General features: G+C 41.8%; 6 protein-coding genes across 7 annotated transcripts; 2 read left to right on the top strand and 4 right to left on the bottom strand.

Annotated features, from left to right (window-relative positions):
• Window positions 1-7,017: 7,017 nt before the first annotated feature.
• On the bottom strand, window positions 7,018-14,269 carry LOC141008309 (uncharacterized). The gene is made up of 7 exons (XM_073480617.1): window positions 13,965-14,269; window positions 12,704-12,906; window positions 12,168-12,269; window positions 11,979-12,074; window positions 11,753-11,863; window positions 10,361-10,484; window positions 7,018-9,887 (listed from the first exon to the last, which is right to left on the bottom strand). Exons 1-7 carry the CDS (start codon window positions 13,990-13,992, stop codon window positions 7,285-7,287), a joined length of 3,267 nt encoding a protein of 1,088 aa, XP_073336718.1. The 5' UTR covers window positions 13,993-14,269; the 3' UTR covers window positions 7,018-7,284.
• Window positions 14,270-20,802: 6,533 nt separating this feature from the next.
• LOC141008403 (ankyrin repeat and BTB/POZ domain-containing protein 3-A) lies at window positions 20,803-194,847 on the bottom strand. Its single transcript, XM_073480751.1, has 17 exons — window positions 193,754-194,847; window positions 71,517-71,666; window positions 49,550-49,760; window positions 44,377-44,529; window positions 42,360-42,525; window positions 39,156-39,245; window positions 35,082-35,183; window positions 34,157-34,250; window positions 31,864-31,999; window positions 29,319-29,548; window positions 26,400-26,578; window positions 26,022-26,127; window positions 22,575-22,677; window positions 22,408-22,489; window positions 21,615-21,683; window positions 21,400-21,513; window positions 20,803-21,296 (listed from the first exon to the last, which is right to left on the bottom strand). The coding sequence occupies exons 1-17, from the start codon at window positions 194,616-194,618 to the stop codon at window positions 21,066-21,068; spliced, it is 3,081 nt and encodes a 1,026-aa protein (XP_073336852.1). The 5' UTR covers window positions 194,619-194,847; the 3' UTR covers window positions 20,803-21,065.
• Window positions 194,848-200,468: 5,621 nt separating this feature from the next.
• LOC141008083 (cryptochrome-1-like) lies at window positions 200,469-215,631 on the top strand. Its single transcript, XM_073480286.1, has 14 exons — window positions 200,469-201,407; window positions 210,419-210,527; window positions 210,711-210,853; window positions 210,939-211,123; window positions 211,236-211,324; window positions 211,531-211,671; window positions 212,472-212,783; window positions 213,085-213,236; window positions 213,493-213,695; window positions 213,964-214,059; window positions 214,154-214,252; window positions 214,357-214,434; window positions 214,550-214,654; window positions 214,776-215,631. The coding sequence occupies exons 1-13, from the start codon at window positions 201,250-201,252 to the stop codon at window positions 214,648-214,650; spliced, it is 1,866 nt and encodes a 621-aa protein (XP_073336387.1). The 5' UTR covers window positions 200,469-201,249; the 3' UTR covers window positions 214,651-214,654; window positions 214,776-215,631.
• Window positions 215,632-216,162: 531 nt separating this feature from the next.
• Window positions 216,163-219,292, bottom strand: LOC141008084 (transcription termination factor 2, mitochondrial-like). The gene is made up of 2 exons (XM_073480287.1): window positions 219,204-219,292; window positions 216,163-217,762 (listed from the first exon to the last, which is right to left on the bottom strand). Exon 2 carries the CDS (start codon window positions 217,740-217,742, stop codon window positions 216,603-216,605), a length of 1,140 nt encoding a protein of 379 aa, XP_073336388.1. The 5' UTR covers window positions 217,743-217,762; window positions 219,204-219,292; the 3' UTR covers window positions 216,163-216,602.
• Window positions 219,293-222,694: 3,402 nt separating this feature from the next.
• tnnt2c (troponin T2c, cardiac) lies at window positions 222,695-224,051 on the top strand. The gene has a single exon (XM_073480285.1). It carries the CDS (start codon window positions 222,910-222,912, stop codon window positions 223,729-223,731), a length of 822 nt encoding a protein of 273 aa, XP_073336386.1. The 5' UTR covers window positions 222,695-222,909; the 3' UTR covers window positions 223,732-224,051.
• A 15,552-nt stretch (window positions 224,052-239,603) lies between these two features.
• Window positions 239,604-251,802, bottom strand: syt10 (synaptotagmin X). 2 transcript variants are annotated; one of them, XM_073480830.1, is made up of 7 exons: window positions 251,640-251,802; window positions 250,727-251,120; window positions 245,337-245,898; window positions 242,857-242,977; window positions 242,393-242,564; window positions 242,054-242,183; window positions 239,604-239,675 (listed from the first exon to the last, which is right to left on the bottom strand). In XM_073480830.1, the coding sequence occupies exons 1-7, from the start codon at window positions 251,785-251,787 to the stop codon at window positions 239,604-239,606; spliced, it is 1,599 nt and encodes a 532-aa protein (XP_073336931.1). In that variant the 5' UTR covers window positions 251,788-251,802. The 2 variants fall into 2 exon arrangements, with proteins under 2 accessions (XP_073336931.1, XP_073336932.1); XM_073480831.1 differs by having other exon boundaries at window positions 251,655-251,802.
• Between the last annotated feature and the right edge of the window lie 10,825 nt (window positions 251,803-262,627).

Here is a 262,627-nt window from a genome sequence, read left to right as displayed (position 1 = left end):
TTGGAAAAATGTGACATTTTTATTGCCTGTTCCCTCTAAACTTTGTGCTTCTGTGCAGGATTTGCTGCTTTTCTGCACTTTGTCACTTTTATTTCATGTCAGAAAACGAGTCATTTCTTCTGGTTTCTGCATTTGAGATTGAGTCATTTCAGTGCAGGTTTGTCTGCAAATGACATCTGATGACATCTGATGCTTTCATGATGTGAAAAAAGTGTAAAAAAAAAAAAAAAAAGACAGAAAAGTGAATTCACAATGAAAAACATCTTTTTTTTCTGCATATTTTTCACATTTCAGACCCCTCAGAGTAAACTCCAGAACCAGATGCTTTACTACTGGACTGACAACTGTTTGTGCAGAGTCCCTCACCCTCATCATGTTAAAGTAAGGGCCCCCAGTGTTCCCAGTATGCCACCTGAGCACCCCAGCACAGACAGGCCACAGCTCCACACAAGGCGACGGCTTAATGAGAGCTGTTTTTAGCAGGGACGGGACATCAACACTGATCTAATCACTAAAACATGAGATCAGTGCTGTGACCCAATCACAAAACAGGACACAGTCGCGTATCCCAGCATGCTCGGCCAGTGTGTGTCCGTGCATCACAAGCAAGGTCGGATCCAAAGGGGACCTGAGCTGAAGACACGCAACAGTTCGGGTTGTCGGAGGGTAAAGTGGGTCAAAACATAAGCACGATCAAATGTCCCCACATGACACGGACAGCACTGATCACACTTGTGGTGCAGAGGCTGCAGAGGGAACATGGATCCAACCTTAGCTGGAACTGAATGAGTGGTTTCCAACATGAGGTTTGGGGCTCTTGAATGGGCCGCAAGACCATTGTGAGGGGTCACAAGTAGGAGAGAACGAAGAATAGTTTCCTTTGTCAAACTTTTATTGTGAAATTCCAGATTGTTGTGATCTAAGAGGGAAGTGAAGCATTAAAGTTAACCATGGAGCGAGGAATTTGTCTGTCTGTGGTTCGCATATCTCGAGAACCCTTCATTCGATCTGCTTCACACTTGGCAGGTTTGTTGCTGAGGACGTAAGGAAGTGCAGTGTCAAATTTGGTGCAATTTGGACACGTGACATGCTCAATATTAAAACATCTTTAATAAACAGTGAACACCGCTCTGGCTTCATGGCTCTGCAGATTGATGCTGGGCTCACACATGATCCCTCTCACGTGATCTCATGATGAAGCAGGCATGAACGAAACGGAGATTAGCGTGGTACAACACCATGCTGTAGCAGAAGGTTTAATGAGTCCTGGATGAGTGGGGAGACGCGGTCAACACAGGTTTTCTGTTCATCAGTGAAAAATGGAGGTAAGATCTTCAAGTTTCTGTCAACAGTAGTATGCTAGCTAACGTAACGATGTAATCCAGACTTTAAATCATAAATATCAAACATCGTCAGAGCGGCTGAAAAGAGTCTGTGAGCAGTTCAGGACCACAGTAGAGTGAACAGGAAACACTTAGGGGGAATGGCGGACTCCGCCACTTCCAATAAAAATTACTATATAAAAGAGACTATTGCTGATAAATCACTGATCATAAATAGTATAAAAAAAGACATTTGATTTTATGAAATTTGTAAAGATTACTTCTTTATTCAGCAACAATTTTGATAACTGATTGTTAAAGATTTTCTTTAAACAAAAATTAATTGGTACCATCGTCTCAAAGGTGAATGCTTGTTTTCTTAGTCTTCTGTGATAGTAAATCGGATATCTTTGGATTTAGTTATCGGTTGAGTATTCCAATCATTTTTGAAATGGTAATCTTTTATTCATGATAGTAAACTATATGTTTGGATTGTGAACTGTTGGTCAGACCGAACATGTAGCAGTATTCTGTTTTACAATTTTTTGACATTTTATAGAAACAATGACCAAATAATTGTCAGATTATTTAATAATGAGAAAGATGTTCTGCTTATCACTGTTAAATTCATATAAAATGCACATTTGCAGACGGTTGGTGCATTAACCAAAGCAGGTCTGTGACCTCAATCTGTGACCTGACTTATCTTCCTCTCAGGACGGCTGCTCGGAGGAGAGAGGTCCACCGAGCAGCGTCTCCGCTTGCCTCCCCTGGCGGATTGCGTCACCGTCAGAAGCTGCTGATACAACGTGGAATATGATGATGATGCTCCTCTGATTAGAGAGACAAAGCTGCTTTCAGACCAAGAGGATGACCTTGTTAGCATCAGATCAGGGCCGTGGTCGGTCACTGATGCCCGTAAGCCTCTCTGTTAGCAGCTGATCTTAGATGTGAAATCATCTCATCCTGCACTGACTCTTGATGTAAGAAAAAAACAAAAACCCACAATCCTGCATGTAAATGCTTTATCACAGACTCACTGTAGCTGTGGTCTGGCAGTATTGATGATTGGCTTATGCTGTACATCTGCTGATGCAGTAGTAGGAAGAAGAAGAAGAAGAAGAAGGGGGAGATGGGGGGTGGGCTGACCTTCCCTTGTTCCCCTTCTCTAATGCCCAATGCTCTGAACTGTCCTGGTGCCAGGTTTCTCTCTCTCCCTCCCTCCCTCGCTCAGACTCTCTTTTCTCTTCGGTTGCTAGACTTTTGAACCCCCCCACCTCCCCGTCTAAACCCCCCTGCAGCCTTGTCTAAGGAGACGTCAGCCCCAGTGAACTCATTGACCAGGGAAAGGCTTGTTTTCACTCCCTTCTCGTGTAGGAAGGAGAAAGTGTTCGCTGCAAAAAATGTCCATCTTTGCATCAGGAGTTAGTTCAAAATCACACTTTTTTTTCCTCTGAGGAATGATGCCAGCAGGATAGTTTCACTTATTGATGATGCATTCTCACTTTTTTAAAGCATTTGGTCTTAAATTTGGTGCCATTTTATTGCTAATAGGTGAGCGACCTGCCTTGTTAAAAAACAGCTACAACTTTGGCACCAAGCGGAGTTATTTCACCCCATTTGGACCAAAAAAAAGAAGGAAAAAAAAAGAGGAGTAGCTAAAGACTTGCAAAGACAGACACTTTCTGCAGTGTTAACAGCATCCCGTCTGGCCTCTCCTGCCAAACAAATGTCCGAGTCAGAAGGATACACAGATACAGACAGCGGTGCAGAATGCAAATGAACACGAGTGGATGAAAGTGAGAGGACTGAGGAAGAATTAGAGGGGATGAAAAACGAGATAAAACCACGGCAGCGGTGGCGAGGGAGGATGGAGGGGCTGGTACCCGAGATGGGAGGGAATGTGCGAGGCTGGGTATATGTCTGGGCACACACACAGGTTCACATGAGGACACACACACACACATGCAAGTGCACGTACATACGCACGCTTGATTAGGAGAGCAATCCTTCTGCAGGCTCTTGATTAATCTGAGGGTTTTTCCAGCTCAGTGGTTTTCTGTGTTACATTTCCTCTTTTATCAATTGACTTAAACAAAAAAAAAAAGCTTTGCAAAAACAATGAGAGCAGAGTATCTTTTACAAGTGATTGTCGGGGTAATTTGTTATTTTTTGTGGTTAAACAGGGTGCGGTGTGGGTTTGTGTGTGGCAGTGTTGTCCATGCATCCGGATCAGATTCCCCCGCTGTGCCATACACTGTTCATATGGAAGAAATAAAGGTGCGTCATGGAGCAGAGAGCAAGAAATGGGGCGCTTGTTTTGATACGCTATGTTTCCGTAGTAACTCGCAGGGGTCACAGTATTTTGGCAAAAAGGCCGGGAAATTCTGTGGTGCCTGTTGATGATCAAAACCGACTTTTTCAGAAATATCTCTGGGACAGTTTAACTGTTTGTGATCGCTGAACATGCTGGAGGAGGCAGGATTTACATCAGATTGTGTGTTATCACATCAGTTTCTATGAAACTTGGAGGCTGAACTCGACATTTACCGGTAATGAAAACTAAAGAGCCACATTTCCAGCTTCAGAGGCACTGGTTGTTATTTACTGTATGTTTCTCTGTTGCCAGTCTGTTCTGATAATGTGATTGTGCTTCGTTCTGTGAGGCCGAACATACAACGGGAAGGTCGACAAGTCTAAAGTAGCTGTTTCTAAATTCAAATGTTTAGACAGTTTGGCGGAGGTTTTCCGTTTGTATATTGGTTGGTTTGTCTGCAGGATTAGACAAAAACTACTAAACGGATTTCCACAAAACTTGGATGGAGGATGGGTCTCGCCTCAAAGTAGACCCGCTGACCTTTGGGATAAAGGGGGACGGATCCAGGAATTATTTCCCATTTCCTTTATCATTGCAAGATAGGACGTTTTTGGGTAATTTTCATTAATTTCTCAGGGAATAGGCATAGATCTTGATGAAAATAATCAGGCGTATTTAGGTGGCTGGTATCTATGACTGAACACAATTTGATGCAGACTCTAGATATGTTGATCTTAAATTTGGGTTAAGCAGTTTTGAATGGTTTAAAATTTAAGGCTGATTTACTGCCAGCTGTACTTTTCCCTTTAAACACACCAACCCATTTGGCTCATAGATGTGTCTGCAGAGTTTTTCGGAAATCCAGCCAGTTCGCTCTCTATAGCCCAAAACGAAGGAGGTACCCCAAAACAGCAGGGACGACAGCGACACCGTGACAGCCGAAGAGGGTGGTGTGTTTACTGGGGGGGCTACAGGTCAAAATCCCCAGTATTGGCAACGCTGCCTGGCACCAGAGGAGAGGGCGGAAAACAGGATACTACCCGGTGACCAATCACAGTCATTAGTCGTCTACGAAGAGGCTGCCCAGTAGGAAGCATAAATCAAGCTTTGGAGTGATACAGGACTGAATTAGGCTTGAGGGACTGCTTAGCGGAGGTATGTGCTCTACTTCATGCCATTCTACTTGTGGTTTTTATGCAGAAAAATTCCTGCCTACAACAACTGGAAATGAAGGTCATGACAGTGAATAGACTGAGCTATACAGTAAATGTCATAAAACCAAAACAGCGAGCTAAAAGAAGCTATAAAATCTGTCTCTTTGATGCAGGATTGGACGACAGTTCTCTCTGAGTTCATTACTATACTTTCACATTACAAATCGTCCACTGAATTAGTACAATAAAATATTGATTGGTGGAGCTTTTAAGTTGTGGTCCCCAACCTTTTCTGGCTTGTGACCCCTTCAAACACATGAAAAAGTGATTTTGCTTCCTCAGATTGTTGCATTTGAAGGATTTTTAACAGCCTGAAGAGGTGAAAGTATCTGAAGTTTCAAAAGAGTTTTCTGTATTCTAACTTGCGGCCCCTCAGATTCAGATCGTGACCCGCAGCGGCAATCGCAATGTGTGGCTCTTAACGGCAACGACAAACGTTCGCGTGATGGTATTGTCCTTCTCCTTGGCCTGTTTACATAACTTTGTCTACCTATTGTTCTTGTGACACCAGGGTATTTTTGAGACCTGTCAAAGCGTGCAAGCATTCCGTCTGTTACAAAACCGGGGAATGCCCCACCGAGTCTGGAACAAAAACACAAAACAAATACTTGAACAATAGCTTGTAGAGCAATAACAGTCGTAAAACGTGGCACCAGTAAACACAACTGATGTCGGAGGGACAAACCACACAGACGAGAGCCAATTATGCAAAGTAATGCACAGATTCAGGAGTTTTTGGTGTCAGCAAACTCATAATTTTGCTGTCTCATGCTGCAGTTAAAGCTGGACGAAGGCCTGTGTTTGTGCTGTTTAGTTATTCCACGACGAGGTGCGGTTTTTTGGGGGGTAAGGGGCCACTGCTCCCTGGCTCTCTCTCTGGCTGGCGAGTGGGTGCGGTGCTCCTCTCTGCCCCACCGACACCGCCACCACCACCATCACCACCACCGCCACCAGCTGGCACCGAGGAGGCTATGTCTAGGAAAGAGACCTCTGCCAGGCCTCAATTACGGAGGGGAATAATCCAGGACACACTGAAGCAATTACAGCCTCATATAAATCAATATGCTTTGGGTTAAAAAGTGATCTGCTCCCAACACTCGAGAGAGCCTCTGACTGAGTCGGACTTTGATTCTTCTGAGAGATGGTAGCAGATTCACTGGTATTAGGCAGTGATGCTGCTGTAGCTGCTGGTTTTAACTGTCAGTCAGCTGACAGACTGAGGAAGAGCAGAGAATATTACATTAACGTTGCTTTTTCCCAATGATTTGCACCGTAAACAGATGCGTTCATGCATGCTACACTGTAAATATTTACTCAAAATACAGATTTGGAATCCAGTGAAGGATAAACAGTGTGTTATTTACGTTACAGGAGGCTTGCAGAGTTAAGAGCCTCCAACATAAGCTGTGGCAGCATGGGGCAACACTGACAGCTCTGCCCTCCCCTGTGAGGTGCAGCTGGTATCTATTATCACGACTATACTGCCATCTTCTGGTTGAAGAGGAATAATGACAAAATACAGGCGAGCGTCACGTTAAATATCTTCAGAAAGAAGTCAAGAGGACGTTTACATGCAATGTTTTTCAGAATTTCAGCATTAGATAATCATCTTAAGCTTAGGTTTGTTATCCTGTTTTCTACAAGAGTGTCTTGGATTTGTCTGAATTATCCAATTAGGGATGAGGAACAGACTTTCTTTGTGTTTCCAAGTGTCTGACACATAAAAATGTATATCTGACTATATTACAAGTAGATCAAGTTCACATCCACATCTAATTAGGCTTCATATATACTTGTTATGGTCCATTAATCATAATCGTTAGGCCACCGGTCTCATTAAACAGTGAAAAATGTCCACTGTCCATTATACTTTCCTGCAGCTCTGGATGACATCTTTAAATTAATTATACTGTTTGACCAACAGTCAAAAAAACAGCAATGTGAAACTGCTTTTTTGAGATTATAATGCAGAAAATGATGCCTGGAGTAATTTATAATCATTACATTCCCAGGGAAGTTTCCTGTTTCAGTACACTGATGTCAATAAAGTTTATTGTTAAACTATAAAATATCCTTGTTCTTCTGAATTTTTTTACCCCCCAATATCTGTAGTGGCATCTGTATTAAACGTTATATTTTTCATGAAGAAAGAAGAGAGCGAGAATTACCGACAAGATAGATTTATTTCAGAAAGCCATGTCAGCAGAAATAATTCCTTGACTTTAAATATATACATCATCCTCATAGATCATCAATAAGCTTTATGGAACAGATGATTTAAAACAGAAAAAGCAACAAAAAGGAAAAGTAGAGCACCAACTTACAAATCGGTCATCAGATACCAACTTAAGAAGTAAGAATATAGAAATTACATGTTTTTGGTGACCTTGATACCAGCTCACAACTCAACTCAACATCCTACAAGGATTTTCTACGGAAACTCTATAATTCTCACTTCATCGAACGACGGTTCGATCTTCACATTGTGAGTGAGCGAGTGTTCCCAGAGGGACTTTTTATGGAGGAACGCCAACCCGCACTCCTCGCAGATGTAGCTATGTAGCTTTGGCTTCCCGGTGTGAGTCCGCCTGTGTTTCTTCATGTGATACGACAGCCTGAAGCCTTTATCGCAGATGTCGCATTTAAACGGCTTCTCTCCCGTGTGGATGCGCATGTGCGACTTCAGATATCCCGACTGGATGAAGGCTTTCCCGCACTCCTCGCACTTGTACGGCCGCTCCCCGGTGTGATACCTGTTGTGCAGCCGGAGCTCGTTGGCGGTCAGGAAGGTCTTACCGCACACTGTGCACTGGTGCGGCCTCTCGCCTGTGTGGATGAGCTCGTGCCTCTTCAGCGACGTCTCCTTCATGAACTGCTTCCCGCAGCTGTTGCACGGGTACCTGACGCCGATGTGGATCTGTTCCACGTGGTTGGTCAGCTGCAGCTTGGTGCGGTATGCCATGTCGCACTGTGTGCAGGCCCACGGTCTCTCCTCGGAGTGAGTTCCCATGTGAACGGTGAGCTCCGACGCCGAGCGGTAGCACTTCCCGCACTGCCAGCACAGGAAGGGTTTCTCCCCTGTGTGTTTCCTCTGATGCACCGTCAGACAGTTGGAGGACCTGAACTTCTCTGGACACATGTTACAGATGTAGGGGAACTCTCCTTTGTGGATTCTCTGGTGGATGGCGAGGTAGGACAGCTGCATGAAGGTTTTGTCACACTGTCCACAAGGATACGGTCCGCTGAAGTCGTGCTCCTTCTCGTAGTGTTCCCTTAAGCGTCTCAGTAGAGTAAAAGTCTTATCGCACATCGTGCACTGCATCGGCCTGTGCATGAGTTTGTGCCTCTCGAAAGCGGCCTCGTTGGCGAGGATCTTCCCGCACTCTTTGCAGTAGAGCGGGTCGTGAATCCTCTGGTGCACCTTGAGCATCGTCATGCTCTTGAATTCCTTCCCGCAGTCGTCGCACTTCATGATTTCGTTCACTTCCACTTTGCAAACGTTTTCTTGGTGCTCCTTCAAAGCGGACGGGTATTCGAAGTGTTTGCCGCAGTTTGAGCACCATACGGGTATTTTTGGAGGCGGCCCCTGTTGGGGGTCGGCGCTGGTTACTTCGCTGTGACTCGGCCCCGCTCTCAGCTCCTTTTTCCACGAGAATCTGGCTATTTTCTTATGACAAATCGCATAAATCTGGTGTCTTTTCAGGCCGTGCATGTGTTTGAAACGCTTCTTACAGTGGATGCAGTGATACGGCCGGTCCTCTGTGTGACACTGTATGTGCCTGTTCAGTGTTTTGACACTATCGAATGCTCGAGCACAGACGGGACACGCTTTAAGACCTTTCTTGTTGATTCTTTTCACAGGCGCAGATGGCGACTCCTCAGCAGCTTCTGCGGGTGCATCCGGACTATTTTCTGTTTTACTCGTTTCACCACTATTCTGATTATCAGCCTCCGCCAAAATCTGTTCCACCGTCTTGCTCTCCTCCTCTCTGATCCCCTCGTGGCCGTGAATAATCTGATGCTTCTTCAACGTGTCTTTGTACTTGAAGCCCTTCTCGCAGGTGATGCAGATAAAAGGACGCTCTTCCGTGTGAGACCGTAAATGCTTCGCGATGTCGGCAGAGTACGGTAAGATCCTGCTGCAGATGGGACAGGCTTTGCCCTCCGTCGACCCCTCTGGTGTCGGCTGAGGAGCCGAGCGCTGTGGCTCTCTCCTCTTTGCTCTTTTCAGCTCTCGGCTCTTGCAAATCTCCTTCTGGTGTCTCTTTAAAACGTAAGGGTTCTTGAATTTCTTCTCACAGAAGGGACAGCTAAACGGCCGGTCCTCTGAGTGCGACTTCATGTGTCGATCCATGTCCACTCGACGGGCAAAATACTTCCCACACAGACCGCAATTTTTGTGCTCCGATGTCTCAGAAGTGCTCGGATCCCCTGAGTCCTCGTCTTTAGCGCCGTTGCCCAAATCATCCCTTTCGTGAACGCGCATGTTGTGTCGCTTCATGTCGTAGTGGTCCCTGAATCGTTTGTCACAGTTGTCGCACTTATATTTGAGATCGCGATTGGCCGAGTGAGTTTCCTGGTGTCTTCTCATGGCTGCAGCTCGAAGGAAAACCTTATTGCACACAGGACAGGTCTTATTACTGGGGTATTTTTTCCTCTGCCTCTTAACTGCCAAGTCTTTGTTCTCTTTTAAAACTTTCCTCTTTAACTGAAGCCTTTTGCTTTGTTTGAGCGGCTGGAAAGCTGCAGGCTTCAGGGCTTCGCTGACATCCTCCTCAGCGGTTTCCTCCATGTTTACTTCATCTGCGTCGTGATCGTCAGGCTCGACCAAACCTGACGGCGGTTCGATCTGTATGTAGTCCAACAGTGTCACAGTTTCACCCTCCACCTGGACAGTCATGCAGCCCTGCATCTGCTCTGATGGAGGCTGTAACTGTATTTGGTCGGCATCGATTACAACCTTCTCCAGCTGCGGGAGGGACAGTGAAGAGAGGATGCAATTCCCAAAGGAAGATGGAATGGTCTGAGTGTCATCTGTCAGGAAAATAAGAATCACATTAGCTTTATGGTTCACCGTAACATTAACCAATAACTTGGTTGTTTGCTTCATAACCTCAAAATTCAGTCTTACATCTTCCTGCTGTCCATATACACAATTGTACTGAAATTCAAGTGTTCATTCTTATAAATATAACGAGTTGTGATATAGAAGCCAGGAACAAGCGATAAAAACTGGTTTAATATATCACAGGAAAAACCATTATACAATCGACCATCATGTCTGTGCTCGACTATGGAGATATTTTGTACTCTGCTGCTTATTCCATCTTAAAACAACTTGATACAGTGTACCACTGCACCTTGGTTTCATTTACGGAGATAAATAAGGTGCTTATGACTGTACGACATGAATAAGAAGCCTCGCTAGCAACAGGAAAGTACTTTTGCAAATAAATGGAATGAATTACAGAGGACATGAAAATCTCATCTTATTGAATCCGACTCACCTGATAAATCAAAATGTCCGAGTGATGTGTGGTACATCAGCACAGTTTTCAGGTGCCGCGGGTCGGGAACGGAGTGCACACACTCCTCCAGGGCCGATGGGACGGCGCTGAGCATGGATGCAGTCTAGGAAAGAGAAACAAGATGACGGTTTAAAAGGAGAAAATTGAGCTGGAGACATGCACTCAACATTTGTCTCTCTAACTGCCACTTTTTTGCACGGTTTCTTAGATTAACTTCTCTGTGACTCGTGTCCCCCCTCCTGGATGTGTGTGCGAGAGTGTGGGATTAAGGTTAAGGCTTCAGATAGTGATTTATGTGTGGTTTATTTGTTGTTTTCAAAAAAAGACAATAAAAACTGATATTAAAAAAGGCGTTTTTTTTAAGCGAGAAAGATAAAGTTATATGTCATTTAAATTGATTTCTTTCTTTATATCCACAGATTGTTTTTAACACGACAAACATTCAGTATGTGTATGAATGGATGGAGGTGAGTATCAGTGCTGCAGGAATATAAGAACCATGTTGATGGGACATAAAAAATAATGTTGTGCAACATAAAAGAAATGATATTCATGGATTTGGGAAATGTAAACAAGTAAAAGTATAAAAGTAGGATTTGGTGAGTTTAACTTCTTTTTTTTAGCCTTTGTATGTTTACATTATGGAGAACTGACCCCATTTAAAGTGTGCCACATTTGCAATTTACCGACTGTTGTACAGACACTACAGCAGTCCAATTGTTTGACTTGCTATTTTTCTTTGTTTGGGCTGATTTTCCTCATGACTGATTGCTGGGGATTCAGAGCACCTGTGCACAGGTGGGGAGACTGACTCCTGATTGAGGAGTGGAAGCAGCTTGGGGCATTTCCCTCCCAGCCAATCAGGGTGTGACGACACCCTGTTTGTAAAGGCTTAAGAGAGGTGGGAAATGGCACACCTGGGGCTCTCACCCTCACACTGAATCTGCCCCTGGCCCATTCTGAATCGCTCCCTGAATTACCGAGAACCCTCATTCCCCCTTAGATTGTCAGCCAGAAACTCTGGTCTATTTAGGCCCTATTTTGTTTTCTTGGCTGCCCACATCTTTCTTGAGGGAACTTTGTTTTTTTGGGAACCCCTTAAAACCCAAGCCCCTTTACACCTTCAGTTTACCATTTTATGTCCCTGGGGGTGGTAGGAGCACATTTATTTATTATAGCGGGAAGAGGCATTTGTTTATTGGTTTATTGTCCTAGCAGTCGACATTGGGCATTCCGCTAGTTATGTTTTTGTAATTCCAATAATAACTGTTTGTCCTACCAGCCTCCAATCAGGTTCCCCTTCATGCCTTAAATCAAACTGCCTGCTTTAAGAAACAGAGAAGCTGACTGATGGCCAACTGGTTCCAGTACCTGCTGAATGTCTGGTACTGGAAGAAGCTTCTCCAGTCTTGAGAGGAAATCCAGCATCAGCACCTGCAGAGCGCTGTCGTAGTCAGGCCCGAAATCTGTCGGAAAAACATCCTGGAACAAACAGTTTGTAGTTTAATGCTCACGTACCCCACAACCACTGCATGTTATACATCCTGCTGCAGTAAACAATGCTTCAGTGATCTCAAGAAAGTCATCCAAAAAATACCTGGAAAAACTTCTCCTTCTCTTCAGCGTCTTTCAACAGCAGTTCAACTTGATCCACGAAGTTTGATTCTGGAAACTCGACCTCTGCGAAACAAGGCTGGAACAGAAATAAGCACAGATGGAGTTTAAGCAGAGAAAAAGTGAGAAGCTGTTCAAAAACATGAGTCATATTTTATTCTAAGAAGCTAACCTGTGCTGCCCACGTAGATATGAGGGCTTTGATCCGCTCCAGGTGCATCTCGACGGTTTCTGTATCGGTTATCTGCTCGGCTCGACACAACTCAAGGACCACCTGCAACAAATGGTTTCACCTCAGGGTAACCACAACTGACAGGACAGCACCTGGAAATGTTATTCACTAACAGCAGGCTCAGAGGATCCAGCAGTGGAAAAAGAAAATGTTTAATAACTGTGTTCAGTCGAGATGTACTGTGCCTTGCAGGTGAAGCTGACATTTTCTGTCTAGGAAATATTAAACTCCTTCATCAGCTGCACTTACCGTCAGTCAGGCAATAACTTAGACTTTTATTGTTTAGATGTTGTAAATTTCAAGGTGATGTCGGTATGATTATGCCCATTACCAACCGAATGCACAACGATGGGCTTTTATTCTTTGTTTTGACAGCTCAAAGAGAGAAATGAAACTGCTGCTGTTGCCATTTTACACCCCGTGTTTCCTTCAAACGTCTTTGCTAAACACCGCATAAAAATATCGTACAGTCTTACCCGAGCTCTGAGTCCCAGGAGGAGTTGAGCTTTCTGATCCGCGTTCAGAAGATCAGGTACAATTTCTGAAACGGTGCTGATGAACTCCTCCACCATCCCGTAGTCCTGCACGTTCCCCCTCTGGACCACCTGCCACATGGCCGCAGACACCAGGCGCAGAGGAGGTATGAAGAGGCGAAGAGACGGCAGCAGCAGAGGCGAGTCTGGAAAACAATATCCACAATATCAGCGTCTGAGCGTGAATCATCAGTGGTTCAGTTTGAAGTGCGTTCCAAGTTAAGATGTACTGATGACTTATTGATTCTGGCCTTTTATTAAAAATCTAATGCATAAAATGTAACACATACAAGTCGCCAGCAAACATACTTCATTTAAAATAAAACCACTTCAGAGACTTAATGTGAATACACTGAATAAAGACAAATCACTTATTTTACACGAGCTTTCATGGCCGGATCCAATCAATTAGCCAACTGACAGAATTTTAATCAACAACTATTTTATATTTCCAAACAAAACCATCTCTAACAGTTTTTCTAATTAATTATACTTCAGTACAGCTATCTGACAGACAGTGAGGCTCAGGTCTGTGGGGTCCCAGGTGGGTCAGTGGTCCCAGGTGGGTCAGGACCTCAGCTACACTCCACCTCCTCCAGCCTGGCCCTGGTTGCCTTCATGGACCCGCAACTGTGTCGTAATTACGACCTACCCCAACAAAGTGGTAAACATGGCTGCTGTAGTCGTGACTTTCTGAGCTGTATCGAAGTTGTTGAAAAACGGTTGTTTTCGGAAGGACGTTACTTTCATTTTTGGCATTTTATTTAGGAAACTGGTTTGCTGCGTGCTGCTATAATAACGCTTCGCTCGGACGTTAAGGTTAGTTGTCCCGTATTTTTGTTTTTAGCCACTGGCTAATGTTAGCATTCAGTTGAAGCCCGTGAACGCAGCATCTGTCAACCGCTAACAGATCTCACCATCGGCTGCTTATTAACGCTAATGTCGACAGTTAGCTAGCTGCCACTTTAAATCATTCCTGTCGTGATAAAATGTAAGTACGGATGAGCTAAGCTGCTAGCTAATAGCTAGCTGGGGCTGTCTCCTTCCGATAACCACCGTACACATCAGCCCGCTTGTAACGTAGCACAAAGCCACCGCCATCTCGGAGCGGGGTACGCCATGTTCAAAATCGTGCGCACACAATCCAAAAGAAAACCCGATAACTCGCGATGGGCGAGGCGGGTTTGAGATCTTCTTGGCTTACCGTTTTCGGTGCGATGCGGGCTCTCCATTTTACCTCGGAGGATTATCCAGACAGACGAGCAAGTGAACTCGGGGTTGTTGTGAGTCGACGTCCGCCCGACCCTGCGGTGCGAGTTGGCGGGGAGGAAGGGCGGCTCGATATTCTTGTCCGTTTCAGTGCGCAGGCGTAGTGAATAACGTGTTTATCTGGTTTCATTCAGGAGCAGCGATCTGTTGGAGGTTCACGTCTGGCTCGTACGACCCTTTAAGACATATTCTGTTATTTTAAATGAACAAAACTAGCAGAAAAGTCTAATAATTTGACCAACTTTAGGACTTCCTGTCAAGAGAACATGTTCTTCTTCTTCGCCTGTAGTTCTCAGGCCTCCGTGAAGCTCGTCTGGTTATTACTGCCCCCTAGAGGCTGTTTGAGGAACTGAGCCCAAGCATATTGTATTATTTTATGAACATGTTATATTTGGTTTCTTTAACTTTGATATAAAAACATTGAAGAAAAAGCCCAACATAAATCATATATAATAAATCTGTCGATTTTCCTGGCCAAATTCTATATACATAAATGCAAGTTTAGTGGCCAAAAGCCCCTTTTTTACTGTCTTTTACAACGATTTTAAAGATCATGTAAAGGAAATTAAGAGATTTGTTTCAAAGCACATAAGAAATGTTGGAAACTGATTGTTGAAAACGTGAAAAGACTTTTTACTATATAGTACTGAATTGTGGAGTTAGATAGTTAATTGTTTTATCACCATTTTTTATAATAATTAATTTTTATTATTTTTTATAAGTCTCTCCTCACATATGTTTTTTTGTTATTTACTTGATTGTGTGAATTTTGCTCTGTTTTTTTAATTGTCTAATTGTTTGACATGTGCCATTTGTTCAATAAAGAATAATAAAAATAAAGCATCTTCCTTTTTGTTAAACAAAACTTGTAAATAAGTCATGGAGTGAAAATGAACCCTGTATTTATGGATTCAGTGATTATTGTTGTTTTTGATTCCTCTCTTAGGAGATATTAAAGGCTATATTTCAGCTGCAACTTACAATTATTTGCCTTATTTACTAATCTTTTCTTGATTAATTGGTCTGTAAAATGTCAAACAAGAATGAAAAGTGGCCCTTACATGTTTCCATAGTCCAGCTGACATATTGACACTGTTGTAGCTACAGTTCAAAACCCGGAGATATTTAGTTTGATATCTAATATCAAAGAAAACAGAAGATATTCACACTTTTTTTGGTCATTTCTGCTTAAAGAATGACGCCAGCAATAAGTTATCAATGTTGACTCATTAATTAATAAACTAGTTGACTCAGCTTTGTCATATTTTAACCTGGATTTGATGTATTTGCTGCTTTGGGCATAACTAAGAAGCCCTTAATGACCGCAGGTGCACTTATTGTTTAAGTTCTGTCATCTCGAGATCCAATAATACATGATCTCAACATAAAGATCATTTTCTTATATAACTGCTAACTGTAAACCTGATTTATCTATTCATTTAGCAAAAATAAATATTACTGAACTTTCATGACTGTAGTGATGTAGGTCTTAGATTAAGGGATGCTGGTTGTTTTTGGTGCAGTGTGTTCCTGTGGAGAATCCCCCCCCAAAAAAGGAATTGCAGCCAAACTGTGCTCCAGACTTTTTACGACCTTGTATTTCTTTATCAGTCTGACTGCAGACAGTCGGTTGGCTTTGTGAGGGAGCTGTCACGACTTTAAGTACCTTGAATCATTTGCTCGGTCGCAGTAAAGGATCGATAAAACACCCCGCTGCTGGGCTGTGGCCAGATCTGTCACATTTTTATCCAGCGGACGATGCAGTGTCCTTGTGAAGAAGAATTATTTCCAGTACCATCACATAAAAAATAAACACAGTTGTTTACATAATGTTAGCTAACAAGTAATCACAGTTTAGACCTTCAAAATGATTCAGTGTTTTGTTACTATCGGCTGTCACACCTGTCATATTGCTATTGTGGATATAACCTTCTGCCTCTACGGATACGTCTGGTGATGTTCTTTCATTTTCTTGTCAACTTTTCCTTTGAAAAAGACCAAAACCAACAATTAATTAGCCCTACACGTAAGTATAACCACCTGATACAGCCAACAACCATACAGTCCACAGTGCAATCTGTTCCATTGTTGTCCAAAAATGATTATAAACACATTGATGAACCAGCTGTTGGAGGCACTGACGGGTTCCTTGATTACCAGAAACACATACACTGTAGTTAATTTTGAGTCGACGCAGCGTTCCCTGTCCTGCCACACTTGCTGACCTTGAAACTTTAAAAATAGGCTGGATTTTGAAAGCAGGACTTGATTCCTGTGTGACTTTTAAAGAACATCACATTATGTTAAATACTTTTAATTTTGTTTATAATTCTCAGGAAAGAATGCAGAATAATTCACCCTTTGTGTGAATCTCTGGCACAAACTTACATTCATGAGCTTTTATCCATCGATCCGTTGGATTTTCTTGCCTTGACAGGCTGTGTATACCACCGCCCGACACTGCAGATTTTTACAAAATGCATCCCCCTCTCCTTTGAAACTTTACATGAATTTTTCTTCAGGTCACAAAAGTTGTTTACATAAAGTTGTGAGGGCTAAAAATCTCCAGTGTCTTGGCATTACTTGGCCTTTATACTAGCACCTTTGCCTCCTCAGTGTTTTCAGTAAAATAAAACTTGAAACAGCTCAAATATCTGTCTCTAAAATACAGTCGCTGGTTTTAATAGTGAATCTTTTCTTACTTGCTAACATTTGCTTAAGTGCTAAACAGTCGCACTACAGCAGTAAACACAAGAGCTACGATGGGAATACCGTCAATGTTGAAGGTATTTTGTCATCAAACTAAAGGATTTGGTATCGGCACAAAAAAGTGTTCATCCTCTGGGGAACATTAACCAAAATCTGTGCTGTAGATATAATTTTTACCATTCCTAAAAACCAAATAAAACAAAAAATGTCCTTCATACGGTTTAAACTCTGGTCGTTTATTAGCTGTCCACAAAAGCATGTCATGGAACCACAGAAACTGCAGCACGAGTGTAACATTCCTTTATGTTGTTATACTCCACCACATCCCTGCTTCTCACACCATGTATAATTTATATTTCATATATATATATATTTTGTACAATATACATGTTCTCATCAAAGGAAAAATAATAGCAAAAGTCCGTCCCTCCCTCCCCTCCTGCCTCCCCTCCCTCCCTCCCCCGCCCCGTGGATTCAAAGTCTAGTGAACATCCCATGCATGTTTCCACTGCGTCGAGGAGAAAATGTTGTTTATTACCAGGAACAAATATGCAGGCAAATAAATGCTCGGACAAATTAAGGGGGGAGAGTCTTAGTTGGACGAAGCTGGTGTACAAAGCACATTCTCAACAACATTAAACAAGAAGAGCCATGCGAACTGACATTTACTCTACGGGTTTGACCCAGTTATTCGAATCAAAAGCGCCAGTACAAGGCAAGCTAAAGTTAGTCTTCTGCTAATGGCATCACATTAAGACTAATAAAAGATAAGACAGAGATAAGTTAAAGTCTTTTTTGACTTATTCTCTTACTCTAACGCCATATCCAGCTATAATAAGACTGAAACTTAAGCTCACTGTTAACATACTAATGCTTTTGATTGTGTGAGGCTACAGTAACACTGGCACGGAGAGTGCTTGACATCATTTATGAACCTTTTCACCTCTGCGGAGACAAAATGGTTTGCATCTTCAAGTTACATTTCACCTTTTTAAATAGCAAAGTTTTTAATTCAAACGTGGGCGTGTGTGATGATTCAAACATGTTGTAAAAGATGTCAGTGAAATAATAAAATCATCAGGGTAAAATCAACAGACTATGTTTGAAATATCCTTTTTTTAAAAGAAAAAAACACCAACAGAAATAATATATTCAGGCCTTTTTTTCAGTCACTCTTCGTATATATTCTATATTATGTGTCTTTCGATTCACATTTATACTGTAGCTCCATATTATTCATCGTCTGTATGGAAATATTGCTTAATTTTCAAAACGTTAAAGCATCTTTTTTATATAATCTTTTTCACTTTTGTAAAACAAAATAGCTGTGGAATGTAAAATAAAATATATATAGTGCTATGTATGTAGGTAAGAAAATAAAGTCGTAGGATAATATCTACTGTATATTTAACTTTCTGTAACTATTTACAGAACTTAAAACCCAACTCTTGTTTGCTGTTATGTTTCTCCTCAATTGTTTGCTTTTGGCCCAGAACAAATGTTTTCTAAGTAATTTCGAGTGTGCTACAATATTTTTTACGTCAGAAGACTCGTCTCTTGTCTGAAGGTACAGTCGGATTCATGTAGAGACAACATCACAGAGCACGAGACACATTTGCATTGTTAAGCTGTTGGAAACGGAGAGAAGCGTCCTCTTTTGGTTCATCGCTGGACAAAACTGCACATCCTGTAAATATTCAGCTTTACATTCAGAAAATAAACTGTAAGTCCTGTGTTTTCCTCTTAAATTGAGATATACTGTGTCTGAGTTAGAGGGTTCGTGGTCGGTTCAACTGAGTTTTGCATCGTTTAAACATCGGGGCTGCAGCTGAACAGTGAGTATCAGGTTTTAACGTTCGGTCCTTTCAGAGCTGATTATCTAACACACACCTGGTGAGTAGGTGTGTGGAATAATGCAATCACGTGGAACAAAAGGTTGAATTTCCACAAGCTGTGAGATGATTAGAGACACAACAGTTCGGTCGCTGACTTCATCAGGAACATGAAACAACACGTCTTTGTGCTGAAGCCACCGGCTGAAACAACCGGTGAAAGAGGGGAACCATCTCAAACACCTGAGACGATAAACCTTTTCTTTTATTGCCCATTAATACTTTAATTTCCCTTTTCAATTTCCCTTTTCATCCCACAGATTTGGCCATTATTTGACCAATTTTAAAGATGTTTTAATTAATTATTGATGCAGTAATTACTTCAGGAGTTTGATTTCATCTCTTCTTGTTTTGGCTTCAGTATAAAGATGTGTCGTTTCCACTTGTGGATTTGATGGCCGATGGTCAGGGAGTGTGCGGAGCGGCTGTTTGTCCTCATCTTGTATCCCCATTTCAGAGTTTCTTTGAACGGTATCCTCGATGTTTTTTTTTTTAAAAAAAACACACTGACTATCAGATGAAATAACAATCCTGTTATATATGAGGCAGCTGCCGTCAGTTTGAGTTGATTTGAGATCTGTAAATCACAGGTGCTTAAGTTGCAAATGGGATTCTTCAAACTATGCTCAACATGTTTTATAAATCACCACTGGAAATGATCTTCCTCCGTCGGGTAGATCATTAAACCACTGCAGAATAAAAGGGTGCAACAACAACTAACATGAAGGAAACAGATGTGGAAAATGAGAAGGAAATATAGAATTTGTGTTTTTATCTGCTGCCATGTTTTGTCTCTTCAGTGGGTGTTATTCTGTCGCACTATGTTGCATTTTGCTTTTATTTAATTGTTAAAGTCCAACTTTTCCACCTCAACCAACCCAAAAAAGTGCAATATTTTGGCCGTTCATCAAATGTCCTGTTTGTTGTGTCTCTTCTGAACTCAACATCATGACCGTGTAGGAATTCAACCTTTTCTCTGGAGGAAGTTCAGCGGAGGTGATGCCTAAAAAACAAAAGGTGACTTTAAGATGCATCTCGTGGATCTACCCTGATCATCTGGAATGTATCAGAAAATAATCGAAAGGGGAACAAACACCCTTTTTGATCGGACTTCAACTGGAACAATCAACAACCCTACTCAGCCCTACCGGTCTACACAGAAAGCACACCTAAAGCGAAACGGAAGGATTCAAACGAACAGATCGAACATGCATCAACAGACACATACATACATACAGCAGGAACAAACTGGGAGCACATTCAATGAGACTGGTGTCGTCAGCCAAGCGAGTGTAGGAGAATTACTGTACATCAGTTTACAAAAAACAAAAAAAAAAGAACGACCAGCACGATGACTTCAGGGAGGTATTTACACTTCGCTTTGACTATCTTTTTTCTCAAAAGTTCCCGCCAATCGAAATCCATCTCAGAATCCCGCTCGGTCAGTTTTAGCAGTTTGGATAGAAAGTTTAATAAGCAGCGTTTTTTCTCCCTCACGCCCCCTTTGAGAAAGTGGTCCGTGAAGTAAGCTCGGCATAAAAAGCAAATATCAGGGGGGCAGCAGCTCAGTTGAGTAGGTGTCATGCAAAAAAAAAAAAAAAAAGAAAGAAAGGAGAAAAAAAAAAGTCAGACAGTGCTCGTGGAGTTTTTTAATTTCCCAGTTGGACAAAAAAAAAAAAAACGTGTTCGGAGCACACGTCAGCATAGATTTCACTGAGTGGGCCGCCTTCAGTTGAATCAGCGCTGCAGTGTCGGCCGCGGCGGAAGTTGTCCGTGATCAGTTTGGCCTCTGCGCACAGTAGATATATAACACAGTGAAACGTGTCCAAACATACAAGTGACGGGATGAAAATGTCCACCTAAAAAGCCACGTCCCGGCGTTGCTACGAGTCACTTTTTATTGAGTTGTATAGTAGGATTATATTTTGGCATGTGTCAGACGTTTATACTGCGATTGGCGTCCACTTCCGGAGAGTGATCTGTAAACCAAAGTCTCATATCAGAGATGATGAGAGAAGCTGCTTTAATTGAATTCTACTCTACCTTTTTTTTTTAAGCGGAAAAAAGGTGTACAGAATGTATTTCATGCATGTTTCTTATATGAAATACTCTAAGTTTTCATCACGGTTAGTTCTAAGTGGTTCTAGTCTGTTTCTTTTTCTGTTTTTTTACAGTTTTTCTGTTATTGTAGGGGTGAGACGTGATCAGTGGGAGCTATCAGGACGACAGAGTTCGATCCCTCTCTGGTTTTTCGCCGACGTTAACTCTCAAAGGGGGGCTTCGACAGGCTGAATTAAAGGGAATCCCTGACATTAAAAACATCCGACAGCCCCTCTTTCAGGACTCATGGACAGGCCTGCGTGTTTTTTCAAAAAGTGGTGTTACATGGATGCTGTGCCTGGATCGGAGGGCTTTTTCCTGGAGGGGGCTCGACGTCACACCACGGAGCCCTTGGAGGTGGAGAGGTGGATGGAGCGGACGCGTATGGCCAGGGTTTTCTCCAGGTCGACGAGGATGTCCGAGTAGATGCCGGGGCTGGACACGGGGCTCTCGGGGGCAGGAGGCTCGTACAGCAGCTGCTTGAAGCCGTCGAGTTCGATCAGCAGCACCATGTTCTTCAGGAAATAGCCCTCGATGAAAGCGGTGAGCTCTGAGGCGCCAAGGAACTGCAGCGACGAGAGAAGATGATGGAGAGAGAACAGCAGAGATATTTAAACTACTCTGAAGGGTGAAGACATGTTGATCACTTGTCCGTCGTCGGCGTCTCACCTTGGCGTGTTTGTACAGGTCGACGCAGGTTTCCGTGGTGATGTTCTTGGAGCAGATGATCTCACAGTGTCTCTGAAGGGCCTCTAGTTGGAAGAATTTGGCTGCAGAGAGGAGCTGCAAGGAGAACAGAAGAGCCACACAGAATGAGGCACAGGACTCGGGGATTAGCGATTGCTAATGCTCGTGTTGTCAGGCAACGGTTGAGACTCTCTTACCTCCATGACTTCAGTGTTGCGTATGTGCAAAGACTCGGTGCCTCCACAGTACAGATACTGCATGACCAGCTGAAACACACAGCAGGGACAGACTTGTAGCATCATGAAATTGTAATGTTATTATTTTTATTCAGGTCTGTTTTTTTTCTTTAGACTCTCAAATCTAATAATTGATCGTGAAACCATTTAAAGCCAGTTGGGGTTTATGTGCTAAATAAATCAAATTGTTTTGATCTGATTATGATAATCTGGATTTAATGTGTGAAAACTCAAGTGTAGTTGTGCACCTTGTTTTCATTGTTGTATCCAGTGTTTTTAGAGATGTGAAAGGGGTTTCAGCACATTGTGATTGTCTAGTTGACCAATCAGATTGCGTGGTCGAAACTACTTGTTGTATAATAGGTAATAAGGAGCTCATAAGTCGTTATCAAATGCTTATTAACATTAACAAGTGTTATAACTGCTGAAAAGTGCAGAATAAATATGAACTGTATCAGGCAATAGTAGCTTTTCACTGATTTGTATGTGTCTATTTGATAATTCATTGATAAGTCTGGAAATATTTCATAATTTTGCTTCATAATGGCCTCAGAAATGTGGTGTTAGCTGCAGCTATAACTGACTTTGCATTTTTTAAAAAGCAACCACAAACTTTGATTTTGTTACACGACTCTGTGTCGAATAATGACAATATATGATAATAATGATAATAAATCACCTTGAACCTGGAACATAATGACATAATGTGGTTGCACTGGAAAGATGATAAATGAGAGTCAGATGAAGTTCTTACATGGAAAATATTGTACTTGACGTGGCTGATCTCAATACAGGTGTTCTCTGCTGCTGGTCGGTTCTGAAGCAGAGACTTGAACCTGGATGGAACAGAAGGAGTCCTGGGTATATTATAGCTGAAAATAAAGTAAAAATATATCAATAAATAGCTCAATTCTTCTTTACCTGGGTGAAGCTGTAAACAGCAAAACTTTATGTGCATAAAATGGTTTTCCCTCCACCAGGAAAGTGACGTCAGACATGTCCTTGTTGTTGAGGAAGTGCGGGTCTGAAACAGAAAAAAAGAAGAAGAAGATGACGACAATAAGATCCGATAAAAAACATCCGACCGACGCCTCATTACTCAAGTCTCCTAAGCTGTGGATGCAGAACAGCGAACAGAGGAAGATTAAGCTAATGTGATCATTAATTACACAGAAGGTGATTCATCACTGAGCTATCAGCACACCATTATCAAATACAACAAATCCCATTTCATTAGTATTCTGAATTTGGTATCCGGTCCGTTGAGCCGAACATCCTGATAAATGAATTAGTTGTCAAAGGTTTTTAAAAGCAATAATGATCCCTCACAGTCACAATAACAAACCATTTGTCATGTTATTCCCGTTAAACACTAGGTGGTGCTGCAGCACAGTCACCGAGTGTGAACATGCCTCCTCAAACAAACGAGAAAAAAATGTGGAAATCAGTGACTTTCTGACTTCAAATGAGCTTTTAATATCAGATTAGACAGATAAATCATTGAAGACAGATGCTCGAAGTCAAATGTGTTTGAGATATCAGAGTTAATGATGTTTGTTTGGATTCCCAGACACTTGTTAATGTGTAAAATGTATAATAATAACAGGAGGGTGGGGGTTTATGACTACATTAAGACCTGCACCACCCCAATATTTAAAATAATATAACAGTACTGGTACAAGTCAATACACCACTGATAAATAAAGGCTTTAAGATTGTATATCCTCAAGTTAGGGTTAAGATTAAATCCTAATATGTTACAGGAATAGCAATTTATTATTTTTTGTATTTGATCTTAATCTGCAACGAAAAGGCAAAACTAAGATATGAAGAGTTTATCTGCAAAAACCAGACAGACCTCGAGGTGCACCATGAAAATAAAAAACATGATTTTTGGAAAATTGAAAAGTTTTGGCATGGCTTATCAAAACAACTCGATACCGGTGTGGTTGATACTCCCTGAAGCGCACACGAAAAAAACATTTTGTAAAAACCCTCCAGAGCTCTCTCAAAAGAGTTAGACTAAACTCCCCTTCGGCAAAAAGTTTTTACAGATTCAAAAAGTTAAATTTGAGAGTTTTTAAGACATAATTTAATTTCTGTTTCAGGGTAACGCCGGCTAAAGCAAGAAAGTATGATGCAAACTATGGTGGAGAATTACTAATTGCAGTTTTTCAATGTTTCCCAGCAGAATTTAACAATAACTTCTACTATATAATCAATTAAATTAATGCAAATTGGTCCGAGATAAGTTGCAGTTGCACCAATTAAAAATGCTAAAACTTCATGTTAGTTTTGCTAAAGACATCCACTATGAGACGACAAGTTTCCTACTTCCTGTAGCTGCAGTCGTGACGGTGTTTGATGCAGTTCTGTTGGTTTTGGCTTCACTAAAAAGGATTAAACGGCCTCCCGCAGCTCAATCCACTGTCACAACGATCCCACTTTAAATGTGTTTATAAATGTGTAACATTTCCAGACAGCCTGCAATCACATGAAGAAGAACTTTATTTAAGGCTTTAAGACTCGAGACTTTTTATACCTTCGAAGGCCTTTTATTGCGAAAATTCAATTTAATACTGTTTAAAAACCCTCCCCCTGACCCTCGTTCCCTCCATAATAATTTTCACACACTCCCGTAGCAGCTTGATTTAATGATAATAGCTAATCCCAATAATAATATTTTGTCATTAAAGCCAGAGCCACTCCTCCGAAACACATGAACGTGCACCGCCTGACTGCACCAACTGCCCCGTAGCTCTCAGTGGCCAGCAGGGAGGTGTGTTAGCGGCTAGTTCGCTACGTTAAACAAGCTCTCTTTGCTTTTGTTGTCTCATAAATACATAAATCCTCTTTTCTGTGAACTCTTTTAAACGCCAAAATCATGCAAACACACAACAAAATAGCCATCACAAGGGCACCTAATTTCAAAAAGGCTACCCGGCACGGCAGTTACTCCTTACTGCTGTAGTTGTGTGCTTTGTGCTAACGATACCCGCTACTGGAGTTTGTTGCTACTGAGGCTGGTCTGTTTTTCAGCTCAGTATCTGTGTGCTTTGTGCTAACGATGACCGCTAAACGACTACGTTAGCTGCTACAGGAGTGTGTTGCTGTTGCAGTGGCTCTTTTCTTTGGCTCAGGGGCAGTGTGCTTTGTGCTACTGAGTTAGCAAGCTGATGAACGACCGGCTCAGAGGCTGTTTTTACTGTGAGAGCAGCCCACTGTTGTCATCGCTAATCATACCCAATGATGTTGTATCTCACATCCTGCATGTCAGAAAACACCTCATATTATCATAATGAACTTAAACAACAAAATGGCTGTTGTTAGTACTCACCGCTGCCAAGCTAACATGTTAGCATTGGGGAAGTTTGGCTGCACTTTCTCTACAATTCTTGTAGAGAGGCCGAATTAGATGATTACATGAGCTTGGATTGACTGGAGACTGGATTTTAATTCATTTTATTTGTCAGAACATTTAGTTTTATTCATTGATGCCGGGATGTTCAGGGATTTTCTACAAAAGATGCTTCTGAATAACTTACCATCCCGAGCTTTGAAAAGCACTTTGTAATATTTATTTTTTAAATGTCAAAAAGAAAGTGTTGTATCGGTTAGAAAATGTTACAAAATGAGTTTGAAGCAATAATCCGTGACATTTTGATCAGTGTATACTGACCTTTTTGCTATTCCCAGACACCAAATGATGTATCACAAAAGCAACTGAAACTAGAAGGAACCTGACAACATGTTGTACAAGAATCTGGTGGAGTTTGCTGATAATTTGATTTGAGTTTTTTAAAGGATTTTTTTATGTCTACGTAGAACTGAAAGGGATATTTTTATGATTTTGCATCTGACCATGAAAAAGGCTGCACTGTAAGAACAAGAAATCAATGAGATATGTAGCCTTTGTATGTCAACAAAGGAAAATACGTAAAAATAATGGAACATTCCCGTATTAAACAACCTTCATGGCCATTTGAGTATAGATTGTAGAGATTACAAGGTGCACCTGAATGCACCATGAAGTTCCAGTCAATGCCAACACGTACAAAGATGGATTTTTAAGCGAAGCCTGACAATTTAAGACGAGTGTAAGTCTTAAACTAGGTTTATGCAACTGGCCCCTGAAGTCTGAAATGAAAGAACAAGAACTTCATGAACTTAACATCTCATCAACTCATTTCGGAGTGTTATGCACAGTTTGGTGACCTCGCTCAAGTTGGAGACAAATTCCCCCCCAGAAAAAACAAGAACCTCTCGGCTTTAGCTCTAACCCTGCTGTCACCCCGTCGTCACTCAGCTTCATTTAATGCAGAAAGTAGCAGAAAACATTCGCTCACTACTTTTAAATCGCTCTCTTACCTAAGCGCGAGGTCTGTTTCTTCTTGATCTCTGTCAGCTTAGGGATTGGGAAGGGCCCGTAGCACTGGGTGAAGATGACTGACAGCTGCTGGCTTATCACCTCATTCTGCAAACGCACACCAACACAAGTGAGGACAGAAACTTTACACAGATTAGAGGTTTTTTTTGGCCTCTGTTTCCCAGGACGAAATTTTATGCAAATGTATGATAATATGGTTTGGAGTGCAGCTAAATATATGCAAATGTTAGTGTTAATGTCACCGTAGCACAACGAGCACAGGACAGTCTGTATTCCCAGAAAAGCAGCCGTACTTTGTCTGATGTTTCTCTAACAAGCATTTTGTTTACATGCACATGAAAAGAAAAGACCTCGGCGACCTTGCTGGCTCGGAGGATCTGGAACATGAGCGGCAGGCCGTGCGTGATGAGCTCCTCTGTGTACTCGTCCTCCTGGATGCAGCTGAAGTCTTTGAGCAGGCCCTGGATGAGCGGCCGGCGGTGCTGGATGAAGCAGGTACGCAGGGACTCGAGCCAGGTGTGCAGCGTCCAGGGAACGCCTAGGAATGACACCACACGAACAGTGAATACACACAGCGAAGCCGAGCGGCTTCAAGGGCGACAGAACCGACCATGTTTCCATCACTTTATGGTGTCAGCGCGAGTTGAAGGGCGATTGCATGGTGAGTGTTGGATTAGTGGAGAGTCGGAGGCTCCGGAGGGAATATAAAGGCAGCACTTGAGTATAATTAAAGAACGTTCTGCAACAATATGATGAGACTGAATGATGTGTTTATGAATTTTAACACAAATCATGACATGACAGTGGAGATATGTTTGTGATTAGTTGATTAATGTTTTAGAAAATGTTTGATAGGGATTTAAGTAGTAAGTAATGAAGTCATTTATCAAAAATGCCAAAAATAACTGCATATAATCATAAATTTTAGACCAAACAAGCAATTTGAAGATGCCACCTTGAGCTCTGGGACATTTTTCATTTATTTAGTGGACATGTTGTTGCTTGCACAGATTTCCTTCAGCCTTTCTCCTCACATGCAATTTGCTTCTTTGTGAACAACCTTGTCAAATAGTATATTGCTGAGCTGAATAGTATATTTTTATGATTTTGCATCTAATCATGAAAAAGGCTGCATTGTAAGGACTAGAACTTAATGACAGATGTAGCCTTTGTATTTCAACAAAGGAAAATATTAATAATTAATGGAACTTTATTCAACGTATTCAACAACCTTCAAGGCTATTCGAGTTTACAAGGTGCACCTGAATGCACCATGAAGTTCCTGTCGGCGCCCACAGGCTTTACCGTCAATATCCATAAACAGCAAGTGACTAAGCGCATCCATAACATCACATCCATACAGATACAGAGTATATACAGCATACATTTTAACATTTATTTCACCAGGAAGTCTGAGATTAAAGAGAGAGCACAGCAGCAGCACAGTTACATGGTTGCAGACATGAAACAAACAATTCAAATGAAGACAGATAAATCGGCGAGACATAAACTATCATAACACTCAAAACATGTACAGCCAGACGTCTTTTTCTTCCAAGTTTCTTCCAATCACTTTAAATGCATCCAGTGAGACCAGCTCCCCAAGATTCAGGAAACTTTTATGACTGATTCCAAGCAGAGCGAGCAGCGAACTTAAATGTCCTTTTACCAAGTTCAGCACGAACAGTTAGTATAAATAAGTCCTGGGAGCAAAAGGACGTAATTTCCAGCAAATTTTTTGAAAGATGTAGTCCTGGAAGTTGTATGTATGTAACATAAAGGATCGTTAGTGTCGATGTGATCCAACTTTGGATGACCAAAACATGGTATTTATTAAAGCTGATAAATAGCTTAAAGTAAAATTTAGAACCACAAGAAGTTCTGTAGAAGTTTGTCACTGAAGTTGAAAGATGTTTAACATTTTATTGTAAAAACTTGTGAGGATGTCACTTTGAAAAGGACGTTTAAAAAAGACGTCACTAACACTTTTATTCTGTATCTTCAGTGGACGTCTTTCCAACGTTGTCAAAGGCATTGAATTGACGTCTTTTGGATGTGTTTTTTTGTTCAGTGGGTAGATACTCGGTTTAAACTGACACACAAAGTTCAGGATCTGTATTCAGAACATTTTAAGGTCCCTGTTACTGGGTTAATCCACTCCCTCCATCCAAGGATTTGATAAACGTTCTTCCCTTTCCTTTCGACTTTTGGAATAAAAGGACATTTAATATACAAACCAGCTCCCGAACAATGTCATCTTCATGACTCAGGAGCAGAAGTCTACTGGTGGAGTTTTAAAAGAAAAAACAACAGCAAAGAAGAGCAGATGTGTCAACAGGGCACAGAAGCAGCCTGTTTGCATGGAGGCTGGATCACAGCGAAACTGTGCAAGCAACAATATATCTGAGCGCAAGCATACAGTTCGAGCAGAAGCAGGTCAAAACTGAGCGCAGGCAGAGGCACATTGTGAGTGTGAGGGCAGGCTTTTGAGGGGAAGTATTAAAAAATCTGAACAAGAATGAATGAGTCATCCTTTGGCCAGGCTACAAAATCTAGGGACTTAAAAACTTGCTTATTAACATGCTATATCTCCCTTCTAAAGCCACTGTTACCTTCGGGCGGTACCAGGCTAGCTGTTTCTCCCTTGTTTCCAGTCTTTATGCTATGCTAAGCTAACTGGCAGCTGGTGATGGCTTTGTATTTACTGCACAGACGTGAGAGTGGTGTTGATTTTCTCATCTAACACTCAAGAAAGCCATTAAGAGTATTTCTCCAAATGTTAAATTAAAATTGAACTTCTTCAATTACAAGACAGCTGTGAAAACTCGATCTGCTGAGGACTGCGTGACCCGACCGAAAGGTTCAGAATCAGCGACTGAATGGCATTTGGGGTGAAACTGTTCTGTCAACTGAAATTAATTAGTCAATTAATCTTAATCAGCAGCCACATTAGGTCTCACGCCCTCTGAACCCGACAACGTTGAGGTGGAAAGCTGATGATGGCCACGTCTACAGGATGAGCTCTGCTCGGGGACACTTTCTCATCATCACATTCACACCTTAGACCCGAGCTATTATCGCCTCGGATATAAAAAAAAGTCCCATTTTGTGCGACTGTTTCATGGTTGGATGAGTAGCGGTGATTGCTGAGAGTGTGTACAGGACGGGACAGGACGGGACAGGACAGGCACAGCATGAGCAGCACATCTCCAGGACAGCTGGAGGCACCAGAGAGCGAGGGCATGTGTGCCAGTGAAGCATGTATTAGTAAATCTGACCTAAGCTGCGGATGTCTATGGTGATGTCCACATGGCCGTGCTCTGCGCTATGGTACATGGCCTCTCTCAGGGCCCTCAGTTTGGCCTTTCCTGTTCGCAGGGTCCCTCCGCCGTTGGCCTGCGGCGCCAGCCTCTTCTCCCCCGGCTCCGAACCCTCGGCCAGGATCTCCTCCAGGGACAACACGTCCCCTTTGTCCTTCTCCTGGGCCAGGAGCTTCCGAAATACATTCCTAGAGGGGAAGAAGATAAAAACCCAGACAGAGATTACCCATTTAAAAGTCAGAGCAAGAGGTATAGGGAAGGAGAAAACTACAAAACAGCGAGCACGGCCTGGGGTCAAAAAGTAGGACGAGAAGTTATGAAGTGGATGATCACAGACTGGAAAATGGTTCTAAATTAGGCATAAACGTTGTGTGTTAACTCCACATTAAGCCCATACAGCTCTTTAACTCTGATCACACTCAATGAACAATATATTCATGTACTTAATTAAGCACAATCACATACTCTGAACCTTAATTAATGGTCTGAGGAGTGGAAATATATGAAATCATTAGAAAAGAGGTTGTAAAATATTATGCGTGCTACAAAAGTAATGTGTTACAGTAAAATATGACTTTATAGTGGCTGGTTATGTCATTCGGCTGAATATATTACTTTATTTAAGCAGTAATGGAGTAATATAATATGTGTCTGAGAAGTGTTTATTGATGGGTATATCAACACCGCACCGTTGCCTTGAGTTTAGTGCAATCTATGTATTGGGAAGCCGAGGAAACTCTCTACAACAAGGAAGGGCAATTCATTAACTTCACCTAGGAGGTTATGTTTTCAGCCATGTCCATGTGCGAGAATAGACCCTGTTACACTTTGGGGAATCAAACTTTGAGTCCAACACTTTTCGTTTATCTAAAAAAGTCTAAGCCAGGGATGCCCAAACTTTTCAAAGGTCAAAACTGAAGCTTAACGGAGCGCCACCTGCTGTACTGTAATGTAGTGTGTTGTCTTTTTGAGATACTATATAGTACTAAGATCCCAAGTCCTCTTAATCGACTGCTCCGGAGCAGAGTCATCATTAGGCTACACATGATAGCCCACACCTGGATTTGTAATGAACTGCTGCAATAAACTGGAGCTTCTGCACTTTGATTACCTGCTATGAAACGATATTACCCTCTTCGGTTTTATAATCCCTGCTCGTACGTCTGTGGTTGTGTAGACAGTAACACAAAAGAAGTGGAATCAGTAACACAACACCCTGCACAGGTCTACACTGCACAGTAACTCATAAAAACTTTCAAATGAAGGGGACCAGTAATATGTATTACATTGTTTTTTTTGCAAGTAACTTCCCCACGCTGTGTGTATTAGTCTGCAGATTCATTTGTGCAACATTGCAACACACTGCAACAGTAACAGACGCCCTCTTTGAGAAGAATGGACCTCAACACGTAACGTAAACGGCGTGATCACAGCCCCGAGGAGGCATCGCTGCACCATCTGCTTCAGTGGAGCCAACATAACATCATATCCTGTTTCTGAGACCGTTTGATCACTGATGACGCTCAGAGGATGGCTCACTTTGAAGCCGTTTACAGAATGTTGTTGTGATGGCAGCGACCAGTCCCGTTGGGTTTGAGTGTACAGTGACTGAGCAGATATAACCACAGTGTTTCTATCTGGTTGTGTCCGTGCAATCGACGCTACATGACCAAAAGTGTGGAGAGTAGCACATTTTTAAATGAATGTTCTTGTACAGTCTGAACTTAAGAACAATTCTAGCCAGATTAATTTTAGATACTTGAAGACTTTTACTCGAGCGCTATTCGTACGAATGACTTTGACCATAACCAGAGTAATATGTTGACACGATGTCTTTACTTTTACTAAAGTATGACTTTTGGGTGCTTTTTACAACAAACAACTTGTTCCAAATTCTTCTTTTATTCATGCAAGCACATCAACTACCAGTCGTTTGAACAAAAAGCCATTGTCCCAGACCCTTTGTGGAAGAATAAAAGAGAAATTCAAACAAGGTAGTTTCTGGTCTTCCCCCCCCCCGTCTACAGATAATTGTCATGCAGCAACTGCAAAGAAAGGCAAACTTTTACACCATCTCACGACCGATCTTAATTCAGTTTGTGCCTGCTCGCGACACTGCTGCAGCATGATCATCGTACTATAATTGATTGTCTTAATAATGCTGCATTGTGTTGTTGGCTTGCCACTCCACTCCACCTCCTGACAGCTCTCGCTGCCCTGAATGTTAATGGGCTTTATCTTACTCAGCTGCAGGGAAATGATGTCAAACCGGAGCCGTAAGTGCTGCTGAATGGACTGCAGCAGCTTATTGTCCTCTGCTGTCTGACAGCGAAACCAAGATATCTGCCTCTCTCATACTGCAGGATTTTGTGAGAGGCAGACGGACCAGGGCAAAGTGTGTAAATGGATCAATACCGTGGTAATGGATCTATCTCTGGCTGGCTGACACTTGTATTGGTTCCCCGCGTGTGTGTGTGTGTGTGTGTGTGATTGCCTGTATTACCTGTGACCATGTGCTGCTGCCAGGCTGTACGAGTTCATGTCTCCCAGCGGAGCAGACGAGATGCCGTTTCGACACATGGTCCCGATCATGGGGTCGGCCCCTCTCTCCAAAAGCAAACTCACCAACTCGAAGTTACCTGAACCAGGATGACAAGTACAACTGAGTACATCTACTCAAGAATGGTAGTTAAGTAATAGTTTGGAATATTTGACTCGAAATTGACCATTTACCATTACTTTTGATATTTACATACATTTTGCGGATGACACTTGATGAAATATACGTGCATCTTCGAAAACACAATCAATAGTTGTAGATAAGACAAATCAACAGTCTGTAAAGTAGTTCAAATTAGCTCCAGTTATGTTATGTTGTCACGTCACATCACGTCACATCACGTCACGTCATGACACATTAATGCATCAGTCTCAATATTCCAACAACATCATACAACATCTTATATATCTCTAATAACTTCATCTTTTGATATCTTTGATATATTTGGTTGATAATACTTTTACTTGTCATGAGGATTTCTACAGATTTTGCTCAATTACAGAATCTGAATACTTTTTCTGTCGCTGCTGAAAATGTCATGTTTCTGGGGTGAGGCGAGGCTCTGTAAGTCGTTCTGTTGACGTGTGCAGCAACAAAACATAAATCACCGAGATCCCTTTCCACATTCACTGAACTCCACATGGTTGCTTTGAATGAAATCAGGTGACTGCAGCAGTGAGAGCTGCTCTGTTGAGCACAAAACGAATCACAACTAATCCCCGACGCTCTCCAGCCAAACATTGAAACAACACAAACTCCTTTAGGTGCCGGTTTACACATTTCATTACCGACACAGTCGGGACGTAGCTCTGCTCAAATCAGCTGGAATGTGTCCTGAACTCCTGGATACTCTCACTCGCTTATTGCAGCTTTTATATGCCAGTAAAGTTAATGTGACTGTACAGTAAAACAGGCAGCAGTCAGAGAACCTGCGTTAAACTATTCTGTGCTTAGAAAGTTTCTCAGTCGGTGCTATTCATTAACAAAATTAGCTCTGGGATTGTGGTCTTTACTTCCTCTACATTATTTATAATTTAATGAGTGGGATGTTAATAGTGCTCATTATCCGTGGCTGTGTGTTTTAATCACCCGTTACCACGGCAACGCGGCTGCCTACACCTTCCTTAGGTCCCTGAATGTAACACAGAGGGTTCGCCACAGTATGTCGGAATTGAAACTGCGATCGCTTACCACTTGTTTGAAATCTTTCATTAGGGTTTAATTAAAAAGAGGCGGCGTTGAGATCTTAATTACAATAAGAAGTCAAACATTGGGGAATATGTGATGCGTTTAAAGGAGCAGTTTCACATTTTGTCTTCTTCTCGAAGGGATATCTTCTCACATTTGTGTATTTTTCAGTCGCTAAGCTTTGACATTACAAACACATGATTGGTCAGTAGCAATGATGGACCTGGAGCAGCACCAACACGGCTTTATTAGATTGTGCACTTAGGCTGAGATTCTTTCATCTTAAAACAGAGCCAGGCTAGCTGTTTCCATCTGTTTCCAGTCTTTATGCTAAGCTATAGCTAACCAACTGCTGGCTGTATAGATATTTTCGTAGAGTCAATCTATATGATATATCATCAGCTATTTATGGATATTAGTGAAATGTAGCCAATAAAATGACGGAAGTTTTGACAGAACTGTTAAAATGTTATAAGGGCTGTGAATTGTGAAATCATCCATCTTTGCTCACTACATCTGAGCCTTTCTGACCCTCAGCTCCATGTAAACGACAGGTGATGAACTTCTTAAAAAACAAAAATGTGAAACTGTTGGTTATCTTAGAGTAATCAGCCATGAGAAGCAGGTAATTATCTGTTATCTGCAACAGCATGTTGTGCATCCATCCAAGAAAGCGACTACACTTCCAAAAAAATGTAAAACCATTCCCTTAAATGCACATTTATCTGCAATGACAGATGTTTCCGGTCAGTTTTTAATCACATTCTGATTGAATACAAAACGCCTACTGCAGACTGCACAACTACACAGCAACACACTCATGAAGAGCAGCATTTAAAATCCACTGCAGTCTTCGCTCTCAGATAGTAATTGAACGTGATAAATTAATTTGATGATGCCTTGCAGAGTGGGAATGCCTTCTGGTGAGCTCCGACTCGAGCATGTCATGACTAATCCTTCTACACGCTGCGTTAAGAATAACGAGACTTGGGTCGAATGTGAAAAGGAGAAGATATTCCACATGTCTGCGTCTTGTATGTGATTATACCTGCAGCAGCGGCCAGCTGAAGAGGGGTCTCTGTGTAGTTCTCTGCCCCATCCTGCAGGGCGCCCTCCACATTCGCTCTGTTATCCAGCAGCAACTGTGGCGGGTAGGGAGGGAGGGTGGAGGAGAGGGGAGGAAGGGGGGAAACAAACCAGGAGGGAGAGTAGGGAGGAAGAAAACAGGCGAGGGAGAGAGTGTGTTACACTCAGGCTTGGCTAGAGGAAAAAGCCTCAACTGTTGGAAACCTAAACCAGCTCATTTTAGAGACTGTGCTGAGCTCTGGACACTAAACACACTCCATCTACATTCCCTCATTAGCTCCTGACTGCTGGGCTCATTGTTGCTGTTGACTCGCCTGAGCTGAGAAAGGAAACAATCACAGTGGCTTCTTCTTCTTCTTCTTCTTCTTCTATCCCCCCAAAAAAAACCATCTGATTGCGGTGGTGCAGATTAATTATTTAAAAAATCCTGAGGGCGACGCTGTTCATCAGGCGTTCAGCCAGTGTCAGCTCACACAATATCTACTGCACTGGAATGTGTTTTATATTAAAAAATGAACAGAACTGAGCAAAAAAACACTGAAATCTGGCATCCTTGAGGCTGCGTATCAGGCTGGCTGAGCTGCGCTCTGCTTAGTTTGCCTTCCGGACGTTTCTCCTCCTGCAGGATTCAGTTATAGTGAAAACCAAGAGGGAGGGGGGGGGGGGGGGCGCTGGGTGACTCATCTACACATCTTTAGAGCATACATTATTAAAAACAAACTTAATCTGGAGAGTTTGCCTTGTCCTCTCCGCATAACTGAGATAATGACTGCACAGATAGGATCAAGAAGGAGAAATAAGAAATCATCATCATCATTATATCGTCATTTTTGGTGCAAAAAGGTCAGGGCCACAGGTGAATGGTTACAGGTGATAAACGTCACTACCTGCACGACAGGGACGTGTCCGTGTAACACGGCGAAAGTGAGTGGCGTCCCCTGGCGCGTTTCAGGATAAACTGAGGGGTGCTTGTTTACTGTGCTTGGCACCTGGGAAGTCATAGGTGAAGTTCAGGGAGAGAGATATACAGCCATTAACATTCACAGCTCAGGGCGGGGGGAGATAGGAGGAGGAGGAGGAGGAGGAGGAGGAAGAGGAGGGGGACAGCGAGAAGCAGTAAGCAGAGGAGGGCAGGGTGGCAGAGGGAGATTTTTCCTCTTGAGTTTCACAGAAAAAAATCTTGAGCAGCTTGACTTCCTACCTCTCATCTCAAACCGAGAGTCTATCTGCCTGGGCATGGCTCTCTGACCACACTCTCCACTATCTTCATCTTTTAAACAGTGTTTCATTTCAAAGGGGAATGAAACCAGAGAGAAAAACACAACATTGGCACAGACTACAAACACTGTGAAGACGGGGTGGTGCTGACTCATGAACAAAGCGGCGTCAGAGTAAAAATTAAAACAAGCCATACAGCCCCATGTTGTTCTGGGATTTTCTAAAGTGGCTTCATCACCGAGGAAATTATAGAAATTATTCCAAAAATGTCGCCCGGAGGAGGCCTCTCTCCGGCAGACGCTTAATGTAATGTCACATTTCATTTGAGCTCTGATGCTAAACAACAGTGGGACTGTTAGTGTTTTCTGCGTGCACGCTGATGAATTATTAATCACTTTTTTGTAATGTAAGGCGGTTTCAGCAGAAACAGAGGGCATCACTGACTGCCACTTCAGAGGAGCGTTTTAACAAAACGTTTTTAAAACAGGGGAAAGTTCAATCAGTGACACTCAACAGTATCTGCTTACTTAATTAAAATCTAAACGGATATTTTCTAACTCGCCCCGCAGGCTTTTTTTAAAATCCATGCAGATAGTTTAGGTTTTCAGTCGTCACCTTAACACGGTGGAGGCGACGGGAAATATATTTTTAGTTGCTGTGTCACAACCCTCAGACGTCGCTCTGAGCTATTTTCTCCCAAAGAAACAAAAAAAAAACGACAGTAAGGTCGGGAGATTATCTAGGTCAGCGGTTTGTGGCTGTTTTTGGTTTGTGACCCTTAAGACGCAGATATTTACAAGAAATTGCTAAGAAATAAAGGTAAAATCTGAGGTTTTTTGGGTATTAATGTGAGAATTGAGCTCAAAACATACTGAGTACTGATTATTCAGCATTTGTAGCCATCACTGCATCGTAAAGACAGGCTGTTAGCAGGTGTGGTCTCATATCTTATCCGTCACCATAGTTGACCTTTCTACTGCCTGTAAGTAGTCATAGTGTGCATGATTGTGCAACATACGGGTGGTTCAACATAAATAAGAGCATGTTAACAAGAACTCCAGCTGTAATTACTTTCCCTCGGCCTGTGTCGCCTGCCTGGTAACCCATCTGGATGAAATACAGAAATATTTTCCGAAATACTAAATGAAGACAAGGGAGGTAGTATAAAATGTCACTGTTCCCTTTTCCACTGGCGGTAAAGGTTAATGTGGTAACCTTTACATAACTTTGCATTACCTGCTAACAGCATTTCTTTATGATAGGATAAGGAATACAAACGCTAAAAAAATAGGAGTATTGTGTTGGATTACTTCACATGTAATTACCGACCGATCTCAATTAATTTTACTCTGTAATTACCCAATTATTTCTGGTATTCTACTACTACAAGCTGTCATTATCCTGATTTGACTTTTATTCATTCACAGTGCTAACAGCCTGTAAATCATCCTTTTCGCAAGTTGTTTCTAAAACCTACTATGAATTTGTGCCTTCACATCGGCAGCAATCATACGTGTCATCTTGACCTGCTTGTGTTTTCTTCTGCACCTTTCATATACGCTGGTGGAGACTGTTGAGAGTGAAGACGACGAGAAGCATGCTTAGAAAAGACTCCGTTATCTCTCGTGCAATCACCGCTCTCTGCCACCGTAAATTAAATAAATGTAATAAAGCTGATTGCGCGGCGGTCGTCTGCTCGTCCGTAATGAGAGACGGCAGGATAACCTAAATAATAATGAATCACGTGAATGTTGAACTTCAGTTGTACGAGTACGTGCTCTCACCTGCCGTCTGTATCAGAAGAATGTAAACACAATTAGTGCATAATTAAAGCACCATCTGGCCTGATAACATGCTAAACAACAGTTGTGCTGCGTCAGTGCTATTGATTACATCTGATGAGCTATAATCAAAATATACTTTACCATTAAGACCTCGCTTTAAACACAACCTCCACACATGTATTGAGGCATAGGTGAAGTTTCGTAGTAAAAATACAGCTAAAAAAACATAAATAGGATCAGTCCGGTGTAATTCACATCTCCAGAAGCTTCGAGATCCAAGTGGATTTGAGAAGACGTTATTTACACCCTTTTTTAATGCCAAAATCTTCACTGTAGCTGCTAAACTAAAGGTTATTGTGCAGGCTTGACCATGCATCAAGGCTGTGAATAATTTCTTTTCAAATCAATTTGGGATCATGGTGGAGACTCGTGGAGGAGCAAGCTGTTTGGAGCCATTTTATACATTTCTTTAGTTGTATTTCTACCTTCTGAAAAAAATCCCCAGATTCTCAGCGAGCAGAGAGAAAGCGTCCACTCTCAATGAATGTGAAAACAGCCTTTTAACTGTTCCAACTGCTCCAACTGTAGGAACAAGAAGAAAAACACAATTTTGGCTGGAGGGGGACTTTAAGTATAAATCCAGTGGACGTTTTGAACAGTTCAACCAAAGAGGGATTTTTGCTTCTCGGGCTGTTTGTGTTGAAAGATTTTTAGAGCCCCGGAGAGGTAAAAGTAACATTTATGTCACAAGAAAGTATGAAAGAAACAAACATATTTTGACAGAGATGCTTTTTGCTTTTTTCTTTAGTCACGACTGACCCTTCCCCAGGACATTTTCTTTGGACAGAGTGATTGAGGAGAACAAACACATTTCCATTTACCTGCAATGCATTGATGTGATCTGAAAACCTCGGCACATAAAACTATCTGCACGGCGTTATTATGGATCCCACTGATTCTCTTGCAAGACCTACCCTCCTCTGCCTCTGATTGGCTCGTGTCTGACCTTTTCGAACGGCAGAAATAGGACGAATAGGTCGGTGTGTTTACTGGGGAAACTACAGCTCGTAAACCATCGTATCAGGACTGCGAGAAAAACAGACATCATCACGCTACTTTGAGTCAAGCGTGGAGAACACGACCAACGAAAGCCACCAATCAGAGACAGAGTAGGGTAGTTCTTGCAGTGGGATCCATAATAACACATCTGCATGGACTCCATTAGGAGAAGACCAGAAAATGTGTGTCTTGTAATTTGGGGGTACTGATCCCTTTAAACATTTAATACACAATCAAATTTAACACCGCTTTGCTTCAGAGTCAACACACCTGAACTAAGAACAAGCACTATGGAACAGTCAACAATGAGGTCACTGTGGTGGAGGAGAGTCCATGAAGCGTGTCTACGCTGGGATATTAAGATCAAAGCAGCTACACGCACAAACACACACATACAGAGACAAAATCAGGATTTATAACAACAAGACTTCACTGTTATTTAGTAAGTGCAGTGAAGTTCATACTTACAGTCTGGGGATAGTTACACTAAGTGCACACACTTGTTCAACAGCACTGAATTATTAATGTGCTTTAAAGCAAACTGCTGCTGAACGTCTACGGTGTAAGATGTGATGAAGTAGCTGCCTGCGCTGACAAACTATCAATGTGGATTATTATTCTGCAACAGAGAAGAGACAAACTATCGTTTTACTGTGCAAATAAACAATTCCTCGCTCGTTACTTCTCGGTGCACTTCATGTAATAAACTGCCAGGAGAACAGAGGGCATGCCGACAGCAGCAGGTGGGACGATGAAGACAGAGAAAGGGGGGGAAAGAGCAACACAAAGTGGGTTTTCAAACACACAACAAATGTAAATGAACATTTCGGACAAAAAACGAAAAAATGTGGAATAAATGTGACACCGTTAAAGACTTGACGGTGCCTCGCGAACACTGACCTCGCTGTTGATGTCGGCTCCGGCGTCCAGCAGCATCTGGACCATGGCCTCGTCGCCGCGGACGCAGGCGTACATGAGAGGGGTCATTCCCTGTGGGAGGAAGGTTTAGGCTGGATTATTCATCGCTGTGCATGATGTACTTTTGTAGAGAGGAAAGGCGATGACCTCTTTTTTTTAGGGGCAACTTTTTGGGCCTTTTGCAATCAGATGGAACAGCTGGAGATCGCGAGAGGTGAGAAAGTGAAGGGACAACACGCAGCACAGAGCCGCGGGCTCCAGTCAAACCAAGGCCACTGCCAATGAATCACCTCTTGTACCTGATGTACTTCTTATTTGAAAAAAGCCCTTTATTCAGCAGCTTTTCAGCGGTACAGAGTAACAGGCCAGCAGTGCAATAAAATTGTGATTTACAGGGAATCCAATCCCAATACACCCCTTGTCCCTAACACTTAGCATGCTCACGTCTAGGGGCAGTGTGAAGTGATTTTCAGAGGAACACTTCAAACCGAGGGGTCGGAGAACTTTCTGGTTTGCTGATGTCTTGGTAGCAAACTAGTTAGCCACCTAATGCTAAATTTTATTGCTGATTTGAGCATGATAGCCCTGTATTTTGATGTATTTTAAAGTTGCATTCCCCCTCTGTCCTGTCAAAGCGATACTCAGCACATGATACTCGATACCCTGACGGTGTGGACGGCATTGTGTATGAACTGTTCCCAAAAACAAAGTGACATACATTGTGCACGTCTTGTCAAATGTATATGTGGACTTCTTCCATATCTGAAAACATATTTTCATAATACATCATATCTTTCAGTATATGTCAACCGATGCTTTAAAGCACCACTCCACTGGTGTTTTCGCAGTGACCTTGTCGTACGTTCATTAACACATTTCTTGATTGGAGAGCTTCTCTGTTCATAATCTGCTTCTGAAACACCTAAATAAGTGCACTTGAGCCTTTCATGTCATCATTGTGATTAACAAAAACCATTAAATTGTACTGTAAAGGCAAATATTTTGGTGATTTCTCCAAATTATACCTTAAAAAATGTGGATTTTGGCCCTTATTCTACAACGAGCTCACCAACAGCTGTCCTCGTTTGCTCCAGAGGAAACCTACAGAAAGTTTTCCTTTCTGTGATGTTATAAGGAACCTCTGATGTGCCACAGATGCTTAACATCCCCTTAAGATTGCACTAAAATATCCTCAGTATTCAGACATAACATACGACCTGTTTCTTTCTCATCAATCAGAGGCGCTTCCGTCAGCTGCTTGCAGGCTCTAATTTTCCAGACATGATCATGACTGCCTCAAAATAACTGTATTCTCGACGAGAGTGACAGCAGAAGTGGGCTGTGAAACTCTTAACGCAACATTTTATACCTCCACATGCCACCATATGCACCGAGCGCTCTCCTGAGCCCGACACGCCCACACACATTATGCTCCGAGCTGCGGGGTGAAGCTGCAAAGTATAAGGAGGGAAAAATAACAAGAGAACTTTATTGCAAGTTCTCCCTGCTCATCAGACCGATCCGGACTCATACAAAGACTATTTTTCAAGCGTTTTGGACGAGCTTCCATAAAACAGACTTCAATCATATGTCTGATTTGGGCCATTACGTTCAACAAAGGCCTTTTACGACTGCCTCATAACGCATCGAAGCACTTTATGTTGAAGACTGATATCCCTGCGTGGTGATTCATTCTTAAATATTTCCTGGACACCGATCTACTTAATCAGCAGACGGATGAAGAGCGATAGATGATCATCGAGATGAGTTCAAATGCCTCTCAGTCGAGATGACAGGCCGCGGCTTTTATTTTATTGCTCCGTTAACGCTTTCTGGTCCCTTGCACCATTTAACTGGTTTTACAAGTGAATAAAAAAAAGAGGCCTCGGCTTATTTATGTGGAAGAAAAGTGTCAACTTTTTTCACATAAGGACCTGAAAATACTGAGAACCAACTCATGTCAGTTCCGGTCAAATAATCTGACTGAATGTGGGATAAATCAACCCGACAAGAGCATAAAACCTTTATGTTTATAAAAAAAGGGGCTCTGTCCAAACATAAATCCTACACGTCTATTGGTTTTTGGAGTATCTGAGTAGAAACCTGCCAAGAGTTTCTTAATTGAACTTAACCAAGCGCTTTTTTCTGACCTCAGAATATCTGATTGCGCGATTAGTTTCCACTTAGCAGCGCCAGGAAGAACCGATATTTCCATTGACTGGGGAAGGTAGAAAATCCCAAATGGCGGCAACTCTTTGATGCGGTGAGGCTGAGATATCGACCCGCTGTTCAAACCAAACCCATCAGAGCTCGGTTCAGGAAAAGTGCTGCAATATCAGCCACAAGTGGAACAATTGATTATTTGACTCTACTTTACTTTGTTGGCTTAACAGCGGGAATATACAACACAAAGCTAAAGCTAAGAACGGCTCTTTGAACCAACAGTATTAATACCATGTATAACTAAATGTGTTCGTATATCATATAATAGAGCCTGACTTGTATTTGAACCCCACTTTAGATGACTTTGTGCATCGGAGGGAAGGTCCAGCTTCAGCCTGTTAGACCGGCTCGCCCATATCAGCTCACGAGGCAAAAATAACATCTGTGCAACATCAGCACACCTTAATCCTGCCCTGCTGCTGAGGACTGATAAGATGTTACTAAAAACTGATGAGTGTCCTAATATTGGAAACTGAGCTTTTGGCTTTTTTTTTTTACATTTGAGCAAATCTGCATTATGGAAAGTTTGAAACAAACTATCTATCTATCTATCTATCCATCCATCCATCCATCCATCCATCCATCCATCCATCCATCCATCCATCCATCCATCCATTTGTTACTTCGCAGATTTAGTATATTATACAAAATATTATACTTGTATTTCTACACTGTGGTATTTCTGTTTTTACTTAAGTCACAGTCTGTGTACTTCTTTCACTTCTGCTTGTATAAAGACACAAAGAAACCGACAATTTCATGTAAATTATATGAATTTTGAAGTATTTAGCGCCCTGCATGACTCACCGGGAGCAGCCTGAGCTCAGCGTGTGTGTGAACTGGGATGCATTGGCAGGTATCACTTGTTAGAAACTCATTGTGTTCAACTCTTCCACTATTCCTGCGTAGGTGTGCGATGTTATTGCCATGTAAGCATGTAGGAGTGTGTGTTAAGTGCCGGACCTGTTCGCTCATGCTGTTAATGCCATCCGGTCCGAGCAGGTTCACGGCCTGCTTGACCAGGTCCGTCCGGCCGCAGTTGAGCATCCTGAAACCGAGGTCCTGCAGGAACTTGGCCTCTGTGGAGGCGGCGTCCAGCTTCCTGGTGGCACAGAAACAATCCTCCGCCCTGCAGATGGAACAGCAGATCCATTACTGTGATTAAGTGGCAGCTTATCTCAGAAATGGATTTTTGAGATCTGTGGATGCACGTCTCCGCCGCACGGCGAGATAAAACACAAAATTGACTCGGGTGTTCGCAACTTCTTCTCAAGTTTATTTCAAGTATTGAGCAGTTTGCATCAATTCACTAATGTTTGCATTCATCAGCTTCTGCTGCTCGACTTCCTTCATTTCCTAAAGTAGCTTTTCTCCAGGTAAGACTTTCGCTCTGAGTCATTATTACTCATTCATGTCTCCCGTAAAGCCTCTTAATCCAAGCTGCGAGCAGCTGTCACAGCAGACACTTCCACGAGGTCACAAAGGAACTTTTTCTCGATGTTTGTCCGGTATACGTGACAATTATATCCCACATATGTAAGGAGATGATAATTGGCAACTCACACCTCTCAGTGTCTCATTTATTATTTCTCTGCATGTATTTTTGAAATGTGATAAGAGCCTTAACCCACTGACACCAACACAAGATCAGTGTCGGCTGCAGTGTGACGAATATGGTGCATGGTTACGTGACTGCTGGGGTGTTCGAGAAAGAGGAAGAAGGAGAGAGAGAGAGAGAGAGAGAGAGCGGGAAACTTAGAGAGAGAGGATTTATCCCCAAGTCACAAAGCCAGCAGATTAGTAACTGCTGTCCATTAAGAGAGGGACAAACACACTTCATTAAGTAACTTCCAAATCTCATGAACAAACTTTTTACTGAGACATTACAGTTTAATGAAAGTGCTTGTCAGGATGCTAACTTATGCTTCTTATGTGACCAAGAAATCGTTGATTGTTGATTGTAAATGATGTCTTATTAAATCTTGGAGACTTGGATTACGCTGGATGAGCTGTATGGAGCCATTTGATTTTTTTTGTTACCCCCCTCCTCATCTACTTCAGTTGTTCAGGAGAACGCTGCAACTCTGTTTTGCTGTGAAGCTCCAGAAAAGTTTTGTGGACTACGAAACTTCACCTGACTTTCCATCAGCATGAGGGAGAGGAGATAAAGACTGAATTTTCTTTTTGTGGGTGAACTTATCCTTTAACATCAGCAGGCTAACATACAATGGCACTGCTAACCCTTCACTTTTGCAGGTATTTGGTTACACCAACCAGCCCACGTCATCCCTAAAAGCTGCTCAGATGGCTCAAATATATTCCAGAACATTATTGAACTTCTGCTGACCAGAACCACCACGTCTTTGTACTTTGAGAACTCTGAAGGCTTAATGATAGCATCACACGCATCATCATTTCCCAACACTCTGAGCTAGACAACCAGAATAGCACAGCTATTAACATTAATAATAACACTGATTAACACCTGAACTAAAGTGTGATGACTTGTTATTAGTCACTCGTATTTGGGATGTCAGAGTGTCTTTACTGAGGCAGACCCATTACAAAAGGTTCTGCCTTTGTACTGATAAATAGACTGAGTGTCAGGAAGTGGCAATTTACTGATGATTCATGACTACGTCAGAGATCCACTTCAACCACAACCAAAAAAGAAAGAACATTTTAAAGAGCCTTTTTTTCTGGGTTTTATAACAAGCACATTATCATTAGTTAGATAGTTAGTTAGAGTAGACACTATTATAAGGTTGGAGCACGTGTACATGACCCGACCTTTTGTTCAGCCTGGACGATTGTTGAGTTGAGCTACAGAGCAAGACTCAAGAGAGAGAGAGAAAGACTCACTCGTCCTGGAGGAAAACTGACTCTAACAGTGGATCTTCTTCACTGAGGTTTAACTAAACCATCTCTGCCTTGGGAGCAGCCGGCTCGCTGCAGTAAGACTGTGTTATCATGTCCTTACTTTATTTGTCGCGGTTCACAGTCCACGCCGGGGAGCAGCAGCCTGGCGGCCTGCCTCACATCATCGCTGTCCACGGAGAAGCTTCGTCGATGCTCGGTGTGGGCGACCGCCACCCGGATCCACTCCATCAGCGGAGGCAGTACCAGGAACGGCCTGCAGGGGGAAACAAAGGTTCACATAAAATCAAATTAGTTAAATCTTAAAGGAAGGACACGCATAATATAATTTTTCGCAAGGCCCCCGAAACATACATTGTATTGCTTTTTGATGGGATCCCACATAAACACACAATTTCTACCACACTTGGAACATTTTGTGTTATTTCACATGACAGATTGTAGGATAAAGGTTTACTATACGTGTATTATACGCACAAAAACATACCTAAAGACTAGTTTATATTTACATGTGTAGAAACACGGAGTTTAACAGGTCATATCATTATACAGTATCATGATTAATGCAACCTTTTCATGTCAAAATGAATTTTTCAAACTGATAATATCAAGTAATCCTTTCAGACACGTTGCCGGGATTCATAACGCTTCGTACGCCTTACTGACTTTTCGAATAAAATCACTTAATAAAGACTGTGGTCCGACGCTGATAGCCACAAACTTTGTAATTAAAGATGCCCCCACAGATAACTGAAGAGGCAGCTACACCACATCAATATCCATAATTTACAACTCAGATCAGTCCGGAGCAGAAAGAGATCTAGATGCTGCAACCTCCCCAAAAGCCGTTATTACCTCCTTTAATCAAAATCAGTAATGGGTCCTGCCTGGCTGACATGTTCATATTTCATCATTTTCTTTCCAAGACTCGTGTGTGTGTGTGTGTGTGTGTGTGGATGGTCTCTAATCACATAACCTGTAAATCACCTCATCTTTCTCTCACAAACACACACATACACACAGATGTTCATCTGTCTGCTATTTATCTTTTCCCCCCCTCACAGTGCAACAGCAGCAAAATTCAGGTCAGTCATTCATCAGACGTTTAACCCCTTTACATCGGCTCACAGACACAACGAGCTGTTGAGTTTTACATAAAAAGATCTCCTCATTTTGTCACTTGTAAGCCGACTGAGTCACTACAAATGAATATAACGTTTGAACAGGTGACTTTTTGACCCTTCCTCGTTTCCCTAAATAATAGAGTGCCTCAAGAATGAGTCCAAAAACACAACCGACACTTTTCCAGCACTTGCGGCTCCCTCGACACAAAGTCGGTGTTTTTTTTGAATGATTTTTTCAGTTAGATGCCTGAAATAAACCACAAATGTGCCTGACAGAGCTTTACAATCTGTACAGCACACTTCTATCTACCCTCTATCCACCCTCGATCTCGCCTAGTAGCCAAGTAGCTAGTCGATACATCACCACATTTCCAGCACCAGCTAATTAATAAGGACGTGTGAAGCTGTATCATCACAGACCACAAACAAATGATTGTTTGATTTGTGGATCATAAGATGTTTTGTGGATCATAAGATGTTAACACAAGCTTAAGATGTTTCTATGTTTTGTTCTGCAAGGGACAAGGGAACAGGATAAATAAATAGCATAAATGCTTACTGATTTCCAGGTTTTAGGACTACAAACTATACCACTCTGTACCCCTCGAATACCTTGGTAGATGCTAGCAGTTGGTTTAGGCGCTACATTTTAAGAGGCGAACATCTGGTACACCTGTATTCTTATTCAATTTGGCCACTGTTCACAATAAGGATGTGCTGTGTCACGAAGACAGAAAACTTCTGTGCCATCTTCTGGCAGTGTGCCTTCAGTAAATCCTGTGCTCATTCATAATACTTCTCCTCTCAGGCTCATAAATAATGGTCCTTTTCTGTACATTAGTGAGCTAATGACCAACAGAACAGACGTGGAAGATGGCTTGTGTGCTTTCTGCAGAGCCTGGCCCTTAAAGCAGGTCATTGCTGGATAGTCGCACTTGAGAAACCTCTGTACCACAAGGTTCTCATTAAGAAGATATTAAGCAATTTTTTTTTCATTTATTACACTTAGCAAATATGACTTTGCCCCTTTTATGAACTCTGTTCTGACAACAAAACGTTCGTACTCGTACAAAAAAAAAGGCATTAATTATGGCGGAGTCAGGGGTAATTCTGACTCACTGGATCTGAGTCTAGATGATAATAAAAGTCCTTTAAGGCTTTTAAAACCCTGGAGCAGTCTCAGATGCACATTAGAAAACCTTAAAACACTAAATTAAAGGGGGCTAATTCTATTAGTCAGTTAAATCACGTTATGAATCCATCAGTAAAGGTCCCTGTAGAGCTTTTCTCCCTCATGACCCTCTGGCAACTATCATTTCCTTAAAAAGTGATTTCAAACAGAACCATTTGGGACTGTTGTGTTTACCATGTGTGCAGCTGCCTGGTCCTTTTGTAAATTTGCTGTAAGCACATGTTTAATCAAGGCAGCGGCTTTTTAGATATTGACACGCTGTGTTTGACTAGGCTACATTTCGTTTGCATCAGTTTCTCAGCCCACATCAGAGCTGCGCTTGTCTTTACACCTACAGTCTGCCAGCAATCTGAACTCTGGCAGGAGCTTTTAAAATAAAAGCAAGGTGCTGTTTAGCAGCCGGCTGACTAATGTGACAATTCAGACCCTCCTCCCTTTTTCTCAGAGCTGCTTGTTCTTCTCGCTGATGGCTGTTTCCCGAAAGACATATACACCATTCTGGGTTTGAAAAAGGAGGGAGGCCCAGTCTGGAACGAAAACACCGAGGGGTAATGCTATCCATCGATACAGACAGCAGGCCTGTAGTGACAACCGACACCCAGAGCTGCCAGAGCGAGAAAAAAAAAATCCTTCACAGGAGTAAACGCCCGCGCCAACACATTGAATATATCTTTAACTGCAATCTACCTATCATCTTTCTCATAAACTTCAAAATTTGGAGCAATAAACCAATTATGATCCTCTGAGGATAATTTAAAGCTCAGATCTAAAAGTCATCCCAGCATTTTACTTCCATTCAATCCTTTTTTTTTACCTTACAAAAGGCTTATCTGAAGCCTTACAAATCAACCCCTAAAAGATAATTTTATCTCATTAAATCATATTCTGCCTCGCTTTTTTTTTTTTTTATCCCGCTGTGTTACCCGGGCCCTTTCTACTCGTCTCCAACCTTTCAGCTGAATGCTAAATAGAGAATTTTTCTCTCCGGGGACCCGAGAGCCTGCTGACATGTCACTCCGCCTGACATTCCTCGTGCTCCCCAGGGTCGTCAGGATGGAGTTTTATCTCCTCGCAGTGGAGGAAAGATGTTGGAATATCTGTCCATCCGTCCATCCGAGTGAAGTCCCTCTGGTTCCCATCAATCTGCACGATGCCCGGGGAAGTGTCAGCGACGACCAGCCCACGCAGCATCTTACAGGACCGCTTGTGGGGCGAAAAAACTTAGCGCAAGAAAGTAGGAAAATGTCTGTCCTAACCTTAATAACAGATGGAATTATTCTAGCTCGACGGTGCCACTAACTGACAGAGGCAATATGGTTGAAAGGATGAATGTGTCTAGCCATTAAGACGGAGGGGCTGTTGGAGTTTGTGCCCGCTGAATGAAGTGCTTTTGCAGCGTGCCAGAAATGTGGCTGACGGATGTTTCGGGGAGATTGGATTCTAACTTATGCAAACATTTCTCAGAGATAGAAATCGTCTTACAGCTCGATTTAAAGCTTGACAAGCGGAGCACATGTCATAGTGTGCAAGTTATCTTATTGACAGCACTGACGGCAAAGGAAGGAAGGAAGGAAGGAAGGAAGAAGAAGGAATTCTTGCAGAAAAGCCTCCTTTTATTTTTTGCTCTTTGAGTCTGAATATCAAGACCTAATATGTCGTAAGTGTCCACCAAGGCCTGTGCCATTTTAAAAACGCTGCTTTCTAGTCCTAGTTTTCGAAGCCCTGGTGTACCAAAAACATTTCTGTGGAGGACAAAGAATTCAATTCAATCCTTCACAACTGGATGCAGGAAGTAAAAAGTAAAACAAGGCATTATAAAAAAACATTAACTGATAAGAAGAAACAGTGTGATGCAGCAGTTAAAGACAGCATGAGGATATGAACAGTGTCCACATGATGTAAAAACTTGGATTCTGGACGCTGGATTCTCTGTTAACGGTCGTCTCCTCTATGAAACATCTGCATCCTCACTGTGCTGCATTATTATAAACTATGAGGCTGTTTATCTTCAGCATTATCATGTGATGGGATCTCACTTCTCTGCTCTGTGTGCAAACACACACCTCCATTACTGCGATGAATGGACACAAGGGGGAAAAAATAACTTAATGGAGAACATACTGTGTGCCGAATTAACGAGAAGGCCCAAATAATAAAAAATTTGCTAGGGAGAGCATTTTACAAAGTTTATTTAGTTTCTCCTGACACACAACTCACTAAATTGAGTGATTTTATAAGGGAGTCTGGGGAATTTCTTTCCCGCTTCATCGTCCTGCTCCTTTGCCATCTGTTGTGGCACAAAACGTTTTAAAATTATTGTAAACTGCTGTTACTTACTTCTAGATTTAATTTATCCTGGCCTTTCAAATTAATACAAAAACATGAACGTTGCACACTTTTTACTATGACGTCATTACACAGACTGAAGGTGGTCACAGTGATGATTAAACTAAAATATCACAACTCATACTGTATGTATATGTTGGGTATCATAGTCTATTTACCACTTGTATTTGGCTGTTTGAAGGTAACTTTCAGTTGATTTAATGTAAAAACCCTGAAAGTATCTGTAATGTAGCACCCTTCATTCAGGTTATGTGTCCTTCGTGAGGCTCTAACGACTGAATTAGGACACAGCTTTCGCCTCTACCTCTCGAGGTTTAACCATTGAGCCAATTAGATTATTTATGAGCTGGGTGAGAGAAATCTGCAATAAAACACTGGCGATTTAATCTGTGGAAAACTAGAGAGCTGTTATGTGGAGAGAAATGTGACTGAAGGGAACAAAGTAATCCAAATGAGCCACAAAATTGCTTTCTTTGATGCTAACGGCATAAAAACTTTACCTTACATGTGTACAGCCGAGAGAAAGAAGACTTCATAACACCACATTTTTCTGAATGGGCTGAACAACTATTGCGTAAGAGCGGCATCATCTCCAGGCTCACTGCTGGACTCACCTCTCAGTCTGTAAGGTGACTTTGGAGGGCTCGACGTTGGGGTTCTCCCACTCCATCTGTGGGCAGTGCATGAAGTAACACAGGGTATAGAGGGCCTCGGGCTCCCAGTGCACTGTGGTGTTGGTGGCCTTCTGGTGGACTGGGGTCCCGTTGCTGGGGTTCTTGATGTGCAGCGGCTGGAGGTGGTGCATGGCCCGGGATACCAAATCACCTGGAAGGTAATTTTCAGACATGAGAGCAGTGCATGCATCATGTGATAAAGATAAAGGCATGCTCCAAAACTGTAGGGGGCAGCATATCCCGCTAACTGCTGCTCAGTACACTGGACTTGCTGCTCTTTGCTGGAGCTATCTTTGTTTTCTTAATAATGACACACAAGTGTGTCTTACGATGAGTGATTGAAGGAATTAAGAGAATTCAGATGGTGTACGGTTGGATTTTAATTTTTGATAAGGCAAATAGGTGTAAAAATATCTAATTTCTTTACATTTTATGGGTTTATTTCGTTTATTTAAAGGACTAACTCACAAACTTGCTGTCAGCTGAAACAACATGAGCTAGCGGACTATCACCTGTCGCGTTACAAAGTGGGATGAGGACACAGGAGGGGCTGGTGTTAGCTGTTAGCATGCTAACTTTAAAAAAACATCAACACTGTTCTTCTTCACACACGTTTTAAACTTAATTATGGCCATATTTTACATTAAATTCCTTCTTTAAAGATGAAATAATAACATGTAACGTGTACTACGCTGAGGAAAACATCGAGTCATTATAACAAAAGTCCTACGCATTTCTCTCCTCGGAGTAAAAATCCAATTTCTGCTGTGCTCCTTTGACATGTGAGTACTCGCAGCACTTCTGTGATGAAGTAGAGACACACTCCCTCACTCAGACTCCCTCTGATTCACCGTACATTAAGTCATGCACATATGCCCACACAATCCTTGCTGAGTGGGAAATTGCTGCCTTGAAAATTAAATCTTACGCACATCGTGTCTCTTTCATCACTTAGCAGTCTGAGCTCTTACTCTTTTCCTCGTTTCACCTTCAGCTCTTATATTTTTCTCTTTTCTCCCCCGACCTAGTTAATCTTACATGACCATCGAGCGAGTCATCAAAAAAAAAAACTACAATATCTGTGTCAGTGTGCAGGCGTGTGTGCTAAATGTCAAAAGAGTCTGGAAAGCAGGTTAGAACAGTGATAGTAGGCTGCGTTCGTTTTGTAATGTTACTAAAGGATAATTCTAACTAATTAGAAGATGCGTCTTCGTAGCTTTAACCGCTGTGTGTAGGAAAAAATGAAAAAATTTATGTTTTGCTTTTGTTGAAGACACAGGAATAAAATGTTATCATATACAGACAATGAGTGATTTGTTTTCCCCACAATTGTGCGTCTAGTATATCTGTCAAAATATAAACAAAACAAACTGACGACGTTAGTGACAATAACATGATGGCTTTTGGTCGGCAAAAAAGGAATAAATCTACGGACACTCGTTATTCATAATTCGGTAAAAAGGAAAACGCAATTTTGTTGTCTTTGGACAAACCCCGGCTAGCAGTTCCCCCATTATTTTCAGTGTTTGTGCTAAGCTAAGCTAACCTTCTCCTGGCTTCGGCTTCATATTCAATAGACAGATACGGTATGTCCACCAGAAAGCAAAAAATGCAAAATGTCAAACTTTTTAAGAAGGATATATGTCTTTACCTGTGTCCATTTTTTTATTTTAAGTTTGTTGGTTTGTAAGCAGGATTACACAAAAACTACTGATCGGATTTCTACGAAACTTGGAGGGAGGATGGGTCTCGGCCCAGAAGAGTGTCCATTAACATTTGGTGCAGATCTGTATGGATCCAGGTATTTTTCTTGAGTGACTTGGTGGAGGTATGTGCTCCACTGAGTGCTATTCTAGCTGACAACTGTGTCAATCTCCTCCATGCTTTGATGCTCCTTTCAGTCATTTATTTTCATGCATGTTTCTACCTACTGTATGTAGGAGGATTCTTAATGCTGCCTACAGAGCTCGGTGGGTTTTGTCAGTGGGCACAACACCATCTGTTCGACACACTGGGCGATGACTCAGAGGTCTGCAACCAGGCTGTCACGTTCCCAGATGTTATCATAACTGATAAAAATGATGGCCAACACATTAATGAGAATAAGATCCAAACCACACCGACCTGGAATCATCTGTTGGTCATATTGTGTGACTCAATTCTCTTCACACAGACTCGGTTTTTGATTAAAATTTGAGTAAAGATGGGAATTTCGGGTGTATTTGAAGAGACATAACTCAACATTTCTCTACAGTTTAACATGAGCTGTTCACTAAAAATCATGAAATATTCATCCGAAGATCCCGAGGACTCATATGAAACGGTTTTCTGTAAAAACTACACCCACCAAAGAGATTGAACAAACTTTTATTCTAGAAAAAAAGAGAATACATTTTCTGGCCTCTTCCATGATAAATGTGGTCGATTGTTTTGACTATGAACTTATTTCAAGCTGAGTCCATACGCAGCAGGAGCGGGGGAACGAATGAAAGTCAGGAGAAATTTTACAATTCTAATAGTTTTTCAACACCAGAGGTGGTATGAATTTCAAATACGTGCGCTGCACAGGCTGATATCCAGCGCTGACATTTAGAGAGCCATAATTCTCTGATTTAGGTATTTTGACAACTTCACAGCAGCTTATCGATGAGGTCATTAGTGATGCATTTAAGAATAACGATGTTGCTCTGAGAGGGAAAAATACTGCGGCGTGCGCCTGCAGGGTAGATTCCTCCCGAAAAATGAATATCCATATTGATCTAATTATTCACCTGCTTTCTTGGACCGCTGGATGTTTTCACTGAAGGAACACCTGAATCTGAGTTCATGCACCCTCTGACTTCATATCTGAATAAAACATTGTGTGGAGAAGTCTTCAGTGCAACAGTAAACACACACGCACACACACAGACACACACTCTCTTGTTTGATCTTTGATTGTTTGTTCCAAAAATACTCCGTCTGAGGGAAGTTGGCCTGTCTTGAAACCTCTTTCCTTCGACAGAATGACACGGTGAGTCTGCGCCCAAGGTTCTCCATCTGTCAGAGTAAAGGCCCCTGACAGAGTTCACAGGCAGGCAGACGTAAACAGAGAGCAATGCTCACAGCGCAGTCGGCAGGAGGGGGGCCTCAGAGATACTTATCTAGAAAGAATTAAATATATCAAGATACAACTGATAAAAAGGGCCGTTTCTCTGCTGGATAAGACTCTAATCTCCAGGTATGACGTGTTAGACAAACACGATGAGGTACTGTTGGTTACTTACTGCAGCAGGGGCCCAAAAAAAAACCCTGATAAGACTCAACTCTCAGGCTTCATTGACTTTGAGGAACTAACAGTTCCTCGGACGTAAGAAGCAACTGAATACGTAATTCTAACTATTTTGTGACAGAAACAAATCAATACATTAATCATTAAATGCAACAGTCATTACTTGAAGCTCTGCAGAACTAACAGATATAAACGGCTGCTCGACTGTGCAGACTGTTTACTATGCTTGTGTGGTGCTCAGAAGCGTTTTGAAAAACCTTAATCAGGTGGATTCATTCAGCACAGAAAACCTTTCTACTCCGGGGACTCAGGAAGTCCCCGTGCTGTTCATTGTGAGTTTACGCAGTGTGCTACGGGCCTGAATATAAAGAGGGGACATTAATAAAGACTAAGGAGATAAAACGAAGACGACTGAAATATGCATTTGAAGGGAAACAATACAAAAACAACTCATAAAACAGAACAGAAAAGCACTAACTCCAAGAACTGATGATGCTCCCTCCAGGGTTTGCAGACTTCTAATTCACACAGTGTCCATAAATAATAAACCGCATGTAGTTTTCCACCACGACAAACATTAGAAGCAGCCACATGCAAATAGTTCAAAACACGGCTGTCCCTCTGAGCTCGGTCCAGCGCTGGCGCTGATCATCGAGCTCTCTTTACTTCATTAATTGTTCTTGTGACTTTGGTTTTGTCAGCAGGACAACACTCGCTCCCGTCTCCTTTGCTGTAATTATCTAAGCAACACTCCTATGGGGTTCATGCTTCATCTCATTTGAATTAATCACAGGGGACAGCTTAGTGTCTTCCTTTCTTCCAGCCAAGTCCTTCCTGTCCTCTTGGAAGGACTCATTACAGAGCCAAACTTTGTTCCCTATTCCCAGCGAAAACATGGTGAAACACCACAGAGCAAAATCTCCCTGCTATAATGAGACGTCAACACTTTATTTTCTGTCACAGCGGCTACAACATCTTATTATTGTGTCTTTTTCTCTGCTACATCACAACCAACGCATTAGGAGCAAGGTCGGTTAAAGGATGAATGCGTTCACCGTGCTAATAATTTCCATGCATCAAGTAATTAAAGATAAAAGGAACTCTTTTCACCTCCGACTCCACAAAAAACAAAACCACAGATGTGCTAACAGCTCTGTGAGGCTGCACGTTGGCACAGCGGAGCTAAGTGCTAATGCTAGCATGGCAAAATGCTCACCTGGACAGTGTTAACATGTTGATGTGAACTGTAATTATCACCATCGTAAAACACAGCATTATGAAAAACATAAATTGGGGGGAAAAAAGTGTGATTATACTGTCTATAGAATATACGCCTCCCCGCTCTGTACGCAAATAAACACAAACATCGCTGGGCAGGACACAATGTTTACAACACAAAGACAGATAGAACTTAATGTGTGAAATTTCAAGGGGGCCCAGATACTTAAGAATTTGTCATAGGCAGTATTTCATAAAGTTTATAAAGTTTCTCCTGACTCAAAACTCATAAAATTGAGTAATTTTATAAGGAAGTCTGGGGGATTTTCTCTCCCCCTTCATCTCCTCGCTGTTGTTGACTGTCGTTGCTTTGACTTATAGTATGCTGCTGTTCCAAGTTTTCTGTCTGCTTCTCAAATTGTTGTAAATTGTTGTTAATAACTATTATAAGTTATCCTGACCATTCAACTTAATACAGAGAACATGACAAAGAGACAGGAGCTAAAACAGAGCGTTTTGGTAAAAGGCGGTGTGCAGCAATGGGAAAACTGATGTGTTTTTGAGCATTAAAGCATGTAAACCTCTTCTAGTAGTAACCCAAAATAAAATTATGAACCAGAAACTGAGCATTATATGTCTCCTTTACTATCTGGATGATTACATCTGTACTTTCCGGACCATGAAAACCAATGAGAGAGGCATCCCGGAGCAGCTGACGGTGCCGCCAAGCAACAATACACATTTTAGCCCTTGAGGCTAACGTTAGCTAGCATACTAGTGTTGACAGAGACTTAAAATCTAACATCCAGTTCTCACTGAAGAATAGATGATCAGTGTTGATCATCCAGACTCATTTAACCTTCTGTTTTTGTTTTTTTTCTCACTGCAGCAAGTTGTTGCACCACGCTAATCTCCATTTTGTTTAGGTCTGCTTCCCCATGACATTATAAAGGTTTCCTGAGATATGTGACTAACATACAGACAGAAAGACAGAGACTCCTTCCTTTATAGTTAGATGTAGCTCCATATAAAAGGGAGTGACGTCTTCTTCTTCTTCTTCCGGCCAATACATGAGAGCGAATGCAAGGTTTGTTTTGATGTTTTGATGTAGATAATAATTCCCACCTAACGAGTGATTGGAGATAAACTCTTCTCACCTCAGCTCAGACACTTTCTGCATGTCAACACCTCGGAGGCTTTAATGGTTGTTTTCTCTTCTCCATGACGGCAGGTTGAGATTTCTCCGCTCCTTCCATAATGTACTGATCTATAAATGCACTCCTCGGCAGCAGGTATAATAAAGCACAGTGTAATTATGTTTTCATAACACGAAGCCACAGGGAGCATGTTTGATTTATTGCTCTTGGAACGTTTTATTTGATGGAGAGTGATTTGACCTCGGTACGTTCTTATTGCAAAGTGTGAGCCAAAAAAACCCCAAAACGACTTTTAAAAACTAATTACGAGTCCAATTACATGCTTTGTAAAGTAATTAAATGTATGATTATTGTTCTGCTACATAAGGTTCCCAATAATACCAACTGTCGGTAAGACAACAGTGAAGTATTTCAGGGATGATGTTTTTCTTGTATTTAAGGTGTAAAGGAGTGAAAAAACACAGTTAATATCTTTACTTGCACAGAATTTGTAGTTTTACTTTTTGCCTCTTTTGCTGTAATTTATCTCCACCAATTCTGGCTGATTTTCATCCCTTAAGTTCTGTATTTTCTGCAAAAGATTCGTCGGTTTTCTCCAGTTTATTCCTCATCCATGTGGTGCCGAATTAGAGAGGCAGTAGTGGAAATAATTAATGGGAGTTGTGATAGTCTTTGGGTGCAGATTCAGGAGCCTCTTTCCTGCAGTGACTCAGCATGGAGGCCCTTCTGGGAAGGGGAACGCCTGAATCCATCAAAAGAGCGAAATCGTTATGAGATGGATGAGATGCACGGCAGCATTTGGTATCATTTTTGTCTTTCGACAGCATATTTTAATGATGCGTCATGTCTCTTTTGCATCTGGACATCATCCTGTGAATTTGATCAATAACTTTCAGAAAAACACTCGAAACTCTGGCTGCTAACTCGGACAGGGTCAACATGTAATTATGTAGAAATAGAGCTGGCCATCAGGAGCAACTGGAGTATGCATGGAAATAAAGTTACTCTGAGCTTCATGGTGATCAACAGACATCTAGTCAGGGCTCTGGGGGAAATGCCAGGTGCAAAACAAACACTCCAAAAGTATGAATATTTATTCCTGTAGCCTTAATTACAGAAGTGCAATTGACTGACTCTTGAAACTGAAGACATTTTCGCCTACTTTGGATGTTTTTTTAAGCAGTTTGTGTGAAAATAAAATTAAAATAGCTGGCATAAACATTAAACAGAGAAAAATATTTCAACAACAAATTGGACTCAAAAGCTGCATCTTATTATTGATGGAGGTGACCATATCCAACACCAGAGTGAGTGTGTGAGTGGATTATTAGCAGCAATACCACAATATAAAAATACTGGCTTAGAAGTAAAAGTAATTTAAAATCATAGTAAAACACCGCAATAACCACTTTTTGGCCACTTGGGGGCAGCAGAAACAAGGTGTGAACACATCGTTGACATATCGTCACTATTTAAGTGGATATAGTGAACCAGGGTTGCAGTGATATTGTGGTTTCAAGGTATACTGAAGTATGAAACGTGGCGGCTATCGTACCGTGTACATTTGCTTATCTAAGGCATTGAATTCTACCATATCAGTGTTACTAATAATATATATATATATATTTCAAGTTTATATTAAGTTTCATATCTGTCAGGATAAAGTATTTGGTAAAATCATAGTAAAGCATTTGTACAAACTAAAACAAAGACGTCTATTTTCAATCTGTTAGGTGTCATTTTAAGCTATGTAATAACTTATACCTACAGGGATCCTGTGAAGGTGGCTATCATATTGCTTTTTGACACATCGAGCAGATACAAATTAACATCACCATTCATTTGGAGTCATGTTTGTGTCCACCTGATGAATCCAATACAATGAAGTCCAATATTCAGCCTCTTTTTGCTCCATTTTTGGTCTCCACCACCTCCTGAGGAAAACATCTAGCTTTTTTAGCTGCTAAATGCTGAGCTATGTTCATCAGCTAGTCGCTAACTTTGTCTGTGGTTTTCTAATGAGCAGAGTGCAGTGGAGTTTCACCTAAAACATCTGTCTGCTGCAGCCGAGGATTCACTGAGAGCTGTGAGAGCGAGGATTTGCACAAGGCTGAGCTAAAGTTGCCAAAGCAGCAGCCAGTTTGCTGTCTTTGGCAGAGCTGCATCTCTGGAGGGGGGGAAAAAATGTTGTTTTGTTTTTGCTGTTGTGGCTGCACAAATACATGTACCCCATAATTGTTAAAGTCAGAGCAAATTAAATTGCTATATCATCTGAACTTTTATTGCTTCTTGATAGGTATGCCTCCAAGAGACACAGAAATGGCCAAGACCAACACAACTTTTCTTTACATTGGGAGACGGGGTGTTTTTCGGGGATTTAATGTCTCAGGGAATAATGAAAAAAATCTGCTATCGATAGGTGTCAGTCTGTGGGAAACACTAAAACAAAAAATAAAGATTACAGTTGCTTTTAATTAACATGGATGTAACCTCACTCTGAGTCTGGAATATTTCTTTTTCTGCGTAAGAAAAAATGGTCATCAATGTTAAATTGAACACATTAACATCGTCCTGCGTCGTCTAAACCTGTTGAAGATCACACACGCTCACATGGCTCCTCCCTCAGGGTGTTGGACTCGGCATATTTTGAGATTAATTAAGACTCTGGCTGGTATTAGGGATAATTGAACGCACACTTGACCAGATGTGATTTAAGTGTTTGAAAGCAAATTGCCCTTAACTAAATTAATAGTCAGCAAGCAAAGCCTGTAATTCGAGCAGACAAAGTGACTTCTTATCAAATGTGACCTGAGATTATCACGGCGAGACAACTGTTGTGTTCCCTAATGGAGGTCTGAGACGGAAGATTCCTCCAGTGTCCTCCGACACGCTGTCACGGCCTATCGCTCCCCGAGGGCAACAACTGAGGACATTTAATCATCACTTGGTAATACGACCGACTCAGGGCTCCGCCTTTGGGGCACATTAGCGATTCCATGGCAACTATTAATCACATTCAATTACAGGACATGTCATCATCAACACAGAACTATAGCAGATAGTTTTACCAGCGCCGCTCGAGTGGAAATTAATCACCAGTGGCCAGCGAGAACTCGTCCGTGTTTGAAAAGACGGATGATTCGTCGACTGATGCAGAACAGGAGCTGGTTTTAAGACTCTCAGCTCGGTGGTTTAATAATCCGAAGTCTCACTTTTACAGTTAATATAGCGAGGATGCAACCATGAGGCCATCTGGAGTCGACCTGTGAGCCAAACAGGAGTGAAATAAAAGGGTAAAAATATGCAGCAAACAGCAGGACACCATCTGCAAAGGTGTAAAGGAAAAAAGACCCCCACCGGTACAAATAAAGTGCCCTGCTGCATGTGATGCACAATGATTCACCCCTTTTCAAGCAACAGACGTAAGAGCAGCTCGAGTGATGCTCCAGCCATTGTACTGAACTGCAGCTGAAAATATATAGTACTCACATGAATGATCAATGCAGGAGGTATAAGAATAACACAAAAGAAAAGATGTAAGAAATGGAGAATCCAACGGCACACGTGGAACAAAGAAAATACTGAGAATATCACCCATTAACTTTAGAGATCCTACTTCTGTGTGATGTCAACAAGCTCTCCGCGACCCCGTTTCCTGCAGCAGCTGGTGACTGCTTTCACTAAAAAGCTGTGTTGAATCAGCTGCTCACCTGACACAACATGGCAGACAGACAGAGTTGGCAAAAAGCTGGTAAAGTGGAACAACTGGCAGCGGAAGATGTTTTCTTGAGCTGATGCAGATCAGAACAGCTAAAAGTGGAGAGAACGTTGGACTAACATCAAGCTCCCAGGAAGAGCGCCAGGCTTTAGAGCCAATATGACCTTTTCCCATTTCCCATAAACCAGTTGTTGAATTATTTTGAGCCTTACAAGCCCCATAAAACAGCTAATTTCACTATCAGAACTGGATCTATTGGAAAGTCTCGAAGAATCGCACTTTAAATTGTTAAAGTTAGCGAAGGGCTGAACCGAAGTTAGCCAGCTCGGTTGGTGAAAGTCCATAGTGCCCGTGCTCTGTGGGCTCCAACATGAGGAAGATGTTTCGTACTGCAGCCAGTCGTCAAATAAAATGTTGACAATAGTGTTTTAATTTGTGTCGGATTCTCCCAGATTGGGACTGGCACCTATTTCATAGGCTCTTGTACCTCCTTTGTCACTACATACATACATTTTGTACAATATTTAATGTTATATATCCTGTTCTTTTTTTTATTTCCTGCTGAAGCTTCTCAAAAATCACTCCTCTGCCTATTTTGCAGCCATTTTAAACCTGATTCTAAAAAGAGAAAGAGGGATCAGTCACGTCACACTGTGAGTTTTGTGAAACGCGAGCTAAGCTGGCATGTGGTATTTGTTTTTCAGTGTCTAAATATTTTGGCATATGATCACTGTAAACAAGTAGGTGGGTGTTTGTGCTGTGAAATGATGAATGATGATGTATGGTTAACTTCAGATGTGTGTGTGGGTGCGAGTCTGCAGCGTCGTCCATAGATACTCTAAAATGGATCAGCTTTGTAGTTCTGCACCCCAAATATCAGTCGCTGCAGCTTTAAATGACCCTTTAAAGTTCAGGTGTTGTGCAGACACTGTCTGTAACTAAACTAAAACTAAGGTAATTCACAGTTTCTAACTAGCTTACCGCACCACAGAGTACTGTACCTCTGGAGGCAGGCACTTAAAAGGGTACACTTGAAGGCAGCATCTGTTTCACCCCAGGATGCCTCGACGGTGGGGTACAGAACAATTCGTTTAATATTTAGCCCAGTTTTGAATAACAAATGATCACCCCATGTCTAAAAAATATCAAATTAATTTAAAAAAAGTTCAGATCCAGTGGGCTAGATCTCCATTTTCTTCTTCGTGTGTTAATTTATGGAGGGTGAAACCTTCAGGGTCGTTCTGTCCTCCCAGAAGGACACTGACTAAAGATCTGTCATAAAGTCCCGTGATGCAAGATGCTGCAAACTATGATGAAACCCCCTGTTTAGGAAGGTAAAGGTGTTTGTTCCTGCATTGTTGTACTGGTGCTGCAGACACCATCACAACTTTTCCTTTCTGACCATTATGTCGTCCCCCAGAAGCCTCCTCGCCTGCTGCAGCTGGACTGATGACTGAGCAGAAACGCCAGAGAAAGCCCGGTGCACCGACCCGAAACAGCTGCGATGGCTCATTTGTAAAAAGTCTTAGGGATCCCTCGAATAAGTTCATTAACGACTGTTATGTAAAAATAATACGAGACCCCTCTTGATAATGACTTCCCCTCACTCTGAAGAGGTTTCTGCACCGCGTAGCTTTATTGTGTCTCATCACCCTGCCTTTAGTTTTTCCAGACATTTTTCCAGTTTGTGGAAATGGAGCAGGAGATTACACAAACTATGTCTCCCGCTCTATTGTCATCATCTTTCCTGCGACTCGCAGGAGGGGACTTCTAAATGGATGCCACTTTATTCTGTCTAATGGCTCTTTTAGGGACTTTAATGGCTCTTCTGTGAAGATCTGCAGACTGCACTACTGCTGCAGTGTCTAATAAATAACTTTTTCTGTGTGTGGTCTTGATTATCCACTGCATCAAAAGTGCTTAAATAGTACTGCGCCATTCATATTTCAGCTGTGGGCTTATTTTTGTTCCCCTTTTTAAAAAGATTTGCTTCAAATTACTGTACGGCCCAGAGATTACTACCTGCTGTTAACTAGAACGCTGCAGCAAACTGAATCAAAAGAACATTTTGTGAAGATAGGTGTGCTTGTGTGCTGTGTAGTGCAGGCAGTAGCTCCTATGATGCAGAGAAAGGTCCACTGGTGGAAGAAATAAGCAGTTATAACAACAAAATGCAACTTTACAGCAGAATATATACACTTAATGACGGTCCACAGCCGGACTGCGGCCCGGGCAGCATTTCCGGGAGAGTAGTGACAGAGCCCGACCCGAATTCGCCAGGCGTTCTGTTTTTTAACGTCCAAACCCGACTCTTGTTACCATGGTTACATGTACAGTGTAGATGATGATGAAAAGGCATCGTAGAAGTCTAAAAACATTCACTTTCATCCATGTTTAGCTCGCTTAAATCTCTTCTGACCTTGAAATGATCAAAATGCACATTCTCCATATAAGCACTCAGTAAAAAAACCTCCGCCAGTCTTAATCCTACCTCATTTGAGTCTCACAATAACATCGTATTAAAGCTCCAGCGCGTTGAATAATGAGTCAATGATGAACAGGCTGTGTTACGTGGCCAGAGAATAATACAGCCCTTGATGAGAGAAGTTCAGTCAAAATACCAACTAGCTATTAGGGCCATTTTGTGAAGTCCCCTTTCATCAGAGCACTGCTGCAAACAGTTGTCGCTATTTGTCTCCAAACAGCTGCCCTGCCTTTTCTTTTTTTCCCCGGGAAACAGTGAGGTGAGAACTAAGAGCAGCCTGTTCAATTCACCGCCTTATTACCCCAAAAACTTCCATTAGCCTTCTGGGCTCAGTCCAAAACACTCAATTAGTGAGTGTGCATTATCTCCCGGCAGCAGCGCCGGAGAGTCTGAGGTGTAATGTCCGTCTCACTGCGGCGGAACTTTCGGTGTAAAGTGGATGTTAACCACGGATAGCTTCAGCCGCTGAAGAAGAGCCGAGAGAAGGCAGGCTCAAGTATCTTCAGCTCGCACATGTCAGGCTGATGGGTCGTAATTATTAATGAAGAACATCTGCCTGTGGGTGTTGTACCTCTCTGAAGAGGTGTCACACACTTGAACGATTACACATGCCGGTGTGGTCCGCCCTCATTGGAAATGCAATACATTCAATGGACTTTAATTAGGGTCCAAGACTCGGGCTGAGCGGCAACGTAGCAACGGCATGATCAAATGTCCGCATCGACGGGAGGCGTAAACGGAGGCCGCTGACCTTCATCACAAACAGGAAACAAAGTAATCCCCGCTTAATTTCCAATAACAGCAGGATGGCGGTGATTAAACTCGAGAGTGCTCAGTCAGTGTGTGGCAGAGTGAACCTCTCAAGATCACAACGAGAGAAATACTCCTGTGTTTGATGTTGTATAATCACCTTTTTTTCAAGCTGCTTTGATTCTGTAAAACACAGATTGTACACAGTTTGTTTGGCCGTGATGGATCCGTCTTTAAATGAATCTTTGGCTCTCCTTCGTTGTTTCCCCCCCCGTGAGTCGCTGCCAGACAACTTCCCATGTGATGCGTCCTCAGTTGGCAAGGAAACTGCTGAGATCTCAATCCACCATCCCGTCCTTGCTCTCGGTTTTTGTATTGTAATTGTGCACCAGCCTTTAGAAATGATGTCAATGGATTATGGAGGAGAACAAGAGCACGCAGTGAAGTTTTTGAAGACCCAAGGTGAATAACAAGTCCGGGAATGCAATGTTGATACGTGAGTCCTCACAGAGGATTGTATTTACGGCTTGACACGGACTCAACGTGGCACGTCGCAAGAGGAAAATAACAGTTGACAGTGACCCATGTGAGCTGGTGGCTAACTAATCGACGTTAGCTCCAGCTAATGTTTGCTCGATCTGAGCAGGGCATGGGCGAGCATATCGCTGCATAGATGAACTTTGACCTGCTTTTAACCAAAGCTACGTGCATTTAACATACTGGGAAGTCCTCAGTTAACAGTTCCCTCCAATCTGTCCTTTAAAAGTAGGTGCACTGTTGTAAGTAGATGGAATATAGTCACTGCTACACTGAGAAGTATAAAAACATTAACTTTCATCCATATTTAGCTTGCTTAAAATCTCTTTTGACCTTGAAATGATCGAAAATGCTTCAGCCACTTAACGTCTGAGGCTGCAAACTGAGAGCGACCCCCAGAGTCCGGGTGGTTTAGCCCAGAAAACGTGCTTTTACGTCTTCCTTTTGAAAAAACACTCACAGTTATCCCGTCAAGCGGCTCTTTAATCGATATTCTAATCTTCGCCTCGCCGAGCGTGCTATGAGCGAGTGGGATTCTGTGGCAGGTGTCGAGGGACGTTAAACCATTATACAATAATGAATCCAGCCTCACGTAATTACTGCAGCATGCAGCAACAGCCTACAAGATTTTCCAGCGTGTGTCTTTTGTTGGGAGATGAAGAGGTGTGTTGTGTGCGTCTGGAGGATTGTGAGGAGGGTTGTTTGTGTCAGCATGCCCTCACTGTCCTCCTAAAGGTGCTGCGGGACAGATAAGGAAAAATGGCCGCACCCCGTTCCAGTGACTGAATGAGCCGGGCTCCCCTCTCTAAAGCCAAGTCAACATTTTTTTTCCTTTATTTTTTTTTTTGTGTCTCCAAGACGGACAGACGTGAGGGAGTGAATGGCACTGCAGACATCTGAGAGGACGGGGAGAGTGAAGCGGAGAAGACAAAATGACAGCAGGAACCTTTCCCGGCATATCCAGATCTGCTTTGACATGTCCATTAGAGAGACACTGAGAAGGGACACGAGGGCCAAATGGGGAAAATGTAACAGAAATCCAAGCTTATATTTAAAACCGCATCATCCTGTTTACTGCCTGGATGCTGTTTTTTTTTTGTTTTTTTTATGAGCTTTTATCAACTTATAAGAAAATAAGTCTGACTGACTCATTTCTCTCCTTCTTTCTCGTCTGTCACCCGTGCTGAGAAGTAGGTCAGACTGTATGAGATTAGGGAAAGATGATGCATGGCGAAGGAGCAGAAGTATTTTAACTCTAATATAATGAAAAACGAGAATAGCACGGACGGTCTCGAGGTGAAACGCAACACCTCCCCGTGAATCTCCTTGGCCCCGCGCTAGTGCGAAGCCATTATCTCAGATTCGGATGGCGAGTGCGGGATAATGGAGCAGAGACGATGGGAAGGTGGTCTGAGTCACGGCTTTAAAAGAATGGGTGACGTTAATGAAATCTTGGAGGAGATGAGGGGATATTTTTAATAATGATTCATCACGAGGGTGAGGCTTGTTTACGGGGAGAAATGTGCAGGCCGGATAGAGAGGCATTCGACAGACAATTCCTGGAGAAAGAGAAACAACATCCCATCGCTGGGTAATTTTCTGTACCCTTTTCAAAACCAGTGCGCAACTCCTACAGCTCTGCAGCCAGAGAGGGATTCCTCAATTTGTGAAACCCACTCAGCCCTGAAGACGAAGCACTCTCCCTCCTCTGCCCATGCACAGTGGAATACACAATGACTCATATTTCATGCCGGTTATTGTCAGCCCAGGAAAAATACAGAGCGAGTGATGCCTGAGTGTCTAAAGAGCACAGCATTGGATAAACACCAAACATACTGCAGCATCACCAAACTCTACATGACAATGAGGCATTCAGCCGGCGAACGAAAAGAAGACAAGGTGACGATTTGGCGCATTACGCTTAAAGTTTTTTATCCTTTTAGGTTTTAGTCCTGGTTGACTCGGTGCGGCAAACGATCCCCGAGCAACTGACGCTGTGCTGCAGAGCTGGTGTGTCTGTTTACAGGGCAGCCAAACAAACTCACATTATTTTATTGAAGAAGTAACCCGGCTTCACACCGCACACAGCCGCCGCACACGGTGCAGCTGGTCAGCTTGCCGAGGAGTTGTGGGAGAGCGGCTGACTGTAGACGCCTTGTTTCGTTACTCATTGTAGAAATTGATTTGCTGTCAAAACCTGCTGATAACTACTATTGTCCTGTTGAAGCGCTGCCATTCATGAAGCAGCAGCTGTAGGAAGTAACAGTACTACTATTATTACACCACAGTGAGCACATACATGCAAGAGGCATTAGCTTAAAACACTTGTTTAAAGGAGGAGACACACAAACACCTTTAATTAATTTTTACATGTTGTTTTTCTCCCTTGCTCCCCCACAACACACATTTTTTGAAGGTCAGATGAACTAAAACAGTAACATGCTGCGTTATTTCTTGTGAATCCTTCATGTGTGTGAATTTGACTCCACTAAAGACGAAAACATCAAATACACTTTAACTTGAACACATACTGAGAATAATTGCCCTGCTCTGTGTTGGAGACACACCCAGCTGCAGGAATGGAGGGCCTCATTGTTAGAGGCCTGCACTGTATTACATTACAGCGTTTATTTGCCCAGTGGCTGCTCTCTGACCCGCAGGGCAGCCGCTGCACTGACAGACGAACTGCCTTTCTCTGTCACACCTGGTCACAATGTGTCCGTTTCAGCGCCTATAGATCCTATACGCCACACATGAAGGGAAGCGGAGTCTTCATGAAGACACCCGGAGCATCAGCTGCCCAGATCTGCCATCGGCGATCTCTCATCGCTCTGACAAAGACATGACATACGAGCGCTGTAGATAACGGTGACCTCAGAGACAAAAGGCTTATTTTTCCAACTCGAGAGGATAAATTTATGGACATAATGATGAATGTTGCTCTTTAACAGCCTCTTCTATTATCTATTAATTACCAAACAAGTCGGGTGTGAAATTGGCCTCACAGACGGCCACTTCACTTTCAAGCGATCTTGTTTATTCTTCAAATATCGAGCTAATGGCTCAAAATTGATTCCAATTTAAACAATTTAAATATGTTGATACAGAGCAGGTTTTCAATGCTTTTCGTCTGACCGTGACGCACCTGCTTCCTGTCATCTGCTCGTTGAAGGTCTCTGCTGTGATATTAGAGGTGATGCGTGTAACATTTTTATTAACGTATCATTAGCACGTTATTTCTCATTATGAACATTAGTGTAATTACTGTAAATCAACCAGGCAACCAGTGAGACGACCGGAAGCCTCTATCAGCCTCGTCTCTGCATTAAAACATCGAATGCAACGAGCGACGCGTTCACTGACGCTGATATTTTGTCGATAACCTGATTTCTGAAACAGGAAATCTGGCGCCCTCGGGCTCTGCAGTATTTATTTACAACACGAAACTATTCTGGTCCTGTATCAGCACTAAGGCTAAGAAAAGCCAGAGCGACTCACATGAACGTTTCAGTGCTGCGTCTCTCTGCCAAGCCGCTCTCACAAACAGTTAAAATTAGTTCAGGATGACTTGAAAGTTTTTTAATGTGACGCAGTGTTTGTAGGAAATGTTCAGAGTGGATTAGCGGTAAACTAAATCCAGCTCTGACACGGTGTGAAATGAGAGTGAGCAGTATGAAGTCAGTTGGCTGATTTCAGTGAGATTCAAAACAGGACTGCTGCATAAAATCAGTCACACTCTATTTATATTTTTATAGCTTTATTATGTCTTTTAAGTATTTTTAGTATTGTTTGTTGTGTTGCAGCTACAGACCACAGCGAATTCCTTGTATGTGAAAACTTACTTGGCAATAAAAGCAATTCTGATTCTGATTCTGATTACAGTGAAACGTGTGTGTGAATGCAGGATGTGAACTAACGATGAAAATACTCGACTGACTCTCGCAGCGCCTCAGTTCTGTGGGTAAGACAGTAATTTCACCTTCTTACTGTCGAGCTGCCAAAATCCAAATAAGGACGGCAGCTGAGAAAAGGTCTGACATGCTCATCAAATTAACAGGTTGTCACAATAACACAACTTCGATACAACACCAGGACAAAAAACAAACGTTTTCCGGTTGAAAAAACATAATCTATGTTTTATTCATAGTCATAAATATGGCGGTAATGAACAGCGCTCTCTTCAATAAACATGCTGTATTTATCTACAACTGTCATGTTTCTCTCAATGTCAGTTTACAGCATTATTATATCGACTTATATTTAATCTATGAATATATATTAGACTACTATTCATTTGCAAAGAGTGACAACCATATGTTATTTGCTAGATTGGTATAAATATTTAAAGACAGAGAAGAACATTTTCATATTTCTAAGCCTTTGTGCCCTTGGATCCCAGTTTCATTAAAGCATAAGGAGCAGTTGAGGAATTAAAGGAGCAGTTACATTAAACTGGTGTTCATTGGAGCTCTAATTCTGGCATCTTTATATTGGGGAAATGTTTTTCAAGGCGCACATTTAGCACCTGATTACGATGGAAATGAAAGCTGCTGTTGATGAATGTACACGTCATTGATGAGGCTGATGACCCAGAATTAATTGCAGCCTGATGCACACTTGTACGTAAATGCCTTCTTAAAAGACTAAGATGTGAAATCACCGCAGATCACTGAAAATGTTCCCGGTCGGGCTGTGTTCTTGTATTTTTAGCATTGACACACATTTGTTCTGTCTGTATTTTAGATATAAATCAGTGCGGCTCTCCCCTGGAGGTTTTTTTGTGGTGTACTCTTCGTTTGGGTATAAAAAGTAAAAACATGTTCATTATATTTTCTCTCAGAACCACCATGTTGTTGTTTTTTTCAATACGTGTGCTAAGGAGAGGACAATTTTCTACACAAAACAACCGCACTCCATCCATCTGAGATGTAATAACCACTGGAGTTTATTTTATCTACAACGTCCTTGTTGGAAAACTGGGGCCTTGTATCTCCGACTGATATTCAATAGTAAAGATTATTGCTAGCGCAGCAGTCTGAAGACATAATCTGCAAAATCACCTTGAAATGAAACTGAAGCAAGTAATGTCTCCGGCCACGGCTATCTCCAGCGTGGAGTCATAAAAACAGGTCAAAAATAAGTCATTTCACTTTTTAAAAAAGGAGTAAATAATTTCCTTAAACAGCTGGGTACTGTAGTTTTTAGCAGACATAGCTCAAACAGGAGTAAATGGTGCATTTGTTTGGAACTATCTTAAGCTGCGGATGAATTCACATTTGTTGCTCTTAAGAGTATTTCCAGCCTATACGGGTTGGATTTAAAACAAATCACTGTGTGTGTTTTCCTGGTAATGAAAGAACATATCAGCCAGTGTAACAGTGTAGCTCGCTGATGTGTTTTTAATAGTTTTTTGGGCAACAACGGAGCTGGAATAACATAAAACATCGCTAATTTTGATCTTTTTATTGGATTTATTAGCGTAAAGAATCCTTAAATTGCGTAGATCAGAGAGGCTGATAGACACAAGCTGTAGTTTACATCACAGGCAAACTGCTCTTTCAGGTCGTTACACCTGCTTAGGATAAAAGTGTCTGAAATGAGCCTCAAAAGTTCTTTGAAATCTGCTCCCAAGTTTCCAGCACAGGCAGATGGTACAACATGCTAAAAGCGACACCCTTAATGCAATAATCATACAGTCGATGAGCAGATTCACACTCGTGTTACTCAGCGATTCGCTCACTGTAGATCAATCTGTTCACATCACACGACATGTGGAGGAAATCATGCCACAGAATACCCTGAAATCCCCCGAATGACTGCGAGCGGTTGGCAATCCGCTGTGTTGGCGAGCCACATGTTAACCTCTGGCAGCGCTCGACAGGCCGACCCCGGAGGTGAGGAAGCCCAGCTGAGGCAGCGCGGCGCGGGGAGTCAAACACACGGTGCATTAAACAGGAATCAAACAGCAGCCTGTGCTGCTTCTCCTGCCTTCTGATCCGAGTGTGTGGCATTCTGTTCACGCATGCTAATGAGGCTTTAAAGTGTGAGCAGAGTCGCAGCGAGCTGGTGAACATAGTGGAGCGTATAGATGCTCAAGAGTGAGATATAAAGTCGACAAACTTTCCACTGGTTAGTTTCCGTCTGTTCAGCTACAGTGGCATCACTTCTCATGCTAAACTACCCAGCTCTTATGGTCTATAGCTTATATTCATGTGGTGTAGGAATAAACGGAAAGCAGCGTGTCGTCAGCAGAGAAACGGTTGTATCAGTCGTTTCTGCAAGCAGCTTAGTGTGATCCATAAAGAGAGCTCAAGGGATGATGTATTTTTGTAGGCTAACCCGGAAATTAGCATCACCATGGTTCCCTCGGCCTCCAAGATTATTATTATTGTGGAAGTTTATGATACATATTTTGTTCAGCGACATAATCTTCACATCTTCCATCCACTCTGGTCGATCTACAAATTGTTACAGACCTGGGATTTGTATTTACGACAGTGGTGTTGCACTTGAAAACAGCGGGGGGCGCCAAATCGCACAAAATACCAATTTCTACATAATGTTGCTTTAACGATGTTAACTACATGATGATTAGGCTCCGGTCCTGTTCGTCTGTCGCTGGTACCTGCCTCCTTTGACATCACATACGTAGAAGATGGCAGACGAAATTACATTTTTGTTTGATGATAAAAAACTTTGTATTAATTCACGTATTGTAATGGTTGTGCGAGTTGGTAAGAAGTTTTAAACATCTGTATGGTGTCACTTCACAGAGACAAAGCGTTACTGCAGAACAGCTGGGAGGAGACTGGACGGTGGCGAAGGAAAAGTGGAGGTCGCCCTCTTAACTTAACATCCATGCCAACATAAAGTATGCATGAAAGAAAGTAGGCAGTGACGGTTTCATCGTCAGAAACAGAGCAATCTGTTTTGGTACATAAAGGGAGCGTAACTGAGCCTTTAGAAGCTGATAAACACACCCAAATTGGAATAATGACTTCCCATCATGGGACATCGGATCGTCCGAAGAGCATGTGAATAACCACGACTGTGACAAAGCAGCTTGAGATGGCATTTACAAGAAAAGACTGCAAATTGTCACTTTAATCAATGATGCATATTGACCTGCTGGTGTATCATGTGCTCCGAGGTCGAAACAAACATTCATCCAGGACGAATGTGCACAGATGCAAAAACACTCACCACACAGAGCGCAGATGTCTGGGAGGGACAGGATGATCTAATATGTGACTGTGGAGCGGACGAGGACAGGGGTGGAGGAACGGGGGGGTGTCGGAGTTAAAGGTGGAGCCCTTTCTTTCAAGTGCAGGTTAAAAGCCTCCGAGGCAGTGACCTTGGATTTAAAGGTCTCAGAGCGGGTTTCACAAACAGGTGTTAGAACAGCTGTAATAGAAGAGTTCCTGGCTGCAGTGAGTCAGAGGGGGGAGGGGACGGGAGACGGATGAGGAGAGGGGTGAGGGGACAGTAGAGACGCAGTGGGTTGGGCTCAGACCACCATGACAGCCCACAGGGACGGGGAGGGTGCATTCCTTCACTCTAATGGGGCTATTTGGCACACGGTTATGGAAATAAGTCCTTGGGCAGATCAATTTTAACGTGCATGACAATTGTTGCGGCATTTATAAAATGGTGTTCATCAAACATTAGCGTCTGAGGGCTAAAACACCAGGGTCGGGCTGACAGACGACACCGCCATCCATCGACTACTGAGCCCCGTGCCATCCAACATCGTGATTTAAAAAGACAATGTCCTTTAAGCTCACATAGAAATAAATAGATGCATATTATCTGTGATCCCCTTGTGTGCAGATGGGGGTGTAAAAATAAACTAAAGAACAAAAGCTGAAAATAGAATCTAATCAGGTTCCCAAACATTTTTTTTTGCATACATAAAATGTCAGAGGGAGCGACTAAATGTCATCCGGTAACACTGTGTGTGTGTGTGTGTGTGTGTGTGTGTGTGTGTGTGTGTGTGTGTGTGTGTGTGTGTGTCAGAGGTCTCTACAGCAGCTTGTCTTAATTTTTTTCTGCTCCAAAAACCTCATTTAATGGTGATTTTTTGTGTGGAAGTGCTTGAGGCCGACTCAAAATGTTATCCAGTTTAATCAAATTATAACGTCTCTACAACATCGTGCTTTATCCACCAGTTTATCTCGTCTTGATCAGGGAGGGAGGTAACCTCAGTACATGTTTCTTCAGTATTTAAGTCCAGTGTGTAGGATTTAGGGGGATTAAAGGGCAGAAATGTGATAAAATATTCACAATTATGAGCTTGTTGTGTTTTTGTTCCCTTAGAATGAGCTAAAAACATGTTTTTTTTATCTGTCTTCCATCTAATCCATGTTGCACCGCCATGTTTCTACAGTAGCCCAGAACGGACAAACCAAACACTATCTCCAGAGAGAGCCTTCTACATTTTCTGCCTTTTAAGCGGCCATAGGGGAGGATGAGACGAGGAGTGCTCAGTTGGTTTTGATCGGACCTTTGGGTCTGCTTTATTCTTTCTATATTTCTAGTTTCTAAACTGAGAACACATTTTCTTGGTTAAACTATTAAAGAATAAAAAGAAACAGGAATCAGGGGAGAGTATATTGAACTAAAAACCTTGTGTAACCTTGTGTTGGCTGGAAAGAGTAAGTTAGCCTTGAGGACATGCTTCTGTCTGCCTCAGGAGTAGTGAGTTGTAGCATTTTGTGTCAGCTTTGGTGGTTTAAATCCTCACATTGTGTATCACGAACTCTTGTACTCACTCAGTTCTGCGATGCTGCCCACCCTCGTTGCGAGCAGCGACTGCTCCAGCGTGCGGAGCTCGGCCTGGGTGTAGCCCTGACACTCGCTGCCCCTCCCCGAGCGCTGCTGGTCCCGGTGCAGGTTCAGACTCTCCGGCAGGCTCAGCACACCTGCAGCACAGCACAGAGAGAGAGAGAGAGAGAGAGGAGGCAGAAGGTCACAAACAGGAACGATTCATACAGAAAAGTTCAGCACATTTCACCTTCTTACTCAAATCTCTGACAAACTTTCAGTTAATATATGCAGAGCAGAGCTGGTGAGCTGGATGAAAAACCCCCCACATTAATTTCACACTGCTGCCAGAGAGCAAACATTTGTTTAAATGATTAAACACAGAGACACAGTCACAGGTTAACAGCATTTTCTACTGTACATCTTAATTCAGCTGCTATCGTGAATATAAACTGAAGGGTTCAGTGAATGATTTATTTAGTCTCCCCTGATTCTTTCACACATAAGGTTTGTTTTTTAAATTAAAATGACAGGCCTTTAAACGCAGAAACAAGAACATCTTTGAAATAAAACGTCTCTATGGTGAATTTTCTAGCCCATTGTAGTTTCTCCTACTCGAGCTCAACTAAAGTTAGGGCGGAGATAATAGCCGAACTGTGTTCTTAGAGAGAGGGCCCATCAATTCACATCTTGCATTAAATGCGTCTCGAGTGACCGGATCTCACTTCCTGGCTGTATATGCAAATATTTTACACAAAGAAAGAAATATATTCATGTATAATGTTTGCCGAATTAACAAGAAGGCCTAAATAGTTCAGAATTTGTTGTATACAGAGTTTCTAAAAGTGTATACAGTTTCTCCTAATGCTGTAAGAGTCAAAACTGAGAGTTTTCTAAAGGGAGTCTGGTGACCTTTTCCACTTTGTTCTTCAAAGAAGGAAGCGATATTACTTACTGTTTACTGGATTTGTAAAAATTGACATGTTTACCATCAATAGGTTATATTCTTTATTGAATTTAGCGTAAATGGTGAAATCAGTTGAGACAGTGTGGTCAAACAGCTGCTGGGATATAAACAAGAATAACAGACGGACTTTTACAGCGGTGCCGCAACAAACTGACACTTTCTACAAGGAAAGAAACATCTCAATGTTTTGTATTTAATGCCGATTTTACAAGAAGGCGACATTTACATAAGCGTTGCCTCAGCCGCTTCACAAAGTCTGTTAGGTTTCTCCTCATGATGCAACAACTCTTAAAATCACACGATTTGTAAGGGAGTCTGGGATATTGCTGTGTCTTCATCACTTCATTACTTCCATGTCCATGACTTTCACACACACACACACACACCTACATGCAGCCCACTTCTTGCTGATCAAAACAGATGTTATCTAATATAAATAAGAAAGGTGTGACAGCGCACAGATTAGGTTGCGAGCCACGTTCGTCACTTCACAGCGTCGGGATGTGTGTTCTCCTCCTGCATCTTGTTGTGATCACAGGTGTTTTTCCAGACAAGGTGCAGCAGATAATGTTGGCTCGACACCATTGATCCACTGCAGCCAGGCTTTGTTTAGCTGCTGGAGAATGGCCTGTGACAGATGGGATATTGAGTTTTTCTTTTTTTTTTTTTTTTTGCAACAGGAGAATGGAAAGCAACACCCCGCCGAGTGCTAATCCTAATGACACGGCGCTGGGGAATACGCCGTTTCTCAACAAATTGTAATTACAAACATGGACGAGCAGAGTCAATTTGTCTGTGTGTGTGACGCCAGAGCGTAAGACAAAAGAACCCACGCAGCGGATGCTGGAGGCTCGCTCTGGAGGAGCTTCCCTCAGTGGAGAGAGGAGCGCTCCAGATTCCTCCCACCATGTCCTCTTCCCAAGAATTCCAGTATTCCCCAGTCCCTCTTCTTCCCACAGCCTTTCCGGGGAGGTCATCTTTATTTAGAGCCGCCAATAATGATTAGAGCAGCTCGTTGTCTATCAGTAACCAGCATTGATGGAGCAGCTGGTATCAGGGTGTGTCTCAGATGGGATTCCCGAACAAAAATGGATGTTTTTGTTCTGCAGTGCCGAAGACAGATTTCCCTGTAGGCTACGATCTGGTGATTTGACAGGCTGACAGTTTCATCGACATCGAATATCAGTTATAACACCATTTTAATGACTATATTTCAAAGGGCAGTTTGGAGCCACTTCACCCTCAAGGATAATTATTTACTCCCTTATGAAATGATGATATGGAACCGAGACATCTGCACATCTTTTGACCTACAAGTCACCAAATCACTGATTGTAGGGGGCAGCATCATCAGCAACTGTGGAGCAGTCCAATTGTTTGAGACTTGCTATTTTTCTTTGTTTGACTCCTGATTGAGGAGTGGAAGCAGCTTGGGGTTTTCCCCTCCCAGCCAATCAGGGTGTGATGACACCCTTTTTGTAAAGGCTTAAAAGAGGTGGGGAATGGCACACCGGGGGCTCTCACCCTCAGTCTGAATCTCTCCCTAAATCACTGAGAACCTCTTTCGCCCTTAGATTGCCAGCCAGAAACCTTTGTTTATTTGGGAACCCCTTAAAACCCTAAAGCCCCTACACACCTTCAGTTCGACCTTGTATTTCCCTGGGGCTTGTAGAAGCACATTTGTTTATTGTACCCAGAAGAGGCATTTGCCAGCACCGCCACAACTGCTCACTATTCTTGCTGTAGCTATCTTTGCTATAGCAACCATGCCCCCAGGAAGAGTACCAGGCTTTAAAGCGGCCAAGCTGTGTAGTTACATCGTCACGTGATGCACTGGGGCCCAAAAAGACTTTTCCCCATAAGCTTACATTGTGAAAGAAGCGGCTGTAAACTGTGGATAGATTTTTTTGAGCGCCAGAACCCCACAAAATGACTCGTTCGACTATCAAAATTAGAGCCATTGGGTTCGATACCATTTGGAAAGTCTAGATGAACCCTACTCTAACGCTAACTTGAGTAGACATCTCTGCAACACAATACATAGAAATCTTTAACATGACGTCAACACTTCTGCTTCAGTCTCTCTGGGACTCAGCCACATTGATACACAACCACACATTTATCTCAAATGTTGCAAGAAATTAGGAAAAAGTTGGATGTTTTTCTCAACAGCAGATCTTTTTAAAAACGACTCCCACTCATTCTTGTGCCAGCAGTGAGTGCGTGTGTGTGTTTGTTAACCTCCACAAACAGCCTCCTTGAAGAAACCACGACCATCTAACAAGAGCAGACAAATCTGACAATCACGACCTCTCCATGCAGTCGCTGGGCAGCTGAACTGAAGTGAGAAAGTGGGCTCTCAAGCTCTCTTTCTCTGCTGGCACCCACTACTTTCATCACTTTTCTGTATGTACAACCCGGTGCAACAACATGAAGGTCTTCAAGAAGAGACGGAGATGAAGGATAGTTTAATTCAGGAGCCGTCAGGGACACAGAGTGGAGGAGGCTGTGATGGCCACACACTTGTACTTACTGGTTCATACCAGATCCAAAATCTGTGTTAAGTATGAAATTACCTCCCTTAAACCCTCATTAAGGCCTCTGTGTGCAGTGGAAACAAAGTGTAACATATTAGCACCTTTTTTAAGTTGACGCTGAGTCGCTGATTAGCCGTCCTGCATACACACAGCAGCATTTGCATTCTTTACAAGTTGTGTTTCTGGACACCTGATGGATGTAAGCAGCCCTCCACCGACTCCTGAGGGAAATATCTGGCTGATAAATGCTCCACCGTTCACCAGCTACCTCCTAATTTGTCTGTTTGCCTTTTGTTGCTGTGCAGGTAGCGTACAGCAGGGTTCTCCCACTGAAAACAGCTGCCTGGGGAAGACTGAGGGGAACTGCAGCATCCTTTCACATCCCCGTGAAGCTTTTCAAGTCATTGTTAAGGTAAATTAAAACAAAATATCACTTATAGCAGCTTTGAGGTTGCAATTAATTCCCTAACTGTGATACGGTTGGTTCATAACAACAAAAACGGGTATGTTTGATCAGACAAGGAGATATTTCTCAGTCGGATTAGTGCCAACAATACCAGATATTTTTGATGAGATGTCTGGATATTTTCCATCCATATTAGTGGCAAAATATTTGGATTTTTTTTAACTTGACATCAGGATATTCTCAGCCAAATGAATGGCCACAAAACCTGATATTTTTAATGAGACATCAGGATATTTTCCAGCCATATTAGTGGCAACAAAACTGGATGTTTTTGACAGGACGTGAGGATTTTTTTCCAGCTGTATTAGTGGCAATGAAACCAGATATTTTGGATGAGATATCAAGATATTATCCGGCTGTATTAGCGGCGACAAAAAGGGATATTTTGACAAGATGTCAGGATACTTTCAGACTGTTTTCACAGCAGAAAAACCAGATATTTTAGATGAGACGTTGGGACATTTTTCCGGCCATACTAATGGCAACAAAAATATATATTCTTAATGAGCGGTCTGGATATTTTTCAGCAGCATTAGCGGCAACAAAAACGTGACGTTAAGATGTTTTCCAAGCCAAAACATGACCTTCTCCTGACCCTAACCATGTGGTGTTTGTGCCTAAACCTAACCAGACCATTTTAAAGAAATGTAAAGTCTCAACACATCAGTGGTTTCGTGTCGGGTTGCTAAATCCATTCTGTGAATATTAATAAACTCTTGATTTAATTACTTTACACAGCTTAACTGTGTTTTTCTTAACAAAGGGGTTGGCAATCAAGAGAGATTCAGGCAGCTCTTTTTTTTTAATAAAAAGTCTCTGAAACTGCAAAGTAAACAACATCAGTTTTGCCCCGCTGAAATATGCTCAGCGAAGGGAAATGTCGAGGGAAAGCAAAGCCCAGAAAAAAGTAAAGTGAAGTTAAAATTCTGAAAGAAGACGGCTGACGGCAAATAGAAAAAGCAGGCGTCCCTCAAACCTCGGCTAAAAAGGAAGCTGTCAGTCCCGCTCCGTCTCCTGTCCCACAGTGAAGCGCAGACATCTTCAGCGTCCTCTAATCACTGAAACCACATTGCCATTCACGGCTTCCTGTGCTGGAGATTTTTGCACTTCTTTGTTTTTTTTAGGGGGAAACCGGTTTGAATAATTCACAGTGCCTTCTGTAATCAACCCTCCCATCTTCACCGTCGCACCGTCCAACTTTTCCCCCCCTGCCTTTAACTATTCTTTTAATATATAATCCTTGGGTGCCAGGGAGGCCTTTTGCTGAATTATTCATCCCGTCAGATCAAGACATATAAACAACTCCGCCGCTCTCTCCCTCTCTCTCTCTCTTTGCCCACCTCCCACTTCCTCTACATGTTATCTCTCAATAACACTTGGCTTCTCCGGATGGAGAAAAAATATTTGATCCTAGGTGATGTTTGTGTAATAAACATCAGAGGTGAGAAAGAAGTCAGCCGGGCCCCGTGGAGATGAGGAAGAAAAGGGAAGAGGCGGAGGGGATGGCGAGGCGAGGGGGACGCTGACACAAACGTCTGATTAAAAAAATGACAAGCGACATGAGACAGAAGCGTTACAGGCGTGTTTTATAACCTCATATTTCTGCGTCACCCCGACCGCATCTTCCCGTGACCTCCGAGGCAATTGAATGGAGCTCGACGGTTTACTGTGTACTCCAGAAAACAGTCAAATCCCATAAAAACAGATATGACCTGCATTTTCTTATTTCCTGTATCTATGGCTGTCGGGCGGATGAAGACGGAGACTGGGTCACGGGGACGAGACTAAAAGCTCCGAGCGGTGCACTGAACCCTCTTGAGTCATCCCCGCGGAAATACTGCCGCTCGTGCAAGTCGTCATAAATAATGTAGAGAATATCGAGCTGCATACAACAGCTGTCATTGTGGGGACAGATCGTCTGAGGGGAAAAAAAAAGGTTTGGAAGATTTATTTTGCAGGGAAACGGCAAAAACAAAAATATCACAAGGACCAGAACAAGGCAATTAATAAAACTTTCACAGCTCGGAACAAAGATGCTACTCTTTGATATTATCCAGCCTTAAAGCTCACAGCTGCTGCCGCGTTAATGAAGCCACTTCTCACCCAGGTTTTTGATGTTTACGGTTGAAAATGGTTTGAGGCAACATAAACATGGCTTCTTTTTTCTTGTATTGTTTTAGAGCTTTTTAAAAAGTTCCTGAAGAGTTTTGAAGTGAGTTTGCTAGCTAGCTTATTAGCTTATTATCCTCTGTTTCTACATCAACATCGCCACAATTAGTTATGAGAGTCGTGTCTTTTGAGAAACATTTTGTGAACTTACTGTCCCGTTAGCAACAGAGCTGATGAGCTAATGAGCTTACTAACTGATTTTTTTTTAGCAAATTTACCATCTCTAACATTTCTCTACTGGAATCAACAACGTAAGATTATGAAAATAAAATGCCCAAGGGGAGTAAACATCCCAGAATAGAGAAATAAAGAAGCTCAGTGCTAAATTACTTAGCCTACTCACCAGGCTAGCTTGTTAGTGGCAAACATGCCAGCTCCAGTAGTTCACCAGCAAGTTGTACGAGTAGTCACTGAAGCTAACAATGACAATCAATCAAGAAAATCAATCAATTGGTACGTATATTTTTCAGTTTCAATATTATTTTGCTATGCTAAGCTAACTATCTCCAAGCTGAAGACGTTCATTTAATGGACGGATTCATGACTGTAAAGTGTCGAACTATTCTTAAAGACACTATAAAAAATGCTCTACTCGTTGTGGTTTTGTTGCTCTTTCCAGAAGGCAAACTCACTCAAACATCCCAGTGTGAGACAGCCTGTCAGATAAGTTTAGTGGGCCGACGGCTGCAGACCTTCAAGCAAAAATCATTAGTGTTTACTGAACCTTGATGGAGGCGGCTGTAAGCACGACCTGCCAGATTTGTTCTTTCCATCAATGTGCAACCTCGTATCTTCAGAGTATCCACTTTTCCAGGATCGCAAGAAAACAACAAAGATTTCAGCCTCATGATGGAAACGTTTAAAAAAAGCATCCAGGAGAGATTGTGTTTTCCCAGAACCGCTCCATCCACAGAGGGACATGAATCTGAAGTCCAAGAGGCGCCGAAGAGACTTTTTATTCCAACTTCAGAGGCAGTGCAAAGCAAAATGTGTTTTTGTACGAGGCTTTGAGGTAAACACTTAGTTTAATGGCACACCTTGACATTTTCAATTCAGTCTATTTTTCCAGAAACACGCCTTACACAAGAGGAGGAAGACATATTTCTATATTTGTGATTTGCTCAAAAAAATAGTCTCTTTATCCTTGTTAGGTTTTCTCACCGGGTCGGAGGCGATGCATCATGCTTCCCTGCACCTCTGCTGCTCACTTTAATAAAATTTGAGGCCAGAATACTCACATATAACTTGATCTTTACGCCTGTTTCTCTAATATTAAAGTAAGGCCTTCGCTGATTTAACTTGTGCGTACGAGTAGGGCTGCATCAACACTTCTTCATTAATCGTTTGGTCTTTAAAGTGTCCGAAATAGTGAAAAACGGCTAAATATGCGGCTGGAGAGTCGGGTGCAGAGCCTGAACTTCTGGAGGAATAAACACCCAGAGTCACATCGGATCCGGAGCCGTTACCGACGGGAGGAGAGCTCAGAGATTACTTTTTAACTTTTGGGATCACACAGAGTACAGCTTTTGCACACCTGAGGACCGACAGGTGTGTGGGAGAACACCAAGGGTCGACAAAATCAGGAAGAAATCAGGAAAAAAATTCCCGCACATTGATTTTTTTCCCCTCGCTTTTGGGATTAAAAAGTGGATTTATCTTCACTACTGTTTATCAACCTGACTGCAGCAGTGATCCGCGGAGGTGATGTACTTTACTTCACGAACGTAACGTCACAGAGAGAAAAGGGGAAAGAAGAAAGTGTGCTGTTGCTTGCTAACGTAAGCTAACAGCTAATGGACAGTGAAGTAATCTGGCTGTTTGGGGCCGATAAGACCTGAGTGAGTAACCTGAATACATCATTAAACAATCACTGCTGGTGAAAATCTGTCTGGTGTGACTCAGGGACAGATGTTCACAGATGTTTTATGTTTTATTCACCTTAAATTTAGTCTCTCTGATTTAGTTTCCCTATCCCGTAACGACGGGCAACTAAATGAAACGCACCCCTGTGGATTTCTGTTGGAAACATTTGGGAACTTTACAAAATATAGAACAAAGGTTGAGTTGTTTTTTCTGATATTTTAATGCTGAATTCCTACATATTATATCTTTAAAGCCAAGATGTTGTCTTCAGACATGCTCGTTTGTCCAAAATACAAAAATCCTCATAACTGTGAAGCTGGAACCAGCGAATGTTTTGGCATTTTTATTTATAAAATGCTTACCGATGGAAATAATTGACTAATTGTTTCAGCTCTCCAGAGGGCTCTCAGCTATTAACTATGTGGTCTTACAGGCACTTTCAAATGCGACACCAGCGTGTATGTGTGTGTGTGTGTGTAATTAATAGCTCATTACACAGACTTTCCTGTCTCTTGCACGAGAAAAGCACCATTTAAAAAAGCTCTTGTCAGAAGAGAAAAGGGGGGGGAGACGGGATTGTCTGGACTGTTTGAGATCAAGCCGAGGGCATAATGGGATTCGTGATCAATGCCGTCCCTTCACATGATAGACGGCCAATCCTTTCTGAACGGCTCCACCACTGGAGAGCAAAGAAAAGCTCAACCTCCTCCCCTCCACTCCTGAACAACAATCTCCTTTGCACTTTGGAGGAAATTACCAATAAGAACTAAAGTGTCACGATGAAGACTGAATGACACTTTGATCTACAATAATCCACGCGCCCCGCTCTGAGGGGGACGCGGTCAAGGTCGATTAGGTCACTTTTGAAGCGACGGCGAACCACCACCTCCCAACATGTGCAGGTATTCGCGGCGCCCTCCCCTTTTATTTTCTCCGGGAACGTCCAATCGATTTGTCTGTGGCGAGAAAAGTGGCGCTCTCTCTCCTTCGTCGGTGAGAAAAAACTCCACTAGAATATTAACAGGTAGTTGCCATGGCAACAGGCGACTGCTGCCTAACAGCGTAGTGATTGCCTGTGCTGGAAAAAGCTGCACTTTTTCCCCCCTCCTCTTTTTTTTTTTTTTACTGTAAGGAAAGCACATACACAAGAAGAAAAAGCCCCAGAGCCACATCCACATGGATGACGAGCCATGTAACCAAAAAAAAAAAAAGCATCTCATCATGGGGGGATGATTCAGTCGGGTAATTGCTGCATCTAGTATACCAGAGAGACATTTATTCTCTCATCAATAATGAATGAATGTACTCGGGACTCAGACCACATTAGCAGTGAAATGGCCAAAATGATTAAACGGCCGACCCCAACTGGCTAACTGCAAATGTCAGGCTGTAGATCCATGACCCAGCTGGTGGTAGAAGCCCGCAGCAGTGAGAGAAACTGCTCGGAGTGGACGCGACCGGGGTTTCGCTACGGTCCCATTGTGAATTCACGGCGTCGGTGTGAAGGTCTAATTAGTCATACATTTTTCAAATGTGGTCTCGGCGCTGTGGCTCCCGAGTCGATCATCAGCTTTCATCTCTTCTATAAAGAATAACGAAGCATGTGGCGTGTTGACGTCAGAGACGGACCCACTCGTACAGTCTCATAAAGACGCTGTAGAAGCCTTCGCCATGTGGTAACTGGTGTGTTAGGGAAAAACAAATCAGGCGGGGTATACTTGGTGAAGTTTGAGAACATGCAGATAAAGAGCGATGAACTGTTTCACCTGAAGCACGCTGGCTCTGAGTTCGGGCTCACCTTGAGGGGAAGTTATTATCGTCACTCCCCACTTCCTGCTGTGTTGAGCTTGAGGTTTCCTCGTGGGGAGTGACAAGGTCGGAGTCTAGACATCCAACGAGCGGTGTGTATTTTACATTGACAGAATAATCCGCTCCGATGGGGATGTTTAATTAACTTTGTGAAGAAAATGTCAGTGAGCAGAAGTTGATGTCATAATTTACCATAAATTAGAAAACTTGCTTTATAAACCATTTATTAAGCAGTTGTAAAGGTTTATAAACACTAGTTGCAATTTGATAATGAGCATACAGATAATGTTATAGATGAACTACACAGTATTTGTTAACCATTTATCAGAGATGGGAAGTACATAAGTAGATTTTCCAGCTATTCTGACAATGTTTGACTTTTGCTCCCTACATTTTGACACAAATATCTGCACTTCCTACTCTTTACATTTTCAAAACAGGCTCGTTACTTTAGTTTTAAAACTCTGAGGGAAAGCCACAAAGCTGAATTTGCACATAGATATACAAATAAAGGGGAAAAAAGAAATAGAAATGGAGATTACTTAGTAAATAAAGTTTTATCTTTAATGTCTAAGAATAAAATTATCGACACTCTATTCCAAAACCACAAAGCAAAGCATCTGATCTTTATTTTAACACAAAATAAGTTTAGCCAATGCAAGCTGTATTTAAAGAAGGTGCACAGGTTTGGATGAATGTTCATAAGATGCAAAAAAAAGTGGAGAAAAAGGAAGCAAGAGTCCAATTAACTGAACTGAATCAGGACACAGATGGCTCCAGAGAAGAAGCTTTTTAATTACCAAATTATATTTAGCATGTAGGCCCATATAAGGACCAGGTAACTTTTGAAAGAAGGGAAACATTCAATTCATAAATTATATAACAAATTGCTCAATTGTGTATATTTGAGGGTTTGGGTGCCAAAGATGTACATGTTCTGGTATGTAATCAAACATTTAGACAGACTCTGCAAAGGTTAATGAGTAAATATGTTGACTTTATGGCTCGTCTGCACCTCTCATCCTGATAGTAATGATGATGTTTTCAAAGCAACCAGCTAACGACGGCATTGGGAAGTATCCCGTAAATGCCGTTTTCCTCAGTTCTGCAAATGTTACGTAGTCTCCCTTTAAAAGCTCATTGAAAATCATGTGAAAAAAGTTATTGCTGTGTCAACCTTGTAATAATTCATGCCCGTGAGATAGCGTCTTATTTTCCACAAGATAAAAAATAAACTGTTCCAGGACCTCGGGGGCTTCATAACAAAACCAAGCAGGAGCCGGGAATAATTTCATTAGATGGGTAAAATAAATGATAAATAAACACAGATTTTCGCACCAGAGGTCCTAAATGTCCTGGTCACAAAAATGAATGTATAATAACTGAAGGTTGGTCCTGGCCAGTCATTATTTCAGCCTTAACCACCTCCTGCCTATGAGTAATGTCTGTATATGCAAACCCACAGTCTGCACATGGTGACAAGACTCCAGTAATCACCGATGAGCACCTCCAACATCGTGTCTAATAGCTCGGTTTGGTGCGGATGCCATATTGTGACATCGCCCTTATGAATGATTATTTCACTGGCTTTCTGCCTGTTCGCTCTGCAGACAGGCAGCCACACAAAAGGTCTGAGAGAGTGCTACTATTATCTTCTCGCACAGTATGAGAGCAGATCTTAATGGAGCATTCTTGGACCAAAAAAGGGTGCGACTGTTATGAGAAAACCAGATCTCAGTTGGGAACAAAGCTGAATATATTTAAAACATTTCAGGATCACAACATTTGATATTAGTCTGCTGAACACCAGAATTAAGTGAGGAGATGTGTCTCAAGAGTTAAAAGTTCATTTTATTCTCCCGAATTTTATTCAGATGTCGGAGATGGACACTGATGACGGGAAATGTTATATTACATAACTTTCTCAGTGAGCAGCAGTACATTTTAACTGCCTCAGTCCACAAGAGCCACCGCTACAAAGAGACTGAAATTGTTAAAGTGCTTCATTCATACATACAATTTTTCCTACTTATCTCAAGTTAACATTGCGCCTTGAACTTTTGGCCTCTTGCTCATACATGCGTCACAGTTGGGAGCGTAAAATTTGAAGTAAAAACAAAAAAATTTAGCCTGTTCTCTCTGGCGGCTCATCCGGTGTGACATGTTGTGGGTTAGAGTAGCCAGAAAAACATGCTGCCTCACAAACTGCAAGAAACAACTGGATGCAGCAGAGCATCCTGGTATTTTTGGCATAATGCAGTGTATTTTTGCACATTACCAGCACGGCAGCACTGACAGCAGAATAGTGTGAAACCATAGGCAGAAAATAGGGACTCATAGCTCAACCTTTAACCCTTTTATCTTCGGCTGTCATGCCTGCAAAGCTAAGCTAAGCTAACACTTTCTACGCCTTCTACTAATTCATATCATAATTCGAACGACCGCCCAAGGTGACAGCAAACAGATCTACAGAGGTTGTCATATCCACTGCCCTCCACTCAGTCTTCACACACCTTGAGAACAAGAATGGTTAAATCAAAATGCTGTTTGTTGATTTCAGCTCAGCATTCAACACAATCTCATCCATGAAGCTGATTGGAAACTTCACACTCTGCAATTAGATATCGGACTACCTCCCACCAGACCCCCAGACAGTTCGGATCGGCAGTCACACCTCCTCTATATCTGTTAGGGACTTAAACTCAGGTTTGTTTTACAACCCTGGTGTTTTGACTTGTTATTTCTATCTCAGCCCCCTGTAATTATAATCTGTACGATATGACACAAACTTCAAGTAAAGTTGTCCCTCCATTTTTCACCCACCAGTTTTGTTTTCCTTTGTGTAATGAGCGTTCGAGCCTCATGGGGCTGCTAATGTGGCTTTATAATTGTAGTCTTGTTTAATCTTCTGTTGCTGCTCACTGACCAGAACATGCCTCCATCCGTTCATTAGCATTCGAATGATCCACTGTTTTTCATCACCCGTCCTCCAGTTTAATATCTCCTAACAAGATAGGCGACTCACATCCTCATAAATAAATCACAACAAATAAATGTATCCGGCCCTGTAATGGAAACGCATGCAGATGTGTTTACTTGTAACGATTCTGCAGCGTATGCTTCGCCCACTGCTTCTCACCAACATGAAAACTTTGTTTCCCTCTCTCTGATCCTCTCTGCATGTTTGCAGACTTTATCTTCTCGACATATTTGCATATTCTGAGATGCATCGCTGCAGTCTTTTTCTCTGTTTGTGTGTGTGTGTGTGCCCTTGGACTGCTGTGTCAAGCATGCAAGCGCAACAACTTTCTCTAACTCAATGAAAGTTTCACTGAAAATTCTCCGACTGAATGTGAAATTAGCTTCAAACTGAGCAGCTTTTTTCTGCCCGTATAATCTAATGAGTCTCAGAAAGCTTTCTTTTTTGGGTCTCTTGCGGGCGGCAGAAATAAACTGTGAAAAAATAACTTTCTAGCAAGTAATTGCTTATTTACAGAGCAACATCATCATTATTTGGAGTGAATAAAGTCCAATATTCAGTCTATTTTAGCTCCGTTTTTGGTCTCAACCACCACCTGAGGGAAATATCTGTCTCTTTAGCTGCTATATGCTCCACTATGTTCACCAGCTGGTCACTAACTACATCTTACAGCTGTTTGGAGCTGGGCAGGTAGGGAACAGATGGTTTTGAGAGCTTATTTACTGAAAAAGTTGCCTGCTGCAGCTGAAAATCATGCTGTGAGAGCAGCAAGAGTGACCCAAGGCTGTAAAATGCTGGACTAGAAAATCAAAACACTGAGCAAAAAGTCCCTACAAACTTCCGGTGAAACTATAGCTCTCACATAAAAGTTTCATTAACTTGAAGGTGGACTGAATAACTTTCCACCACTGCACAAACGTGATGCTGCAGACCTCCCCCACACCTCTCAGCCTGCTTTTGCCTCCAGTGGCCTGATAATATTCAAGGTCTGATTTTCTGCGGCCATCACAGAGAAAAAGCCTTCTTTGACAGAAATACAATATTCGAGTCCAAGTTTCTTTTCTCTGTAAAGAGTGGCTTCATTGAAAATGTGTGCATGAGCTGTGATCACATGTGGGAAGAAATACTCAGATTCTTTTCTTAACAATGTAGAAAACTCCACAGATTTCACAGCGAGCCTTCTCCTTCAGCAAACATGTGTTTCTGGTTACAAAAAGGGATCTTACTCTAACAAAAATATCTATCTCTTCAGTCTGTCAGTGGTAAAAACAAGCACTTTTTGAGGACGTCACTTGGATGGTTGCAGTTGCCCCAAAGGATTACATTGCGGCTATGGAGCTGTATCGCATTGTTGAGCTGAGGCAATCTGCTGGACCGAGTCCAAAACCACGACGTAACGTAACGCTTGACAGGTAATGTTCTTAAAAGTTGCGTGCTAATATACCATCCAATGAGTATCAGTACCTGAGAATTGTAATCAAGTATTATAAGTACTTCCAACTGGTTGTGATTACAGTAAAGTAACATGAAATCCACTACCTTAGCTGCTGTGAACCTGTTGAACTTTGCAAATGAAAACCAACTGACATATGGCATACGGTGCTGACGATCCCTTGATAACTTTGATCTCTAAACTTTCAAACCCAAAACACTAATTAGCCTCGCTTGTAGCCGTATACGGTTTGCTCCAGAAATTACCGATCACAGGAGACGTATTTGTTTTCAGGGTGAAAGGTGTCGCACCAGATGTTCTTCCAAACAACTTCCCGGTCCTGTACTGTAATCTACACTCAGCACTCTGCAGAAAAACAACATGAAGCGTGGTGTGTTGCTCTTAGCAGGTTGTTTTGTTGCTTAATCTTTCAGCACAGTCCTCAGCGGTACGAGGAGCCTAATCCTTCATCGTTTGGGCACCTTTATCATGCCAAGCCAGATGGATTGCAGGTGGCACGCCAGATGCCTTACTATATTCTCCATCTTCTGGATCAAGGGGGGTCAGATCACGGCAGGAACAACCTTCTTTGTGCCCTGAACGACACCGCTGCGTTGTCAGCCGGTCTGTTGTTTGCATAATGCTGATATTATATATTCAAAATGAGTGGTCTGCATCGAGATGGCATGCGAGGTTCAGTGTGTGTTCTCAATGGAGCCGTCTGACTCATCCCAATCACCGGAGGCCAAGAGACACAGAGGCAGCGTAATGCAATCAGACGCAACACAAATATCAGCCTGTGTGTCTAACGAGCGGGGACGAGGAGAGCAAAAACAGTGATGTCAAAGAGGGTCAGCTTTAAGTGGTCTGAAAATTATAAAGCAAACACACACACACACACACACACACACACACACACACACACACACACACACAGACAGATATGTACTGTATGCATTCCTGCTGCTCTATTAATCACAAATACAAAAACAAACAAGAAATTGAGCTTTTTCATCAAATAAATCTTCCTCAGATTGAATTTTCTCTCAGAAATCATCACTTTTCTCTCACTCACACCTGTGAAATACACAACTAATGATGTCTGAGACGGTCCACCCGGCCATATTGTTAACATAAAACTTTAACAGCCTACAATTAAATCTCCTTTATGGTCTGAATAAACCTTCAACAGAATTTTCCAGTCCGACTCTTTTATGCTGTACTGACAACATAAAACAGCCCAGCAGCATTTTTTCTTAAACGAGTTGGAGAAATATTCTGACCAGACGTCACATCTCTGACTTTTTCAGCAAATCAAATATGTCTGGTGTCATTGACAGCTGTTTCCTGTTTCCAGCTGGAAAAACAACAGAGCAGGTTTCAAGCCAGATTATGAATAAATGTCATCTTTTTGTACAGGAGACAGAAAACAAACAGAAAAAAAAGACAAAAACATGGGCGACAAGCTTTGATGAGAGAAACACAGCTGTACAAGAAACAAAACCTCTTAAATCTCAATTGTTGTTTGATTTGTGCTTTAGGTAACACAAGGCGCTTGTGCCACTATGATTTTTTTCTACTTGCGTGATAAAAAATCATCTTGTTGAGGCTATATGTGCTTTGATATAGTTCATTGTTTCTGTTTGCGGTAGTCAGTAGGGAAAAATGTGCGTTACACCCCCAGTTCTGCACATGAAGGGCTTTGGGTCAAGTTAGTAGGAGCACGTAATATGCTAGACTTTCAAAATAAAGCTTGCTTACAAACAGGTCAGGTCGCGAAAAACACTTGTTTGTTGTTTTCCTTCGATATGGCATGCCCCAGCGCTCTTCTCTTGTGTCACAGGCATTTCCAGGTCTTGTTGCAAGAAGTCTCTGTGTGATCGAGGCCTACAAAACTTCTTTTTTTGCAGTGTTGGGCCTGATAGTAGCATACAGAGCAAGACATACGTGATAAAAACACGGATTTGGACTTTGAGTTGCATACAGGTGTGCGGGACGCCACTGGGAAGTAGCAGGGTCCCGCTTCGATTCAGTAAATGATGTGGTATCGGAGTGGTGTATAGATGTTTGGGCAATTAATGCAGTATCAGAGGCATTTAATAGTATTGGGAAAACTCTAAGAATGAAAATGTCCCAGCCCTTCACAGCTGCAGTATCTTGCCGAAGGCTTACGGCCACATTAGTAGAATCAACACCATCCTTTGTTCGGCCCGTCTGTCTCGTTCTGCTGCCTCTGCAGCGGGGCTTCCTTGCAGGGCTTCCTCTCTCAATCGAACAGCATATTAGGGGAATTACCGGATCGATAACGGGGTGTTTTCAGGGGATTATTGTTTGCATCAAACAGACTGATGCAGTGCACGAATATCCCGCTGAACATAGACTCTTCAGTTCAGGTGCTTCAAGGTAGCTGCATATTAATATAAGGTCTCCACACAGGTTGAAGGAGCCTGTAGGTTATCAAACCAGACGCTGTGTCATATGGAGAGCATCCACAAATAAGCAGACGGCTGTTGCTGATTTAATAAAGTCGTGTGTTCAACGTCTCACCTGGTCCTGGTCCCAAAAGAGGTAAATTACATTTCAGCTATATATAGCACATAAGTTAAGCACTAAGGCAGCCAGTGGTCACACATTTGCACCTTTTTAATAGTGCTGAGGAGACTCTTTCCTCTGGGTTTCCTCCACCTTTGGCCCTGTCTTGCACCTCATTTCTGCACAAAAAGCTCTCTCCACAGTAAACAGGTGTAAAGATTGATATAATTCAGCCCCTCCCATGATGCAATGTGTACTCAAACAAAACACGTCTCTAATTTGGCACGGGGCGATGTTGACATTTGGATCGTCTGCCCTGTGGGAAGGGTAACGACTTCGCATTAGGATGCTGCTACCGTACAACACCTGATCTGTTCTCTGTTTCCAGCAGGATGTTCTCACACTGCATCAGTCATGTAACTCAAAAAATGGAGCATCATCGATTGGGTAATCGTCCAAAATGCCTTTCGATTGAGAGCGGAAGCAGAAAAAGACGGACCGTGGACGTCCCCCAAATGGAGGACTTGGGCTTGATCCTCCCCTGCGGCCGTATCAAAGTACCTTCCTAAAGCTGTTCTGGCTCCACAGGCTGACAAAAAGAAGGAAAGATTTGAAAGGATATAAAGCCTCTATGACTTCTGGTAAATTTGTAGGAATGTGGAAAACATATGTCAAAGTTGTCTCCTCACCTCTGGGAGTTTTTCAACCCACCTGTCACATCCCCGACAGCTACAGAAGCCTGGAGATGACAATAAAGTTACAACAGCAAAGCATACCTTTATTTAAGGTGATTTATTGTAATCATGACATTTTTTTGACTTGTCTGAAGCCTTAAAAAGCAAAACTTTGTAAGCATTTGCTCGAGGGCTGTTTTTATACACTCAAACTCGAGAGAAACGCAGGTGCTCTTGAAGAAAAGGGTCAAAAAACAAACTCATCCGTGGAGCAGGGACAAAAAGCCTTTATTCAAAAACATGGCTGCTTACAGAACAATGACACACAGACCGGGTTCGACCTTGACGCTCTTCATCAGGGCACAAAATGGTGGACCAAGATCAAGCAGACATTTTTAAAAACTTGGTAAAGAGTGCTGCTCAGCCTCGCTTCCAACTGTAAATCTGCGGTTCCTTACTCAGAGCGCTGTCCTCCATAAACACATTTCTTAATGCTATATGAGCCTGTCAGAGGCAAACACTGCATAGAGAAATGAGAAAGAAACACAGAAAAGTGTTTGTGCTACAGAGAAGTGGAAAAAACTCAATCCTTGAGTTACCCTTTTGTGCTTGTGTGTAAAGTATATGCTGAATGAACCGAAACTAAGGTCAAGCTGATAAAAGAAAACAACTTCATAACTCTATTGGTATAGACTAGAGAGTCTGTTTACAGTAAATAGCTGGAATCTGCTGCAAGAACACAACATGATGTTAAATGCAAGTAAGACATCAGTACTTACAGCACAAATCCTCCCCAGAGCCTCACGTACTCACTTATTATTCTCGTTATCAGAACTGTAAACAGAAAAGGTTGAGGACCACTGCAGAAGAGGAGCTCCTGGTTGAACATCTGGTCGTACTGGATCGCGTGTTTACAATCTAGAAGCTCTCACATCATCGGACAAGATGTTCATGTGATCGCAGAGTTGGTTGTATATCAATTAAACGTGGGTTTAATCACGTCAGAAACATCCCCCAGCTCCAATTACAGCTCAGATGTTGACATTTATGTGATTTCCATGTCAGAAACTGCTGCGTGCTGTGCAATAACTCACATACATGTACACAGCCACACAGGTGTCCTCACTTATGCCTGATTAGAGTTCGTCTCATGATGTAATTTCCAGCGTAACTCCACTTAACTTAAAGCTGACTACAGGTCTAATCAGGCAGAGGATTGGAAACACCTGCAGGGATGTTTGGGGCCTTTAATTCATTTCACTTGATGTGAAAATCATTGCTTCAGTACCTGGACTGTTGAAAAAGTGGAAATCTTAATACAAAAATATGCTTTTGATGCTCCTTTATTATGTATTTTCTTGTGGGTGAGCTGCACTCCGATGGTTGGCGGAGTTAAAGCAACATTACGTGACCTTTTCACCTTTAAAATAACAGCTTCAAAATCATTTCGAAGGTACTTGCGATGTTATTTCTTTTTCTTATGTTCATGCACTCACATGCTGATATGTGACTTTCTCTTCAGGGGTTATTTTGTGGCGTTTTCGGAGGCAAAGATAATAAAACATCCGCCTTTGCAGCCCACAACTTTGAAATAAAGAACTTGTGAAAGCGTCTAATATAATTTCCGCTTCCATTATTTCAAGAACACTTTATGAACAGAGCTGTTAGCGAATGGGACCAACAGAAAACAAACATTTGGGTTTTTTTTGCCTCCATATCCGACAGAAATGACTATAATGGAAAAGCGGCACAATTATGAAAGCACTTCGAGATAATAAAGGTTGTGGTGATTACTTCTAATGAACAACCTTATCATCTCAGCCGCAGATGGTCATTTTATGCTACAAAGCAGTAAAAAAACACATTTATCTATCTATTTACTACAACAGTCTCTTCTCCTCTGCTGATATTTTAAAAAGCAAAGGATGAAAATTCAGTTTGAACAAACGCAATAGCCGTGACGCAAGTCAAAAAAACATGCAGATTTGGACTGGCAGCTCTATATTTGGGGGGGATGTGACTTATTCTTGATGTTAAGGTTGCCGACATGCCTGATGTGACCACGCAGCGTGCTCACAGGTCACCGGGCTGCGGGGCATCGCGGCCAGTCGTTGAAGGTTGGGAAGTGGCTGAGGTTACACGGCTGTGACTGGCTGAAGCCCAGCAGCCAACCTCCAGCGATTTCACACGTCCCGGCGGTGCCGCGGAGCTCTGATCGCACAATGAAAGAGCCCGAGCACGACAGAGATGATCAAGAGAGTGTGAAAGAACAATGGGGACAAACTACAATGAAGCCGAAGGAGAAGCAGACATGTGCAGCGACAGAATAAAATGGGGATGAATAAAAGTGATTTATGTGTGGAGATTGTAAAGGGGCACAGGAAAGAGACAGAAAGGCAGGAAGGCATGTTTTTATCTTCCAGCTTCACAGTGAACGCCTGCTTGAGGACTTTCTTCCTGGCCGGTGACCATCTCCAGCGAAAAAAAACCTCAAATGTTGGAGCATCTCTCAAGTTTTCTGCAGTGTAACTTGGGCTCAGATCAAATGCTTTGTAAAGCAAATGAGAAAACTTTACTTAAAAGTCATCGTGACAGAGAACAGAATGTTTCCTAGAGGTTTAAAATCCAAATCTGAGAGTTTGAGATGACTTTACAACCAGTGTGCTGAAGGAACGTAGGCAAACAGAGTTAATAGGAAGTGTGATTGAGGCTTTACCACTGGTGACAGTGCTGGAAGAAAGTATGTAGATCCTTTACTTTAGTAAAAGTACTAATACCACACTGTGGGAGGTGGTAAAAGTACACAGTCTTTACTCAAGTAGACGTGGAGAGACTGAGCAGAAGTACTGATTCAACTACTTTACTCAAGTAAAAGTAATAAAGTACACGCTCTGACATGTACTCAAAGTAAACTCTGAAGGACATTTCTGTGAACCTCACGCCATAATGATATAATTCAAAGACTACTAAACTCAAAGTTCCTAAATGCACCACAAAGACAGTTGACTGTTGAGACTCATTCCCAGGACGTCAAATAGCCACATTTTGGGTTGTTAAAGCGTCCCGAGCAGCAACAAAGTGAGAAAATAAGAAAATCAAGGCAGACGGCTGCAAAAATAAAAGTAGTAATTAATTCCCCTCAAATGCATTGAAGCTAAATTAACAAGGCCAGTTTTGAAAATGTAAAGAGGAGAAAGTTCAGATATTTGTGTTCAAACTTAGGGAGGAAAAATAAAAAGTTGACAGAAACAATAATCCCTCAAGTAAAGTGCAGATACCTGACACAAAAGTATTTGTACTTATTACGTTACTACGTTATTTCCAACCTACCCAAAACCAAACCTAACACAGAGAATCTTGTCAACACTTAAAGGTGCTATTTGTAAGAAAAGGTGACAAAAACTGATGCATTGGGATGGCAGCAGACCTGTCCTATAATCCTAAAGCGTCAGTATTTGACGAGTTGGAAATGAGTACTTTTCTTACAAATAGCAGCTTTTAAATTTTGAATCTTGTTACTGAAGACACATCTAAAAGTCTCTTTTTGTTCAGTTAATATGAATTCAGTCGTTCAGTTTATATGAATAAACGGTCAATCGTGGTTTTGCTTCACGCTGAGATCTCAGTAACTACGCCTGCGAGGGGATCGATTTGTGATGTGAATGACAGCCAGAGGTATAAAAATAAAGCTCAGTTTGTAATGAAAATATTTATTTCTTCTGTTTTCTCAAAGCAGTGATTATTTTCATCTCCTGGTTCGACCAACAATGGCAGAAAGTAATTTTAACAACAAAAGAAGAAGAATAAAAAAACGCATTTCCGACAAACTACCTGATTACTCATCCTTTTAAAGTAGACGCACTCGTGTTGCCCTGCTGATTTTTCCAGGTGCGTCAGACTAAAGTCTTCAATTTTGTGGGTGTAACGAAACATTCAGACAATAATAGACTCGTTGTGTTTTTGGAGTAATGAGCCTGTTGTTGTTATTGCAGATAATATCAGATGTTGTCGCCTCAGACACATAACAAACACCAGAGGGGCACACGGGGAAACAAAGTGCACATTCCTCGGCCCTGTCTCCTCTCGTGTGTTCCCGGCTCGCTCGGCGTGCTGTGTGGACATATGGCGGCCATCTGTGCCGGCCCAGGGATGTCAGAACATCGAGGCCGGGTGAGAGTCGGGGGGAGGGACCGCAGGTCACGTTAACCCCCTCAGCGGCGAGCGAGGGGAGGAGAGGACGGACGGACGACTGTTCATACGAGCTAACGCTAACTTTGCACTTTCCCTTCGAGAACCCATCCAGCTTTGGACATCGGAGAGATGTCAGCGGCTCAGCGTTATTGGAAAAATACGAGCAGAGAGGTTTGACATTTCTATTGGACGCTGCAGTCCTTCATTCACCTCGGGAATGACGCATCAGTGGACTATAACTACGTACAGCCACTCAAGTACTGGACTTCACGGAGGGAAATACACTTTTTACTTTGCAAGTTGAAAAATGAACCATCTGTTCGTCACAAAGCTAAAAAACAGGCTGCTTTTCTGACACCATAAAACTTTTTAGAGTCACGTGGCTACAAACGCATGACGATCTTACAGAGAACAATGCACTGCTGTAGATCAAACTACCCAACAGTATATAATAGTACACATTTAAAGAGCATATTGCAGTGAAATGTCCTGCCTCCACGGCAAATGTTGCGGTTCTTGCGGCCCCTTTCGACAAAAGCAGTACGACGCCGATTGCATTTGTTTTGGAAGCGAGTGACAGAGAGACCGCAGGATGGATGGATGTGTAGACAGTTGCCTTCGGAGAAAGATATTCTTGTTTACAGTCATTTCACATATTTTTTAAAGAAATTAAACAAAAAAGGAAGGTGCACCAGTGCAACCAGTGCACAAAGTTAGTCTGGAGACCTGAGTCTACATGAAAACCATTTGTTTACCGCTCCTTTTGCAGGAGAGGGAACTGGCTGTCCACTGTTGAAACGATTTGTTTATATTATTCAACAACACATCGTGAGTGAATTCAGTATTTTTCGCTGGTTCCAGCTTCTAAAATTTGAGACTTTTGCTGCTCTTCTGTGTTTTTGCCATCACAAACTGAATCTTTTTGAGTATGTTAATTGGACAAAACAAACAATTTTGAAGGGAACGTGGGAAGTTGTGATGATATTTTGTATAATTTAAATAACAGTCCTTTTTCAGAGCAGACATTTTGGAAAAGTAGTGTGACAGTGCGACAGTGAGGCAACATGAACAGTACCAGAACCTTGAAACTGAGGGAACTCAGCCATTATTTAATTATGCACTTTGTGTTTTTTCCTTCTGTGATATGACGAATTGTTTTGTGTGAAATTGAAAAAATAATTGACTGATTAATCTCTCTAACTCGGCGCACACTGATGCGAGCTCGCCCACCTCATCAACATACCCGAACCTGCAGCAGAGCTACAGGTGCTTCTGGCCTCCAGACAGTGTGCTGTAATAAATGACTTCAGCATTCAGCATATTAAACACAAGTGGGCAGAGGAACTCTAAATGTAAATTACAGACAGAGAGGAACAACAGCGAACAGTCAACCTACACGCCTCTCTCACAACGAGTCCAATTACAGAGAGCAGACTTTAACGAACACGACTTAAATATGTGAGTCCTGAAAAACAAACTCTTTTAACAAGGAAGTAAACAAGTTCAGATAATCAATGTGGACTTGAGAGACGAGAAAATGACTTTTCTTCGGATAGAAAAGGGTTGTGAGGCGCTGCATTTGTTTGAGGGTGTCAGAGGGACGTGACAAAGCATGTCTCGCTGCGTGAATATGAGCCGGCCAGCATGTACAGTCGACTGCAATTACTGTGTCAGTGAGTCTGATTCAAGCAGCTGTAAACCACCAAGAGACGCCGACACCTGAGGAGGAGTCACGGCCAACGGCAGGTCGGATCATGTCCAACACATGGACGAGTACATGGGTTCACTGACGCACACGGACAAAATACATCTGTGTAGACGGGGGATGAGGAGTCATATGCGCCACATGCAGTGAACTAATGTGAGGCCAGGTGAGAACGAAAACTTGAAAAGTTTTTCATGACTTATCTTGAAGACAATCAGCCTGCTTCATCTGATAAACAACTTCATTAAGCCTTTATTAATTACATTTAGGCGACTGTTTCTGCCCTCTCTGATGAGAAGCCCGTCATAGTGGCCTGATTCATTAATCATAGAACGGAAATAAAAGCCAGCTCATTACCATCTCATGCATTTTTACATCTAATTGACGAAATAGACAAAGTGTATACAAAACATGTGCGAGTGCAGAATGATATCTAAATGCGACAGATGCTTTAAAGTCGGGTCTGCACCGAGTGCTACAAAGAAATACTTGACATCCAACCACGAGAAGGTTACTGTATCATTTTATACTTAAAGTTCAAATCAGTGGATTTAAAGGGACAGTGCAACACAATCGATGAGCCAGTGGTCGAAACTTAACCCACCGTAAGTTGGCAAAGTTCCTGGAGCATATAATGATACTCCAGTGTTGAACACTGTAGATTTGTTTGTCATAGATCTTATTATTCCACTTGATTAAGAGACATCCTGAAATAGCGCCTTTGTATCGCCTACAGGACAACGTAAGGACCAACTGGCTCATCTCACCCCGCTCTTTAGCTCTAGGGCCTTTTTGTATGTCATTTCTGATCAAAGTTTTGCTGGAATAATGTTGTATTTATGCATGTTTTTCACATTATGCTCATAAATATTCTGAGTATATGGCAGTGGACGAGATAAAAAATCTAAATTTGAATTTTCTACAGTTTGAAGGGGCACTTCAGTATTTCTGGAGAAGAAATTCAAACTCAGAATTTTAATATTTACAATATAAATGAGAAACAAACTTTCCATAAGAGAATAAACACGCTGTTCTCAGAGGAAAATAAGGTAGATAAAATAATAAAAACAGATAAAATAAGTAAAATTTCATTAATTTTCTGGAGGCCGTGACTCTGCACCACATTTCAAAAATATTCCATTTAATAGTTGTTGGTTTATTTTAGTGTCGGGGCCACGAACATAAAAGTTTTTAGCTTGAAGCTGCTAATGGAAAAAGACAATTTCACTTGTTTCCCAGAACAAGAGTCGGGATCAGAGATCAGGAGGATCCGACAACAATTACCAGCATCACGTCGTTTTTAAAAAAGTCAGAGAAGATTGCTCTTATTGTCAAACAGACGTTTTTCAGAGGAAATGATTCACAAATTCACCGAATTGGACTGGTTGAGCCGGATGTTTGTGGCGGTGCGTGTGCTCTCTGCAGAAAGGAAAACGCCCTTCTCTCCAGGTTTTTCCGTGTGAGTCTCCATTAACAAAGCACCCTCCACCTTATTACACTGTTAGGGCTGATGTGTCTTCAGGGACTCAGGTGTGGTCGTGTTATTACGCCTCACTTCCCTCAGTGAGGAACACGATGATAAAACTAAAAGTTTCAGACAGGCGCTGCGCTCCATTTTCTCGGTTCAATTATGTTCAATTATTCTCAACCCGAGCCCCCAGATGTTGCACCAGTTGCGTTGGGTATTGCAGCTCTGTTAAAAGACTGTTTCTGTGCATGATGTTTTCAACCTTAGTGTCAATCACACGCAGCTCATGATGGCTAAATAATTTTGGTATTCATTCAGGTCTCTCTCCTCCAAAAAATAACCTTCATTTCATTTGACAAATACATTTTGGAGGAAATGTTTTTGCTTCACCAGCCTCATTCTTTCCAATTGAAGACATTTGAGAGAACAGAGGTCAGACCGCAGGGAGACCGGGGTTTGCATCCTCTGTCCCAGATGTTATTAAGTTTAAGCTACTTGAACTCTTGGATGAGGTTAAGTAAAGATCGGCAGGTTGGATAAACATAAAAAAAGGAGCATCTGGTGGCCAAGTGGTTGAGATGTATATCACCTAACTGTAATATCTCACTTCTGGCCAGGAACCTTTGCTGCAGGTTATACACTTCTCCCCTCTCACCAGGGTTCATTTTGGGAGCTATTTTAGATTTAGTCTTAGTCTAAGTCAAAGAAAAGTCATACACTAAAGTCAGCTTTTAACAAAACATACATTTGGTCAAAGCTTTTATTAGCAAAGATCTGTTTTTGGCTCGTCACTGCTTGTCTGAGGCCTGAAAAAAACTATGTTGACGGACATTTAATGCCAAAGTTTTCATGCTTCTCACTCATTTCCTGTCTGTAAGGTTTCCAATAAAAACAAAATGACCACATAAAAAGATTAAATATTAAAAAAAGTCAACACATCCTCATACCTAAACGACTGGATAGGTCGACTGCCGGTGACTCTGGTCACAAAATATATAAACATCAATACCAAAGTATTGTCAAAGTCCTGTGCTTTGTTGTCTTCATAATCCACCTTCGCTGCTGTGCTATGAGTTGCTTTAATATAACCATGAAAACATTAATTGGGCTTTAGCTTCCAGATGGAGAAATGAATAAATGAAACAGTTCGACAGTGAATGGTTTGCAGATGTTACGCCACAAATTAGAGAGTAAATTGCTCTTTTGCGATGCACGTCTTTTACATTATTTTCAAGGAAAGCTCGATTGGCCTCTTGATGTTTACAACACAAAATATAAAACTTTAACAAACTGGCCACGGGCGACGGCAAAACTAGCAGCACAGAGCAGCAACATACTCATTTATTGATGTATTTATAGATGTGAAGCTACAGGTTCAAGTTGAATTTCTGCAAGTTGAAGTTAGATGTGTGAAGCAGAGCGATAAGTGTGTGCATCTGTTTTTTCACAGTGGCTTGCTTATCACTTAGGAAATCAGGTAGTAACCCCGGGTCCTCTCCACCTGAGTGGAGTGAGTAGCAAGAGCCAAGTGAGACTAGACACACAAAGCAACTCGGCTGCCACAGAGGTTGAGCTTCGCTGGTGTAATTATACCTCAGGATGGCTGAAGTGTTTCTGGTCTATCCCCTTACAACCTCTCCTCAGAGGCGAATTAGCTGAGCACCAAAGAAGGAGGAAGGAGGGAGGGGGGGAGGGGGGGCATCCAGGACGGTTTGGGAATTTAGTAAAAGGAGAAAAATATCCCTTCTTGCGTGTATCACATGTCAGATTAGCATAGTAGGCAGAGAGGAAGATGATTTGGCATGAATATTGTGCTTTGAAATCTGAAATCAGACTGCACCGGCTCCCTGTTCCTCCTCTGACAGCTGCCCTTGCGTGACTTTGCAGTGCTGACATGCCGCTCGCGGTCTGTTAGAAAGGAGATAAATCCTTGATGGGTGGCAGAAGAAGGAGAGATGAGGAGCTTAGTGTCGGGCTCTGACGGAGCCTTGAAGCCGGGGGATCGGCTCTTCATGAACATGACGGGAGGAGTGGAGTTACATGGTCACCGACTCGCTGGCTGTCTGCTCCAACCTGAAGGCTAATAACTGAGTCTCCTGGTTCTCAGTAGAGCTGTTGTTTGAGAGACTCTCAGGCTGCTATTCAAGATGACAACAAAGAATTTCTTTCTTCTAAGAAAAACTGGCCTTTCTTTAACTTGAAACTACATCGTTATCCTGTAAAGTCGTGCTCCAGGGCTCTCTGCCTCGACAAAAATAAAGGCTGTGTTATGAATCTGTATTATTAAATCAACTTTAAAGCTGCGCTTTTTTTTTATATAAGATCAAATATCTATGTGTAAGAGCAAGGGGATGGCTTGTAGTTACAAATCCCTAACTTTGCTGTTCCTCTCAGCTCAATCAAGCGTTTTAGCTTCTTTCAGCTCATTGTTTTTGTTGTCAGACCCCAAAACAACCCTGTTTCCGGCCCTAATAATACTTTGTTTTCAGGAGGAAGCTCTACAAACCAACCATATTATATCTTAACCGCTAGAACCTAGAGACCTAGAGACCTTTGCTCTAATCCTGTCTTTGTTAAATTATACAAATGCATCTTATCACATGTGAAAATATACTCTGACAGCATGTAGTCAAGGACGTCACATGGATACTGTTTTGTTTTAAGGGGTCGCCAGCTGAAAATGTTGGGGATCAGTGCTCCAGCACCTTTATGAGGATGCTCTTTTGCTATCTGCAGTCCACATGGCAGCATCGTAACTCTGCAGGAAGATTCGGATCAAAGACCCGGAGAGCAACAACCAGCCAACATGCCTGTCAGGCGCTCCGCTGTCAGCAGATGGTGACGGGTGGTGCTGACTCGTGGAGAGGCCAGGGGCCATCCAGGAACCTGGGTCAGAGCTCCAGCGGGTGTCACATCGGGGCACCGTCTCCTTCTGCCACTTACTGTCACCGCTGTGCCGCCCAGGGGGATTGTGGGTGACATGTCAGGCCGTCAGCTGCGCCTTTACAGCCCAGAGAAAAGCGAATGTGTCACCTTTGGCCTCCGCTGTCACCTTTTTAATGGAGGTGTCAGGTAAGAAATCTCTACAACAGTCCACATCGGACGCGTAGCTACGGAACGAGGCTACAAGTTAAACAAATAAAAGAAGGGAGTGTTTAAATCTCTGCAGGGCAACACACTTAAATTCTCCATCTCCCCTCCTGCTGAAGCTTCCTTCTGTGTCCTGCTGCTATCAGCTCGGATTAGCTCGCCGGCATTACTGCAAAATGAGACAATTACTGTGCAGAAATGGCAGATCGTGACTGCACAGTCGCAGGTGCGTCAGCTGTCAACCGCAGAATCTCTAAATTGACAAAGAGAAAACAATCATAAAAGGGCACCGTGACTTCATTTGTCTTCATCTGTCTGTGGGGTTGGTTTCGTTTCGGTGACACTCACACACACATCGACTGATGCATCTCGCTGTCAGTCAAATACGAACGGTCGTGTTCCTTATAAGCAAAATCAGCTAACATGCTTGGTTGAGCTAAAGAAAGTAGGGTTAGGGTGTTGTCGGAGGCAAGTTCTGGCATTAAAATGACTAAATCCCTGCAAAAAGAAAAGTCCAGCTAGCACCGGGCATCAGTGCGATCACTTAGTCGCTGGACTTCTACATTGGACATACTTTAAATGACCTTGACATGAATGTCCGATGTCGGATAGTTGATCATTTTGATTGGAATTCAAAATCAAATATCCGTCACAACCCAACGTTTGGTTGACATCAACGTCCAATGTTGGACAGATGTTGAATTTTGGACATTCAACATCATGACTTAAAACCAACAAAGTAAAGCGTGTAGGTTGCTAGCTCGGAGGTTGTTGTGGACGGAAATTTGGAAAACAGTAACACATAGCTGACGGGGAAGGAGAATGGAAGAGAGAGCCCCTTGAAATAGCGCACACCTGGTGAGTCAGACTACCTCCACACAGACAGCATTTCCTCAAGGAGACATAACATAACCCAGTATTATTCTTTAACTTTAACTATTCGCATGAAATGTCTCTTAGTTTTTAAAATAACACATTTCTTTTTTAAATGAAAAGGTGTAATAAGTTCATATCTGCTGCTAATAAGAGACCTTGAGAGGCAGATAAAAGGAAGCAGAGAAAAAACACTATTTTTGACGCGGGCCTGGAAGCTCCAAAACAAGGTATTTTTGCTGTGAATATTTGGTTTTTTTTTTTCTTTTCTTTCAAAATTGCTTCCATCCAATCAGCTGAAATTACAATCTGCTCGAATTCAAATGCCACAAATTTGCAGCAATTTGTCCAGATCTATTTCTGGCATCTGGTATAATCACGGGCACAGCATCTCAAGCAGCACTCTGCAGTAAAACCTGGACTCAACACTCTTTTTCACCTCACATAAAGCCTTCAAACTTCAAACAGCTCCCTCTCAGTACCACTAGAGGCTACAAAAGTGCAAAAGTTTATTTGTAAGTGCAACTCTGAGGAAGAACTACATCATCAACAGTCTGCTTTTCAGTCAGAGGAGACGTGACAGGAGCTCTGATTGATGGGTAGACCCTCTTTAAATCCTCACAAGCTGTTTGTTTGGAGGCGGGTCTCGGATCAAACTAAACCTGCCCGGTCACATTTCCTGCTTCAGCTCCAGTCAGCCGGAGGAAGAGGAAGAGGAACCTGACAAAGACAGTCTGGTTTATACATGAAGCCCTGCATGAATTAAACATGCGGACAATACCAGGAACTCCGAGCAGATACACAACCGAGACACAGCGGAGGCAACTGTGAAGCAAAAATAAAAAGCGACTCTGTCACCACACCAACGCATGATGCAGCCCCACTGTGGGTCAGCCAGAAGAACATAAATAAAAAAGAGCTTCAAAACTGTGAAAAACTCATACAGTACATTGATGACTTGCAGAGTAAGGACAGCCGAATATGTGCAAATAAACTTTGCAGCTATTCCAGTGTGTGTGGGCGTCATGACTGCTGATAAAAATTCATAAGCCTGACCTATAGTTATGAAGCATCCCCTCAAACTAATCAGTAAACGCTACAGTGTCCTGGTGATATGAATTATTCCCTCAAGTTTTATTAAAAAACTAACTAACAAACAAACAAACAGATAAACAGATGGAGCGTTACACATAAGCTCGCACTGTATGTAACAAGAGAGGTAAATATAAAGGTGAGTACACGACGCCTACTCTGCAAACATCATATGGTAGATAATCCCCAGTGGAAATCGATTATTTATTCAGAAAGGCATTGATTTATGCCGTTAGAAGACGCTTTCTGCATATTCAATAACATAATTTATTGCCTCTTAATCTTATGAATACACGCCATTAATCAAACAGCCTAAAGAAGTGGATATAGGAAGGTAAAAGTGAGTTATAGGTGGGTTTGTCGTGCCTTATCACAGGCAAGCAATCTTAGTGACCCAGTTCTCTGCAGAAACTCCCTCAGCACGCCTCTTTTTCAACCGTGTCCCACACCATATGGCAGGCAGCCCGACTCTGTGGGAGTCGAGGTGGGAGTTTGGTGCAGCCAAGAAAACGACAAGTCTGATTGCTGATATCGCTGCAGAGAGAGGATTCCGACTTCAAGAGGAAAAAAAACAAAATAAGAAGAAAATCCTCGGCTTTTTGACCCCGCCGCGAGCGAAAGCCCCCTCGTCTTCCACCAGACGAGGCGTCTTATAGTACGAGCGTGACGCAAGAGGAGGATCTCAAAAAGTCACAGTCTCCCTGCAGCATCCTCTGCAAACCCACCTCCGTCGACCGGCAGGGCTGTTGCCTAGTTACCTGGCTCTGCAGAAGTGCAGTGAAGCATCGTGGGCCAACGTGGGGACCACTTCACTACCCACACCTACTGTGTAACCAAGAGGGAGAGGAGAGGAAGTGTGTCAAGTTGTTTTCTTCGAGCAGGAGAGATAGATGGAGCGCACAAAGGAAAAAAAAAACATGCTGATTGACAAACACTGTGCAGTGGCCAGATAATTAAGTACACCGAGCTAAAACTAACGCAGTCTTATACAACAGTGCGATAAATTGGTATAATGTTCAGTTTTTAGTGAAACTGTTTTGTGTTGATTCAACTTCATGATCATTTTGGAGGATGTAGTCCGCTGCCACTGACAGACAGGTGGGTGACACGCAGCGAGGGCCCACAGATTGGGCTCGAACCAGACAAATTGTGGGAATGAACATCTCCCGACATCCCTGCTATTTCCTCTCTTGCTCTCTCTTTTTTTTCGGGCTTTCTAGCTGAGCTGAAGGATGGGAGTGGCAGCATGACATGACTCTTTTGTACAGAGGGGAAGAGCAAAAGCAGGTCCCCCATTGTCAAGTTGTGTTCAGAAAATCTGTTTCTGTCAGCCATTTATTACATCTCAACAAAGCGTAGACGGTTTCTGTTTTGTTTCTTTTTTGCTGTTTTGCAAGCACAAAGTTAAAAGGTGTACTGCCGTGACAACGGATATATGGCTGGTGTCAAATCTGAGGGTTAAAAAATCCATTGACACATTAACGTTGACACACAACAGTGACACATCACATTAACGTTGACACACAACAGTGACACATCACATTGACATTGACTCATCACATCAGCATTGACACTTAACATTAACATTAACGTTGGCTACAATTTTAGATTTAGTCTTAGTCCTTAGATAAAAATGCTAATTAGTTAATGGCACATTTAATCATGTTAATCCTACATAGATTTAATACACTTGTAGTCAACGATAAAAGTCATTTTTGTTAACTTTTAGTGAAAATGTTCTCTCTTTAATTAGTCTAATAAGACTCTCAACCATTAGTTTGTACAATCTATCACTTTATATACTGCCGGGCAGCTTAATCGGCAATAATATATCATATTTTATTAATTGTTTTGTATTTTGTCTTTATAATCTGAGTCTGCAAAGTAACTGAAGCTGTCAAGTGAATGCAGTGGAGTAAAAAGTACCATATTTCCCTCTAAAATATGTTAAAGTAGTGAAAAAGTAGCATAAAATGGCCGGTACAAATAGCTCCAAATTGCACTTAAGTACATTCTACCACTGACTGACCATTTTTTTCTTACCAGTAGTATATTGCTGATAAAGAAAAATAACAGTTTATCTGTGAGATGCTATTTCACGGAGCATCTGGGAAAACACAACAAGGGAAACTCATAAAAGTCAGAGTGAAAAAATGCAGTTTGAAAGTTAGATGTTATTGTCTAACTGACACATGTAGTTAACTGAATGACCCGAGGCCATTCAGGATCTCAGTGGGGGAATCACACTAGCAACTTGTCCAACGAACACAGCAGAGAACGGATTCCTATTAATAACAACCCTGGCAAACGATACATGCAGCGTTTTATTAGATCTAAGAGGACACCTATGGAGTGAGATTTCAATCCCATAGCACCATTATTGTACTCCGTTGTGATTATTAGTCCTCTTGTATCATCTTCCCTGCTGTCGGAGGCTCACTCATGTTTAAACAAAACCTCTCGCTGTGATCATTTTCACACGCAAATGCTTCCCCCATTGTCTCTGTAGATTTCATCAACATGAAATAGGTTCCAGTTGCCTTGGACATGATTATCAAACGTGAGTGAATGTGCCCAAAGATTGATGTCATGGTCCTCTTGAAATAAAGCAGGAAGATTTGAACGCCTCCCGCGTTACACGGCTTGATTAGCATATCCATGAACAGGTAGCTCTTATAATAATGTCCCGTCTCCATTAGATACGTTCATCTCAGGTTTGAGTGCGTATGATCGGCACTGTATTCCCATTAATTGCCCAGCTTGCACCAGACTGTCAAGATTTGAAAATAATGGCCGTACTCAATCACTAAATTTGAAAGTAATGAGTGCTATTAATACTTATTTTTCGGGAGAAGCAGGTACAGCATGAACGGCCAAATAGAAACTGACACAGTTTTTCTTTTCATAATTACTCTCAACTAAGTTTGTTTCACAGAAAGTTACAAAGAAGTGCTCTAAGAGTCGAAAAGAAAAGAATCGAAAAAGTATTTGCCCAGATTTGTTCAGTCAAAACATCCACACAAAGTAGCACATTTTTAAATTAGTAATTTTTCTGTCAGATTGTCGATAATTAAACTGATAAAGATAATTGGAATAATGCTGAATATTAGCCCAAAAATTGCCCAGGGCTTGTAATTGGTCTAATTAAAAGTAACAAAACTACACAGGACAAAGTGTAGAAGAATTTCGCTTTTTACTCTTTAACTAGTTTGAGTGTAATCATTTTGGTGTGAAAGGAACAGTTTGATATTGTAGCCCATTGACACTGCAGCTGTGACAACCGAAGAGGGTGGTGTGTTTACTGGGAAAACTACAACTCACAATCAGCATCTGTATCAGCTCCACTATTTGGCTGTTTAGTTTACAAACCATTGGCAAGAAAAAACACAGGCAATACCCATTAACGCCAAACCACCAGTGGCCATAGAGAGAGGGCTAACAAACACTGAAACCAATAGTATTTTTCCATCACAGACAAAGGCTAACATTCATGTTAAAATAATTGCCTCCTCTCTCCCAATTGATTGTCCCTCTGAGGTTTGATGAGACGATGCCTCCGTCCATCTTTCCAGCTCATCAAGGCAGCAGATTATTTCTTCTCTGTCATTAATAAAGGTGCTCTGTGGCAGCCACCTGCTTAGAGCCTTGCTTTATTGTTTCTTTTTCCCTCTTTGGTGGCCTCAAGATGAAAAGAGTTTACCAAGCATGAAAATTGATGACCCATTTCATTCACTATAATTTCATAAGAAATAGAGCTCTAATAAATGAGCCTGGGAGAGCTTTGTACTGTCCATTATTGAATACTTTGAGCAAAAAGGTCATCTGTACTACTCTCGCTACCTCTTAATGCTTCAAACTTTTCATGCTATAGGTGTTCGCCAATGTGGCTGCAAAATGAATGATTTGATTTGAAAGTAAATCAGAACAGCTTAGGAGAGCTGAAAGGAACAATTGCGGATTATCTCCCTTTCACTGCAGTGCCAGAATATCCTTCATTTCCAAGGCCGAGCTTTCTCTTTGACTCTAAAAGGATGTTTCTGCAATGCTTGAGCAGGCACCTCACCTTTGTTGGCATTTACTGAGCGTTTCTGTTCAGCCTTAAAATGCATGCTCCGTTTGGTAAAAGGGGTGCGATAAAGTCCGGATTTTTTTGCCTGATCACCGTCTCTTCTTTGTGATATTCACTGCTTCCTTTATAACCAAGGAAATTAAGTTTTTTTGGCTCCTGTCTGAGTCATGCATAAGTGAAGTTGTCCAGGAAATCTGGTAGTTTCCCTCGCTGCTTGCTCTACACATGTTGGACCAGAGCCAGGAATTGTAATCACATGCAGCCTCCTGCAATAATAATTCCACATATCAAAGCGATCGGTTACCTTTTTAATCCCTGCTCATATCTATACTTTATAATCCTCCATCATGCACACACACACACACGGATGATTTTACAGCGAGCGGAGACGACTTCAAAGTTGTGCAACGGATTAAGATGTTGCAGGGCTGGTTCCGAAGACTCACGCATCTCAAGTAACAAGCTGAGAGAGTAATTGAACACTTATGAGGCTCTATCACCGTCCCTTGGAGCCTGTTCAAAAACAGTATTTAGCCACACAAAGGCATAAAGCCCCAAAAAAACATTTTATTACCCCTCAACACCTGCTCTGTGGCTGCAGCTTTGCCAAAAACTTTTCAAGGCTTTTTAATTTTCAAAGCCTGCCACTTCAAGGGTAAATAATAACAAGTAAATAGCAGCAGTGGATGTTTGTAGTAAATATTATACCATCATTTCATTTCACCACCAGTTCATATTTGTCATTGTTTGAATTCTCGTTGTGGGAATAAAGGCAGGAAAAGGCTCCACCGCCAGCATTTAAAAACAGACGATTAAGTGCGATGAGAACAGGACTGGCTCTATTTTTTGGCTGCATCTCTCACCTTATCATCGACCAACTGAGGATACAAGATCTGTGTTTAACAATCTTTTTTCAGTGATGAAAAAGCTATAAATTATAATTAAGAATCCACAGGATCTGATTGGTATTAGCAAAACATTACAGGGGCTGCTACGATACCATATGGTACCATACGATAGTCATTTAATGATACCTCAGATGGGAAATTCTGGTGCAGCAGCAGAACAAGGACAGAAATAAGTAAATCTTCAAAAGACTGGCTCTGGAGGAGGAGTATAACCCAAGAACAGCAGCCGGCTGGTCAGGAGGGGCTGCAACAGCCGAAGAGATCGGTGTGTTTACTAGGGAAACTATCAGTCACTATCCCCCAGTATTAGCACCACCACTATGCACCGGATATGAGACCTATTACAGTCGTGCAGTTACATTTCTGGGGAGGTGCACATCAACGCCAAAGCATAAATCAAGCTTTGCTGCCAATTTTAAAAAAGGATCACATGACTACTACTATGTAAGGTCAACTGGTGTGTGTCAACTGTCTCTACAGAGAGTTATCATTGGACTCAGCAGTTTCTCTCAGCTTTGTTGACTAAGATATTTCTGGAGCCCTCTCACTAACATCCACACTCCTTCAACCATGAGCAGCTCCTCCATTTCCTGTGTTTACTGCATTGCAAGAAAGTACGGGGCAATCGACTGTTTTTAGTATGCATGTATGCATGGCTAAAGTATTGTTCATTTTCTCAATTATCCAATACAGTGCAGACTGAAAACCTGCTGAGAATTAGTATGAAGACTTTAGTGCTTACTGACTGTATTTTTGGCATATGTGCACATCTGAAAATAAACATACAGACAAGAAAACATTAACATTAAATACAGTTAAGTTGAACAGACTTCGCAAGAGACTACTCATTCTTGTTTATGCTAAGCACCAGGCACTTTTCAGCCCACAAAACACTCTACCTTATCCTAAAATTAGCCATGTGATGACTCTCCTGATAGTTTCTTATTAGATGAAACAGAAAGGAGGTGAAGCTCTGAGCAGGCTGTAGCTGCAAGGCTGGCAGATCCCGGTGAAACTAATGAACTGAATTCAAAGACAACATTAAACCTATACAGCAGCGCTGCTTAAGAGTTTATTATAAGTATATCTGCGAGTTTCTCTGAATTACAACAAACAACAATGCAGCACAAAGCTCCTGGCGAAGACAACACCGAGTGCCCACCGAGGGAATCACTGCTACCAATTAAAAGTAAGATGCAATCAGGCTCGACGCTTGAAAATGGCTTTTGTTTTGCTTTGTGTATTCATGTGGTAGTGGGGAAAACTGCACTATTTCCACAGTTTTTCTTCCTCAATCTTGGCCTGAAACCTCCATTTTAGCCCTAAGATCAAACACCACTCCACACACTGTGCATCATGGTATGCACACTCACTGTGTTTTCCTTCAAGTGCACTGGGGGAGTCCGGCTTATGTAACGCCATCCAATTAGGCAGCTGGGTCAGCTGGAGGACCAGCCGTCCATACACAGCAGCTCTCCTCTCAAGGCGCGGCCATTCCTCTTTTTTTTTTTCTTTTTCCTTTTTTCAGTCAGAGCACTTTGGCGGCTGAATGCGAATGGCACAAGTCAGACTTGCAGCCGCAGCAGTGGACAGGAAGGCTCTGGCGTCTCACGCATGACCTCACCCGCTTGGTTAGCATAAGATATACATAGATGATCCGTAAATATACAGCATAAAAGCCAAAGGATGTGGCTCTTTGAGAGGGTAAAAAGGGGGTTAGTGGGGGAGATGAGATGGAGAAGAAACCTGGAGCAACCTAATATTGCTTTCCTTTCAATATTGCTATATGGTATGTTTGATGTGACAGTTGATGTAAAGTTCTTGCTCAAAGCACTGGGTCAAAATTATCCAATTTCCAATTTTTAAAGCGAAATTTTCCATATGTAAGGCTGGTTTTCTTTTGCTGATGTTAAAGTAATTTTTTAAAATTTTGCTTTTACTTTGGGTGTCTACTAGAAAATGTTCACACGCTTCAATGTTCAAAAAATAGCCATTCCTTTATTTGCATAGTACTTTTCATACAGAAAAAGTAACACAAAGTGCTTCACGATAACTAAGAGACTGATGAAGCACTGTCATGAGTAAAATACATACAAAAAAATCAATAAAATCCAATAGGGTCCAAAAGTCTGAGACAACCAGTCATAAGACCTCCATCCTGGACTTGTCCTGACCACAACACCGCCCTCTCTAATACAATCCTTGAATCCCTGAAAAATGCACGCTAATCCCAGAATATCCCTGGCATGTCCCCCCCCTGCTTTAACAACAGCACGTGCCCACGCCGGCATGGACCGCACAAGTCCCAACGACTAACCCAAGGACCCATGCAACCCCAGCACGACCCGACAGCGCCCCTAAGAGATTCCCAAGGACACCACAGAATGTCTGTCCCTCCCAGTCCCCAAGCAGCTCCCACAAAGCTCCTTAGAAAGCCCCAGTCCAGCCATGATCCAACCCGACTTTATACGTGGATTTAATGGATGGGTGGCTAAAAAAAAAGGTTCAGTGTTGTGTGTTTAAATGTGTAGATGCTCAATAAAACTCTAGAAAAGTAACTCTCTTACTCACTTATACAAAGAAACACAGACCCCTACTTATTGCCGCAGTTGTTTTTCTTATTGAGGTCAGGGAGGCTGCGTGAGAAACAAAAAGCTCCATTAAAGTTGCTGTAGGCTGCTCGCGAGACGAATTTACTGCCAGTGTCTCACCTCATTATTCACAACAACGTGCCGTCAATTCCCCCAGAATTGCCGGAAAACGCTGCAGACAGGTACCTCCTCTAATGAGGCACCGATTCTCTCAATCTCTGTAACCGGAATAAATCCCCTCAAATGTGACCAAAAAAGACCCCTTTTTGGTGTTGATTTGCATAAAGTGTTGAAGTATCTCACCACTACCTGCTGTGCGACACGGCCCTGCTGGGTCACAGCTGTGGTACAAACTTCCCTGAAGTTAAAGCACAGGCTGCTCATCTATATTGAGGAAGTCCTGTTTTAAATGATGCTGTACACATATTTGCTATTTGGCTGGAGACTCCCAGCAGGAAATGAAAACAAATGGTGTGACACCATTATCTTTTCCTGGAGCGTGGAGTATAAATATTTCACTTTGAAGGTTTCACATCTTTGCTCCAGAAGGATCGTACACTCCTGTCCTAAATCCACTGCTTTTACTGATCTGCCCCTACATACCCTGAATGGGTGGAGGCTTTACATAACACCCACTCTCTCGGCAAAAACATACACACTGGAGCGAAAGAGAGAGCAGCTAGAAATGTACCACAGCTGGCCCAAATAGAATACATCCCTCAAATAGCCCTGGTCATTGTATTTTTGGTGTAAAAAACACAACAGGGTCTGTATTTTCAGAGGCGGCCATTAATCAGTCTGGAGAAGAAGAAGAAGAAGAAGAAGAAGAAGCCCTAGGGTGTGTTTGACAAAGGTGTTTTTATGTAAACCATCCATGAGGGTGTTTCATGTAAATCTGTCGACATTAGAGATATCAAACAGTCAGGAGAAGATACTTCCCTTGAGATACAGATCTTTACCTCCAGGCTGTGAATTACCAAGATGAAAGCGAGGTTGTTGTGCGCATTTTGGGCTCTTTCAAGTATCTCATTTCATCCTGATCAATTTTCCACAGAATGTGTTTTAATTCTCTAAATGCTACGCTAATCCAATTTGTTGGCATGCTGCGTCATGGCAGTCTGAGCCCTGTTGAATAACAACCCTCGAGGTTTGCTGTACGTTCGTTCCTCAAGAGTCAAAAAGTGACCGAGTGCTTCTTCATTGTGACTCTCACAAAACACAAACAGGCTCTTTGGATTTATCTCGCAGGTACTTTCTAAATAAACACCGGTTGTGAGGCACATCATTGCTTACCTGCAATCTGGTTTATGGATCCAAACAGTAATTTTCTTGCTTCATTTTGCCTGTGCCTTCTGTTGCTGTGCCTCACTTCCAGATTGCTTACAGTGAAAGCAGCACCTGGAGTCATTTGTTCTGGTAGTGTGAGGGAATCATAGAGGGAGATCATTTTTATTACGTCAGTGAATGATATAAAAATGATTTCCATGGTCAGACCTTTATTCTTAAGATTATTAAGGAGTGATTCACAATTTGGGCATCATTTCTATTGGCTATGAATAATAATAATAATAATAATAATATTTATAGACCCAATAGTCCCCTTTAATTCCATCAAGGCTTATCCAATATTAAATAAAGCAGATTTAAATTAGCTGGATCAGGATTTTATTTGGATCCCAATCAATTAGTATTCACTCATAAATACCACCTAAATTTGTCCGCTTGTTTTTTCATCAAGATGATCATCCATGCAACGGAAATGTCAAAAAACGACAACCAACCAAACAACCAACCAACCCAAACCAACCATCCATACCAACCAACCAGAATGACCAACCATCCCAACCAACCCAAGCAACCATCAGACCCAAACCAACCATCCATACCAACCAAACCAACCAACCAACCAACCAACCAAACCAACCAAACCATCCATGCCAACCATCAGACCCAAAGCAACCATCTATACCAACTAAAACCAACCAACCAGAACAACCAAACCAACCAAACCAACCAAACCATCCAACCAACCAGAATGACCAACCATCCACACCAACCCAAGCAACCATCAGACCCAAACCAACCATCCATACCAACCAACCAGAATGACCAACCATCCCAAGCAACCATCAGACCCAAACCAACCATCCATACCAACCAAACCAACCAACCAAACCAACCAAACCAACCAAACCATCCATACCAACCATCCCAACCAACCATCAGACCCAAAGCAACCATCTATACCAACTAAAAACCAACCAGAACAACCAAACCAACCAAACCATCCAACCAACCAGAATGACCAACCATCCACACCAACCCAAGCAACCATCAGACCCAAACCAACCATCCATACCAACCAAACCAACCAAACCAACCAACCATCCAACGATCCCAACCAACCCAAGCAACCATCAGAACCCAAGCAACCATCCATACCAACCAAACCAACCAACCATCCAACCAACCAGAATGACCAACCATCCCAACCATCCCAACCAACCATCAGACCCAAAGCAACCATCTATACCAACTAAAACCAACCAACCAGAACAACCAACCAACCAAACCAACCAAACCAACCAACCATCCAACCAACCAGAATGACCAACCATCCACACCAACCCAAGCAACCATCAGACCCAAACCAACCATCCATACCAACCAAACCAACCAAACCATCCATACCAACCATCCCAACCAACCATTAGACCCAAAGCAACCATCTATACCAACTAAAACCAACCAACCAATCAACCAACCAACCAACCCAAACAACCAATGTAATGTATGTTTACAAGACACCATTAAGTAATACTTTTGGTGATTTGCCTTTTTCTCTCCGGGGTTTGTTTAAAGGCTTTCTGTATGCCAATCTTTAGACAGCCGTTCCCAGTGGATCAGATCTGAGGATAACAAAGAACAATGGTCCAGTCCAACAATCGCTGACCACAAATTTCTTTCACCAGAAACTTGTTTCAACATAAAATGGTTTTGAGGGGAATTTGGTCAAGAAAATGTCAGAAAATAATGAAAAGCAGCCCTGAAGCCCAACAAAAATCCCTAAAATAAAAACTAAACTGAATAAAAAATGAAATAAAGACAAGCCATAAGAACCCTTAAAGGCTTTTTTGATCATCAAAATAGATTATGCAGCTCTAGCTTTTGGGGGCTTTTTTGTCCGTACACAACCAGAACTACAGGAGCAAGTAGCATTATTCATCTGCTTTTGGTACATTAATATTACATTGTGGAAAAACATATAAATGAGTTCGATCTGGATTTGTTGAATAACACATGAACAAGTGAAATACAGCTCTTCTTACTTGGCCACTTTGAAAACGCCACAGTGCAGCCAGTGGTTCGATGCATCTTTCCTCAGTTATTAGAACGTCTGATGTATTGATGTTATATGATAGTCAGACAAATCTGAATTGAACAAATTGAGATTTAATTCCAGTGATCAGTCATAGGACCAGCCAGATTAATTAAGGTTAAAGCCAGAATCGATCCAGATTAGCATGCCCTTGATTAAATGGTCCAGAGTAATTAAATAGCTTCTCCAAAGTGAGAAAAATCTTCATGTTGTTCGACATCGAGCCAGCTCAACTTCCTGCCTGCAAAGTGGAAAAAGAGCTAGTGTGACATGAAGAATGAGGAGAGGAATCTTTTCTACAGTTTTCATCACCACTCGGGTGATTTTGGAGTGAGTAGTATGGATGTAACACAGTGAATACACGGGAAAAAGACTTTGTGGAGTGTCTCATTAAGCTCAAGTGATGTGAAATATAATCACTCTGGCCTCAGGTACCCTCCAGATCAATAATGAACACATCACAGGTTCACCTCTGACAGGAGCTTTGGAAACAGATGTTATTATATTAGTAAGAGCGAGCGTGTCAAACTATCATGAACTCAGGTGTTTTTAACTACAAATTCACTAATGATGTGACCTGATTCTTACTCCACCTGAGGGACAGAAAACTTTGGCTCTTTTGTTAAGTTCTCGTGATGATTTTTATTTGATTGAAGCCATCGCACATATGGCAAATGATACCAACCGCTCAATCCACTCCTCACTCCACATGGCTGCGGATACAGGAGTCCCCTCTACCATAGCAACCCAGATTCACACCGTGTATTGATGTTTATTTATATGTGTTGGCATGTCACCTTGCGTATGGGAGTATACGGAGGGACATGCAGTACGTAGGTGCCTGAATGTATAATGTGTGACCATATGTCTAGATACAGCTTGTATCTGTGTGTTTCTCATGTAAGACACAAACATGGGCAGGCTTTGAAAACAAATCTGTAAGCTGCCAAAAGTGTGGAGTATCATGTGTTCTCTATTTTGAGTGTTTTAATGCCAAAAATCTAACAAGGCTAACAACTACAGCCAAGCTAGCGGTCCTGAGAGACTAGCCTACAAGGCACGATACACAGCACTTGGCCATATTGGTACTTACACTAAGGTAGCACTTGTTCTTTACTCAGATAATCGGAGATAACTCTACTTTTAAATTAAAGGAGACATATATTGCTCATTTTCAGGTTCATAATTGTATTTTAGGTTACTACTAAAGTAGGTTTACATGCTTTAATGCTCAAAAAACACATCGGTGTTCTCATACTGTGCACTGCTGCAGCTTTGTATCCCCCTCTGTCTAAAATGCTCCTGTCTCTTTAAGGCCCGCCACCTCCTGAATACCCAGTCTCCTCTGATTGGCCAGCTCACACATGCCTGAACCAGCACTGCTAACAAAAAACAGAGGAGCTGTCTTAAATCCATTCTTATCTCGCAGCCTCTCCCAGCTGACACTGGGCAGGAGGAAGGGGGCACCCCTGGACAGGTTGTCATTGCTAAAATCATTACCATTAATCTTTAAGGTTTATGGATGTCTGTGCTAAATCTAATATAAATCCATCAAATACTTATCCCATACTGACAATTTCTTGAGCTGAGAATGAGAATTCAGTGTTCACCCCTGAACTTAAGTTATATGGAGAAGTGGAAATTCCCCTGAAACAGCACTTATTCTGCAGCATTGGAACCAATTTAAATGAAATTCTTTTAAGTGAACTGGCAGCTGCTGTAGGCAGAGTGAGGGAGGTTTCATTGTATGATTTACAAACCATCACCCCTGAAACTGTTGAATATATAATACTGCCATCTTTTTTTTTTTTCTTTAGCTCCGGTGGGTTACAGTAGACTTATAAAGTGTGTAAGTGCAGCTCTATGTGAAGCTTTTCTATCAATTACCAAAAGTGCATGCCGAGTTCCTGAGAACACAAACTTTGAAGACAAAACCACTTTAGTTATTCCCAGCAAATCCAACTGAGGTCCAAAACTCCACAAAACCTTCAGGATTCAGCTCGAAGTGGCTGTTTCTGTTTGTACTTTTCCCTCCCTGCAATATTTAAATTTCAATCTGCTGACCAATTAGTGCAGAAAATGTCCATATTCGCTTCATTAGACCTGTTTTTTAGTGAAGAACAGTGCCGCTAATGAAGCTCTGCTAACTTGGAGACAAACTGTCAGTTCGTCGGTGGAAAAGCTTTTAACGTGAAGCAGCAACAGCAGGACTCCACACAGCTCCAATATGGCTGATCGGTGGACAGCAAAATAAGGCTGATGTGTGAAAGTACAAACAGGAACACAGGCGAGAAACTAAACTCCAAACCACTGAGTTATAGATAAAATCCCCAAGATAACACTGAGACCAGAAAAAGCAAACTATTTACAGATCAAGTTTCTTTCCAAATATAAAGAGGAGGCTGCTAATTCCTGCACGGCTCTGCACTAAACCTTCAGACATCCACATTATGAAAATTGGCTCGAGCACGAAAGCAGCTGGAGCGGCCCCGTTGCCACTCCCACCGCTCCATCACAGACAGTTCAGCTCGCCAAAAAGGTGTCTGATCACAGACCGGATGTCTTCCTCAGAAACTCTTTGTTATCTCCCACCTCTGATCTGAACGCCTCCCCGTCCAAACCGATAAGAGCGGATCAGAATGGCCACTGGGTACCCACCGCATGCTGACACAGCAAATCCAATCAGGTTTTACAAATGTCCCTCTGCTACTTACAGTATATGAAGAGGAAATGGCAGATGTGTGGTGAGCATTATATCAGGTATTCAGTGTAAACTCATTGTGCTGTCACATTCAACTGCACTTTACTGTTAAACACTCTATGGTCCTCTGAACAGACACTCTCAGTCCTGCTGTGTGTTTAGCTCGGTTGTAAGCTATTAGCCCCTTTAAGTGTTTGCTCCCTTAGCCAAACACACTGCAGGAGCTTCTCACCAGCTGCTAACAGCTAACTAGCTCTCCTCTGGCCTTTTTCAATCTGAATTTGTGGTGCAGCCTCGGTTTAATCAACATATTTGGAAGTCCTGCCAGCAAGCCGTTTGTGATTGAAGGTATACAAGGAACATTACAGAGTTTAGATCTCACGGCCATTGCCTCGGTTAGTTAGCAACGTTGTTTTAATAGCATTAACCCTGATAACAAGTTAGGTAAAGCAATCACATTGTCTTTGTAGCTTCCATTTTGTTCCCACAATATGACTTATGAGCTCATGAACACACCAAAGTCAGAAGAAAGACTTCACTTGTGAAACTGGACCATCAGAGGAGCATGTGAATGCACCGTAACTACTATTATACAGCAGTGCACTACAAAGACATGTACCTTACGTACTGAAGGAATCCATAGCTACAGTAGATTAACTATGTTTTCATTATAATCCTTGTTACATTATGAATCTAAATCAATTTCATATGGCAACACCAAAACATTTTCGCTCCAGCAGTTCTTACACTCTGAGCTGCAGCCGACCTCCATCTGTCTCTTGGTTTCCTCCAACAACAGCTTCACTATTTCTCCTTTAATCAGCTCTGATTGTTTTTCTTTTAATGCCAAGTGACCAGATTTCCACATCCTGGAACATGCTACACTTTTCTAAATACGCTCTTAAGTTACAGGTTAGAGGCCGCAGAGACCATAAAACACTTCAGGACGGGGGAAAAAATAAAAGCATGGCAGGATTTTAACCTTGAAGCTTGATTAAAGTTTTTAAACTGCACCGGGGAATTTCTGAACTTTTCATCTCAAAATTGAGTCCGGTCCCCCAAAGCCAAATCTAAATTAGCCTAGCGCAAATTATTTGGCAGGTACTGATGCGTGTTATTACATTACAGGACAAGGACAACCTGGAATCACGTATTAATTCATTTGCTAATTAAAAGAAATATTTTATGGGGTGTTTTTTTTCTCATTCAAGCAAAGACAGATGCGGTCCTGTGCAGTCACGACGATTAAACTGCAGATTCACCTCGACATTAATCTTTAAATCATGTTCTGCTGATCCTTTTTGATTCAGAAGAGCTCTCAACATGCCGGGTTACGGCTTCCACTTTTACAGTAAAAACACTGGGATGTCTTATATAATGCTGAGTGAGCTGCCAGGTGAATTAGAGGCAGGCACTTGATGGGGAAAATGTTTATAGACGGAGGAGCTACGCCTCCAACAGAAAACCCCCATGTCGGCCCACAGAGACAGCGAGAGAGGGAGAGAGTGGGAGAGAGATACTGGCTGCCTCACTGAAGCGTCCTCATCAGCAGATCTGGAGTGCTGCCACGGTCAGGCGGGGTCACAACTCACAGGGAGCTGACTTTAATCAGAGGCACGCTTCCTTCCCCACCTCCTTTCAAGCGCTCAGAGCGGATTGTTGTGCGCATGAAAGGAAACACACTCGGTGTAGCAGAAGCTCCGTGGGACTCTGCAGAAAAGAGACTGATCAGATACCAACACCAATGACGGGCGTTTATTCAGCTGGAATGGCTGATATTGAGTGCTAGGAGGACAGGGAGACACTCAGACTGTCAGTCCACTACGGAGGAGTTCAGTCAGTCTCAACCCACTTGAGGGACTTTGGCCCGATTGTGAGAAAAGGATCAACACAAAAGTCCTCTGGCTTAGCATCAGTCAAATTTTTTCAATGCATTGTGGTGTCACAGAATTTGACAACTGAGATGAAACAATGTGTACAGAATTGGGTTAGTGCCTACTCAATGCACACACACACACTCACAATGATTGAAACTAGTCCATGTGCGCCGTCATTGTAATGTAAAACAACTATCAAGTGGCAAAAGGCTGAACCTCCAGAAAGCAGAACCGAACTCCACAAGTTAGGTCAGTTTTGCATCATCAACTTCCACTAACACATTTCATACAAGTTGGGACAGGAGCGACGAAAAGACTGGGAAAGTTGTGCAATGATCCAAAAACACCTGTTTGGAACATTTAACAGGCAAACCGGTTCGTTGGTGACAGGCGGGTATGAAATGGGTGTCCTCGAAAGGCTCAGTTGATCGTATAAAGGATATTACTACATGGGCTCAGCAACACTTTGATAACTTTTTTTTTATACAGCGTCCCGAACAGGATTGGAAATGATCATTATGAGCTGTAATTGCTCGTAACACACGTTTTAATCACATTTAGCCACACATCCGTTTGCAACTGCCTACTTTTTTCCGGGCTCCTTGCAGCGATCTCTCACCCACACAGCTCATTCGCTAGTTGCGATGATCAGGAACGGAAACATTACAGCAGCATGTGTCTTTATGGCACCAAGTGTTCAAAATGCCTTCCTGTTGCTTTAATGTGATGACGGCTAATTTCAGTGCAGTTTCAGCTGCCATTATCTCAGGAGGACGACCCTGTAAATAGACTCCACCGCAGACCCCTCACTGATTTAGTTATAGGTCTCTTCTCCTTGTAAGGGGCGTCCATGTTGGATGCTTCATCACCTTTTCATTTCCTTTCAGTTCAGTGCTATATCAGGAGATTATTAGCGTGTAGCGCTTCAGACTTTCATGCAGAAGGCTAAAGTTAATGTCATGTCACGGACACTGCAATCAATGTTCGCATTAGTGCAGATTCAGAAAGCGCTGAAAGTGAACGTTTACAATTACCATTTAACTTGAAGTCATGGCTCTGCAGAATGATCCAGTATCGAGTCATATACATATGGCTATAATGTAAAGGAATACTACTGCTCTCTGACTCCGATGCTTCCTGCAAGGACAGATATGTAATTTCACTGTGAGACACAATAAACAGAAACATTTACTAAATGGAAATGCTGATGTCTTCTATTAAACTACGCTGGATGATTGAAAGTTAAACAACTTGGGTCGTACCAGCGTGTTAATAGAAGTGGCTGCTAAGTGCCAATGTAGGCGGCCGCACTGACGCACAAGATTCAACTGCGGACTGAACAGTGCAGTCTGGTAATGACTGTAAATGTGTTTCATTCTATTAAGTGGCAGAAGTAAAGAAACATCTTTTGTTTTAAATTAACTTCTGCAAAGCAGCCACCACCACCACCACCCTCCCAGAGACTGCTCCACAAACACTCAGACCGAGCTCTAATGTCTGCGGAGGCACAGGTTGGTGAAGGGAAGAGCTATTTTGACACCCTTGTTTCTAAGAGTGTAGTGGCGCATTTAGCAACTAAAGAGCCAGATATTTGCTGGTTAGCTGGTGGAGACCAAAAAGGGAGCAAAAAGGAGGGTCGCTATTTCATTGTTTACTATCACAGCGAAGCAAAAGGTGATAAGCTGTTGTGTTTACAGCTGCTGCGCTGCCAAAACTGGATAAAAATCCATCGATTCAAGGTCAAGTCTGAAGGAAAAGGCCAGAAAAAAGAACCAGAACTCCACTTCAGTCGCACAGGATTTATTTTTACACAAGGTATCTTATTTACACCGGAAATCAATTAGGCCAGAAGGCTTCAGATATTTTTGCACCGATGAATCATACCTGCTGTAACTAATAAAGACGGAGATATGTCTATTTTATGTAACTAGGCTCCAAAGGTTTCTCTTGATACAGAGACGCCAGTCTTCACGTCAGACGTTGCATAAGTCGACCAAAGGGCAAAACACCGTGAAAGTTAAAGTTGAATTCGGTGCAAAAGATGCTGCAGTAGATTGTGTTCTCCGCTTCAATTCTGTCTGTGTCTGTTGTTCCTCAGGGCTCATCAGTATCATCTGCGGTCCAGATGATGAACAGTCGATGTGCGTGAAAAGATCCCTCAGCAGATACACAAAATCACCCCAGACGATCATTCAAGCGATCCAAACAGAAATCACACGGCAGAGACTGAATGTGTACCGAGCAATAAAACCTGCACCTGAAACGACGCGTCCGGTGGGTGAAATATGACATGATTTACAATTTACAGGGTTCATCAGATAAATTTCACTGTGACACTTAATGTCATCCAACTTAATATCCTGAGTTGTGATTTCCCAGAAAACTAATGAAGGCGTCTGATATTAGCTAATGAAATGTCAGGGCCCAAAATTAAAGCTATGCAGGTGGTTATTAAGCATGAATAATTAACAGTTGGGTTGACAGAATAACAGAGCGTGATAACAACCAATAGGAGCGGGTGTGGTACAGTCGTGGGAAGAAAATGAGATGGGCCTGGACCTCGGTGCCTCGCAATGACATCCTGCTGATTTTTAATTTTTCAGGAGAGAGCAATTTAACACACTCTCGTCTCGTTCCGGGAAGCCGGCTGATTAAAACTGGCTCCGTGTATTACCCTGGGGCAACTTCTTGGCACTAAGAGACGCACAAAATCATAAACAATGGCCCAAATCTGTTAATCATCGTGCTCCAATTAAACTTCTTCAACCAATTCCTGGTAAAATAGCTGGTTAATTAATTGATAACACAAACAATTATTTAGCATTTACCTTATTTTTATCATTTGAAATTGAATATATTTGAGTTTTTAGACAAAAAGAGCAATTTGAAGAGGTCGCCTCAGTTTCTGGGAATAACAAAGAGCTTTTTTTTGTTTTCTTTTTACTATTGTCTTACATTTTGGTGAGCAGAAAGCACAATAGGAAGTTGTCAGAATTACTCATACACTCACCTGAAAGTGAGGACATCTACATCTACAACTACTCAAACATCATCGAGGATCTGACTCATATGGTAATCATCTTTAATCTTCCACCTTCTGGCAAGAGATACACATCTGGATTCAAGTACAACTTCTTCAAGGACAAACTGCCCCACAAATGAGTATATTTATTACCTAAACGGCTTCATACCTGAACGACTGAATACATAGAGTGCCGAAAAGGCGTCCGGGACCTTTGTCGTCAGAGGGTTTACATAAAATGGACACAGCTTTGTCAAGCTACTCAACTGGGTTTAGGAAAAGATCGTTCTTTTGGATAAACTCACTACTTAACTTAGTATGTTACGTTACTTGAAGCATCTGGAGGTCGTCGCAATAAAATAAACTTAAAAACTGGTCTTAATAAGCTGCTTGCACACATGAGCTCTGCTGATAAGGATGGGTTGCTTTATTCACGATTTCTCTTCTACTGTCTAATTTGTATTCTGATGACTCATTTATGGTGGCCCTGAGAGTTCAACTCTCTGCAGCCTAAGAAAAAACATGCAATTAGACCAAAACAAAAACGAGCGCGAGATGAGACCATATTCACCAAAACATCTGTATGATCTAGAAAAACAAGAAACAAACACACGTAAGTTCACGACCCGACCGCGGTGTTGGAAAATGAGCCGACAATTTGAGGTTTTTCCTGTTTTAACATTCTGATCGCATGATTCAGATGTTACTGCAGGTACAAACAGGTGCTGGGCCAATGTGTGCTGCCAGAACCGCTTCAATACGAGTAGCAACCAATAAAATGTGTAAATATCTGTACTTGAGATGAAGGAAATTTATTTCTGACTTGGTATTCCGACTTGGACGGCCATTCCATTGCACTTTTCCATGTCTGAGGATGTTTTTTTCCGAGTTCTGAGTACAATTCAACACGCTTCATTCCAGAAGATATTTCCTCCTTTAGTGTTTCGATGATGGTGATCCAGACTAGAGCTCTGGCGACTGTGAAGGCCACGGCATCTGATTCACATCAGCTTCATACTAATCAAACCGTTCAGCGAGCCCTCGTGGAAGATACCACTTCCATCAGGATAGAAATGTTCCATCGTGGGATGAAGGTGATCACTCATTGTACTGAAGTCACTCAGATCTTTCTTTATATTTATTTATTGTTCAAATCAGAATCATCAGGGCCCGCTCAGCATCTTCATACATGCCGCAGAGCATGATTGGATGTTAATTGCTTAATTGTATCCCCGCAGTGCACCTGTGTGGAAGATCTGCGTTCATTACGTTTCTCCACTTGTTTACTCAGGTTCTCCTTTTAATTTGTCCCCATCTGTGTCTGCTTTACCGTTTGCACTCTGCTAAGGAAGTCCAACAACTTGCGTCAATCGTAGAAGAAGTACCATATTGATCACCAGAGGAGATAATTCTTAGTTGCAGCTCTAAAACTAATGGAAAACACTTTTTGGCTGGCTAACTAACCATTTGCTTGCAGCTATCTCTGGATGCCACACAGAGATACAACAGACAGACTGACGAGGATATTTAATAGACCATTGAATTCTGCAAAAATCCTGCTAATTACCGAGCTCTGTTTCCAACAGCGTGCTTTTGTATAATAATCCGATTAGGGGCGGCTTTTTTCTCATCCCACTATTCAGTACACACACGCTCACACACACGCTGACCGGATACACAAAGAAACTACGAATTCTCCCAAACATTTGACTTACGTGGGCTGTAACTCTTCTGATATTTCAAGGATTAGATTTAAAGTTTCTTCTGCAGAAACTTGCAGCCAAAGGCGCCAATAATGCAGAGGAGACTGCTGATTCAGACACCCAGGAGCTGGAGTTTGACGTCTATCGCAGGATGTTTTGCTTTTGTAATGACAAAGTAACATTAACGGCGTGAAGTGGACAAAAAGAGCGTGTTTTTCCATTAAGAACAAATGAGGAAAAACTTCATTTTTCAGAAGACGCCGTCTCTCCTTCCCTCTCCCTGAGCGATGCGTCAGCAGTCAGCCTCATCCCTCCAAACAGCAGCGGCAGGATTAGACAGCAGTGTTGCCATGCAAGGCTGGAGCCAGAGTTTGCCCCTGTTAATAGCTGCTGTGAGATTAAGGGAGGTAGACAGGCTAGAGACAGCTCATAAAGACGCAGGCTGATCTAAGGCATACAGGAGGGAGGAGGAAGAGGAGGGGAGAGGAGCTGGGGACCCGGCCAAGGCGCAGAGAGGGATACCCCTGTAAACCTGGACCATAACTCTAGCTGACAGTAGCCTCTGATGCCAGGGAGGGTCAGGACTTCAGAGATCCTGTTTCTACCTCTGCCACTGCTCACAAAATACACAAGCGTGCAGAGGTAACGCTGAGCAAAAAATCTCCATCATATCAAGTCAGTTCCTTCTTTAGTTATTATACAATAAGACTGCAAGGACTTAATTACACATTTAATAACTCAAATGAATCGATATCGTTTTCTTTGCAGTTCGTTTCTGAATTTAAAAAAATAAACCTGTTTCAAGAATTTAGACACGTCATGTTATGAGAGCTCTGTGGTGTCCCGGCTCAGGAGGACCAGCTGTCTCCTGCCGCCAATATCACTGGATAAAATGTTGGCACTTAACATTTCTGCAAACCATTTATTCATTCGCATTACATGTTTACGACCTGGCTTTATTATCGAGAGGTGGAGGGGACGGCGGTGGAGTTGCGGGCGAGAAAGGCTGCCAAGCCAGTGACCACAGTTCACGACCGTGTTTCACCATTTATAATTGTGACACCGCTGAACTTTTTTTTTTTTTACAAAGACATTGGGACAATCTCCAATTCTGTTTGTGGTAACAAGGAAAGATATTTTCATGAGAAGTCCGGATATCTCCAGCTGTGTTTCTGGCGACCAAAGCCCAAAAGCCAAATCATGATCTTTTTCCAAGTGGTTTTTGTGCCTAAACTTAACCAGACCGTAAGCACAGACTTGTCACAACATACAATTGAAAACTAAATGTAAAAGTTTCAACAAGTCTGCGGTTGTACGACCAGTTGCGTTTGGCGACACATAATGATTTAGTCTTTGGCAGTGTCTCCAACCAAAACACTTCCAAACTTCTTCAGTAATGAAAGCATGAACGCAGGGAGCAATCCTCTTTTGAGTCTGGCTCTTTAGTCTGTGCTCTAATTGCAGGACTGATCAAAAACTGTAAAAGATGTTTCTGTTAGTGAGCGCGGCACAGTTTGACTCAAATTACAGCCTACGCCAGGGCTCATGGTGACAGGGACAGCTTTGATGGAGTAATTGGATTATAATAATGCTCATTTGAGTGTAGAGTCCATCAGTAATATCCAAACCTTTAAAGAACGGTCTGCTGACTGGTCTCTTGGTGAAACTATCTGCTTGTTGTAACCATACTGTGTCAGAATGTGTGATTTAGAGGTAATATATCTGAAAACAGAGTTGTGTTGGTACAGTGAGATCGATGCATGCGTTCCTCCGGGCGGTGTCCACTCTGGCTGGATGGGCTGAATGATTTCTGCCATCACAACCCCGCACAGGATCAATAATCACTCCTCCTGCCTCGCTCATCATCAGCGCGGCTGCAGAGATTATATTTCACTCCTGATTATCTGGCGAGCTGCAGTCACCACCGCCGGGTCGAGTTTAGGTTAATTGCAGACTGGAAGGCGAGGTGATAATGAATAATTAGGTTTAAACTATTTACAAAACACTGATTCTGTTCAGTGACAAGTTGGAAATATACTGTTACACTCTCAAGAATAATATCCTTAGATTATTATTATCATTAGGTCATTTTGTAAAAGCAGGATTTTAGTGTTGTATCTGGTTAAGTTGGAGCTCATGACTGCAACTGATGATTATTTCCTTTATGACTATTATTTCCTTGATTAATGATTGTTTCTTTCGTCTGTAAAGGATCTGAAAATAGTGAGATATAAAACATTTTCTCCAAACTTAAAAATTATTAAAATCGTCAAAAATATCTAAGCGAAAGGCAGTGAATCCTCATATTTGTTAAGCTGAAACCATAACATGTTTTTTTGCATGAAAACTGGCTTAATGTACAACAAAACATCATATATTTACATGAAAAAAATCTTAATTTGTAAAGTTACTCGGTCTGTCAGATAAATGCATCGGCCTTAGCACTGATCCGGAGCCGCTTACTGACAAGACTCACTCCTGTTTATCAACCTGACTGCAGCAGCGATCCGCGGAGATGACCTGTGTTTTTGGGTGTTTGTTTTCTGTGACGTTGAGCCTTTACGTCATGGATGTAGACACAGAGGAGAGGGGGAAAAGAAGAGAGGGAACCTGATGTCTCTGATGAGTGCTGAATTTAGTCAGAGGTTGACCTGACTGCAAACAGGCAGATCACTTCGCTGGTGGTGAATACACCATTAAACAACCACCATTGCTGATGAAAAATCCATCCGATCTGACTCAGGCACAAATGTTGACAGACGAGGCGGCATATAGAGAAGACCCACGCATGGTTGTTCCCTGCAAACTCTCAGATTGTCTGACTTATAGACCATCAGGTAGAAAAACAGAACAACAGTTTCAGACATCACGACGAGGCTGCCTCAATCAGTGACACACTCAAGTATAGATCACGTCGTCCTCAGCACAAATGCCCTTTAATGAGACTGACTGACTCATCTGACTTCCTCACGACTTAACCAGAGGACCACACAGACATCATCGAATGTATTCATTGTTTTCTACATTCAAAACATTCAATTCCCATTTTTTTTATTATTTATTATTAGTTATTTGTGGTAAAACTCAACACTAATCATGGGCATATATTTAAAGGGTCAAAGTGTCAGAGAGTGGAAGTTTAATCCATCCATTACAACGAAAACAATGACCTTCTTCTGCAACGCCGTGCTTCTATTTGTGTTGTGAAACGCCTGCTAAGAGGCAAACGACGGCGTAACAGTGACGTGTTGGCCCCAATAACCCTAAACAGTACTATGAGATGAATGAACAGCGACTTTCCAGACAACGTGCGTTCAAATAATCCATAAGATCAAGTGAAAGGTGGCCCAGGAGCGCGCCGAAGGATTTCTGTGATTGCCTTTTCAAAAAAGGGCCATTGTTCACTGTCACTGCCAAATCGGCATTGTCCTTCTCCTCTCCTTTTTCAGATCAATACGAGAGCGTTACAGAGCGTATTTCAAAAGCCAGCGGATTGAAAACTTCACAGCAAATTCAAATCTCCTTGCAAAGCCCCAATTCTCCTGGCTACCCCCACAGCTTCCCTCTAAGGAGTCGACGCCGCTCCCTCTCTAAATCCACAAGTCAAGCTACGACGGCCGCCTGATCACTGCAATGTGAGACCTTGTGAGTCACGGCTGATTCAATTGATCCCCTCCAGGAGAGTCAATCCTGACTCAGTGGAGCCAACAGGGGCAGCCATTTCTGATTAATACCTCTGCTGGACGTCTAATTTACTGCCACAGAAAAACAGAATGATCCCTCGCCCCTCTAAAAGAAACACATCAGCACACTTCGCCGCGAACACTCAGAGAGCGAGGAAAAGGAAATGAGCTCAAACTTGATTGTTTCTCCATCGTTTCTTTTTTTTTTTTTCTCTCCCTCCTCTCAATCTGTCTCCCCGCCTGTGTCTGTGTCAGATGATCCGCCGTGAAGTGAAAGCGAGGGGGGGACTGCGACAAATTCTAATTCAGCCCCTGCAGCAGCGCTTCACTCCAATCGATCTTTTATCCCTCAGCTGCCTTATCTGTTGGATCACTTGTCTGACGAGTAAAAGAGGAAAAAAAAACGGCAGCCTTAGCAACAGAGGATAATTAAGAGATTGGACAAGGAAGGAGATAAAAAAAGGGAAAGTTTGTGTCATCAGAGGAAGATGGAGAGGTCTTGTTAGGGCACGAAACCCTCAGGGTGGATAAAATATACAGTGTAAATCTGTAGGGTAGATTTGTCTGCCAGTGTGGGTAACTAAGTGGAAGAATAAATGCACATTAGACTTGTTTATTCACCCAGTGCTGTGTGGCTGAGAGCATTCGTTGAGCACTTCTTTTCAATTCAGCCTCGCACCTGGCTTTAAAATGTTGCACTGACATAATAAAAATACAATCGGAGGAGATGATTGCTCTTGTTTCCAAGACTGAAAGAAGACTTAAAGGATAAGTTCAACTAAAAATGAGAATTCAGTCATTATCTACTCATCCTGACACTGATGGAAAGTCAGGTGAAGTTTCGTCGTCCGCAAAACATTTCTGGAGCTTCACAGTGAAACAGCGTTGCAGCATTCTGCTAAACAACTGAAGTAGATGGGGACTTGTTTTAAAATGTAAAAAAAACAACTGGAAAATAACTTAAAATGGCTCCATACAGTTCGTCCGGCGTAATCCAAGTCTCAGGAAGCCCCAAGATCGATATCGATTTGAAACCACATTGTTTACACCGAGATCTTCACTGAAAGCTAAAAGCGTTAGCGCACAACCCGTCGGAAGTGGGCACACAAACTCAAACGTGCATCAAGGGTGTAAATTAGGTCTTTTGACATTAATTTGGGATTCAGGAGACTTAAATCACACCAGATGAGCAGTATGGAACAATTTTATTCTTTATTTCTTTGACTGTGTTTTACGGTTTAAAAAGGGGTGTAGTGCTTTCGAGGACGGGCGCGTCTTAGGTGCACAAAAGATTACTTTACTCATTTGTGCCGAGCATCAAGCTGCATTCGAAACATCAGTTTTGAGGAAAGGATTCAGTGTAACCAGGCATCAGTAGAAGCCAACTCGTTAGCCTGAGATTGCCGCGGATCTGCTGACGAGTTTTTTATTGTTATGTAACAAAATCATGAACTTTCACCGTTTCATCGTCACTAATTAATTGATTTGTTAACTCAATAAACAGTTTCATAATGAGGTTATGGTCTCAATCACTAGTTTAAGTCTTCATTAATGAATCCTCATCTGACTTTCCATCAGCATGAAGCTGAGTAGATAATGACTGAATTTTCATTTAGTGTTCCTGTAAGTCTCAAAGACGACAGCTTTCTCTCCTATACTGATTCAGACAGATTTGGCAGCTGTGAGATTTGACTTACTTCATCCCGAAAGACTTGACTTGACCTGAAACTAGAGCAAAAAATCCTTGAAGATGACAGCAACGGGAAGATCTTTACTGAGCCACAAACAGTAGCTTGAATATTTTATCATTAGGCTTGTTCACTTGACAGGACTCGGTTAAAAACTGAGCAGAAATACTTTTAACAAAGATCTGAAAGCAAAGTGTTTAAAGAAATGTCATATTATCGCCTGAGAGCTGAAAGACGAGGAACTTACAATGAATTTGCTCATTAAAACTTTTAACTTCATCCTTGAGTTGGACCAAAAATCACTTTAAGAGAATTTAAACCTCTGAATGTCAGTAAAATTACATTTCAAGGCGTTAAACTTCTCTTTAAAATCCACTCTGGTGATCAGGACTGAGTCCACTTAAACAATAATGTATTAAATGTGGATGGAGTGAAGTGCTTTAAACCTGAATTTTTTATTATGGCCAGCAGGGGGCAACTCTGCTGGTTGCAAAAAAGAATTCCAATTGTATGTAAGCTTATGAGAAAATGACCCTACTTCTCACTTGATTTATTACCTCAGTAAACATTTTCTGAATGAGTTTATGGTCTCAATCTCTCGTTTCAAGTCTTCTTCAACACAGCGTGACATTCATTTTGTAAATTATGGTCCCATTTAAGGTTAAATAGATGATAAAGCAGGGTATGTTTTAGGGCGTGGCTACCTTGTGATTCATAAGTTGTCGTCACAGTGTGTCCTTAAGAGTCTCAGTCAGATCCAATCAGGACACCCTCCTCAGTACAACCCTCTCCTCCAAAAATGGCTACTTCTGGCTCCAAAAATCAACAATGGGTGATGTCCCGGTGACTTTTGGACAGTTAATAACGTTGTCACACAGGTTTTGGCACAAAAACTACTTGGCTAGGTTCAGTAAAAGATCAGACTTCGAGTTAAAATAACTACGTTCAGTCTTGTAACTTAAACATAACCAATTAACAAGTCAGTCTTGAGTCTTGGTCACAATACAAACCTGTGTCCACCCCAATCCATCCACCCAGACCACCTCTAACTCAGACCTCTCTCGCTCTTCATACCACTGCACTGGAAGGGGCGCTTCAAGAAGTGTCGCAGGGTGCTGACTTCAACTTCAACTGACTTTGACATGTGAATTTGAGCTATAGACTAATTTGCGAATCTTCCTGACAGTGCTGACCTTTAAGGGAACCGAGATGATCGCAAATCAGTCAGTGTCATATGGCTGAAACGAGAAAAACCAGACTAGAGAGACATTTATGAGTACTGGCTAATTGTAAGTAAGATTAGACTGTATCCTGATATGAGCGATCTGACACCAATAAGACTCTAATTATTTGGCTCAGGGAACACACCAGACTGTATATCCTACACAGAAGAGTTCATTATGCACTTTTACTCTACAGGCTCTCAATGTGAAGCTACCCTCCTAAAAAATCGAGATAAATCTCAGCTATGTGTGAAAAATTGGAGCGGACGTGTCAAAAAAAAATTGCAGAGGACACGAGCTGTGTGTCCTCACTGGTAGTTGTGGCCCAGAGACACATCACAGCTCTACCGATGAGAACATGACACTGAAGACATGTCAGGAAGCTTTACATCCAGACAGAAGTGAGAGACTTTTCGTCGGTTGTATCAGATTTTAAAGTAAAATCGAGATATTTAAGGTTGAGTTGGTTTAAATATCAGCCTGCACTTATGTAATTACACACACAAGCCTCTTAATCTTTTCCCTGACAGTTATGAGAGGGAGGCAGAGTCCCGCCAGGACATGTAGACAGTAGATTGTCCAGCCGTGACCTCTCAGCTCGGCCCGCCTCACCCCGCTGATGTGAGGAGGGCTGACAGCCCGGCCCAGTGCAGGGAAACAGTGAGGCCACAGGGGCATTCTGGGAAGAGAGTGGCTTCTTCCAGAGTGCCTCCAGTCAACCAGCATGCAGAGAAATATGAGCAGAGCAGCTTCACCTTATAATGCTGAAGATTTTCAGTGGTAGGCTTATTTTCAGCTATAATCATTCAGTGTATTTACCGTAACTGTTCAAACTATTATAGTTAGAAATGTATCTACTGAAAAAAATCTTCATCACAATTTCCCAGAGCCCAAAGTGACGTCTTTAAATTGCTTCTTTTGTCCAACCAGCAGCCCAAAACCCAAAGACTCTTCATTTACTGTCAAAATGAGCAGGAAAAGCAGCCAAATGCTCACATTTAAGAAGCCGGACGCTGCAGATGTTTGACATATTTGCTTGAAAAATGACTGAAACAATGAATCAATTATAACTGATTAAAGCTTCGATATCCCAACAAAAGTTTTTAGTGGAGCCAAAGTGAAAGAGAGTTTAAAGAAGTGTTACCAACTTACGTAATCATGCTGGGTTAATTTCATGGGAGCTGTTTTTTTCAGCTCACATATTAATTGTTGTATAAGTTTTGTTAAAATCACAAAGGATTCAGTTTCTAACAGCAGGTGCTGCAGCAGATGCTGATACGTCTATCAAAAGTAAACTCCCAAAAAAAGTTCTTCAGAAAGACACAAAAGAAAAGCTGAGTGACAGAATGCATTCAGAACCAGAAGGCTAATCTGGACCTGATGTCATGATGTAATAGAGGATTATTTCATTTTATTGACGGATGTTTTTATTGAGTTTGTTTGTCGGCACTGTTGACTTAACTCTACCGCCAGAATTCATGTTGGCGGTGTACATTTCTGCAAACCACAGATGTGTTGAAACTTGATATTTGTTTATGTTACAACTTTTTGTTTCTCTGTTTGGTTTGTTTGTCAGCAGGATTACATTAAAACTACTGACTTGATTTTCACGAAACTTGGATGGAGGATGGGTCACTTTTGGATAAAGGGATCCAGGACTTATTATTTTAATCCAAATCTTGATCTTTTCCTAAACCTCTTGGCAAAATGTTGGCAAAGTATGTTTCTGCAAACCACAGATATGTTGCAACTTTACATTTCTTTAGATTTCATTTACAGTTTTATGTGTGACAACATTGTGCTTACTTATGCTAACTCACCCACCATCTCTTCCACCTCCCGATATAAAACTAAGCTTAATAAACATGTAAAGTGAACTCGATATGACTCGTATTAGTATGTATCGGTGGTTTGCGGAAACATTAAGTGCCAACATTTATTCTGGCGACTGGGCCGGTAAACTGCTACAAGTGTTGCTCTTCAGTTGTATTTCTAACAAAGTGGCTTCTCAAATTCGAATAAATTCAAAACAGGCACCTGAATGAGGAGTCAGACGTGAATATTTAGAGAACTTATTTGTTTTTCCACCAGAAAATTGGATTAAATGATGCATGAAAAGCCCAATGAATATATTTCAGATCAGAGTCCTTCAACAGTAAATCAGACTCTTGAGAACATTTCTTTTTAAACACGTTTTTATTCACTTCTTGCATCTTTCAGTACGAGTTGTCCTCGTGACTTTGACCGCTGACCCTCCAAAGGCAGCCGTCCAACAAAATCCAACTGATTAAGTCGGCTTGCTGTACAGCCAAAAAGCCTGTGTAACCCTGGCATGGGGGACCTCTCCCTGAACCCCCGGTGGCCGGCGTAACCTTGTCCTTCACGAAGAAACATGACAGCAAACACGTAACACGAGGGCCAGTGGCTTATGCATCTTCATGGCGGCGGCTCTGAATTATTCACCGAGCAAGCCTCTGAAACACTCTGCAGAATTTTTTGGCTCCTGCTGTTTGTGCTCCTGACGTGTTATGTAACTTTGTTTACAAGTGCAGTGCATTATGATGAGGGGAGCTGCACTGCCAGGAAACACAGGTAACTCTGGAGAGGAAAAATTTAGGTCAACAGGTAGGGGATGACAAAAGCAATAAACCCAGCACTGCAGCAATTAGTGATAAAAACAGCACGCTGGATGTCAGTGAGGATTCATTTTTACATTTTTTAAGGCTGAAAAAAATGCATAAGTACGAGATAAAGAGCATCGAACATGCAGCTGAATAAAGTCTGAACACGCATCACATTTTTATTGTGTCACTTATTGCAGTTGCTCCTCTGTGCTGCTCTGCCATTCAACTTAGTGAAGGGGCTCTTTAAAAAGCAACAGCAGCCAACATCCAGCCAGTTAAATCATACTGAGCCTAAATGGAATTGAGGGGCCGGTTGAATCTTTTGACTGGAACTCAAAACTAACTGACCTGAGTCAGACACACTCCATTAGCTAATTATATCCCTTTAAATGACAAATGCAGAAGTTAGAGGGCAAGCCGCCGCATGAATACTAACAAGATCTTACAACGAGGATAAAATATCCTATATCGAGGAGGGGAGAGGTAAGGGGGGAAAAAAATGGGGGGTGGGGGAGACGGAAAGGAAAGGCACCCTGCTGCACCGATGAAATCAAGACTTAATGTGCGGTTTGAATGTGATTTGGCTGGAAGAATTCAGAATAAATTAAAATAATAAGTGGTGGGAAATACGAGGGAGCTGAACAAGATTCAATCCTCTAATGCCTTTACACATCAGGGGAAACGTTAACCCTTTCCCCGCCTGTTCCTCTGGGCTTGAATGATAGATCACTTTTACACTAACGTACCGCAGCATTTCAACCATTTCTCGTCACACCTGGGATGAAGGTGTGAGCAGCAACACCTTGCGCACAATACAAAAACAAATTTTACTTGCTTTGCGTTGTTTATAACAAATGCCAGAAGGTATTTCTCTGAAAAAATCCTGTCAGTTTCTTGAAGTGTTGCCCTAGACGGATATTTCACAAATGCAATAATTTTTCAGCTTGCATCAGGATGAATTCTTTAGGTGCCTTCAGTCCAGCTTAATAATAAGCTGAGGTGGCGAGTGGAGGCGAATTGTGCAGTTATAGGTTTATTCATGGTGGCAGAAGCTATAGTGTCTGTACACAGTGAGTGGAAGAATGATTTATCACCTCCTACTGCCTCTGCGCACGTCAATGTATAGAGAGCAGACTCTTTCTGCTACTTCTTCTATATTTCCGGTTGCACTCCGAGCTACAAGATTGAAAAAACTTGTCAGAAATGCACAGTGCTGTGTGTGGTGTGCACGGTGTGTTACATATAGTATAAATAGCATGATGGCGTGGATGTTAATTGCAGATTTCCTGGAAACTGAACATATGTTGTGTATGATTTACACTCTCCTTAGTCAGAGAATGATGTGGGTGTTCTCAACTTAAATGATTATTACTCATTTTATTCATTCACAAACATCTTTAAAAGCACCATTTAATTACCGTCGCTAAGGAAGTTGAGTTTTCCCCTGTGTTCGCTTATTTGTCAGCAGGATTACCCTAAAACTACTGAATGGATTTCCACGAAACTTGGATGGAGGATGTTCCTCAACCAAGAACAGACCCAATTAACTTTTAGTGCCGATACAGATAGAGGGTTAGGACTTATTATTCTAATCCAAACCATTTAGTTTCAGTTTTATCTCCTAAACCTAACCAAGTAGTTTTATCTCCTAAACCTAACCTAGTATCTTTGCTGCCTAAACCTAACTAGGAGGTTTGGTGCCTGAACCTAACCAAGTAGCTTTATCTCCTAAACCTAACCAAGCAGCATCAGTTGACTGAACGTTAAGATGGTTGTTGTGATGTCCTGTGTTAAAAATATGTTTGGCCGCAAGCTCTAACGTTTCCAAAATGCAAAAGTTTCTTCACCCTCTAACAGGCCACACAACACGAGAAAACAGACATTTTACGGCTAAAGAAGACGGACATGACAGCAAATGTCTTACAACATGAAAGGGGACATCCAAGGTTGAGAATCTGGGCCTTTTTTCTTTTGATCTGTGAGAAGAGCAAACATTGGCAGAGTGGTAATTACACTGTGATAGAGAGCCTCTTGCTATGATGAATAGCCCTGCTGCATTCATCATGCAAATTTCAGCCATCTGATGCTTAGACGCCTGTTGCAAGGCATGATGCCTGACAGCCGGAGCCAGAAAACAAAATTTACTTCCTGACCCATCTGCCAGTGGCAGGTAAACTGAGAAATTTACCATCCAAACATATTTCTCACTCGCCATTAAACTGCGCATCTAATGGAAACAGAAAAATCCTCAGTATGTTGTTTGTCTTGCTGAAAACTTTTGTGCTGTCACATCACAGCTGTTACTGGCTTCAGACTTTGAGATATGTGAGAGTTTTGTTTTATTTTGGTTTTGTTTCCTAACATCCTTACATCACAATATTTCTGTGGGTTGTACAAGGGTCATATCATTCTTCCAACATAATCTCAGCTGGCGCAATAACAGTGATTTCAGCCTGGCAGTATTTCCAAAATAAATAACCACCCAACTAGCGGGTGACCCCATTTTACTTTCTAACCGCAGCCAATTTTTCCCTCCGTTTAAAGCGCGGTGGCCAGTAGTTTCCAATGGTGGCCAAAAACACAGTGTTTCTGCAGCATCAAAGCCTCCAATTCATCCTGGGAGACACATTAAAGCAAATACATGAAACGCTCTGTAACAGCAGCATTCAAAACAGTCAATGGGAGTCCTAACCGAGGATTTAAAAACTGAAAAAGGTTTAAAAAAAAACGTTTGAAACAGACACTGCAACATTATAATCAATACTGTATATGCTCCATTTTGTTTAACATAGGTTAGAGTTTGTACGTTTACCCATTCACACACACACATTCATACACTGATGGCGGAGGCTGCCATGCAAGGTGCCAACTGCTCATCAGGAGCAGTTTGGGGTTCAGTATCTTGCTCAAGGACACTCTGACATGCAGCTAGGGGGAGCCATTCAGGTCTACTTTCAAATACAGCGTTTTCCCCTTCACTTTCGGACAAGGTCGAGCTACTGTACTTTAACTTCATTCACAATGGCGGTACTTTTCTGAGGTGGTACATGGTGGACGGGGACACAGGGATGGATTAAGCTCTCAAGAAACTGACAAGAAAATGTTTGACTTATAAAACAAAAGTGGCACCAAACCAAAAGACACCTCAGAGCACAGAGCAAAGCACATCATTTTTCTTGGTAGACCTTCGAGAAAATACCAAAAAATATCAAAGAGCATCAGCAAACTGACCGGCAGCAACCCTAAGCCATTAATGGTTTCATTAATCCGAACCAAAATGCACAACCAGCTGTTCCCAACTAACGCCAACCTCCATCGTTTCTAACAATGCGCTCTGTTGATTGCAGGGCAGTTTAAAATCTCTCACAGCTGATCCGACAGCAGGTCACGCACCAAAAGCTTCTGACTAATATTGGAGCTATTCATCCAGCTATTTTGTTATTCACCTGATGCGCCGTTCTCAGACAGACGACAGCTCGACAAACAAAGTGAGACGAGACGGTAGATTAAAAAACAGTGAAAACTATGACACACATTTCGATACAGATAATAAGGAATTGGAGACAAAGAGTAAGGTTTGAAAGGAAAGAAAGGCAACGATTTAAAGCAGGAAATAAAGTCTGCAGCGCTTCAGTGAACCATGGATTGAAAATAACAAACCACCTGAGAGTTAAAAATAACAATGGCCAACTAGGGGCAAAACAGCGGCCTGGTAATGAGATATCACACTTTCTAAACTGATAAAAGAACAAAACATATAAAAGCAGAATATTAAACTACAGCTCGGTAATGAGATGTCACACACACACAAATAGTTTAGAGGAAACAACAAGAGGATTTTCTCTCAGCTTCCTCGAATCTGTTACACAATATACCGACTAAATAACGTTAGCTTTTGATGCTGCCAACTTCAGAAGCTATGAAATAAAGCCAGCACATCCACTGGCTGTAATACAGTTGGAAAATGTACAGATTCCAATTTCACAACTTGTTAGTCCGCGGTAAATTGTTTTCATGCTTGGCAAACGGCCTGAACCGTCACAGTGCAAAGCGAATACAGCCAGTTCGGTGTTAGTGCAACATAAAGAGGCTTACCTGTAGTGGACAACGGAGGGAGATCCAGGTCCGGTAGCATGGTGGAAAGAAGGACAGAGATAATTATGTTAGTGAGGATTACACTCTTAAACCCAGCTGAGAGTACAGAAAACACACGGTGGGATCATTGTAACTCGCATCACGGCTGTATTTCTGCAATATAAGACATTCGCTCAGGTGTTTGCTTATATTTTAAGGGTGTATCCGCTTAATTTACTCAGTGGATAGACAGATACATACATATCCTGGAGGTAACCATCTATTCAATGACACCATAAGCATTAGGGGTTGATGGATGCGTCAGTTTTTCTATTTAAGGCCCCTTGAGGAAGCTATTAGCGTTCATAATCAGAACAAAGAAAATGCCCGCACCATGCCAATGAATTATTCCACTTGTCTAATTTCAGCGGTAATTATTTGGCATGCACGGAGGAGATATTTCTAACATCTATTTTTAGTACTGTACACATTGGGTTTTCTCTCAAGTTGCTATAGCGACATAGTGGATGGATGAAGGGTTGTAGTGAGAATTTTCTTTTCAAGAAAAACAGAGGTCATGTGTCAGCCAGACTGCAAAAATCAAACTTGAAATGTGTGAAATTTGGATTTTTTCCCTATTTTTGTGCTCAGTTACCAGTTCAAGCCATTTTCTGCAAATGCTGTTTAAAACACGTCCCCACACAGGGCTAAAGCTATTTGAGTGGGCGCCTGCCTTCAGGAACAGACTCCCAGGGGGCTGCTGATTCCCTGGAAGCAGTCGCAATTAGTTTGTGTTAATTTGTTTAACTGATTAATATAAAGTGAAATGGAAAGAGCCTTATAGTAAGACGATGTAACACGCTGCACTTTACTAGATTTGCTGAGAGTCTCTTCAGGCAGCGGCTTTAATGAAAACACTCTTCAAAAATTCACAACTGTTTTTTTTTTTTATGTTTAATCAAAGTCTGCTTATTATCCTTTTTCTGGAGCTTTCAACAACACCTCATGGTCTTGCTTAGTTGATTAAAGCAACATTATGTGATTAATTTGGTGAAACTGGATCATATTTATGGAAACAAAATGTTTTCTGGTTTCCCCTCTGATGTCCTCCAGCTGCCTCAACTCTGTGATTTACAGAGTTTCCTGAAGGCAACCTGTAATTGCTGCGTACTGTTGCCACGAGTTAGCTCTTTCAGCTGACTCTGCTTGGACCACAGCAGGGGAGTGTATATGTTTGTTATATGCTAGTTTTTGATCATAAAGCAAGTCAGCCCACTTCCACAGAGGTTTATCCAGTAACATGTTATCGCCAGGTGTAATCTTCTCTGCTTCAGGTCACGTTAGCTTGGCGTGCCATTGCTGTTCTGATTTGTGTGCCACACTTGCGCAAATTTTGACTTAAGACATAACATTGTTATGATGTGCCACGTTTTGATGGAAGTTACCTCATAACGTTACGTTTCATCGGACAAACTCTCAGGAGAGGTGGTGGGGCGCCAAATCGCACAAAGTATGTTATACATAATGTTGCTTAAATATTCCAGTTGATCACTTTACAACCAAACTGAGCTGGAAAACATACATAGAACATATTTAATACTGTATTTACTCCATTTTGTTGCTAATATCTTTAAATTGTGTGGCAATGGTGGCTACTGATGTCAAAGTCCATAGCAATGAATGAGTCTTTGTTCATTTCCCGTAATGAATCAAGAAATTATTTTTCACTCATATGAGCACAAAGAGTGAGATTAATCAATTTGTATTCAGTGTGTTTTGTAAAAATGTGAGTATTTTTAAACAAAGGCAAATCACTTAACCATCTGTCAAGAACAATACACTTGATTTAATAACAAGTGTAGCATTTGAGATCTTAAATGCCCTTGACATGTTCGAGATTGTAAAAAATAAAAACCTCGGGCATGTTCGAGTGTGTTGTCCTGTGGCTAAAATGGATTGCTGTCAGCCTGCGGATGTCCAAGGCTGCAGTATAGGAAGAAGCAGCACAGAGGGCAATCATCCCTCCATCAACTGTCCGCCTTACGTAACTCACCACCCACTGAAATAAAAGAAAGCCTCCCTGTCAATCAAACGGTCAGATGATGTGGGGGAGTAAAGACAAATGTGCTACAGAGACAGAGACAGCCTCGAGGTTCATTAACACTCCTCGTACTGACACCTTTGGACGAAATTCCTTCTTCTGAGCAATAAAAGGAAAAGATAAAACAACAGCACATAAAAAAGGACTAAAACTTTGAAGTAATAACATCACAGGGTGGCTAGTCAGGTGGGATGCAAATTTGCAGTACGTGCTAGCTTTAGAGCAACATGAAGGAACTGAGTTTGAAAAAAGGAAATTATTTCATGAGGTTAAAACAAATCCCTGAAAAATGATTAAAACAGACTGCTTAAACATACTACAAGCAACTTTCTCTCTATCTCAATTTAATACTGTTTCTTCTATATGACCTACATAAGCCATCAGAGGGAAGATAAGCTTTTATAAAATAGTTATTTTAGTTACTCTTAATGACTGTAAACGGGTCGGATTTCGCCTATTCCTGGTTGGATAAGTCATAAAATTTAAACTAGAGTGCTGAAGATGAATTGAGGAGTCTCACAGCCTAAGGAAAGACGCTGCTCTGTAGTCTGGTGGTACGACTCTAAAACAAACACTACTTTTTTCTGCTTTTGGCCACAGGGGGCGCCAGAATCATCAAAAATGAAAGCTCCTTGTAGCAGCTTTAATATTCCAGTATTCACAATTGTGACATTTCACCTTGAATCACGTTTCTGAGTTTGCGTCATAAGGATGTTAATGAATTCATGAATCTTTCCTAACCTCTCTTGCAACATATGTTTATGTATATTTCTAATTTGCATTGCTGAAAGTGTTTAGGAGGAGATGCTCCTGCTGCTGGTGCTTTTGTTGCCAGGTTACTGGATACTGTGTGCAAAACAATTTAGAGAAGCCATGTTAATGAGCCATGCCTTTTATGCAGATACATTCAGTATCAACCCTTAGCAATGGCAAAATTATTTTGCATGTAAAGTAAGTCAAGTTTATTTAATAAAGAACCTTTCACAGAGCAAGGGCACACCTTGTGCTTAACAAGTAAAATTAATAAAAACATCACATCATCAAAAACAGCTAAAAGAGTAAACAATGAAACATTACCAACAGAAGACCACAAAAAAGACACAAAATTACAAGCACTAGACAGCCAGACAAACGCTGGTCTTCGGCTGTTTTTTAAGGGCATAAACAGAAATCGCAGAACACAAGTCTATAGGAAGGGTGTTCAACAGTGTTGGAGCGACCACCTCAGAGACACGATCACGTTTTGTTTTCAGTGGAGTGCTTGACACAACCATGCAGGAACCTTCAAACGAATCCTCTCCAATGTAAAGAATGTAAAATCGGAGTGATGCGAATCATCCTGCTGGCCCTGATCAACAGCCTTGAAGCAGTGATCTGGACCAACTGAAGACGGTCCAGGGACGACTTACGAGGCAGGTGAGAACTGAACTGCAGTGACCGCAGGCTGTGACTGAGCTACTCTGGAAGCTACGCAGACTGAAGCAAAGATAAGGAACTCAGTCTTGTCTGAGTTTAGCTGTAAAAAGTTATTTGCCATCCAGTCCTACATTATTTAAGTTCATCGGTCACACAAGGTTTAACAGAGACATACAACTGGATATCATCAGCGTAACAGTGATATGAGATACCTTGAAATATGTGGATTTCATGGCTTAAGAGGTATATAACTCAAAATGGTAAATGAACTTAGTGCTTTTCTAGTCTACAAAGTACTGCAAAGTCAGGAGCAATTTAGGGTTCAGTATTCTGCACAGGAGCATGTTGATACGCAGCTGTAGCCGGGGATCGAACCACCGACCTTCCGATTAGTGGACAACCCAAGAATGGACAATCCCAAAGTCCATTCTTGACCTTGAACAGCAGCTGAGATCAATTTAGATCATCTCTCCTCATCAGCAGATGGAGCTCAACTCAGCTAATAAACTGACTTTCAGATGAGAGTGGTGAATTTGTACTTTTAAGCAAAATCCCCATGAGATCAGTCAGTATGGATATATAACAGCCAAAGGCGCATGAGGACATTTATCAGGATGCAAACATTCCTAAAAGAAAGTGATTTAGTGGTTTCTTTCATATGAAAAATAAATGATTTGTGATCTGCGATGAGTGATTTCATGAACGTCTGGGGATTTGACAACCTTCATAAAAAGATCTCCAAACCAGACGCATTTTAAGAGCTTCAGTTTTGACAAATGCTTGACCACAGAAGGAACTTTTACCTCAGGCGAAAAGTCCCAAAGAGATGTTTATCAGTTCACCTCTGTAATATTCATCAGTCCTGAATTTTAATGAGCAATTTGACTGAAAAGGGTAAGGAGAGCACATTGCTTAGGAACAAGAAAAAAAAAACCCTCCACAGATGTGTCATATCGTCCATGTCAGGCCCAGAATTTCCTGCCGATGTGAGCAGACGTTAACCTGGATGTCAGACTGTCAGAGTGCAGCACGTAGAAAATCCCTCCCGCTATGTTCCTGCGTCCAATTATCTCCCAGAAAAAATGACATTTACTCGACTCCCCGTGGATGCAGAAAGTACCCAAGGAGACAGGCCTGAGAGGAGACCGGAATACTAAGTACAAATGGAAAACACTGAGGAAGCACCTCAATAAATCAGCCGAAGGTCAAAGATTTGCTTGGAGCAAAAATGGTTTTAGGAGGTCAGCTGAACCAAGACGTAGCTAGGGACAGCGCTAAACTTGTCGCATTGTGTGGAGTTAAGAGGTGGAGGGTCTGGAGAGCTTTTCCCATCTCAACTGAGTCAATGAGATGTAAAATATTCTGCTTTTTCTCCTGTCTAATAGAAACTGAAGCACAGAGAAAGAGGAATGAGAAAATGACAGATATTCCAACTGCTTTCATGTTGTCAGACTGTTTGTAGGAGAGAATACCTTTGAACAGCGAGGACAGACATTTCTGCAGAGGTCTTGGGTGAGTAATTCTTAAGTAAATCCAAAAAGTAAGATTTGTATAAGTGTGGAAACGTTGCTGAATGACTTGAGACTTAAACATTTTCAGTGCTGAGCCAGTGAAACTTGAAATAAATCTCGGCACAAATGGACACGAGATATAATGACGGAAAAGAGCCGAGATTTCAAGTTTAATTCTGAATGTATTAAAAATAATCATTCACACTACCGACGTCCTTGAATATTCAGCCTATGCTGTTAGTATTCCTGCCTTTCTAGTGAACGAAGGTGATAATTGCCTTCGTTCACTAGAAGTATAATGTGCTTCTAGGAAGGTTTAAATTGAACTCTTCTGAACATTATTTGCTGCAAAACTAGTGCAGAAGGTCAAAGAAATACGCTTGCAGTCTTCAAATACACTGTTATCTGAAAATAGCTCTTTTTGTAGTTTAAATGCACTACAAGAAATTTAACTGCTTGTGAAACAGTTTTAATTTAATACTGATGCCTCTATATGACCGATACAGTACATATACAAATGCAACCATCAGAAAGAACTTTGCAATTTCCATATAGTTTGTCTTGATGCTCGGGTTGGTAAGGTTCTTTAGTCTAGAAGCATGTTTTTGTTGTGTTTGTAGGACATCTTTTATTCGCCAGATGTGAGTCACACTTTACACAATGGTCAGTCAATTAAGGGAATTTGGGATCCTAGTAACATTTAGCATCTTAACAACACGATACAACAGGTTTTTGCAACGTTAAGTTTCAGTTTTGGCCTTGAAGGGAAAAAGTTAGGGCTTGTTGTTCTCTTGTTCTTATTGACAAGACTTTATATTTTGAAAGATCGATCGAGATCTCCAGTTTCTCGATGGGTGGGTGGAGCGTTGGTGGGGGCAAGAAACAGAATTAATCAATGAATGAAAACAACGCCTGTTTTCTTTTGATTTGTTTCTCACGTAACTGTTTTTGTCCACAGGAAAGATCAATAAAAAAAAAAGAAAAAACTGAAAAACAATCCTAGTTTATTCTTGACCTTGACCTAATAATCTCACCTCCAGGCCCATTTAGAGGCTGTTCTGGAGCTTTCGATCATTGCTCTACATCAGCTTGAGGTGATTATTATTTGTCAAAAGACCATTTAATACATTTATTTCTGACAGTTTGGCTGCAGACGTCCCATTTATGCAGCTCTTTTAGGATGAATCTGTCCAAGGAGCTTTATCTATCTCCAGATACTTCCCTCCTCTCTCTGCTGTGACCATAAATTAATAAAAAATAATCAACATGACTGTAATCTGTGATAAACTGCCGCTGTGAAACCAAATACAGCGCTGCATTTGTCATCCTCTTGATTAAAAACCCAGGGCTCCTGTGAGTCTACGGAGTGAGATAAGCAGCAGTATGACTCCAGAGAAACCTCCACTGTACAGTAGGTGCTGTGTCTGTGTTCCCCCCCCCCCCCCCCCCCCCCGTGGCTTTCTGTGTGCGGTTGTGTCTTTTTTTAAGACTAAAAGAATGACAGGCTGACCTTACCAAACCCTACAAGCTGACAAAATGATTTACACTCGCTGCTGATGAGCGAATTTGGCAGATTTCCCTCCAACTGTATAAATACCTTCAGACAACCTCCGCTCTCGAGTCGAGAACTGTCTGAAACAGTAACAAAGCCAACAGCCTTCTCTCTCAATCGGGGCATTGATATGACGAGGACGGATCCACTGAGAGTGCAGAGTTCACAATACATTAGGTTTATTCTGATCAGCAGTGGTGAGAGAGAGAGGTGAAGTCCACTCTGCAGCTCTCTCTCTCTTTAAATACTGTATAGGTTTCTATACTTTCTCTGATATGAATGTCTTTGAACAGTCAGTTCACAGAAATGATAAAAAAAAACAAAAAAAAAAAAACAACTGCTGTGCTGCAACCATGACAACTGAATAAACCCCATCCACTGAGAAATCTGGGTGAAAGCTGTGGAGAAGGCTGGTAACAAAAAAACAAAAAAAACCTTGGGTAAAGTTTTTCTTGTGAAACTTGCAGATCTAGTTTTGCTTGCGTGATACAGACAAATCCAGCAACCGACTTGTGTCACAGTAGTCGGATTAAAGATGTTGGACAGTGGCCCCCAACTACTAAATAAGATACCTTATATGGATTTATATGCTCATGTTATTCAGATTTTAAATTCACGACATTGCTTATGAAGTTAAATAACAGAGAAACAGAGAACAAAACTTGACCATCCGCAACATTTGTGATAAAATATGGTTTAATACACAACAATATTTTACGAGCTAGCTCGCAGACTCCAAACAAACAGGAGCTACAACCCTCACACTGGGGCTAATGGATTAGCATGCCAATATGCTAACAATAGATATCTCTGCAACACAATACATCCTTTCATATAACGTAAAAACAATTATTACTTCACATTAAGTTAATAATTTTAGTTACATTTTGAATGTTTTACACTAAAATTCTACTAAAAATACACATTGCACCTTTAAGATTGTGTCATTGATAGCCTGGCAGAATAATGCCAACTACAAGTCACTCATAGAGGGTCAGAATTACAGTAATTTAATATTGTAACGAACTACACAAATTTGGGGCCTCACAAAACATAGTTTGGTCCCAAGTTGGCGGTTGTGGCTACGTTACACATGGCTGTAATAAACAGAGAAGAGAAGTAGACATAAACTGGAAACAATGTTAAATGTTCACTATGTCAGAACTGACTCCAATAAGGTGTTTCCATCTCCCATAAGCATAGGGACTCTTTTGTAAATTAGGCAAAAAACCACCTCAAGTGACCGTAAATTACTGCAAAAGTAAAGACTTTTTCCGATTTTCACTGTTTCAATCAACTACAATACTTTAAAATGTTCATAAACATATGATGAGATAAAATCCACTGCTCATCTCCCCGATACAGTAAAGGTCAGTGGAGTTTTTTCTTTGTGGTATTCTTAGCACTGGAAAGAGCCATTTACAAGAAATCTTCAAGAATTTTCATAATTTTTCATCTCAAATACTTTTGAAAGAGAACAAAAAGTATTGGTTTTTCAGAGTGGGTTGGTTCTGGAACGAGATGCTGCTGTCGAATTCTGTAAAAGATGTTTTTTGAGCGAGTGAAATTGTCTCCATTATACTGAGATGGCTGCAGAAATCTCAGAGATGGAAAAACACATTCAGAACTCTCCACATCGCAGGCATTTTTGAGATTTCTCAATATTTTGATGATTGATAAGTAGTTGGAGTCATTCATCATGCACAAGACCAAACATTTAATGGTTCCAGCATTTCAGAAATGAGGAATATGCCTCTTGTTTTGACATAATTTTGCATTTTTGACAGTTTGTGTTCAGATAAATGGAATTCAGAGACGTCCCATTTGGGGTTCAAGAAATCGCGATGAGCTTTTTTCAACAAATGTCGCCATTTTCTGACATTTCGAAGTCTAAATAGTCGAAAAAATATAAAACAGATGAATCGATACTGAAATCGTCATCAGCTGCAGCCCTAGACCTTGAAACAACTTCGTTTTGCATCCTCTCGTCACAAATCGAGCACTGTCATTTCATTATTTGGGCAATGGGAGAGGTTAATACGGAAGCTCTGAGAGCTCAAATCATAAACACAGAAGAGGAAATGATTTAGGTCTGACTTAGAAAATGGATCACAATCCCCCTCTGAGCTTCTGTATGTATTTTTGTAAGTTAGCTGATCTTATGATTCCAGTTGCAGCACATCTGGGTTGAGAGAGTTGCTGTTATTTTCTAAAAAAAAAGGACAATTGAATCTCTACCTGCTCCACCACCCTCATCCCTATTACTTCTACTGGGATTGAAAATCAAGCCCTGTAAAGGTAAAACACATCCCCAGTGCAGCCGGGCGCTGTGAGCACGACAGGCACATCCAACGTGAGGCCATGCTACTGTAGCTGAGGCCGCTGTAATTGAGCTTGTTAGCTGAAGATCAGCAGAGATAAAGGGCTGCTGCCTCAGTGTGAGGCCGGCTCTGACATCATGGATGCAGGATCCGGAGCGGCCCCGTCTTTTGATCTGGTCTCGCGCTCCACTGAGCTCTGACTCAGAGTGAGCCGGGCCACCGTCTGACTGAGACACCAGAGACTGCAGAAGACCCAAACGAGCAAAAAAAAGTTGAAGCTTCAGCAGCGAAATCTGTAGATTTACAGTGTTTTGTCACTCTTATGAAACATCTGCAACACCCGACAATCACATACAGAAAAAAATAATCTGATCCCAACCAATCGATCAATTAATAGTTGCAGCTCTTCTGTAATGACTTATCATGGATCGTGCTGGAAGTTGCCATCAGCAGCTGGACAGACTGCGGCCGTAGAGGGAGGCACATTGTCACGATCAACACTCGAGCAGGCTGTGGAGCTCAGCTGGTTTTATTCGGTCGGCCTGAACCCGCTGACACGAGCCAGGATTGATCCATGGATTCATGCTGTTTCAGCAAAATTTTGACCCGACCGTCTGAATGTGGGCCAGATTCATCCGGTCCCTTAATGTCCAGCTTTGGTGAGCCTGTAGCCTCAGTTTAATGTTCTCATCAGACAGGATGGGAACACAGTGTCGTCTCCTGATGAGCGTTCAGAGCCGCTCCTCTACACAGCGCTGCTGTAACGTCTGATTATTTCAGTTACTGTCGCCTTTCTGTCAGCTTGAGCCAGAACCAGAACTGCTCTCCTCTGACCTCTCCCATTAACGTAAAAGGACAGAGGGTGCAGGTTGTTCAGCACATTAAATATTTAAGTGTGATTGTGGACAGCAGTCTAACCTTTAAAAAACATAGCCCGCACGTCTACCGCTTACTGGATCCCACGCTTCCCTACATTTCAGGTGATCATTTCGTCCACAGGTCCGTCCTCCATCTGCACACGGGTCACACCTCATGACTCCTCACACCTCCACCTTCTACCTCCACATATGAGATGTGAACCACTCTGTCCAGCTCTGTGTTGTTGTTGCTGCAGCGGACACGTGCAACCAGTCGCCCAAAGGTAGTAATGTCACACTCACTCACATGCGTCATTGATCACCGCTTGTTGGGTCAATGATACAGCCCACATGAAGTCTGCGGGGAGGGGTTGATCACCAGCGCGTCCGTCATTATTTCATCCAGACATGCCATTATCTGTTTATCGACTCTGCATTAGAATTTATCCTCTGCATCGTGGTGTTTAGACCTAAATCCAGCATCGACGATTCATCAGTGCTGCAGCAGCAGCACACTAGTTCACTTACTCGCAGGGTTTTATGTTTAACCGACTTGTTGGCTGAATGTCTCCGGATTCAAAAACTTCCCAGAATTATCTTGGCTTTTCGGTGCATTAGAACAAATCCCATCTGCTCTCCTCTGGACTGATTCAAGCAAGCTTTTCTGATTGCACCACCCAGCAAACACTGACAACCAGATCAAGTGAGGAAATACACAGACTGAGAGTATGAAGGACAGGAGGGAGATAATAAACGGTACATACAGTAGATAAACAATTATATAGAAGCTGGAAAAATGGCAAACATGCTGAGAAAGAAGGCAAGAAACTGAAATACGGATGAAGTTCAAATATTTGGTCAAATTGTTACGACTATCTGCAGGCAATCCACCAAGAATCTGATGAGGTATGTCAGTCTACGCCAACCAACTGATAGACCGATATTATTGTTCACAGAAGTGGAAATATATAAATATACAAAGCCACACAGAAAAAGAAAAGCAGCTGGTGTAAAATGTGAGAACCTTTAGTGAGGCTGAGAAGATTGAGTGCACAGAAAAGAGTCAAGAAACTAAAAGCTGATAACATAATACAGCTGTTCAAACACCTGCGTGACCTCCACCTCTAAAAACCCTCTTAGAGATGAAGAAAATCCACTACAACACTGAATTACTAACAATGGAACAACAAGTAAAGCAGCTCAGATCTCCACATGATCCCTCGTCGAACTTTTTCCTTCTAACTTCCTCCAAAACTAAAGGTCAGTTAGCGGCTGACCTCCAACGAGGCTGAAGGAGGGACGTGCAGATAACACCGATCGCTCCTGACCCGACTCACCTCCATAAAAACTCTGCTCAGGAATACTGAAGTGGCTCCTTCCACCCGGCGCCGCCCACCACCTCAGCATCCATCCTTCCCTCAGGGCGTCTATCAGGCTCAGCCAGCCATCCTAATCAGCGAGGACCGGCCGGAGAGACGTCCCCGGTGGGCGTCTTGCACCGTCTACTCCTGCATTATATGAGCTGTGAGATCCTTTGTCCTTGTACTGTTTTTATCTCTAAGTGCTGTCTCATTACAATGCAGCTGTATGGATGTAAGATAGAAGATAAAGGCTATTCAGAAACACATTTCTCTGCAGTGCTCATCTGCTCTTTTCTAATCAGCTGATCTTTATAATAACCTCATGAATACATTTGTAAAAACACAATCACAAAAGGCACTGACACTATGTCTAATAGATTATCAGTGTGTGTGTGACAGGCGCGAAAGCAAAAGAAAATAAGAAACCAAAACCCCCCAAATGTTCGGCGTAATATAATTCTCCGGAAGCCCCGAGATCCCAAATTGATTCGGATAGATGTGATTTACACCCTCAGTGCGCGGTAGAGCTCGAGACCCGCTTCAGATCAACGCTTTTCAGCACAGCCGCCTAGATGTAATGTTAGTAGTTCACGTTTCTGCAAACCAAAGCGTGTCCAAGGTTGACAGGAGATATAACGAAGGGACAAGGCAGCCAAACAGCCAACAGGAGTCTCATCACTGGAGATTTTTTAAGGACGCCTGCTGACATTTTCAGACGTTTAACGGCGACCAATACCAGCTACTTTTCACTGGAAGCTGGTCCATCTCAATCCGTGACCGTGGTTTTAAGCTGAACCATGATGTACACAGTGCTGTGACGAGACAAAAATAGACAGAAAGGTTTTCTGTGGTTTTGCAGAAACGTAGCTAGCTAACATTTATTCTGCCAATTGGGTTGCGTTTTTAGCTTCGCAGCCACAGTGAAGATTTTGGCTTAAATATAGTTTTACAATTCAAGTTCGGATCTCTGGGCTTCCAGAGAATTGGATTACGTCGGACGAGCTGTATGAAGCCATTTTATGTTTCAATTCGGTTGTTTTTTACATTTTAAAACAAGTCTCCATCTACTTCAGTTGTTTTGGAAAATGCTGCGACGCCGTTTTGCAGTGAAGCTCCAGAAATGTCACCTGACTTTCCATCGGCATGAGTGTGAGGAGATGGTGAATTTATCCCTTAATTACCGCCTGAGCTGGATGCAAGATGATGTCATTCTATTCTGCACCTGTCCTGTGAGTCTTCATCTTCATCTTTAATATATAAACACTGGACAGCCGTCTTTTTTCCTCCCTGCCTTTTGCTAGTGTGCCCTGCCAGGCGTCTCAGTGTGTTACTGCCGCCACTCGTCAGTATGTGACATCGTGTGAAACTGTTGGCAGGACTGTGTGCTGTGTCAAACCACGTGCAGCTATCAGAGAAACAAGAAACAAAACAAATCTTAGATCCACTCATGAGGAAATTGTTCCATATCTCCGCAGGTGCAACAAAATAATTGCTCCACGGTACTTTTCTTCAGTTAGCAACAGAAGTCCGGAGTAGCTACTGTAGATGTCTATCTGTCGAGCTCATGTTTCAGCTTTAAAAAGGGAGAAAATAAAGCCTTTTTCAAATCTAAATGGGATCTCGAGGCTTCCAGAGACTTGGAATACGCCTGACGAGCTGTATGGAGCCAATTTATGTTCTTTTCTTTGCCTTTTTTTAAAACAAGTCTCCGTCTTCTTCAGTTGTTTTGGAGAAAGCTGCAACTCTGTTTTGCTGTGAAGCTCCAGAAATGTTTGGTGGACTACAAAACTTCACCTGACTTTCCATCGGCATGAAGGTGAGGAGATAATGACCGACGACTTCAATGTAAAGTGACTCTTCAAGCTTCAGCCTGTTTAACTCCACCTGTGAGGTCTTTCCGCCTCCAGCTGAGCCTCCTGGGAATCAGTTTCACTTAACGAGTCCTTCACCTCCATACCTCTGATTCATGAACAAAAACAATTAATATTCATAAAGTCTTCATAAATAGAGACTTGATACTAAGCGTTCCCTGAACGGGGCCGCGCTGGCCTCTTAATTACCCATAATTCATCATTTCTGCAACGCAACTCGATTATGATGGCTGATCTGGTGCGGTGGGGCGTGCGCTCCCCTCGCCGCCTGTGACAAGTGTGCCGCGGCACCGCTCTGTATCCGTTCTGCCACATTAATCGCAAAATCTACAGGGCTGTTTTTATGCCAGCGTGGGGTCGTGTTGAGGGGAAATCAATTCTGAGTTACACTGTGTTTGGAAATCAGCCCAGCCCAAGTTCTTATGTTCACGTTTAATTGCATGATGTAATGGTGAGTGATGAGTCGGGGCTGTGCTGTGGAGGGGACAGGAGGGGTCGGTTCATGAGTGGAGGATATTTCTGGAACGTGAGGACATTTAACTTCTTCTGAGGGTTAAAGGAGTAGTTCAACATTTTTGGGAAACGTGCGATGAGAAGATTGATACCGCTCTCGTTACGTTAGCTTTAAATACAGACTGGAAACAGAAAGCATGCTTAAAGCTCACTCACTTACACTTTATATCTTGTTTTTTAAGTGTGAAAATGACATGTGGCAGATTTACGAGAGGTGAGCGACTTCTTGGAGACTTACCACTGCAGTGAGGTTGCCAGGCAACCAGCTCATACTCCAGGAAGTGGCTGCACCCGGCCAAGAAATAGTTTGACCCATAACCTTGCGTAAAACCACAACTTTTCATATTTATGCTTTGGTTTTTTTAATGGATTAAACAAACAAGATATGATATTTACACAGGCTAACTGTTTCCCCTTGTTCCCAGTCTTTATGCTAAGCTAAACTGCAGCGCATTTACTGTGAAAATCTTCTCTGGCGACCTGCAGCTCCAACACCATGTCAATAAAATGGTTCAAACCTGTTTCTTGCACAAAAATCACACCATTACAATTTAGTGCATGAACGGGGACGCCAAGTAATCAGACAGATTGTTGGCTGCTTCCTTGCAAACCATTTTAAAAATGCATGTAAGTCTGTTTAGGACAATCTCAGAATAATTATTTCTCTCAGTGGCATTTCTTCCACATCTCTAATTGCTGCTGGGAAAGTTTTTATCTGCAAAGTTCCAGCCTCAGAAAAAGTCCTTTTGAAAGCAAGCAAGTAATTCAGCCGAGAGGAGAATGACGGCAGCAGAGGATGACGCTCCGCCAGCTCTGCCACCTCGTTGCGGTGCCGGAGTTTGGAAGACTCTGGCGAGGGGGGAAATGAGACTTTATGATGTCATCCGTGACCCGGGTCATCTCTAAACCCAGAGCAGAGCCATAATGGCCTCCTCCACAGTCACAGCGCTGTGGCCAGGCGGACTTGGCCGAGACTCAAATTAAGGAGCCATAACAGGCCCATAAATTTGAGAGGAATCTGCTGTGAGGAGGGAACAGAGAGACAAAGAGGAGCAGCGAAGTTTTTATCCTCTTGGAGTCATAAATGTGTTTTCTGGACACCGCTGAGCTCTCCATAAACCATAATCTGATTCAAAATCTACTTTTAAAATACAGAAAATGAACAATCTGCATTTATCAAACCGGCAGATTCCCGAGGCTTACCTCTTCTTAAATCAAATAAATGATGTTTTTATATCCTCACAACCCTGACCACCTATGGCTCCACTCCCACACCCAGTAATGAAGGTAATGTTTCTCGTAATTGCCATGAATCTTAGCACTGGTTTGGTCACCATGGCAACCCCAATCGAATGTGCTGCAGAACGAGACGAACAAAGAGAAGCCCTTACATATTTATTACTTTTAAAAAATACATAAAGTGCTGGTTTCTTCCCAGTTAAGAGGACTGATGGTAGAAAATAGTTCATCTCTTATCAGTTACAGGTAGTGTTATTTCTTTATTCTGCTTTGATTTATGTCAATATAAAGCAACAACATCTCAGTGGACGTTGTAGTTCGATCAGAAATCAGCAGGCTACATTTTTGCTTCCACAAACATCTGATTTGTTTTGTCTCCTCTGTGTCCAAATCTTTCCACCTTAAATGTCCATACTGTTTTTTTCTGGTATCGTCTATTAGATACGTAATATAATCTTAAAAATGGTCAATTTATGAGGTACACCTAGCTAAAACTAAAGCAGTCTAATAAATCCTACATTCATGATGGTTAGATCCGTGATGTGGAACGGTTATGAGAGTTTTTTGCCAAAAGATTTGCAGATGTAAATTTCCTTTCAGTTCCTCAGAGGGCAGTTTCATTCATCTCAAAATGAATATATCTCGATGTATAAAAAGTCTGGTGTGGGGTTTTGGTTTCGTTCTCTCCTCATGAGTCATGTTTTGCTTTTCACTTCCTCCCTTTGTCCTTTTCCCGCCTTTTTTATACTCACCTGTGTTTCTTTTGTTAATTAGTCCATGTGTATTTAAGTCTTATTTACTTCCCGGTGGTTTTCAGGTTTTTTAATGTATATTCTGTTTTTCTTTCCTTTGCCTGCCTTTTGTTGCTTACCTTTTGGATTTTGAACTTTGGTTGGCAGCATTAAACCTCACTTTTCGTTCTGCTTTTCCAGCCTTCACGGCACCAGCGGACCATAAAACACAGATCAATTGCATGTATTGTAAATCACTCACATTATATTCTCAGCCAATCACATCAATCCCCCCAACAAAAACAAACAGGAAATGTATTTACTGGGTTCAGCACTTAGATGTACCATGACCTGATGACTGAGAATCACCACCAGCATATGGCTCTGAATCACAACACAACTTGGAAAAGTCTCAACACAACCAGTCTTATTAGAGCTGTGAAATATTAAATCATCCGTCTTTGCTCAACACATCAGGTTTTTATATTAAAACGGAAAAATGTGAAATTATTGGTTAACTTCTCGTAAACAGCCATGATATATAGATAATTACCATTTATCTGTAAAAACGGGTCTATTGTTTGCTCTCTTTTACTCTCTTTTACAGAAAACAAAGAAGCTTATACACAAATAAATGTTGTGTGTGTGTGTGTGTGGGCTAACCACTGGTGCTATTGTGTTGGCATGTGTGTGTATTTACATTGCCTCTTCAGCCACCAGCCTCTTCAGGAAAATTGTATTTCAGAAGCACAAGCGCTCATTTTCCTGCTCGACATTAGTTTTGATTTTTCCAGCACGGTTGCCATTGATTTGCCCCAAAACCCTGAACAAACACGCTGTAAAGTGAACCAACAACACCCGCCTCCCCCTGCAGTAGATGCCCCTCAGGTTACACTGTTAGTCGCTGTGTGTGATTGAGCCTGTCAATTACACGCACACACTGTTTTGAGCCACCATTCACAACCACTGAAGCACGAGGGTTTTTAAAGTGATTGTAGCTGAATGTGAAAGCATGCGACGAAGCTGAATGTGAGCTGCTCGTGTGTGAAACCACCGCGAGTACGGCAGGAAATGTTTCTGCAGGGCTCAGTGTTTATGTTCGGCTCGATGTCCACAGTTTGCCCGGTCAGCTAAGTTTGTGTAGGTGTCGCGGTCGAGCCGTGACTGAAGGTTTAAAATCCATCCTGCAGATTTAAGGTCGAGGCCTATTGATCTTTAAAGAGCACGATTAGATTGGCTCTGACTTATGTTGGAGTTTTTGATGACAGAGGCTGCAAGTAAAGATGTACGACAGCGAGTCATCATCATTTAGAGACTTCCAAATGGCACACGTAAGAGCTGTAACACACTCACTCTGGGTTATTTTAAATGTTTATAAGATAAATCCTTTCATTGCCAAGTTTTTGTCTCAGAATATGAATAAAAATCAATCACTCAACAGCTCGGAAAGACGTCATGGAAAGTACCCGACCTTCGGATTAATCAGGTTACTTAAGAGTGAGAGGAATAACAGAGAGAATTTAACGTAGTTTTTCCTCCAGCAGGTGGGTTAAGGGTTAGTAAAACTTGACGAAGTAAACTTGTTGTGTCGTCACGTCAAACTGCAGTTCACTTTTTTTACACTTCATGTTCCTCTGAACTGGAACTCTCAGTCCTGCTGTGCGTTTAGCTTCATTAGCTGCTAGCTCCGTTACCCAAACACACAGCAGGACTATGCTGCCCACCAGCTGCAAACGGCTGACTAGCTCTCCTTCTATCTATCTCGTATCTTACATGAACAGATTACAGACACTTATAATTAAATTAAGTCATTATTTTGTGTCATTTCATTTAACATTCAAGTAACTTTATGTTTACTTTATCTGTTCTTTTAACTCCTAATGTAGCCAACTCTGATTTTACATCAAACATAGATCATGTCAGTGGTTAAAACAGATTTTGAGAGGCAAAATGTGCAACAATTTTCACATATTATTAATAAATAATCGATTGTTAAGGCAGCCAGCTATCAATTAAAGACATTACTTAAAATGTACATCCCAAATCCCCTTTAATCCCAGATGCATCGAAGGCTAAGATCATGCTTTGTCCCAAAATCATTTTCTACCGTCCTTGGCAAAACAGGCGTTAGTCTCAAGCCCCGTGGTTTTAGATATAGAAGATTTTGAAAGTGTCGGCCTCGTCAAATGTTTTACTTCTGCTCACGTCAATCAAAATACTGAAGCCTAGACTTAATTAAAAAGCTATTGTCTGCTGCTTACATGAGCTGACAGGAAAAAAGTGACAAAACTCAGCGTATGACCCGTCAATTTAGCTTCTTAACGAGAAAGTCAACATTTCTACCACAAATTCATCAAAAGTCATTATTTAGAAAGAAAGAGAATGCTTTAAATAGTTATGTCAGCCGTCTCTGTTCACAAAAAGCCTCTTCCACGCATCAAAAAAATGACTGAGCAGCATAAACAACATTATTGTTATCAGGCTGTCAGTCTGACTGCAGTTATGTGCAAACACTGACCTTTCTGTTTCGAGCATAATTGTTTTGCTTCTTCGTCACACCGGGTCTATTGTGAGGGTAATACTTCCATTATGGCAGAATTCACCCTGCACTTTACAGGTGCTCTTTCAGCGAGACGCTTTGCCCTGCTGCCTTTCATCTCATCAAGTGTCATCCTTGTTCTTACCTTATTCAGAGAAAAGCATGTTTTTTTCTTGAGTGGACATATTTTGATGGTGGGCTTTTAAGAAAGGTTCAAGGTTTTTCTATTTTTAACTGACTTAAAATACTCACTATTATCCTGTGATAAAGAAAACATTCTGTTCAAAAGTCTGATCTGATATAATAATACAGCGGGCTGTGTATCGGAGATTAGTTTTAAACTTCTGGGTTTAAAAAGTGGATTTATCTTCACTCCTATTAACTAACCTGACTGCAGCAGCCATCCGCAGAGTAAACTTGTGGATTTCTCTGGTTTGAACACTATTGGAAACATTTGGGATATTGTAAGGACACAACATACAACTTACACTTATTCCAAATCACAATATAAATATAGTCTCATAGCACGTCAACAAAATAATACAGAGCCCTCAAACGGATGCAACACTTGGAGGAGATGCAAACTCCACATAAAGGCTGTATTGTTAACCAGCTGAGAGTTATTTTTTCTTGACTCTTGGACAGCAACATTTTCTATTTCATAAAAAGCTGTAATTTTCCTCATTAAAATGACTCACCTCATCAGAAACGCTACTTATTGCCAACTGTTTTGTTGTTGTGCATGATTGTGGCTCTCCATCGTCACTTAATCTCTTTGTTTTCCTGTGTGCTGTGTTTTTTTCTTATGTCCTTGAAGTGGAACAATTGTGGAAGTAAACATTATAATTTTTCCTTTTCCTCCTTTTTCCAAGCAGTCCAGTAAATAAGCTGCGTTGGACCGTGGTGTCAAAGACAGCAGGTTGGATCAAACGTTTGTGCTGGAATAATTAGGTGGTTCTGTTCCAGCATCACCTCCAGTCTATGTTTTACTCTCAGACAGTGGAATTTGTATGGAGGCCCATTTCAGCCTATATATAGTCATAAAGTCATAATTCTGGGATAAATTTGGACTTTTTATCTCAAATCATGTCTTTTATCTGATAATTTCGACTTTTTTCTTGTGTGACTTTTTAACATTTCATAATTAAGACCTTTATCTCATCATTTTGACGTTTTATCTCAAAAATGACTTTTAATCTCTTAATTTAGACTTTTTAATCACATAATTTCTATTTTTATCTCATAATTTTGACATTTAATCTAATAATCAAGTTTTTTTTATTGTGATATCAATTGTTAGATTTTATGATTATGACTTTTATTTCATAATTTTTACCTTTTATCTAAAAGGATGCTTTTTAATGCAATAATTATGACTTTCATCTCATAATAATGACTTTTTAAAATCTCATAATTATCTGCTGATTTCGACTTGTTATCTCCTATTTATGACTTTTATTAATAATTTTGACTTTTAATCTCATGATTTTAACTTTTTTCTTCATCAAGCTCAATTTTTATCTTATATTTTTCTTCACCTGGCAGATTCGGACTTCCTTAAATGTGTGATGCTTTGCAAATGCAGCAATCAGAAATACAGCGACTCAGTTGAAGTAAAAGAGTGATTGACATTTATGAAACATTTGTGCTCCTGCACAGCCGGGAAACATCTAAGGCTGCTTAAGTGAGTGCAGATGACTCAATTTGGCCGGAGTTCAGTGTGGCAAGTCCTGCACAACTAGATGTATGACAGATGGGGTCCTTTGGGCTGCAGTGCACAATGACAGCAAGTCAATAAGAGACCAGCGGGGAAATTACAGTGGGGTACTGCTCAGGGCACCGAGGTCCATTACCATTACCTTAACAAATGTCCACCAGCGGCTCATCTTTCTCCCTGACCCAGCGAAAGCCCCTTTCCTCCTCTGTATGCTTCTCCACACACAATGATGCACGCAGATACGCACATTCATACTCGACAGATCCAGATAAAAAAGCCGCTCTCTGTGTTCCTATGAATCTCTGTATCCCTGGGATGGATTGAGTCCACGTGGCGATAAGGGGTGTGATTATTCATTTGTGTCAGAGATCTAGTGCCTGGAGATAAGATGGGCCCTCGGCAACAATGGAGGGCCTCAGAGAGGGTAGATAATCGAGCCACTGACCCCTGTAGTATGCTAGACTCAACCACTCGCCTGCCTTCTCTCTGCTTTCTTTCAGCGGGCCGGCTTATCTTCTGGGAGTAGCACAGCGTTGCGTGCCTATCTAACTGTACCAGCTTGGCAGCGTTCCTGCACGCCGATGTCAGTCCCCAAGGTACAAAAGCCTCTGTACAGCTTAGTTTGTGTGGAGAAAGCATGGGGGAGCGGGAAGCGCAGTGGGAGGATGGAGGAGATAATCTGGCACATGGCTCCTGTTTAAGGCCTGTGGATCTGGAAATGAGAAGAAGCAAACACGACTGCAGAATCATCTCATTTTCTCTCCAAGTTGTGTGTCTCACAGTCGAGAGAAAAATATTTGTATGTCCTGAAGTGAAAATGAATCTCATATACAGCGTACTATACATGAGACAGTGTTCACATTAGCTTTACAGACTGAAATATCTTCACAACTAGTGGATCGATTGCTGTTGAATTTGGTGCAGATGTTCATTGTCCCCACAGGATACATTCCAACGTCTCTGGCGATCTTCTGACTTTTCCTCTAGCCCCACCAGCTTGTCTCGACAACTATCTGACCGACCAACAACTTTGGCTGGGTTACAAACAGCCAGCCTGATCCAGTTTTTTGGGATATCCAGATTGATTGAAGTCTGGACAGCAAAAAACCACCAGAAATGCACTTCAAATCTGATTTCTACAGATGCATCTCAGTCTGAACGCTCATGTCGGACTTCATCGTGACGCTTGCAATGCGACACGCAGCAACGACACAAGTTCAGTGAGGGGGAGGCGCAACAAAGTGTGAGACAGCACAGACAACAACAGTCCGTGGACAGTCCGGCTAAAATAAACCGTCTGCTCCGCTACTTGACAGCCTGATTGTTTGGAGGGGGAGATGATGGATCTATATTTCTCATGCCTTTTTCTGTTTTGGAAAGCCGCGTCACCAGACACACCGACACCTACGTTGTTACCATAGCAACCCATGCTGCTAGGTAGATGATGTCTGGATAAAAACGTCTGATTGTCTACAAATAACAGTGCAGACGCTCCTTCTTTCAGATCTGAGAGCACCTCTCATTTAGCACCAACATCAGGTCAAACTAGTCGAATACGCTGGTTTAAACCAAATACCCCATTTTATTTGTGATCTATGGATGAGTTGCTAAGTGATTTCTTTTCTCAATAATTAAAAAGATGAAGTGAGATGTACTTAACATCAGCTAGCATTAGCATTTAGCTAAAAGCAGCACTGTGTCTGAGTACAGCCTCTCGGAGCCTCTAGGCCGGCTGCAGACTCTTCATCTTGTTCTTGCTGCTTGATTAACGAGCAGTTCATTGATTGTCAGTTACTTTTCCGTCACTTGACCAATCAGTTAACTATCGAATCATTTAAGCAAACGATCGGTGTTAATGACAGAAGATCCTTATATCCTTGAGATGCCAGAGTCAGCGAATGTTTGCCAGCTGTGCTTGTTTTTGTGTTGTTCACAAATCAGTTAATAAACTCATCACGTCTGCGCCAGAGGACATATTTTGCAACTTGAATACTTTCAGATTATGTCTCAGGTACATGTACATCATATATCCTGAGTAAAGAGCTCAAATAAATTCAATAATGTGCCCTCAAACTTGTATAGAAGGAACTCACACAAGCGCACAAATGCAAAGAGACACCAAATGATTAAAAAATCTTAAATAATCGACTTCAACGAGTCGTTGATTTCATCCTCTCTGAGTCTTTAGTCTGACAATACTGCTGAAGGGTGAGTGAAAGCGATGGCTGGCTGATTTAAGTAACATTAATATAAATCTAACCACCTGGAGGCTGCAAATCAGTCAGTGAAAATCTCCTAAAGGACCACAGCTGAGTGGCGTAATCACAAACTTGAGAAACAATTCCCAGCCAGGAAATAAAAAAACCTTTCATGTGATTATTATGTATGAAACAGTTTCTACCAAACTACATGGAAGACGCCACAGTGTCAACGCTCCCTGCGGTAAATCTTACAGATGACATATTCAGCATACAGATAGCTTCATTAGCTCTGATTTATGACAGTGTGGTGGGAACGTTGGCGAAAAGCTAATGATTTCGTGTGGTGATGAGGACGGAGGGGAAGCGAAAGTGAAAGTTGGATTCTGTGGCGAGAAAAAAAAAGAAACAAAAAGTGCATTAAAAACACACACGAGAGCTGCAAATAGTATTTACAGGCAAGGTTGGTCTCATGTTTGAAAAGAGGGTAGACGCAGCTGGGAGCAGAATTTTCCGCATGCAGCATACAAAATACCATCTGTAGCACTTCGGGCGCCTTTGGGGGCATCCTGTACTCGAGCTACATGCCAGGTACATATTAATAAACTGCCTGGATGACACCGGTGCTCATTTATGCAATCCATGTTCATGCGTTCTGTGTCGTTTTTTTTGCTAATCCGCTTGCATTTGCATTCTACCTCAAGAGTAGATATTACCCCCGTCTCCGTGACCTACCCAAATAAATATGTGACCCCTTGTTATTCAAAAAACCACTTGGTGATTTTGTTTAACAAACGCAAATGTCAAGATCAGCTCGCAGCGACCCAACTAAGGGCCGCACTTGCCATTCACAGTAAAGACCACATGCATGCTTAATCAGGTGAGAGTATCAGCGAACACCGAGGCGACATCATCTCAAGAACTGGCCTTGGGGCCCCGTGTTCTGGTCAATTAGAGAATTAGGAGTGTCAGGCAGGGTTGTTTTGCTCTGGTTATTTATTCATAAGGCTCTGTGGGGCCCGTGGGTCTGGACTATGAGGCTGTTGGCGATGTCTGTTGTTGAATTTTACATCTCCTTCACTCATTTATTTAGAGAGACGGTCGTTTTTGCTCTCACTGCAGGTGTGGAAGGTTGTTCTCTGAGGTCACCCTGACCGCCGCACTCTTCACCCAGAGCCTCTCAGCTTTGAAACGACCCCGGTGCTGCTCTCTCCACCGAGCCGGCCTCTTCACCTTCGCTCCATCATTTGGTGCTTTGGCTCAAACTAACCATTTAACACCATCCCTACTCTGGAGCTCTAGAGATGCACAGAGGTCCGGTGCTCAGTGTGACCAGCTGGTTATGGCTAATTAATAAAGTCTATCACACTGGCTTCAGCTTAAAATACGTGCATGTCATTTCAAAATAAAAGCACGGCTCAAATTGCTCCAAAATGTACCGAATGTCGTAAAAAGTCGTCAGGCAAGTGAAAAATATAAATAAAAACAATAGCTATCACATGTCATTTAAGACAACAAGCTAATGCTAAAAATAGCTAACTAACACTTCTATTTATTGATAACATTTTACTACATTTCGTCAATTTTAGGGCTCAATCCAAACTAGAGTCTGACATTTCTTTCACAGAAACCAAATCTAAATCAGGATAATAGGTATAGCCTTCATGAAAATGTCGCAAATGATGAGTTAAGTTGAACAAAGTTGGAAGAAAGTCTTTAAATATAAAAATATAAAAACCTTTAATGGATGTCTGGCCTAAAGCACCAACCAGCCTTGCATGCAGTCCTTGAATTTCTCTGATAGGTAACTTAAAACAGTCCTGAAAAAGACCTGAAAAAGATAAGGTACCCAGGAGTTTAACATCTCTGCAAACTATTTCTGGTACGTTCCCTGAAGGAAAGAAGCCTCATCTCTCTATAATTCAAGACCTCACTTAAAAAAGTGACACACACAGACACACTTTCTCTGATCGCCAACTCGAGAGGACAGAAGACGGAGATGTGCTGACGCTGGAATGAAAATACGCAAGGGTGAACTCTCACATATACTTAATGTGTCTGAACTTACAAGAATATCTGTGTGGTGATGTGAGGCGTCTCTGCCTGTCTGAGAATCTCACATTTTTATAAGAAATGTAAGATTACATCGTTTTTAAACCACTTCAGCACCGTGACTCTGGGAATACCGACGTCAATTTGTGTCCAGATGAAATATCTCGAGTCAAAGCTGTAGAGTTTTTTGGGTTTTTTTTGTCTTTTCTTGAGTTTTAAACAAGGTTTTGATGAAAAACAATCCACACTTGCAAGAGAGTTGTTTTAACCTTTTACTGAGACAAGAGAGAGAATTTTTGCGGATCATGAAACAAGACAGAAAAAGGCAGGTTGCTAAATCAGAATACAGAAATTTGACGTTACATTTTTGAATCTTCCTCAAATTGAAGCTTTTAGGACTCAATAATTGACAAAGGTGACTTGAAAAAGATGCCGATTCTTCCAGTGAAACAGTTAAAGCTATCAATCTGTGCAGGTAATAATGAAATAACTGAAGCTGAGAGAGTCTTGGAGCTTCACCATACTGTCAGTCTGCCTATGACAAAGCATCCAGTCGACTTTTCCTCTGTCAGATACCATTTTCATTATTAGACGTGTGACACGAGCTAATGCACCTCTCCCTCTCAGCCGACTCCTGCTGAAAACTTCTGACGGCTTTATTCATCAGCGCCTATTATACGCTGGATTTAAATTGGACACTGATGTGCTCATCAGTCACTTTTCATCAGCCCTGACATGTTGTCTTTGACATCGCGGAGCAGCCGGCGCCCGTCCGTGCACGTCTTGCCGTGCATTTCAGATGAGAGCCGGCAAGGTGCAGGCCTGTTGTCCTGACTACGAGCGTGACACGCTCCCCTGCGCTCACCGTTAGCACCGACTCTCCATCTGCAATCTGCATCACACTCTCTAATGAGTCAACACACTTCGCACCCAATACGAGCCGCATTTAATGACGCCGGCCTCCCACACACATGTCAACACACACACACGTTCTGCTGCCTGAGCTCGAGTGCGTCTTTACACACATTTGAGCGTGAAAACATATATACAGACTCACAGGCGTACATAATGCAGTGTGACAGCTTTAAGCTAGTCATTGTTTTCATCATCAGTTAATCTATTTGTTGTTTCTCACAGTAATTGATTAATCTATAAACATGCATTAACTGACATATTGTGGCGTGTCATGGCCCGTAGCCCCTTCAAAGTTCGACACATTTCTGTTTTCTTAATTGTTATTTTTTCGGCTTTGCTGCTGAAACATGTTCAGAAATAATCTGCCACGTGACGTGCAATACATGCTTCAGCAACATGTTTCTGAAAATCAGCCGACTTTGAGACGATCACGGCAAGCTGGGAGGAGAGTCTGGATATAGAGTCACGCTAATCCAGTTGACATAGGTGGAAAACATTCAGAAATGATCAACAGGATGTGAAAAAATAATAGTTTTAACTTTATGGCATCTATGTATTGTGTTGCAAAGCATATTCAGCATGCTAACCAGCTAGCCCTGACCCCTCCTGCTCAAAATATCTGTGCTAGCAGTGTGAACACCAACACTTCTCGGGTGCCTTGAGCTCCCAGTTCAGACTGCTAGCTACACGGCTAACTGAGCTAACTAGCTAATGGCAGCTAAAGTTGGCAGCAGTTCTCTGATTTGCTGCCCCCTAGTGTTGTCAAATATATTGAAGACAAAGTACACCAGCATTGTCATATTTGTCTAAGGAGAGGTGGACTCTGTGTTTACGTTATTGATGCTTGGTGCTCAAACGCAGCCAGTGTTAACCTGATAAAACTTCAAATGTGAAGATGCTAACCATATTATCATCTCGAACCATCTTTCAAACACTTACATCCTCACAGTGCACTACAGAATTATTTCCTCGGCGTATACATGTTTATGTACATATGTTTTCAGCCTTAATCACTGTATATATGTTATTTGTTTGTGTAGAATGAAGGAGTTACAAACTTTCATTTCATTGTTGGGTTATTATTTATAACTCCCAGGATATCTGGCACCCAGTGTGAATATGGTACCAAACAGAGAGAGGGAAGAAAACCGGTCCAAAAAACCTAAAACACTCAATTATGCCAAAGCTGAGTCACTGGGCACCACCAACTGTCCAAGATGTAAACTGCATAAAGAAAATGATCACGTTTAACAATCTGCGACCAATGAATACTTCTCATTTTGCTACAGGAACAACAATTCATCCACACTTATTCATCTTCTGTCTACGACTTCAGCAAAAAGGGCAAACCTGAGGTGGGTGAGTTATGATCCTTGGACTCCCTCGAGCTCTACGAGGCCCAATTTGTTGATTTAGGTGATGAGACTGCAGTATCCTTACATAAAAACCCTCCTCGCTTCCCTGCTATGCTTCTGACATTTATACAGTGCTAAATAGCCATAACTGTCACCCATCCCTTTAAACCCTCCAGTGGGCTGATTGGTGTGATTTTGTGGGGAGTCAGACATATTTTGATTGGCCGAGACCTCTCATGGTGAGCGGGAAAATAAGCTCTCCCTCGTGGCCGTCCCTCTGGCAGTTAGTGTTTACTGCCGTGTTTATTTCTCTTGGCTGCTGAGCTCCGAGCAATGAGCCCGCAAGGTGCACTTCAGGACGGGACGCCGTCCAGCCAATTGGAAACTTGGGCTCTCAGATTCCCTGATAGTCTGTACCGTCTTCTCTTACGTTTGTGTTTTACCGAGTGTGACCCAGTGGCGTTATATAGGGGCTCGTGTAAGAGGACAAGGAGGTATAGTGTGACTATTTTTCCAGACAGTTGAACAAACTGCTTCCTGGCAGCAGGACAGAGTTCAGGTTATGGAGGCGCAGGACAATAGATCAATATAGGTTTTAAGTTAGAGAGTCGTTGAGCTCGAGCAGAGGAAAAAACACATCCAGAGCAGCTCCATATACGATGACTTAGAGCTGAAGTATGTCATCTTTAACAGTTGCATTTAGGGAGATAAGTGTTGAGACATAAGCAGCAGCAGTGTTATAGTAAAGATAGTAAAGAAAGGCCCATCCTTCTTTGCAGTTGGAAACCATCCGGAGCCATATGACAGCCCCAGGACCATATTTTGTGGCAGGTTTGAGTTTTAGATATTCAAACATGTTTTTTGAGGCAGAGTTGCCCCGGAGGCAGCCTCTGGCCTGGTTGATGTAAATCTTTAAGTTATACCTTATTGAAAATCTTTTGAATCTCAAAAACTTGACTGAGAAGACGTCTAAGAAAAGTTTGTGGCCGACGTTTTCCTCTGAGGACGGCAGCTGCAGTCAGAAAAAGCACTGAAATGTCAAAATATTCTCTGTTTCTGCTCTCGTGTGTACGTACAGCATGTTTTAAAAATAGTAGGCCTATATTTCCTCTTGTTCATGGATAGCATGGTTAGCTGTGTACCTTGTGTGCTAACAGAAACATACGGCATGTATCGAGCCATATTTTAGAACATATTGAAGACGATTCTGGAGAAAGACTGAAAAGTTGATTACTGAGTCAAATACGGACGCTTTGGGTTAGACTTTTGGGCTGAACATTAACCCAAAGCGTTGGTATTTGACGACCTGGAAATGAGACTCAACGGTCGACTATCTTTCTCCAGTATCGCCTCCCCTACCTTTAAAGAGTTTCAAGGCTTCTTGCAGTGAAACTGGGTCAGTGGAACCATCTAAATCAAATCTGACTGCACTTCAAACTTCCTCAACGCCATTTTTTTTTACCGTTTTCGTGGCAAAAGCAGCTGGGGCAAAACCAAAAAACTCAAGAGAAAAACATAAACTAAACTAAGTACAAACAAGGATGAAACACAAACTGGCGACAAGTGAAGGAGCACACATGGACTACTAATTAACTGATGAAACACAGGTGAACAGGACAAAAGGTGGGAAAAAGACAAAGACAGGAAGTGTACAGCAGAGCAAGAACATGAGGATAAAACCTACAAAATAAAACAGAAAACAACTAAACTGAAATCCAAAACAATGACGACGAATCCAGGTATTTTAAGCCAAAACATGATCTCTTCCAACCCGAACCAAGTGGTTTTTGTGCCTAAACCTAACCAGATCACGTTTGTTTCAACAGAAATGTTCACTGCCAACATTTATTCGGGTGACTGGTTCTGAACAGCAGCTGTAGAGACGTAGGCGATGATTCAGAGGTCTGTAACCAGGCTACGGAGGTTTAACTCGACCAATAAGCTTGTTTTCTACCTGGAGAGCCGCTCTGCCTCCAAGACGTGTTCCTGTAAATTCATCTCAACCATGTCAGTCATGTACCTGGAGTAAACATTTGCTCTCAGTGTTCATTACCACTTTGTCCTCCTCTTTTTATCCTCAGCATCTACAGCTATCTTGGCTACCTCGCCGACCACCTGCGGCTCCCTGCTTTTTTCCACAATCCTCCCCTCGCCTCCCTTTCTCCCTCCCTCGCTCCCAGAGGAGTGTGCTCACTGTGCGCCGCCATCCATCAGGCTTGTCATCGGTCGCTCCGGGGCGGTTGGCGAGGACTGCGTGGGACTCGGCTCATTTCCCTGCTCTGATTATCCCGGGCTGCTCAGCGGGAACGAGCCCCTGCCACTCGGGCCTTCGCCGCCCCCTCTTCCACCTCCTCCTATTCTCACTTCTTCTCTGTCTTCCTCTATCTGTTCCCCCTTCAATCAGAGCAATTATTGCACTCCCCCCGATCCCTCCAGATCTCGTCACCTCTCCACTTCCTGTTCTCCTACACACCATATAGATCAGCGTTTATGACGTCTGCCTATGTGTGAACGTATGAATGCACAGAGTCTCAGAGTGTCCCCTCAGGCTGCAGGAAAAGCCGGGGATTCACGGGAGATGAGAGGAAATGTTCATTAAAGGAGCGTTGTCGGGCAACATGGGATTCCCTCACTGTTTAACAGCTATTGCCATTTCATCATGGAAACTGTTAAAAGACTCTCCTGGTGGAGTCTGACAGTTAAATAAGTGTGGCGTCCAGGTCCTGCTGTGTGCGGCGGTGAAAAACATACGCCAGTCTTTTATTTATGTGAGAGTGAAGACGCCTCAAAGGGAATCTTCCTTTGATAGAAATCCTGCAGTTAAAATTCATCAGGAGAGGTTCAGTATTTCTCTTTGATTGCATGTTTAGGGCGATCAATGGTGTTGGTTTCTCCTAAAATGGACGAATTGGCTTTCCTCCTCAGCTGTTTTAAGTTAAAGTTGCTGAATTCAGGTGATTAATGATTGTTTAGTGTGCTCCCTGTGGGAAGAATACTTAAAATAATATCACCTAAAATATGCACTTGTGTCTTAAAAGGGACAGTTCACTCAAAACTAATAAAAATTGAAAGGAAAGAGTTGTGAAGTTTTGGAGATATCAACTGTAGAGATGAGCAAAAAATGTGCTCTATGGCCGATGTCTCCAGAGCTCTGAAACTCACACCAACGGCTCAACAGCACCACAGGTTAGAGGAAAAATGTATTGGTGATGAACTTTGGGTAAACTGTTTTTATTTTCCAGATAGCAACTGTCCTGCTTTATAAGGCCTTTTTACATGAACTGCCTCCTTATCCTTATCTGACTCTTCAGACTATGAGCAGCTGCAACCTTCAGTCATGCAGACTAATTACGTAGTCATTCCTGCAGTCAGTTTTTGCACCTTTATCTCGCTGTGAGCTACACAGACACCTTAAACTTGATATTTGATAAGTATGGACGATTTTAAAAATACATATTAGGGCTGTTTGAGCACTGAATGCACATCCTGTTACCGACCGCTGGTAAATTCATCGTCTTGATGTCATTTGAATCTTAATGGTTATTATTGTCTGCCCAAAGGCAAACGTTTACTAACAAGTTTTCATAAGAATTCAACAAATAAAAATGGTTTTAACTTGTAGGTTTGAGCTTCTCATCTCGATCATTTAAAACTGAATTCCTTCAGGTATTATAACTGTTGTTGGAACAGAAATAAGCAATCGGCAGAAGATGACTTGAGCTCTTTTTTCTTATTTTGTGAAGAAGTTAAATGAGGAAGATCTTCTCTCTCACACTTTTTATTCCTCTGTGGCTGAATTTCTGCTACTTCTTCCAGTTCCTTATCGTCTCTGTCACATCCACTTTCCCACACAGTCCTGACGTCACCGTATCTGACCAATGATCTCTCTGCCCACATTCCTCCAGCATATCGGTCTCCAAATATCACTGCAATTACACTCCCCCATCAGCACCATGACCGGCGAGGGTTTCCATCAATCACCTGCCGCCTTTACTCCACCAACTCCAACAGCATCCAGACTCCAGGGGATCCGGTCCTATCTGCTGCATTCAACATGTAATTAAGATTCACATCCATGGAGTTTAACCGCCGTCCTTCTCTCTAACCTTCTCTTCCTTTTGGAGCAGACATCTTAGACTGAAAAATAAACTATGAAGCTTTCTGCGCTGTAAACAGAACCAAGCTGCATTTCGAGTGTCTCACATCGCCCTGACAGCCCCGCTTCCCCGGAGGCTTTTCCAAAACGCCGCCTCACACAGCGTACAAGGAAGTTCATTTGGCGCTGCCGCTCCGGGGCATTAGCTGGCCTACTTTAAAGCCCAGTCTGCATAACCAGCAGGCTGAACTCGTCTGGCCCTCCTTCACCTCCCATCCCGCTCGCCACCATATCTCCAGCACCCAGACGATGTTGGGAAGATCCACCGAGGGGGTACGCGCCGTCTAAAGCATGTCCTCGCAGTCCACTGGTCCATTTACACTCTGCTGAAGTCATGACCCCATCTGTGGCTCTGTCGCCAGCCCTCCGAACACACACATGGGGCACTTCAGGCGACAGTGGTCATTTGGGGCACTTGGATGGCGGTGGCTTGTCTATGGCCCAAATAGGCATTGAGAGAAATCATGCATCAGTGCATTTAATTACCGTCTGCGAACTGATCTTCAGCTGTAAAACAGACATAGAGTAGATTACCTAACCTCATAATCATGCAGGAAAAATGGTTTGAAAGAGGGCACAGACCTCAAGTTATATTTACAATGTGCTGTATGTCTTATATTCTTATCCTTCATGTTGCTTGAACACATTTTTTCCCCTTCCTGACCACATTTCCTCCCTCGTCCAAGCCAAGCAGTTGTAGAAAATATAGAAAAACCATATTTTTGTGGACACATAAAAACAACTCACTGAGTGAATGTTGTTGATGATCATTTAGCTGCTAAACTGGACGTCAGTATGCTTCAACAGAAGTACTTGTCAGATGGTTAGACAGCATCAGATGGTCCGACAGCATCTGACCCCCCAAACTCTTCCAAGGTCAGAATTTGGGGGGTCTGGATCCAGCAATTGCTGTAATTTTCAAGTCCAACAATCATGTCCCTCATACACTGGTGTACAGCAGTGAGGAAACAGTGAAGGGTTGAATGTTCCTCTTAAAGTGAAAGTTCAGGTCTTCTGATGTGGAGTTGTATGAGGGATGTATGCCCGGTTAGTGTGTTACCTGCAGTAGATGACAATTTTGAAGTTCCTGCATCAGTGCTAAAGCTTAAGACATTATTAAACACTGATGTATTTGAGACGTTCTGTATGTTAAATCAGGGCTCCAGGGTGCAAATCTGCAAGTGCGACTAAACATTTTCATTTGCTTCTGCTGTGAAAAATCATTTTTCATAATGTGCTTAGAAATGAAATTGAAATGTATTATTGGGTGCACCAGGGCAGCCAGTGCGAAAAGTTATTCTGGAGCCCCGAAAAGTTTGCTAAATGAACAATAACAAAGTTTTCTACTGTAGAAAAATGAGATATATATTCTTCACAGGGATGTATCAAAGAACCTGTTTGGTCTCGGTACCGACTCTCAGAAAACGCTCAAAAAACTTCACATAATACTCCGACTTTTTCAAAAGAGAGAGGTGATACATTCTATTTAATAATTGATTTATATTCCGACTCTCACCAACACTACCTGAGTATAAAATCAAAAGAAAAAGTTTGCGAGTGACTCTCAAGAGTCTGTAGCTGCAGGTTCTTTCTCATGGAAAGAAGGAGCCAGGTGAGGTTCAGGTTGGGGCATCTCATTACTATGCCTCTCGACGCCTCCCTGCTGGAGGTTTAATGGGCACGTCCGACTGGGAGGACACAGTGGTGCGGACCCAAAACACACCGACGGGATCATTTTTTCCATCAGGCATCGGGGCTGCCTCGAGGAAAAGGTGAAACAGAAAGGCTCTTAGGTGCTTTTAGGTGTTTTAGTTTGCTGCCAGAACCCTAACGTGGGAGTCTGTTGAAGAAATGGATGTATTACTTCTCAAACTTCAAGATATGTTATTGTGCTGTGTTACACAACTACATTATGTACTGACTGACAAATGTGAGTGTGAGCAGAAGAAATGTTCACAAAGCCAAGGCTGCTGTGTCACAACACAATGCTGGGAATGCAAGAAAACAGCAGGCGCATAGCAACTGCAGCTCCGTCTGCAGCTCCGACATGTGGGTTTGATGAGGGTGATGAGGTGGGTGTGTGACAGTCGCCGCTACGCAACACTGTTATTGTTTCCAAAAACCTTCTGTGTAGGCCCGTGGCACCATCAGAAAAACACTGAAATGTGTTTCTTTTCTCTCAGCGTCCAGCTGCCGTGTGCAGGAAATTACGTTTTATTATTATTTGTTTTATGAGATGTTACATCTGCAGCTGTGTTGCTGGAGGTGAAATGCGTCTGGATGCACAAAGGTGAATTTTAAAGGAGATGGATGGTGTTGAAGAAAACAAATATAACAGAACAGGAAGCAATGGCTGCATGATGATTATCTATCCCGACTGAAGGTCTGACATCATCACCCTGAATCTATAAATCCCAAAGGTTAGGTACACAAATCATAACACAGAAGACCGGATGAGGCACAAACACACGTCTGGTGATACTCTGGTATTGTTTCCTCTTGTCAAAGAGCTGCAACGTATGGACGATGAATCGATTTTAGAAAAATGAACTTTTATGTGAAAGATGATGCTCATAGTGATGAATCAAATAAATTATCTCCAGACTCTGCTGTTTCTCTCAGCTATGCAGAGTTTGTCAGCTCATCACCTCCACCAAGGAGGCTATGTTTTCACCTGTGTCCATTTTTGTTGGTTTGTAGGCAGGATTACACGAAAACTACTAAATAGATTTTCATGAAACTTAGATGGAGGATGGTTCTCAGCCCAGAATAGACCACATTAACTTTTGGAGCAGATCCAATAATTATTTTCTTACTTTCTTTAACTTGTGAGATAGGGCGTTTTTTTTTTTTTTTTCAATAACTTCTCAGGGGATATTTCAAGGATCTTGATGAAAAAATCAGGCGTGTTTAAGTGGCTGGTATCTATGGGTGAGTACATTGTGATGTGGATAAAGTGGACTATTTGGCCTTGGCACTGATATGCGCTATATTGAGTGCCATTCCAGTAGTTTCTGTTCTGTCATACCGCTCACAACAGCCTCATTTGTAGGCAAAAAAGCTATAACACGCCACTGTATGCTACTTTCTCAGAACTAGACAGTAGACAGACATAATAAGCAACTGGCTGATGAGCATTTAAGAGCTGAAGAGGCATAAATTTCCCTAAGGAGTTGGTGATTTTAGGTGGTGGAGACCAAAAACAGAGCAAAAAGTCAGTCTTAAATTCAGCACATGACTCCAAATCAATGCTTTTGTTGCTTTATGTTTACTAGATGTGTAAAAAGGCAACTTACCGCTCACAAATGTGCCACAGAGCAGCACATAAACTTAAATCAATGCACACCCTACAACCGAAACTCAAACTATATAACCAGCAGTTGACCGAACAGGGGATGTTTCGCCTCAGCGTACCCCTTCCTGTTTTTTCTCATTTCTTTAAGCTGTTCCAATTATAAGCAGCTGGTTTGTAAGCCTCCGAAACTGACACTTGAAGACACTGAAATGCTCATGTTCATGCTGTCACACATGCCGCATAACTAGCCCTTCCCCATTAGTCTGCTCCCAATTACTGCTCCCCACAATGCTGACTCACGAGCGCCAGCTAACAGTTGCAGATCATCACACTCACGGTAACAAATTAGCTCGCTCGACAGGGAGGTTATTATTTTTTGAGACTGTCAATTTGTGCATTAGGTAGACGTTTTCCACCATCGGGCGTAATTATATCTGAGACTTAAGATTTTCAAAGAGGTACTCTGAGGAAACGATCTGAGGAGCAAATTAGAGATGTGAAGAGATGCAGTGTTTTCTACCTCCAGAGCAGATCTTCTGTAAGTACAATCTGGAGGCTATTTGCAAGAAGAGGAAACATATTTAATATCTAATTTAGTCTGATCTGAACCCATCTTTCTCCTCTACCATCGCTTATTGGATCACAGAAGAGCTTTATCCCACTTTGCACCGGGCAAAATAAACCAGTCTGAACTCAAACTCATTTTGAACTACTGGCAGTGTCAAACCTTCAGCTCATCAGTATGTCTTTCGACTGTGGGAGGAAACTGCAGCACCGAGAGAAAACCCACGTAAGAACACGAGAACAACATGTCCTCACAGTACATGCATGTACATACTTTCAATCATTAGAGGAGCACAGATGCTACACAGCAGATATATACAAGAGTAAATACCAGCCCGGTCGCCAGGACAACGTTAACGATTCTGCAAACCACTTATATGTTCATATTTGTACATGTCAATTCCTACAAAACATGTCGTGTCACGTTCACATTACATGTTTATGACCTGACTTTCATATCAGGAGGTGGAGGGGATGATGGCCAAGCCAGTGACCACAGACCAAGACTGTGTTTTAAGATTTTTAAGGAAACCACTGGATATTTTCAACAAGTTCAAGCCATGTTTGTGGCGATAAAATACTGATATTTTTGACGAGACCTTGAAACATCTTCAGCTGTGTTTGTGGCAACCAAAACAGGCATTTTAAGCCAAGACTTGACCTTCTCCAAAACCTAACCAAGTGTTTTTTGTTCCTAAACCTAACCAGACCACAAGCAGAGCGCTGTCACAACAGGAAATTGCAAAATGAACACAAATAAATGTAAAGTTTCAACATATCTGTGGTTGTTTTATTATGCAACACAAAAATGTGAATCACTGCGGGTTTTACGTTACATATTCTTTCCTTTCCTGTGTAACATCCTGTTTTTTCCTCTCATTTTATTTTGTAATTGTTTATATTTGTCTGTGTATTAATGTTTGCATTCAGTGTTGTTTCCATCTCGTTTTGGTGCTCCATGTCAGCTTGTTACAGTCAATTGTTATTGAATGTTTGCTTATGTTTTTTTCCATCGTGAAAACAATAAACTATTAATCATAAAAAAAAAATCTGTGGTTTGCAGCCTCTAGAGGTTTATTACAGTGACTTGTTTTCCTTCCTAGTGCCACCCCCTCATTCAAATGTGGCTCCCAAAAACAAGATGACGACTCCAAATTTCCAAGCTTGTGTTTTGAAATATCACAATGGTTTCACACTTGTGGATGATGGACTGACACTGGTTTTATTAATCAAAGTACTGGGGAAAAAAACACACTTTAATAAGATGATGGGCAAGAAGAACATTCGAGTGATCACTATATTTATTGTGATTTTCCTGGTGGATCACCAAAGTCAAACGGATACTTCAGGATCCTCTGGGGATCATAAATTTCATGGCAATCCTGCGAAAAGTTGTGAAGATATTCCTCTCTTAACCTTCACATTAACCAGTTAACTAATTTAGAAATGCATCCCCTGAAACCTCATGAACAATCTAACAAGAACTTGAAGGTATTCTGGTGTCTGAACACACGTGCAGAAGAATGATCCCTGTAGTTCTCTGCAATTTGTACATATTTTAAAAGTGGATAAAAGAGCATTGGAGTTGGATCAATACTAAATGTGGACTAATACCATGAGTTAAGGTTTTAAAATCAATATCAGGAGCAGAAGCATTGTGCCGGTGCAGCCCTGCAGATCTTGCAGATCTGCTTCATAATCAACTTCAACCGCAGGGAGAATAAAACCAATAATAAAAAGTTACACTGAAGAATTTTTCCAATCAGGATCTGTATTATCTAACATCGCTCTCGCTGACCTCCGCAAGCGCTCAGTGAGATTCAGAAACTCCCTGAATGATAATGAAACCACGCAGCTGTCCGAGCCTCAAACATCCTCCTGCACAACCACAACACACATGACGGGCCACACCAGCGGACACCATGTGGCCGAGGGTCACCAGGGACATAAATCATGAGGTCTTGTGTCATCCCGTCCTGGTATCTGTGATTGTGTGTGTTTATAATAATCACATGAAGTCACACTGACACTGAACAACATGACATGAAGATCACATGAGTCTGAAACATCTAGTGACACATGTGAAGAACAATCAGCTGCTTCTGAGATCAAATACGACAAACTTCAGAGGGAACAACAGACAGATTTGACTTCCTGTTCCAGCGACTGATCTCTGACAGATGTGAACCCGTTCTCCTGCAGGTTCACTGGATATGTATTCGTCCATTTTGACTCTTATTAGGAGCGGTGGTGCAAAGTTACTAAGTATATTTAACAAAGCACTATAATGAAATGCAGTTTTTGAGGTACATCTTCTTTACTTGAGCATTTTCATTTACTGACACGTGATACTGTTATTCCATCATATCATAAGGAAATTCGGTACTTCTGTGTTGTTTTCCACAATGCGTTCTGGATAATGTTTCACAATAAAAGCCTTGTTGAAGGGTTTCTGTCCACTGCAACACTAAAGGGCTTTTAATTTGAAACAGATACAGGAAGTGTTGAGTCAGTTGGCACAAAATAAAACCGGTTGAAGCCCAAACACCGGCAAATTTGGAGACCAACCCAACCCTACTTTGTACTATATGATGTTGATTTGTTTAAAAAATTGCTCATATTTGTGTCCACTGATGGTGAGGACACAGCTGTTTTTGTCAATTGTCAAAATATTGTAAAGTAAAGTCCAACACCCATAAACATTCGACTTAAAGGCGTTTAAAACAGAGAAAAGCCGCCAGACACGAACCTGCAGACACAATACACAACTAAACCAATAAAAACAGACACCTCGCACATAAAACATAATCCTACTATCTCAAACAAATGTTATCACCTCAATTAATCCAAAACATTTCAAACATTCACACAAAAACAGACAACTCCTCTCTGTCTGGGATCAAAAGCAGTGTTTGTTCTTGTGATCAGCCTTCAGGGGGGAAACATTCAGACGACACAAACCTTTTTCATCCGTCACCTTGAATGCACAGAGTCTGATGAACCGTTGAGTGTGACAGAAGTGTATTCTCAATTAATCCCGTCCTCCACAAAAGAAAAGAAGCCCAACATCTCAGACGCTTGATTCTCCACGACTTTCATAAGAAAGGTGATCAGAGCTGATTCCTCACAGGAGAGGAGGAACTTGTTTATTTCCCCTGGCGGACTCGTTTTGGTGAATGCACATCAGGCTTGTTTGTGTGTCTGCGTGTATACTTCAGTGATTAACAGTGTCAGCCGCAAACCGTCTGACAGAGCAGTATCTGTAAGGCGTAAAGGCTCATGCACAGATGAACACGCACAATAAAAAACAACAAAGAGCGGCTGACTCTCGGGACTGTCCAACAGCGGAGGCAGAAATTGGTCTACGAGCACATCTGGTCCCGTAGGCCTATTGTCATGCTAAATACCGCACAAATAAAATGATGACAAACGTAAAAGTTTTCTAAGTTGAGCAGTGATGTGAGAGGACAGTGCGTTTATTTCCGAGCAGCAGGGCTACAGGGAGCATCATTTTTCTCCATCCATCACACAGTCAATTCTCCTCTGCATGTCATTTTCTCTGTCCGATCACATTATGCGTCTCCTGTGTCACCTCTCTGACAGCTCGCTATAAACACTGGGATTATTTAAGGCGGGTCAGCTCGCTGTCGTGTCTCTGCACTGATGAAACTGTGGGAAACGCAGACTGCAGTCTTTATCTGTTCGGCAGGGAGTGGGCTTTATGGCTCCAGTTATCCATTCATTTTTAATATTTATTACATCTAATTATTTAATATTCTTTATGGATTTTTTTTTATTCAATATGCTTGAATTGCTTTTCTCTTAATTTTAAATGTACTTCATAGATTTTATTATGTTTTATCATTTTTATTCACAGGTGATAGTTATTTTTTTATGTTATTTTACACCACTTTCTACTTTTTAAAATGTATTTATTATATTCAAATTTTGTATTCTATGTTGTTTTATTATGTGTCATATTATAATATCATTATTGTTTATATTCTCTAATTTATATTTATATTTATAATTTTTTATTATTTATTTTCTTACATTTTTATAGATTTATTATTTTCTATTTTTTTATGTATTGATTTTTTTTATTAATTGAAGTGCTTGTTTTTAATATGTATGACTGTTATTACAATTATTATCATTATTGTGATATTATTTTTACTTTGTTTTATTTTGTTATACACTGTACTATTTGTTTTATCAGTTTTATTTATTACTAGTTTTTATTGTCTTTATTTTTTATCATTTGTCATTTTTTTTATTTTGTTTGTTTGTATATGATGCATCATAGTTGTTATTACAGTTATTATATTTTTTTATATTTTTTATTTATTATTTAATTATTTTTTATTGTTTTCTATTCATATTTTTTTGGGGGGGATTATTAATTTTTGAATACTTTGTCGTTTTATTTTATTATATTTTATTCATCTTATATTTAATGTACTAGATTTTTAAATGTCAGTTTATCTTTAAGTATCATATATCTCACAACAAATACCCACCGTGAGACATGTATTTATCACCACATACTACAACATTTATAGCCTGATGTACTTTCCATTAATGGTCTTCCGTATGTGGGCTTTAAAAATAAATACATTCTGACATCCAATCCGTCTCCCTGCAGGGAAATCCTCAGTTATCTGTCACATATCTCCTCTGTAACACCGGCTCACCTCTGAAATGAGCTTTCTAAACACATAAATACATCAACATTGTGTTGCACTAAAACATGGATGAGCCCGGAGAACTTATATTATGGCACTCTATCAGCCTCACTCTCTTCCCCCATGAGGATGCAAGGGATTTATGCAGCAGAGGAGGCACTCAAACTGATAGCAGCCAGAGAGCCGACCGGGGGTATAGGTTGTGGTGGGGAGACTTGAAGGCATGATTGATGTTTCCTGGACAATTTCACAGCCCTCGACTTCCAGCAGAGAGGTAGAGAGAGCGCAGGAAGAAGAAAAAAGACAACTGTGAGCTTAAAAAAAGATCCTGAAGGAAGTGATCCAGAGTCACGAGAACATGTGAAAGTGTCCGGTGACTTACTGGAAATGAGATTTAAATGGGTAACAATGGGAGTTAACCAATTTAATGAATAATTTCCAGGTCCAGCTGCATCAGTCAGACAGGAAATTCTGTCTCTAGAAGGTTACACCAGTCTGTTTCAGCTCAGATTACCATTTTTGACCTCATGTTATGTTTCTTTATTTCTATTTTTTATCTGTTGGTCTCCATTCATTTCTGTACGCCGTGTATGGAGCCAGAAAATGGTGGATTCCTGCCCACACTCCAGGTTCTGGAGAGAAGGAGTTCAATTATCTTGGGGTGTGAGGGTAAAATGGAGCGTGAGATCTACAGGCGTCAGCAGGACTGGACTGTTGTTGAAGAGGGAGCTGAGCCAGAAGGCAAAGCTTCTGATATACCAGCCGATCTGCGCTCCAACCCTCACCGATGGTCATGAGCTTTGGGTAGTGACCAAAAGAATCAGATCACGGATACAAGCAGCTGAAATTAGTTTCCTCTGAGGCGTGGCTGGACTCAGCTTTATAGATACAGTCAGATCAGACACGAAGAGAAGGGCTGGAAGCCGCTGCTCCATCACAGCGAGAGGAGACAGTTTAGGTGGTTTTGGGCATCTGCTCTGGATCCTCCTGGCTGCCTTCCTTTGAAGGTTTTTCTGGGCAGTTCCAGCGGGTAGAGGAGTTTATGTTTTTGCTTCCCATTTTTTGACTGCAGGCCACACTTTCAACAATAAAAAACAATTAGCAGACTCCTCCATTTTCCCTGAATTAGGCGCACGTCGGGTCATTGTGACTAGATAACGTTAGCTAGATAAACTGGGGGGATTTAACTCACAAGGACTACCGGCATCTTTTCAGTTGGAGCATTTCCTCGCACGTTGCACGGCGTTATTTTAGATCACACTACCTTGCTCGGCATGACCCGCCCTACTCTGCCTCTGATTGGCTACATCCTGCCCGTTAAGTAATGCGCATGCGCAACTCTCACCAAAGGTTGGACAGAGGCGAGATGTCTCACTCCGTAGCTAAAACAGAGCATTCAAGACACAATTTGTAAAGGGATGCTGCAGCAATGCACCATATGAGAAAAATAATGTGTCTTTTAAAAAAGTTAAAGTATGTAAACTTATTCTACTAGGAACCCAAATAAAAGTATGACCCTGAAATTAGCATAATATGACCTCTTTAATATTTAGAGCAACTTAGTTAGATCTTTGCTCATGAGACAAGTTATAAATGCGGTGGAGCAAACGCTTTAAGCTGCTCTAATTTCTATTTTTGCAAAAACATCTGGTGAAATGTGAAAGGGGCCACGAACCCACAGAGGTTAGTCACCCGACAGTGTAGATCCCCTCAGCTGCAGGACCATTTAGCGTCTTTCAGCTCATTCAATGTCTTTCAACATTGACGTTCTAGTTTAGTCTCACCGCTCTCATCAACCTCCAGCTGCAGAAGCAGGCCGCGGTGTTCAACCAAAAAAAACCCCCTCTGATAAACCCACTGTACACTACCTGCCTCACACCAACGGCAAACACACAAAGTTAGCAAACTAGCTGAGCATAATGGAGCATTTAGCAGAGCCAGATATTTCCCTCAGGAGCTGGTGAAGATCAAAACAGAACAAAAAGGGAAGTGAATACATTAATCACACACACAGAAACACGACTCCAAATGAATACCAATGTGCCTCAGTGTCTACTGGTTGTGTAAATGGCCGACTGTTTGCTAACAAGGTACTTACAGTTTGTTTACCTGACAACAAGTGCCCCAAAAAATCAATTAGTGTGGCTTTATGTGAGCATCTTTTCTAATTTCTCATTTTCTAAGTTAGCAAAATGAATGCAATGTAGGCTCCTCCAGGAAAAACACACCAGGTAGACTGCTGCATTGACTCACAGGACATTATGCCGTCCTAATTTCATTTCCAATAATGACAGAGAGCTAATGGAGATGAAGAGGAGCGGACGAGATGGAGAAGATGAAGATGTCCATTGTGCAAAAAGGAGAATTACTTCTATTGCTGAAACTATCACTGGAATTATTCATAAGTCGAGCATCAAATGTGCCTCAAATTCTCTGTTTTCCACTGTAAACTGAGTTTCTTTGAGTTTTTAACTCTCGGTCAAACAAAAACAAACAGATTGCAGACGCCGCCCTCGGCTCTGAGCCTCTGATTTAAACTATTCTCTGACGCTTTATTGAAAGAAAGAAAAAAACGTCTCTGGTATTTTGTGTAGATTTTATGCATACTCATATCAACTCGGTCTGACTCATACATTTAAAGCGATTTTTCACAGAGCAAAATGCAGGTCAGCCCAAGAGAGATGCTTCCACCCCCCTAATGATGCATTCATGGGTGCAATAAGAGCCAAAAAAACAAACTGTATTTGGACGACAGTAGCAGGCAGCCCCTGGGACATCAAGATGGATTGTGGGTACTGATGAGATTGAGTACAGTGTTGGGAGTGTGGGAAAAATGTGCTGCAACGAAGACCGAGGATTATCGACTTTGAATGTTGCGGAAGCAGGGCAGGTATCACGGAGCTGCCTTGTGTAGGTGTGCATTAGCATAGGTGACTGAGTTCTTGGCTGAATAAACTTGGCTTTGTGTGACATGCATGAATACCTTTCTCTGCACTTAATGGTGGCTGCACTCACAGGATTTTCTGTTTCGTGTTATGAAAAGATGATAATGATATATGAGAGAGTGCTTTGTGGAAAAATCTGTTTTTGCATCCAACAAAAGCAGAGCAGATACAGTAAGTTACACAAGCCGCCTTAGTTACACATGGGTGCAGCAGCAGCAACAAGGTGAGAGACAATGAAGCATTGTTCAGTACTTCTGCTCTTCTGTCTTTTGTTAAGACCAGTTTAAGCTGAAGTTCTCTGCCAGAAAACGGTGGATTGCTTCCATTGATCCGGGCTGATCGTGTGAGCTGCTGCCCCAAACGAAGGAGCTCAAGCATATCAAGTTGTGAGGGTAAAATGGAGCGTACAAGACTGTAGTGGTGTAGAGGGAAGGCAAAGCTTTCGATTGACCAGTCAAACTACGTTCCAAGCCTCAGCGATGGTCATGAGCTTTGGGTAGCGACCAAATGACTGAGATCTCAAGCAGCCAGAATGAGTTTCCTCCATAAGTTGGTCGGGCTCAGACTTAGACACGGCAGCTCAGACACCCACGGGGAGCTGGTAGAGCTGCTGCTGCTGCGGCTGCTTCCTGTTGAAGGGAGCCATGTCGAGATGGTTTGGGCATCGGATCAATATGCATCCTCCTGGATACAGACCCTGGTGTTTGGAAACAACCTGGTCCCGGATAAGTGGGTGGATGGATTTAGGAGTGGACTATCCACCTTACTCCTAGCTCCCCATGATACCTTGTGCCATTGCTTCCTGTCGCTTAACCGGAAACGTTTCCCATGCTAACAGGACGCTTCTTAGAGCAATTGGTACAGCGAATCACTAATTCATGGGGATCGAGGTTAGCGACTTAGTCGAGTGACTACTAACACTACTGTTAAAGCTTAGCCCACTTGGCTAACGCTTCTTAAACCTTGAAAGTGCTGTCGGTGCATCAAATACTTTGCTTATCACCCGTAATCATTTTACCAAATAACCTCGCCAGGAGACTGTGAGGGATTTTTAAGGTATACTGATATCAACATATATACATTTTAGACAGTGGTAAGAAATCTGATGACGCTACGCAGTCATTTTAATGACAGCTTTATATTTTAACTGTAATAATCCTTTAAATTTTGTTGGTAAAAGCCTCCATTCACCTTCACAAATGTCCCAACTAAGCTCCAATGCGCTCTACTGAATGCCATTCTTGTTCAAAGGAGGTTAAAGGGTTATGGTTGAAGCTTAAAGATTAATTTGAATCCTGAGTATCCAGAGTCGATTTACATTTATAGCTCAGAGTTGAGCTGGAAGTATTGTACATGATCCGGCCATATTGTGTTTTAATTAGACTGACCGCATTAACTGTAATTACACCTTTTCAAGCGACAATGGAAAGGTCTGAATATAGAGCTAATCTATACAGAGGCTGTATTTCATTCACCGTTATAGAGAGCGGTGATCACTGAGAGCAGAAGGAGATGGAAACAAGAGGAAATGAGGAAGGAGAGGATTACTCTTCAAGATGATTCAGAAACTGAAGGAGGGGAAAAATACATGTGGTCTCCAAAAATATCTAAGGCTAAGTCATCACCCAAAATGCAAAACAACAGGAAGTTAAATTTGATTAGGGTTGATTTTAGGATCAGAAAAGAGATAAAATATTCATGCATCCATGCTGTTTTACTCTGTTATCACCAAACGCTTCCTCAGGTGCAGCATTAAAAACAGACACAAGCGTCAGCGTGCGTTCGGACACCTGTTGTTTGCCGATCTGCACGTCGGCAGTACGCAGTTTTTTTATGACTCAGGACTTGTTGGAACGAGCTGTGATGCAACCTGTCTACAGACCGCTGTGCCTCTACTTGTCCGTCACGCCGGCCAAGAGACTATAAGATGACGCAAAGCAGGTTCATCCAGATGGGGGGCATGGCGGAGTAGTATAATAAACCGCAGAGTGTTTAATCATCGTTTGCTGTTACGTGATGACATGTTGAGCTACAGGTGTTCACGCTGTCTAAACAGAGGAATCCAGCTTGGCAACAAACTGAAGGATCAGTGGGAAAATAACTGTCCCCCGTGATTTATAATTCTTCTCAATCAATGGTTCAGTTTCACTTTCAACTTGACGCATAAAATAATGGAGTCCTAGGAGCTGACTTTTAGGACTCGGTGGGGGTGGAGCGGCATTCACAGGCTCCTGCTGTCTATTGATTTCATAATCCTCGTTCTCGCCCTCACGACTTCTCCGTCTTTCTTCATTCACAATACAGAATGTTTGGACCTGATCAATAACCTGCACGCAAACCACCAAGATTATCCATTTATCACCCCCAGCGCTCCCTCCAAACACGTCAGCACTACAGTGTTGAGTGTTATCAGGTCAGGTTCTCTTGTGCCAGGCATCATTCGGAGCAACTTCAGGTGACTAACTGTACATTCACAAGAAGAAGAGGGATTTAACAGATAAGTTAAAGCTTTCAAGAGTCCTTTTATGTTGACTTCAATTTTCTATTTCTCTCCCGTCACAATGCTGTGCTTATCCTCTGGTTAAGTTTAAGTACAAAAAAACATTGGTTATGATGAGGAAAACTGCTTTGGTCGCCACAAAAAGGGATGGAAATGTCTCAAGGTCTCCTTAAAAACATCTGGTTCGGTCGCCACTAACACAGCTGGGCCTGGCACAGTTTCCCGTGAAAAACATCTGGTTTTGGTTGCAATAAACACGGCTGTAGATGGCCAGACTTCCCATGAAAAATATCTGGTTTTGGTCTCCACAAAACCAACTGGAAATGTCCCAAGATCTTCTGAAAAAACACCCAGTTTTGTTGCCATAAACACAGCTGTAGATAGCCTGACTTCCTGTGAAAACATACGTTTTGATCGCCACTAACACGGCTGGAAAGTCTCATTAAAAACACCCAGTCACGACCGGAATGCCCCGGGATCTCCTTATCCAGTGGTGTTACGGTGTTGAAATGCCGTGGTGCCTCATCAAAAATACCCTGACGTATCTGTGGTTTGCAGAAATATTAACAGCCAAAAACAGCTCAGGATATAATGTTAGCAGTGTGTAATCCCCTTCAGGTCACCCACTACCATCCTTTTCTTTGAAATCAGAAAACCCTGTAGTCAAACCAATCTCCCACACAAACAAGCCAAATTTAACTGCAAACCTTCAAGATTTTCTTTTGTCATTATTTAGCTGCTACATTCTGTTGTTTTCTAACCAATAAAGGCTGTCCTAATTGAGAAGGATAACAGCAATTAGTGGCGAGGACAAGAGTTTAGGCTGAGATGCAACTAATTAAACTTCCTCGGCGTCAGAAACAGGCAAAGGTTTGGGGAGAAAAGTCACCAAAGGGAGCCGGGAGAGCAGCAACCCTGCACTGATTGCACAGAACCAAACTTCTCCTCTTTGCTTTCTTTTCAATGTCTATCTTGTAATCGTTACGAAATGCTCCGTGTCAGTGGGAGGACGTGTTCCTGCCCACACAATAGCAGTGAACAAAATTGCTACATCTTTGTATGAGTCAAATTGTGAGCGGCTCAGGATGTCAAGACTACTGAAGTGGGACTATGTCACTGTCCCCGTTTCTCAATGAGCAGTCACTGAGAACCAGCGAATGCAACTGTGGGCTTGAAAAGCAAGACATAAAAAAACAAGTGGTGTTCCTTTTGTTATTGTTGGTTTTATGTGTGAGTGGGCGTTCGCTCATGTCAAGACAGGATTAAGTGGTAGATACGGCAAACAAAGGAGAGCAGGGGTGGGAGCGTGAGCTCAAGTCCAAGTTTAGCAGAGTGTGGGTCCTCATCACGAAGGGTATTCCCTTAAACTGCACTACCCAGCATGCTCAGTACCCCTTATCTTTGGCCTGTTTTGTGTCACTGTGGCACCAGATGGTTCTCCCGAGAGCAAGGAGCCTAATTTCCCATCACCACCTGGGAACAGCCGGAAACTGATCCCACAGTCGCCCCTCATTAATTAAAGGCTGTAATGGCATGCAGGAGAAGCTGTCTGTCCTGTCAGGATGAAACACACAACACTGAAACCCCGCAGCTAAGGTTAGAGAGTATCTGCAAAAACTGGAAAAGGACAAGGCCGCTGACAGGCCATTATATTACCGACTGTACCCCGGAGAAGCCATCCAACGTACCTATGGACTCCCCGAGATACACAAGAAAGGAGCACCACTCAGACCCATCGGCAGCGTCAACTCAGCTATGGTATGTGGACGACACCTGGGTCAAAATCAGAGCAAGAACATATAGAGACAGTCTGCCCTTCTTGGACTGTGCAGTGCACACTGAAGAAGCCAGAAGCCTCAACACACGGATCAATACTTGCTGTTCGACTGTCATCACCCACTGGAGCACAAGCTGGGGTCATCAGAACCTCATCGGGCTGAGACCGTGCACACAAAGACAGAGGGGAAGGAGAAGGAACAGCACAGGGGAGCACTTAAAACCAGTGTCTACCAGAACTGGGCTGGGTTTCCGGTGCATTCGTGATGTCAAACGTGAGTGATGTGGTAAGACGCTTGTTTCTATCCAAACAACTGATATATTTTCATTTTGTTCTTGTTATTTCCTGTTATCTCCCATTAATTCCTGGTAATTCCCATGGAAAGCCTCCAAAATCCACCCCTCCTCAATATTCCTGGAATTTTCAACCCACTTCACCACTCATACAGTCTGTTGAACAAGTATTCTTGTGTTTCATTTCCCATAGAAAGCCTGTAGACTAGTTTTTCCTGTGTAGATTTGTATTACTGATTCCAGAGAGCGGGGCCATATTACTGCAGGCTGCTCTTGAACACAGCATAGAGTGAAATAGTAAAAAGTAATACTTGATGATAACAGTGCACAATCATTCAATCATTCATTCAAATGGCTGCGATCACTGCTTTCAGACTGCCGTATTTAGAGGCCGTTCTTAGTACGTAACTTACAAGTATTACAAAAAGCATTACACAATTCAACGCAGGCTGACAAATGAAGTGCTCATAGTCAGCTCCTGGATAAAAACTGTCTGGAGGAGGAGCACTGTCACTGTCCACCAGCTGGAAGACATCACATGTGAGGTGATTTTTTTATGAAATCATCCAAATGCTAACATCCAGCTCTTAATCTCTTTCTGATCCTTTAAAACCAACTTATTGCAGCTCCTCCGCACTTCAATCACAGCCAAATTAAAATAAACAAAAAGTGTTATTGCTCTGCTGTTGAATTGCTTTTCAATCACAAGTCAATGTGAGAATTAAAGATGAAACACATGACGGGAAAAGTGCATTTCTGTGAAAATCTTGTTGACTCCAGTAGAGCCTTTAATCACTCCTGCGAGAACACGGGGAGCAGACTAGTTCGAGCCAAGTAATCGTGTCACAGTTGTTAGTAATCTGTGCTTATCGAGGCTGCAGGGAGACGTCGGCTAACTATCAGCGCTCACATTGAACAAAAATGTGACCCACCAACATGCAGCCCCACAGGAAGGCATAAAAAAAACAAGCTGAGGTCAACTGAAGACGCTCTGAGCCACCGCAAGCAAAAACATAAAAGACTGTGTACACAGGGTAAAGGAGAGAGACATAAAAGACTTCCTGTTTCTGTAGGAAGTTTTAAAAAATTTACAGGAAACCTGGTCTACTGGAAAGAAGAAGAAATGTCATTGTGCAGAATGAATGGAGACTGCAGCAGGAGATGGAGGAGGGAGGGTGAGGAGAGTGTGTATGTCATCATATGTTTGGGTAATTTCTGTCATGTATACATAAAGAGTTTACCCAATAAACATTGTGTTACGTTAAAAAGAAGGAAACTGATTTGATTTGAGCACGTCTAAGGTGCAGAGTGCTAAAGTTACAGGAATATCTGTCACGTTGCATGTTTTAAAGTCTGGTCATTAACCATCATTAATCATTAGCCGTTAGGTGGCCTCCCTCCTTTGTCTACTGCTGCATAAACACAACACTGAGCAGCTGGGAGCTCCCAGTGACTCAGCAGGTGTTGAAATAACAGGAATGCAAAGTAACAGCTTACAGGAATCAGTGCTAACGTTAGCAGGCTAGGCTGTCTAGTGAGCTAAACAGCACAAGTGGTCCTCCTGGATGTGATTGTTGTAAAGGGACAGATGGCTTTAAATGCTAACCGTGGACTACACTAAAAGTTAATTGCGCTTATGTCTGTTTTCTTGCGGTTCTGATGAGCTTTCATTTCCCCAGTAAACACACCGACCTCTTCAGCCTCTCCCACGGTCTTCTGCTGCTCCTCTCGGGGTCACTCATCCTCCAGAGCAGCTCTTCACTAGCCTGGAGACACTGCAGCTGCAACACTTGAAGAAGCTGGTGTGTTTACCGGGGAAACTACAGCTCACAATCTGCTGTATAAGCTGCCCTGCTGGCTGTTTGTTTAACACCGGACAACCACTGAACATACAGCTAGGAAATAGCACGTTAGCTAGCTAAGTCTTGTCTCGTTTGTGGTGTGATTCAATCAGTTGAACGAAAAACTTGTTGGATGTATTTAGCATAGAGTACCGAGACCACGCTGGCGCTGTCGAAGCTTTCGCCGTACAAAAACGACAGATGCGAGCCAATCTGAGGCCAAGTAGGATGGGTCTTGCAGGAAAACCAGTGGAACTCCCCAGGAAGTGTTGAAATAAGTGACGTCTAGTGGGAGTTAGTGCTAGTGTTAGCAAGCCAGCTAATCCAAGAGGGTTTTAAACAGAGATGTGGGCTAGAAGTGTAAAGTTACATAAAATGTAAATACCAGATTAAACCTCAGATTTGTACTTAAGTGTCGTCCATGAGTAACTGCCCACCCAGGAGCCCGAAGCTTAGACGGTGTCTCCACAAATGTTTTCCAACAACGTCTTTGTCCTCTGCACGATAGCCACGCTATCATTCTAGCTTTTATTTTCCTCGTGCAAAACTGCACACAGAGGCACTGTCAAATTTCAGTTTGACTTGAAGGGAAGTGTGAGGAGGGATAAGCTGAAAAATTATCTGGAGGAATGAAGTCAGTGGAGAGATAAGCGTCTGCCACTTTCATTCATTTCTGAAGTACAGTCTGCAGAGAGGCAGGTGTCAACAATCCAATCTGCAGAGAGAGCAGAGGAACCAGAGCAAGCATTCAAATGAAGGAATGAAAAGAAAGTGGGCTGATCCTGATTTATATTATATTTCTCTTCACATAAACAATTTAAACTCCAGGAGTCTGTAGTAAGTGGGAGTAAGTGAGGCGATCTGATTGATGCCTGCTGCTTTTAAAAACAGTACGTGGTGCTGGAACAATGTAAGCTATCTACCCTGTTGCATAATTCAGCAGCACAGGGGCTGGGTAGTAATGAGTCACCAAAGCAAACTTAAATATACCGCTGAAGTGATATGATTACATCCTAATGCATATGTGCTTTTTCACAATCCATTTAATGAAGCAAGAGGGCACCCACTTAGTTTTATTTTTCCCTGTTACCAAATCATTTGAGAGCTTTTGTTATGTTAAATTTCTGTTGATTCTAGTATAAAATCCCTCTCTCTGAGAGCATGAGAAGACTAACCACAGAGCATTACAAACAGGTCTGATGTGACAGCGCCTGTGCACTGGCCGACGGTTCAAAAAGCAATCATGAAAAGTCCCAGAGAGACGAAAAACAATCCCTGACTCAATAAATGGCTGTCAGAGGATGTGATTTTTTCAGGCCAACATCCTCATTCCCTGTCCGACGATGACATCAGCATTGCAGAAAAAAACAAACACTTCACAACCGGTCAATAGCTTGAGTCATGAAGTGATGTGTGAGTTAAAAACACGGTCAGAAGCTTTAGTCATAGTCGTGTTTTCGCAGAATTCTTCATATTGGTTGCTGTTTTTTTTTTTATTCTGCAGAATATCACAGTTGGGTTATTTTTCTAAAGCACAAACAAGAGTCTTGTGAGCCACAGAGCGACACAAAAAACTGTTTGTGCTCGAGGTGTGATCAAAAGCCTCAGCGCAGAGTTCAAAGAACAACCACAGGCTCGGTGCAGGGAGAGTGTACGGCGCGATAACGGAAACCCACAGACGCCCAACAAGGAGGAAAACATACAGTACAGCTGACGAGACACGATGTGGTTTTTTTTACTGCAAATGCAAACGGTGTGATTTAAAGCTCGCAGCGGCGCAGACTACGTGTTCAACATCACGGCAGCTAAATAGAGTCTCAGTTTTGATTTCAAATCACTATGTTCCCACTTCTGCTAAGCTACAAGTGTTTTGGCGCCGTACTACTGGGAACTGTGTCTTCTGTGTTGGTCTGCTGGTTTCTAGCCACGGAGATGGTTTTGGTTTCATGTGCCAAGATAAGGAGATATCCACCTCTGAGGTTTCTGATGTCGCCTCATGCAGGTGGTTTGTGAATTTAGAGGCATTTCAAAATACTTTTACTTTAATGGCCTGGCCCCATGTATAAACATATTCTGGCTACGCCGGCATCATCTTTTAAATCACTTTTAAAGACTTCCTTTTATTGAAAGGCCTCCCTATAAATGTGTTGTTTACATTTTTAGGTTTATTTTCTGGTTATTGAGTTACTTTATTCTGCACGTTGCACAAGTCTCAGGGCCCGCAACTACTTTTTCACACCGGTTTCACACTAGGCGCACCAGCACATAGTTTGATAGCTAATTAAACACCCAAAAAAATCAATCCAGAAACCACAAAGTATTAAGAAACTGCAGCATGGTTTAAATATGAGGTTGTAAAGTAGAATATGTCTGGGGTTTTTTTTCGAAATTGGGTGAAATAACCCTTTAAAACAAACACACAAACAAATCATTCTAGAGTTAGTGTGACGTTCGACCCTGATTCATTTCATCCTGGATCATTTAAAGTAAAGCAGAAGTGAAAGACCAAAAGATCTGAAATGAAAAGTGAAACCTTGACCCCACCAGACGACCTCTGGGTCGTCTTACGAGGCTGGAAACATCGTCCTCTGGCCTGACTGTGACTCTCCTAATCAGAAAAATGTCCCTTTTCAAGAAGTACAGCACAAAAAAAAAACCTATCACTTAAGTTCAAAGCAGGAGTAGCATCACAACTGATTCACGAGTCCCTCAAGGACGTAACTGTTGAATTAAATGTGTGTACTGCTGACAGATAACATCAAACAGCACACTATCTTCTGACAGCCACTGTCACACAAATTGTGTCGGCATCAAAGGCGCCCGCTGAATCTCCAGACTTTTGGGACGTGTGTCATCTAATCTCGACGTGGCATCAGTCGGGTGTATTTTCCAAACTTGTACTGTACAATCAGGTCATTTTTTTTCATCGCGGCATTGTTTCCGTTGACTCCCGCTGAGGCGTCGTCACACACAGATAACTCAAATACCAAAAGGCGTCCTGTTGTACCGACTTCACGCCCGTAGCATGAGGTCAAAGGTCGACAGATGGAGCTGAACAGCGCTAGAAAGTCTTCCAGCATGGCAGTGATTATGGTGCGAAAAGCAAAAATGGACAAAGCGGGAAAGAAACAGCAAGAGAAATGAAGGTATATCGGACAACCCTGTACTTTCTTACACTGACACCAGATAAAACACAGAGAATGCAGCCTGTGTCTTATTACAGCCATGACTCAACCTCACACCAGCCACAATATCGATAACAGCAGAGAAATGAGTGCCTGAGCTCCAGATGTTCGCCAGAAGTGCTTAGTTCATCAGAGAACTCAAATTAAATTGCTCTACTATCAGGTGTGTTAATGTGATTTACCATTAAACGCTATATTTCTGTTGACAAATGCACCATTTTTACCGGCTGTCTTTATATATATGTATCAGTTTTTGTATTATTTTTAAAAATATTTGGTATATGTTTATTTCTGTATCTAAAAAGGAACATTAATTTTGATTTTTGCTTGCTTATGATGCCTTTTCTCACATTTTTCTCCTCATGGGATCATTATTTTTGGCAGGGCACAGACATTCACCTGGACTTGTTTTCACGGCCACAGTTTGTTTGATGAACATTTAGATTTATCGTGACAAAATATGCAATCGAGTGACATGTTCTTGTGCCGCGTTTATGTTTTCATGAGCTAAAGACAACTTCTTGCGAGGACAATGCACATATTTGTACATGTTTAGTCACACAGCAGTTCATACTTTAAGGGATTCTTGTCAAAAATATTTGCTATGAAAAATATAGGCCAAAAAATCATCATTACATTCTTGATATTCTTCAGTATCTTATATATCCAGTATCTGTGTGTATGCTGTTCCAGTCAAACTGGGAAATGCTGACTTGCACTCAGAAGCAGTCTATCAGCAGTCTTTCATCCTGATCAGCCTCGCAGACGTCTACGCGACGTCAAGGCCAAGTGACGTAACAGGTTTCTTTGTCTCACTGCTCAGTAATGAACCGTGACAAAGACGGTCCACAGGTCTGAATGTCTTGAAGACGTTTTATCTCGGCCCACACAGACCGATCGGATCAAACGTGCCGACGTGGAACCTGCGTAACGGGTATTGAAAAAATGAATGAGAGGACTTATCATCTTTGTTCTCTCCAGCTCCCTGGTGTTTCCTGTTGCTAATTCTTAATCTTAATGAGTACCAGATAAGCACAAGTGTTAATTAAAGAGAGCTGCGTAATTATATCTCTGAGGGACCTGCGCCAATGCCCCCTCGCCAACACCTCCTCCAGCTGACACTCCAGCCTGCTTTCTCTTCCCGCACTTTACTCCCTCACAACATTAAGCATTCAGCGCTCTCGCACTCGTCTCATTATCTCATCCTGACCCACTGCTTTCACCTAGTTTCTGAAAATGGAAGGGGATCCACGCTCCAATGACACAGAAGTAATAAAAAACCACAACACTTTGGGCCGGTCCCGACTGCCCGAGAGCGGAGTTATAGGTGTTTTCTTCCAGTGAAATTCACCGAGGAGCATATGAAATGAAAGTCAATATTTTCACAAGCCACAACTAGAAACGGATGCAGCTCATAAAATCTGCGTCCTGGCCTGGGAAAACAACTTCGCATAACTTCACACTGGCTGATCATTGCTGAAAATGAAGCGTGGTGGTGGAGAGCGGTGGGCGCAGCAGCCTTTGGTCTTATGAAATTACCATGACATAAAAATCCATCACAACCAGCTTGCCTGCCCGGGTTGCACCAGAACGGCAGCAATCTGTCAGCTCATCTGTGAGACCACCCTAAGGAGGGGAAGGGACAGGCGGAGAATAATAACAGAATGGACAACAAAAGGCTTTGCCAGAATCATGTGGTTATGAGTTGAGCTTATTAAAAACCACAGTGGAGGATAAATATGCAAACACGAAGCCCGCCCTCTAGCAGGAAACACAATAAAATATGGTGTGAAAGACTGAGAAGGCTGAGAGTGAAGCAGGAGGGAGAGCAGACACCCCGCTGCTAATTTAATAAACCAACTATAGCAGGCTATGCACTTCCATTATGTTGTGTCATCTGTCCTGCGGAGGTTGGACCGGTTCCTCGGGGGAAGGTCAGACATAATCAGATGCAATCAAGTCATCCGGGATCCCAAATTTAAACGCCGCCCCGGCAGGTTTGGGAGCTGATGGCCGTGCTGTTTGTTTCTGACGTCACTCGCCATGAGGGGAGACAAACATACGTCAGGATACATCCGGCTGCAAGATTTTTACAGCAGAAGTAGTCCACAGCCAGGACGTGTCGATCCAAGAAACAAATATGTTCAAACTGCTGCTTTTCTGGAGATTTTCTGTTAAGTAGGACGGTGTTGGATCCTGATGCACGTCACTTTGTTTTGACTTGAATCAAGACGAGACGATCCCGCCGAAAAAAACAATCGGCTCTGACACCCGTCTTGCCCTTAAAGGCCTGTCTACACAGCAGGCGTCTCAGTCACGCTGTTCAGCCGCCCGTCTCACATGCCTCTGATGGAAGAGATACACTTCTGTGGTAATCAATACAGCTGTCCACACAGGCTGATGAATGGCTCACGTTTCACTAGAGCTTGATACACATAGCTGCTACCCAAAGCACCTTTTCTAGTCTATTTTCTAAGGTTTTCCATGCTTAACTACAGTGATATAGTATAAATTAAGGTTAAGTTATGGCACAAGATGAAAGCTCAATCTCATTTCCAATTTTTACCCCTACTCTGTGTTTTCAAGTGCCTCCTTGCCCCTCAGTTTTGACACCTCTAAGCCGTTGTATTGTGTTGCAGAGGTGTCTCCTGAAGTTAGCGTGCTAGCCAACTAGCCCTGGCCCGTCCTTTCTCATAATACCACTGCGAGCCCCCAGTCCTGACTGCTAGCTGCACAGCTAACTGGGCTAACAAGCTAACTGCAGCTACATTTACACCCCAGTTTGTTTGTTTGGAGTACGAATTGGAGAGGTGGTCAATTCTTACATACTGTACCTTTAAATAAGTCGACCATAGAGGTAGGAAATCAGAAAACACCCACATGAATCCGTGAATGAATGAATTTGGGAGGGAAAGAGAAAAACAGTCTCTCAAAGGGCATCAAAAAAACATGCATATGAGTCATTGAAACTCTCCTCCCTTAACGGCCTATACCTCCACCTATAAGCAGTTAAGCGTATAGGTGTCGCTAGTATCAGAATGAGTGTTGAGAGATTAAGAAGCACCTGCACAATTTAAAATGTCTTTATCTAAATCGGTATAAATAATCAGAATGTACAGGTTGGACATCAGCATGAAAACAAAGCGAGAGAAGAAAAGGCTCCATTTAGCTCAGCTCGTTAGTCAGTGCAGAGAGGCTGTCACGTATGGTCAGTGGGAGTGCAGAACAACGTGGATTTAGTCATTATGTGCTGCACTGCTTTTGTTCTCCAGGTGAAATCTTGAGCAAGAGACCACATTTCTTACAAAAACGAAACTCTCCCTACACGGTTTCATTACTATTCCTGGTTTGCAAAAGGCTCAAAAACCACAGAGAGGAAAGGCGAAACGACAATCACACGAGTGTTTGATTATTATGTTGGTGATTCTGCAGGTCTGACTATTTAATTCTTCTTCCTCTTGAAACGTTTGATTCAAAAAGGAAATTGTGGGTCCGCACGTTTTAAATCCTCACATTTCAGCCTGCCCTAACTGTCACAGAATGACATCACGCTGTTTTTTGTGTGAGTGCAAATTGCAGCCTCCTCTGCACCATCAGGAAATGATGCGTTCCACGAGGTGGGAGTGGAGGGGGATGAACGCTTGGCTCTGCACGCCGTCTACAGAGAAAGTACCTGTTTTCTCTGCTGCAATTTCCAGGCAGAGCAGCAGGGCCAAATATCAATGTCAAACGGAGAGGGTTTGAGAGGACGGGTGAGGGGATTAAAGATTGAGAGGGAAATGTCCGACATTCGGTTTAAAGCTGCAACAAAATAGTCGATAAATCAGTGGCTCAGTTGGCAGAAAATGAATCAACAACTGTTGTGATAATCAGTTTATCGTTTCAGATACATCATCTGGTTCTGGCATCTGGAACGTGAGGATTTTCTGCTCCTCACTGTGTCACATAATTGTAGATTAAATTGTTATGAGCTGTTGGTCAGACAAAAGAAGACATGAGGAGGACGTTACCTTTGTATCCAGGCACAGTGATCAGCATTTTTCTCAATATTATTTGACACGTGATAGTCTGAAAGATGACAGCTCCTCACACTTAATCATCATAATTTCGGAGGTGGCATTTTCATGCACAAGGTAACATCTTTCTGTTGTGCAACCGGCAGTACAAACTGGAAGATTTTCAGTTTATGATGATGTAAGAGGAGGAAAATGCAGCAAATATTCACATCTGACTAGCTTAAGTTGAAAATTGACTTCTGTACCTGCCTCCGCCGAGGAGGTTATGTTTTCACCCGTGTCCTTTTGTGAAGGTTGGTTTGTGAGCAGGATGACACAAAAACTACTGAACAGATTTCCACCAAACTCAGATGGAGGATGGGTCTCGACCTGGAATAGACCTCATTAACTTTTAGTGTGGATCCAGATAAAGGGACAGATCCAGGAATTCATTTCTTTCATATTATGAGATTGGCTGTTTTTATGACATTTTATTCATTTCTCAGATGAAAAACATCTGTCTTATTCAGATGGCTGCTATCAAAATTGGACTGTTGGGACTTGGTGGAGGTATACGCTCTACTGAGTGCTATACTAGTTGTAGATAGAATAAATGTCTTTAAGATAAAAGAAGAAGTAAGGGTCTCTGGGAAACTGCGATCAGCATTTTTTGCAATATTTTTGGACATTTTACAGCCAGATTTGGGCTGCAGGGATTATTGTTTGGTGAAAAATGTCAATCATGATTTTGGTGAAGTTGTTTTCAAGCTCAAGGTAACATCTTTTTGTTGTGTGACCAACAGTCCAAACTGGAGGATGCTCAGTTTATGATGATGTAATCGGAGGAAGTGAAGAAAATATTCACATCTGAGATGCTTGAATAAACAAAATGTTTGGCAGTTTTGCTTCCTCCGCTAAAGATTGTGTTTCCATTGTGTTTGTTGGTTTGTGTGCATGATTACACAAAAACTACTGAACAGATTTGCACAAAACTTGGACGGAAGATGGGTTCAGACCCAGAATAGACCCCATTAACTTTTGGTGTGGATCTGGAAGAAAGGGAATTTGTTATCACTCTCTTTAACATTGCCACTGGAAGATTTTCAGTTTCTGAGGAAATGCAGCAAATAGTCACGTTTGAGAAGTTTGTGTCAACAAAATGTTTTCCATTTTTGCTTGAAATTTGAGTTATGTGCGTCTAAGTCATCGATTAATGGACTGATTGTTAGACTTAAGGGTCTGGATCATAGAAAAGAACCTGTTGCGTGAGAAAAACCTGCATCCATGAGAATGAATTTCGATGAATTTTCAATGAATTTCCTCAGGCCATATCACTTGAGAGCTTGGGATTAGTTTATCTTCATAGTGCTTCTTGGACAATCTTTCCAGGTGCTATCATCATCAAATTACACGTTTCTCAATAGTTTCTGACAGGCCGAATGATGGGACGATCCAAACTCTAAGATGTCCTGTTTGTGATTATGCAAGAGGAGGAAATGCTGCAAATATTCACATCTGAGAAGCTTGAATCATCAGAATATTTGGCATTTTTTGCTTGAAAATTGACTTCAGTCCATCTAAATCATCAATTAGTCAACTAATTGCGTTAGCCATAAGTTTCTTGTTGTATACGACAGAGGCTAAAGGGTCTGGATTATAGAAAAGAGCCTGCTGTGTGAGGGAAACCTGGATTAATGACACCTGTGAGAGCAGATCAATTTCTCTCCTATCTTCTGGAACAATCTTTTCTGGAGCTCATCCACGAGACAAGTTGCACCAAAACTGCACCAAAGTCCTCTCAGCACGAGCATCTTTGTTTTTCACCTCTACTAAGTTTCTAGCTGCGAGAAAACAATCGCGCTGCAACAAATTAGCCGCAATATGATTTTTTCAGTTTTCACTTGGCTCTCGCTTTTTAAAGACATAACATTTCGAGTCCCTTCTGCTTTATAGTTGGAGCCAACTCATTCAGGGCTTTTGGATAAGAGAGGGCCTGCCCACACTGACAGCTTACACCTTCTGGAGTGAGACAGTAATAGCATTGCCAACCAGGCCAGCACACACGATATAAACACAAACGCTGCTTCTGCACCATCACGACTCACCACTCACACGCCGCACATAAACACTCATTAGCAGCCACATTCTTCATGTGGGAACACAATAGCTTCAAGACAACAGGAGCTGTTTGATGTTCTTCAGGCGTAAATACCTGTTCTGACTAATGTCTCTGCAGAGCTTTGAAACTGAGAGCGTTCCCGTGTCAGAGGTCTGAGCCCAGTGATAAATATTCAACACACTGTCAGGAGTGAACTTACTCAAGCCTTGATGAAAAGAAATCACAATTAAAATCCCCAAACATTATTTACAAATCAAAATGAGATCAAAAGTCAACATGAGATCCATTATATTTATGTTTTTGTATTACAATTCTGACTTTTAATCTAAGTTTCTACTTTTTATCTCATAATTTTGACTTTTCAGCTTATAAATATGACTTTATATCTTAAATTATTAATTTTTATCAAATTATTTTGACTTTCTGTTTCATAATTCTGACTTTTTAACTTAAAATTTTAAATAATTCTGACTTTTCCCTCATAATTATCACTTTTTATCTCCTATTTATGACTTTTTATATCATAATGTTGCATTTTTCTCAAATTTCGATTATGTAGCTTAAAGTATGAATATTTATCTCACTATTTTGACTTTCTATCTCATAATTAAACATTTTAATCTTATATTTATGACTTTTAATCTCAGACTTTGACCCCATAATATTTATATTTATTTGACTTTTTAGATCGTAGTTACCTTTTCATCTCAGATTTTGACTTTTCATCTTAAATTATGAATTTTTATCTAATTATTTATGACTTTTGTCTCATAATTATGACTTTTTATCCCATAATAATGACATTCAATAGGATTTCTTTTCATCAAGCTTATTTTTCACCTTGGGTTTTTTTTTTTATCTTTAACTGTCAGAAATGGGCCTCCATAGAAAAAGCCCACGCTGTGACAGTGAACTGAGAGGTGACACAGACACACTCAGCACATTTTTGCAGTTACACGAGTTATATCAGCTTCATTACACAGTTTATATGTGTGTAATTGTTCAGATTCTCACTGTGCACTGAGAAAAGAAGCTTCTCAGGTTTAAAATCGTGAAGAAATGAGAAACTCTGGACATGAAGGTGCATGTTCGTGTCTGAAGCAGCCACCTGTTCCTGGATATTTCTGTTAACATGCGGAATTAAGGTGGTTCTCTGCTTGTTTCAGGGGAAACTGGATATGATATGTCTCATATTTCATGGACCATGGATATTCAATCACTGATGTTTCTCTCTTTTTGGACGTGTCTTACCGCTTGAATTCTTCCCACAGATGAGGTGCTGGTAGTGCTGCAGCAGCCCCCACACCTCCGAGTCGTTGTTGATGGCTTGCTCCAGTGACTCCAGCGTAAACTTGGGGATCCCGTTGTCCCTCTCCACCAGCGCGCTGCGCAGGACGCGGCTGAACACCTCTCTGAACAGGCTCTCCATGCACGCGGTGAGGTATATGGCAGCGTGCTCGTGGATCCTGAGCGCCACCCGGCTATCCACCATCCACCTGAAGAACTTCCCCACGGAGAACACCAGCCCGCAGCGCTCCGACTTGCCGCGGCTGAACTTGTCCCCGGTGCTCATGTTGTAGAGGGACAGGGCGCTGAGAGCCGCCGTGATGCAGTTGACGGAGATGGTCCACGAGAGCACCACCTTGATGGCGCTTTGGATCTCGTGCTTGGTGCACTTGGCGTAGCGCAGGCTGAGGCGCTGCGCCTCCCGGGCCACCCTCACCAGCGCGCGGCTGATGAGAGCGGACAGCCGCGCCAGGACCTCCGGCGGCGGGTTGCCCACCATCAGCTCCTCGTCTTTCCTCAGTGCGCCCTCCACCTCGCCGAGGCTCCATGGCACGTCCTCCAGCTCGGGCAGCTTGGCGCACTGACCCGAGCACTCCAGTATCTCCGTGTCCTCCGCCAGGACGGTGTTGACGGTGTCCAAACTGTTCTGTCGGCTGTGCATGGATTCGGTCAGATGCCAGCAGTTGCCCCCATGCGAGACGGACTGATGCGTGTCGGAGCAGCACAGCGACACGCTGGACGACCTGACCGAGTCCGCGGCTCCACCATAACCAGAATCAAGCGTTAAATCCTCCAGCGTCCTCACGACTGTCTTACCCTTGCCTGCCATAACTGCACCGCATACTGTTGGGTATGCTTGGTCTCCCAGTTAAATGCCACAAACTCGTCTCCTCCTTGTCTCCGAGCGCGTAATTGTATTTCCCCGCTTAAAGAGTGAAAACGACACAAAGTGAGCCTCTACTTTCCTTCCTCTGCGCGCCTGGATGTCTCCGATATCCTCATGAACACAACTTCAGATGCGTAACCCGAGAGCGCACAGACCCTCCGCGCTCACGCTGCAACAAGCGCAGCACGGGCAGGACTCCGCCGGGGAGGAGGCGGAGCCTGCAGCCCCGCGGACAGCAGGCAGCCAATCAGCGTCTCCATCAGCTGTGAGTGACACACGCAACCTGGCTGCTGCTTTTTCTACCTGGTGCTGATGGAACATAGCTGCAGAATCACAGACGCGGACCCACGTAGGCCCAGTGCGCCGAACCAATCTGTTGTTTGTGTTCATGAAGCTGCAGCGTCGTGAAGCTGAGACACATGGAGGAGATGTGGAGTGATGACACAAACAACACGCACAAGCTTTATACTTTATATGACATACAGCATGAAGCCACACTGTGACAGAGGAGACGTAAAGTGAAGGAATGAGACACAAGCAGCACAGTTGTGTCCAATACAGGTCATTCCACTGTTTACTCTGCTTTTATTTATTGTTTACACACCATCACTTTCTATGGAAGCTCATTTCTGCCAGCTGAAGAACAGAAATGATGGAAACTGAGCCTTGATTTAAAAAAATAAAGATTAAAAAAATCACATTTAAAATCCCAAAATATGGGCGGAAAGTAGAAATTAGATTTTTTTTCGCTTTTTTATCCTTTTATTTTAAATTATGAATTTTCTATGTAATTATTTTCACTTTCTAATTCATAATTATGACTCATATTTCGTAATTTCAACTTTTTATCTTATAATTTTTATTTCACAATTCTGACTTTTATCCCCAAATTTTGACTTTTAATCTCATAGTTTTGACTTTTTATCTTAAATTATGAATTCTTATCTAATTATTATGACTTTCTGTTTCATAATTCTTCACTTATTATCTCATTGTTTAAACTTTATCTCATATTTATGCCTTTTTATTTCATAATTCTGAGTTTTGACTAATAATTATGAATTATGAACTTTTTATTTCATTTTTTTAAACTTTTATATCATAACTTAAGATTCTATGTCAGAATTATGTATTTTTATCTCATAATTTCAAATTTGTACCTAATAATTATGACTTTATATTTAGTATTTCTGATTTTCATCTCTTAATTATGACTTTTAATCTCATAACTTTACCTTTTTATCTCATAATTTGACTTTTTTCCATCTTGTTTTTGATCTTTAGCTGTCAGAAATTGGCTTCCATAGAAAATACCACACACTGTAACAGAACTGAGAGGTGACACAAACATACACAGCACAGTTTTATACTTCATTCTTCTCAGTAACTTCAGGTCATGCGGTTGTTTAATCTCCTTTCATTTCTATCCACACGTCTTACCACATAATCATAGCAGCTCTGTTGGAGAGTGCTCGTCTGCAGAAGAAGCTTGCTGTGCAGTTTATCTCGACAATTAGGATGAAATACACACATTTTAACCACCATATTGTCAGGGGCCTCTTTGTAAATCAGTTACTCCTATGGAATCTCCATTTCCCACATAATAATGATTTCAATCACTGTATTTTGAATTGGATCATAATTACAAAATGTCTGAAGGAACCTCTGCAGAAACGACAGCGTCCTGCAGTGAGAAGCTGTTGTGTGTCGGCATGCTGTCCACCTCTAGTGTGAAGTGCAAGCGAGTCTGCAGCAAAAGCAGCTTCCTCCGAGGAACACTATGAGCTTTAATGCCAGCAGGTCCCTATAAATATTTCACTGTTCAAAGCTTTTTGAGTTTAGAGACGCTTCGGACGGACCTGCAGTCCTGCGTCAAGGTTTAGCATCGCTTCATCGTGAGGTCATCGGATGATTTATCCATCATAACACAACATTTCTGTCGGGCCACGATAACAAAGATTGAGTGAGTCTAATTCTGAAGGCATGCTGAGAGGAACAGTTGGTGGAATGATGATTCACCCGTTCTGCCGGGGCTTCTCCTTGTACGTCTGAGCCGGACCAACCATCTGTCCACACTGCTGCCTGCCATGCCAGAGGCCCTTTTCATATTTTCTTAGCATGACACCGCAGTCACAGCGCCAGAACTGAAAAACTTACTACACTGGAATATTTTTGTTGTCTTTGTGACGCCCACCCGCTCTCGCAGAGTGACTGACAGGGAGAAGTGTAAAACAAATCATGTCGGTATCTTAGTTTCATTGTTTGGCTGACAAATGATAAACAATAGCAGCACCATGCTGCATGTTGTATCTCAAAGCCAAGACCCTCCGCATGGAAACACATTGAGCCTCTGAATGCTGTTGGATGGAACTTCTTTTGGCTAAGACGGACGTGTTTGTGAAGATTTTTTTGTTGACTGAATATTGAGTCATTTAACTGTCAACATAAGGGATGAGACGGAAATATTCTAACAGGAACTCCATAGAGAAAATGCAGGATTATTTAAAGGTCCCATGTTCGGAAAAAGTCAGATTCAGTTCACGGGGAATTCATATGGACAGGTCATATTGAGAAAATGTGTCTTCGAACGCCCCGACAACAACAACGACGTCAAAGCTGATGTGGACACGTGGTTGGCGATGCCTGCTCAGGCCTGTGACAGCTGACCAATCAGAGCACATTTTCAATGGTGGGGTTCTTAAAGAGACGGAGCGTCCAGACAGAGGATGGATAGAGGTGCTGCAGTTAAGGACAATATGAGAGAAATAATGTGATTCTTGGACATTAAAGGTGCAGTATGCAATTATTATAGAATGTGAAGAAGTTTCTGAAGTTCCTTTCCAAATCTACACATTGCACCTTTAAAGCCTTTATCACCCAGCCCTGTGTTTTTGATTAAATGACAATAATCCATGTTGCATAAAGAACCTCTGTCTCAGCAGATGTCATCATCAGCACATCCCCTTCTCTCCGCCTGTGACATTAACTGACTTCATCTCCAGCAGTCTGCCACGAGCTCTTGATGCAATGCAGCATATCTTGCTGACTAACTAAGGTGAGAGCGGTGGAGGTGGGCAGCTGTCAGCTGCTTCTCTACATGCTCTGTGGTCCTCCAGAGCTTGTCCTCACGTATTAAGCGTTGGTTGCCTGGTAACAGCAAAATGAACATGATTTTTCAACGGCAAGATGATAGATGTTAGTGTTTTGCCAGTAGAGAGTGTGTATCATGTAAACGTGCTTCCTTGGTATGCAGTCATGTTGTTATAATTGGCGATACATTAAATCTTGTGGTTTTTTTTTTAGATTTGCCTGTGTCTGAAGTGCTTTGTGTAATTATGTCTGAGTATATTGCGTTACACTGTGTTAGCTGTATATATATTGTAAAGCCTTTATCTTTGGCTTGTTTAAAAAACATTAATAGGCGACTGTATTTTGTTTTGTTGTTCAAAAAATGTATTTTCTACATCTAAACTATGACTTTTATGAAATTGTGTGGCCTGTTATTTATTGTTATTATATTATACAACAACATTAATAATAAGAGTCACGTGTTTATTATCATAATACAACTATTCTGTGGGAATGTTGGTCCTTTTAGTGAAAAACACCAAAGAAGAAAACGGGTAACATCCACAACAATGACTGATTATTATCATGTGTAGGAGAAAGTTCTTATCAGGCAGGAAGAGAACTTTAGTGGTGTGATGTTATACTGCCTCTCAGTGGACAGGATGCAGTACTGCAGTACCTCTACAGGCCATTGGCTGCATTTAGCATCTTGCATAATTACAAAGTATTTTTATGTAAGAGAATTCTGTGACGCATTTAGACATTACATCATATGTTAAAGAAAATAACATAAAAATAATTATACTACAATAATGATTATGATAGTAATATATGTTTTTTAAATATTGACTTTATTCTAATAATAACTTTATTTATATAGCAAACCCAAAAAAGCAAATGTTGCAGGTGCAATTGCAAATATAAGTATAGAGACAAAATAATTATATACATTTAACTTTATGTTGTTCATACTTACAGCATTATGACAATATTTATATGCTTCTTACTACTACTACTCATAATAACAATGACAACTATCTGAAAATGAAACTTAAGATGGATGTTGAAATAAATATGTGTGATGTAATGTTGTGTTTGAGTCAAGATAAGATGGGAAATAAAAGGTTTTATATTAGCCTTTATTATAAGAAAGAATAATCAGAAACCAAGCCAAGTTCCTGCACTTTATGAACAATATAGCACCACCTCACTGAATTTAAAAAACAAAAAACTATTAAGACCTTTAGGTTATTAAATAAATATATAATGATGCATATAACACAAACTCTGGCATTGAAAAATGTGAATGTAGCTGTCCTTTGTTTGTTTTTTTACTTAAGTTTCTGTGTATCTGTTTATTCCTTTATTTGAAAATGTGTACAATAAAGAAGTGGAAAAGTATCTTATCTGTCACAACTAATCTGAAATTGACTTTCAAGGTGCTTCTGCCTCATACAGAACTATTTCTGAGGTTTTACCAGCTCCAACAAACTAAATAAACAAACTCCCTTTTTTTTCATGACTGAATAAACAAAGTGACCTTAAAGGACAACACAGTTTCATACTGTTTTACTTTGTTTATATGTGGCGGACCCTGCCACCTTTCTAGCTACAAACAGTGTTCTGGGGACCTTATTTTCCTCTAAGAACAGCTTGTTTATTCACTTATGGAAAGTTTGTATTATTACCTCTTTTATATAGTAAATAATAAAAGTCTGAGTTTGGATTTCTTCTCCAAAACTACACTGTGCCACTTTAAACTGCACAACTGATTTCTTACATAAAGTGTGTCAGTCACTACTACTGTACTACAACAGTACTACAATGAACCTAACACACACACACATGCACACGCACGTTGAAGAGTGAGGGCGGATCATGCCAGACTTCACGTGCTGATCCGGGTTCTTTTGTCGTTGACAAGCCGGTGAGCTATGCAGGCTGACACCCAGAGGGAGGGAGGGAGGGAGGAGGAGAGGAGGGAGTCAGTCACAGCTGGGGTGGAGAGGGGTCAGTCTGTATAATGATGTCATGTAACTGGTGCACGACATTCCTGTTTATGTAATAATCTGAATAACACGTAACTGGTCATTATTAACAGTAATTAACAACAATTTGAGAATGCTTTGCTTGAACTTGAGCACCAACATTTTATAGGTCAAAACAGCCACGAAGAGGGAGAGGAATTCCCCGAGTTCCCCAGACTCCCTTATAAAATCGCTCAGTTTTGCGAGTTGTTGAGTTAAAAGAAACTTTATAAACTTTGTGAAGCGCTGTGCCTGATACATTCTTAATAAGTTAAGCCTTCTTGTAAATTCGGCATATGTTATAGCCTCGTTTCAGCACGACTAGTTACCACAAATACACTGTTTTTGCACTAAAATATCCCAATACCCAATATTTTGAGTAGCGTATTTGTACTAAACCTCCCCAAAAATACCACAATGCTGTTCACCTCTGCCAAATCTGTCTTCTCCGATCTAACACGTATCGACAGAACTTTTATGAATAAGCATGCTAACACGCCGAAGCGGCTCGCTCTACCATAAGAGGTCACAATTCAGTAACATCACCACTATGTGTGTGTTAACCGAGCCATGCTAGCTGCCTGCTCTCTGTCAGGAGGCAGGAGGGGAAGCACGCTGCAGAAACGTGACCACGCCGGGAAGCGCTCTGGACCAATCGGAGAGCTCCAAGCCGTGTGCGTACGCTGTGGGCGGGGCCAGTCGTGTAGGTGCGGTGAAGAGGTTGAGCAGCTATTCGTGGACGTTGAGGAAAATTTTCTGATACAGACACCCGAAATAACGGCTCGGCAGCGGGGAAAGACAGCGCACACGGAACCGGGGGAGGATTTAAAACAGCTAAGTGGTATTTTGAGTGACATTAGGACGACGAATTTTGACGGAATCGTAGTTTGAAGTTGTATTTACATAACCAGCTTTCTCGGTATCCGCGGACTCGCGCCGTGTCCTGTGGCAGTTAGCAGCACCAACCGCCTCAAAAATACAGAGCAACTCAACCCTCCGCCATCTAAATCTACTTAGAAAGCGTCTTTTTGGTGCAGTTTTGCTAAACAAAGCGGCTTTTTGACGTTTTAAACGTGTTTTTTCGGTGTTCAGAAAAACAAGTTATACAACGAGACGGGCTCGTCGTCAGGTCCTAGCGCCCGCCGCGTTCGGTGCCAGTCACATTGCCGGGGAGCGCGCACTGTCTTGTCTCGTGCCCAAATGGTTCAGCAGCCATCGGTTTCTAAATTCTTCGACATTATGGAAAAGGTCCTGTTAGAGCAAGGTTAATCACACGTCCGGACCGGAACCACTGTGTGCTGACAAGAGCATACGGGCGCTTTTTTTCCTTCGATTTCTCCAGTGGACTCGATTCTGCTGTTTCTGTCTTGGATTTTTTTTTATTTTTAAACACTAAGAGCATAAGAGAGGAAGCAACCATCAAAAAAAGACTTCTAATAATTCAAAAAGGATTTAAAAAGGACTCGTCCAGTTGAGTAATGGTCATTAATACGATCCACTGGTTCAGGAAGGGCTTGCGGCTCCACGACAACCCGTCGCTCAAGGACTCTCTGCTGGGAGCGGATACTGTCCGCTGCGTCTACATCCTCGACCCCTGGTTCGCGGGCTCTTCCAACGTTGGGATCAACAGGTGGAGGTGAGCAGTGCAAACACCGTCATCATACACGTAACTCCTCTCTGGGATCGCTGGGATTTGTTTTCATAAGTTTCTGTGACAAATGCATGCAGCATTTTCTTTGTGCTGATGAGTTCAAATGACCAGTAGATGCATAGATTAGGCAGGTGACAGGTGAGTTTTGTGCAACTATTGATGACCCAGTTATTGATTAAGTCACTTTAGAAGGAAAAATGCCATTGCTACATTTTTGTGACAGTCTTTTTGTGGATTTGCAGCCTAATCTTGTTTTACATGATGTCAGCTTGGGCACTGCAGAAATACTGATAATCACTTTTAATGTTTTTGCATTGTTGGAAAGACAAATTAATAATGGACTATTCAAGAAAGTAACCAACAGATAAAGCGGCATATGTATTTATAAATGCACAATTGCACAACAAAAAGAAACAAAAAGTTTATATAGGACAACTTATACAGCGACACCGATCTGTGATGTATCTCTGATAGGCCGATATATTGATAGGGGTTTGCTGGCTTCAGACTTTATACCCCTAACTTCTTGATCAAAGTTTCCATTTTTGTTTGAATCTTTAATGCAGTATATTTTAATAGTCATATTGTAACTGTGATGATGTTGGTGCAGATGTCTTAAAGGGCGCTGACCATCGGCCAATGTTGGGGACTGGTCGTTGCGGTGTGTCCCACGTTGTCAGCACTAGTCGTCCCTTGTCGGTGGCTTTTTGGCTGATTGAGCGTGTTGAATCAACTGCAGAGCTTGAAATCATTCAGATTGGATATTCAGTCAAATGAATCAAGTGCTGCTTTTTGGCCGAGACACAGGTGACGTGAGGTGACAAGGCACCAGTCGGCCTTCGTTGCCAGTAGTTTTGATATTGGTTATGTAACACTGCATTGTTTTGAAGTGTCTGCAGTAACTTAAATATTTAAGCACGATATGGAAAGTATGTAACAAATATTTGGCACAACTTTGTCAAACTGGTTTGTTCCCGCATTTATCTTTACGGCAGGTGTATGCATAAGATGTTTTCTGCCACACTGTATGTTTTGTTTGTTATCTCACAAGAGAGAAAGAGTGCTTAGAACTTAAAGCTGCAGCGAGTTAGTTGAACGAACTATTTTGATGATCGATTAATGAGTTTCATTAATTTTTCAAGCAAAAAATGTAAACATTTGCTGGTTGCGGCCTCTTAAATGTGAGGATTTGCTGCTTTTCTTTATCATTTATGACAGTAAATGAAGAGTCTTTGAGTTATGGACTGTTGGTTCGACAGAAGAAGCGATTTGAAGACAGTTTGGGCTCTGGGAAATAGTGATGAGCCATTTTGTAGACTGAACGTTTAAATATATTAATTGTGAAAATAATCAGCAGATAAATTGATAGTGAGAGTAATAGATAGTTTTATCCCTATAGGTATTAACCTTAAACACAACGACAGAAATCTCGAGTGAATCATAAAATATTACTAAACTGATTTGATTTTTATCTTTATCATAATACGTAGCGAACAGTTACTGATATCTGGGTCAATCACATGATTGTGTCCTCCATTACATCATGAAATTTCACAGTAATCTCTACCCAGTAATCATCAAAAAACCAAACATCAATTATACCGTCAGATACATAATTAAATGAGGCAAAATAAATATCAGGGGCTGAGATCAGGCATAATTTATAATATTACTTGTTCCTTTTCCTCCTCAGAAGGTGAGTCAGATCTCAAATTGATAAACAGTATTTTGATGTGTTGATCCTCACTTTACTGCGAGACTGTAATTATTTCCAAAATGGATTGCAGTGTTTATGCTCTGTACACAGCCTTGTTACAGCAGCAGCTCCCAAACTCGGTCATGTAAAAGAGCCACCGGTCATTGCAGTGTAGGACGAAGATCTCAAAATGTCTTAGTAGATTGTGGCAGTGTAAAAGACAGTCGCATCATTTCCTCCACAAGGATTAGACACACAGAGGTAGATCTTTCCCAAATCTGAAACGACTGAGATAGAAATAAGGAAACGTCTGCGTCTCCAGACTTAATTAGTCTTCCGCATGTACAAGAGCTGAGACTAATGAATTAACAAGCATGGTTTTAATCTCTTTGCTGTCATTCTATATAGTGAAAGCTTGTCTGTTCCTTCAGTCTGCACTGCTTGGAGAGACAATGTAAGGTGGATTATGTCTGTCCTTCTTGATATATGACCTGAAGTTGACCTGTTTTTATCCTCACAGTTCATCGAGAGCGAGGCATTGCAGCATTGAATTCTTACATTTTACATAACTGACATTTTCTGAGCAGACAGTCAGCCAGTGTGTGTGTGTGTGTGTGTGTGTGTGTGTGTGTGTGTGTGTGTGTGTGTGTGTGTGTGTACGCGTGCTTGCATGCGTGCAAGACAGGACAACCTGTTTGAGTCTGGTGACACAATTAAGTATGTGCAGCTTTACAGGCTCATGTGACAAGAGATAAGAGAAAGGACGGTTTGGGTTAGCGAGAGTTTGCCAACCTCTAACCCACTGGCTCCGTCCTCCTCATTTCCAACCTTCCACCCTATAACCCGTCTTGAATAACGTTCAGTGTTACGTGGGAAGTTTTCCCAGTCAAAACAAACTATTGGCATCTTTTTTTACAACCTGACAAATGTATGCTGTTAGCCTGCAGTCAGCTAACTGCTCCTGTGTGGAAACTGGCACATGAAACAGTCTGCACATGCAGCTGCTGAGTGAAAGAGCTCCTGAGATTTTCAACACAGTCGGCATCTCACTCGAGGTTTTTGTTTCCTTTCCTGCTGCGCTGCTCTGGTTTGCATTGCGGTCCCATGCCGTCACTGGGAGAGTAGGGCAGTAGCAGCAGCAGCGGCAGAAAAGGCGCGCCTGTTATGGAGCATCCATGTTATGCTTCATGGTTATGCAACGGCAGCATGGGGTGACGCAGAGCTCACATGCAGATCGCACAGTACGCCCTGATTCATTCCCTTTATTTCATTTTCATGCACGTATCACACAGAGACATGAAATAAAACCCTTTATCTGTGAAAGCAGTGGAAGTGCAACAGAGACAAAACAGAAAATCTCGATGTAGAGTCAGGAGACTGTTTGTGTGTAGACAATTTGCTATTACAAATTCAATTCAAGGGGCTTTACTGGTATTGAAAACAGATGTTCACATTGCGAAAGCAAGTGTGTAGCATCCAAAGTTAACTATTATGTCCAACAGTCAATGGGTATTGACTGTTCAAAAATAACCAGCCACTCAATAGATTACCATTGTTTTTATGCTTTGGTTTTTTTGGCCAGTGAGTGAAGCAAATCTACCATATACTTGCATATTTTACTATTTGGCTGGTGCTAAACCTATTTTACACATTTGCTCGTTTACAGTATTTAATTCTACAGCATTTGTGTTGTTAAAAAAAACAATATTTCATGTTTATATCAAGTTTCATGTCTGTCAGGACATTTTGTATCCTACAGTCTGCGTTACGTAAAGCAAGAAAACGTCTAAATATTATGCTGATGCCACGGGAACATTTTGATGAAGGCTTTGAAAATCTCTTTATATCCTGCAGCCTCTGTAATCACTTGTGCCTGCGCTAACAGCGAGCTCCGTTATCATTTTAATTGCTTGTGTAGAAGTGAGAAGAGCCCTGTCATTAACATCTATGGGGGGTAATCCTAGAAGAGTGACTGAGGCGGGTCGATGCCAGATGACATAATCGCAGTAACTTTCCCTGCCCCCCCAACATCTCCCCGCGTGGCGTAAGTAGGTCAGTGTGTTAGTAGAAAAACCCTCTACCGTTCTCGTGTTTTTGACCTACTTCTGCTTTCCTGCTGCTGCAAGACACCACAGCTACTGCAACTGTGTGAGCAGTAATCCCAACGAAGATGCTCCCATCTGATATCTATCTGAACGCTTTATGCCACAAACTGTTGAAGCTAGTCGACAGAGTAATGCTGGGTGGCCTGGAGGGTAATGAGTGACTCCATGAAAGTCTGTTTATAGCAACTAGGAGAGAAGGGCACATGTACAGCAACAGGACAGCATGGAAAAAAACAGACACATGGTTTTTTGTCTTTATCCAAACATCTTAAATACATGGATTAAGCTCAGACTGCTGTTCTTTTGGAGTCAGACGGTCTGAGTCTGTAACGCTGGTCCGATCCAGGACCAAACTCGTGGAACGGCCTAATTAATCTGAGCTGATATGTGAGAGAGTTACACAGCTGCTATCAGATAAGATTGTGGTTGTAACTGCCTCCAGATGTGAACGTACACTGTGGAGCTGTTGGAAAGTGGAGAAGGGAGTTCCTGAAAAGTGACATTACTCAATGAATGTTACATAAAAACATTACCACTTCACTGCGCATAGGTTTAAAATAGGAAATGAGCTCTGAAACCTTTTTCTCTGGAGGGCCACTGTGCAGCTCACAAGCAAAACTGTTGTATCAGGACAATGCAGTATTATCATTAACCAACAGAGTGATTGTATAATGATGATATGATCGTATTGTGTTATAGTTTAACACAATTCTACATGAACTGAAAGAAATTGTGACTAAAAAGCTAAAAAGGCTTTTGGCTGACTGTAGTAGCAAAATGTATCATTTGCATTTAACCACACATATTGTTACCTTGCATTACCTTGCACTGATTTATTTCAGGTATTGACCTATAACCTTATGGTTTATTACACCTTTTTGCACTGTGAATAATGACCTGGCCTAACTATGAACAGTTTGACTTAACCACTCTGTGCTCCAAAGACACATGTCGGGTGTTGTGGGTATATCCGAGGCTGTCTGGCCAACTGGATATTGAAAAAAATCTCCCTGTCTCAAGATAAAATCTCCCTGTCTCAAGATATCTCTGAGTGTGCCATAAACTGTAGCTTTGTCTGTGACTCTTGGTCAGTCTCTGCCAGGGTTTGCTTGGTGAAATTGGTTAACTCTGTTTGCTCTTTGCTTTTACCACTTTATTAAATTACACAAAGACAACCTTGTGTGAATCATCTATTATTTGTTCATGTCTACATAAGAATTTCCAGCACACTGACAAATTTTTGAGAATTATTACAGTTTGAAAGAGGGTTTCTATTTTAACCGGCCCAGGAAACTCACAGAATGATTGCATTTGTTGTAAATCACTCACGTGACACTACTCAGCCGATCTGTTAGACAATAACACACACTGAGGAGAGAAGAGACACAGCAGTCAGACAAAACAGCGAAAGCAGAGCTTTAAATAGGCTCGGCCAATATCCCAAATTTTGCATCATGATATTGTCTCATTCAAAAATCGCGATGCATGATACTATCATTGTTGGGATGAGGGGTCATTTTTTTCTAACTATATATTTATATTATTTTATCTTATTTGTATTTAATGTTGATTAGTAGTATAAAGCTAGTAGAATAAATAGAGGACTGACAGGTTGATATGCTGTTCTTCACTTTTCCCGTTGCAGCACCAAATACAAGTTTATCTTTCAGATGTGAAATGTCCCATAACCTGGACACAATTCATTAATAGCCAAGTTTGAGGAATCCTGACATGTAATGTATTACTGTGGGAAAATAAATCTCAGTCGAAGTATTGCAACAAATACTGACATCTTGCAGAGTATAATCACAAACAAACCACCAAGCCCATTTTGTCCCAGTTAACCTGTGTGACTTGTTTGTCATGTCATAATCTTATAAAACAGTCTTGGTTGAACAATAGTAGCTGGGTGCTTTTAATCTAAGCCGTGACACATTTTGAGTTACCTCTAACTTTAATTTGACGCAGCTAAACCGCTTAAAACGTCAATGCTTATCTGCATTTGGCACTCAAGTCTAACCCTCATATCCTACATGCTCTGTAATCCAGGTGCAAGGCATTTAAATTCAGCCAAATGTTTTGCTTTTGAATGTGGACCTACGCTCAGATTCATGAAAGTAAACCTACAAAATTAATAATATAATCCGAATTTTTATAATAGTTCATAAGTCTTCACATGTGCTTTGTTTTGACTGTGACTAATACTTTTATAACAATAAACGATGGAGCAGAATCCATTGAAATTAATGTGCAACAGGACAATTCTGGCCGTTTCACAGAGTCGTCTGATTTTTTTTTTATATTTCCATGATTGTGGTTATAAATAGAGAGTGACAGTTGGCTGTTTTAGCCTCACTGTCAGTGAAACATTTTATGAATATGCACCCACCTTGCTTTCATATCGGTTACAGACATGATCAGACCTGTTTGTTACAGGAAGCTTCCTCCTACGACCTTTGGTAGCTATAGCAACAGCACGGGAAACACCGTATTACTGCCGCTCTGTCTGTACGCTGTTGCTGTGTGTGTGTGTGTGCTCATGTTTACAGTTTATGTCTTATTTTTGTAGGTGAAATTAGAAGCACAGTGCAGATTGTATGATAAAATAATGCTGAATCACATTTTATACTTTGTTGCTATAGTGAGAAACTGTTTGTGTTGGTCATGTTTGCTCCTGTGGGTCAGTACTTTCGTTGATTGACGTCACATACAGTGATGATTAAACTCATGTGGTTGCAGCTTGGTTGACTCATCCACTGTCTGCATAATTCAACCTCAATGATAAGTTCAAGCTTTGTCTTTTTTAAATTGTCAGATGAAGACTTAAGACTGTATACATTTGCTTGGCATAAGCTCAACAACCGCCTCACACTTGTTTATTCATGCAAAGTGGAGGTTAAAGTGGGTTGTTATTATGCTGTCAGGATCACAAAAAAGAAAATTGGCACCCTCAAGGATAATCCTTTCTTTTCACTTTGTAGCTCTGCTGGCTTCAGGTTATTTGCCATTATGAATAATTGTCTTATGAGGTAATAAACCTGATTTCAAAAAGTGATATTCAGAATTTATACAAGTGGATGTTTTCATGCTTCAGGCAAAGGCGCAATCATTTTAAATGGATACACACAATAGAGAATAATGGAGCAGGTTCATTTTTGTGCCAAATTAGAAGCGCAGGTCATATAATACACAAATCAAGGTCCACAAAGTGATTGGTATGGATTAGGGTTGTTCCAATACTGATAACAGTATCAGACGTTTCTCCAATACTGCGTAAAATGCTGGATTGGGTGTCGGCAAGTATGAAAGTCTACGCACCGATCAGATACCACCGAACTCATAAGTTCAAAAACAGGACCCTGCGACCTCCCAACAGTGTCCTGTACACCTACATGCAACGTAACACATAATTACTGTACAAACAATATCCGTAAAGGGCAAACAACTTGTGTAACTTCAAGCTCATGTCAGCAAACATTGTTTTTGTCATTTAGATGATAAAAGAAAGTTGTACAGCATCACTTCTTTCTATGTATCTGTTCATGTTTTGCAAGTTGTTCCATGTTTACACAAACATAATGAATCCAAGGTGACATCTTAAAATAGATAGTCCAACCAACAATCTAAGAAAAAAAAGACATTCATTGTACTGTCATAGAAGGCTCAGAAAAGCAGCAAATACTCACATTTCTGCTGAAAAAATAAAGCTAGTGACCATCAAAATTGTTGCCTGTCAGTCGATGAAATGATAAATAGGTTGTCGTATGTTTCAGCCTTGAGGTTGAGCCTCTCATTGGTTCGGTTTGGTTGTGTAATGCAATGTAACTGTCTGAAATAATGTTATTTAAATTCAAGGCTGTTTATAGTCTAGACAGTCGTTGCACAATTATGATAATATGTACGATGCCATTTTTCTGCTGGTACAGATTCTGCCATGTCTGAACTGTAAACTGAGATAGCTCTCTGTTTACCATCAGTCGTACAAAACTATTGCAGACAATGTTGTTGCACATCAGTAAGCATTATGGCAGTATTTACAGATACTCAGATATTTATACATACATTTTCCCATCAGCTGATTAGTGATTAGTTAACAGTAGCACTCTGACCCTAAATTACAAATGTATTCACATGGACAATGTTTGAGTCCCAGTCAATATTTTTGTTTCAGGCATTTTGACCTAATTAAGATGTGACTGGGATTGAAATGTTGTGCATTTAATTAAATGTGAAGTTTGGAGTCAGTGTGCAGGCGCTTCTCTTTTCATCAGTACTAACTTCCAGTAGCTTTGCACATCTGTGATGTATAATCACGTCTAAATCTTTACTTTTACCCCCAGAAACCAAAACCTAGCAGACTCAGGTCTTTTTTGGACAATGCAGTTATACAACAGGGTGTTTCCTGATGTGTCAGCAGTTGTTTTTTTTTGTTTTTAAACAAACCATCCTCTAACTATGTACCAGAAACAGGCTCCTTCACCATCATCTAAGTGGCTGTTTGTCCTCCCGTCTCTCCTGACTTACTTATATCAGCTCAGTCAGACTTTTCTGCTGACTCAGACACCTGCTCCACTCAGACTGCTGAACCTTGAGCTTTGTTGGCAGACACATTTTCCTCTCCTGACATTAATTAAACACTTGTCACTTCAAAGCGAGTTGTCAAAAACATGAATGCGCACAATGCTGGTAGATATATATACTTTCTTTACTGTTTACTGTCTGTAAACATTATCTAGATTGCCATATAACACACAATTGTTCAATAAATGGATTATTAGGCCCTTTATTGTTTGTTATTCGTCACAAATATTAACTAGGCCGGTCACTTTTAGACTAGGCAACTGTACTAAATTTAAACTTCCTTTTGGAGGTCACGGAAATAAGTTGTTGGGAACATCCGGAGTCAGCGCCATGTCGTGAATGCAGCAGTATGTTATTTCAGAGAGTAGGTCATCTGGATAGACTGCATACAATCTGCATATCAAAGAGCAAACAGAATAGAAACTGCTGCGTCATGTCTTTTCAAACCCAGAACAACAGAAATAATCAGTTTTCTCTCCCCGCTCACTGCTCATAACATTATGTCCCTTTTTCCAGCTTCATTCGCATGAGGGTTCCTGGCATTGTACCATGATTTTTATATTTAATTGTATATTGTGACTCACCACTCTGTCTTTATTCCTGTCGTCCTCCAGGTTCTTACTGCAGAGTCTTGAGGACTTGGACTCCAGCCTTCGAAAGCTCAACTCTCGACTATTCGTGATACGGGGCCAACCCACTGATGTCTTTCCCAGACTTTTCAAGGTAACACAGTCCTCTGATTTTAACATTTAACTGATAGATATCACCATCAAAGTTCTCTGTTGATTAAGACAGTTATTAAACTATTTTTTTGCCTGTCGTTTCTCACCTTAAGGGAACTTTAAACTTGTTGTGCGACTCCTGTTTATTCTTTTCTGTTGCTCACGTTTGTCCTCTGTCCTCCAGGAATGGAATATTTCTCGCTTGTCTTATGAGTACGACTCTGAGCCCTTTGGGAAAGAGCGAGATGCAGCGATTAAGAAACTGGCCTCTGAGGCCGGAGTGGAGGTGACAGTTCGCATCTCCCACACACTCTATGACCTGGACAAGTGAGTTCACATCACCCACAGCATCTGTAAAAACATCTTTATCTGTGTGTCCAGCAGTTCTTTAACTCTCTCTGTTCTCCTGCAGGATCATAGAGTTGAATGGAGGTCAGTCCCCTCTCACGTACAAGCGGTTCCAGACCCTCATCAGTCGTATGGATGCGGTGGAGATGCCCGCGGAGACCATCACGGCGGAAATCATGAGGAAGTGCACTACGCCGCTGTCCGACGACCACGACGACAAGTTCGGGGTGCCCTCCTTAGAGGAGCTTGGTGAGTGAAGCTACTGTGGCAGGAAGCAAAAAAACATGATCACACATTCTCCAAACTGAAATTCAACATCAGAGACTGAATATTAATATGTTCTCTGATGTGATCCCTGCAGGTTTTGATACTGAGGGTCTGTCCTCAGCTGTGTGGCCCGGCGGAGAGACCGAAGCCCTCACACGACTTGAGAGGCATTTGGAGAGAAAGGTCAGTCAAATTAGATTCTCCATGCAAGGATTTTACTGACTGTTTAGTCATTTAAAAGAAAAACTAAGCAATTTATTAAACTAGAAGTGGCAAAAAAAATGGTTTGATACTTCTCTCCCCAATCTTTTGAGATAAATGTCCATCTTTGATTGACACAACATCATGCAATCATTTCATACCTGACCATGTGACTGTGTTGCCATCAGGCGTGGGTTGCCAACTTCGAGCGTCCCAGAATGAACGCCAACTCGCTGCTCGCCAGCCCGACAGGCCTCAGCCCGTACCTGCGCTTCGGCTGCCTGTCCTGTCGTCTCTTCTACTTCAAACTCACTGACCTCTACAGGAAGGTATGTCATTTTAAACAGAAACGTATCTGCACAAACTACAAAAATGTGAGATTTATACTGTAACTGAAGTGTTTAGATGAGGAAACCCCTTCTCTTATAATAATACAACTAATTTAAATGTTTCAACATTTAGTCTCATTCAGAGTTTCTTATTTTCCTAAAGTATTTTTCCCCAAAATGACAATAAGCTAATGAGTAACAATATTTTTTAAATGATCTTTTCCACATTGTGACTATGTTCTTTATTAGCTATGCTACATTGATTATATTTTGGATTTACTGTAAAGACAAAAGACATCAGAGTATCTGACCTCTCTCTGCACACTGCCATTTTAGTTTAGTCTACTTCTACAGCATGTGTGAGTGTTTTTCCTGTTCTAGTTGTTTATAGCACCACCCAACGGTTCCTAATCTATTTTATAGCAAAGTTAATTATCCACAGCAGTGCTGCTTTGTTGCAATGGCTCCCTCTTCAGGTGTGATGTTGTCAAATCAGACTCCAATACAAATGTTGACAGCCAAGAAATACACAGTATCATTGAAGAAAATTTACCATAATTAATCAGCTGATTGCTTTTTAACCTTTGAAACGTACAAAACACAACTCTACAGACATACAAAGTAGAATAATTTGAATCATATATTTGCAATAAATAATAAAAACAGTATAAACAAAGTCTTAACTGGTTTGTACAGGTGCTGGAAATCCTTTAAAAAGCTTTAATTCTAATGTGAAATGTTCATGGTTTGAAAGATGCTTGGAGGATAAGTAATATTAAGATGTCCTTCCTCCTCTCCAGGTGAAGAAGAACAGCTCTCCTCCTCTGTCGCTGTACGGCCAGCTGCTGTGGCGCGAGTTCTTCTACACGGCAGCCACCAACAACCCGTGCTTCGACAAGATGGAGAGCAACCCTATCTGCGTGCAGATCCCGTGGGACCGCAACCCCGAGGCGTTGGCCAAGTGGGCGGAAGGCCGGACCGGCTTCCCCTGGATCGACGCCATCATGACCCAGCTGAGGCAGGAGGGCTGGATCCACCACCTGGCTCGACACGCCGTGGCCTGTTTCCTTACCAGAGGAGACCTGTGGATCGGCTGGGAGGAGGGCATGAAGGTAAATAAACCCAGGAAATGATCACGTCTACATGTCTTTTTATTCTATTATTCTTTTTTATATATCAGTTTGAAGACTTATTTATATCTTGTTCGCTGAAGTGACCTATTTTTCCCACAAGTGACTCAGTTTGATGTAATTCATTTATGACTCATCATATTGTTTCTTAAGAAATGTCACTTTAAAAAAATGTAGAACTGGAGGTTTGAAGTTCTTGTGTGGGTCAAGCCGTCAAATGTCCCTCAGCACATCAAGAATACTGGTGTTCCTCAGCTTACCTGATGCCTGTTTCTGTCTCCAGGTGTTTGAGGAGCTGCTGCTGGATGCAGACTGGAGTGTGAACGCAGGCAGCTGGATGTGGCTCTCCTGCAGCTCTTTCTTCCAGCAGTTCTTCCACTGCTACTGCCCCGTGGGCTTCGGCCGACGCACAGACCCCAACGGAGATTACATACGGTATGCTGACCTTTCCCTGAGTGGGAAATTTTTACTTGTTTGATAGGTGTTGAAAATGTGGCTTGGTTAATGGGAGATAATGACTGATACTTGTAACTGCAGTCATTAATCTTGTAACTGCAGTCATTAATCTTCAGCATTACAAGTATTTACCTCCCACATGTTGTTAAATTACTGTTGGCTAATTCCACTTGCTTGTTGTAACAAGATGACTCCACCCAACATGTTCACTAAACCTCTCCATCTCTTCTCTCAGGCGCTACCTGCCCATTCTCAGAGGGTTTCCAGCCAAGTATATTTATGATCCCTGGAACGCTCCGGAGAGCGTACAGAAAGCAGCCAAATGTATAATTGGAGTGCATTACCCCAAACCCATGGTGCACCACGCAGAGGCCAGCCGCCTCAACATTGAGCGAATGAAACAGATCTACCAGCAGCTCTCCTGTTACAGAGGCCTCGGTAAGGACAACACTAGTTACAGATTAAAATTATCACCTGATATTATAAAGTTACAGTTTATAGCACACTCAGAGATACCTTGAGATAGGGAGATTTTCCCAAAACCAGAGTCTCCCTGAGAACCTCAGGCTGCAGTCTTGCTTGAGTCGATTTAAAATGTCCGTTTCTTAACACATCATGGCCTCAAAACGAATCAATAACTTCTGTAAAAACAAAAATTAATGTGATCTTTTATCTGTATTAACTTCTGACTGTTCTCTGTCTTCAGGTCTTTTGGCCACAGTTCCGTCCACGCCGAGTGGTAACGGTAACGGTGAGACAGGATTCCCTGTCGAGGCTTCACGTGATGCTGCAGCTCCTTCTGGTAAGCAGCTTAATTCCTACAGAAGTCCTCAGTTCTTCATAACTTCCTCTTTAGTCCGCAGCAGTGAAGTTAAGTCTTGATTTTCATTTTACAGGCTATCAGATGCCGGTTCACTCCCAGGCAGACTGGCAAAGCGGCGTCATGATGTACATGCAGGGCGACCAACAAACCAGCATCGGAACACACCAGCAAGGTGAGGACACATTTAATTCACCACATCTGTTTTCCTGTATTTGTCATCGTTGTACCCATAAGTCCTGCTACTCTGCTAATCCTTTAATCTTCCTTGATTTCCAGGTTATCCAGGTACCAGTGCCGGTGTGATGTGTTACACTCAAGGCACACCACAGCAGATTCCTGGTTCGATGCAGAAAGGTGAGAACTGACGGCACCAGCTTGTATCAATCATACTTTACAGTGGCAGAGATGGTAAAACTGTATTTTCAGGATGGCTTTCTAAACTGTGCCGTTGTTTAAATATGTTTTATAGGACTTGAACTCCACTGCAGCACGCAGAACAGCGGCAAAAGACACAGCGAGGACTCCTGCAATGGCAAAGGCTCTAAAGTCCTGAGACAGAGCAGCCACTAGAACGGTATGTTGGAAACTTTACTCCCCCAAAAGTATCAGAGTCAGTATCTCTTCTCTGTCAAGTTAATGACTGAAACTGCATTTATCACGCATATTTCTCATTGTCGATGTGTTTTCTCTTGCAGGAGTGTCTGCAGACTCGCTGTCACTCACACGGTGTACAAAGCCTGACACAAAATGGACGCAAAGACTGACGTTTTTGTTACAGCACTACACTGTTGCATGAACACATCTTCAGCCGAAGAAAACGAACCCACCGTTCGACACATTCACAACTCTCTCAAGTAACAGGACTGTATATTATCATTTGGACTTCACAGCCTGGCCCGGTGCTGACGACACTGGAGCGGCTGTTACACTGTGCTTGTATTTGGGTTAATATTGCCAGGACTTAAAGTCCTTGTGTATATAGTGAATTTGCTAATTTCAGCTCACATACAACTTGTACATATTTGAATATTGTATGTGTGTTTTCTCTCTTTGTGTAGCCATAGACCCATTGATATATTTTTGATATGAGAAATAATTGTGGATGGATCTTTTTTTTCTTTTTGGAAAAATTTTCAATACAAATGAAAACATTTATAGACCGTCCATTCAAAAAAAACATAAAGAATGGTGAGAATTCTTGTATCTATTGTAATACAGCTGCCTGTCCGCTCATTTACTCTACTTTCTGGTTTTTCTCTGTTTTTAAGACATCCAATGTATCTATGGACCACGTTCTCATCATTTCATTTCTCTGTCTCAGTAATAGTTGACTCATTTGACTCCATACCACTGTAGAGGCAATACCAGTATGGCGTAAACTATCAAGTGTTTGCAAAAAAAAGGTGACAGGAATACAGACTCTTCATATCATGGTGTCCCACCCCCTGTATTTACCCCCAAATAAATGTACCACTGGAGAGAACTGCTTCACTTGCTTCATGTTTCTTCTCAGTGTTGCTTGTTTAATTAAAACTTGGTTAAATATACAAACGGTATCAGTCTGTTCTTTGAAGCTGAAGTGTTTAACATGTTAACATGCAACATGGCCGACACTGTGGACGAGGACCCACCCTCTGTAGATATAATACGGTCGCTGTAAAGGATTACAAAGTGGATTTTCACCTCGTGCAACATGGGTTTGACCTTTGGATCACTTGTGTTTATTGCTGTTACCTGCACGAGTGTTTATTTATCTCAAACAGGTAGATTACTTTACCCTGCATTAGCTGTAAATTGGTTGTGGTCAACTCTCACTTAACTCAGCACTCACCAGAGAGTCTGGTTCCCTCTTCTTAACGTAAGAAGAACACCCGACATTGGAGGTCACCTCCGCAGATCGCTGCTGAAGTCAGGTTGTTTAATAGGAGTGAAGATAAATCTACTTTTAATCCCAAAAGTTTAAAATTAATCTCTGAGCTCACCCTTCTTAGATAAGAGCAGGATCAGAGGTGTTTATTCCTCCAGAAGGTCTGACTCTCAGCTTTATGACACTTCATAATATCATTTAAAAACATACAAATACAAATTCCAACATGGCGTTTATTGTCCAGTTACCACAATCGTTGTGTTCCAGTAGCAAATCTTAGTTTACAAAAAATTAGAGCTTAATGATTGGCACTCATTTCCATGCCTCACTGTCAGTGTTGGTTGATACAGTCGTTGGCGTATTGTAGTATAAAATAACAGCATTTTGGAGTAAGGTTTCAAAACAGTCACAGCGTCATGTTGACGAGAGCCCTCAGCTGTGCCTCTGCATCACATCAGAGAACAGGCTGAAACGTATTAGTTGCATAATAAAGTAGCTCTGAATACTTTATGTAGTGTATTGCTGGAGGTTTGGTATTTAAAACTGCACCCATTCATGCATCTTACATGAAGGTCAATTTGAGAACTCAACATTCTTAAAACTTCATCCCACACTATTTAACAGCGTGTTGCAGTATATCAACAAATGGCGACATTCAGTCCTCAGCAGATCTGAGGGGAGCTACGGGGTTGAAGAGCGGCCGCTGCTGCCTGAGCTGCAGTTTGCCGTAAGTCATCTCAAAGTCCTTCTTTGTTCCCACAATAACGTCCAGGCTGCCGGAGCGCACGTCGTACCCGTAGGAGGCCAGCTTCTGGATGCGATAAAGCACGATTTGCGTGGTGAGCTCCAGGACGTTTGGAGATACCTTCACCTGCTCCATGCTCACACCGGCATCCATCAACCCTTGAAACCGCCCCATCAGGGTGGGCAAGGAGTAGTACAGAATGGCGGGGCAGCAGATCACTATTTGCTTGAGTTCGTCTTTGGAGCAGGCGAGCGCCCCCTCGACGTAAGCGAGCGCCTGGTGCATGGACTCCGGACGCAGCTCGGCGATGGAGGCTCTGAGGCTTGAGACGAGGTTGAGGAGCTCCTCTGTGGTGAAGCCCTGCTCCCTCAGGTAGCCCAGACTGTCCCTCCAGGCCTCGGCCGGCCTCAGCAGGATGTGCGGGTTCTGGCTGAGGAGCTTCTGCAGCCAGAGGCGCAGGTTGCCCTCATCTCCGCCCAGGTCCAGGTAGGTCTCCCTCAGGGTGTGGATGACCTCCTTGTTCCACTCCACTGGTCGGCTGAAGCTCTGCGGGGCGCTCGCCATCAGCTTGCCGATGATCCTCTTATTAAGGCGCAGACTCTGGAGGTAGAGGATGTTAGCCCGCTGGTTGCTTTGGTGAGTTAACGTGAAGAAAGAAGCCGGGAACTTCTCGATGATGCTCATCAGTTCGCGCTTGTTGGGGCACACAGACTCCCAGAGGTCTCGCTGGGCGGCCACGTCCTCCGGCCGACACAGGACGGCCTCGGGGTGAGTCTCCAGGATACGGGCGATGATCGGCGTGTCTGCACCCATGTCCCTCAGCAGGTCGGCAGTCTCAGACACGTACACCTCGTTCTCGGACAGAATCCAGGCCTTGAACTTGCGTACCTTTCGGACGTCCACGGACAGTTCGTAGAGGGAGTCCACTGTGAGCTGGTTCTCCAGTCTCTTGTTGGGAGAGGTCACCGTGGAGGCCGAGGCCGAGGGAGGCAGCAGGAGCCTCATCCTCTGGCAGTAGGTGCACAGGGAGGCAGTGGTGACGCGGAGCATCGTTGACAACTGTAGTAGATCTGCACGGACGACAAAGAACATCTGTAAAGCCTGCAGTCATTACAGAAGTGATTCCTAAACAGTGACTCGAGATCCCTCGTCACAGGTTATACACACAGCTGCCAGCTCACCTTCACTGTGGTCCATAAAATGTCAGAAAAATTAAATAAAATAAAAAATGAGAAACTGCAATTAGAATATTTCTTTGCCAGAAGACCAGTCCCAAACCCAAAGATATTTCATTAAGTATGAAAATCAGCAGATCATTTAATTTTAGAAACTGGGAACAGTGAATTTTCCTGGTTTTATAAGACAAGATAAGATAATCCTTCATTAGTCCCACAGGGGGAGATTTGCAATAGTACAGCAGCAAAGGGGATATAAAGAAAATCAATAAAAACAATGATAATAAATAAGTAGAAAAGCAAAATATGAACAAGAGAAGGAAAAGAAAGCAGAAAGAACAATTTTGGACTTTCGGGTTTCAGGTTTCAGGTGCACCAGGACATAATTTGGGTTCACCTAATAATATATTTTAATTTTATTTTATATAACACATTATGTAAATGGTTTTAAACACCAGCACATGAAAAGGAAAAAGCTCAATTGTTTAAAAATTACCTAAATTAGCAACAAAAGAGAAACATATTGACTGATTTCTCTTCATCTCATCGTCATGACTGAATAAACTCAACAAACAAACTGACCTCGAAGGACAACACAACATATGTGGCGGACCCTGCCACCTTTCTAGCCTCAAACAGCTTTTTGGGGACCTTAGTTTGTATTATTACATCACTAATATTGTAAATATTGAAATTCTGAGTTTGAATTTCTTCTCCAGAGCTTCACAGTGACACAATGTCCCTGCAGAAGCACAAGTTGCTTATATAAAACCCACTCTGGCCAGAGATTTCCACTAAAGTGATCACCCCTTAATTAAGTTTAGCTTAATCTGATCTTAATTCAGTCTGATAAATACTGTATCTTGCCCAATCACAAGGAGTCCTTATGACTGGAAAAGTTCAGAGATGATTTGATTTTTCACAGCTGTGCTCTGACACCAAGAGTCAAGCCTCTAACTTGTTATAAAACACCCAAAAGTATCTATATTTGACTGCGAAAGTTGGTTTTATGGCTGCAAATAAATGAAAATACTCAAAGTACAAGTCCTGTTGCATGAGTAGGCTCACTGCATGTATGTGAATCCTCATGATAAAGTGTAAAGTAGATAGAAAGCATGAACAATGGTTGTCCTCAGCTGTCTCTGACAGAGGGGAACACTGTGTCCTCCTGCAGCTGTGATGTTACATGTTATGCATGAACCGTGACACACACCACAGCTACACACAACGCACATTAAATCATATTTAAACCACGCTGACGGTAACAGCAGCACACAGAAAGCAATACAGACAACGTACGGTCGTATAAAATGAGCATTAAAGAGGTTGTTTTTACCCGAGGCTGCAGCCGTGGACTCCCTGCGCTGCTTTCATAACATGAAGAGGAGCAGCGGGGCGGAGTCATGGGACGGAGCACATGAGGGGCGTGTGGCCGCCCGCAGGCTGCAAACGGCGGGGGGATGCAGGCCCGCCTCCCCGGTCCACGTATGGCCGCCTCCACGTGTGCTTTGTTACCCCGACACACCCCCTGACAGCCGGTTAGAAGGTAGAATGACACTGGGTTGATGTTATATGCATTGTTAATGCTAAAACAGTCTGTTTCAGTCCGTTTAGCGGCTGTTTGTTGAAGCTAAACTACAAGCTAACGTTCACTAGCATGTAGCTAGCTAAGGGGTTAACAACTTGACTGAATAATCAGTGTCATATCTGTAAATAAAAACTGTTTATATTAGTTTGAGGATAGCCTTACAATAAATGATATACTAGCAACAGCTAAACGTATGCTAAGGACATTTAAACCCCCACAAAAAACTAATAAACTGACATTAGCATCAGTTACCTCATTAGCTTAACTGTAGGCCCAGGCTGTGTGTTGAAGCTAAACTAGAAGCTAACATACGCTAGCATTTAAGAGGTAGTAGCTTAACGGGATAATAAGTGCCATATCTGTGAACACTCACTGTATATGCTAGTTTACATTAGCTACACTGCAGCTAAGAGGGCATGAGAGGATAACTTTACCAGAATAACAAGACTAGGCTATAACTAAAAAATGCTAGTTAGTAGCCTAACATATGAACCCACACAGGAAAAACTGTTGTTAGCATGAGTTAACTAATTAGCTTAACTGTGGGCCTGTCACTTTTGTTTCAAGCCTATTCAGGTTGTGTTGAAGCTAAACTATAAGCTAACATAAACTAGTTAGGGTTAACAGTCTAGCTACACTGTAGGCACATAATAGGATAACCTAGAATATGTAATATAGTGTTTTCCATCAATTAGTACTGAAAATAATTCCCTTTTTTGTCTTAATCATGCCTGTTGCAATCTGTTAGTACATGTTTGACAGTTTATTACAGTGTATGCATAATAATAATAATAATAATGAAGTAAAGAAACAATGTTTACACTCACCTCAGTGTGGTTAAATACTTTTTCTCTCTGTTGACACATTTAACTGCACTGCTCAGGTCTGACCAGGTGAGGTCGCTGTGTAACTTCGGCCTCCTGCACAGACTTTTCCTGTCTGAGAAAAACTTCATGACTCAGTCAGAGGAGCAGCACTGGTTTGATCCGATCACAACAAACGGCTGCTTTATTCTGGATTCTGGTTCATTATTTATATGCAGCAACCTTTATTTTGAAAATGTCCTAGCAGGATACCAGCCTCCTAACAATTATTATTATTATGATGGCTGTTGCATTGAGGTGAAACATACAGGAGTTTTACTGTATCACTCTGTTTGTTCATGTTGAGCTGTGTTAAACAGCAGAGGGTGTTTCTATTTATAGTGGTCATTTGGTGCCTTTCTTTGCTGATAGACACAGTTGTCCCTTGCCACCAGAAACCCAGAGTGCTGTGATTATACTGGAGCCACCTGCTGTCCTCATGTTGTGCGCAGACATGTTTTAGTGGAGCTCATCAGTCCACTGTGGGATGAGACAGACATGAGACATTCTCATAGGCATTAAGATGTGTTTTTTGGACCACAATTAGGCCCATCTCCACTCAGACGGGGCTCCAGAAGATTTATATTACTGAAACGTAACCCCCTGGAGATGAGGTGTCGTCCGCCACGTACGAGCACAGCACAATAACGTCAGAATGTTTATCCTAAGGAGGCGCATGGAAAACTTTAATTGGGATTCTCAGACGCAACCAGAGCACCTGTCCCTCCCCGTCAGTTATCTCATCCTCTAAAAACTGCGTTTGTCCTTTTCCACTAATAACTCAAGACGTGGGAACACAAATTCTTTGACATCAGCATTTAAATGTTGCCACGTAGGAGCAATTACGCTTTAATCCGCTCAGCGCTGAAAGCAGAAAGCCTCCAATAGCAAGAATGTTTTAATTACATTCCAGAGTGGAGACGAGGCCGGAGCAGCGAGGCTCATCTTCAATGTCATCCTTCTTACTGAAGGTCACAAATACCAACATTTAACTGAAAATAGTAACTTTACAAAGTACTTTAAAACAGCAAAAAAAGTCATATGCTTCTATGTTTTTTCGTGTGTTTATGTTTCTGCTTACTCCCGGTTTTTGTTTTTATAATAAGGCAGCATGTTTTAAAATGTACGATAAAAAGTCCTACACAGTAAAGTGAAACGTCATAAAGTGCTGTCCTGTTCCCATTACACCATTGAAGGCTCTGTCACTCAAACACCAGGTGACGTCAGTGAAGTCAATGAGGGCTCGGGGCTTAAGGCCTCAGAGGGGGAAATTGATTATATTACAGCAAGTGTTACATGAATTGTATTCAATGCAAGGCAGCTCATTTCATGCAGAGGATAAATTCAATTCGTGTTGTCTTCTTCTAAACTTGGAAAACAACGCCCACTCCGCGACGACATGTGCAGCTCTTGTCTACATTGCGTGGCTCTACACAGGTGCAGCAGCTCATGAACAGCATTGTTGTTGTTTTTCTTCTTCTCTGTGTTTATTGGCGGCTGGCAAAGCAACTTTAAACTGGTGTGTGTGAACGCTGCACTTATTTAGTCAACTAAAGCAATTCAGCTTTCTATTATCGGTTCTGTTTATTGGCTATAATTTCATTATCTGCCAATAACCGCTAATGTAAATTTACCATCATTGGGCCGAAATATATCGTGCATCCCCAGTAATAAACATCCGAAGAACAATTTGATAATCACCAAAAGAAATACAAAGCCAACATACATCTCATATAAAAATAAATGTTATATCAAATTCATCATCCCGTGAATCAAGACCTAAAATGACCTCGTTCACAAATAAGTTAGGTGAGAGAGTGGGCAAAATTGGAAACATCAAGTCCAGAAAATTCAGACTTTGGTTTGCTCAGGGCTCGACTGGGTTTATATTCTTTACGGAGATCAGCTCAGTGTTTGGTTTTCTAACTCGCACCTCACATCGTAGTTTGTTGATGCTCACAGGGCGCGGGATATTCTAGATAAGGACTCATTTTGGAAAAAACGTGACAGCTGTAACTTCCTGTCTGTAAAATCCTCACCGGCTCTGACGTACTTAAAAGATTCCAGTGTGCTTTGTTAATGGAAGTTCTCAAACACCGCATGCTTTACCTCGCTGGCTTCTCAACTATCACACCGGATTAGAGAGACGCTGTGAGTCGCAGTTACATTTTCCTGCTCCCAGAGGCTCAGCGTGGATGTTATTAGTTGTGGGATGATACTATGAGTCAGAGAGCACAAGTATGTGTGTGCATCTGTTGTGTATCTGAAATAGTCTCTCATCTTGTCCTTACAAAGGAATGAGGAGTGCTGCAGGGTCAGAGTACAGAGCAGAGAGGGAGGGTCTATCAGGGGATGAGCGGGGGTGTATGTGGCTGACGAGTCTTGCCGAGGAGAAAATAGACTTTTCCATCTGTCTAAAAATCCGCCCTGCTGCTGACCTACACTCTGGAGACTTCCCTCAGCCTGCGGTCACATGGTAAAGACGAACCCTTAAAAAGCTGTAGCCCCGAGACCACCGTCGCCTCTTGTTTGCAAGACACCAGCTGGTCTTGGTGTTCGTCCTGCTTCCTCTTCCCTAGAAAGCCTCCATCATGTCTGACACTGAGGAAATTGTGGAGGAGTACGAGGAGGAGGAGGAGGTAGAAGAGGAGGAGGTGGAAGAAGAAGTTGAAGAAGAGGAAGAGGAGCAGGATGATGAAACGGAGAAGAAAGAAGAGCAGGAAGAGGAGTCCAAACCACGGCACAAGACGACCTACGTGCCAAACATCGCTCCTCCAAAGCTCCCTGACGGCGAGAAGGTGGATTTTGATGACCTGCACCGCAAGAGAGTGGAAAAGGATTTCAACGACCTCCAGTCCCTCATAGAGGTGCATTTCTCCAGCCGTCAGAAAGAGGAGGAAGAGCTGGTCGCTCTGAGGAGCCGCATCGAACGCCGTCGGGCCGACAGAGCGGAACAGCAGCGAGTCCGCACCGAGCAGGAGCGCGAACGCCAATCCCGTCTGGCCGAGGAGAGGGCGAGGCGCGAGGAGGAGGCCGCCAAACTGCGTGCCGAGGAGGAGGCAAAGAAAAAGGCTATTTTCACCAACAAGTCCTTTGGAGGCTACCTGCAGAAGGTGGACCAGAAGAAGGGCAAGAAGCTGACGGCAAGAGAGGAGAAGAAGAAGGCTCTGATGGACCGCAAGAAGCCGCTCAACATCGACCACCTGAACCAGGAGAAGCTGGCAGAGAAGGCCCAGGACCTCTGGCAGTGGCTCCACCAGCTGCACGCCGAGAAGTTCGAGCTGGCTGAGAAGTTCAAGAGGCAGAAGTACGACATCCACGTGCTCCGAAACCGAGTCAGCGATCACCAGAGGGGCTCCAAGGCATCCAAGACGACCCGCGGGGCAAAGGGCAAGTCTGGCTCCTGGAAGTAAGAGCCACTCCTTTGCAACTGGACAAGTTGTTTCTGGACTATCTGGTGCCCTGTATCGTAAAAGCTTTCCCAGGGATTGTGTTTCTGCACGTCTGATTGTTTTAACTTTCTGATGTGGTTATTCACCACTTCAGCTGTGGTTGAAGACTTAACTCTGATGGGATGTGTGGTGGTGTTAGTTTCACCACTCAACTAGAATGTGCCTCGTGGTTTGTTTAATCTTTACATACCGACAGTATTTTTTGTGCTTTGTCCATGATATATGTTCAAATTTGTGATTAAAGGCGTAAAAGTCTTCAAATAAGGTGCCAAAATGTAATTTGTTTCCAATAAATCAAGACGTATTTTAATATCTTAGGAGTCCAGATTATTTTCTCACTTCATTCTAACCTCTTTACACATACAGCTATTTTTTGAAAACGATGTACCTCAAAGGCTGAATTTTGAAATTTTCTTTGTTAATTGAACAACAGTGAAAAGTCATCTTGTCAGTGTGGGTGTGGTTGTGTTAAGATCCAACAGGTGTTGCACAGCTGACTTTTTAAGGAGCTAATTTAGTCTCTGAGGCCTCGGACTGAACGGTGTGGGCCTGCAGTGTTTTTAGCAAAAAGACCCAACTGTTGACTGAGAGGTCGAGACCACGACCCCGAGAGGCTGCAGGAGCTTTACTGAAGGGTGTCGGATACCTTAAAGGTCTTTAACTGCATTTAACAAGATGCAATTCTCCAAAACTCCTAAAGGTACAGATTATTTTCTTGTCCTTTTGCAATGAATGATGAGACAAATCTTACTGTGACATATTAAATAAATGAGAAAGTGTGAAAGACAAAAACAACTGATTCAAAAGACAAATTTGAACTTCATTTTTTTGTTTTTGTTCATTCTCTCCAGCAAAATATAGTATTTTGTTTATCCAATCAATGTTAACATCAAACATTCTTTTGTCTAACATGTGTAACTAATATAATATGTAGTATTTTCCCCACATCCTCACCGGTTATATCACAGTTTCTTGTTTTATCACATATTTTATGTTTTTCTAAATTTCTGTATCCAAATTGTCCCCATGTGTGGCATTAAAACCATCTGAATCTCTACATTTGAGTTTTGAAAAACAAGATTTAAACATAACTAATAATTGTAATAAATGCAAACATGCCATAAAATACCAGTATCTGTAATCCAAATTTTAAGATGGATTTATCCACCAAGTTTCAAGATGGCGTAGCACCTAGAGTGGTTCTATTTCTGTCAGACGTACTGGTTATAAACTCCATGTTTGGTGTTGAAAGAGCAAGTAGAAATGGAGATATAGTTAAAAAGAAGGTTATGAAGAAAAAGTCCTATTTATTAAAGAAAAGGCAAAATCATAGGTATTCAAAAACAGCCACAATAGCCTGAGAGTCATAAGGGTTAAAAGGCTTCAAATCGACCTGCAGTCATCAGCCTCAACTTCAGCTTCAGTTTATATAAAGTGCAGCTCACCCAGAGAGTCTCTGTACACTTTACAAGTCAGTAAAAACAGCAAAACACAATGTAACATAAAATAAAAGTCAATCATCTGAAGTGATGTGGAGCAACAGTCACTCAGTTCAAAGTCTCATCCTGCTTAAGGTCAAATGAATGTCAAGTTGTGACATATTTTCTCCACTAGGTGGCACTAGAGCACCAGTTTGTGGCAAACAGCTTTTGATCCACGCAAATACATAGCTGAATTTTTTATGCTTGCAATCTATGATAATAATTAACTGAGGCTGAAGAAGTTTCTACACACCAAAACCTTTATATCCAGACAGAAAAGCTCAGGATTTATTGTGCTGGGCAGCAGCACTGTCGCCTCACAGCAGGAAGGTCCTGAGTTCGATTCCCGACCGGAGTTTGCGTGTTCTCCCCGTGCTCGTTTCCTCCAGGTACTCCGGCTCCCCCACCATCAGAAACATGTGTATGATTTGATTTGATTTCTTTTATTTTCATGTCATGCACATGTCAGTCTTGAACAAAAGATTCTGCCTTTCACCCTGAAGTTTACAAAAAGCTTCCCTTCCTGAAGCACAACTCGAGTTTTCACAATCATCCAGCCAGAAGAAATCAGCGTGAGTGGAGGCCATTTTTGTAAGAAGTACATCCTGTACGTCCTCAGGAAAGAAACAGGGCTCTGACAGGAAAGACAAACCAAAAAATGAAGGTCATTCTCAATTTCACCATCACTCTGGTTCGATTCCACGTCTCCCCTGGCTGCACATCGAGACAACTTTGAACAAGATACTGAACCCCAAATGTCTCCTGATGAGTGTTGTAAAGCACTCTGAGCGATCAGCAGACTAGAAAAGTTGAAACAGGTATCTGTACTTCTACTTGAATAGAGACTGTGTACTTGTGCCACCTCTGTCTATTCCAAAGCCGAAGCATTTGAAATCTGATGTTTGGAGGTTTCCAACCCTAAATTTATGGCGTGTGGATGCGCAGTGCTACAACGTGTATGTATATTAAGTTAGTTCTCCGGTTAGTGCCAATGAACTGGCTTTGATCTGGACTTGGCCCCCCCAGGCACCATGTAATGTCTGCCCACTGCTCCTCGGGGACGGGTTAAACACAAGTACAAGTTGTACTAAACTCTGCTGAATGTGATCTATACAGCCAGGCTTTTCACATGCACAGCAGTAAGTGTAAGTCCAAGGCGCAGGAACATTTGTCTCCCTGCAGCTTTTGATTGTCAGCCAGGTTTGAACCGTAGGAGCCATACAGCTGTTTTGCTCTCATGACGGTGACAAGCCATTAAAGCCTTCCAGACACGGCGGTATGCCAACAGGTTACCATAGAGACTGCAATCAGGTCTCTCTATACCCCCCTACCAGCCTCAACACGCCCACTCACACATACACCCCGCACTTCAGCTTAAAGGTGTGGGTTCTTTGTTGATGATGTGGAGAAAGAGAAATGCCCCAGCTGACAGCGTGGGGCCATACCGGCGCATCAATCGACTCGCCGCCTGGCACCAGGGAACACGACGTTCCCAAAACTCTGCTGCTGAGTTAATTTGATAACAAGTTGTTGCCTGTGTTTCAGTTCAGATCTACACCTGCCACTGCTCCATTGTGTTGATGTGAAAAAAGGCACTTCAGGGTGATGCACATGGAGTCAAAACGTGTCCTCTCATATCAAAAAGGCTGTATGAACGTGTGTGTATTTGTGTGTGTGTACCAGGAACAGCAGCTGCAGGCTCGTTGGGGGGGCGTTGTCGGCTCATTAGTACCCAGCAGAGACTAGAGGATAATGGATGCACTGCATGATGGACATTTCCTGGGCCACACTTTCAACTCTGACCAGGAACTTATTATCTAGTTCAGTTAATTTGTATTTGTATTTTAATTAGAGTGATGCAGATCTCCCTCCCGTTATCTGTTGTTGTTGCTGCTGCTTCTGGACACAATTACTCAATGTTTGTGCTTTGAGCAAAGCAAAAACTATTCCTTAAAGGGGAGATTTGTAACATGGCCAGAATATTAGTTTAAAACATTCAAAAATGAACATTATCAACAGTTGATAATGTCAAACAAGTCCTGCAGAGAAGTCTGTGTAAGTAGGCATGCTAACCAGCGAGTTCTCCGTCTAATAAATAAACGAAATAAACCCTCAAAATGTCAAGAAAGGAGATATTTTTACACATTTTTTCTTTACTTGATAGAAAACTACAACTGTACACCCTCTGAATTCAAGTTTCTCTCTTTTACCAAACAAACACAAGCTCAATTTCCCTGCTAAAAGTGCAGTGCAGAGGTATAACCAGCATCTGTTTGGGCCGACTGCCTGCATGTAATGCAGCCACAGAGGAACAAAACAACACAAGTGATGTCTTTCTTGATTCACTCATAATGTCCAAATTTACCATATGTGCCTCGATAACTCCACAGCATCCAGCATAATGGCTGTCATGAGCCTTTGTGATGTACTCTCTCATGGCTCCTATTAATTATTCACGATTTTCTTTAATTAGGATTGAAATTAGATGCCTGTTGGTAAGCACCATGAGAGATAAAAACCCATTTTGCAGACTCATTCTCTTTGCTTTGTGATACAGAAAACTCCTCCAGGGTTTTGCATTTTCATTAGAACATTATCTTGTTTCGGAGCAGAGAAACCTTTTTACACCCGGCAAAGAGAAGTATCTGTTTTCTTACATCAGGAAACTGGTGAAAATATAATAATATAACAATAGCTTGGCATATTATCCCAGCTTTTAAGTGATACATTCAGGCAGACAGAGGGATGTTGTTTTGAAATAGTTCACTCGTCAGATACTGATGCTGTTTTTCTGATTTTTACAGTATGATATTGCTACTTTTACTTTATGAATACATCTTCTACTACATGTTGACTTAAATTGGCACATTCATCACTTACATTTTCTGAAGTGGTTTATGTAGCACCTATTATAATATTCATTAGTCAGAGAATTGGGTACTCGAGTAATAATCATGATTTAACCCAAGAGATGATTTTTGCCACCTTAGTAATAGAGATTTTATTTTACCTCTCTGGTCGGTGGTTTCTTTACGGCAACAGACTTCAGTGTGTTGTCCTATTATAAACACACACATACCCCAGTGGGGGAACCAGCTGTGAGAAATGCTGTTGCTCCAGCTCTCTGGATGCCTTTTGCCCGTGGATAAATTAGCCTGCCCTGGAGACAGGGCCGTTTGGGCTTAGCTCCAACCTCCTCCAAATTGAGGTGGGAGTTGGTAGCAGCCAGAGGTATAAAGGAGCTTTGGCCTATCCGACAGGGCATTAATCTCTGTAGCTCCTCAGCATCCTGCAAGCGTTCGAGCCCTCATCCCTCTGGCCATATAAAGATTTGATGTCTCCATGCATCTTATCATCACCTCACTGTAACCCCTTGGAAGTGAGTCCATGAGTACGTAGCTTCAGCGTCTGTCTGTGCTGGAATGTCGCTATCCGTCTGTTGTATAGTGGAGATGAAAATAGCAACAGGGGGTCTTTAATTACTGGGACATTTAACCAGACTCTCCTAATGAGAGGAGGCTCAGCTAACAAGCGGCTCAATCTGAAGATGCAGCCTGAGCTCTGATCACTCCTGCTGCTTAATTTGAAATGTGTATTTCTTTTATGTTTTATAACGAATTGATCTGACCACATTCTGTGAAGTAATGGAGCCTGTTCTTGCTGGCCCCACACTGAAGAGTACAATGGGTGCTCTTGTGAAAAAAAGTTTGCTAAGTGCTAGAGGCTGAAGAAGGCTTAGCCCTCCCTATATTATTGATATATAGTGATGTGCGGATCACAGTTATATCCACTAGATAATCCACAGATCAGGTGGCCTGATCATAAGATTAACTTTATGATTAAAAGCGGATTGGTTGCAGGTGAGTGATTTTTTTAAATTTATCTTTAATAAGGAACACAGTAGCAGACACATAAGTACATAAGAGCTTAACTTCACTGATTATTTAAATCTCTCGTCAGGCAGACAGGATCGGTCATTTAATGTGAATTAATGTTCTGTGTTCTTCCATGCAGTCCAGATTCATGCAGTGAAATTGTTTGTGGTAAAGCTGCCGTCCACCTGATGAATCCTGAGCTCCATCAGAGCTGTTCAAAAAGATATATTTCAAATGCTAAAAGTTAAATTCTGTTTCCTCTGTCCTGCCAAGTTAATAACTACAACTTGACTTGTAGCTTGCATTTCTTAAACTTACTTTCATAGGCATATTATTGCAGTAATATTTCTCATCTGTTACGTTGTTGTCCCCCTCACAAGCTCTTGCCCAAATGCGCTACATTTTGACAGGAAAGTTTATCTTTCATCCGTTTTCTGACAGTCGACCTGTCATACTATCATACTTAAAGAGCACATTCTACTACTTTAAACAGTTTCTCTCAGTTTAATGTAAAGTGTCAGATTGGATTTATGAACGCACTCCATATCTAAACATAATACAATATCTTTACTTGCAAGAAATCCGCCCTGTGGCAGTTATTAAAACAGAACAGAAAACACAAGTTCATAAATACAGAGCACATAACCTGAAAAACAGCAACCTTAATAAGTCTTCGGAGACCAAAGAATCCAAGTGAAGATGATCTATTTAGATTTAGAGATGTAATAGCTCAGAGTTTTTATATAAGGCAGATAAAACCTTCCTCTCGAGGGATGGTATAGCTCCTGTGGCTCAAAGACAGATTAAATTGTTCACCATCATCCCACTTGCCTGCTTTTCGAGGGTTGGCAACCTTTTATCTCTACATTCAAGATTTCATAAAGCAGAGTAGTGATTTATGAAGGACTTATTGAAACTGTCCATCATTTTCCTTAGATTGAAAACAGTCTTCATAGATGAGCCTTTTTCCAGATTGACTCCTTGTTGGCCTGAGAGGTTTGGTAATTAACAAAAAAGGTTAAAATGCGCACTGTTCAAGTCAGTAGTTTGGAAGGTTTTGTGCTACAGGTTGTCTACAAGTCTTTAATTTGGATCATTGTTATGGACATGAAGGGGTAAAACTACAATACTTTATACAAGAAAAGCACAGATTAGAGAGACTAACATCATATTGTTTCATAGGAATACAGGCTTTTCTAAGATCCTAACTGGGCAAACATCTTGCGACCTCTTGTAGGGTTCCTAAGCTTGTTCACATCTTCTGACCACTGATCATGGTTGCAGAGTTGTATGTTGCACCTCTCCTAAAATCAGTGATTACAGTTGCAGAATACAAAGTTTGTTCAGACCCCCATGGAGTACTTGCATCAAAAAGTTAATGAAGAAGTAAAGAGTACCGGCTTGAGACAGACATTAAATTTACTGTCCATTTTCATACCACAGTAAATCTTGAAACCAGGACTGTATATCGCTGCAATCCTTGTACCAGCTTTATGATTTATCCACTTATTTACCCACTTGTGCTCTCAGATCGTGCTGCTGTTTGTGTTTCATAACATCACTCATTTGATGTGCAGGAAACACAGATGTATAGGAATAAATGCAGAGGAACTGTGAGTCATTTCAAATGAATGTGTGTATGTGTGCGCGTCGTGTTGTTTTGTCATCTATCGCGGGGAAACACTATAAATACGGACCCATGCAGTTACCTAACAGCTTCCTGGCGGCGGCGGTGCCCACAAGCACATTGTAAGGACACAGGTCAAAACTATGACTCATCACTGGAGTGTAGGAGCTCAGGCTGTTCATTCATGGAAAAACAATTCAGATACCATCCTTACATCACACATCTGCTAGCTGCTTTTAGCTCAGGCTTCCGACTGAGCTATTGACTGGGAAACACCGTGGAGAGAGTCAATATCAGGTCTGTGAGTCGACAAAGAACCCTATTGTCAAAAGAAAAAAAACAAAATGGACGCTAAGACTGACAGTCTTGTTCCGTATCAATTTTTCTGTTCTTCAAAAATGCTGATATTTTTTGAGACACTAATTCAATAAAGGCACGTTGACCTGTTTCAAGCTTTGCAGTTTAAAACCACCATTATGAAGAAGGTAATAGTGTTGGGAAGGAACAGCAAATTAAAAGTCTCGTGAGATTATGCAACATTATGTAGAAATTGACATTCTGTGCGATTTGGCGCCCCCCACAGTTTGAGTACAAATCCCAGGTCTGTAACAATTTGTCAGCTGAATGTTGCTGTTATTTTAAGGTAAAAAAAACAAAACATAATGTTGCTTTAAATAATTATGTATAACCTGTTCAAGCATTTAAAGTACCAAAAGGTCAAAACTGAAAGAAGCTGCTAAGTGTCACTGCTGGAACCAGCCGTCACCATCACGAGCAGAGAGGAGATGAAAGGTTGCAAAGCTTGCTTTATTAGACGGAGGCGACACGAAGGAGGGAACGTATTGATGTATGTGGCTATAAATAGATGTTTTACCCCATGGGTAAGAGCATAGGAATCTTCTCTCATTACTCTCCCTGCTTCAATTGATCTGTCTTGACAGAAAATGTCCAACTCATGAATAAGCATGACGGGGGATTCATATTAAGACCAGCGGAGGAACTTTTGAACCTTAAAGTGTGAACGTTTTAATTGTGACATTCAGAATGGCCCCGAAGCAAAGAAGAAGTGTCGTCATTGCCATATTTTAATATTGTTATATTTTATAAGAAGTTCTTCAAGATGTTATTTCCCATTTTTTGTAAAGGTCTAAACAAAAAGGGGACAGGCAGGCTGAGCTTTAATAATCAGCCGCTAGTCCAAAATACAAGACTACAAAGTCCAAACTGAAACAATACGAAATCCAAAAGGCAAGACACAAAAAGGAATATAAAAACAGAAGAAGTGCTTTGTTTCTTTCCACCACTGCAACCATAATCATAGAAATCAGTTTGATTGATTGATTTTTTAGTATTTCTTTGAGAAAGTCTGTGTTTACGTTAAAATGAAGCATTTTTGTCATAACACACAGATTTCTTTCCCTCGCCATCTAATGTTTTGTCTAGATCTTAAGACAATTAATCCCAGTGAGTGTTCTCACACTGCCAGAGATAAAGACTGAAGCTTTTTAAGTCCTCCAAATGATTTTCTCCCCTGTGAGATCATCACTGCAGCTCCGTGTAATTCTGATACCCTCTGACTCAGACTTGTATTAAGCCCTGTTTTAAATTTGGTCTGAAGGTGGTAATTAAGGCATCGTGAGATCTCACTGATACTGATGGGATACAAGAGGTCTCACTGTGGCTCCAACAGGTGTGAGCAGCGGTACTATCATCAGCGCCGTCACAGTGGCGCGAAGACGCAGTAATAACCGGTTCGGAAGGTCTCAGTGAACGGGCCACTCCAGCTGCTCTGTTGATTTACACTGCGAGCAGAGGTGGAGGAGTCGGCATGAATCACTCGAGATACTGAGAGGACACAGCGGAGGATGTGAGCTTGAATCTAAATGCAGCCGTTTATCAAATGTCGCACATTCCGTCACAGGTATGGCTCATCCTGCAGCATGGCAATTCATAACCGGAGACACGTCCAATGTCCAGATGAAACAGGTGGGCAGGGACGTAGAGGGACACATTTACCGGAACAGAACACATGAATACAGATCTAAAGACGTCAGATCTCCCCCGCTGACCACACAGGAACAAATAGTTCCTGCTAACGACCACACAGAAACATTATTTTCGCACTTGTCGTCTTTCATCTGAAATGCATGTAAGATTCACGTAAGGTACTGATAAATTCTTTAAGGAAGCTACTTACTCAACCACCGCTAAACAGCTGACATGATCATTCATCTTCTAAACACACATTATCCCTTCCAAACCAAGACAGGAGAGGACAGTTAATGTCAGATCAGTGTAGAGACGAAGATGATCTTCTCATTTTATGTTGTTAAAAAAAGGAAGAGACTACCTCTGACTCCATGTTGTCAGGGGGTTTACATCCACTCCGTGAGGATGACCTTTATCATTACTGAATTGTGCTTCCTCTCTCTCGGGAATTGAACTGAAAATGAGCATGTGTCTGTGCTTTCCATGACTCATATCTATTACTATAATCATCCATCATTTGCATATTTCCTGGAAATCTTTTGCACCATAAATTTTTATATTTGAATTATGTAACCCACATCCGAGCAGATGCACCCTGAGCATGACCACGTGGCTGGGAGCCATGAATTTTTTTAATAGAGACACCGACGGCCATAAAAACGACCGTTGGGCTGTAATGGGCAGTGGCATTACATAACTGTCTGTCCATTTACCCCTTTAACTGTAATTGTTCTGAGAATAGAAATAGCCACCGCTACCTCGCGTTTAATGAGCTGACATTTGACCCTCTGCTCCCTGTGGAAAATCAACCCATAATAAATCAGTCTGTGCACACCGTCTTGGAAATAAATACAAGCATCCACAATTCCTGATGGATATGATAACAGGACTTGGTATTAATTTATATTAAGCGGCAAATTGTAACATGCAGAGTATTTATATTTTTGATTAAGTGAAAAGGAGAAATTAAGGTTTTATCATATTAGCATCACTGAGGCTCTTTGATGACCTAGTGATGGCTAATTAGGTCTGTAAGATGATCAACGCTGTTGTTGAACCATTTAGAGTATAGACATGGTGTTGAAAGGTTACATTCTGATTTTTTCCCCCCCTAAACGTTCAGAAGCTCTGTAAGTGCTTCTGTCATTGATCTATAGGTGTATGAACACACTTAATTATTTATTTTTCTTCGCTGAATTTTTTAATGCAAAAATAAGCCTGAGATGACCTGTAACTGCCCTTATTAGCTGGAAAACATAATGGATCCACAGCATTCATCTTACATGGACTAAGTTGAAATTGAATACTAATGTCACTGAAAAATGACACTTTACACATGTTTTTCCAATTAAATATCCAGGCACCTGGGGAGGGGGAGCCATTTTATGAGCGTAAAATACCCCTGAGAGAAGCAGGAGCATTAAAGTAGTCAAAAACAAGTGCCTAGGTAGAAAAACAGCCTATACAAAGAGAAAAACGCATACAATCACATAAACGTGCACAATTTCCAAGCTTTTGGCTTTAAAACATTCAAATTATATATTCAAAGATTTTGAATCTCATTGGTTAAATGATGTGTCGATCATGTGGTGGCTGGCGTGTAAGTGGCTCATGAAGGGGAAAGAAGAGAGGGTGGGTCTTCTGTCTATGAAATCACTCGTTGACTGTTGCAGGCCACAGGATGGGCATAGAGGCTCATAGCTTGATGTCAATCAATAGTCCAGAGGTAAGCAGCCATCTTAGGTAACTCTGTATTGCAGTTCAATGGTGCTTCCTTTCAATAGTGAAGTTTGTCGCTATTTTGTTGCCATTTATGCAGTAATGTGTTTTTGACTATACATTTTACTGAAATGGATCTACTTGACATTTGGGACTAAGAGAAGACGCTTTTGTTGGAGTTTGATACACTACCTAAACACCCAGACTTGTTTGTAGGCTTGTTGGTGTGTTTAGTTGGTGATTGTACCTGCCTGATGTGGTTTTAGCCTTAATAAACAGAAACACGTGAATCTAAGCTTTCTAACGATGTACGGCATGACTATAAACATTACATTGAGGTGAACGGTTAAACATCTTCTAAAGTGCCATTATTCAAAACAAGACATAGAAGAATAGTATAGTTATAATATATAATATATAATATAATGAAATAATAGAAGCTCTCATCTTAATTTACATCCTCTGTGTTGACAATTTGAAGCTGGGATGGATAATGACGAATCCTGCAGGTGCAGTGTTGACGTTAGCCACAAGACCAATCCAATCTCCTCCTAAGTCTCCATAGAGCTGGACCCAGCAGAAATACCCATTCAGGAAATGACAAAGCTTTAATAATATGCATCGCCACATGGAGCTATTAGTCCTTGCTAACTAAAGATACAACTCCACTCTAAATATGGGTTTAGCATCCAGAGAGTGGGCAGCTTCATTGCCAAGGAAACTAATGCAACATCCCCCTTTTGTCTCTTTCTAGCCAATATTGTGGATCAAAAGGAAGTTGTGCTTGCATGTCACGCTGCAAGAAAGATCAAAATGTTCCCTTTGTGTTTCACCATCAAACGGATGCAAGATGAGAAAAAGGGAACCATCACGCTTTTTTATTTTGTCTTGAGGGTCTTAAAAGCATCTCACAAAACTCAAGGCCTTGTCTGGCTCCATGGAGTGGTTATCTAATATTTATTATATGCTTTAGCTGTGGTTGAGGGAGGCTGAGTTTTACCAAAAAACCTCCGAGAGAAATATCTCTATAATAAGTGTTGGGGAAAGGGTGCTACTTTACCAGCTCTTTTATATCTTCATACCATGTGGAAATGTAACTCATTCTAATGACAACAAAAGGGAACAGTGGTCTAAATGTTTTCTTTCTACCATTTCTGTTTCTGTTCTGGTGCTGAGCCCTCTGAAAGAGTCCAAGCCTCTTCAGTCTGAATAATTATGCCGTTTTACACACTTCTTGCTCACCACTCCAGTGAAAGGGAAAACTTATTCTAATTATTGTCTTGACAGCATGTTGAAAAGCCACTAACAAAGGCTGCATCAGACAACACTCAAAGAACCATGACAGAACCGTAATTAAAACAGCTCTTATTGATGTGATATTGATGTGCGACTTCTGTCCCACTGTTTACCGCAGGAGGCAGGTGTGGAGTTCAGTGAGGTGACACAGACTGACTGTGAAGTATCACCTCGCTTTATTTATTCTTTTTTGACCACTTGAGTGTTTTTGTACTATGTGTTCTGTTCACTATAACAACCAATGCAGCAACACATTATTACGGATACCACTGCTTTTCTAGCAAGACCTGATTTACTATTTTATTGGATGTGTTCCCTATGCTTGACTCAAACTGTAGCGTGGTTATGTCTGTTTTTCTTGCAGTTCTGACATGGAGGTTCATAAGCTCTAGTGTCCCCTGTAAACACACCGACCTCTTCGGCCTCTCTCCCGGTCTTCTGCTACTCCTCCTGGGGTCACTCATCTTCTAAAGCTGCTCATCACTGCAATAAAGTCTGGGCAAAGCAGAACAGACGTACAACACTGCAGCTGCTACGGCTGAAGAGGTCGGTGTGTTTACTGGGGAAACTACAGTTCACAATCCGCTGTATCAGCTCAACCGCTAGTTGTTTGCTTTTCAAACAAGAAAAACAAGAAGTTTAGGTTTACCTGCATGCAACCAAAGCTCAATTTAATGTGATTGGTTAAAGTGATATTAATTCCACCTTCCCAGACAGAAAGAGACCCGATGTGACTCTTCATTTTTTATTTATCTTGTTAAAATACATATGAAACAGATACAATAAATCATATTCCAAATGTTTACTTTAAATTGTTACAAAAGTTATCACAAACTGTACACATCATGACAGCAATTGCAGTTGTTTTTGCTCAATATAGATTCAACCAATATGCAAACAATTACAGCTCAAAGCTCTAAACTCCTAAACATGGAATAACTTGATAAGATAGAGTTGGCTTCACTTGGTGTCCAGTCGGACTAATTGTTCACAACTATTACAGAACGTGTATAAATTTCACTCAATTACAAGTCTGAGCTGTTCAAATAATCACCAAACAATAGAAATACATTGTGATGTCTCTATTTTTCATAAATTCACGGCAACTTCTTAATTCCACTTTTTCATATATACAAACAGTGCCATTGACAAGTATACTGTATATACAAATGTAAACACAATGTTTAAAATTTGGAATACTCTAACATATTCATTTCATACATTTTCCCTTGATAGGTGTGTTTTTAAAGTGGTGAGAGGCATGCTACAAGTAAAAATATATATATTTTTTTATAAAGGTCCAGTGTGTAGGATTTAGGGGCTCCATTGGCAGAAATTGAATGTAGTAATTATGCTTTTATCAGTGTATAATCACCGGAAACAAAAGATAGTTGTGTTTTTGTTACCTTAGAATAAGCTTTTTCTATCTACAGAGCGAGCAGGCCCTCGTTCACGTTGTCCCCCATGTTTCTACAGTAGCCCAGAATGGACAAAACTACACAGGGGCTCAAGAAAGGTAATTATGGGTTACTCGCCTGTTTAGCAGCCAACCCACAGAAAGTGCGACGCGCTTTTAAGCTAATTTTGAGCTAGTGGCCAGACTATTTAATTACATAGTAAGTACATCACGCTGTACACACAGGCCCTAAAAAGACCCATAAGCTTACAATGTAAAAGAAGCATATGTAAAATGGTGGATATATTTTTTCTGAACGTCACAACCCTGGCAAAATGACTTGTTTGACTGTCATCTGGGTTATTTGGGGCTCCATGCACCACTTAACACCTTCCATAGTATGGAGGGGACCCCGGCTCCAACGCTGTATCCAGATTCTCATTAAAACATCCATGTTAGAAGGGGAGGTTGAGGTGAGGGGTATTCAGTTGGTCATCAGTTTCAACTAGATGGCACTAAATCCTACACACTGGACCTTTTAAGGGCAGCGCAGGGGGGAAAAAAGCATCATTATGCATGTGCAAGTAAGTTAACAGTACATAGCCTTTTCTCTATTTGCTATGTTGATTTTTTATTAGTTTCTTATTACTCACGTATGAGGAGAAGCTGAGTCAATGTTCTGTCTTAGATGCATTGAATTTAATTTCATATGGCTTAACGTAAAAAAATATACACAACATTTATAAATGTTTGAGTGAATGTGTATCTTTTTTAATAATTGATTATAACTCCCTGATTTTGTAAGTGGTGACAAACATACAATAAGTTTGGATAAAGTGAGATTTTAATTCCGTCTTTTTACCAATTGAGCAGCTGCTAAGATCCGTCCTCTTTTTCGTTTTTTTTGCTAAGCCTGTTAAGCTTTCTGTTCTCTGAGCTATTGTCACATGGCGCGTCATATATACCCCTTGGAAAATGTTGTAAATTTCAAAACTTGGTTCCTTCCAGGACCATGACTTCCACAAAATGGGGAATGCTATACAGTCGATGTGCTAATTGTGAACAGGGATTCTTTATTTTAACCTGTAACCTCACATTTAATAAGGTATAAAAATGCTCCTGGCCCTGGAAGTAAGCCTGGGTTAGATTGCTACTGTAGACAGGAAGCTAGTTAGCTGTAAATGCTAACGTTTGCAGCTTAAGTTTGAGCAGAGCAAAGCTTGACAGGCCTGCTGCTGTGCCTGCTAATGGTTGCGAAGCTATTTTGGGATAGTTTTCTCTAATAAAATTAAGATAGTGACATCTCTTTATTAAAAAATCATTATGTACCTTTTTTACAGCAAATTTGTAAACCAGAATTTGGAGCCTAAATATCCACTAACGTATCATTCATGAGGGACATTTGCAGTGTTATAGAAGTTATAGAAGCAATAAGGTGATTCATACAGTATGCTTCAAGTTTTAATTTGTGATTCCTGGCTCCAGACTAACTTTTTACACTGGTTGCACGGTTGCGCCTAACGTTTTCATTTAGGTGCACCAAATAACACATTTAGTTTCCTAAATGACGTTAACGTTTTTTAAACTGAATAAAAATATCAGGCGTACCAGTGCGACCAATGAAAACGTCCAGTCGGACTTCAAAGATTTTGATTTGTGATTATGTTCTGAATTTGATCTGTTGTGTACAAAATAAACACAAAATTTGGTTTTTAAGTTTGTCAGGTGTTTAGAAACCCATTTTATGTTATTTCAAACACATTTGATTTGATCTCTCTGTACATATGTTTGCTACATGTATTTGCTACATCTGAGAGTCCTGTTGATGTCCCTTACAGGTAACAATGGCTGGTTAATGACCGGTTTTACACATCTGTGACAGCTGCGACTGATGAATTTCAAGAGCGATTCACCCAGCCCTTGTTGTCGCTAAATTACCTGCATTCTTCAGCTATTGACTGTTTTTATCGAGCGAATGTTTTCATGGCAGTGAGCAGTGCAGCCCTTTAGCTTTGTGCCTTTTCAAAGTAAAATGCCAACTCACTAAAGAGATCTTGGGCCAGAAAAATGTTGCTCAACATACTGAGGTTAATACAGCTTCAAGTGAATCACTGAGGACTTCTTGCAGCGAGGCCTGCCATTCATGTGGTCTGTGTAATTGAAGCCTTTTTGAGAAATTTCAAAGCAGATGTATGAAAAACAAACCCTTGAATTGAGCGACAGTGAGTGCTGTGCATAGCCAGCTCTGTAGAGCACTTGAAAAACCAGAGTTCAAAATGCATGAATGAAAACAATTTCAACAAAACCTGTAGAAACATGAAAGAAATGTGTAGGGATGAATTTAATTTTCATACAACATGCTCACAAGAGACTCAACACAACTTCCCAGCAACTCTAAACAAACGTCTGGTTTCTTACAGAGGTGCTGTCATCACTCACACCTGTGAGCCTCAAGGTGTCTGTGGAGGTTTGGGTGAAGGACACGAGCCTTGACTCTCAAAGCTTGCTGCTCTACCCGGCCACTGCAAGGTAAATATCACAAAACACAGCACGTTATAGAGGCTTTGCCATCCTTTTGTAGTATCAGAGCAGGTTATTAGTCTAATCCTCAGGATGTACTGTGATCATAGGCAAAAGAGTTGCATTAGTGCAGCAGAGCCAGATCATCACACAGGGGATGTGGCAAAAAATATAGTATTTTTTGAAACTATTACAGTGATAATTTGTCCTTGGATGTTGGGTTATTATGTTTTCAAGGCATAAAAGACAAGTTTAACTCTGTAACTGCAAGTGATTTGTATGCCATGACGAGGTCTTACATTTTGTGTGCAGTCTTAAAGAAAGGTTCACCCAAAAATGAATAAGCTCGTCCAACGTAATCCAGTTCTCCCAAAAGATGTTATTTTCACCCGTTTTTAACCTGAAAACTTCACTTGAGCTTCTAAGTTCAGAGCTTTAGTGCTCATCCCGTCTGACGTTGGTGCACAAGCTCGACCGTACGTCAACGGTGTAAATGACAATGGTCTTTCTTAATCTGTTTCGATTTCAATTTCTGTAGTTTGTTAAAACAAGTCTCTATCTACTCCAGTTGTTTCAGAGAATGCCTCAGTGCTGTTTTGCTGTGAAGCTTCAGAAATGTTTTACCCAATTTTCCATCAGCATGAGGAAAAGTAGATAATGACTCAACTTGAATTTTTTGGTGAACTCACCCTTTAAATATACTGCAAACAAAATCTATCTTTTAGGTATGAATCCCAGCCCAACCCCCTCGGGCATGAAACTTTGCTCCTTCTCTGAGCACAGTGTCTGTCGTCAGCTTGGATTCAAGGCAGTTACGTTGAATTCCAGCATGATGCACAGATGGGGAGAAAGATAAAGGTAGGAGAAAGCTGCATACACCTTCACACACTCACAAAACTACCAAAACATTGTTAGTGACAGGATCCTCTTCTGTTTATGCATGCTCCGCATGTTTCAGACACTTTCATGAAGACATGTAGCTTCCATTTTAAACACAATACCCTTTTGTACTCGTGAGCAGATGTCAGTCTGTAAATTGTCCTGTCATAGCTGTCTGATTTTCTGAGCTTGGCGTGTCATTGTGATGTTTCGAGCATGTTTTTTTTATAGTGTTGCTATTGTATGTATTGAATGCTACGTATTTCACAGCACCAATTTTCCCCAAGAACAGATAAGTACTCTAAGTTGAGTGTATTCCCCTCTCCCTATTACAGAACAATGTTTTGACCAGAGCTACAGAGGACACGGGTTTTGCCTATGATGACAGTTTTAAACAAAGCACATGAAGTAGTTTTACCACTAAAAAATGAGTAATCACCTGTTTTTTCCTATTCGTCAGATGAAGAGTAGAGGAAAAGAGGAAGAAACATTGATAACATGTAAAATATGAAATTGCATTACGCCCCTCAGTATTTACACATGTTACGTTATTAAAGGGTAAATCCACCAATTTTACACATTAAAGTGTGTTTACAGGTTATGGGGAGCATAAAGCCTTTTGTGGCTCCAGATGAAGCTGCGTGTAATCTGATGAATTGCCTCCAGTGATGTCACTCAGTGGCTAAGATGCATTGTGGGTAATGAAGGCATCAGATTCGAAGGAAGACGAATGCAATATCTCTGGTTCTGCTGTATCGATTCGACATCACTGGGGGCAATTTATCAGATTACACGCAGCTTCCTCTGGTGCCACAAAAGGCTTTATTATACTTTTTTCTTAATGCAGTTGTACTCCCCAAAACCTGTAAACACACTTTAATGTGTAAAACTGGTGGAGTTACCCTTTAACTAGCCAACTATATACCAAAGAATCCAAGAGTCATGTGGATTTTGCAGTTGGCAAAGCTGCCGACTTCTCTATGAAGACATGACATCTGATGCTGAGTTAAGGCACTTGGTCCTGCCACTTATTAACCCACGTCACTGCATATCTCTTTTAAATTTCAAGTAAAATACATGTAACTAAGACAGTACTGCAGCACCTTTTACAAACCCAAACTACCTGTTTCCCCTTCAAAACCCATCTGCAAAATGTCCCTTTAAGCATTTTTTTGTTTGTTTTGTTTTTGGTAATTTTCACAGAAAAGTACCTCAACTTTTTAGAAAGGCTAGATGGGACTAAACCCATTTTCACCTGGATTTGTATGTCGTCATGTTTCAAAAACTTGTTATGTTCAGTAATAGTAAGTCAAGAGAAAAACAACCGCTGATTTTAAAAATAAGCTGTGACTTTCGACCTTTTTTTAGGCTTTTAAATAAGAAAACCAAAGGAAAAAACAATAATATTATTTACATAAAGGAAATGAATATAGATCCTCAACTCAACAGAGTTGGGATCAATGTCACATTCAGGAGCTTCTCTGTAAACATGAGACTGTACCTCTCCCAGAGCGTGCCAGTGTGTGATGGGCTTCCTTGGGTAAGCCAACATTTCGTTCCAGTGATCTCGTCCAAGACCCTCAGCATCTGGCCCGGTGTGACACACGCCAATCACCTCGTTGTGTCCGACCCTGTTGGTAGTCAAACGCACATTAACACACATTTAGATGCACATAACGAAGCAGTCCGCGAGATAAAAATCATGACTCAACTGAAAAGTAAATGATTACTTCACCGATCTGACCACAATTACAAACCTTCTGAAAGTTTTAGGACTTGTGCTGTAGTTAGCACGTTAGCATGTACTGTATGCACCATATTTACTGACTGCTTCACTCACCGATCGTAATCCATCACCATGATGGACAGACTGACTTGTTCCACGTTCTCCGGGGGAATGTCGAAGATGATGGCCTCGTTGTACGATGGGTTGAGTGTGCTTTTCTTGGTGGTTGTTTTTCGCTTCTTTAACCTTCGTCCATCACATATCAGGTAAACCTTCACATAAGGGTCTGGGAGACATGACAGCCTTCACTTAATAATATGTTTGATTTTTGATAGGTAGAAATGATAGCTTAATAGGATGTTATCAACAGAATCAAGAATAACATTGCAAACGCTCAGGAAAAAGATGTCTATTAACAAAAATGTCCTTCTTTGACTTCAATAATTCGTCCCCAATGGCTTCTCTGGGTCCCCATTTCCATTCTAAGTGGCCTCCCGCCGTCTCGTTTCAGCTAAGTTTGATTTATGGCTCAGTTTGTGCTTTTGATGTGAGCCACATCTTATTTGCTGTCGGGTTACCTGAGGAGCCTGTGATGTCCATGGCTTTGAGGTTTCTGCATTTGATGACTGTTAGGGTCATTCTCCCTGCTGTGGGGAGGTAGCACAACGAGTACATGATCTCTCCCAGGTCGACACTCTCCTGGAGGTGAAAAAGAGAGACATTTTGTCCATTTGAAATGCTTTCACCACAACAAAATGGCACGACAAAGAAATACACAGGTGAGGAAATTAAGAAGATTGGATTTTGGTAAGTGGTGCTTAACAACGTATTAGCATGGCTGGCTGTTGTGATACTTGAATGCTACTACTAGCCATATTGTCACCATTCATTCATAATAGTTGTACTGAATGATTTGATTTTCAGCCATGCTAGCAGCAGGCTGTAGGAGTGGCAGTGTGGGTTGGTCCATAACTTTGGTCCAAACAAAAAGATCTCAACAACTATTGGATATTTTGTCACCAGCCAAAATTAATCTACCCAGTTAGATATTAGCCTGAATTTTCCCCTAGCGCCACCATGAGGTTTTTGTTTTTTAGTGAAATAACTCTTAACTTAATAACTTAATCTTGGAAGGATTGCTCAAGTCAACATTTTAATCCATCCAAATGTTTGGTTTATGACCAAATACCTGGAAAACTAATGGAGTTACAATCAGCCTCAGCTGTACTTTGTGTTTAGTTCTAATTAGCAAATGTTAGCATGCTAACATGCCACACGAAAGTGTTGATCAATGTGAACCAATGTGGCAGATCAAATTGTCTTATTTTTCTCATCGACATCCATGCATTGTTCCCTGAGAAATTAACAAAAATGTCTCACAATGTTAAACAAAGTAAGAAAAAAACACAACCTCCTCCACGGAGCTATAAGAAACTGATATAAAACTGAGGTTTTGTTCGAGAGTTGAACAAAGAAGAGAGAGTTAGAGAAAATTAACGTCTTCAAAAGACCAGAAAGCAGTGCCACATTAGCTAATTTTCTTACCAATTGAGCAACGTTATTATCCAAGACTACTTTTTCTGGCTGGTTGGCCAGTAGTTCAGGAGGAAAATGACAGAAATGTTCATGGCTCCCTGTATCGTTATGTTATAAAATCATTTAAAAAGTTTTGCCAGTGGATCTGCAATAAGTAATTTTTGTTCTTTGGTTAATGACCTTAGGATTAGACATGAGATGGTCATTATGTCATTGATAGACATTATCCAGATCAAGCCCATAGCCTCACCGTGACATACAGTACATAAAGATAGACGATGAGTCTCCACTTCCTTTCAACAAATGAGGGGGAGCGGGTTTATAACCTCTACTGCAGCCAGCCACAAGGGAGCTATTGAGATGTTGTGGCTTCAATCTTGGGGAACTGTTAAAGCGTCCATCTTTATATATGTCAGTGGCCTCTATCTTGTGAGCCTGTGTTAGCCTCTTCGTCTTGTATGTACTGTTACAGAACAGCATCGAAGACATACCAGACTGTGGCCTCGTCCTGTATAACTATCTCTCTCCGATACTTAAAAGCAGAAGCAGAAATGTGCAAAAAAGGGAAACATCCACGGCACTCTACTGGGAAAAAAAGGTTAAAGAGCCTTTTTTAGATGGCCATTTCATACGGAAACTCATCAAAGACATTGACAGTGAATGGTTAAAATCAGTATGAAAACCCATAGATAAAGGCTCTTCAACCTTTTTGCCAGAGAAGCACCTTGGATTTTTCTCTTTTTATAACTAACGTGTTCCCTTCACCTCCACCTTCATACTTTGCTTGAACTTCCTGAGCACTCAAGAGTTTTTCTTCCTCATTCTTTTTTTTTGTTGTTGAAAAAAACAGCCTAATATAAGAAAAAGCAAATAAACAAACACCATCTAACTTAATTCGGAGACATTAAGAATCATCTCGAGTCGTTCTGTATGTAAAACTGAATGCACAGCTCTTTCTGTTGCTTTCAATAAAGCCCACGGAGGCCACTGTATATGTGAGCCTGAAAACAATGGCTCAGTGTTGAATGAAAACGATGTTCATAAATAAAGCAGAGGCTCCTGAGTAAACCATGATAAGTGTTCGTGTAGGAGTGAAATGCATTGTGGGCTAAATGACCACATCTTTCTTTGGAACGAGTTCATGTGAGGAGACACGATCTACAGAATACGATTACTGTGCACGCTGCTTCTATAAATACTTTAAAGTTTAAACATATCACAGCTCAGTTCATACATCTTGTGTTTCGATAATTGTATTCTGTTGCTATAATTAGTGAAGAATACCGAGCAGCGTGTGGGTGTTTGGCTGATGAAGTGCATTTCCCGAAGAATTATGCAGTGAGCTGCTGCTTTTGTGGAACGTCATTGATGAATCCAGGCTTTTAGGAGTGAATCAGTGCAATACTTCATGTTTAGACCTTTCTAAAACAAATGATCCAAGTGTCTTTTCTTGTTCTGGTGCTTACGTGACATCAGTGTGAGGACTTGGACGGCGTGTGTGTGTGTGTGAACGCCAACTCACCGTAGTCGCCGCGTGAATATCCTTCCACACGACTGCCTCCCTGGAAAGATCAGAGAGTTCAAAGAGGTTGTCCACCACCACCTCGCCAATCATATCGTGGCTGGTGAAGCGGTCGAAGTCGTAGACGCTGAAGTGCAGCTTGCGGTTGCACAGCTCGTCGTACACCACGGGGAAACAGAAGGTCTCGTCAAACATGGGGTTCAGGTTCTTGCGGTGGACGCGCGTCTGGAACTTCTTCTTCCTCTCCGGCAGCAGGTAGATCTTCACGTACGGGTCTGAGGTGCCCGTGAAGTCTTTGGCGGGCAGGTCCAAGGCCTTGAGGATTCTCACCACCAACGCCTGCTCCTCGTAGTCGTATCGCAGCGAGAAGCTGAGCTTTCCGCAGGTCTCCACGGGCCCTTTGGCCTCGTCCTCTGAGTCCACAGATTTCTGCTTGTAGAGTTCGGGCTTTATTCTTCCGATGCTCGCTGTCGAGGACTGTCGCAGCGGCACCGTGTCCATGGTGAAGTCAACGCTGGTGACATTCATCTGACGAGGCAGGTGGCGGCGGAATGAATTGTGCCTGTTGAAAAGGGTAAAGGGCATCGGGTAAATGTCTCAAGTGTCATAGTTATGCATGAGTGGCTTCGTTATGATGGGCGCTAATGGTTTGTCAGGAGAGAAGTACATCTACGAAGCGTGATGCATAATAATGTGGCGCTCATGGAACATGTTTTGACATATTACAGTCTGTTAGAAAAGCTCAACGTCTTCAGGAATAAAAGCACAAAAATCTAGAATAGAAGCAGAAACATTCACTGAACAGCCACCTGGTATATCAGAGGCCTCAGGTGGCTTCAAGGCTCGACAGTAATGACTCTGAGGAATATCTTTCAGTGTGCTTGATGCATTTCGGCAAGTGAAACCAGTGGTTCCCAACATTTGTCCTTAAGGGAGCTCTTTCTATCATTGAGTAAACTTATGACCCCTGATTAAGTGACATATTTTAAGGATATGTCATATTATATTCCAAGCATAACAATAACAGCACAGAAGTACAGATAAGCTGTACAATTGCCACAAACAGTCAACTATGGGAAGTCTGCGTGAAACGAGCCATTGGGATACATTTTTAAGGAGATTTTATCGTGTTTTATTTTTTATAATCATACATAATGTGGTTACCAATTTCCCCTCAATAAAGTATTTCTGCATACATTTGTACTGCAGAACGAGGCTGTTTAGCCGGGAGCGAAGGCTCTGTGAATATATCTTGTGATCAGGTCTTCACCGTGCCTTTACCCTGTGAGATTTGTTTTACGTATCTTAACCCTCAAGAACCGAGAGCAACTTTTGAGCTGCCTGACTCTCCTGTGTTAACTTCTTTTTCACATCATATTCAAGCGCTCAGCATCAATTGCCACACATCCTTTGATTCAGGAGAACCTTAGGTTTCAGCCTAAAATCCCGATTTTACATTCGCTTTTAAAACTGGTGAATTGACCAGAATTTTGACATAAACGCCAGTCAAAATTTGGTGTTTGACTATGAGCCCAAATAAAACCACTGAAATGCTGAGAAACTCCACTTTAAATTAGTTTTTAAAGCATATGGATAGGAGCAGCAGTTCAAAACTGATTAAACATTTAAGAACAATAATTATTTTTAGCCTCTGAGGGTTAAATTACTTAAGTTTTATATCTTAAATAATAATCTAATCTTTAAAAATAACAATTTAATTTCGTTTTTCTCCTTTAAATTGAAAAAAAATTTAAAATGAAATTAATGACATGCACAGATATAGGCCCACTGTATGTTTTTGTTTGTTTAATAAAGTTTTCATCCACCCTAAACATCAAGAAGGCCTCACCATCCCCCAAGAAGCTTTGGCGACCCCTAGTGGGGGTCAGGACGCCCAGGTTTGGGAACCAGTGGCTGAAACTTCTTACATCAACCTGGCTAATCGTATGATACACATGTTGTCCTTGTGAGGCAGGTAAAGTTGCTTCATGTGCCTCAAATGAAGAGGTTCTGGTTTTGTAGACAACCCAAGGACACTGTGACAAACCTCAAAGAAAATTCAAAATACAGCTGTTTTGCTGATTTTACCCTAAAAGTAGTAGCAGACAATAAAATCTAAAAGTGCCTGGGGGGTAAAACTGAACGATTTTCTCCACTTTGTCACCACCGATTGGTTTTGGAAAATGAAAACCCACCTCCAGCAATCACATTTGAGCTCTGAATGCTGGAGAAATCACCTGAACGCTGCAAATTTTCTGTGAAGTTGACATCTTGTGGGAAAGAAAGAGAAAAAAAAAAAAGAAAGCCTGTGGTGTTTGACTCCCCAATCTTGTCACCTAGCAACAAGCCCTTCTTTCTGACAGCCAGACAATCACAGCGATCTGACAGCTGTGGCACAGATGATATGGCACAGGATGCACGGCTGAAAATTAATAAATGCTACACTCAAGTATTGTAACACACAGAAGGCTGTTGTCTGGGAGCAGGTACAGACCTCAAACAGGAACCAAATCACAGAAGATAATAACTATTTGTCTCGAAGTTGTGCTGTTCACTTTTAAGACTCTTTAAACCACAACATACACTCAATCCACCGGGGATTACGCCAAATCCACCACTAACACCAGAGATAAAACCATGATTTTATTGCTTTCATTGATCAATAATGTCCTCGTGAACTTGAACAGAGAAGTTGGAGGTAATGCGAGTTCACTGAAAGTCAGAAAGTTTCGATTATTTTTTGCTGTTTTCCAAAAATTGATGCTATCTACAGAAGCCCTGAGGGGCAAATTGTGTTGTCAATTTTCTACATTTGATCTGAATTGTTGTCTCTGCGTTGTTGTTGTTTTGTTTTTTGTTTTTTTCTTTTTGTATCTCATTTTTCTAACTAACAGCATGTTTTCTCCTGCCCAAGCTTTTTTTTTTCGAATACATTTCACAGATGAACCTTTTTTATCCACCAGTTCTCGAGTCACAGGAGAGAAAACAATTTAGAAAGGACTCAGAATAAAAAAATAAATCCTCACCTGCCCTTGGGGCTTCTGTGGATACCTGATCACAATGTTGTGATGAAAAATGAATCGATGGTAAGATTAAGAGCTCATCATAGATTACTTGTGAAAAGTTGTTTGTCTTATTTAAACGGATAAGAGACTTAATCTTGCCCTCAAAGTAATTGGTAAAGAATCACCAGTCATGATTAATATCATGTCCCGACTGTTTGCTGTCAAGGAGGGCCAACATTTCTTTGCTGTCCATAAATTAAAGCTGACAGTTCATCAGAAATGATTAAATATTTGTACATAATGGGTTTCCTTGTAATATATCATAGTAAACTGAATATAAGCAGTTTGAAGATGTCACATTGGGCTTGAGGAAATTTAAAATGAGCGATTTCAGGACTTTCTGACATTTTGCACGACAAACAATAAACAGATAATCAATAGTTGCAGCCCAAACACTGGCTTAATTGGTCTGTTGGTAAATACAGCTCATAGAGAAACTAAATTAGAAAGGCCATCATCTCTTACAACCAGTCAGCACTGTCTAATAATTGACTTCAAGACGATATCTATCTTCTCTTTGTTATTGTACCTTGAAGCAACGTTAAAAAAATTTGACATTTTGTGCGATTTGGCGCCACCCACAGTTTCTGAGTGCATATCCCATGTCTGTAACAATTTGTCGGTGCTAACTTTGGATAAAACTCATCATCATCATTTGAAGATATTTTAAGGTTCAATAAAAAAAAACATAATGTTGCTTTAAGCTGAGCAGAGCTGCTATAAAAGGTATAATTTGTAGAATATGGCCAGAATTGAAAGGCAGCTCCAAAAACATAGGTGGCAGCATATCACCAGAGTAACCGACAACTGCTGCTCTTTGCTAGCTATCCTTCTAGCTAATTAGCTCATGGCTCAGTTAGCCATCGAGCCAGTGGCCCTAGATTTGTCTGGACTGGGACCGCCAAATCACAGGGGGAGTCACTACGGACACTGAACTGGGGCTGAACACAGCAACCGAGACCGACTGAGGTCAGTTTAACAACATGGGATACAGTATGGAGGCGATTTACAGTGACTATGACCTCGGGGACGACAAGGGACGAGAGAGGAGTGACAGAGTTGGACTTCAGCAGCTGGTAGAAACTTCAGCGGGGGAAATATTTTCACATCTTGCTCGGCGAAAATTGAGGATTTTATCAACCACACCCGAGGTGATGAGGAAAGACAAATTAAGACTGTTTTTGTGAGTTTATGTCCAGTTTGAATGAGGTGTGTTTTATGATGAGTTAACGAGGCAGCTCGTATTAGTTTGGTAAAAGAGCAGAACAGTTTTATTTTTCTGTTTACTAAGTACGAGCATTTCAAATCCCGACATTTTAATGTATATTTTGTTCATTTATTACCCTATTACCAGGGAGTATTGACGGTATGAGACAGGACAGGCTGGAGCTAGCTGGTTAGCACGCTAACTTCAATACACATCTCTGCAACACAAAACAAAGACGACATTTTTTTTAACATTTCAAACTAAAATTCTGGTCATATCTTACAAATCGCTCCTTTAAGCCACTAACACTGGCCCTGAAGCAGTATTTGGTCTTGAGTTGGGAGTTTATTGCACGTTGTAGGTGTTATTGACATTTTGTCATTCAAAAAAGGAAATAATCAATCCACATCAGGAATCACTGTCAGAAGAGTAGGTGGAAGGAACGAGACAGTAGGCGTTGTAATCTTTAACCCGGCCTTCCTGCCTCCCTGGTGGGTGTATAATTTATGAAGACCTCAGTCTCCATATAATTTAATTAACGAGCCTAACGACAAACCAAGGCAACTGTCAATAACCCTTCCTGTGAGAAAGTGAGCGCAGCTGCCTGGTGCGTCCCACCACAATCCAACCTTCCACCATGACAGCTTCCACCCCACAGCACTGCTAATTATGGACAGCGTAGTTAAAACACAGTGCTGGGAAACAAAGAGGAGCAAGAGCTGGTTGTTTAATTACTGGGGTTGCTTCCCGCCGTTACCATAGCAGCTTGATTCACGCGTACAAGAGATTACAGGGTTGGAACTGAAGCGTGGAGACGTACCGATGATCCTACAGGAGGTGGTGGGGGGGGGTTTCTGGTCAGGAGAGGCACAATGCAACATGTGCAACAGCGTTTCAAGGTCACCAGCCAGCCCCTGACACGTGCCAAACCACCTCAAGGGCAGTGGTTGCTCTGTCACGAACTATCAGGACCCGTGGGCTTTGGTTTGTGTGTTTGTGGGTTCAGAAATGCTGCCATTGTGCTCTCATTGTAAGCATGTGTGAAAAAAAGCTTGTCATCATTATTTTGTACTCGGAGCAGGGAGGGGTTGTGACTGCAGTGGGTTCATGTGAGGTACCTGGAGGAGGAGGTTGGCTCGGTGGTTTGCCTCTGGATCTTCGCCTGCTGGCTGAGCTTCTCCCTCAGGGCTGTTTGCACCTCGGCAGGGATGTCCGGAGACGTCTGGCTGATCTTCATGGCCGCCTCCAGGAGCTTCACAGTGCTCCGCCCGTTCACCTTCACCTCCAGCGGGTACTTCTTCTCCACCTCAGCCACTTTGCACTCGGTGACCGGCGGCGATGCAGTAGGAGGCATGTCGGGGAATCCCACGTGGAGGCCATTTTCGACATGGGTTGGCAGAGCCTTGCTCCTCCAAATGGGCCAGCACAGCTTCCAAAAGACAAAGAGAGAGACTACCAACAGGGCGAGGCCACAGAAACCCACGACCACAGCAAGGAGACTAATAGAGATGTCTACATGTCACCCATAGAGGAAGACAGGGACACATAAAGAAGCAAGCAAGGGACAAAATATGACAGACAAACATGCAAAGGAGAAGGAGAGAAAGGGAGAGAAAGCAAGCTGTAAGAAAGAAGGGGCACCTGTTTGATAAAGCAGGACAATATAAAGTCATAAAAGCTCCTCAGCATCAACATCTGCTCCTGACATTTCCCTCTTATTGATATTTAAATGCCTTAAATTCCTATAAATGCAGCTTGTCAACGTGCAGAATGGAAAAAAACAGACGAGAGAGATGCAGGATAATCACTTCAGCTCAGTCTATTTCCCCACCTGTTGCTATTTCATCAGTCTGCTCTGCTGCAGCAAGATGCGTAACAGGTAGAGAAACACTTCCACAACAGTTCAACGCGATAAAATAAGTTTGAACAAGTGAGAGCTGATGTTTAGTTTCTCCCACTACATGCATCTCTTTCAAGGGAACCAACAAAAGCCATGAATTTAAGATAAAATAATGACTTTATTCCATTTACCTGCGTGTCCTTTACCTGGTATGTTGCTCTCCAGCGGGAATATATCCGAGCATTTCTCCCGGTCAACGTGCCCCGTGAGACAAAGTTCCGTAACGATCTGGAGAGCCCTTTGGCACAAGGTGATGCTGTCCTCCGTCCGGACACTCATGTCTCTCCTGTTAAGCCATTGCACGCCGGAGGAGCCAGGAGGGCGGCGGTTCATCTGGACACCTCTGTTCTATGCGCCGCAGCGGCGGGAGACAGCAGCAGGGAGGCGCGCCGCGTCCTGATCCATATCCAGTGCGCACCGAGGAACGACTGGCCGTGCGCGCTCGCTGCGGTGGAATAACAGGCGGCGGGGCGGCGGGGTGCTGGAGCCCAGCCCTCGCCACGTCCAATAGCAGTGCGCACCAGTTTGCTAGAGAGTCCTGACAGTTGGTGGCAGTAACGGGATTACTTTTTCTAGTAATGAGTAGTTTGTCCCCGCCTTTCCTCCAGCACATGCTCCAGTCCTCCCATCCCCCACCCAGTCTTTGTCCCCTGTGACCCCGAGAAGTGTAGAAGATGGTACAGGAGGGATAACAGATGGACTGAGTTTATTTTTACTCTGAAAACCTTTTACAATCTCTTATAAGAGACCACTTATTTATTTTCTTCTCAGACCTGAAGTACTCAAACTAGAGCCATATGATTACAGCTGTTATTGCTTTAGAAATAATGTGTTTTCATAGATTTGTATGTGTACTTATACTGCTACTTATTGTTGTACTTGTACTTTCACAGTTAGAACATATACTTAAAGGAACAGTTCAGCCCAAAAAGGAAAATTCACCCATTATCTATTCTATGAAAAGTCGGGTGAAGTTTCATAATCCGCAAATCGTGGGTGCACGAGCTTGACAATGTGACGAACGTGTAAATAATGTCTTTTCAAATCAGTTTGGGACCTGTGGGCTTACTCTGGACAAGCTGTATGGAGACATCATTTATTTTTCATTGTTTTTTTACACCCTTGACACTCGACAGAGCTCATGCACACACCTCAGACAGGATGCACGCTTTTAGCTTAGCAGCTACAGTGATGATTTCAGCTTTAAAAAGGTGTAACTAACGTCTTTTCAAACCAGGTCATCAGTTTAACTTTACCCGACTATCCATTGACATGAGGTTGAATAGATAATATGTGAATTTTCTTTTTTAGGGGTGATCTTATGGTTTAAAATAAAGAAAATACTGTTATTGTAGTGAAATGAAACAGATGTTTACTGATTGCAGGAGATTGACATGAAGCCCAATGGCATTGAACTGTATATTATGTATAAAGTGTCAGAATTGAATATCTTTCATTTCGTTTCCCAGTTTCCCCAGTATATTTTCACCCTCACTTGACCTTACAATTATTCATGCTATGAGCCTACAGATGATCTACCACTCAAACACTAAGTGGGAATTATTTTACAAAGTCTTATCAGCAGGTTGCAAAGGTGGTGTAATTACATGCCATAGACCACTGTAACACAACTTAATGACTAATTATTCTGTCTGAAAAGGAGAGTCATAATTTATCGCTCTTAAAATCAATTTAATTAAAGTTTTCAAGCAATTATTATAGCACTTTGAGACACTGTGTGATTACGCAGCGTGTTCTCTTCATCTTTCATAGTTGTATAAGTAAGGCTATTTCTTTTAATGTCTTGCATCATATAACCACAGAGACACATGCTTGACAAGTCACAAACTCTACTGTTTTTCAAATTAACTCACTGGTATGAGTTTCAAATATATATATATAGTATATCAAACCAAACATATTTTAATCCACTAGATCCAGATTTTTATTTGGGTCATCTTGTATTTGGATCACCTTAAAAAAAGGATGAAAAATTCCCGGTTCTGTCCCTTTATCCAGATCCATACCCAAAGTTAATGGGGTCTATTCTGGGCTGAGACCCATCCTCCATCTAAGGTTAGTAGAAATCTGTTCAGTAGTTTTTGTGTAATCCTGCTGACAATCCAACCAACCAACAAACTAACCAACCAACCAACCAACCAACTTACAAACAAACAAACAAACCAACAAACTAACTAACAAACAAACCAACCAACCAACCAACAAACTAATACAGCAACAAACCAACCAACCAACTAATAAACCAACAAACTAACTAACAAACCAACTAACAAACTAACAAACCAACTAACAAAACAACCAACAAACTAACAGACCAACCAACCAACAGAACAAACAATAAACCAACAAACCAACTAGCAAACCATCCAAACAAACTAACAAGCCAACCAACCAACTAACAAAACGACCAACAAACTAACAGACCAACCAACCAACTAACAAAACAACCAACAAACCAACCAACCAACTAACAAAATGACCAACAAACTAACAGACCAACTAACCAACTAACAAAACAACCAACAAACTACCAGACCAACCAACCAACTAACACAACAAACAACAAACTAACAGACCAACCAACAGACCAACTAGCAAACCATCCAAACAAACTAACAAGCCAACCAACCAACAAACTAATAAACCAACCAACTAACAAAACAACCAAAAAACTAACAGACCAACCAATGAAACAAACCAACCAATGGATACAAGCAAAAACATAACCTCCTTGGTGGATATAATAAGGCCTGTAAATGAGCTAAATATTGTTGAATGTAAATCTTTTTGGCTTCTGTTTTGTAGGACAACATATATAATATATAGTGAGGGAGAAGTAAAAGGTCTAATTGGCTCTGAAAAAACAACAATATCACCAAGACACCAACAGAGGAAAATGGTAAATACTTTGTCGTGCATGTATCTGTGAAAACTTCAATCAAATTTTACTTTATTCACAACCACAGCCACTGCAAAAAACACATAGTTAATACGCCGGAGAGTCAAGAAATTCAAGGATCTTTTGTCACCGCCACGACTCGCGACATTAACACTGATCTCCTGTGGTGTTGCCTCCACTGCAGGAGCTCTGTCCTCACCAATCCTGTTTTCTCTGCGTGTTTCCTATATTCACCATACACTTCATGACAGTGGGGGGCACAAATCTGTAGACAAGGGAAACTGGAAGTTGAGAAAAAGACAGAACAGCTGCATTGAAAGAGTGTCAAGTACAGCTGAGTGGGATTCAGAACTATTGAGCCAATGGTTCCTCCTGTACCCTCAACAGAGCAGGAAAGACAAATTATTTGAATGGCCCATAAAGAAATGTAAATTTTTAACTTTTCTGTGGTTTTGCAGAAACATACGTAACATTTATTCCGCCGATTGGGTTGAATTAGGGCTGCAACCAATTCATTTAACATTTAACCTGCTGTCAACATCATGATTTCGCAGAAATAGCTTGATTTGTGTAACCAAGAGCCCAAAAACAAAGATATTCAACTTACAACAATGTAAAACAGAGGAAAGCAGCAAATGATAACAACGCTTTTTCATCAAGCACCATCATCAGGGCAAACATTTAACACATCCAACACTTGTATTAATACAACAGTTAAGTTCTCTTTACAGTGAGCAATACATCCTCATAAAGCTGCCAGTGCCGTCCGCTGACTCTTGTTTCTGCAGCAGATGATTTCCAAACTACACAGCTGTGTATAAACACAATCGAAGTCTTCACTCCTTTCCATTCTAGCTTGTTTCTGATTACTGATTAACATTAACATTAAAAAAAAAAAAAAAAATGTTCCCACTCTCCCATAAGAGCGATGTGTCACATTTCTGAGCCTTGTGCCCAACGCTGTTTTAACTCATGAAGCCAAAACCATAAAAACTGTTTGGCAGACCTCCAGAATTGGACATTAACCAACAGAAGGGCCACATAATCAACTGCTGTACTGAATTGGATTGCCGATGCAGAGTCAATTTAACATAATGCAGTTGATATGAACCTCATACAGCCAGCAGTTTGGCAGTCCGGGCTGTGTGGACTATAATCATTTAACAGGACGATGGGCTTTAGGACACAATAATTGAAACATCTGCTTGCCTCCTGTGGCATTCTGCAGTCATGGATAACTTCGCTATCCGTACAGTGCCGACCTTTCGTCGCACTTGTTTGTATTCAACACAACTGGCGCATCTCTTTGTCCACAGAATGCTTTACCTCCCATGGTGGCTTATTTCCAACTCCAAATATTCTGATTTGAGAGACGTGAATAAAAGTGTGTGTCTGGTAGACAACAGTATATAAACTGAGAGGTGTCCTTCTGTGTATGTCTGGAGTGGCATCGCGAAGGGAAGTAAACAGCATTTGTGCCGCGGCCGAGCCTGCTGGGACGTTGAAGTAGTGCTCGAATATCAACTCCTCTTTAAAATGCCTTCTAAATGGCAGTTATAGGTTACTAATTGGAGAGCTGAAAGGAGGGAACGCCAGATGATTAAAGGTTAGTTTGTGATTATGTTAATGCCAGTGTGTTAACACAAAAGTAATCATTGCCCACACCGTCTGAACTGCCCTGTTGTTATTTAGTCCCAAACACAAAGAGAGAAGCAGAAAATGTAGAACACCTAATGTGCCTTTTAGCAATTTGAGTTTGCAGGACTGATTGAAATTATAATTATGTCTGCTTTGCAGTGCCTTCCAAACAATTTGATTTGATTTGATTGTTATTTCATGTTTTATGTTGAAAGACTTGCCTCGTGTGTCACGGTTTACCCTACACTTCCTGTCTTTGTCTTTTTCCCAACTGGTTTCTGTGCTCACCTGTGTTTCATTTGTTAATTAGCCCATTTATTTAAATGTGTGTTTTTCCTTTCACTCTTTGTCGATTCGTCTGCGTTTCCTCCTCACGTGTCCTCTGTGTTCCAGATTTTGTTTTCATTGGCTTTCTGGTTTGTTTAGTTTTGTATTCTTAGTTTTTTTTTCTTGGATACTCTTCAGCCTGGCTGCGTCACAGCTTTTTTATTGCCTGTATTTTTGGTCTTTGGAGTCCGTCTTTGTTAACAAAGCTCGCCTTGAAGGTCCTATTTGTAAGAAAAGTACATTTTTTAGTCTCTTTCAGAACTTTTTGGCGAGTTCGGAGGTAGTTGTTAAGGATTAAGAGGATCATAGAGAAACACTGCTGCCTGTAGTATTCCTACAATAATGTTATTATCCTTAGTCGCAATCAGCAAATACTTACTAACATAGATATTTAAGACCCACAGTATATAATGTGGACATTGCTAACAGTTCTTGGATCACCATACAGACTCATTTTTGTAACAAAGCAAATCTTCTTTAGTTCTCTCTCAAAATGATGATTTGTTTCTGTATCAATGCATTTAGACAAACACTTTATCAATTTTCCTCCATTGTTAATCCCAGATCAACCAGATGCCTCAAGAGCATTGCACAAGATGTCAGTAGCATCAGCAAGTGCCCACTAATGACATGTTGTGTTCAAGTAATGAAGACCTGTCGTGGGCGTAAGAATTAACTCTTGTCCCTCAGGAGCAAAGGATGTGTGATGTTGCACAAACACAAAGTTCACAGCAGGAAGAAGTCAAGGTGGCTGGATCGATCGACGAAACGTGGCCGTGACCTACTTGTGGCTTGTTGCAGGGTGACGACTCGCTCTCTCGCTTTCTCTTCATAACATCAATCTAACGACGTGCTCTCAGGGAACAAAACGGCACCAATCGATTTAACGCGAATCGCTACTTATACATAGTATACTGATACGTAGTACCAATGTAATATGGTCAGTAACCTTCTGTCTTATTTAACTTTTGGCAGTATTGTTTTAGGTTTTATGCCTGTAAAGCTCGTGGAATTGAAATTGCTTCCCAATAATCAAGAAGAAGATTAAAACGTCTTAAACTTTGCTATTAGTTTTGGAAAATAACCACAATTTCCTCACTTTCCTGATGCCCATCTAAATTACTGACTAGACAACAGATTTACTAGATTTAACAAGGGCACTGGTGTAAGAGGCCAGGAATACCAAACACATGAATTAGCATTTAATGTGAGGTTGTTAAGCTTTTGAGAATAGTGCTTCCACTTACAAAATCCAGCCCAAGGCTAAACAAGACAGAACACAGACCGAGTCTTTAACACATTTTCACAGCGTGATGCTGCCAGTGGAGACATTTTGTGAGCCGAGCTGTTGAAGAAAAGGTTATATCTCTTTTTCGAAACTTTACTTGTGTTTACCTCTGTCTGAGAGTGTCAAATGTCACGGTAAATGTCACAGGAGAGGCCACCACGATGCCAGCGTCAAAGTGTTCATATCTCTGACGGAGAGTACAAAATGTTCAGCTTCTTGTACTCACACCAGAAGATAAACAGCAGCAGAGGTCTTCAAAGTTATCAAGCAGAGTAAATATAAGAAGAGATATTGTTTGACTTCCAGTGTTTTAACAACAGCAGGTTTTTTGGCGTTGACAAACCAGTTTAAAATTCAGAAAGAAATGTGTTCATCATCGTCAGTGTTATGTTGTTGTGATATTTCAGTCAGTGCGAGCAGGCAGCTGAGGAGGCCTGGTGGCGACAGACACGCTTTAAGAACATGATGTGTTACATTGGCTGACATTAAGAGAGGCTGCCAGTGAGAAATGATTAAATCATTAACATTCATGAGCGGGAACATGGGTGGCTTCCAGCACGCTGCGCCGCTGCCTCAAACAAAACACAGCCAGCACAACACAGAAATTACTGCAGAAATTGATTATTTTGGGGACAATGAGATCATCATCAGAAATCTGAATGCATCAGCACAACTTGGAGAAGAGACCTGGTCCTCTGTGAATGTCAAGCACACTGGTTGTAGGAAAGAGAATCACAAAAAAAACAACTCGGTCATACAGTGTTTGTCTCTCCAGGCGGGATGTGTGAGGCTGGATCAATTTGTCACTTAACAGTTTAATGACACCCCGGCTGACCCGCGTCGCACCCTCCCAAAAAGACTGTTTTGTGTTAATTATTCTCACAACACTTGAAGCCACTAAAGAGCTGGAAGTGCAGATTTAAAAGCCTCAGCAACATGACAGAGATTAATTTCTTATGTTTCCACACTCCAGAGAGCGGTCTCTCCACTTTCAATTCCTTTTTTGAAATGAGCAGTTTAAGAAGGAGCGAGGCGCTTTGACTGGGAAATGAAAATTTATAGTTTTTTACCCCTCAAGAGTGAAAAAAAATGACACTTGAATGCCGTGCACTCAGTTTCTTAGTGGCCTCACACTGGAAATGTGATGAAAGTACACTCAAAGACACCAGTGTCAACACGAAATTTTGAGTTGTCTGATGTTGACACAATGCAGTGCATGAATAAAGGATCCACTATTAGCTACAAGAGATCAAATAAATAAAAATGGCTCGCTTCATGGCTGTAGATGCAAATATTTTACACAAGGAAAGAAATATATTCACGTATAATGTTTGCCGAATTAACAAGAAGGCCTAAATAGTTCAGAATTTGTTGTATGCAGCATTTCGCAAACATACAGTTCCCCCTAATGCAACAAGTCTCAAAATTGATCTTTTTTGTAAGGGAGTCTGGTGACTTTTCCCACTTTGTTCTCCCAAGAACTTTGCTGGATTGGAGGGTCTCTCTGTTGAGGTCAGTATAGAGAGACAGACCCTGCAGCTGGTCCTTGAAGTTGAGGACTTCTTCATTGAATGCTGTGACCCGCCAGTGATGGGTATTCCTGCTGCTTCAGCAAGTTCGAGCTGGGCTTCTTGTAATCCTCGGGCATAGATGTGAGATTGACAAAGTTCCCAAACGAACAGAGCACTCACGCAGGTTCACATGCTTCTGTATTTTAATATAAAAATAGTGATTATAACCGCGTTAACCAAACATTTGTGATGTGATATGGCCCGCTGTAATAAAACATAATCACTGAAAGCGTCTTTTAAGCGTTTGACTCAGTGAAGGTCAACGTGATCAACACCCAAATTCAACCAATTATGTTGCAAAGGAGAGCGGAACAAATTCAACAGCATCCCGTTCAAGAGAAACGTCTTCTTGGCGGTTAACCTGTTAAAAAGACATCTTTCATTCCCCTCATGGAGCAGGTCTGATTTAATCACAGATTTCCTAATGGCTCTGTGGTTTAATTAGGCCATTTAAAGGTTAACTGCCAGGTCTGCACTCGCATCCACAGCGGTCAGGCATCTTTCATCAGCGTGCTCCCTCTGCAGCAGTCCGATCAGCTCCACATGCCAGTATGGAAAAATATATACGTGGTGCCTATTTTCACATTATATTTTTAAATAAATAATGGCAGTTACCCGGCTTACATTCACTCCGTGTCGCACAGCACATCTCGCCCTACAGTCGTTTGTCACAGCAGGTCTCGTATTTGTCCTCCCACTTTGTGACACATTGCAACAACACAGACTGCAATTAAATTATTTGAAGCCAAACTCCTTTTTCTCTTTTATTTGATAATTTATTCATTGTAAGGCATTTCTAGCATGTAAATATGCAGCTACGACATGAGAAAGACATATTTTTTCGGTGTATTTTATCTCTTTTAACTGTCTTCTATGGACATGTCTAGATTGAGTCTGATTTTTGTTCATATTTTTATTGTCCTGTGCGTGCATTAACTGCTTTTATTTATTCAAAGGATTTTTAGCAAGGCTGTACGGATGGCAAAGTTGGTCTGTTGGTCCAGACTAAAATATTTCAACATCTCTAATGATGAATTTCACATTCACTGTCCCCAGAGGATGATACTTTGGTGGCATCATGAGGTTGACATTTGTGGTTTTATTGAAACGTGCAAAAGTCCCAATACTGGCATTTATGTTTTGTGTTTATTAGCAAATAGCATGTGTACGCTAAAATAAGACAGTGAACATGGTAATCATGATACTAACTAAACATCTGTGCGTTAGCGTTGTCATTGTGAGCACGCTGATGTTAGCATCCACAATGTCCAAAAACTATACTATTCTTGAGAAATTAGCTTCTTTGCTAACTCAGGCTCATTTACAGTGTATCAGTTGTTCGATGGCACTGTTCACCATAAATAAAATATAACAAACTTCTTCATACGATGCCAGGGTTGTGAGTTATACTGAAACTTTACGGTGCTTGATTCTATAATTATCCTCAGTATGAAATAATAAGTCAATCTTTCCATCTCTTCATCTCTGTTTCACACTGATGCGCACACACAATCTCACCGCGGACACACTCGGGTAAGCGGTGACTGATCACGCTGAGAGCGCCTCACTGGGATGTTCGGAACAATTACCTCTGCCTCGCTGCCACTCAGGACCCCTCAGGTGAAGTCATTATCTTAACCAGAGGCTGCTCACTACAGTCACAATTAATTCACATTACAGTGGAGCCTGGACCACCAGGGCCAGCTTAGATGCATGGCTCCAATTATGCTCATTACTGGACAAGGAAAGGTCCTGGAAAAAAGGGACGTTTCATAAAAGCACTTTGGGGAGGTGTGGAGCAGCGGTGGAAGAAGTGTTCAGCTCCTTTACTTAATTAAAAGTGCCACGCTGTGACAATACTTCTACAAGTATAAGTCCTGCATTTAGACAAGTATCTCAGACACAGGCAGGGGAGTAAAAAGAACAATATTTACCTCTGAGAGTACAAACTAAGAACAGACTGTTTCTCTCTTGTAACAACAACATATGCTCTTCATGTTCAGTTATTAAATGGCTGCACAGGAGATTTGTCTCTGATGGATGCCCCTGCCTCATGTATCCTGCTGACAGTCAGTTTCCCTTTTGTTCCAGATTGTTCATGTTCCTCAGCAAACATAATGAAATGACCTTAAAAGGAAAATAAATAAAAAAATATGTTGATTATCTACTAACTCAATAGATGTTAGCTCAGTATGTTTCTGCAAAACCACAGGTGAGCTCAAACTGGACATGTTTTTATGTTGCAGCTTGGGTTGAATTTTCTATTTCTTTCTTGTCACAACTCTACTTCGGTTTTTGCACAATAACCACCTGGTTAGGGTTAGAAAAACATCATGGTTTGGCTTAAAATACCAGTTTTGGTCACCAGGATGATTTGATGCCACAAAAGCAGCTGGAAATGTCCACAGGTCTCTTCAAAAACATCCACTCTTGTGACTCGAATCGGCAGTTTTCCGAGCTGGTTGGCTGTAATAACATTATTTACACCGATTTCAAGCCGAAATCTTCACTTTAGCTGCCCAGCCCATCAGAAATGGGTGCATGAGTTATTGTGTGTCAAGCTGTGCTGCTCTCTCGCTGTCCACTCTCTATAGCTTCCTCTTCCTCCTCCTCCTCCTCCTCCTCTCTTTTCATTCAGGCTCCCTTCTGATGGACCACGGGCCCCCTGGGAACATCTACCTCTCCGGGCTCCTGCTGCCTCACATATTGACGGATATGGATCGTCATATTGGGCTCTGATGGATCATTGCTCTCCTCTGTTTTACTATCTCCTTATATCTGGATTTCTGTAAAAATGTAATGACTTTTCACTCTGATGGCTCTTTTTACTGCTAATTATCTTGTGTGGCCCGCCCTCTTCCAGGTCACCACGGTGGAGGGGAGGTCGTGTGGCTCGAGGCAATGTGATTGTGATTTTGGGCTACATAAATAAAATTGATTTGATTTGTATCAAGTCTTTTCAAAGCAATTTTGGATCAAGATGGCCACACTGTATGGAGCCATTTTATTTATTTATTTGTTTGTTTTACATTTTAAAACAAGTCTCCATCTACTTCAGTTGTTTAGGAGAATGCTGCGACTCTGAAACCTCACCTGACTTCCCATCCGCATGAGGGTGAGTACATAATGACTGAATTTTCATTTTTGGGTGAACTGTTCCTTTATTAGACTCCAGACTGCCTGTCAATTAAAAGATCCGCTCTTTCAGACTGCATGGTGTGTAAACAAGGCTTTCTCTCCGGGGACTCTCTCAAGATATGTATATTAATTTGAATGTTAATGAATGTAATGAATGTTAAAATAGGCAGTTTAACTCCACAGTTGGGTTTCCAAACATTTACATAGTATGCATTATACAGTACATTATACTTACAC

The sequence above is a fragment of the Pagrus major genome, chromosome 14 (genome assembly GCF_040436345.1).
Source record: "Pagrus major chromosome 14, Pma_NU_1.0".
Classification (NCBI taxonomy): Eukaryota; Metazoa; Chordata; class Actinopteri; order Spariformes; family Sparidae; genus Pagrus; species Pagrus major.
Note: the sequence above shows the minus strand (reverse complement) of the source record. Positions and strands in the feature narration are given on the sequence as shown.

What these genes read in the sequence shown, in the direction of transcription:
- tnnt2c (XM_073480285.1), top strand. Translation starts at nt 222,910, where the DNA reads ATGTCTGACACTGAGGAAATTGTGGAGGAGTACGAGGAGGAGGAGGAG.
- LOC141008083 (XM_073480286.1), top strand. Translation starts at nt 201,250, where the DNA reads ATGGTCATTAATACGATCCACTGGTTCAGGAAGGGCTTGCGGCTCCAC. An exon ending in GTTGGGATCAACAGGTGGAG is followed by an intron (nt 201,408 to 210,418) that starts GTGAGCAGTGCA and finishes GTCGTCCTCCAG; the next exon opens with GTTCTTACTGCAGAGTCTTG. An exon ending in TCACTGACCTCTACAGGAAG is followed by an intron (nt 211,672 to 212,471) that starts GTATGTCATTTT and finishes CCTCCTCTCCAG; the next exon opens with GTGAAGAAGAACAGCTCTCC.
- syt10 (XM_073480830.1), bottom strand. Translation starts at nt 251,787, where the DNA reads ATGAGTGTCCGGACGGAGGACAGCATCACCTTGTGCCAAAGGGCTCTC. An exon ending in ATGGTGATGGATTACGATCG is followed by an intron (nt 242,184 to 242,392) that starts GTGAGTGAAGCA and finishes GACTACCAACAG; the next exon opens with GGTCGGACACAACGAGGTGA. An exon ending in ACTGGCACGCTCTGGGAGAG is followed by an intron (nt 239,676 to 242,053) that starts GTACAGTCTCAT and finishes TTTACCTTGCAG; the next exon opens with TGGCCGGGTAGAGCAGCAAG.
- LOC141008403 (XM_073480751.1), bottom strand. Translation starts at nt 194,618, where the DNA reads ATGGCAGGCAAGGGTAAGACAGTCGTGAGGACGCTGGAGGATTTAACG. An exon ending in TCAGCTGGCCGCTGCTGCAG is followed by an intron (nt 32,000 to 34,156) that starts GTATAATCACAT and finishes ATCCTGGTTCAG; the next exon opens with GTAACTTCGAGTTGGTGAGT. An exon ending in ACCTGTACAAACACGCCAAG is followed by an intron (nt 21,297 to 21,399) that starts GTGAGACGCCGA and finishes TCGTCGCTGCAG; the next exon opens with TTCCTTGGCGCCTCAGAGCT.
- LOC141008309 (XM_073480617.1), bottom strand. Translation starts at nt 13,992, where the DNA reads ATGGAGAGCCCGCATCGCACCGAAAACG. An exon ending in CCCGCATCGCACCGAAAACG is followed by an intron (nt 12,907 to 13,964) that starts GTAAGCCAAGAA and finishes ATTGTTTTCCAG; the next exon opens with ACTCGCCTCTGCTGCTGCCG. An exon ending in CGGACATTTTGATTTATCAG is followed by an intron (nt 9,888 to 10,360) that starts GTGAGTCGGATT and finishes TTTTCCTGACAG; the next exon opens with ATGACACTCAGACCATTCCA.
- LOC141008084 (XM_073480287.1), bottom strand. Translation starts at nt 217,742, where the DNA reads ATGCTCCGCGTCACCACTGCCTCCCTGTGCACCTACTGCCAGAGGATG.